Below are 288358 nucleotides of genomic sequence, written 5' to 3'. Positions count from 1 at the left end.
TCATTATTATAGTGAAGCATCTTACAATTGATAGATGCTATGGAAGAATGATGTTAATACAGAGAGGGAGTTACTGCCACAGCTGTAAATCTGGATGAAAAGTATCACACTGAACAATTTTGACAAAGCTGCATTCTTCTAAAGAAAACTGAACCATCTTGTGGGACTGCATCAATTCTAACACGGTTTTTGACAGGAATGTGTCAAAATGAATTGTTTTACCTTTTAATTTCATTTCAGAGGTGTCAAAATATTTCATATCAAATAATTCATTTTTCACTCTTTTTTTCTTTTGAATGCTTATGGGTAAATTGCACCTGTGAGCTCTCTTCTCAATTCTGTCCATGGGCTCTTTTACCAGGGTTAGCTTTCTAACACAGGTAGATGACTTGATAAAACTGCTTGTCCTCGCAGTCTGATTAGGAGTGAAAAGAGCTTTGTAGTCTTTGTGGTTTGTTAAGAGAAGTAACAATCTGTAGATATCAGTCCTTACTATATTCAAATCTTTCTGTGTGGATCTTCATGAATCTTTCAGTCTCAGTATAGAACTCTTTCACATTTGAAATGCTCTGACCACAAAGGAGTGTTAAATGTTTGAAGACACTTTTGTTCAGGAGCCTTGGGCATGTGATTAATTACAAAGACACATCTTATAAATTGATGTACTGTTTATTCATCCAAAAGTACACAGGATGCATACAGCTTGGGGCTCGCCTTTTACAACACTTGGTTGAGATCTGAAGTCTTGAGAAATAGCCTTAGCTCGGTACCCAGCATTGCAACAGCTTCCATCTAACTTGGCATGGAGGGACACTTTCCTCCTCCTGAACGCTGGGACTCTTTGGGCTGCACGTTCCCCTCTATTTTCCCCTAGGCTGAGGTCCTTAACAGTTCAGTGGTCTCTCTAACCTTGAGAAACGGGCTGGTGAAAGACATTTCTCACTGGTTGGTTCAACATGATTTCCCCGAGGACTTCTAGTATTCTGACTGAAGAGATCCTAATGATGACATTACTTTGTTTTCTGCTTGTTACGGCTAGCAACCCTCTTTGATTTAACTTCACACAGCCAACCAAAATAATGTCAGGTGAGTAAAAGGAGATACATCAAACTCTCAGATGTAAAATAGGGAGATAAAAACACTTCCAAAAAACCTAACTGCGTATCATATTGACGAGGGTTACAAGAGCAAGTTTTCACACGTCAAATTTATTCATGAAATTGCATTTCAGCTAGGCTGGGTAAAGTGAGAATTTGATATGCAAGGAAGCATTTATGTTACATTTTTTTGTTGTTTAGTTTTATACTGTCTTTGCTTAGTTTTTATTATCTTCCCTCTCTACTTGTTTCCAATAAAGTCCTTCAAGGCTAGATCAGAAATAGGAATTGTGTACTGGCCAACGGGGAACTGCAAAATAGGATATGATAGAATATCTAACATCTTTCTTTGATAAGGACACCTGGGCAGAGTTTATGTGATATCTAGTACCATGTCTGAGTAGTAAAATATATACTGTACTGACATATGAGGAAATTACTCTGAAGCTGGAGGAAGTGGGAACCAGCTGAAAAATGATTAAGTAAGGAGCTCAATCAAGATTAGATGGTAATAGATAGATAAAGGAAATGTTGAGGTAGGGAAAGTGGTTGTATGGTTTTCCTGAAGGTACAGTTTTGAACAGATGATTTTTAACGTTTTAATGGTATGGATATGAAAACAAGGGAAAGAAGCTTTAAAACCCTCATATGGGCCATTTCCAAAGCATGCTTCTTTATTGCCTTCTGCTCCAAATCCATACACTTCCTACTTCAAGTAAAATGCCTGTAAAGTCCATTGTATGATACAGTAGGAAATCAACCCCCTCGTATTCACAGTTCTGTAAGCCTCTTGGAGGTTTCTTGCAGAAAATACTTTTTTCTGTGATGCCTCAAGCACTCCATCTTCTCATAAACCGGTCAAACCATTTATCTTCTTTATCAATCAGCTCTGCCTTTCTTTATCTAAACTCTATTGTTTCTGTTACTGTTACCTACTGGAGGCCAAATGATCGACCTGGGCTACCCAGGAGTAGTCTTTTTAATAGTTGTGTAATGCTGTTAGAGCTTAAAAAAACATTCAATGATTTATTTGGTTAAGCAGGTGTTTCATTGCTGAGATTTCTTTGATGTTTATGTCTATTTCCCCTTAGGCAAAGCCTGTGGTAAAGTAGTATGTAGAAACACTTTATAGCTAGGAAAAGATAGAAATCTCTCCTGCTTCACTTATCTTATATGGCAAATAAAGCAGTTTGATAGTTTTCTGAAAAGACCAGCATACCTTCATTCTTAGAAGTAGTTGTCATTTCTTCATGTTTCTAGGAAGAAAGGGAAATTCTCTCCAGTGATTTATGGCAAAATTTATAATCTGCTGCTGAGGTGAATTGTCTGCCTACCATGACTTATTAATTCTTCCCCTATACCTTTCAAAAAGTAATACAATTTTGGCATTTGGATAACCAAACCACAACTTTTAGAGCAACTTATCTGGTAATCAGCACTTTCTCTTTTTATTTCAAATGCAATTAGTGAATCACCTGAATATGATTCTTACCAGGCTAATATGTATTTTGTATGCCATGGTTCAGGAAGAAATATTTATGGTTTTCAATTAGAGTACAAATAGTAAATAAATATAAGGGCCTTCAATTTTAGTATTAATTGCACTGAATAATCACAAATTTCCATGAAAATAGTAATGAATTTTTAAAATAAAATCTGTTAAGAATCCATACAATAATGTGTGATATATTTTTACAATAACATGCCAGGTACTGTTCTTCCATTTTGTACTTCTTGTCAGTCAAGAAATGATAGATAATAATATTTTTCAAATTATTACAACCATAATTGATTTGACACATCTATTTTATTGTGTGATTTCCAATTAGGTGTCCTGATGTTAATGAAGGTGTCTTTTCCTGTGTTCTCATACATTTTACTATTGTCTGTTAAGCTCACGCATTTGCTTACCAGGAATAAATTTTGATACTTCTTTAAGCAGTCTGGCATAGAAAGCAGAAAAAGATACATTTATATTTATTTGTGCAAAAAGCTGTAATTCACAGGCATCCCATTCATGTATCTGTGTATTGTTATGACAGGTGGTACTGAATATATAAGTACTGGTACATGAAGTGAGACAGAGTTATCTTATGCTGGGTAGATAATGAGTCTTAATCTGCTGAGGGTTTATGCAAGCTTTTGCACAGGTGAAAAGGCATTTCACAGTTGAAGGATGTATGGTTCAAGTTCAGCATACTCACTATATCGGTTAATTCTGGAAGAAAGTATCCCAGATGTCACTTGCCAACAAGTTTTAGCAGAAAGTAGGACAATGGGGAAGGCAAAATGACCACAGATTTTCCAAGACTGAGATAATCTTTTGTCACTGTAAATTCTATAATGGACATTCAAACTAGGCTTTCACAGTAAAGAAAAATTTAAAAAGGTTGCAAACCTGAGAATAACCTCCATGTTTCATAATTCGCATATCTCTTAGAATTAAACTGATTTGAATTTATATATTGCTGAGAGGGAGTGCTCTCAGGTTTTGGGAACTCTGAACCCGGGGGGAAATCAGATAGACAAATTTAGCACAATGACTCATTTTTTTCAGGCATGTATGTATCTGTATTTAGCATCCCATTTTAACAGTTGCTGGACAAAGGGAACTAATATTTATAGCTAGATGAAGATTATTAGAAAAAGTCAGTGTTTTTTAAGTTTCTGTTAAAAAAAAAAAAGTCAGGTGGGAATAGCACTGCATAATTTTCTAAACTGTTTCACAGATTGTCTGTTAGTAGGTGTTGCATCATACAGCACAAACAGTTGTATCTGTTTAATATTACGGCAACATCTGGTGGACCCGACCATTTCTGTGCTTTGTTAGGTGCCCTATAAACACTGAAAGAAGGAAATTTTGGATTCAACCTTAAGTCTATATCATGTTAACTTTTCTAGCAGTAAATTTTCTGGCAATACAGATACAAAAGAGTTGGAGGATGTAGGTTCAGAAATCCTCCATCCACAGAAATCCACAGAATATCTCATCTCTCCCTGGCAGAACTGAAACTTCCTGATTGCACTGTAATCCTTTGTTCCTTCTTTTACATGCTTATATGTGCGCATGTATATGATATTCCATATTGCAAAGAGATAGAAGTTGCACAGTAAAAGCAAAAAGTAATATATTTCTTTCTTCCATATTTCTGTTTTGTTTCCTTATGGGTATCTATTTATGTGTATGTATTAAAGTACAAAAACTTTTTGCTTTTACCTGTGCATATAAAAAATTATATTTCATATTCTGCAGCCACCAAAACTGTCAGAATTGCTTCTTTCAATAGGTGGAGATATTAAGAAGATGATACTCAGAACAGCACCTCAAAGTGCTGTCCAAGACAGCAGCGGAATTAGACACACTGAAGAAAAATAATTGAATGTAAGAACTGAAAAAGTGATGAACAGAAAATAGAAACGGAACTAAATTTTAATTTTTTTCTTTGAGTCATACCACACTGGTCTTTTCAGGTATTTTCTATCTTTGTATAACACAAATAACTGCTTCATTTTATAAAATAGATTTTTTTATAGTTTGAGGAGGGATTTGTGACAGAAAGTAAAATCTTGAGGTATTTGCATTGATGATTTATTCTCAATTTCCATTGCATATTATAAATGACCCATTGCATTTTTCTGACTTTATGATACCATATTTAGCAGTATAGGAAATACACGGGTAAATCTAGCGTGGTCACTTCTGGTTTTGGGCTCCTGAAACATTTATACTTCAAGATGGACAAAACGGCCAAGAGTTAGAAATACAAGAACTCTGGATTTTACCTTTTGGAAAGTATATAGGAAATTAGTTTACTATTACTACAAAAACAAATTATGATAAATTAGAATAGCCACTCTGTTAATTGTCACTTCACAACTGTTTTACAGAATACGATTAAAATAAGAGATGTTTGATGCAATGTCAATGATCATATTGAACTATAAGGATACATTCACAAGCAAGTGCTGAAGTGCTTTGCCAAACTGTAGTCAAACTGAGCACATGCAAAATGGCAGGCATGTAAACAACCCCGCTTTTCATGAAGTACAATCAATTAACATACTTATGAACTATCAAAGGAACAAACAACTAGTTCAGTCTTGGGCAGAAGAGCTAGTTACTTCACTCGAAATTCTGATAATAAAAGTGTTTAAAAGTTGCATATTTAAGTGGTACTGTTAATGATCTTTATAACAACTGATGCTTTTCTTCCCCAAAATTATATTTAACATTCCATTGGTTGTTTTCTTTTTTGTTTGTTTGTTTTTGTGTGTGCGAGTGTGTGTTTGTATGGTTTTTTGGGGTTATTTTTGGGTTTTTCCTTTTCAAAATAGACTTAAGGCATTGATTTCTTCAAGGGATGAAATTTAACAACAATGGTAAAAAACGTTCTGTTGAACGAGTTGAACAAAACATTATCATTATCAGTATACAGCAAATAGACTTGCAGAGCAGTGAAGCAGAAGGAGAAATGGGTTCTTTTTCTTTGTTCGCTTTGCAATGTGGTATGACTACACAGTATATGAAGAGCAGATGTCCAAAGCTTTCCAGAAAACTTATCTCTCTCTAGAAACTGGAAAATTATATCTCCTTGTAAATATTGCCACCCTTACAATGACTAGTATAGATAAGTACTTGGTAGTGAAATGTCAATGTTGGCTTTACAGCACTAACCATTTAAAGTGTATACTTTTCTCCCGGAAGTAAATTATCAATTTTGACCCTTTTGTGCAGGTACCTTACAAATGTTCTTGAAATAGGGGAACATAAGAAAATGTGAAAGTGAAACATTGTAGAAAATTTCACAGAATCCTGCCATTCAAACCAGGAAATGGAACATCTGGTAGAGATCAGATTGTTGCAGCTGGCATAAAGAAATCCAGAGCGATCTTTAAATAACAGCAGGATTTGAATAATCCCCAAGCTTATTTTTATAAAATTTACTCTAAATCACATTCTCACTACTCATAGGACTCTGGAAAGAACATAGATCAGTCAGAGGACCTTTCTATTATTACTTTTAGAGTCAATACAAATTAAAATTTGGGAAAGAATATATTTTCCAGTAAATTTCTAAATGTCTCAGATAGGAAAGACTGATTAATATGAAATGCATTAAGCATTTAGGCTGTAGAAAATTCATGGAAATACAAGCTACAAGGGAATTTATACAGATCACTCCTCTAGGTTTCTTTTAAAATCCCAGCCTATGTCTTGAACACTATGCTATAGAGAGAAGTAGTTGCTCTCTAACAATAATGTTTAATTCATTTCCATTTGTTCCAAAAAACAGTAAAAAAATTTCAAGGATCAAATTTTAAAACATATCAGCTTCCTTTTATTGTTCCCAAAGACTAGACAAAATAACAATTCCATGATAAAGTTATATGAGATATTCCTTGTGCACTTGATGACATTGATGAAATACATCATTCTGATTTCATAACTTTTTGTAATAGCCGTAAGTTAATATTCCCTACTTGAAGAAAGCAAGGAGATAGTTTTCTGCTTGACAGCTCATAATTTTTTATGAACCAAGACTAGGCTAGATAATATTCCTTAGTTTATAAAAGCAAAGTAGGAGCTACCGTGTTGGCTGAACTGTAAGTTGTATAGTTTCACAAAGTGGACTGTTTTTCTCCTCTGTTCAACAAGGTCTTGGGAGGGAAATGATCTGGTAAATCTGTCAGATAGCTTCCTTCAGGCTCCATCCATAGTCCACTAATGAGATTTTAAAGCTGTCATTTTTCAACATCTATTGAAAAAAACAAGAGCATATGAAGTCGAGGGCAGAGGGAACTTGCTTATGTACAGGCAGATAATACAACTCAACATTAATAAATAAATTATTATACCAGGGTGGGTGGTGTTTGTGTATCATACTGCATATCATATTACATAAAACGAATGTAAAAAGACTGACACTTCAGGGGCTGCTCTCAAAGGGACAGCCATCAGCATCTAAATATGCTTAGCCCCAGAAGGAAGAGTGGAACTGTTGCAGCCTACTTAAATTTAGGCTTTCAAATTTAAACTTCACATGCCTTGGCTAGTCTGGCAGGGAGCCTTGTTTCTCTGCCTGTATGATTTTCACATGAGCAGAGCATAATCAGTCAGGATGGGACTCCAGTTTTGGAGGCACATCCTGGCTCTTTGAATTTGCACAACACTATTGTTTGTGTTAGGCTAGAGCTAAAGTACTGGAATCAAAATTTTAGAGGGCCAGAAACATTTATGTATGAATCCAAGCCATTTTACTGAAGCCCTTTTAGATTTCAGTCATCTGTGTAGATATAAGCAATATCAAAGAAATAAGAGTAAATCAAAAAAGGAAAAAAAGATGCCAGAAGCCTGTACTATATTGAGAGAAGTTATAACTGTGTTCAATCCAAGTGTAGGTTCCCAATGTAATATTTTACAAAAGTCTGACAAAGGTGAAATCAGTCACGCAAGAGCTGCAATCCCCACTGTTTGTCTGGGTTCTTTCTAACATGTCCAACAACTGCAATGACACTGAGAATTAATCATAATTTATTATTCCATTGAAGCCTAAGCCACAGAACAGTTTTTGTTTTGCTTATGTATGTTGAAATAATAACACCCACCAAGAAGACGCAGGAGGCAGCTCTAGTGAAATTCTTATCCAGCTAACTGCATGCAAATACTTTCACACATGGCTTATAAATAATGCAAATTGTGCTCACTGGAAATTATGAATGACTTTAAGAATGGTGTGGGTTTTCTGTCAGTTTTTTTCTGACACCTGCAAATAAATGATGGACAGATTCAAGAAATTAAAAAGGTTATATCTAAGACTAAACCTAGCTAGAACTTAGGTTATTAGGCTCCAAACTATGCTGTGAAACATTCTAGCTTTCAAGTGCTTATTCCAGGAGTGGATTCTGAGGTCAGAATGCCTTCTGGTCATATCTTCAGTTTACAGCTCTTGTCAGCCATGTACACCAGAATGAAGCCTGGGAGAAGTCCCGTGTGTTTCCTGCTGGCCAGATATAGGTGGGTCCCAGCCCTTGCAGCCTGTTTATGCGTTTTGGAGAGAGGGTCTGTTCAGGCTTTGAAACTCGCTCCAAGGACCAGACAAGTATCATTTAAGATTTGCCATCCCTGGGCTTGGAGGCAACTGAGTCCTTCCTGGAGGGCAGCCCTAACTGCTGGATGGTATTGTGGATACAAATGTCATGTTTGTGACAGAGCATCGTTTTCCTTCTCATCTGTTCTAACATGTGAAACAAGGAGACAACATTGTGCATATCCTCCATAATTAGAGAGGACTGTGGAGTATTTTTAGCTTGAGAATAGCATGGACCTTTAGCTGATAGAGAAAATATATATGTTAGCATATATAAGTGCATGTATATGTCTATGTTTATTGCGGTAATATACTTTACAAATAGCCCATAGGTTTTCTAATTCAAGAGCAATAAAAATGTTTTGCTAATAGTTGGGATTTTTTTGGAGACAGTGATCACTGTAGCTTTCACATGTGTACAGTGGATTTGATTAACAATTTTTTATATTAGTTATGATAACTGGTATTAGACATGCTCTTGTGTTTTGTCTCTGTAATAACAGCAGCAGTTGAATTATTATGATGAGAAAGCAGTTCATAAATATTGCAGTAACAGATGTGACTGAGGAAACAGTTTGTCGTTCCAAGGCTATCACTTTCATTGCTTGTAGTGACAGTGGAGTTGCTGGAGGTTATATTTTTTAAAATAGACTTGAATTTAAAAATAGCATACTTAGCTCCCTTTTTTGTGTCAGATTCTGTTATTTATCTCTGATATGAAAGAGACCATGATCTGGAAAAGTAGACGTTACTTGACTTAAATCCATGATTTTTAATAGAAGTCTACCTAGAAATAGTTCACATTAATTGACTTTATTGAATTTATAATGCTCCAGATAGTATGTCCTGAGGAACAAGGTGAAGCATTTATAGAATTGTGACGTAAAATGGTGTGTGTAGTGGCTTCTATTTGTGCATCTGAGCAGCTCTGCCCCTCCCATTGTATCGGTAGGCCATGAAAAAGTGTCATTCTGCATCATGAACTGATTTCCAAAAACCTCCTTTTCCTGGGGCAGAATTGTCTTGCTTTAGTGTTGGGGAAGGAAAACAATAAGCATCTATCTCATTAATACTTGTCTTGTTACTGTGGGTAACTTCCCAGATTTCAGCAGCCTCTGCTCATTAGGAACTCTATAAACCATTTGTTGTTGTAACCTCTTTTGGATTTCATTGGGTCTTTGGAAATAATAAGGAAAAAGTGATCATCTGATGTATAATTTACTTTAATATTGAATCATGCCAGTTTCCTTTATATTTCTTTTTTTTTAATCTTTCAATATGCACAAGAATTTTTTCCAGATACATACTTACCTATGTATATGGAGTTTCTTTAAAGTTTATAGCTGATTTGATACTGCTTTATCATCTGACATTTGTAACATCCATTCCCTGTTTCTTTTGTGTGCGGCTTCAATTTCTAGTGGATAAGGCAACTTAACAGCAAAATAGAGGAGTCACAGAAGTGGTGGGCAAGACTTTGGGTCCTGCATACTGAACAAGAAAATAATATACTTAAGTTTCATAAGAACACCTGCATAACGATTGGAAAAATACATACCCATTTTCAAAGAGATGCTAAGGCACATCAGAATAGTACTCTGATAAGCCATTAGCAAAATTGTAACTCTTCCATTTTGTGGATGCTGATCTCTTAGGAATTCATGTTGTAGTTCCTTTTGACCTGCACCTAGTAGTAGGTATTTTTAATTACTCATGGCTGTTTCTGAAAGTCTAGTTTGTACAGTAAATGCCAGAAGTTGTGCCTTCCCAACACGTATGACATAAACGATAAGAAACTTCTGCAGATCAAAATAAAATTCTAACACTGCTTATTGAAACTGTTGCCTCTACATACCAAATTAATGTTCATTTTATGTCCTTTTACTGTAACGAATGAACACTGATCTTTTGCAGATGACACAAAATGGGGTGGAGTGGCTGATACGCCAGAGGGTTGTGCTGCCAGCCAGAAGGACCTTGACAGGCTGGAGAAGTGGGCTGACAGGTACCTCATCAAGTTCCAGATGAGGAGAAGAAGTGCAAAGTTCTGCACCTGGGGAGGAACAACTCCAGACACCCCCACATGCTGGGAGCCGACCAGTTGGGAAGCAGCTTTGCAGAAAAGGACCTGGAGGTCCTGGTGGTTGCAAAGTTGAACATGAGCTTGTGACATCTGCCCTTGTGACAAGGAAGGCTAATGGTATCCTGGGCTCCATTACAAGGAGTATTGCCAGTAAGTCAAGGAAGGTGATCCTTCCTGTCTATTCAGTAGTGATGAGGCCACACCTGGAGTGCAGTATTCAGTTCTGGGCTCTAGAGTACATGGACATACTGGAAAGAGTGCAGCAAAGGACCATAAAGATGATGAAAGGATTGGAACATCTCTCATATGAGGAAAGGCTGAGAGAGCTGGGACTGTTTAGTTTAGAGAAGGCTTGGGGGCATCTCACCAATATGTACAAATATCTGAAGAGAGGGTGCAAAGAAGACAGAGCCAGACTCATTTCAGTGGTGCTCAGTGACAGGGCAAGAGGCACAAACTGAAACACAGGAGGTTCCCTCTGAACATCAGGAAGCACCTTTTCATTGTGAGGATGACTGGAAACTGGCACAGGTTGCCCAGGGAGGTTTTGGAGTCTCCATCCTTGGAGATATTCAAGAGCCGTCTGGACGGGGTCCTGAGCAACCTGTTCCAAATGGCCCTGCGTGAGCAGGGGTTTTGAGCAAGATGGCCTCCAGAGGTCTCCTCCAGCCCCAACCATTCTGCGAGTCTATGATGTCGGATTTGTGGCATATTACATTATTTTAATTTTGTATCACCTGACATGTTTTGGTATGCAAGAAGCAAAAACAGCCAGAGAGGTTGTTGCAGGACTCTATGCACAGTAATCTCAAACACCTAGATTAATTTTTTCTAGCTTTAGCAGTTTATAGTCATGAAAAATTTTGCTGTAATAGAGGCAAAGTCTCAGGAAGGTAGAGTTTAATACATACCCTGACTTCATTGTGGAATTTAGCCTGGCATTTTGTTCCTCTTGCCCTGTGAACATTGCATGTATTTTCACGCTCCTTTCCTTCAACAAGCTGTTCCTAGGAGGCACATATTGATTTAATCAAATCTTACAGCTGTAGCTGAGAAGTGTTCTGAATAATAATAAGGCTTTTATACTGAATATGACTTCATTTAGAAAATACTACTGATGCAAAGTGGCAGATTCATTAAACTGCATAACTGGTCAATGTGTTTATACTTCAGAAACTACTGTTTTTAAAGGTAGATCACTTGGTTATCTAATCATCTTTTATATACCTTGTTTTGCTTTACAGTGGTGTTGGAAGAACAGCTCCTGGGAACCAAAAAGTTAAGCCAATAATCCAGAATTAGCTTCAATATACAGGTGAGACTTCCCAGTTTGCTGCCTTCCTGTGTGGGGAAGGTCATGGGGCTTTTGCATGAAAACACAAAATTTATTCATTAGGTAAGTTTGCCTTTGTAAGTTGTAAAGAACTGTAGATGGTTACTTTTTAGTATGTTGAAAAGAGAAGACCTTCTGTTTGGACTATGACCATACAAATTGCTTGCTAGCATCCCTATTTCATTAGTGCAAATTGATGCAATAGAAATAGTTTTCTGTTTCTTCCTTCGATAACCAGACAAGGTGAGAAAAAGTGACCGCTGGACATTAAAGTACATTTGATCTCTTTGCTATACATTGAATTTACTTCAATTTATTGGTACTTTTTGATGTTTAAATAACCATAATTTTGAAACTACTGTTGTCCATTGATTGAGAAAGAACAACTGTTTCAGTCTTCCTCCTGTTGGTAAAACCATCATGCAACCTTGATATATAGATTGTACAGATTAAACTACTTATTTGAAAGTAAAACATAAAGACTGCTTTCTATGAGGTTCTTTTAAATTTTTACTTTAGACATTACTATTAGCTGTTGCAGAAGCAATTTTTGAGCGTTTGCACTTAGTCTCTAATCTGTGGTTTTGTTGTCTGTAATAACTATTTATTCTTCTTTTAATGTCATGTCATGCACTGATCTCACATCTTGAAAAAAAGATTAATCATGCTCACTTCTCTGAGTAGACTTTTCTTCCCTAAAATTCTACTGTGGTTTATTCTGATTATGATGCCATTTCATGATATCAATGAAATATTTTTGTTCACAACTAAGTCCAAGTAATAAAATACCTTTCTTATCAGTCTATAACATGAACTACCTAACAATTTCTGTCAGTGGAAAACCTGGAAATATTTGTTATATGTGATAGAGAAATTACATGACACTGGTAAACAGTGTGCTACAATCAAGGCACTGGAAACAGGCAATAATAAATTGAAAATCTCTGTGGCCCATGTATCCCTGCTTATTTAGAAGACAGTGGGACAGAACTTGCCTTAAGGAAACAGTGCACAAGGACATTGTAGCTTACCTTGGTGGCACTGAAGGTTATTCTATACACATAACAAAACTTCAATCTGGATCTTTTACATTGCAGTAGGGAAAAATGTCCTAGCTGCTATGACTAGTTACTATAATGGCTGATTGCTTACACAGATCATATCAGGTCCTGCTTCCAGGGAAAACACACTGGGAAAATCTAATTATATAAACAGCCAAATAAAAGCAGCTACAAGAGAAATAAGCAATATACTTTCTGCTGGAAAAGAGGCAGAAAAAAAATATGTCACTGGGTGTTGTACATGATATCCCTGGGTGTTGTACCTGCTCCAGCATTAAGCATCTAGTTCAGGATATATGATGACAGAACTTCCAGGCTATGTGGCAGCACATGGAAATGAAATTCACTCTGGCAGAACACAGAGGTAAATGTTGAATTCAATTAAAAAGTTCCTTGATTTGCAATAACAAGTCATATCAGATTGTTATTTTTTTTTTTTGAAAGGTTTTTGGTTTTTGTCCTCATAGAAATTCTGAGGGTTTTTTTGACAAATGCAAATTTCATAATATTACCAGATACCTCCCCTTTGGGAAAAAATCTTATTGATATTATAGTCACAGACAACTATGAGTCAAGTGGAGAATCTATCAGAATTTCATTGTTCTTCATTCAACTATATATCTCTTCACAGTTTTAGGAAACTGTCATTACTCATGTTTAGAAGATGGAAGAAATTTTTAGATTTTGTTTTAGTTGATTTTTTCCCATAACAGGAACAGAAATCTTTAAACAGAATGTTGTTTAATGCTGTATTATTCAACTAACAAAAATCATATGAGACTCAGAGTTGTCTGAAATATTATTCTGTTTGAACTCTTTCCCCTTTTTCCATAATATCATTTCACTATACCCTACCTGCATTTGTGTCAGCATGATTGCCTTTCTGCACTCCGATTTTGATATCAAATATTGCAAATTCTCAAACGTCAATAATTTATTATTTTTATAATAGAGGCCTCTGGCACTATTACATTAAAAAACAATAAAGGGATAAACATAATACAGTAACATCACAGGGTAGGGCAATTTTTGGCATTCAACATTTGTTTAAGAAATTAATTTATGAGGATTGATACATTTTGAAAATATATATTTTCACTAAATTGTAATTCTGGAACATATTGGGACTTTATTGAGCTGAAGGTTTTATTGATGCAAAATACGCTACCATGGGACCAACAAATCAAGGTCTGTCATAGATAGATATTATTTTGCAGTGCATCCAGATACAATACTTGCCCAGTTAATTAGTTGCCACTCTCCCCCAAACCTCAAAATTTAATCTGCAATAACTGGAACAAAGAAGATTGAAGTTTAAGAATGGTATGCATGACTTTTTCAAATTTCATTTAGTGTATCACAGAAGAAAATCCAGTCTAAAGAAAACTAGGTGTTTCGAGACAGAGTGTAAAAATGATTTATACACAAACCCTTTCAAAACCAAAGAAGAATAAAACCAACAAAACCAAGGACAAATAATTACTAGACTTCTTTAGGAAATTTTCCAAACAGTGCCTGGAGATTATTAGTAATTGTATGACTAATCTTGCCTCATGTTTAGAATGTCACTCTTTGGTGTCTGAACAATTCTATAGTGTTAAGAAAACTGGAATTAAGTGAAGACACACACTGGTGGAGTTACCAGATGCGGTCACTAAGGAAAACAAGGTAACTCACCTGTTTAGATAAAAATCTCCCTTGCTATCGCTCAGCACTTTGTGGCTACAGGGATTGTGGCATACTGTACCCCTGAAATTTCTCCATATACCACATTTTAATGAAAAATGAATAGGAATGGTACAGTGTTGCCACTAAAAAAATCATCTTCATTATTCAGGATTTACAAAGCTCCAACAGGATTGAAAATTGGTTTGTCTAGTCAGTATTTTCAGTCTTTCTTCATCATTTAATCTGTGCAAGATGACAGACACTCTATCCATACACTTGGCTTTTGATGTCATTACTATTTTCTTCTATTTTAAATTTGCAAGAGGTACTGCAGTGTAACTTGCAGGCTGCTGAGCTGTCAGATACATGGGTTCTTTTACCTCAGTATCCCTTCTCAAAACTTTAATACCCTAATCTTTCTTACATTTCACCTGTAGTTGTAGATAAGTTATTTGATAAACCATAAATTGTACCTGTAATATAGGAGATCACATTTAAAAGTATATGGTAGCTAGGCATTTCTTTCTGGCTTTAAGATTCTAAAAGTCATACTACTTTTTATATCTATTTTGCCAATTGCACATTATCTTATGTATGCGCTCACCATCCTTATATAAGAGACATAAAACTTTCTGAATACAGATAGTGTTGGTGTTTCTTTCCATAGCGAGAGTAGGATTTTGTATAGAAATTCAGGAAAGCTAAAAGAGCAAAAGTTTTAAGTCAGAAGCTTATGTGAAACCTGACTTTTATTTATTTACTTGAACATATGTAATTTTTGTGAATATAATACACCTGCACCTTGAAGGCAGATGCACTGGTATTTTCAGATTTCCCTCAAATCCTAATAAACACATCTATGTACTAATTTTGTCTATGTCAACATTATGCAGTATAAAAAGATACATTAATCCTGTTACATGGTAAATTAATCAATAGGCTATGGATATTTCCATTCCTTAATACAACAGCAAATAATTCTGGTTTGCTCTCCATAAACTGGAAGTTGTCAGAGTAGCAGAGATACAGGAAGCAATGAGGGTGAGGTTACAGAGATGTGGACACTTTATTTAGGTGAGCTATGTTTGGGTTTATTTTCAGTTTCCTGTATTTCACTTAGAGGGCTCCGGGCTGTCTATCTTGTCAGCTTTAAAAATAAGGCCTTGCCTTGTTTCAAAGGTGAGTGGTTGCTTTTGACAAGTGGATGCCTGTTACCAAACTTGCACTTTCTGCTTCAGAAAGATATTTCACTGCCTCCTACTTATGTAAGTAGATTGCTCTGACCAGATTAATTAGACGAGAAAAATATTCTAAAAATATTTTTTCTTCTGATCAATTTTCCATCAAAACCTTAACATATACTCTATTCCTTGAAATGACTTGTTGTTTGGTGGATAGCAGAATGTAAAATAATTGACCATAGGTACTCTGGTGATTTAGTCCATTGTGCAAATATTTAGAAAGAAAAGTGTCTATTAGTTCGTGACTGTTACAAAAAGAGGCCAATAAATCTAATACACCTCCTCAAATTTGATGAGATAATTTTTTCAGCATATTCAACCAACTGTGAACAGTAGAAAATGTAGATGGAATCCCCTCATTACCTACTGCCTTTAAAGAGTTGTTTTCTTTGAGCATGTTTAACGCATCCTATATTTTGAATTAGATTTAGGAAAAAGACTTACTGAGATGAAAAACACAAAATTCACATTTTTCTACTTGTGTAGTCTCAGGAAAAAAGCTCTTTCTTTTTGAGATTGTTAAAATTAAGCCTTCAAGATAATACTGTGCTAGATAAAACAGATTATCGTGTCCTTTGAAGCATTATTTTTTAAAAATAGAACCCTACACATAAACATTCCTTTATAAGTCATGATTAAAATGGGCCAGTATCTGAATTTATTCTATACAAGCAGATCTCCTAACTTTAAATACATATTTTGGCACTTACGAAAATAATTCCATGGAGTCAATTTAAACCCAGTCTTCCAAGTTTGCTGCAAACACCTGACTAGACAAACTACACCCCTATTGAAACAGACACTTGTCTTTTTGACAGATAAATAATAATAAAAGTTTATTTGGAAGAGTCGTACTGCTGAATTAGTTTCTTGTGCATTTATGACATGAATATTAGAAACTCTGATGGTACAAGATCTGTATATCTGAATTGAAGCCCAAGTTTGATTCCCAACTACAATTAAAAAACCCAAACAAACAACACAATAAAACAAAACTAGAAGAAGCAAGTATGAGTTTACTTCAACAAACTGTGACACTACAACAAGGACACTACAATAACAAGATGATAAGTAAGAAATGTGCTGAATATGAAATTATCTGTCTATGCATTCTGCTAATTAGGTCTTCTAATTAGTAATTGTAGTACAAGAACTAAGGCACTTCAGCTTGGAAATAGATGATTGAGAGGAGGTATAATAAAGACTCTGAAATAAAAAAAATATTATGGAGAAAGGTTTACACAGAGTATTTACTTATTGCTGCTTAAAATGGAAGAGCTAGTTGTGATCAAGCATAGTGCCAGGCAGAAGATATTAAGTAAATTACAGAAACTAGTTTTGCAAAGTGTATACTTATATTGTGGAACTAATTTGTAAAGCTGTGGTGGTTAAAAGAGTAAATAGTAATAGCAGAGGGATTAAGCAAATTAATTAACTAGGGCAGGGCAGGCACAGACATAGTCTTATTTCTGGAACCTGGAAGGACAGAGAGGTGAAAAAATCTTTCTGTATTTTTCCTATTTCATGTGTTCTACTTGCAGTTATTTACTACTGGCTTCCTTGAGAAGCAAGACATGGGAATGTTTGGACCCATAATTATAGATGTTGGACTACCTGGGAAATAAGAAACTAGAAGTGTCTGTCCAAACTTAAGCAGCTTTCGTACAGAGATTACAGGTCGAGTTTTCTTCAACTTGTAAGGAAAATGATGGAAGTGAAAGTCATACACACGTGTAAAGCCATTGATGATATAGGAAAAATACGTTTTTCACCTGCTACTGTAAAAGATGGCACAATGAGTAAATCAGACCTTAGTTTTGATCCCCTATGACAGCTATTAGATAACAGTTAATCCTAAAAGAAATGGAAATGTTAAATCAGGCTTTCAGAAATATACTAAAACATTCTTGAAACCCCTGGTAGGCATTTGTCTATTTTAGGACAGGGATTGTTATTTTCTTATGCAAACCCACACTGGGCATTACCAGAATAGACTGGCATAAAATAACAATTATTATTGAGAACATTTCAGTAATAAAATGATGTAGTAGAAAATAAACCTTTAAAACAACTTTCTGGAAGGAATAATCTGGATCACATAAAAAAAAAAGCCTGTATGAAAGAAACATACAAAAAAATAAAGTAATTGAAGGTTTTTTAAGGAAACAAAGCTTATTCTGAAAAACCAATTATCTGCATGAAAAAAGTATATGAATTACAGAATTTATCTAATATGGTCTCTAGTCACATTAAGGATTTAGGTTTAGCATAATAAACATTTTCTTATGGTGACAACAGCCAAGCACTGAGATAGGACTGCACAGGAACGTTGTGAAATTTCAGCAACAGATGCACTTGAAAATCACACATGACAAATGTTTGAAATGGTGTATTTAGACTTGATCCTAGTTTGAAAGAATGGGACGGACTGTATGATCTTTCCTGTCCCCTTTCAACTGTATTATTAAAAATTTGTATTATTCTATGATTTACTGAGAGTATCTGACATTTACTCAGCTTCATTATTACACAGAGCCATATCCCCAAAAAGGACTTTGCTAAAGGTTAGATAACAGAACCAAGATCTCTCAATCCCAAGCGGAAAGCCTCAAAATCCTGATTAATAATTGCCAAGCCCTGCAGATGTGTAAACACCACATAGCACTCTTGAGGATCACACAGGAGAGTTTCTGAAGAACCGTGAAGTTCCTCACCCACGTGTGCTGCAAAGTTATGCAGCTGTTCAGGTATCAGCAGTACAGGCATGTAAGTAACTGCACTGTGGTAGAGAAACACATGAGTGAGCTGTGAGTTAAAGCTGGTCTAAGTCACCATTGGCAAAGTAGCTGCAGAATAAGGGATTTTGTGCAGGCAGTTTACCTTGCTTCTCAGACAGTGCACAGCTATGTCAGGAAGATAAATGCTGTGGCGACGTTGTCAGGCTCGACATGACTGAATATCGTTTTGCCTTCTCATAAGACAAACCTAAATCTAAAACCTGAGTTGTTCTTCATCTCTCTCAAAAGACTAACACAACCAAATGTGCTCTGAAAATATCTATTCTACAGTCTCTGATCTGGGCTTATAATACACTGCAGGAATCTGACTTCATATGCAGGTGGACAAAGTGCCTCTTGCCTATTTATACACCCTTCAGACGTCTGCAAAAGCTAACTAAGAAAAGCAAGAAAACTCAGTAAGCCTACATAGGTATTTTCCTGCTTAAAAGTGTGGAGATTGCAAAATATTACCCTTTTACTCCAAATAGCCCCTTAGATTGCAGAAGACCTGGGTAGAATACTGTTTGGCTGTGAAAGGCTTCAAGCCCGCATCTCTATTTTCCTAGGTAATGCTGTAACTTCCAGGTCACATATTACTCTTAAGCAGTACTTTCAAGCCTCCCTTTTGAAGCACTCCACTCATCAGCAGAGCGGGGTAGTGAAAAAAAACCCTCCTATCTTTATGGAGTGGTTGGGGGAATTCTGTGTTCCTCTGTGTGTTTCAAGGACAGGGTGCATTGATCAGTGAAGAACTAGGGACAGAAATAGATTTAAAATACCATTTCTCTGCAGAAGTGCCTGGCCCAGTGCTACAAGTGTTGCCCAATACAATGAGCTGATGCTTATTTTTATTCTGAAGCACTAAGTCAGAAGCTTTTACAATAAAACAGGCTTAAGATATAATATTTCTTCTCAGATTGTTTTTATGTTCTATGTCTGAATCTTGGGAAGTTATTGCTGAACATACTTGTTATATTTCCCTCTCTGAGACTCCTGTCTACATAAGCAAACTAGGAAGTCAATGTGCTTGGCCCAGAGGTCTGGAGTCTGCTCTGGAGGCCAAGCATCTGGGACCTTAGGCAATATGTGCTCAACACTGTCAGTGTCACTGAGTTTTACAGATACAGCTCACAGTCCACAGATGGTAGGCTTGTTTTAAATGCTTTTCTTTCCATGTAAAATACCGCTTCTATGTTTCCCACATTTCAGTGGGACTTCTCAGCTCCCTACAGATAAGCATTAACCAAGACTATCAGCTGACTGGAGATAACTGGCCCTCAAAATGGACCTCATTCTACCCTTCCACTACGTTTCTGAGAGTTAGCTAGTGAGATTGCTCTTCTCTGGGGAAAAATTTAGAGGAAGTAAAACTCAGACAAAGCTATGCTTATTTCACATGCATACTGTTAAATCTTCACAAGCTTTCCTTTCTAATTTTCAGCAAAACACCTGTCCTTCCTTGAGAAGTTACTTAGTGTTGCACTGCTTGCTATTCCAATATTTCTACCTGATTATTTCTATGGTGTAACTTCTGACATGGGAAGAAACTATCTGGATTTAACTTGGCAGCAGCAAAAACATCCTTAGAGTCAGATCAGGCAGGTTAGAATAGTCTTTCAATGGAAGCAAAAGAATCTCTGTATCTTCAGTCACTTAAAATGATACCAGGCAAAACATTCCATTGCTGCATTGACAATTTGTGCAACAATTTTACTTAATTTGTCTATTATTCCTGTTGACCAATGGTTTTCTCAGAAACTTTTCTGTAATAGATTTCAGCATGTCTGTTTTTCAGATTAAAAATAGAGAGCCTTGAATGTCTCAATTATATTTCTAATGATAAAAGCATGTACTCAGTATGCACAAGCACTTTTAGTGAAATTAATTGGGGAAATCTGTCGGATTCTCACTTTCCTTTTTTTTTTTATTTGTTTTATTTTTTTTGTTCCGATGCCTTTAAGAGAAAGATTTCATCTGTGCATCTGTGGACACAAAGTATTTGCACAAAAGGTTGTAGGATACCAATAGATGACAGTTGGTAAAGGTTTGGGTGGGATTTTTTACAACATTATTCTGTTCAGAAGATTGAGTCTGTCTATCCTTTCAGTGGTAGGGAATGTAAGCCCCTTTGCAGGTGTTATGAGATCCACACTGATAGAGTCAAGTGGTAGGAGATGATAGGCATAGGTCATGGGCTGGGAAGCAAAGTCCTATGCATTTCACGTCCATTAAGAAGCTTCCACATATCAAATTCATAGTGCCTATTTTTTTATGTCCACTACAATTTGTTGTGCTATGTTCATGTGATCAATGAAAATACAAACCATCCCCTCAAAGGTTATAGGACTGTAGGATAAGTGAGGTTGGAAGGGACCTTTGGAGGTCCTCTCGTCCTTGCCCCAAGGCAGGACCAACTACAAAGCCAGATCAGGTGGCTCAGGGCCTAAAGTTGCCCTGATTGTAATGTGACAAAAAGCTGAGAAAGGCAAACTAACAAATGGTCTCAAAACTTATCTTTCCACTTGCCATCTGTGTCTTTTCTAGGGCACAATATTATTCATCTGTTTCTTTCAAGTGAAATTTTAAAAGGCTTTCCTAGCTGCACAAACTCCACACAGTCTTACTGGGATCCCTTTGAAAGTCATCATTTTCATCACTTCTGAGGCCTGGTTTTGGATCTTCACCTTGCCATAAATCAGCTCCTCGCCACTGCAACCTCCCCTCCTATAGGTTACTGCTTTTTTTCTTTTTTTCCCTCTTGTCTGACCAGACGATAATCTTCTCCCCACTCAGCTTCTCTCCACCCTGTCCCAACTTATTGTATTATTGAAGCTGCCCCCAACATACATGCATGCTTTCTTCCAAGAAAAGAAACTATTCTAGAGATTCTCACCTGATCCAGGGCCAAACAAGCAAGACAAAGTACCTCACCTATACCTTTTCAAACATTGATAACAAGAGTGCATCTTATGATACACTGAAAATAAGCAAATGTAATGCAACCACCACAGTGTTCTTAAGGAATATTTTCAAAGTGACTTAGGGATACCAGATACAGATGAATTGTACCCAAACAGACAGGTTAAGCTAGTTTTTGAAAGCGAAGGTGAAAGCCTAGATTTGTTCTCTTTTAAATGTCTATAGAAGTTCTAAGTCCCAACCTTTCCCAGCTCATGCTTTGGCAGCTACTTCTGACAACTAGCATCTGGTTTCTCACATGTAAATTGCCTGTTAGTTAGGGTGTGTAATTGACTCTGGTTAGTCTAATTTAAGTAAATATTCTCAACTATATTGATTACTTAGAACTTAGCTATAAAATAATCACATTCTCAATGGACACTATGTGAATTACTAAGATTTTTCAGGCCCAAATGAGATTTTTTTAATGTTTTAATAAATATGTTGTACCTTTTTCGTAAATGAAAACAAGGAATACTAGCCATCTCTCTGTTATATGATCCAGTCTATTTAACCAAAATTAAATTTGGCAGAGGGCCGAATTCTTGCAATTTTTCACTTATAAAATTTGTAACAGTTTCTGTTTAATAAGACCTCAACATGAGGAACACCAGCCAGATGAATTAATAATTCTATCTAAACCAGAATGCATTTTAAATATTCTAAGCATTTCTTGACTTAAATAAATTCTTTATGTTTTTCTTTCCTAACAAATTAACACTTCATAGTCTGAGATGGATACAGAAAGCCCTCTGAAATTAGGCATATGGGCCTAATATGCCCATATTTTATGGTAACTCAATCAGATAAGAATTTATTCATTTTAGTTTTCTGTCATTTGGGCTTTTGAATATTTTTTATTGACTGAAACTTTTTATGGGTCTTTATATTACGTAGATGAGGGGTTACATTCTTTAAATGTAAACATTTAGCCAGCCATATGATGGAAAGGTATTAGATTTACTTTTTCTCTCTAGAAAAGATCACAGCTGATCCCCCCACCATTTAATTGCCATAATTTTCAAATAGTGAATTTCTTCACATTTACCCAAGAGCATAAATTCCTAAGGATTTAGATTTTTGGGGGTGTCATGGTTTAACCCCGGCTGGCAACCAAGCAGCATGCAGCCACTAAGAGGGATGGGGAGGAGAATCAGACGGGAATGTAAAAGTCAAGGGTTGAGATAAGAACAATTTAAGAATTTAAACAGAATAAGGAGGTAAGAACAACAATAATAACAGTAATAATAATAACAAAATGGAAAGGTGGGGAAAAAAGGGTAAGAACAAAAGCTGTGCATGCAGGCAGAGCAAAGCAAGGAATTCATTCACCACTTCCCATGGGCAGGCAGGTGTTCGGCATCCCCAGGAGAGCAGGGTTCCATCACACATAATGGTTACTCAGGAAGACAAATGCCATAATGCCAAATGTCCCCACCTTCCTTCTTCTACCCCCAGTTTATATACTCAGCAGGATGTCATATGGTATGGAATATCCCTTTGGCTTGTTTGGGTCACTTGTCCCGGCTGTGTCCCCTCCCAATTTCCAGTGTGCCCCCCCCCAGCCCTCTGGCTGGCAGGGCCCGAGGAACTGAAAAGTCCTTGAATTAGTATAAACATCATCCCAGCAACAACTAAAACCATCAGTGTGCCATCAACATTGTTCTCACATCAGAGCCAAAACACAGCACTGCACCAGCTACTAAGAAGAAAATTAACTCTATCCCAGCTGAAACCAGGACAGGGGGACACTGATGAACATGTGCTGTCATGAACTAGGTAATAAGCCTTGCAACAACTTTTGATGATTCCAGTCTGGTATTTTCCCTGCATAAGTTTATTTATTTACATTGTCATGTTAATTTTGATTTTAAGTCATGGCATATATATAAGTTTTACTTTCATTTTTTTTCCTCTACCTGGTACATAATCTGACAATAGATTCTATTTTCAAGGTTTCACAATTGCTCCTCCAATATTCCATATAACTGACTTTATCTATTTCTTTTGGTAGCCGGAGTATATATATAATGTACTGTGTTGCGCATAAATATACATATATATATACAAATATATATATACACAATATAAATATATAGTGTCATGGATATCTTCTGTGCATCTCCTATGGTGCCCTAAAACCATGTATGATGGTGCAAGACATAAAATTGAAAGTGTTAATTATTGTTCGATGAAAATAATGACACAGTGATATTGATGTGTGGGTCATCAAAGAAAACACTTTTTATGGTGCAAATATGTTATTTGATACTACCTTTATTTTAATAGCAAAATGCTTGGTTGCTGGCTTAATTTCTCAAGGTGCATGGAAAATGATCTCCCCAAATAGGTATACTTAAATGTAAATTCTGTAGTTGATTGATGCTATGATATTATTTTTTAAAGCATTACAATTCATTAGAAGTGATTACTAACTGGTTTTCATTTGCATATATGAACGTGCATTCACCTGTTCCAGAGATAACAGAGGGTCTGGCTGATCTGGGGATGTACCTGTAGGGAACATCTGTAGTGCCAGGTCCCAGTACTGAATTCCTACACAGGCAGTGTACTTAAGTTCAGATCCTCCATGAAGCAAGTGTAACAGTTATATCTGGAACGTGTTTGGTGTATCTGGTGTATCAGGTACCTTTTCACTTCAGCAAATCAAGCCTTTTTTTCACGCAAAGGGGATGAGTGCCTTGCGCACCTACTGCCATATAACAGGGGCACCCTTCACCCACAACCTCCATTCTGAGTGTGTGCAGCATTTGTGCTGCCTGTTGCTGCTGTCACTGTTAGTGATTCACATGAGATCTGTGACCAGGAGGCCTGCTACAAGCCATTTTCAACTTTTGATAGCTAAACAAAATGTATTGTTGCCTGATCTGCCCCAAAGGAAGAGCACACACTTTTTGGTGAGCAAGGTTGCTTGCTCCTGCTCTCTTCTCACCCTCATAACAAAATGGGTTACACACTCATAGGGTGGGTTGGACTCAAGTATATAGGGCAACACACTTTCTTTGAGGAATCACATCCCCAAGAAATGTGGCAAGAAATAGCCATCATCTTATGAAACCTGGCTATGCCAAATGGTGCCAGTAGAAAGAGAGCATAAGCAGAAGGACAAAATTTGTCATGAGGATATGAAGGAGAAAAGCAAGATATTAAGTAAAACAGTGAGACTCAGTTCTTAGTTTCTCCTATTGCCAACATGAGTGTCCCAAGAACCAGTGGAGTTTCTAACCACATACCTTTTCTAGTCTTTTCTTCTTTTATCGTATCATATCTCTGAAGCATTGCCAGAGGAAGATTGTCTGGCATTGGGAACTTTTCAGAAGTTTGGGAAAGTGTATGAAGGCTCTGAGTTGAGCTGTAGTGGTTTGTGCACTTCTGAAGTCTGTAAGTCAGACTACAGAAGGATGTACAGGCAAGGGAGCACTGGCACTGGCCTGGTCTCTCTAGCAGTCTCCTGTAAGTTGCAAGTGGATTTAGGGACTCTGGTTGTTCCAGGAAAAGGGGAATAATCACTGAGGTTATGCCAGCTGTTTTTGCAGTGCAACTACCCTATGCCATGCTCTTGGCTGGTCAGGCCCAAGGGTAGACTTACATCATGTACAGCAGGTGTATAATGGTGACTACAGACTGTCATTTTGACACATCCAGAACTGCCCTGAGTGTCTTTTGTACATGACATTTGCTTAGGACTACCATCTCAAATGGCTTTGTTTCTGGTTGGCAGTGTAAGAGCAGGAGCTTGAGGTGCTAAGCTGCAGTGGGAGATGCTGACAAGGTGATCCCTGACACCTGACCATGGCTGACCTCCTAAGAGCCCCTAAAGTGCCTGCCCTGTGCCTGCTCACCAGTCCTTGTCTTGTTCCTCTCTGCTGGTGGTAAGTTGAAGCTGTCATTTTCCTTGCTGGACTTCCAGTTCTTGATTCACTCTGCCAGTCCCATTCCTGTCTATGGATTGAGGGGTGTACCAGACTGTGCTTGAACACAGCTGCAGTGCAACCTTGGGGTGTAGGAGTGGGAGTCTGTGTGATGTCCAGAGCCTGTGACTTCAGGCAGGCATGGGAGGAAGGAGAATCAGAGAAGTCCCTCGGTAAACCACATCCATAATCAATTTGCTATTGACACAAAGCCACAGAAAGCAGCAGTCCTGCCAGAAAAATGACTTGCAAGATTTCAGTTTGTTTTCCAGGTGGAGCAAACTAAGGACATTTTCTTGTCAAATACATACAGTGCATACAGTTTCTGTATCCACTGCTGGAGGGCTGTGCTTTGCTGGACAGCTGAGGTTTGAGTGCTAGAATAGTCTTGTTTGCTGAACAGCAAAACAGTCTAGCTAGGCTACAGAGACTGTCTGTATTCCTCCTTCCTTTTCCAGTTTCAAAATTGAAAACTGCTAAGCTTAATGGAAACACTATCTATCCCCTTATCTTTGGAGAGATATGCCATCTGCTCTTTAACCATCTGTTCCATTTATTTTTCAGTTTTTCCATTTTCACTACTTAGTATAAAGGAGTCAAGCACATATTTCTGAGACTTGCCTTCAAATTCTGTCTCCACAGGAATTACTTTCATATGTGATTCACTTGCATTTGTGTAGTTCTGCTGTGAAGGAGCAGTCTGTCTATAAGATTGTGCTGTTCCTTTCTCAGTTGTTGCTGATTTACCTCTGTGGTCTAATTTGATTTTCATTCCTGCAGTCCTGAAGGCTACTGGTGGGTAACTTACGCAGATCATTATGGAACACACTTCTTTCCTGTGGGTAGCCAGGAACAATGAATGGCAATGAAAGACTGTGCTCTTTACCAGAGGATTAAACAACCATGATACAAAGTGAATTTATATTTTTTCGATTAGATTCTAAATAGTTGATAATGGAGCAATTTTGTCCTTGATGTGGGAGAGCTCCTAGAAGAGTAGAGTCTTTGAGAATTTAATTCTCTCTGGGGTGGTTGAACACACCCTGAACCTTACAAGCTTCCAGGCTTAATGGGCTTTCCTTCCAGCTTGCCAGATCTAATTAAAGGCAGACTCTGTTCCAGTACGTTATTCTCTTAGCTTTCATAAAATCACTTGCATTTGCATAAGCTTGTCAAAACTCATATTCAGTCCTGCCCAGCTTCCTGAATGAAGCAGGAGATATCCTTTCTTTTTCTTATGGCCATCATGGTCTTCTGAATTAATGGTTTGAGTCTTTGCTTCTGCAACTGTGCCCCTGACAGGTAGTGCATTTCTCATTAATAAGATATTGCACTTGTTCTGGTGTCACACTGCTGTTGCACAGTAAGTCTGTTCCCTAGTCAAAGAAAAAGTAATTCAAATGGTCTGGGAAGCTGTCTCTATAAAAGTGGTTGGCACTACATGATGGCACAGATGTATCCTAGAGAAAGAAACTTCACAAAATATTCAATATTAGATATTTTTACATTCACAGAAAAACTCATTGAATTTACATTGTTGTCTTACTTGATTTACAACTTAATAGGCATTAGTATCTTTAGTTGTGATTATGACATATAAGCTCTAAAAATAATATGGAAAATAGGGTGATAGGAAGCCAAAAAAACTCCTACAAAATCTTTGTAAAGATATTGGCCTTGCTTTGAAAAATTGGGTAATAGCAGTCTAAGGCAATTGACTCTCCTTTTCTTGTTATATATATTTGTTTTATTTGCTTCTGCAATGGAAACATTAAATAGAAAGAAGAAGAGCAGGATCCATCATGACTCTAGTTCTCTCCATCCAGAAAATTTGCAAACTACTTTACAAATCATACACTGTCACTCTATTGATAACATAGCTTCTTTATAGTGAAATAGGATGCTTATCCATGTAAAGCAACTCTGTAAATATGTTTGTGGCTGATACTGTAGCGTATTGCATCAAATGCAAATTCCAGTGTGATTTTTTGGGTAGATAAAGTGTAATTATCCACTTTAAGTTTTAGCTAGGGCCATTCAGCCATATGCTTAATTTGTTCCTACTACTTTGTAATATCTGAGTGCTTCACTGGACATTAATGGCTTTAACTTCATAATACCATTGAGATATGGTAGTACAATTAACTTTATTATGCAAAAGCAGAACCAAGACACTGAGAAACATAGATTCCAAATTAACTTCAATTGAGAAAAGAAAATATTTGGTCAGCTTAATCTGGCCTTGGATCACACCCAAGCTTATATATGAAACCTGGAAAGACTCTATTGTTGGCAAACAGTCTCTTAAGCAAAAAATTATTCTATTATGAAGGGGTAATGGGATCTTTAATCAGTGCAAGTGATATGAGCTGTAGTTTGAAATGTCAAGAACACTGAAATGTCAGTATTTGTACTAAGCAGTCACCAAGAAAAAAAATAACAGTAGTTCTCTCCTGAAGGAAAACCAATTACACTGGACAGCCTTTCATACTAATTTCTAATTGAATAGTAAAATATTTGAGTTGTGATTACAACAGAATTACTATCCCTGAAACCTTCAGGTGTGTATCTATTAAAAGCACTTTCTTGCTGCAGGCATTTTCGTAAAATAGTATCAGCAAAGAACTCCTACAGTGAATGCATCCATGCATCTGTTAGTACTGTTGGTTTCACTCAGGAAAACTGTCTCCTCACACCACGGATTCAGACAGCATCTCTGATAGAAGGACTGCAGGCCTGATGTAACATCAGTGCACAAAATGCTGTACACAGAAATTGCTAGAAATATAAATGTTAAATTGGCAATGTATTATAAAAATACTGGTAGATCTCTAGCTGATATGATTTAGCTCTTAGAGAACTCACTATGGACTTCTATATTAAGGTGACACCAAGAAAATGCTAACATTTCAGTAATTTTTAAAGTTCTTTTTATCCTCTTTGGTATTTGTAACTGTAGTGAGCTTCAGTGTATCCAGCTCCAGCTTCTGTCAGGATTAAAAAGCTCCACAAAGCTCATTACAATTACGTGTATCAGTAAAGACTACAGTAACATCCATGCTAAAAAAGAAGTTATAAATTCCCTAGTGAGAGAGGTTAAACTGAAACCTTCAGCTCAAGGTCTTATTATGTACTATTACTCAGATAAACTCATCTGAGTATATCTGAATATATATTGTTGGAATGCTCAGTAATTAGAAACTTTTTAATAATTTTTACTCTTAAGAAGGGGGAAGAAAGACAGAGAAACTTTGATGTTCATCCACATGGGATTTCATAACTCTAATGGATCGATTTGGACCACTGTAATGACCCAGCGATACTGCATGACGTTTTGGTATGTCAGCTTTCGTAGAACAGCTTTTCCACACCTGTTCTTTATGTTACTGCCCACCTGATTTTTGGAATGAAAGCCTACTTCTGGACCCAAGTTACTTCCAAGGCGGTTGGATCTAAGCAACAGGTGGTTAGTGTCTGCCTCTGACCATCACAACTTGCTTTAAGGTTCTCTTTTCCCCTTTGGTCCTGTTCTTTAGATATAGGTTTATTTAGCTGTAGTAACCAAAACATTCTGCAAACAAAACTCTCACCTTCCAGATCACCTCAGTAGTTTATTTATACCTTTCTCTTAAATTTTCTATTTTGTACTGAGAGTAATTTGACACATAGTTTGCATCATAATTATAGAAAAGTCCAAATAGTTGTTTCCCTTTTTGATTATTATTTGTGTGTTTGTTAAGCAATCAAAATTATTCTAGGAGTCAGAAACATAAAAAAGACACAAACCCTTCCTCAGGGTAATCAGTGTGAGACACTTACAGAAAGAACCATTGACAGAGCAAAACCAGATCATTTATGATCTAATATGAAGCAAATCACCTTGATCTTTAATCTGAAAAATCAGAAATTTATATCAGATTTTTCAGCATATTATTGGACAAAATTCAATAAACTGAATCTTAGAAAATTACTTTTCAGTTCTGTCTGTTCCAAATCAAACTCTTACACAAGTGTTGGGTTATGATTCAAATGTTGTCATCTATAAGCAGAATTTCAGCTACATCTTATAAGGTTTTCTGATATCTCTTGTTATAGCTTTCCTGTTCACATACTCATTTTCTGATTTTTTTGGCAAAGCCATACTGTATTTTTTTTTTCCCCAATGAAATTAACATTGCATATGCTGCCATCATATTTGAAAATTTCTTGTGTGACCTTTTGTTATCTAGGTATATCTTACCTGCTTATATTTAAACTCCCTGAAGCAATGGTAAAGAATATCAGCCTCTTGCTCCTTTTCTTGAAGCAGACTGAGTCATCAATATCTTTTTTATATTTAATATATTAGCATAAATATCAATCATCCATTCCAGTTTTGGTAAAAGAACACTAATAATTGTCAAGAATTAAATGATTGCTTTATTCTTACAAATACCAAGAAGGTTCAAACCATCCGAGGTCCAAAATTGTTGTGTAGAAAAAAGGTTCTTTAATGTAAATTCCAGTACTCCAAAGAATGACATTCTGGGGTTTTTTCCATCACAGAAGACTGCCTGAAATGAATGACAGTTGCACTTAAGGTGACTTAGGTCTATAGTAGCTTGACTTAAGTGTCTCTAGTGAATAAGTTGACCAAGACTTCTGCCTTGTACTTTGAAAAGCAGGTGAATACAGAATTATCTCACTTCTGCATGCAGGTGTGCCAAGACAGTCTGTTAGATGACTGCATTACCTAAGCTATTAATATACTGGTAGATAACTGGAATTGGAAAGGCATAGGTTCTGACTGCTGTCCTGTGTAATTTCCGGTTTAAACAAATCACAAAATTGTGAGGGAGGAAAAGCAAAGAAATGGTGACATGAAGGCCAAAATTTCATATGAGACTTAAGTGTGTGGTTAGCCAGCCAGATCTGCTAGTCTTGGTTGTGTAGGTATCAGCCTGTTATCAAGTGGTAGTAACAGTTTGAGTGGTGTCCAGGGATAGGGCTTCAGTACTTCCCTTACGAATAGCAAACAGGTAATGGTCTGCACAAACCAGTTACTGACAAACACAACTGACCCACTGACTTCACACTGGATGTCCCAAACATGAAGGACACAACACACAAAAAGCCCCTAAAACTTTATTAAATATATACATACAATGAGTATTACTGCCTGTCTATGAGAACTTTTTATAATATTTTTGCCATCACACTTGAGGACAGTGAACACCAGAAATAGTAGGGGGTTGGTTGTTAGTGGCCTTGGGTGGTGTATCTGTTCAGCCTCAGCATTGCACTGGACACATGCTATGCCTGGAAAGCTATGGTAGAAAGCCCTCTATCAAATCCAGCTTTCAGGCATTCAAGGTGAATTTTGGAGCTGTGTGAATGAGCTCAAGCCTGTTTGGACACAGACGCATTTCCTCTCTAAATCCTGCAGTTCTGCCCTGTGCTGCCGGGAGCTAGGGTGTGACCTGACTGAATCTGGCACTTTCATATGTTTGCATCTTTTAGTGAAATTTATTTATTCCTTCCAATCAGTTTTTAAGAGAAAGTGTGAGAAGGGAGGAAAACACTGTGAATGGCTCTTCCAGTCCAAAAAAAGGAGGAAGACTGTATTTAAGTTTGGCCATGCTTAGAGCATCTCTAAGTGGATTACCTTAGACCTTGCTGATTGAGAAATGAAATGCTAGATCCAGCCCCAGGGCATTTCTGCCTTTGAATGTGTTTTTGTTATAGTTCATGGGCCAAACTCCTCTGAACACAAAGCTCCCAGGTTTCCCTGTCTTACATTAGTCCAATAGCTTTTTCTGTTCTGAACATAAATCTCTCCTTACCCATAACTCCAAATGTCCTCTAACATTTATAATGACAGATGTGCCACTACTCAGCAGCTTCCATATGTCCTTCCTCTCTCCTGGCAGGGCTCCCTTATGTCCCCCCCGTCTCCTGGCACAGCTCTGCTTTCAAGAGTTAGTATTCCTTTCACTTTTCTGTTTGTCATTTCCATTTCTCTCATCATTAATAAACATCTGTTGTTCAGGTTCTGTGATGCCCCATTAATCATCCAACTAAAGTTACCAGGTACAATTTTTTTTACTTAGATCAATTCTTTCCCCGCTTTCTCTTGTGCTGTCACTTTGCGTTTGAAAAATACCTGCTATCTATAGATTATTCTAACCAAAGATTTTCTGCACTTTCATCAAATTGGAAGGTATGCAAGTATTAATGAAATACATAAGAAAGTTCTACCAGCCTTCACATTCATGACCTGAAGAAAATTCAGTTGGAAACCAAAAGATGTAGATTTAAAAGCTTTTAGAAATATTCTTCCAGGAGAAAAGTTGAAATGTAGTGAACAAGAACAGAATAATTTGTTTCCCTATTCTTGGTCTTCAGTCTGAAAGAAATTACTTCATTGAATTACAGACAGTTCTTTGTTCCTTTAGAAAATATCAGTTGTAGGCTTCCCATAGTATTAAAATTTAAAAAGGTCAGTTCCAAACAGGTGAATGATCTAATTCACCTAAGAATCTATAGTCTAATTTCGTACTTGTCTAGTACATAGTTTGATCCTGAATTGGAATTCCCTTTATCTGTCTGAATCTGCTTTGACTTCAATGGTAAAATGTCAGAAGCTGCCCCATTTTCATTAAAAATGTTTAAAATATGAGTAGATGAGTATAACATGCTAAGAATACTGTATTTAAATAATTTTTTTGTTTACCTACATCTGTTGGCGTCTTTCAGAGTTGGAGATACACAACTGCTTTTAGTAGTCAATCAAAGCATGTTAAAAATGCCTATAATGAAATATTTTATATCTCCAAGCTATTTAAGTCAAATCCAAAAGATTATGGTAATTACTTAAATTGTAGAAATAGTTAGGCTGTAGTCATTTTTGAGAATAATAGTTGTGCCCTGTTAATTTCTGAATACTAGTACTCAGCTGGTATTCCTGGTAAGAAACAAAAAAATGCTTAAAACTTTTTCTCATAAATTTCCATTTTTCAGTTGAACTGGAAGTCAAAACAATGTGCAAGGTTCATGCATTTTGTAGCCTTTTGAGTAATAAAGTGTAGTCCTTCCTTCCCATTTATTGACTTATTTACTATTAAAAGAATATATAGATGCCTTTATGAGCTAAATTTAATACAGATCAATTCTGTGTGCTGAATAAAGCTCAAATGTTATGCTGTCACCAGGAATATAATCTGCTCATGTGTGCCTGAACGTCCTTTCCCTAAGCATGAGTGCTCACAACTTGCAGCACCAACAAATTAATAGTCTGCAGTGCCTGTTCAAAGGGGAAGTCGAGACACATGAGTCACTTTCTATTGATTCAGGGATTGGGACTGCTAAATTGCTACCAATAAAGTAATTACCTAAAAACCTAGCAATCATGCTCTAAAATTTATCACTGTCTTTATGTAGCAAAACATCGCTTTTAAAAGACAGAAGAAAATTAATTCAAAATCTAGTGATGTTAAGATGGCAGTATGAAAGCCCTTTGAAATAATACATTATATAGGAAGAAGATATATTCATAATAGGTAAAAAGACTGTAATTTTTATGTATTTTATCTAAAATCACTAGGGAGAAAGGATTTAAAATATTGATTCATCTGTAGTATTATAAATCATATTACGATTCAAGAAAAAAACTTAAATTGGATCAATCCCAGACACAGTGTACTATTTAGTAAAGGTAAAATAGAGTCATCATTGACAAAATTTGTGGTTACTTAAATAATGTTTCTAATTTATCAGAAATGGTTGTGGGTTAATGAGGTGACAGTCAGATCTATTGTGTTATTTTTACCACTCCCACTCTACCGCAGAGGAAGCCCATGTCATTTCTCCTTCCTTTAACTGTCTTACAGCTATCTTACTGTTAGGGGTAGCAGAATAAGCCTGTAGGATCCTGCCATGATGTGACTACAAAATGACTTGCTCTTTCAGGCCACTATATTAACAAGGTGTCCTTCAGTTACTGATGTTATTTTGCTGCTTTGTTTTCTTGCTTCCCAATCTTACTGTATTTCTATAGAAGCAGAACTTGAAGGCCCACAGATACCTGCTGGAGATGTAATCCAACAGTTTAACCATGAAAGAAGCATCGCTTATATACATGATTTTATAGTGTTAATGCTTACTTTCAAACAGAATAGCATTCTCCTGAAGTTATTAAATGCAAAATCTCCCTCCTCAAATTAATCTCTAAGTAGGATGTACATCATCTGCTATTATGAAGGTTTTCAGATATTTGTGGTAGTTCCGTTGCCCCAGTAGTAAAACACCATTATGTCCTTGATACATTATCTTGTCTAGGGAAAAAATAGTCACAAAAGAATATGAGAATCAACCCCTAGTTTATGTTGAAAGGCCCTCTACACCACCATCCCCGCAAATGTAGCTCTGGGCTTATTCTTTCCCTCATCCCAAATATTATGTTGAGCCTTGCACAGGGTACCTTTGCCCTTCCTAAGGCTAAAAATTCCTCAGGGATATTTCTTCAGCCACCTTTCCATCTCCCCTGGCAGCCCCTCTCTGAGTTCCTTTGGCTGTAGCTCTGTGCGCTCTCTTGCTCTGAACCCCATCTCTAACCGTATTTAGGTTATCATACCCTAGGGGATCCCTCTCCCTCCAGAAACCAAATATTCTCCACTGGAGAGTTCTAGCATCAGCCCTTGGCTGTTTGTACATCATTGTTTTCAGTGCCCAGCCATGTATGTAACTCCAAGCACTCCCTCCCTTTAACTCTTATTCTCACCCTAGGCTGAGCCATAGGGAGCCAGGGACCTTTGTTTCATCCAGAAACACAGAACTAGTTATTTAAAAATTCCCAATTTCCTTTGACAGCATTTCTCTATCACTATTTCTTTTGTAGCTCTGGGCTTTCACTTTTTCTCAACCCTAAGCTGAGACACACAAGACACCCTTTGTCTTCCTCACTGCTTCCCAAAGAAGGGTCATTCTTGTGTACTTCGTTTTCCTCTCACAGCCCCTCTCTGGCTATTTTACATATGTAGCTGGGGGCTTTTTCTTTCTCTCACCACCTAATTGTAGGCTGAGGCATTGGTCAAATTCCCTGCTCCATCCAGGGACTAAACCAGCAGCAGCTCTAATGCTCCATAGCTTCTGGAGATCTTAATGGAGTATTTCGCAGTAAGCTTGTTTATGCATGTCTGTGTATAATGCATCAGTGTTACTAGAACAATGTGATAAAACCATGAATAATTCAGGGTATTTGCTATTAAGACAGTACTAAGAAAACAAAAAGATCTTACTATACTTTGGGGAGCTGAAAGTCTTTGTACATTTTTCCTACATGTCCCCCTGCCTCTTTTCGTTGTTGTTCAGCCTGCATTGTTAGAGAAACTCCCACTAAGATTCACCCTGCGCAAAAGCACGGTAATTCATTAGTGAAAGCTGTATTAATGGGAGCATGAATGGGAAGAGGGGTATGGAAACCTGTTAGATGTGACAAGTGACTACACATTACACATTGCTCCTACGTCTGCATCTTATGTTTGTATCACGTGTTGTCTTTGCTGTGTTGTTCATGACACTAGTAGCACAAAACGACAAAAATGTTAGTGAATTCTGTTGGGTTGGCCCCAATGTAGGAGCTGCCCCTTGATCCTGGGCAGAGAGACTGGATTTTACTTTTTGTATCACTGCTGTTTATGTAGGTTGTGTTTAAACCTGTCTCCCACTTCACCCCCAATACCTGCAGTTTGCCATTAAGATTGAACCAAGATACTTAGAAAACCTTACAGGGAAGGCTGGAAATATGTTTCATTCTCTAGAACAATTTCTTGTAAGGAGTTGACGTTGGACAGTCTTTGCCTTAGGTGAATGCTCTAGCCACAGTGACATTCATTTCTACAAGAGACTGTATTCTGAAAAATCTTGCCATTGCTTTTTATTTAGCTGGGAAGAAGGGCTTTAAGACCTGCACAGAGATAGAAATAACCAAGACATGCCCAGAAAATGGCAAGACTTAAGACATGTCCTCAGCACTGATATTGGCTGCCTCAGCTGAGGTATATGCACAGGGCACTTAGGGTTATGGAGTGCACTTGGGGAGCCAGGGGCCAAAATCACTCTACTAAATTAGGTTTCAAAGTTAAGAGCACAAACACTTTACATTCCATAAATTCTGAATCACCAAATGAAGGTGATCCAGAAATGCTTCTCTCTTTCCATTAACACACTGGAAGACTTTAATGATTATGCTTTTAACTCTGATATGCTTTAGGTGTGTGAGCCTAGAAGCCTGTCTCGTTGTAGAAAACCCTGTATAAAGTACTCAATAATAATTTATTTTTTTTAATAGGAAAAATTTTTTGTTGTTCTGTTGTTAAGAAAAAAATTACAATGGTAAGGAATTACTTCAAGATATAGTTGTTTTGAACTTCTCGTGCTTTAAAAATCATTAGCTAAGCTACTATGAATACAGTATTTTTCATAGGATTTCTGTGTAAAGAATGAGTTTTGAGGATGAAACATAACTTCCAGACATTTCCAAGAACTTCTGAAATGAAGAATTATATAGTGCTGAAAAATTGTACATTCACTCAAGAAGGTTTCTTTCAGGGAACATGGAATTTCTTCTGGGGGATGAAATGCCTATACTGACTAAACACTAAAACTTAAAAACACGGTTCTTTCTCTAGAGATCTGGGTCTAAACCCAAATTTATATAATCAGGTTAAAATGAGCTCAATCAACCTATTAAAAAAGCTCTGTTATTAAGACACCAAAAATAAATGGTCAGATTTTTCAATGCCTTTTCTGTCAAGTACAGAAGAGTGCTAGACCACTACCCTTGCACTTTGTTGAGACATAAAAGTTGTGGGTTGCTATACCTCTGGGCAGGAAGGAAATATATTTTTATTAAAATATAAAAATTATATTTAATATATATTATATTATTATTCATTATGTAATAATACAATATAATATGATAAATATTATTATTTTTGTATTATGTTATATTTATAATTTAAAAATTATGACAAATGATAAGTGACTATTGTATAAAGGGAGCTGCACTATCATCATTTAATGAAAAAAAAAATAATACCTGGTGCTATTTTTGTAGGGTTCATGTTCAGGCAACATGTTGGATTGGCCTAAGAGAGCCTTATGCATCTAAATATTGTATGATTCAATGGTTCTGCGATGACTGAGGTGGACCTGGGGAGGTGCAGAAGTATAACTTTGGACTCCTGGGGAACTGTAATGTAAAAAAAAAAAAAATATATATATATATATATATAAATTCAACAGGGTTCTTTTGCTTGGGTACTCTGTCTAGGTCACTGAATACAGAAATGCTAGATTTCAGTCCTGAAGGGTATTTGGTATCTCTTAAGGTATTTTTTTTTTTTTATTGTTTTGTGACATGACAAAGTGTTAAGTACCAAAATAACCTGAATTGTCTTAATTTCTGCTGAAAGGTAATTACTCTGCTTGTGACTCTCAGGTGAGCTATGCAGAAATTACATAACAGCTTATATGGCTGATCAATGTAGCTGGTTTTCATCCTTTTGATTTTGGTTGGAGAAACAGTAAAGTGTGCACACACACACATGCAAAAAGAGGTTTCCTTAAATTTTAAAATCCTGGTCCCTTGGTTCCAGATCTAACTGATATAACTGGATAACACCTGAAAGAAGTGAAGAGAAGAGGACAAGTAAGGTATGATAGGACATGTCTGCGTTTGTGCAATAAATTTTATATGAATGAATTGCAGCAGAATCCTCACAGGGAACTCAAATCATCACCCCACGGACTGGGAAAGAGAATTCTCTATTCAATAGACAGAGGAACTAGGAACTCTTATGAAATCAAAAGCATTTCCATCACAATCTTTCCCCACCAGCTGTGCACAGGCTCATATGCATGTTTACACTCTTCTCATATATATGCATTAAAATCCAAAATCAATTCACAGATGTTACAATAATTACAGGGAATGACATGAGTTAGAGAATATCAGTGGTGATTTTTAAGAGTCTGTGTATAGTTATTTCTCTTTGGGGCACACTTTATGATTACCTAAAATGCTTTCTAGCCCTATTTTCTATGATTCTACAGTTAAATGCTATTCAAAGTATGTTCTAAAAAAATACAGATTTGTATATGCTTATTTAGATAGCATCTGACAAGTAGAAAAATCTGTGGATAATAGTACTCAATCATGTCTGAATTGCCCTGGTACTTAATGCAATGAGTACAACTATACGCACATAAGTACACAACAATATGGCACAATAAGTATATACAAATTAATGTTTTCAGACAGCTACAAATTTATACTTAAGCTGTTTGTGGCTGATTGATTTTATATATAACTTGATATTGTATATAAGATTTAATGAAAAGATTGGGGCTTTTTAGCTTTTACATATTTCTAACGGAGTACTTTCGTATGTTACATTTTATAGTATGAAGATGAGTACAAAGCACTGTTGTTTTAGCACAGTAGATGATGTAAGTGGAGTAGACTTATGTTACACTTTTTATTTTAAACAGTTAATGACCTAAGTTGAAACTTTAAATGATATTTTAAAAGATCAAGAAGAATCAAGCAGACCTGATCTTAATGCAAACTAGATGTACTTCAGAGAGGTCACTGAATTAATTACATCTGATTGACACCATCGAAAAAGCAAGTTATAAACCAAATTTGTGGATGAATTAAGTTTCAAAACTGTGAAGTGAGGTTCCTATTCTGTATAAAGTACGTCTCTAATATCGGTGCACTACTGTACCTAGAGCTGCTGTTGGGATTTTAGTCCTCTGTTTCAATAAGAAAAAGATCACTTCATTTTCTAATATCTTGCAATTGGTCTGTCTTCATTATACTAATGTTAGTGTACTAAGCTAGGAAATATATGTTTAGTTTACCTTAATTATAATGATGAAAATCATATTAACAGTCACATATATTAAAGTATCTTTCTTCTATTTCTGAACTTTGTTTTGTGCTCTTGAAGGTCTCATACCTTGTGACTCTTGGGAAACACTAGGGAGTTTTAACCAGTCAGGTTTTCTCTTCTAATAATTCCTGAAAGTAATATGAAGAAGTTACTCAAATGAACTGTTGATACCCCAACATCATACTAGCAGATTTTATAATGCAGCACATTCAAATAAATCTGTATATTATTGAATAGACATTTATATAAACAATCTTAGTACAGAAGAAAAATATTATATATTCTCATAGCTTCTCAATGCTAGTGGAGATAATGAGTCAGTACATTGTAGTATCTCATTGCCTTGGGTAATTTTTATTTCATCTCTGGCACCGATTGTAAGTGAAATGAGCTTGTTGTTTACATGTGAAACCATAATGTCATTTTTTCTGTATTATACCAAAAAGGAGTAAATTCCCAGTGGGTCATTGCTATTTAAAATCCTTTTATCATCATTTTGACATAGAAATTAAAGTTGAAATTCTAACTGGTCTGATTCCTGAAATTCCTGAAGGGAAGCCTTAGCTACAATTTACACATTTCAAGGTATAATTTTCAGGCTTTGACCTCTAGAATGATTTATTTCCTCTGTTAACTGATGAGGCATTCAGATGTGATGAGCTAGGTAGCTAGGGATGGGCTCCAGACAGAGGAGAAAACCTGTGTGCCAATTCTCTTACAGCTACTCAAGACAAAATGCACAAAAATGTGCGTTTGACCTACTGTTTTCTGCAGAGCAGAAGGGCTTTAAGAAAGCACCTCTACCCCTCTGAGATCCCAAAATTACTCCTTAGAGTAGGCTTCTGCAGCCATTCTTACAAAAAGATGATCAGGGCTTTCACTTCAAAATGTGGCAAAAGGAAAGAATAGTGGTGCTGCTGTTATAATTTGCGGTTGAAGCACTTGTCAGACAGGAGGTAAACTTGGTTCCTATGTTTCCCTGCCTTCTCTCTTGGATGACACTGCTTAGCACACAGCTCTGAGGGTAAGGCATCTCCTCTGTAATTGATGGGTGTGAATCTGCTCAGGTTGTGGAGAATCTAAGACCAACATTTTCTGAATGGCATTTTAGTTATTAGGATGAGGTCTTTTGGAAAGTTAGTGACTACAACTGCTTTTTACGTTGTACTTACTTGTTAGGTGCTGAGTGAGGAAAAAAAAAAAAGGTCAGCATTTAGAAGGAGAAAGAACAAGGTATTTTCTGCATACTTGTACTTCTCCTCTCTGATCACTGTTGGATGGCAACTAAAACCAGTATATATTCAAACTTTGATCTGTATGCTAAAATATATTTCAGTGGTATTTGGCTGTTGAAACTGTAAACTAGCAGGAAATACCAAACACTGCTGGAAAACTTCAGAAATAAAAGATGCTCTAGAATATGAGAGCTAGCAGCAGATACCAGAATACTAAATGAAGCAAGTAAAATCAACAGTTTCAACAGGAGGTGCGGAATTGACTAAACCCTGTGAAAGAATCAGGGTTTATATTTGCACATTAAACCTTAAACTGAATCTGTTTTCAAATTTTAAGTTATTGCTTTTCACATCTTATAACTGAAGCCTTGGCTTGAACATCTCTCAATATAAGCCCTGAAAACAACCAACCTATTCACATTCAGGTGGGTCCTGGAGGTGGGTCCTGCAGCTAGTCCAAGGGGTATTTAATCTAGGCACTTTTGTTCTCAGACTGTTACTAGCTAATTTTGCTTTGAATTATCTCCTATTCCCTACCAAACTTATTTACAGAGTAACAGTTTTCAATCTTCCAGTACTTGTCCACCTCTTGACCCAGTCTCAAATGTCTATAAAAGCACTACAAAAGCAATCCCCTTTAAAAAAAAAAAAAAAAAAAATCACCTTCTTTTAAACAAACAAAGGCTGGTTGGAAAACTCACAAGTCACTTTTGTGTCCCTCCTCCACATAGGTAACTCAACCATAACTGATTGTGAGGACCCCTTGTAACCACTAAACGGTCTGTTAACCTGGTATTAAATTGAAGAGCAGAGAGAAACGTTGCTAATACACTAACAGTATTCGTTAGGTACTTGTGAAATGAATTTTACAGGTTAGAATCAAGGCTGAACATCACAGTATTTGGTTAATTATATGTAAAAATAATTTATTAAAAAGCAGTTTCAAATGCAATCTCAGAAATTCAGTTTTGTTTTCTTTATAACATTAATACAGATACAAAAGTAGCCAGGAGTATGGAAATGGAGTGGATGCCTACTGGGCAGAGTCTTCTGTTTCTCTGAGTGGGAGACATGAACAGGAAAAATCAGGAGCTTCTACAATACATTGAAGTAGCTATAAACTATTTGAATGGTACGGAATGAATAGCTACAATCAAGTTCCACATACTTAAATACAGAATGCTTGGAAAAAGAAAATGAGTTATTTTTTACTGCTTTGGAAAAGTATGTTAGTATGGTTTCAAAGTAATAATAAGGATGATATGACCTTTCATTTAATCCTTTGTGATCAAATATTGGTTGTGCTGCAATGCAGTAAATTACAAGGGAATATCTGACTTGCTTTTAGCCAATAGTCCGGTGTAGAAGAAAAATAGCTTCTATGAATGTGGATGGGAAGGATCCAAGTACTCCTTCAGGTGTGCTGAGCCTTGATTACATTTACCCCGGATACCAAGCTTGCTCCCAGGAGCTCTGACGGTGAGAAAATGTTCATTCTCCTAGGTTCCTGATACTTCTCTTTTCCTTTCTCATAGACTGTCTTCAAGCAGTTTTCCCTCATCTTCTAGATTGCTCCTCCCTTCTGAGCAGTCTCTGTAGATGTACCTGTTCCTTAATATCCTCAGTGAGGAGGGGATACAACAGCTTTTTCTCTGTTATGTGGTTTGAGCTCCCATCATATGGATCCTTTGTTACATGATATCATGCCTTTCCTTTGACAGGACCTTGTTTTCAATGTATGGGATGGATGGTGCTGTCTCGCTGGGATGCCTTTCAGCCATATGGTTTGCTACGCTATTAACATGAATCCCTAATCTTCACTTACTGTCCTCTGCTTAAAGCAGCCTTAAATGCAGGATGAAATGGTCATGGGGAGTGGTAATGAAGGAGGTTCTTCCCTTTGCTCTATTAACTATAGATCCTGAGAGATATTTAGAAAACTTGGAAAGGTACAGCAGAAGAGGAAGAAGTGTGTCAGAATGAATAAGAATTGCCCACAGAACTGGATCTCTCTTGGTCTCTGCTGCAAAATTCTTTTTATCTGTAGCTACTGACCTCCTGTTTGTTATTTTCACCCTGAATTTTTCAGACAACCAGCTGAGCTAAAGGGAACTCTCTGAGGGCTGCTTAAAGAACCTAGTATGATATTTTCCTGTATGTCTCCTGTAGTGTCACTTGTTTTTCTCCTTGTATATCACTTTTATTCAGTCTCAAATCTTGGGTAGACAATGTTACTTGGGTAGAATTTGAACAATTTGTGTGCTTGCATTTTCCCTCAAATCTCACTTGTGTAGACTGAGGAGTTTCTTTGTGTGCTTGGTACTTTTCAGGTTGTGGTAGCCCTTTCTTATCGGAAGTGTTGGACGTATTGCAAATATGCTAAGACGAAATACAGGGAGCATGCACACAGCATGAATTACACTGGAGGAGGGGTGATTAACAGCGAGAAATGTCCACAGTGTGAATGTCATACAAATGTGCAGTAGATAGTCTCCGGGACAGTTGTTCCCTGAAAAATCCTCCTCCTTTACAAATGACTTTCTCTATCACTGTGCACAGTGTCAGTAGATCTAATTCTTCCAGGATATGATTATTTATAATATGTCTCGAGGTTACAAGCAGAAATGCTGAGGCACATCTGATTTTGAGTGCTGGCTGTTCATACTGCCCTCCTATATTTAGTCAGTACTTTATGGCACAATTTATGAAATGAACATTCTATGCATTTTTAGATTTGGTTTTAGTGCGGGAAATGACATTATTTAAGAACTTTTAGTATGGATCTTTTTATTGTTATTTCTAGGTAAGCTATTAGCCTGTGTTCTGGATAGGAATTTTCAGCATTAGTTGAAATGTTAAAATACCTGTTCACTGGCTGAAGGATGCATTCAGGTATGTGTGACCACTGCAGTCTTTCTCACAGCAAATCCTTGTCCACTTGATACTCTCCTAAGTCACAATGGCATCAGCTTTGGTGTTACGTGAATCAAAGATTTTTTTATTGTAACATAGCAGTTGCTGCTCTCATTTATTCTTATTTTCAGGAACTGAAAGCTGCTAAAAATTCTTTTGCATATAATACAGTACATTTAAATATTTAGCCTGTAAAGAGAAGATTTCTGCAGGCTAAAATCTGTTCAGAGAGGGTATGTCTACTGGGCTTTGTGAATCTTTTCAGTCTACAATGCTTTTCTCATTCCTTCTCCCTTCCATACTTCTTCACTACTTGAGAAAGATGCTAGTCTTTTGGATCTATGTTAAACCAATCTGAATCAGACTCCTTAGCAGAAGCCAAATGTCTCTGGGGCTGCAAAAGTAAGAGCTCTGCTTTTATCTTGCTCCCTTCCTGGAGTATTAAAATATGTCTGTCACGATACCTAGTGATCTTTTTTCTAATTTTTTTCTTTTTAGGTCAATACATATATTTGAGGCAGAACATATATCTTTCTGTGTTTTGTATGTGGAACAGAAATGCATTTGTCTTACTAATCCAAGACAGTATGTTTTGCATACTAGAGATTCAATTCTCTAACATTGTGGTAAATGCACCTACAAGTTTTTCCTTGTCTATACAAGTGGGAGTTGGAAGAAGTAGGTTAATTCTTAGCTCAGCAGTAGAAATTCCTGTACAATTTTAATGAGCCAGTTAACTTATTGAGCTCCAGTTTCCAAATATGTAAAACAGAATATTACTAACTGCCCATCTCAGATTCACTAACAATTTTTAAAGGCCATGTGATTTGGAATTGTTTTTTTCCAAAAGTACGTGTGACTAACAAAGCCTTTTGGAGAATTTATTGCTAAGTTGAGCTGACCTTTCTCACCTTAGTTATGTCTGTATTAGCAACAGTTCTACCTACAAAAAATTTGCGGAGTGAAACAGCTGGCACTGAGGGCCTCATATCCAGATGAAAAGGGTTTCTTTTGGACTAGCTTTAGTTTGATCCTATGGAGTGAATCGTTGGAATGCACTGAGCTCCTCACATCTTCTCTAGTTTCAACTGAAAGAAAAGCATTTATTTGCTCCAAGACAACTCCACAGTGTAACCTACAAACTAGGTATGGGTGGTTAGTACATTCAAAAGTACAATGCTGATGCAAACTAAAACACTAATGTAATTGCACCCTTAGCCTCTTGCAGGAGAATCATATTCAAATACAGCAGGTTTTTTCTCTGTTCTTGATGAAATCACAGTATAAATTCTACCCTCTAATAAAAAGATCTGATCCAGGGTATTTAGTTCTTTCGGACCAGTCAGAGCAGTCATCTGTGATAGCTCCCAACAGTCCCTCTCCCTCAAATTCCCAGCCTTGCTCTGGCAACAGATACTTTCTCTAAATCTTTTTAATGACAATTTTGAAAGAATTTTTTCTAAGTATTTCCATTTTTCCAGACTCTGCTTTTCTCTCTCTTCACTCCCTTAATTAGGTCATTATGATGTAAGTAAAAATCTTGTGCAGGACAGAAGTTTTAGTTGCTTTATAGCTCTGTGAAATATATAGGTGAAAATTCTCCTTTGGAGAAGACTAATGAATAAAGAATAAAAATCACTGCAGCTGCTTTTTTGAACACAGGGAAAGCAGTAGATCTTTAGGCTCCAACCTGGTGAAAAAGAAACAGAGAAGGGCCTCATAACTCTCATAATCATAATAAAGGCTGGGAGTGAGGCAGGGAAGACGACCAGTGATAAAATCCAGAATATGTCATTTGCAGACAATGATTCCCCCTCATCTGTGAGACCATTTTGTGAATACTTCCATGGGGATAATGAGGTAGGAATATGATATCTCACAGAAAATTTATGAAAGAGCTCTTGTCACACACACATGGAAAGGAACTGAAAAGTATATTCACATATTTCAGTCTGCCTGTCTTGAGTACTGACTAGAGTATAAAAGTATTCATCAGATTGCACTTGGGGTTTCAAAGTAGTCCAGATCTTGTGTTTGAAAAGGACAAAAATGTGTATGTGAAACTATACAGAAAATTACACTAGTAAATTTATATTTTATATATTATATATTATAGATTTTTATAAACTTTAAATAAAATGTTCTCAGTGATTAATCTCTTTAACTCCAGTTCTACCTCAGCCTTGGCAGGGTGCACATTGGTTTTCAAACAGGATCCATTCTAGTATCATAATGCAGAACAAAGTAAATCTGTTCGGTTTTAAGTAAAAAGCCAGCAGAATGTTCATATATCTGACTAAATAAATAAGTCTTTAAAATATTATTCATACATATTCCAATAGATCAAATAATAATAATAAAAGGCTTAAAGGACAGATATTTGTGTACACATATATATTTTAGTAATAGCACTGAACCTGGTTTTACAAAACACAGTTATAAGCAGTTATTCTGTCACTAGTGAAAAAAAAATTGGCCATCATGCCTTGCTTACTTGTCAGGTGCAATTTTATAAAGTTTATATGTTTGGCGCATAAACATGCCAATGAAATCTTCATATATATTCCTGTTAGAGAAAACATATGTAAAATTATTAGCACAACTGCATGGGTTCTTTAGGGGTAAATTTAAAAGAGTCTTAATCCTTGCACACACCTGGAATGGAAGGATTATCCTAAGGGATTTTTTCAGTGCTTCACTTTTTCATTTATTCATTCTAATCACCTAAAACAACTGTAGAGAGTGCAAGGAACTGTTTGAAAATGAAACAGGCTGCTAATGAAGATTGCCATCATTCATGTAATGGAAGCTGAAGTTGATATCTCAAGATCAGTTGATATGAATATAAATTATTGCAGTATCAAGTTTATTCTACAGTCAGCATAATATGAAAAAAGAATACAAAAATTTCCAAGCTTCAATACTTACAACTAAATTAATTCCATATTTAAATATCCTTCTAAAGTAAGATAAAATATGCAAGATGTTTAAAAGTTAATTTTCACTTAATATGCTTTTCAGGAAGAGCTAATAAGACCAGCAGGTTCAAACTTTGGAAACCTTTTTTTTAAATGCAATTAGATTATCTTTCTTCTTATATCTATCTCTTTTTAATGATGAAAAATCCCTGCAATTTGCTAGGAATCTTCCAAAAAATCATAACTCTACAGGTTCGATGAAAAATTATTAATACTTTTTTGAGAGATTTGACTAAGAGTAAGTTTAGCCTAATAAAAGGAATACTCCTTTTGCCTGAAAGCTAGCAGTCTGTGACTGTTCCCAGCCCCCACTTTTGAGCTAAGATATTGCTGGATGTGCTGCTTCACCAAAAGCCGTCTCTCCACAGTGTTAGTTGTGGTGGCTAACAAACTCCCTATAGAAGTCCATCCCTTCCAGGCATGGGTACTTGGCTTTATCAACGTGTAAGTGATTGTTTAGAGTCCATTCTTCCCATGAATGCACACCTGGCTTTCTTAACATTAGAATGATTTTCCTTACCTCTTTCCTTCCTTTGAAGCTGCATGTAAGTGGGGTGTCTGCAATCACTTAGCAGAGAACAGGGGAGCAGAAGGGGGAACCCTGCCCAAATGATCTCTTGCCACGATCACAGCTAACAAAGCTGCTGTCTGGCCTGTCTCAAATTATACTTGTATTACTTCACACTAGGAGTCATAAGGTTATTTCACATCGTTTCTTTAATTTAACATATTAGGTGATACATATGTGGACATCACCTGTGTGAGTGGCTTTTTAATCTCTTCAACAAGCCACAGACAGATTTATTAGAAACCGAGCAGTTGATAGTATATATATGAATACCATTAATTCAGTAAAGATCCTGAAATGCCAAGTTGCTCAGGTATTTGAGCATTCCAGCTGAAGAGGTTTATACCGCTTTGCAAAAAGTTATGCATGTACATTTGCATGAAGAGCACAACTTTGCAAAAACCTACAAATATAAGATCTTCTTGATACATATTAGTGCAACTGCATTGTCTAGAAAAAGCCTAGAAAATGGAACTTTGGATGCAAACATTGTCATTTATACAGCTTTACAAAGAAGCTGGATTCCACACCTTGTTTCCCTTCCTAGCAGGAAAAATTTTGGCAAATTTTATTGAAAGGGTAAAATGAAAATCATAATTTAGGTTGAACTTGGGAAAACTACAGCCATGAGAAGGAATTCCACTAATTAAAATCTAAATTTTTATCTTCAGGATATAAATGTCACTGGATAAAATAAATGTGCTTGTATTTGTTCTTAATTTCTTTGTTGATAAGAAGTACAAAATATTTTAATTCCTGATATAACTGGGGTAACAAACAAAGTGCAAGGTGTGGGTTGTATTGAATATTTTATATTAATATCATTGTTGCTGGTTGTGTATTCATATTCATTATCTCAACAAACAGGTGGAGATAGTGGTTTTTACATATTCCATACAAATACTCTTTGCTTTAGGTGGCAGCTGTGTTGTTGTAAGAGGAGGAGAAGAAAGGTGATAGCTCAGAATTGTAAACCATTTCTGTATACAAACCAATTGTATACAAACCAGAGTGTACACTGAGAAAGAAGAAAGCAGAGTGAATGAATCTGAATCTGCCTCTGCTTGGCCAAAATGAGATCATCACTTATATGGGTAATTAAAATTGTAAGAGTCTAAGATCATTTATGACCAGTAACCCTTACAGATTAGGTTCATGGATTCCATTAACATATAAATTGTTTTGCTCTTATCCTTTTGTATGCAAAAAGTTTATTTTGCCTTTCCAGCAAATACATTGCTTTTGTGACTCCTAGGAGAAGGAATTAGCATTATACCTTAGCACTTAGATGTGGACAAAGACATCAAGGACATTTGCATGGTGCTCCCAACACTGAAATAAAAGAAGCAGGACCAGGAAGGGATTAAAGTCACTTAGCAACAGGTATTGGGTATCGCAGAAGTGATCCACAGAAATTAGGTCATGGGATCTGAAAGCTGACATGTGCCTTGGGAAGAAATATCAGATTCAGTATTTGCAGCATAGCTGAGGGCTCCGTCTGTCCTGAAATGCTGGATCCCTGATGCTGACTTCTGGGACAGGACTCCAGTGAAAGGCCCTGCTTGAGTTAAATCATATTGGGTTTTTTCTATTTGGAAAACTTACCGGAAAAACAGTGCTTAGCCTGAATGCTAGCCTCTGAACGCCACTACATATATATTTTCTACAGTCAGCTGCTAATCTTTGCTGTAGCTAAGGGGAAGGTAGATCTTGAATTGGTCAGTTGAAGTTTTCTCCATAACTGAATCCAGCTCAGGCACCCCATGGGATCTGTGACTTGGAGATTAAAATGCTGGTTTTCTAACTAACAGTGCTTTAAGGAATGAGGTGTGAGGGCTGATGTGGTAAGCTTTGGGGAAGTGTTGCTTCTGGTAGGTGCTAATGTTTTCTACAAGGAAAAAGTACTGAAAAACTTCTAAAAGTAACTCTGGGAAAATCCAGAAATGTCACATTTTGCCATTGATTTCAGTTAGGCTTTAGTCGGGTCCCAGGAAATGCAGCATTACAATAATTCTCAGATGCCTCACATGCCCGAAACACAGTTTCTGGTATCTTTTGCAGGTTTTAAGCAACTTATAGATTAGATTATATTTAATCAGTAATACTGGTACTGCCTCAGTGTTTTCAGTAGAGCAGGTTGACACAGTTTAGTCCCAAGTATGTTACCTCTTCAAATGAGAGGTACTGCTGAAACTTCAGCTTTATTTCAATACAGCATAAGTATATTGTCTTGATAAATTTACACTGATATAAGCAGATTGTGACATGAAATATATGATAAATTTCAATGTTGTCTTGCACATTTAGGCAACACTTTCCCCTTCCTCCTGCTTTTGGAAGCTTTCCTGGTCTAAGGCTGGAGGAATTGCTGTCCAGTTCTACCTGCAGAGGGTAGTAACACAGAACATGTCAAAGTCAGTGTTACAGTTCATAAGCAAGCATTAATGTAGGCTGAAATAATGGTAAACTAGGTTTCCAAGACTGATTGCAAATTTTGATCAACTTCAGAAGTGAGTTGCCCTTTTAGTGATTTGAATAGATGAAAGGTGGAAGTTACTTAATAAACTGGTCAATGAAAAAAGTTGATCAACCATAACAGTAATTAATTCTTATTGGTCAAAGGCTATTTTCATCAATGTACCCACTAATAGGTAGACATTTTCAGGCTTATTTTACATAAAATGAGATTCGATGATCATAACGGTCCCATCTAATCTTCCATAAATCAGTGGGTAGAACTGTTCTCTTAATCAATTTTGTAAGAAAGAATCTCAATATACTTACAAATAAAATGGCTTTTAATCAGAAAACAACATCTTCCAATGCAACTTTCATTTCTGATGATGTGAATTTCAGTTGTTGGTGAAAGCAATGTAATACAAGATAATTTACCGTCCCTTTCTCTAAGCCTTTTTCTCTGCATCCACATGGTTCTCAATGCATTTTCAGTTTTGCTTCAAATGGGTTTCAAGTTCTCTTTTCAATACACACAGAAGATGTTCTGACTTCTTTACTATTTGCCAGCAGTCTTTCAGTGAGAGATCAGAAATATCTGTGCTAATTGATATGTAAGAAACATTTAAACTTTCCTTCTTTCTGGAAGACTTTCTCTTGCTTTCTCTTCTCCATGTCATTTTGCTGCTTTATCACACTTATTTTAAAGTTCCTCTCTCCCCCATGCCTGAACTCTCAAGTATTTATTATACATTGTCTTCTTTTCATCCAGAATGTTTCAATTTATATACCTGAGCAAAAAAAAGAGAAAGAATTATAGGTCCCATTGCTGTTGCACTTACAAAGGGCTGGAAGTTCAATAGATGCAGAATCACAACCACAAAGCATGAAAGTGATTGACATCCTACTCCAGCCACAGTAAATAATTTCCATTTAAAATAATTAATGTAAGTTCCCCACTGAAAAATCCAAGTAAATGAACAGGAAGAAAATTAATTGAAGAAACAGTGGTAAAAGATAGAGTGATGGAAGAGATTAAAAAAAATATTTTAAAAAATTCTCTTTTGTACAGTCAGGGACAGAAGAGAACATTGGATTAAATGCACAGTGTTGAAGTATTTTATATACACATTAAGAATTCTGTCTGTAGAGGATTAAACCAAAAACATTTATACTACTAAAGTAAACACAAAAGACATAACTGAAGTTACTGTAAAAGAGAAACATGAACCTATTTGGAGGAGATCTGACTTATGGGTTTTGTTATTTGTTTTGTTCATTTTATTATTCTGCCTTCCAAGGAATGTTTCTACATCTTATTTAAATATTGCTTACTGTAAAATCATAAATAACTTTCACTTTATTACCTATCTTGCAGGTAATAATTCTATAATTCACTGGAAAGAATGGGTCATCAGTTTGTAAAGATTTTCTTCTTTGCAGAGACCAGAAAATCAAAGACCTAAAAGACCAAATACCAAAGTAAAATGATTTCTGAGTCTGGGATTTTGGGGTTTTGGGTGTGAATGCTGGGGGATGTAGTTCCAGTAATCAGTTAGTATCCGACTTGGATGTGAAATATAGGGCATCAAAGTTTATGTATGAATTCAGTAGTCATAAAAATAGCAGTCTGAATTTATGCACAGCTTTTAATAGATGCTACAGGACAAATATTCAGCTATTATAAATCAGCCATGCTTGCTTTGGAACAAAACACATGCCAAAGCTGCAAGAAAAGGGTTAATTTGGTCTTGCTGTGGAGGATCTACAAGCTCCTGTGAGTTCAGTAACATGGTTTGAATACCTGTGAACAAAATGATTCAGATAGTCAGCTGGCCAAAAAGGGTATCAGATGAAAAATTATTGAGAGCAATTAGTTTATCATATGGACCAAAGCTGAAAAAAATCCATAGTCTCAGTGAGACTGGGGGACAAAACCCATGTTCTAAACTGAACAGGAGCCTTGAAGTACCAGCACCACTGATGATGGGATGCTCAGCCAGAAATTAAATAATGGGGGAGGAAACTAAATATTTCTAAGCAAATAAGGGATTTGAAGACTCTATATATGAAGTTATGAACATGCTGAATTCCAGGATATAAGTTACAAATTGCATTACTTTCTGATCATCTGTGGAAAAAAGACATTTTTTTTCTATTGCCTCTAGCAAGAGGCAGATGGAAATGTTACCTCCAAGAATGAAACGGAAGGTGAGCAGAAATATTTATAACGAAAACATGAAAACCTCACATTTATTTTGCTGATGGCAGAATCACAACACAAGCAAGCAAGATATCAGTCAAATTCAAAGATACTATGAGTTACAAACATCTGAGCATTGCTGTTGACTTCAGTGGGTGCAACACACTTAACGGGGTTTGAAATGGAACAAGTGGCATGCACACCTTTCTGTTTTCTTTTCATTGCTGCTGTTTGAATCACTTACCAATGAATATCACATTACACAATATAAATGCATATTTTACATTATGAATACATCATCAGTGAATTTAGTCTCATAATACTATGACAAAATGTTTTCTGTATTCAAATGTACAAAAGAATTTTGGGATGATATAGAATAGTGTTGCCTAAATTGTTTTTAAAAGATGAGGTAGGAGGCTGGAAAAATCTCTTGCTTGTTCTTTAGGATTAAATAGATATAATTTACCCCATAATACATATTTTGACCTACTTTATATTTTTCAAGGTAGAGTTTCCTGCCTTTATATTCATATACTCTATTCTTATAGTAGCTTTTTATTGTATTTCAAAAGAGCATTTTCTTACCTTGTGATATTAAAGGCTTTTTGCAATACAAATACCTGCATGCCCCTAAAATACTTTAAGGGATTTACTAACTGTGAAAGCCTTATCTCTTGTTTTAAAGCTTATGTTTTGTGGGGTTTTTTTGTGCGCTACCTACATAAGACTAAATGCATATAGGTCTGATTTTATAGAATTTAATGGGGTAAAATCAGCATTTATATTTTTTTTTTAGCATACACTAAAATTATTTCTGCATTTGATGGTATCAACAGATTTGTTATATAAAACTGTTTTACTTACTCAAGTTCAGATGTCCCAGTTTGCTCATAACCAGGAATCTTTCTCTATGCTGTGAGACTCAAGAAGCCTGAAAGGAAAGCACCTGCTGCCATCCTAATTTTGAGAAAATTGTTTATCCTATTGGAACCTATTCTAAAATAAGAATTGTTGAGAAAAAAAGACTCATGAAATTTAGAGGAATGAAGCTGGATTAATTAGCATTGATAATATACAGCTGTGGGCTGGCTTCAGGGGCGGTAGGTTGGTTGATGTAGACAAGGTGCAGCTGTGGCTGGTTAAATTAAGAGGTTGGGCAGGCAATGAGGGGAGAGCAGCCGAGGGAGAGAGAGGAGGAAGAAGCAGCAAAGAGGGAGTGAGCATGCACGTGTCCTGGATGAGGAGAGACTAGGAGAAGGCAGCAGAGGGACTGGCATGAAGAGTACGTTGGTATGTGGTGGTAATAGACTTTGTTGCAGCTTTGTAGTTTGGAGAGTACTGTGGCAATGAAAAACTGCTCTCAGGTCCTTCAATGAACAGATCTCCATTTGCAGTGTTTATATGCTAGTATAACAACTTTTATCACAGGGGTCCTCAAACTTTTTAAGCAGGGGGCTGGCGCGTGGATGAAGGGGCAGGCAGTCATCTGCGGCTGCTTGGTTCCCCCCCACCCCCGGTGGGGGGGGTGGGGGGTTCTGTAAGTACCAGGGGCCTGATTGAGGGCCCTGGGGGGTTGTATCCGGCCCGTGGGCTGTAGTTTGAGGACCCCTGATCTAGAACCATGTTATTTTAGCAGTGCCAATAAAGCCACAGACTTGTGTGTAAAACCCTGTGTAAATCATTTTTTGCATGAGCAGGAAAGATTTTGAGGCTGAATTCATCATTTAGTTGGAAGTGTTTATGTCCTACAGAGGAGCAAGCATTATGGTTTAGTGGATAATATTTTATATTTGCAACGTTCTTGTGAAACCTTCCAGTGCTTGCTGCAAGAAACAGATTATGGGATAGGATTAGGGTCTAAGTTTATATTTGCAGGGAAAAAGGTAACTTGAAGCCGTAGTGGCTAAGTCATCTTTATACAGATTTAGACATTATGCCTCCTGTACGCTTCCATGTGTAGAGTCTGTATAGCTTTTGCGCCTGAATGGAAGTGAACCTTATCCTTAGAGCAAAGAACTGAATATGAGTGAATGTTCTGTATGTTAGAAATGCTGGCACGCTTTGACTGTGCTAACATGGATTCATTGGATTTGTAACCCCAGTTTCAAGAATTATTTGAGAACTAATGCAGTTAAATTCATGAATGGATTTTAAAGGGTCTATTTTGATTTTTAGTTATTACAGTGAAAATAAAAAAAACCCTTACCCTGTCCTTCATCCCTGAAGCACCACAAAGCCTGACTTTTTCTGTGCATGCAGGTGTGAAGGGAAGCAGCAGATGATAGTATTGGGTTACTATTTAGATAAAGTAGTAGAGGAGTAGGTGTGAACAATCTGTGTTTACTTCTACCTAATTCCAGTGTTTGACATAAGTACAGGTGGAAAGAGCTTCACTGGATGAACACATTTGATTGAGAAGGCAACAAGTCACTGTGGACTCCTTTTAATCTTTGCTGGCAATAGCATGGGTATAAAAGGAAAAAGGATAGACTTAATATTTGTTAAGTGCTAAAGAGGGCTGGCATGACTTCATCCTTCAAATAGCGAAAGACTGCTTTAAAGTAAATCTCCCAGTTTCAGTAGCAAATCATGTTTTTAAATTCTCTGATAATGGATATGGTGTTCACTGGGAAATATAAGCAAGCCAGTCTTCCAGCTGGCAATGTGAGTGGATACTTCTGCCTAAAAAGTCATATATTGGATATTTTATTGACAGATTATTTTTACATATCTAGTAAATCAATACTTAGCTCTGAAGTTTTGAGCTATTGTATCTAAACCTAATAATATACCCTAAGTAATAATAAAACTTCTTGAGGTCCTGAGCTTTGAAGATATTAAATGCAGTCTATCCTACCTTGTCCTTTGTAATTGTTAAGCAGACACAGATTCTTCTTGTTTGTTCTTAAATACCCAGATCAAACCCTCCAGCCCTTTAATGTTTTTTCCTCTTTTTCCTGAATTCCCTCCACAATTTGGAGTTAGTGAGATGCCCTGCCCCCTCTTTCCTACACCTACACACTTGATATAAAGCTATGGAAAACTTCAGTGTTCAAATGCTGGCTGTCCTTTCTTCATATCTTAAAGAACTGAAGTTGGTATGTGTTTTGTGATCCAATAGCCTTCCAAGATATTCTGATTTTATTTTGTTTGCTATCAAAAGTTAAAAATGGCAAACTGAATGATACAGTCCTATGCGTGTTTGCACTTGGTAAACGATACAGGAAAAATTTAATCCAAAATCATATTTTTTTAATTGCAATGTCCACTGCTACCTGTCGAGAGATGAGTTTGTTGCTTTTTTTTATTTTCCTTTCATGTAAAAGAGCATTCATTGGAATGTTCTATTCACAAAGGTGAATTATAAAATTTTAATTTGGAAAATTTAATATACAAATATTTTACATTACAGTCTTCAAGTATTTCTTCCTTGCCTGACAACTGTCTTGATTCTGTAAATGGGTCTGAATTACAACCAAGCATCTGAACAGTTTCAGCCTGTGAAAAGTTGACAGGCATGCTTGAATTTTAATCTGTATGTCCTATATTTTTCCAGTGAGCTTCATCAAAGCTGAGATACCACCAGCACTCTTTCAAATATTAATAAGCTAATACAATTTGTGATAATTTCGTCAGTGTTTGCTTGCCTTAATGCCTAGTAGCTTCATAGTTCTAGAATTACATATTATGTGTCATCTGCAAAGGTAAGAGGACCAGATTTTCCCAACATGTGAAAATAAAAAGTTTTCTTGCTTAACAGTGAGCATAATTCTGCTTTAATACCTTATCAATGGACACTGATAATATACTGCATGGAAAATCTACCTATTTTGTTTGTGCTTTCTCCATAACATTTTTTCAAAGATCAGATAATTAAGAGGGGGGTGGTGGTGGTGGGATATTTTATCAACTCATTAAATAGGTACATTAGCTATCTAGATGAAGCTCCTTCTGTGGTCAGTGGACAGAACTCAGTGGTCCCAAAGAACAACTAAGCATCTTCCAAAGGCCAGTGTAATTGTTGTAAGTCTCCTAAGCGTGCCGGGCTCTTTGCATTGAGTTTAGAATAACAAGATGTTGAATTTAGACTAGATGTGTAACTTTCAGAGTTTGATTCTGAGAGATCAATCCCATCCTCAGTCTAATAAATGGAATCTCCTACAGTCAGATGACTGAAGTGGTACAAAAATCTATTTGAAGACTGTCACTGAGATTGGCAGAAATTATACAATGAAACAATTTACAAAATTAAAAAAAAATGTTTACAGATATGGTGTGACCACAACCATTTAACTTCGTCCTTCTAAGTGTCCTCCCATCCCCCTCTCTTCCCTAATCACATAAAGAAAATGTTTTGGTTTTTTTTTTCATAAGGAAAGTCTCATGCCTAGAGCAAAATAAATACAAACGCACAAGTTTTCAGCGTAAAGGTGCTCAATGCAACCAGTAACACACAGACAACAGAAAGCACAGACTAGTTGTTGAGTACATAGACACAATAGGGTGTTCTAGTTGGCCACCATATTTGTTATTCTATACACATTCACTGTAGAGTCATAAGAGCATAGCATTCAAAAGTCCATTTTTACCTATTACTATCTCATGGTAGATTAGATACAACTACCATCAGCTGACCATATTTTTCTCTTTAAATAAGAATTATTTTTCCAGAGGCTCTTCTAATCTGTTTATCACCATTCTATATGAATTCCTCACAAACAACAGCAAGTTTATGTTCATAATGTCGCTGAAATAAGAATAAAAATGTTAGCAGGAGCAGATGCTGACAAAGTGTAATTGACGTCAGTATGGAGACTTCTATGTAGTTCAAGGGGATGGTGAACCTGACAGACCTTATGAAGGGGACACTTTGAGTTACATGCTGAAGTACCACTGACTATTGCAATTTGACAATATTATTATACATGTGTATAAGCACTTCACTGAATGCAGATGCGTATCACAGAGGACTGGCAAAGATGTGACATTCCCAAATGAATATCTCAGTCACAGAGTCATTCTTCTTCCTGCTTTGTTTGTTAGCTCTCCAGTGCAAAGTTTAGGATTAAAAAACCTGACTCCTTTAACCCAAAAAATACTCTGTATGCTGGTAGAAACATTTTATCTGACTAAAAATATGAGTTCATCAGATGCTATTGCCATTAATTGTGGTCTGAATTGATATTAATCATTCACAATGCCATGACAAAACCTAACAGAACTTTTCTACCTTTTCAGTTGTGCTGGTTTTGTCTGGGATAGAGTTAATTTTCTTCACAGTAGCTAGCGTGGGGTATGTCTTGGATTGTGCTGAAAGCAGTGCTGATAACACAGGGGTGTTTTAGTTACTGCTGAGCAGCACTGACACAGAGCCGATGCTTTTTCTGCCCCTCATCCCCCACCAGCAGCGAGCTGCCTCGGGGGGGGTGTTGGGAGGGGGCACAGCTAGGACAGCTGATTCCAGCTGACCAAAGGGATATTCCATATCATATGGCATCATGCTCAGCATACAAAGCTGGGGGAAGAAGAAGGAAGGAGAGGATGTTCAGAGTTAGAGCATTTTGTCTTCCCGAGTAACTGTTATGTGTGCTGGAACCCTGCCTCCCTGGAGATGGCTGAACACCTGCCTGCCCATGGGGAGTGGTGAATGAATTCCTTGTTTTGCTTTGCTTGTGTGTGAAGCTTTTGCTTTACCTATCATATCTCAACCCATGAGTTTTCTCACTTTTACTCTTTTGATTATCTTTCCTATCCCACCACGGGGGAAGTGAGCAAGCGGCTGTGTGGTGCTTTGTGGCCTAGTGGCTGGGGTTACACCACAACATCAGTTAACGCATGATGTGAAAGAAGCAACATTTCCTATTAATCCAAATAAATGTTGCTGAATAGAAAACTTTTATTTACACCTTCCCTTAATTAATCCATAACAGATCTTTAACTCTGGTTTGCATCTGAGCCCCATGTTCAGTTGTGAGGACAGGGAGAGGAGGATAATTGAGCTTTTAAAGCCCCGAAGGGACATCAGTGTGATGTGTTAACCTAGGATTAAAATATGCCAGCTATTGGAACCGAAATCATTGTATGACAGTCTTCACATGTGAGGCCTCATGTGAGTCATGGGGGATGCACAGATGTGGACAATAACTTGTAAGGTGGAGAAAAGGACAGGGAATATCCACCTGCTGTGGCCTGCAGGCACAAAACCAAGGTCAGTAGCTTCAGAAATTTTCAAACCATGAGTGTGGTAGAGACATTTGGTCCAAGAACCAGACTGTATCTGTTCCAAAATAACCCTGTGAAATATGTGAAATACAAGTATGAGGAATTTGAGCACACAGTGTTTTAATCCACCAATATGCTCCTTTTGCATTGATTGGTAGTGCATAACGTATTCACGGTGTAGGTTGAAGCCTGCAGGAAGACAGTGGATATGTGTTGGGGGAAAATTTAAAAGGTTGTGTCCTTTCTGAGTTTCACACAGTGTAGCCTGAGACTTACTTGCAGTTTCTCACCAGCAGCATGTCCATACAAACCATCACAATTTTAAAAAAGGCCTTCCTGTGCACTGAATTTTTAACTCATATCAAACTGCAGAGAAATAACAATGTCAGAATACAAACAGTTATTTTTCTAGAAGGCATAGATTTATCAATTAGAAATAGTTACTTTGTCAGCCAAATTTTGAAACTGGGTATTAATCTATGAATTAGCTGCCTGTTGTCTGAGACTATGTATCAGTATGCAAATATGCATATTGCTAATCGATCTTTGTAGTTAAATTTAGATGATTACTTAAGGAAAAACTGTCACTTTCATTTAGTTTCCCCAAAGTTTTTGTCAGGGCTTTTATGGATCTCAGTCACCCTCGAGTGTTACCCAAGGTACATGAATGACTAAGACCTTACACCTGAATTTTTTTAAGTGTTGTTTAAAAAAAAAAAAAAAAAGCTAAAATGCATTGAAGACATGATTAACAAAACAAACTTGACTAGTTTCCTCTTTCACGATCCATGCGGCCTTCTTTTGTTTCAAAGTTGTTCCTTGACTTGTTTTACGTAAAAATACGCGCTATTAATGAATAAGTATTTTATGTTAGGTACTGCTTAGTCTACGTTTTCCCTCAGAGACTTCAGGCAAATTTGGGGGTAAATTTTTGTGGTAGCCCTTCCTGAGAAAACAATGATGGGATTTTTTTAAAGCTAAATATTCTATTGTGATGAACTGGTTTTACCTCTATAAATGTTAAAGGACGACCCTTTCTGGTTTAGAAAAGATGAAGTCACAGTAAATGTTTTCATAAGTAATTGAACTTCATTTACCAGGTAGAAATGCACTGCAGCAGTGATATTTACCACATCAGTGATTACAAGGCAATTATAAAATCACATCAGCTTATTAAAATTTATGAGAAATGTTATACATATATGTGATTTTTTTTAAAAGTATCACTGTAGCTGATAATTTTACAAAGTATGCAGTGAGAAAATCAACAAGTTATGCTTCTAGTAAAACCAGGAACATTAAAATTCTTCAAAAAAATTGTTGCTTACATTTTTTGAGTGAGAAATCACAGGAAATAACGTGCAATTAAACTGGGTTTTTTCCCACTAAAGCTGTAGTAACAGGATCGCTTAAGATCAAGGCCTTCCCTGAAAATAGTTCTGCATATTTCACATTTCCTTTAACAGTTTTCTAGCTACCACAACAACAGCAACATATAGTGATATACTTGTCTTTCTGGATTAGACTAAAATTTCACCTTCTAAAGTGTGCATCTATTTAGGTAGGCTTTCTTAATAAATTACTTGGGCTTCTCCATGATGTTAGATAAACTAAAATTATTTATTACTTCAAGTGTGGTTTATTTAAAATCTATTCATGCTCACAGGAATGTTTCTACTTACCTACACTGGCTTAGGACTTCAGTTAGCAAAGTTTTTGTGGTATTGTGGTTGTTAGAGGTTGCCTTACAGGGGTGAGGCTGCTGCATCTCTGCTCCCTGGTCTAGTTCATAGCGAGTCTAAGCATATGAGCCTGTGATTTTGTTTAGTGACTGTGCTGAAAAAAAAAAATTATTGCTGAAATATGTTAAAAAAGAACAATATTCAAAGTATGTCTAAAAATATTCTGCTATGTTTCTGTAAATGCACAAGTCCTTAGCCAAAGGGCAGAAATATTAGCAGTATTATCTAGTCAATATCCAGTGTGCTATATTTAAGTTTGGAGTAATTGTAATTATTCACAATATGTGACAAATATTGTACAAATTTAAATAACTAGCAAATTGAAGGAAGTTGTTTCCTACTAAAATTTCAAAAGCAGAAACAGCAGCTAAACTAAATACAATATTCTTTGAGATGACTGCTCAGATCTAATACGTAGCTAATTCAATTTTCATACAAAATTAAATATTAACTAGAGAAATTAACATAGAAAGTTCAGGAAAAAAGAGGGTGACATCTAACGGTTTCTTTTAAACTTACTGTTAAAGTTGTTGTTCACCCAAGCGTTATAAAGGTGACACCTTGTGGTGAGAAATAATATTGCGCCGGTATTCCTTAGCCACTGGATGACTGATTTTAAACTGTCTTTTCCATAATACAAATAGAATAACGTTATAATTGAATCACAGATTTGGCCAGTAATCTTTCACTCTGAAAGATACTCATTATGCATCATATCAATACTGTTTTAGATTCAAAGTGTCTTAATTCAAAAAAATTAAGCAGTATTCAAGATGGCCTTTTTTTTTTAACCTTGCTTTGGTGCTTTTGTAATAGTTCTGCAATAATTTTATAATAATAATTTTTGTAAGAATTTTATATTTTTACAGTACTACGTAGATTTAAACACCGCTCCTCAGATTCAGCTGAATGTTACACTTGCCCCTGATTTAGATGAACACAGAAAACCTGAGAATCACATTAAATGCATCTTCTCTATATAGATACCATGTGCACAAATACGCCCCTCCAAGGCAATACAGAGCACAGATCATGTAACTACATTTGCAACACACCCAGGATAAAATTATATCTGTGTGTCTGCCACCTTCCTTTTTTGTTAATGCATAGTTATTACAGTGGCTAAAAGGATAGTTCGGTGGTCTTAAATGATGTTGGGAAAAAGGGTAGCCAAACTATTGCATGTTTAAAGCTGCTCTCCTAGGAAGTCATTACAGCTGCACGGTGCTGAGCCTGAACTGATATGAGTCAGCTCCTTCTTTTTCTACAAAATATGGTCATAACTTATTTAGTAACCCTATTTAGTAAGAAATCTAATTCTTCAGCCTTCTTATTCTAGCTTTCAATCCAGCTTCAGCAATACTGATGTTTACTACAGATAAACCTACACATAAGCCATCATCCCCTCACTTTGCAGTAGCTCACAGCCTACCCATCTAGGTCTTGCAGTGTCCCACAATTAGAATAGCCTCTGCCAAACCCCAACTATTCAATTAATTTTGAGTATTGGCAGGAGGGACCATGTAAGTTTGAAGTAATTTTTTCTTATTCCCTTTAATTTAACAGTATGCTTAAATATGTTGACATAATATTTGCCATTGAATGTATGTTTGCTGCCCTGCATAAGTTATAACAGCTATGAGTGAAGATGCATGTTCCAACTGCTTTCTCCTCATTAGGCTCAGAGATTAAAGAAGTTGAGGGCTAGTGTGAGAGAAAAGTTGTTAAAAATAATTTAACAAATGGGTGATGAATTTCCCGGAGTAGGTGGCCAGATACCAGCCAGAAAGGTATTAATATTAGTTAAAGCAGTAGTTACATGAATTCCATCTTAATCATAGAATCATATAATCATTTAGGTTAGAAAAGTCCTTTGAGATCATCAAGTCCAACTGTTAACCCAGGACTGACAAGTCCACCAATAAACCGTGTCCCTAAGCACAGCATCTATATGTTTTGTAAGTAACCCCAGGGCTGGTGATTCCACCACCTCCCTGCACAGCCTGTTCCAATGCTTGGCCACCCTTTCAGTGAAAAAATGTTTCTTAATATCCAATCTAAACCGCCCCTGGTATGAAATGGTTTACTCGGGAAACAACGTGGAATAATTTGATTTGAAATATTGCATGATATCCAGACATTTATTAAAGGAGTAACTAAATTGTGACAGAATAATAATCATGGTTCTTACATTAAAAGGCTTTGTTCCACTGGAAGAAAAGATAAGAACACTGTAACAACCTACTGAAGAAACAAGACAAAAATGGATGAAGAAAGATCTTTTAAGGTTTACATAATTTCAGGAAAGGATTGATAAGGTTTTTACTTATACCTGAGGACCTTTTGTGGTATTCCAGTGCCACATTTGGTTTTAATACATGATTCTGTAGTTCTGTTTGAGAAATAATATCAAGAATATTTATGTTGCAGCATTGCACAGATAGTAGAATTAGTAATGCTATAGTAGGTGTAGATACTGATGACTATTTTGGCAAAATTCAACATTAAATATCACTTAATCCAATGAGCAGACAAAATTACAGGATGATATGACTGCTTATGCATTCATACAAATTAATTACAATGGAACAGTAGATGAAAGAAGATCTTTAAATCTGTGACATAAATTTTGGTGAAGTGAAAACTTACAAAGTAGTCAATTGTATATATGGTCACTCTGTAAAGTCATATCAGTTACTGTTTGAATGAGGGATTAGGCAGGTACAAGGGACTGTACACGTGGCTGCTGTGGAGCAGCTGATATGCTGGATTTCAGTGCATAATTTATACTTTAAATTTAATTAAACCCATTCCATGAGATTTTCAGTTTCACAAGGCAATCTTTCATTCATCGAGGGAACTAATTAGTAGAATCAACCAGCTAAAAAAGCTATAAAAATTGATAAAAGTATGAGGAGTCAGCATCTCAAGCAAAGGTGGTGTGGAGAGACCTTGTATAACTGGAGTTTAACCTAATGAATTATCACCTGTCAAGTGCCAAACAAGCTGATAACCTACATGGAACAGGAAAAGGATGTGATCACAGAAAAAATACTAGCTCTCAGAGGTAAGGGTAATATAAGAATTGCCAAGACTCAAGCAGAATTACATCCTGCCAAGATACCAAAATAAAGTAAAACAGCTTTTCTATTTTATATTAAAACAAAGACAAGCTGTCCACACCCAGTACCAGAGGAGTCCTATTCCTGCTACCCAAGGAGTGTCAAAACAGGCAGGTGTTGTGTAGGACAAAACCAAGTCAGTCAAGTCAACTTCCTAACAGTTAATGGTAGTGAAGCATCAATTTCATTGTGAAGTTGCAAAATCTGGGATAGGGTTCAAGGCTGTTACCTTCTCTTTATCCTGTGAACAGGCTTAGTGCCTCAAATCCTTTCCAAGGAAAAAAAATCCAGCCACACATTTGGAGAAGAGCCAGCACATCCATGAAAGGAATTGTCTTCACACCTGCTACTGACCTTTGCTTATATGAACTCCTAGTCTATTTGAGAAAGACTTCTCTGATCCAATACAGAAATTGAGTAAACAGCACAATTTTCAAGAACACCTAGTGGCTGCTACCATGGGAGCAGAGGAGCAAAGCAGCATCAAATCTTGACCTCTTTGAAGGTCAGTAAGTAAACATGATATAGCACTGTCATGAGGCAGATCTTAAGGCATACTTTGTATTGACTTTAAGCATTTCACTGGTTCAGCAAGGATCTCATATCAAGCCTGGCCAACAGCGCAGCTGGCAGGCAGGAAGCTGTATGGAGTGGTTGTGCTGTGGATAATAGCAAGGGCGAACACATACACACACACACAAATCAAACAAACGTAAATTCCTGATAATGCAGGCACTTCTTATATTATTCCTTCATCATCACAAAAGCAGTCACCAGTATCCATTCTGTATAATGATCTTAACATTTCTACTGATGGCTCCAGAACGGAACAGGAAAATTAGAAGTGGACTAATGGCAATCACCACTTATAAAATAACACTCCCAAGAAGAACTGGAGAAGACATAAATAATACAATTGAGGAAACGAGTACAGAGCTTCAAAGTACAAGGTGGTGCACTGGCAGATCAGGGAGGAGCAGCCTTGCCATCAAAACCTCCTAGCTGAGCACAGCAGCTGTAAGCATCTCTGTGCACTAATTAGTCATGGAGTGACTACTGATGAGATGCACTACAAAAAGGAAAGCTTAGGTATTTCAAACAGGTGAAGTATTTAGCAGTGCCATGGAAAATCTAGTTTAAGTCAGACAGATTTAAATAGTCCAGGCCTGATGAAATTTATTGTAGGACCTCATCCATTCTCTAAATATCCTTTTAATGTAGTTAGAGGATATCTATGAGAATCTTTGCAGGCTGGGCAATGTATCAAAGACTGGAGATGTCATGTCCTCTTTAAAAAGTGAGTATGGTTGTGGCTAGGTAGAAGACAGAATGTTGGTGTTTGGATTCTAGCTGTTGAAAAAACACAAAATAACCAAAATTTATGAGCCTTAAGAATTCTACAGGTAACAGATCCATGTTACTTTTCATGTACAAATTATGACAACTAGCTACTTCTTGTTTTAGGCTAACATGTTTACTGGATAACTGAACTGAGTATCTTTTGGTTATTTTCTAGTCCAGGTAACAAATGTGGCTTTGGTGGTCATTTAGTGGTTTGTCAGACAAGTTATATTTTCTCTAGTTGAATAGAACTAGATATTCCACCTTAAAGAAACTGATAATCTTGAGCTAGCATCAGTGCTATTTGGGGCTCAGATGACAAACCCTTTTCACTGTAGTTTTTAAGAGGTTTCTCTGGAAAAATCTCACTTTTCTATTTTTCCCTATAGGCTGATTTCTATTTTAGGTTATCAGCTGTGAATCATGCCTCCCAGATGATTCCCAGCATCTGTGTACTGTCTGTTCATAGAACATAGCAGATGCTTGTTTAGACCCTTAGAGGTGTGCTGTTATATGTTCTGCTACCAGACTAGCGTTAGAAACAGTCTTTAAATATAACATTCGTACTTGCTCCTGGGAAAAAATTTCCATCTACGTATGTGGTTCAGGCAGCTGGTATACATGTTGGTTTGAAGCTCAAGATGCTAGTAGGTCAGACTGGGGTTCTTCTGCATGATTTCCAGTAACTTCAAAGGAACATGGTTAGTCACTTGAGAAAAAAGGACATTGGAAAGTTTCGATTAAATGTATTTAAATTATTTTCTTGCAAGGCACTCTCTACTTTGTGCTTTTAGTCCTGGAGATTTTGGCTGCTAAATAAAATAAAGTGCGTGCTGCCGCATAAGTTCTTCCCCAAGATGTTTTTCAGAGAATTTATAAACAATTATTTTTCAAATCGGATTTTGACAAGAGTATCATAAAGATCTCTAAAAAAAAATATCTTGGAAAATGTGCATGTGTAGGTAGTTTAATTGTAATCCTTGTAAAATAGGGTAGGGAAGAGGAAAGAGTACTGTGAAACTCAAAATCCAACTGTAAACCACTAGTAATATCCAACCAAACAGAGAAGGAATTTGTCTGGTGCTTGATAGTACCTTCTCTGTATCTTAATCTTAATTTCCTAATTATTGCACTTGAGCATACCCTGTTTGGCATTAATCTGGCTCACCGGTGAGGCCTGCTGCCTTAAGTAGCACTGGGCTATTTGAGTCTGAGTCAACAGAGCTGTCAGTAGCTCAGCTGTCTGTCAAAACAAATAGAAATGTGATCAAAATCCACTGATTGCTTCTTTTCCTCCTCCCCAAGTGTATTAACTTAATTAAAATAATCACAACAGCTAGAATAAAGCTGTAAGTGTGCTGCATCTTGTTGAAATAGCATTTGCATTAACAAACTGTTAGGAGAGGAGGTTGCAAAGTAAAGCCCTGCCAAAATTGGCAAGTTTCAGCAGGAAGGCCTTAGCACAAGCCAACACTGAAAGTGTGCATTACGATATTGTTTTAAAATAATGCTTGCTGTTTTCGTGTTGTACTTGTTCATAGTTAAGTTGCCTCTTAACAAGCAGCTATTCTATAGTTCAGCTTATTAATTTTATAGCCCATGTTCCCATGCTTTATTTATCATACCTTATTCAACACATGCCTCTAAACCAGCTATTTTTAGCTTCCTTTTTTATGAACGACTTCACTAGAGAATGTGTGTTTTGTGAATGATCACATACAATGGTAAAGGAAGAGCATGTTTTATGACTGTGGATCAGACACAAGGCCATTAGTGTCAAATCTACTTGGTGAAGGAATACTTAACTTGTGTTGTCTAGGATGTGAATTTTTTCAGAGTACGTGTATTCTGTAAATCCAAAATGGAAATCTCTTTGGCTTCAGGTGGATTTCTAGTTTTTGAGCAATCCCGCAACTTAACTGTGAATGTTATTCGGGCAACATAGAATGAACACAACCTAGAACAGTCTAGTCTAAATAAAATGGCTGGTATCATGTGAGAACCACTCTCAGATGCAAACAGATTCCAAAACTGGCAGTAAAACACTTTAAACAATGGGTTTATTGCTCTTTTCCAGCAAACTCCCACCTCATAGGGGTGCTCTATACCAACTACTGCAACAAAAAAACTTAACTTTATTGCCAGAAAAGCTCCAGCCTATTCCTTCTCCAGAACAACTTTGACAATTTGTCTCACTCTGTTTACATTCACAATTCTGCTCTTTAAGTTTTAATGTGATATTACTGTATCAGCTAAGAACAGCTGAACAGCAATAGACCGTATCTTCCTTGCAGCTAAGCACACTCAGCTAAAATGGGTGATTTGGGTCTGCTTTTGTGTTCCCCACAGCTTTAAGTGTTTAATCCAGCTGCTGGTTAGCTGCATGTGTTTCCTTTTGTGATTGCATTTCTCACGCATTTTACACACATAGAATTTCATACCACATTACCATTGTTGTTGGAACAGAAATTTACTTTTTATGTGTACAAGACGGAACTCCAAACATTTGTGTTCCTTCCTCCAAAGCATAGTTGTTCCAGACTTCAAAGAAAAGTTCATCAGAATTTGCTTTGTTCCCTAAATTCTTCAAAATTACTGTTATTTTTGCAATAGCAAAAGAATCTCTGAAATAGCTTGGCCAGACAATGCAGAATACCTTCAAATAGTACTTGTCGGTAGCAGAAATCTAGCAAGTAAAGTACCAGCTGGCACTGATATTAAAGCTTGGTGACTGCGATGAACTCTTATAATGAAGAGACCTGAGAGAACCTTAATGGCAAACAGCAGTATCAGTCTGAACTGTAACTTTTCGATGTTACAGCTGGTATTCAGATCTCACCTGCTGATGGAAACACTTTCTAAACTAGGACCTTTGACAAGCCAATGGCAGCTGGTGAATTAACTCAGCCTCCTGTGTGTGTGGCCCTAAACTTTCAATATCTTACTGCTGTCATCAGTTTTGTAACTTTAGAAAAATACTATTGCCCAGAAAATAAGATAAAAAGGTAGGAGTTAGGAAAATTAATGAAAATCCATTACAGGAGACAGGTACAGCTGCGTGCTGCAATTCCCGTGCAAGCCTTGCTTAGGCAAGCTGCCCAAGGTAAAGGTTGCAAAATGGCAGTAGAGCTGCTCACCCCTTCGTAAAGCCCAAGAAAACATTTGTACTGAGCCATGAGTCACTTCAGCAGATTGGTGTCAGGGCCCCGATTTTCCCAACTTTCTTGGGGGGTTGGATGCCTGGGCTCAGGGTCAACTTAGAAATAGTGCAACTGAGCGCCTTGAGAGAAGGAGCAAGCAGGCACGTCCCTGGAGGCTTGCTCCAAGCTGCTGTGCTAGGAAGAGTGAGCTGGGGCTCCCTCCTCCTTTTCTTCGGGCTGCTGAGACACTGATGGTGGATCCCTGCCTGAGCTGTGCTGCAGGGGCGTTGTGCCTGTGCTGGAGCTTGGCCCTGCTGTGCCACCACACAGTGGGCGGTGGGACAGGCCCTGGCTGGCAAGACCCTGCCCTGTCAACGCTGCTTCATGTATGCACGTGCATCTTTGGGGGAAAGTGTAGGGTGGGAGGGGTGTCTGTCATTTTTCCAGAAAAGCCTTTAATACCATGGACACGCAAATCTCAGTGAGTATAAAACTTTTTGCAGTTCTTATTTTATTTCACAGTTCTGAAATCACATTATGATATTTCATACTAAGCCAGCTGTGCTTTCCAAGCACACTTGAAAAATAAGTTTTTTTGCTCCAGTTCCTTTAGGTGTTTCTATTGCACCAACTTTAATAATCATAACAGATTAACTCACTGCTGCAGAATTATCGGTAGGATATATTGCTGAACCTCTCCCAAAGCTGTAGAAGCTGTACAAATTAATCAGTTTTATCAGCTCATGGCTCAACTTCAGGCTGTTAATAGCTTCACTTTCTGGCATGTTTCCATGCTGTGGATGAAATTGTTTCTGTAGTATTCATATGGCTGGAAATGCTACAAATCCTATGCTACTATGTCCATGTTTCAGTAGTGTTGACTTCCACTCTACATATTGCCTTGTACTGTGATTATATCTCCTAATTCACAGACAATAATTCTAATGGTTTATGAAAAGCCAAAATGTCTGTATAAAAGAGCGTATTTGCTTACTTCCCCTTAAAAATAGATCCAGATTGTGTTCATGGGTACAGCTTGTGGACATCCTCAAGGACATCGCCCACAGGAGGAGGAATGTCTGGGAAGTGCCATTACAGAGAAAAATAAACTGGTAGCTCTGCTCTGTTCTAGGGACTGAGCGGTGGTGAAACAGAAAGGGAAAGTAAAATTCAGTCATATAGAGAAAATTATCTTTGAAATTCACATTTCCTTTGAAAAAGGAAACAGTAGTTTCACAAGGAATTTTAAAGCTGTATCTTCTACAAAAGAAAATTAATATACCTTTCCTTGAAGAAGTGAATTTCCAACATATGTTTCTATCTTCAGTTCATCAAAAACACAGATGTAAGTGTAGAACTGTAAATTATCTTTTTTCTACTGAGATATTTCAGCCCTCTAGGAGTGCTTACAGGCAACAGGATTCATGTCACACTTTCAGAAGATCCCTTCCAGTTCTGTTTCCTTCAGGAAGTTTTACTCCCTTTTAAAGTAATGGAAGGTAACTTTATCAAACTGAAAATGAAATATTTGAAAAGTTCTTCTAAAGCTCCATCTTTAATTAATAGTGAGACATTCACCTCCTAGGATCTGGCATTACTTTGTAACCAAGAAATACTCTGCAAACCTGTAAGTTTCTCAAAGTTGTTTGTTATTTCTGTGACAAGTAGCTCTACTCTCTCTCTGTCTATATATATATAAATAAATATAAATAAATATTAAAAATAAAAATATAGTTGACTATTCCCAAGAGCTCTCAAAGTCTGGAATCACACTGACTCTAGATTATACACTGAAGCCAGCGCACTTTATGTAGTTTAACACAATATACTCAGATTATGTTGCAGTGACTTACAATAAAACGTTAAAATATTTTTGTGGATGTAAATATTATTCTGTTAATTCTTATACCTAAAGGTTAAAGTAGGTTCTGGCAATTTAGGATGGGACCACCTCACATAAATGAGCTGGGATAGAATGGAGAGCATATCTTCTGATCTAGAAAAGGACAAATATACCTTTTACGAAATGCATATAGAGCAAGGTATTTCTTTGGTGGCCTAAAAGGCTCTTTTAGCTCAGAAAGATTTCTGGCCAGGAGACACTGTGACTTCATGACTTCCCAAGTAATGTTGGAATTAGGATTCCAGAACATACTCTTTCAGGTACAAGAGTTGGAGCGAAATCACATTTTTCTGTGTATATGTAACATTGGGAACCTACTACAATACTCACCTGTGGTGTTCTCCCAGTAGCTGTTCAGTGGTTAACCACCCTCACTTGCAAAGACATTTGTTTTTTCCTCTGGATTTTCCTGTGTTCATCTGCAGTGAATTAAACTGAAGGACTGTCTAAGGACTCTTCTAGCTGCTCAGCTTGACATCCTTTAAAATAAACAGAGCTGCTTGAGGTGTTTTTTTTTTGTTACATATCTTATGTCTTCTACTGCTTTGAGTAATTCTTTTAGTGCTTCTTTCGTCCGTCATCCTTACAACTGTAGCTTACTCAGAATCAGGGCTTTGAGCTCAGCTTAGCACCATAGCAGCTTCTCCTACAGGGTATGGGAGCATTGCAATTGCATGTTTCCAGCCTGTCAGCCCCATGGAACAGCCTTGGAGTGGTGACCTCTTTTCCTTGGCAGTCACCTTTGCACCCCCTTCTGTTATTATCATAGGGACTAGGGTCTAGGTGTGTTTCTGTGAACTGCTCTTGTTCTTCATGTGTCAAGATCTCTGGGGAAATACTCAGCTGTTCAGGCTGATGGCAGATAAGAGACTGAGTTGTGTCTCCTTTACCCGAGTCCTGCCTGGGGAATCTCATACTCTTTCTTTTATAGCGTAAGAACAGCCTCCATGCTCTGCTCCTGAATGCGCATGTTACCGTACTGAATTTTTCCCTCAATTGAACCTGTTTTCCTTGAACATTCGTGGAGTCAACAATTAAATTTATCAGCATTGGCTGAACTATTTTTGTCCTTGGCTCTTTAAAAATGTAAATAAATGTAAAATTAGTGCCAGAAAAGCATGATGAAAGAAAAACAGCCACTTGGTGATATTCCCTTTTTACACTGGATGCTGAGATCTATTTTTTACTCAGCTGTTAATCCCATTAGTATCTGCCTTGATGATTTTTATCAACTGAATTTATAATTTCATAAAAATGATACCAACTTAATTTGACAAGATCTATTTTTCCATCTACCCATGTTGATTAGCAGTAATTATATTATCTTCCTTTAGCTGCTTATTACTTGAATCCCATATCAGGCTTTACATAATTACAACAATCTCTTAATACTGGCAGCATGAGGCCTTTCACTGATGACACTTAGATTATCTTCCCCATGATAATGCAAGGTGGGGTTTTTTCCCCTCTAAATATATCAGATAGATACTTAAATATCTATTTATCCTGTTCACTAAACTGTTATGATAGTGTGAACATAATAATGAACTAAATAATACCCTATCTCATGTTCTATTTGGTGAAAGGTTTGACCAGGAAATTCAGAATTACTTTAGTCTGCGTTGTAACTTCCTTGGAAACTTTGGGGCTTTTCATACTCAAAAATCTTTCTACAAGATTTCAGTACGTTCTCCTTTTATTTATTTATTGTTTTCCTCCCCTAAAAAAGGAATACATTCTAGGCCTTATTCTTTATTCCTGAGGATTCTTACATTGTTGTATTGGAAGTTACAACCTGAAAGAGTTGATGACTAGATTTTATGTAGCTTTTATGCAAGCACGTATTACCTAAGGAACAAAAGAGCCCTGCCTACTGCAAGGACTACAGCTCAAACTGACCCTTCATGAATATTTTTCAGATACATCTCCCAAAAAAACCAACTGGCCTTAAAGCAAGGTAGTAAGAGGAGGAGGGGGATAGAGGCCATCTTGAATAACAATCATTGCTTTCTGTCTTTTTTTTTTTTTCTAAGAATTAGAGGTCTATTATAGTTTCATTATTGACCTTCACATGCATTCAGTAGCTAGACTGTACTTTGAAAATTTGATTTTATTTGTCAAAAAATGTCAGGTCCCTGGTATGTTTTGCCTACAAAATACAGTTCAGTGAACATAGCTGTATCAACTATATGTTTAAAACCAAGAATTACCTATATTTTCACACCTACCTTAGGGAGGAAAATATTTTTCTATAGTTTTTGGTAAGCAGACATCCATTTGTGGCACTCAAAATACCAAAAGTACACTGTTAGCATTACACTGTGTAAAAAACACAGTTGAAGAACAAATTCATAAATAAAAGAACAAAATCAACTTGATATTTTTATCCTCTATTTACTTATTGGTATTAATTTGGTCCAACAATTGTATTGTTTAATTTCTAATTAATAGTTTGCAATGGCCTAGGTCCTCAGATGACTGAAGAACTGATATTCGAGTAAATTTAAACTCTGCTTCTGATTGTCTTTTGCTATAATTTTAATTATACAATATGATCAGTTTTGCTTTGTTTATCATGTTCTTTCATTAATTTTAACTAATGAAGTTATAGCATTTTTAACAGTAAGAAGCCTTTGAACACAGTGGAAAATCAGCATCTACAGGAAAAATGAAAGTCTTTGCAAGGTTCAGAGGTTCTAATTAGAAGGTTGAATCTAATACATCTCTTTCCCTTAGTGATATTGGATTTCATACAAAATTTATAAGATCTGAAAGGCCAAAATAAACATAAACCGCTTAATACTGAGTCTATAGATTGATGTCCCTTGACTTTAAGAGTATCTAGATTTACTTGAATGTACATCAGTTTATCAGGAACTTTGCTGCTGTTTCTGGAATACTACTTTCTTTTTCTGGACAACAACTTTATTTAATGTTTTTTCAGCTAATATTTAATATCCTTTTCTAAGTAGTTCCTTCCCTTTGGAAGATTCTCCTGGAAACTGACCTTTTTTTTCTGAGGTAAGTCTAAAGTATGTGGTTAAAGGGAAGAAAGACATCCATACTTCTGTCATGTGGCTGTCATTGGTCAAGCTGCTACTGTTTTCTCAAATTAAGAAAATAAGTGGGGTTTTGTTACTGCTATCTGGTTGCTGTATTTTTATCTGGAGGAAATAAATGTAATCTTTTCTATCACATTTGTATTCAATAAGAACTTTTTTAGCATTCTGTATTTCCATGAAATCTTTGAGAGGTATGTGTGAACAGGAGTTTGGGGTGAAGGTGAGAAATGTGAGTGCTCTAAGATAGTGATGCATACTGATTTTGAACTGAGAATGACATATATTCATGTTTTAGTGGTTAAAATTCTTTGTTCTTTAGTGGTTTGTTGCCATAGGATATTAAGTTGATAGCTAAGTTTCTCAAATGCAAAGACAGAACTCCTGTCTGATTGTAGATGCAAAAGACCTACAATTATATGTATGAAGCAAAAATGTAGAGCATGTTGCAAAGAAGGAGCTGTGGGTTAGATATTTAGCTACTGGTGGAGCACAGTGATTGACATCATGTAGGGACATGACCCTAGATAAAAAGCCCTATGTATGTATCTGATAACAGAGTGGTTTTATATTCTCTCAAATATTACTTGGAAAGTTTTTTTTTTATTTTTTGTGAAATTGTTTTCAGAAGATGGTGGGTAGGGGTGCTAATCTTTCTAAATTCTGAATCCAGAGTAGCACATCTGTCTGGGATGCTTCAAAAGGGAAAATAAAAAAAAAAAGTCTATGACTGCTGGAATGTTTCGTATAGAAAGAGAGCTATGTAGTATTTAACACTTCTTTGGTTTTTTTGGTTTTTTGGGGTTTTTTTCCATGAAAAACTTCTAAAGGGAAGATGACTGGTAGGAAGAAAAAATATTTATTGAACTTTTGTAATGGCTGTTAAAGTCCAATATTGCATTTTGAGCTGAACTGTATGTCATTGAATAACCCATGAAGCATCTTGAATCATCCTTCATATGTACCTTAAACATCCATTTAGCAGGCTGGCAGAATTCAGTGTACAGTGAGGATTCATTCCCATAGCAAGTGTTTGAACACTGTATAAAGATGCAAGGTAACTGCTGCTGAGTCATAGTGGTTCATGCATCTTATTAAATTCCACTGCAATATAAAGCAAGTTTAACTGGCTAAGCAACAGCATCATACCATGGAAAAATATCTGTATGTCAATGATGATGTTAAACTTTCCTATGTGTAGAAGTAGGGCTTCTAGAGCATATCACTCACTCTTCACAAGCAGCAGAAGGTTGAGCTGCTCAGTGAATATTTTCCAATGTCAGTCTTGGCATCCAGGGTAATTGCGACAGTGCTGAGAGATTAGGAGTGTTCAAAACGGGAATATTCTGTTTATACTGCATAAGAGCGGGCAATCAGTGCTCCAGACACAAGCTTTAGTTTATGCCCTTAAATAACAGTAGCAATGAGCTAAGAGCAACACTGTAGGAGAGATATTGTATATGGATGGGATCGTTATCTGGAGAAGCGTTGTCACTGCAGTTTCCAGTAAAGATGCTGTGTTTTCAAAGGGAAAATTCCAGGAAGAAGAAATTTTTTTCATAGGTAACACATTTGTAATCTACAGCCAGTGTCATATGGTGACCTGCTTACAATTGTCTGCCTTGTAAACATGTATGTTTAAATGAAGCTCTCAGCTAGTTTTTGAGACTGGTTTGAACAAGAGAATTTGAAGATACGCAAAATAGGGCTGAAGTCATTGTTACCATTCAAAAGAGGCAGAGTTAGACTTGCTCATGGAATTTTCCATAAAGCAGGTTCTTTTCTGCATGAACAAGGAAACTTATTACCCTAACTGCTTTGTTCATTTATCTCAAAAGAGAAGAATTTTTTGTTGTTCAGAATAAAAATGTAATAGAATTGCTCGGCTTAGATAAGATTTGAAATCTAAAAGGCTTCCTTTCAACATTCAAAAATTAAAATAGCAATAAAAAAAAATCTTATGCCTGAGCAGCTATTCCCCTCATTGTTGAAGTTCTGCATTTTATTTCTTTCTACCAAATATAACACTCGTGCATTGAATTCCATCGTACTTTTTCTTAGGTCCTGTTTTTTTATTTGATGTTGTGCTTATAACCTTTCCTGTCTTAGTGTCATCTACTTTTTTCAGAGTGTATTCTTTATTATGTATTTTACAACATTAATGAAAGTGTTTAATAGAATTTGATCCTTGATTGTTTTCTCCTCTTGCTCCCTGTCAGATTCCATTTGCTTCATCGACTTAGTTTGTGTTTAGTTTCCTTCTCGCCACAGGGATTTTTTTCCAAGTCTATTAATAACCCCTAGGCAGTTCCTTTTCTCCTGGGGACTCTCCTCTTTTTCTGAGCCCTCCTGGCTAGCTTTACATTAACACTCTACAGTGGAAGCTCCTTGTTCCACTTTATTTAGTTACAGTCATTTTTTTTATAGGGTAAATAAAGCATTTTGCGACAAGCATTCAAGCTGGAAGATGACAAAGCTAAGGTTTTACTGTCAGCTTTTACTCTGTTTTAAAGCATATAGAGTATTATGCAATCCTGATATGCAAAACCATACTGTTGTTTTTGTATTGGTTCTGTAAAGTGCAATGCAGGCAAAATGTTCAGGGAAGAAAAATCTGTGCAGCGCAGATGTTATGGACCAAATGCTAAAGGACAGTTATGATGGCATGACAGACAGTATACATTAATTTATTCCATGAGTAGTAACCCACTTCCCTGAGGGAAATGTTGAATTGAATGATAATATTTGCCTGGCTATGTAAGAGGGTGTACAAAATATAGTGTAGTTCAGCTTTGTTTTTAGAGTGTTTAAACCTACAGGTTCACTAAGGTTTTTTTGGAACTCAGGAACACCATAAATGCAACATAGGACCAATGATCTTCTGCTCTAATTTGACAGTGGCTATATCTGTTGCTCCAGGAAAAATTTGCTGTGGTATGTTGTGATGACATGTCTCCCTAATGCAAAGCTGTAGGTGGTACAGTTCATGCTCCAAAGCATGCCCTAATCATGTTCTAGGCTATTATATTTTACCCTAATATAACTCCAGATGATATTCTTATTCATGTGGACATCTTAGGCCTGTGGAGCTTCATTGTTATCTCTGGCAGAGTCTTATTGTGGCAATTACATTTAGGGTTGTTTTTCTCTCTTCCCTCCCTCCTCAATCTTTCCCTTAAAAAAAAAAAAAACCCACAACAACTCTTCTGAAATGCTCCCTTCTTACTATCTCCTGGGTCATGAGTACATAAAAGAAATAAAAATGCTAGTTTACTTCTTGCAGTCACTAAATTTTTCAAGCTTCTAAGCAACATCATGGGAGTGCAAGCAAATATGATTCCAGCTTGCACAGGCACATAGAGTTTGCCCAGGCTCCCACTTATTGTTAAAGACTGAGATCAAGCTCCACAGCATTACCACTATCCTGTGAACATCAAGCTTGGATGGACAATGAGTTATCAGAAATGAGCACTTGGTCTTCAAGTACCAAGTGTTTTCAGTGCATGGAAAATCAAATTATAGAATCTTTAGATCTCCATTTTCTCAGATGATAGTGTATTTCAGTTTGGTTTGGTTTGAAGGTAAGTCACAAAACTGCTCTCTTGTTTTACAGCTTTGGAGTTGCTGTAATTCTGGCTAACTAGTAAGACTTGGAAAGGGTTTGTAGTATTTAAGATCCATGAAATACTGGTGGCTAAATTGCAAATGTAGCTTACAAAGAGAAATCTGTTGCAGAAAATAGTTGGCTCCAATCCCATCATAATTTTGAGCATAGTAAAAGGAAGGCTGCAACAGATTTTGAAACCCCAACAGCATCAAATATGAGCACATGAAGTAAGTCAGAATTGTACTTAGCAGACTATGAAGATTATTGCAAGTGGAAAAAATTGCCAGAATAAGCCTTCTGCTTTGGTTTCCAACCTAATTTGAAAAATTTCTTTTAAAATTTTTTGTCTTAGAAGTTACATGCTAAGATGTAAATTATTTTTTTCAGAGAAAAGGGGAGAACTGCATGCTTTTGCTTTGATTTTTTTTTTTCTTGATTCAAAGTATAAAATTCTTGTGGAAGATAAATTCACCTACTTTCATAATATGCAGACATTTATGGCAACATACCATACATGTACGTTTTTTCCTCTTGCACTTCATTTTGTAACAAGAAGCCCTACTGCAGCCCACAGGGGGACTTAGAGGCCTGTGGAGATAAGACATTTTTAAACTCCTTATTGCAGTATAATATTATCATGGCAGAGAGGGGGGAAAAAACTCAACAAAACCCCCAACAACCTTGCCATCCCATTGCATGCTATTGTTCTTTTTGTACTTTAAAATCATTGTAACAACATGTTCTTCATTCATTCAAAAATGTTTGAAGCATGTCATGAAAACATGTTCTCAAGGTGTCTTTGCCTGTTACATGTAATGTGTGTTTTCTCTGACTCAAGTGCCTAGAAGACTGTAAAAAATTATCTTTCAAAGAATCAGCATTTTATTTGGTGTCATTAAGACCCTGTCCTGGTTCACAGCTCAGAGCAGCTGAACTGCACTGCAAGTGAAAGCATGTTCTGAGAGCTATTCCCAGTATTGCATACATTAAAAAAATAATAATTTATAATCAAGTACTTATAGCTTGCACGGTAACAACATCAACCATCCTCACGGCTACTGGGGATTGCAGATGTATGGTAGTATAACCACATCCTGTCCTCTCATGTCTATGAGCAACTGTAATCTAGCAGAGAGAGTAAAATAAATAAATGGATTATTCTCTTGGGAAATATTTCTTTCCGAGTCAGCTTTGCAAATTTAGTCTCGGGTTTTATTTACAACTGCAGTTTTTGCCAGGATAACCCTTATCAATAGACCACCCTCCAAAGAAGGTGCAGATGTTTTCTCTGCAGATGTTAATGCTCATTGGAATGGTCAGTTACATAAATATCCTTCCTGCAACTTGTGGAACCACAGTAATGATCCTTATAATGACTTGCAGATGCTTCTAGATTATTTTGTCTGACCATAGGTGACAGAAACTCTTCTCTTCCTCTTAAGAATCTCCCCTTACCCAACACATTCCACTGCTGAGCACAATACTGGACCCCTATTTAAGAAAGATCTGAAGTTTTTTTCCATTTCTGACATTTGAGCCTGTACCAAGCTGTTAACAAACCTATTATAACTGAGGTAGCATTAATAAATTGTGATCATTTTCCAGAATTAATTCATCTAAAAACATACTAGTTCCTTGTATTTAATTTAATCTTCTTGCCTTTTTTTTAAATCTTTAAAAATTTCAGACTAATATTCTATATAATTTTTAAATAGAGCTCTTACTCACCTGTTACTTTTGGGTAACAGAATGTTCATTTGCTGAATGAGTCTTCATATCCCAGACATATTTATTTATCATCATAATGGACTAATATTATAAATGTATGTGTTGAGTTAAAAAAAAAAAATCTTAAAAGCTAGCAGTAGAAGAATAAACTAGAGGTAGGTAATGTCTACTAAACTTGGCCTCAGATTTTAAGACTGCAGTTCTTATCCTTTTTTTAGGGTGCTGGATATGGAAATTTAGCGTAGCCAAATGATATAGAAACATCTACTGAGTCTTCTGTGCTTTTGAAGATTATTTCCATTCATGACCAGAATAGTGTCAACAAACAAGTTGTTAAAATGTTTCTGTAGTTCAGAAATAGTTGACAGAAATTGATAAATTTTCACAGAAAAGGACTGAGTCACATAAACCAAACTGGATCATGTTTCAGCCAAAGCACGCGTGTTCCTGTCCCTCTGGATGTCCCAGTAATAACGCTTTTGTTTTCTGCTCCTCACATTTCTACACAAAACTGCTATGGTTGGCTCTTAAACAGAGCTTTAATGTCTTTTACACAGAGTTTGGTCCTGGCCCTGACCCAGGTAAGTAGAGATCAAAAAATATTTGCAGGTAAATATCAATGATCCAAGAGGCCCAGCTTGAATGCAGTGAAGAAGGCATTCAAAGAAAAGGTGAAAGTGGAATGATGGTATCATTACCATCAGTTTCTATAGTGCCTGTTGATCAGTAGTTCAAATGAATTTTAGTAATTAAAAGCAGTTGAAAGTAGAGCATTATTCGATGGAAGCATGAACAGCTACACAATGTGAAACAGAGAAAAATATGCACGTAAATGTGTCCCAGCCTGTTCAGAATAAAGTGAAAATGTTTAGCTACCTTGAGTTTAAACTAGGGAAAAAACCAAAAATGTAAATGCAAATGCTACCTCTGAAAACTTGTAATTGAAACACTAGGGTAATTAACTGAAAACCTACCTTTTCCATTTTTTCTGCAGAGTAAAACTTTAACTTGATATAGAAATATAAACTGTAGTATAGAGAATTATGATGTTACTACTATTTGGATGAACTATAGGTGCTAATCTATAAATTTTAAAATAAAGAAGCTATTTTGTATAAAACAGATTTGTATGGCAGATTTGTATGTTGGTTAAAAGAAGCAAAGGGTTAAAACATTACCCCAGCTAAATCTATTAAACATAAAATAGCTGGAATAGCTTTGACAAGCTCATTAAAATTAATATGAACATTTCAAAGGGACAGACTGGCTGTCATAAATTATTCAGGAAAAGAAATTATGCTGTTCAACAAAGCATGTATTTTTTATGAAAATATAAGCACAATTTTAACTAGTAGCTAATTTCCATTTCACCCTGAATTACTAGTTTTATCTTCTTGGGGTTTCATAATAAAATCAGTTACAGTAAACACACCATGTATTACACCATTGTGGATCACTTAACTTTATTACATTGTGTAGCCATGGCTACCAGTCACTGGGAAAGAAAAGAGACTTAAGGTTTGACAGCAGTTTATTGTCAGCCAGGATACCATAAATCATATTAATTTTATACCTTTTTAGACATGAACTGAGGTTCTTGGTTGCTTGTCAGGTTTAGGTGTGTGTATGTGAGTCTCTGCATGTACACAGTACGTAATGTGACAAGGAGTGGCAGGAGCCTACTTGTAAAATGAGGTGGATTGAGCAACTGGTATAAAGGATACGATGATAATTCCTGCCCAGTCTCTACCTGTCTGTATAATCGAGGGACACCAAAATGGACAGAGAATTTATCTCCTTCTTACTTCAGTTCTCCACTGTTGAAGACTGCTGTTATAAAAAATTTCATGAACTTTAAGAACTACATTTTATAATGCTTTAGGTATTTTCCCCAATTAATCCTGCTGGAAAGTTGTGATGGTTAGGAAAGTACCTCATTCCCAATCTGTATTTATGTTTATGTTCAGGAACAGGTATTGTGTTTTATCTAACTGAAAATATTTGTTCAGATTTTAATTTTCTCTGGGTAGATCGACTTTTAAAGTTTCCTTTTAAAATCCCTTCTCTTTTTCCATGATCTTTTAACTATTCCTTCTTTGCAGAAGGGCTCAGCAAAGATTCAGCACTTTAAGTTCATTCCTTTTGAATATACATGAACAGAACCGTGCACCATGCTGCAGAGGAAGTCTCCTCAACCTCTTCCAGACAGGCATTGACAGTTTGCTGCCCCCCTCAGAAATATTTTCTCAGTATATGCTGAGATTGTAGATACTTTGACATGACAACAATTAGAAAAAATGTGAAGCTCCTGATTAAAACTCACAGCACTTATACAGTACGTAACAAATGAATAAAAATACTCAAAAGCGAAGCCTAAAGGCAGAATAAACTGAGTAGAAATGGTTCAGTAAACCCACAGTAGATCTGCTCACTTTGCATGTGGAGTCGATGTAGTTGCCCCTTTTGCCCTTCCTTGTTTTTTTCTAAACCATTCAGGTCTATGCACAGCTCTTGGCAACAGTTGTTTCTGGAAGATTACAGAAGATGCCCCCATAGTTAAAAAAAATAATAATAGCGGAAGACCTTCACTGTTTTACTTGCAGACTGAGAAAAATCTAAGACTTTTAGGAGTTTCTGTATGTGTAAACAGAGGGATGAGCTAAAGTATTTTTGAAATCATTTGGATTTAGTTTTAGAAGTACTATAAAATCTTTCATTGTATCAGCTTAACACTTGACAGATGTTCTCAGAAAAACTTCCAGATTTTTTTGTAGCATCTTGTTTTCCCTGAGGAATGACATTTTGTCAAAACTCCATAAGAAAAAAAAAAACCAACACCAAACATGGAGAACATAAATTGGCTATCTCCATTAGTAACTATTCATTTACCTCGAAAAGGTTACTAGTTTTTAAAAATGTTTGAAAATATATGAAACACGAACCTCTTCTGATGATGAGTTTCTTCAGTACAGAATACTTCCCTCTTTCTTTCTAGAAACAAAATACTCCAAAATATTTTTTAACATTTGATTCTATACCACTTCAACCTTTTTTTTATTCCTTTCCTTAACTCCTCAGGCACAGGCATGGACCTTAACAAAGTATTACTCTTAACACTTAAAAGAAAGCATTCCTATTTCTGATTGCATTATATCTGCAGTTTAGATTGTTTGCATGCCTTCACCTCAAAATACTCTGCAAGGGAGTAACTCATGAAGAAACAAGTAAGTAATGCAATCTTTCAGGAATTTCTATTCCATTGTCTTACCGAAGTGAGTTATTATATGTTGCTTTCAAGTTTGAAGATACTAGAAATAATATCTTTGTAGAAGCTCTTCTGCATCGTCTGCTGGTGAAATTGGCACTTGCAGTAGAAAGCTGGCATTGAATAATAATAATCATGTCTGGAGTCCTTCCAGTTCTATTAAGTTCTTTCAGATTCTGATATGTAATTAGTCTGCTCTGGTTATAATCTGACCTAAGGCCAAAATTAAAATAGGTGATAACATTTCTGGAAGTGATAGTATCAAAACTGGACTCCAAAATAGCGTGCAATGATGATAAAGATTATGTATGGATTTTGAAATATTTTAACAAGTTGAAGAGCCACAATTTTTTCATTTGGAAAGCTACAGCACAAAAGTTCTTAATGGTAACAACGATGTGGTAGGTGCTCAATGGATAAAAAAGGTCAGTGAGATCTAGGCATCTAAGACCCTGCATATGGATTTGGAAAATCTTCCATCAGGGGTGTATATCCACTGTGACATAAAGAATTTATATATGTAATGGGGAGTTCAAAAGCATGTGAATTTTTTTGAAAGACTAAGAATAGGGTTACCATAGTAATGATGAAGGGTTGTGTTTCACTTTGGCTAGAGATAAGGACAAAGTCTTGCACTTGCATACTCTATAATAGAATAATTTTTCTTATATTTATCATACTTTCATTGTTCAGGGAGAAAGGATGAAACATGGACTCTACTTTTCTATTCTTGCAAGCTTTACTATGATTTATTACAATGTTACAGTAGATCACTAATTCATAATAAGTCTTTTGTTAACCTCTAATAGTATATGAGAAAATTGTTTTCATATGAGTCTATTAACAATGGGAGCTCTTCAAATTGCCAGAGTAGAAATGAATTTTTATTAAAATAAGATTTTAATTAAGTAATAGAAGTATTAAGGCAATATTTTTCAGTTCATCAGACTCTTGTAACGATACTGGGTGTTCCAAAAAGTGAATTGGGTTTTTGGGAGGGGGGTTTATTTTATTTTATTTTTATTTTTTTCTGTAGATTATGTTGTAATGAGTGAGAAAGGCTTTTGAGTGTTTCCTGGGAGAAAATGAAATACAATATGAAGAATCAAACATAAAGTTGCACTTTCTATTTTAGAATTTCTCTAGTAATGATTCTTATTTTAATCATAATAATGATTCTTCTTTTCTGAGGACAAAGCAAGTCTATACATAGGGAAACTTTCCATTAAATTTTTTTTCAGCTCCTTAAAGTTCATTGTGTATTATATGATTCAACTCAGTTTCAGATCAGCTGAAATAGGTGTGTTTGTGCTTTTCCAAACATCTATGTTGTGTAGAATTATTAGGAGACCTCCTAAGTATTTCTTTAGAGCATCATGCAAGGACCTTGTTTCTACTGCATAGCTAATGGATAGGCAAAGCCATTAGAGAATATATTCTAGCATCTTCATGAAAAAGGAGACTCTGAAGGAGCCTCAGAACAGACTGGTACCTGGTGTGCAGTATTCAGACATATGTTCAAGCCCTTCTACTTAGGACCAGAGGAACTGCAGATAATGCATTTCTTTGTTTGACAACTTTTCTGAGCTGAATCAGAGATGCTCAATGACTTTTTGTTGTGTCTTAAGGTAAAGTGTAGAGATTGTATGGAAAGAAAGGAGTGATTTTGGCTGGGCTATTTTATGCCAGGTTCCTGAGTGCCTCTGCCCTTTCAGGGGTTTAGCTCACTGCGCTTAAGACCAGCTCACTGAAATGAGTCGTTGAGAATTGCTGAAAAGACCCCTTACTGGCGTTCCCCCACAGCTCTGCATGTGAGCTCTCCTCCAATTCACTTGGGAGTTTTTCAGGTGAGACTCTTGTGCTTGGAGATTGCCACAGATAGTTATTTCTATGAAAACAGTACCTCTTCCAGGACTATTGAAAGGATAAAATAACTCATTTTTGCAAGGGGCTTGGGTGAGATATTGATTAAATGCCATCATAATTTTTTTTAATTAAACCCATCTGTTGTATTCAACAGCTTACTGATCCTGCTTACTGAGCTCTATCTCCCTAAGAGAATTTGTATGCTAAATGTTGAATATGCAGAGTTTGCTTTATACCTTTGCACTTTGTCAATCTCAGAGACAGTTGGCAACCCATTCTGTAACAACGCCACAAAAGGAATACATGTTTTTCTTGCTTTTCTGTTTAACTGTCCAGCGTTTAAATAATTAGCTTCTGTATTCAGTCTGCCAAATTACAGTTGTCTAGGTGATTTCTTTATGAGCAATTCACTTCCTATCTTAGCTCTCTTTCTGTTCAGTTGCCTTCAGTGTTTAGCAGAAATATACAACGTCACCTTTTATTTAGGTATAGAAAACATACCCATTCTAAGCAATAGTTTTGCTCTCAGTCCAGCCTATTTTTACAGCTAGTAACACAGCACAGAAGCAGATTTGTCCCATACAGACCTACTTCTTTCCTACCTTTTGATTGCAGTTCAGTGAGTCTAAATCTCACTGAGAGAACCCTTTCATTTAGGAAACAATATTTGATTGAATGAAAGGCAAATGACAGCTTTGATTCTAGATAAGAAATTGGATGTTCCACAGCAATAATTCAGTCATACCAGCCTGTGACTGATATTTGCTATTCGGAAAGAAGCAGAGTAGTCACATATTCTTCCTTCCATAAGGCTTGAGAGCCACCTTAGTGATATCTCCCTGCTCCTCCCTTTTTGACAAGGTCTCTTTAGATTCTGCTACATCTTGATTTTGATTTACTTTAGCCATAAAAATCTACATTTTGGGGTCTCATTGCTGCTGCTGGCATTGCACTGTTGAACAGAAGGCCACATTTTGGTCTGAAACCTGTCTTGTTTGAAGGTTTTGATTACAGCCTATGAACTTTAGAGGGGGAAGAATCTCTTCTCTGAAAAACAAATTAGGATAAAAAATTGTATCTGTATACAAACCTGTTGGCTGAGACCTAACATGAAGAGAAACATCCCATATTCCCTTTTCCTGCCAGGAGTCCCTGGGTTCAGGGAGACCTAGTCAAAGAAGGTACTTAATGGTTGGACTCAATGATCTTAAAGGCCTTTTTCAACCTAAATGATTCTATGACTCTGTGGCCTTCCGGTAGAGCAAAAGAAACAAAGTGGGCAAGCATAAGCATGTTTGTTTTGCCTGTGTTGTGTATATAATTTTTTGTTAAAATGTGTGTTTTAAATATGTTTTTCTTTAGTGAGCTGAGAAAGTCTGTGCTCGATGCTACCCATGCCCTTCCAAGAGATGAAATAACAAAAAAGTGGGAACAAAAGCTGTGAAGGCTACCTAGAACAGCTAGCAGGGAAAGCCCCAGGACAAGGCAGAATTGGTGGGAGATGAGGAGGGAGAGGAACAGAGGAAAAGCACATCATCAGCAAGCGCTCAGTTTTAGTGGGCCACAGCAAGACTAGTTGCTAGTTTCAGACTGTAAGTGAAAGTTACTGCAAGAAGAGAAAAATAACTAGCAGGTCTAAAGGTTACCTCCTCAGAGGAGAACATGAATTTTTATATTAAAAACTGTTGTTAATTTTTTAATCTGCCTTATTAGTCTTTTCCCAAACTTAATAAACTATATGGTTTATTTAGTCTCTTGATTAGTGTTTGCTACTAATAAAAATGACCTTTTAACATAAGCAGAATTAATATATTTTTACCATCCAATTAATTTAAAAAATAATCTCAAATTCCTAGGAAGAGGAGGCTGAACACAGTTGTTCCCGTTGTATAATTGCTACTGAAATGCCCACAGTTCTTGCTGCTTTTCACTAATGTTAATGATAATGTATAGTGGAGTATCCAGGTCTTTATAAATGGCTTTAGTTTTTAGTAGTGTTTTATTCACATATTTTTCAGCATGTGAAATACAGGTTTTATGGTTTTGTTAGACACAGAGGCCATCTTGTGGCAGAATTTTGGTAGTTGTATTTTTAAAAAAAAGTATTTTAATACTTTTAATTTAGATATAAAAATGAAGTCCAGTTTGTGGCAATATATCCAGTACTATCTGTAGTGCCATCATGCATTGAAGCATGATCATAATATGCATACATTCTGATAGTATCTGCTGAGCCATCATTCCCAAAGAGAAGGCACTGATGACAAAAGATCTGAAGATGTGAAGATGTGTTAGAGCACTGTGAAAAGTGTGATAAAGTTTTCCACTAATAAGAAGCCAGTTTACATTCAAAGAACATCTTTATTTATAGAAAAAAAAATAAAAAAGGAAAGGATGGTTATATCACAGTGAAGTGGTCAAATTCCTCATATATTCTGTTTTACAATTAAAAAAGTATAATCCTACAGAATGAGACATTGCTGACTAGATAATTCAAACTAATCAATGTTATTCCTATTTATATTTTCTTTTGCAAGGCAATTTTCTCAATTTTAGTTGTGATTCAGGAATATTCAATATATGAAAATAAAATATCCAGACTAACAATATGTATCACAAGTAAGATTTGCCAGGAAGACATACAAGATTTCTAAATAGTCTAAATACTAATAAATTCTAGATTAATAACTTCTAGATTTAGATCAATAATTAAAATTTGTATTATATTATTAAGGGTGTATGTGTGGGGGTGTGTGTGTGTGTGAAAGGGGAAAATAATTGGTTCATTGAATCCAGAAGAATAACAGTAAAAAATAACTATGTACAGGTGGACTTGATGAAAGAGCTTCATCTATTGCACATTGTTGGAGCATGAGGGAAATTGCATGGATGTGACAGCTGCATAATCACAAATTGATAGTTATGTATGTAAATACCAAGCAGTCAGCTTTCTCCCAGAACTGTGATTCACTAGCTCCTGCCAGCTACTTTGGGCCTTTAACAGAAAAGTCAGTTAAGTACTTAGAGAAATTCTGGGTGTGTTGTATGCAGTGAATTGCAATGTAGCAGCAAGTAACAGAAGACTGCAAATTAGCATATTATCTCAGCAGAAACACAGTTATAAAAGTCCAAACCTGCTATTGCTCTGACTTTAAAAAGTTAGGTTGGTCAAACTTGGCATTCTGGAAAGAAACTAATGTTTAGATGTTAAAACACATGGCTAAGGAATGGCACAAATACATCTGGTTTATTATCTGTACCCTCAATATAAGAACTCAGTATAACGAAAAAAATTTCAAAGCAATAAATTTTAAAACTTACATGAAGAAATACTCGTTTTTCCAAATTTAATGGTAACCTGAAAAAAACCCATGACCATGACAGATTAAAGTAAGGCTTCCTGGTAAATTCTGGAAACAGATTAGATCTTCATATGCAGACCAGTCTATAATTCTTCATACCTGTATTTTCAATGTCTCATTTTTCCACAGAAGAAATGTTTACTTTTACCAAGCAAGGACATTGCTATTATATTTGGAGTTGCAAAGTAACACATGAAATAAGCAGGTTTATCCCTGACTGGTATCACTGTCACTTGTGCATCCAAAGATATCACAGAAATATTCACACCTTTCAACAGGAAAGAAGATAAACTGGGCTGTTAGTTGCCAGTGATTCTGTCAAGTGAACACTTTATTTTGCCACTTAAACCTAAGTTCTTCTGAAAGATCACTTCTGCCACTCTTCCGCAAATAGTGAGACAGGAGCTGGTGTTTATCAGCTGACCTTGGAAGGGTCTTTTTCCAGCAGCAGAGCAGCTCATAGATCTGGTGTGTTAAATTATCAGGGCACTTCAGCCTAACAAGCTGAAGTACGCTCCGCCGAACAGGTAAGCACAAAGCAAGCAATGATGTATTATCTTCTGCAAGCTCTTCTGCAAGCCAATATAGCAAGTTGTCCCATATGGCCTCTGAAAGGTAAAAATAAATAGATTAAGAACATTATTCTTCTGCTATGTAATTCTTTCTTTTGCAAAGCTTTCTAAAGCTGAAGGTTTAGTGAGTGAACACCCCAACTAATTATGTTTTGTTGTTTGTTTGTTTGTTTGTTTTTTTAACTTTAATGGAAATACCATCTCTTCTTGTTTCTAATTCAATTTTTGGTAACTGCACCACAACATGAAGTCAATTAAGAACAGATTCAGCAATAATCTATAACTTTTGGAACTGCATGGGAAAAGCTAGCAATAAAATAAAAGGGTTTGGGCAATTCCTATAACTGATAAATCAGCTATACTGAAGCTTTCCAGTATGAACTGAATCCCCTTATACAGAAAATTATACGTTGTTCAAGCACCCCACCACCATATTATCTTTATTTGAATTTCCCAGTGAGCAGATCACTTTCTTTTTTCCTTGAATACCTTTTAACACATTAACTACTTTGGTTCTTGAATATGGCATTTAAAAATGTCAGTTACAGCTGAAACATATCTTGGCATTTAAAAAAAATAATAGCAAATATAACTATAATTTTTATTTATATTAATATTTTAGGTATGTGTTCTTACCTGGTGAATCAGAAGAAATTCTTTTTGTGCTTCTTGGACGGTTGATCAACTTTTCTTGCTATCAAAGATATTGTGTTGAGGAAAGCAAAATTACTAAATGAGTAAGGGATGAGGCATAGGATATGGGAGTGGATTGCAGTAAATCAGCATTTGAGATTGGCTCTTCCTACATAGCAGATTTGTGTCATTATTGAAAACCAATTAACACCATCAGCAGGCATAAATCAGTATACAGTTATTAAAATAATGAAACTAAGTCTGTTTATACCAAATGGATGTTTATTTAATCTTTTATTAAAATGCTTATAATTTATGCAATTTTACAAATGTTTGATCAGTAGCATTATGTCATGAGTGGTGTATAAATGTGAGCATACAGAAAATCTGTATGGAATCCTTGTATATGAAGTGGATTCTAATTTTGAATACTGCATTAACTTTGCCTTGCTGTCTCTGTGTTGTTACTATAATTGTGTGCATATTGTACTGTTTCAGGAAAAATGAGACTTTCTAGGTATACAGTAGTTTTTGTTAGGTCTAGAAATCTTACTGTTTATAGCCATAATTATTCATTTTACATATTTCAACTTTTAATTAAAAATCACTAAAGATCAGAATTCAAAAGACAAGCTCCATTAGAAAGTATAGAATTTTTCCTATTTCTTCCTCTAGGCACTGGATTATTAAATATAATAATCAATATAATATATGGATATATAATATAAATATTCAAAATACTTTGTCCTTTTTCCCTATGACTGAGAAAGAGAAAATTCTTGTGGGCTTTACTGTTGTTTCCTACTCCACATAGAATAAGAAATTACTTCCATAAGCACTGAGCACAAGAAGAGATTAATTTGACATTCAGCAACTCTTTTTGTTAAAAGTTGTAATTGTCCTCTTTTAGTGGCCATGTTACTTTCCTCATGCACATTCATGTTTATGGCTGTTTATGCACAGCTTTCTCTGTGAGGCTTGCTCCAGGTTTATTCACTGAGCTTCTGTTTTCCATTTATGAATTAAAAGCATGAAACTCTGACTGGATAAATTATTCTCCTTTTCCTGCTGGGCATAGTTTGCCAGAGCCTTGCTGAGCTTATCTTAAATAGTTTTATAACACAGACTTTATATATTGTTCAGTATTTGGAGTATTTCATATGTACTGAGCTACACATCCAAAAGATCGATATAATCATAACTGTTTCTTATTCATCTGTGAACTGAACACCTTTTCATCAGGCCTGCACATCTTGGTAGGGGGGCTCAGTGTGCACAGGACGCACACACACACTGCTTGGCAGTGCAGAACCATCCTGTGCTGTGCTCATCTTGAGAGCTGAATGTGCCTCGTCTTAAGTGCTTATGCAGCAATTCTGTCACTGGGCCCGCCCTAGTGTGAAGATAGCATAACACGGCTAAAAAAATCCCTCGAAATAAAGGGAATATAAAGCTTTTCCACAAGGGGGCATTATTTTCCTTCCAAGACAGATTTGTTTGGCTTCGTTTGATTATGCATTTATATTTAAATTTATATTCATTCATTAATGAGAATTTAGCTCCTCAAAGGTCTGTATGAGATTTTCAAAGTTATTCTAGATGAACTCTATTACCCATGCATTGACTTTAATCTGAACGACTTTATGGTACTTAATGCTAAAATAGTAGTAAAAAATGGTAAGAATTGAAAATGAGTATTGTCTAGAAATAGTGTAATAATATAAAATGCATTAGATCTAAAACATTAAATCGGCCTTGAAATATCAAATATCTCTGGTGAAGCACTAAATTCACCCATGGTTCAGCTGCACTGGCATGTGGTCCTACTGTTCTTGTTCACAGCAAAAGTAAAATACTCAGCAGTCAAAGCAGTTTTCTAGTCTGGAAGGTGCTTCAATTAGCTAAGTGACTGACTTTCTGAAGCAGAGGATCACATGTTATTTTGCTGTTAGACAGTCACTAGACATAAAGCTTCAGTAAAATAGTAATTTGATAATGCTTGTATGTATTACAACAATCTCTTTTTGCAAAGCATTCTGATTTCAGGCAGTAATACTGCGGTGCCCTGTCAAATGGACTTCTCAGACATGACCAGACTCTAGTAGCATATCAAACAGGACAGGCAGAAAAGGAGAAATGAACCTTTTAAACTCTTTAACGCAGTTTCATATCAATACAACTGCTTTGAAATCAGTAGAAATATTACTGATATGCACACACATACTTGACATCATAACCTAATTCACTGTATTTAACTTGTGTTGAAAATAACAGATTTGACCAGCCGGTGTTTTCCAATGCTAAGGAAATGAAAACTCCACAAATAGGAATCATTAGTGAAGATCAGCTTACTTCTGTACAAGTCATATTTAAACTAAAACCTGATGTGAAAGGTTACATACAATGTAAACAAACACTGCTTTGACCACTGTCAGAAATATATTTGTAAGAGAGTGGATAACGTGGACACGTACATATAAAAAGTGTCTATAATCTACATTGTTACTGTTTTCTCTCCACAATTCAAGGGAAATTTAGGTGGCAATTTTACAGAAAAAAGTGAAAATGTAGTCAGAATGGTTGCCTTAAAAAGATTCAATGTGTTTTGTCACAGCCAAAACCAGACATTGTGGATTCGTGGATGATGGTTCTAACTTTACCGGGGGGGGGGGGGGGGGGGGGGGGGCAGGGGGGAAGGCCAAAAAAGCACCAACAATTTCATTTCGCTAAGAAAATTTCTATTGTTACTGGCAACACTGAGTGTCTGACCTCGTGTATACTAAAACTAATCTGTTAACGTGGTTAAACTAAACTTAAGATATTTGTTAACTCAACAGCATAGTAGAAATATAAATAGTTGTTTCTGTTCTTGCCCTACATTTACTGCTGGTTTAGAGATTTTATTCCCATATGAAATGCTTCCCCCAGCATACTGGGAGCAACTGAGAAGTCCATCAACAATGCTACAACTTAGAGTCAACTATTAAGACATGAGCGTCTTACTGTGATGTAGAGGAATGCAGCTGGGTTAATTAGCATTGATAATATACAGCTGTGGGTTGGCTGATTTAGATAAGGTGCAACTGTGGCTGGTTCTGTTAAGTGGTTGAGAGCCAATGAAGAGAGAGCAGCTGAGGAAGAAGCAAAAGAAGAGAGAACACATGCCCTGGATGAGGTGGGATGAGAAGGCAGCAGAGGGACTAGCATGAAGAGTATGCTGGTATGAGATGGTAAAAGACCTTGTTGCAGTTGGCTAGTTTGGAGAGCGCAGTGACAATTGGTGCCCTGTGTGAGGTCCTTCAGATTATGAGACTGAGTGTAATGGGCAGTGACAGCAGTGAGGCTGTGCTGGGGGATGTTTGAAACAGTAATGGCAGTGACTCAATGTAGCGGAGACAGGTGGGGATAGCCTGTGATCCAGATCACGTTGGGATAGGTGGGAAGAGCCTGGGGATCTGGATCAGATACCTGGAAAGGTGAGCCTTTGGGGTTAAAAAGAAGAAAGCCTGACTGCTGTGGAGTTAAGAGACTGAGGGTAATGGGTGATAGTGGTGGAGTACGTGGCCAGACGTGGCAGTAGCCCACAGTGGTGGCGGGTCCAGAGCAGGTCTGGCCAGACAGTGGCGATGGCCGTGCCAGAGGAAGGCATGGGAGCAGTGCGGTGCAGCGTGCGGCTCCCACTGTTGCTGCTGTTGCTCAGCCTGGTGGTATTCTTGCCAGTGTTTATGTGCTCATTGAAGGTGTCTCCAGTTGAAGAAGAAATGGGCCACCACAAGGATGTTAAGAAGTTTTTCAGTACACAGAATGATGTGTTAGCACTGTATTCTAGATCTGCTGCTGCTGAAAGCTCACTCAGGTTACTGTCCAGTGTGACCCGAGAGGTGAAAGGACAAGGCACTATAAGTTCATCACAACCCCCCTCTGAAGAAAACAAAATCCCAGGTGCTAAGAAAGCAGATAAGAAGAAAGGTGATCAACCTGCAGAAGCTGAAAAGCCCAAGATAAAAGTGAAGAAGGAATTCAGGGACAAGTTGTCCAAACTGTACGAAAAGTTTATTTGTAAAAAGTTTGTGATGGTTGGTAAAAAACATGAGGTATGAAATATTAAAAAGAAAAAAAAAAAGGGGGGGGATTTGTAGAGGAGTTATAGAGGACTGTACGAAAAATTTATTTGTAAAAGGGTTGTAATGACTGTTAAAAACATAAGGTATGAAATCTTTAAAAAAAAAAAGAGGAAGTGTAGAGGAATGCAGCTGGGTTAATTAGCATTGATAATATACAACTGGGGGTTGGCTTCAGGGGTGGTGGGTTGGCCAATGTAGATAAGGTGCAGCTGTGGCTGGTTAAGTGGTTGGGAGCCAATGAAGAGAGAGCAGCCGAGGAAGAAGCAGAGGGAAAAAGAAGCAGAAGAAAAGAGAACACATGCCCTGGATGAGGCGAGATGAGGAGAAGGCAGCAGAGAGACTGATATGAAGAGTATGCTGGTATGACATGGTAAAAAACCTTGTTGCAGCTTGGTAGTTTGGAGAGTACTGTGACAACTGGAATTCTGCAAGCAGCTGTGTCGGTGTGCACAATACTATAAACAACCCAGAATTATCAATGAGTCAGATATGAATGCTAAAGTCATGTTTTGATATGCTTGAGAGATTTGTGCAGCTTAATCATTGTACTGTAGCAGTATACATGTGATAGAAACTAGCAAAATTGAAGGATCATCACTTGAGTGTGTGTCTATGCACGTGAATTTGGTCAGATGTATTTGGTGCTTTGGCAATATATATTAATAGCATCAGCATATGACTAACTATGGACAGTGCCAGTCTCTGTTCATGTTATATGAACACTAACACAAGACTTGTACTTTAATGAAGTGGTAAATAGAAGTTGTGTTTCACAGATGGCTAGTGCAGTTGTATAATTAGGGCAGTAAATGTCTCCCTAACTGTGTTTTCTCACCCAGTTTTAACTATTTCCTTCCATTTCTTTTATTCATTAGAAAGCTCACCTAAATGTGAAAATATATCTGATTCATGTATATTGACCAAATCGTGGATAGTAAAACCAGGATAAAAGTTACGTTGATTTTTATTGTCAGTGCTTTCATCACTGTTAATAATTTTAGAACATACAATAAGATACATTAAGTAATTAGAATTTCCATTTCATTGCTCTGTCATTAAATTGCATCTGAATCATTGTGTTTAATAGATGGTTCTGCCTTTCAGTCAATTTCTTTTCTAACTCAAACACATTTTTAACTGCTGCAAATATCCTGGGAAAATAAGTTCATGTTCTGATTATTTCTATGTGTAAAAAGTACGTTATTTTATATTACTGGTTGCACCTGCACTTACCAACATCATTGTTCTTATATCCTGATAAAGGGGATATAACAGTCCCTTTTTCAGTTTCTCTATAATATTAATATGTGCATATGATATTTCCACTTCTGTCAAAACTGCCTGAAGCATTATCAATGTACTGTCTCTCCACCTAGAACCACTATGTGCTTCTGATACCTTTCCTTCCCTTTCTTTCAAATCCTCTTTCTGAGTTCTGTGGCCACAACTGAAGAGTACAGTCATGATGTGAGCGCCTCATAGATATATGGCATAGTCTTGTTTTCGGTTTTGTTCTCTAATAATTTGGAAGTTTCTGCTTATATTTTTATTCTCTGCTGAATGCTCTGGAAGTTTTCAGAAAGCAACATAATTAAGATTTTTAATTTTTTTTGAGTGGTAATAGGTAATTTAGAGTCTATCAGTATAAAATCACTTATTGAACCTAAATTACCTAGTTTATTTTCTAGTTCAATATTCTGTGATTCTTCAGATAGCTTTAGTACTCTGATGACATTTCATAATGTCATCAGACATTTCACTTAATTATTCAAAAATTTCTGATGAATATGTTAAGTGTGGATCTGTGTAGGACTTTGCTAGTAACCATCTTCCCTTGGGAAAACCAGCTGCTTTTTCCTACTTTCTCTTATCTTTCAGCCAGCAAACAAGCCGAAAGAGAACATTTTTTTTTTTGTTTTTAAAATTTCTGTGAGTTTGTTCAGTATGGAATTCTTTACTTGGCTAGAAGAAGGTATGAAGAGCAAAAGAGTGAACAATGTTGTTATTTTGTGTTAATGAGTGTTACATATCATTAGATAGTAGTGTGGGTGAAATTCCCTTTTGCCTTGTGTATTTATATACCAATAGTAAGCTATGTTGTATTTAACTTACTAATTAGTCATGAAAGTCTAATAATCAGCGTCATTGCTGTTTTATAATTCTTCAAAAAGATTAAAATTGAACTAGCTAAATTATTAATGAATATTTCTTCTCTATTAAAACCCCCTTAATTTAGGTATTATCAATTTTAAATTATTACACTGCATGGAAGGAAGATAAATCATAAAGTAGGGTTCATCAACTATAGCAAAATATAACATTTTTTGTACTAAGATGACTTGCAACATAGGGGAAGATTTTATTTTGATGCTGTTCTTCATTCTATAGATTAGTATTTCAGTCCATGTTGGAAAATACAAATCACATCATGAAAAAGCTATCAACATGCAAATGTTTTCAAGCATTTTGATTGCTTTTTTTCCTAATATTTGCATTTAATGAAGATTGTGACTCCTTTGAAATGGACCTCCTAAAATATATTTACCAGAAGCAAAAGAAAAATAATTTGCAAGATGCTGTGGCACTTCTTTTCTGAAGTGGTACAATAATTCTGTCTCTCTAAGCAGACCTTTTGTGCATCAGACTTAGGTGCTCTATGCTTGAACTGGTTCAGATGAAAGTAGAGCCACTACTCAAAAAATAGATGTAAAGAAAATATTCCCAAAGGCTATCACTATTTGTTCCTAGGGTATGATTTAATTTCTAATTTACCAGCAATAATCATGTTATATAGCTCTTTCGTTTATTTCCATTTACATGAGTAGGCTGGGTGCTATTGTGTAGCCACATATAATATATATCCTCACACACTTATACAGACTTCCCAGACTTCAGGATCTGGGCCTCACTGAAAAAAGAGGGAACGTGGCCTCAAATTTAGTAGGAGAAAAGGGGTAGTCAGAAATTTATGTCCTGAAAAGTCTGAATAGAACTTTTAAGGACTAACATGTATAGTAATAGACCATATATACCAACCCAAATCTAAGACACTTGATAAGTACCTTTGTGGTTTAATACAAATGTAGTTCAATCATTTAAGTCTTATTCTTCTTATGAGTAAGATTAAATCAAGTGGAACAACAGGATGGAAGCTAGGCAGGTGGATGGAAGAGGACTAGCTGATGCCTAGGGTATGCTGCAGATTTTTTTATATATATTTTTTTAAATCATCTCACTGGACCTCAAGAGTTTGTATTTCCCTCTCTGTGAATACTGCACTTGGAATGCTCACCCTGTGGAAAAGCAAAGTGTTTGAAAGCATGTGATTTTTAAAAAAAAAAAACCTTACATTTTATACAGAGATTGTCACCGAAAGAAATATCCTCTTAAGATCTGCAGTTGTTACTTATTCTTAATTTTTAATTGGGAGAATGGAGATGAGAGAGAAATCAAGAGGTATGCTTATGAAATAAAAGACGTATTTGCAGGTGACAGCTTAATGAAGGGTGAAGTCAATTAAAATCAAAAAGAGAGAGATGCTACTCCTTGTCACTGGATATTTAGACCAAGAGTTACGGTACATATTTTGATATTAAAATGTATGTAAATTTGATAGCAGTAGTCTAGTGGCAGAATTCTGTACAACATAGGGGGCTGATACCTAGGCAACTTTGAAAAGATTACAAAGAGATTTCATTGCAGGAATATTAAAGATTAATTTATGCAGCAATGGCTTTCACCAGAGATGGAGATAAATGCCCATGTGGCTGTATTGTGGAGCCTTATCAGGCGTGATAGGAGAAAGAAAAGTTACATGAACCATCTAATGCTTTTACGTTTTGCAATTCTGCATTCCCAAGACAATGATACAGGAAATATACACCTTGTGAAACTTAAGTCATAATTTCTTAGGGCCATACTATTTAGGGAGAGCAAAAGGATGAAAAACTTCTGCTAAACATTTCTTTTCCATCTTCATGCTTGATGAGGGTCCCTCCCACCTGCTAAGAGAAATTCTGAGATGTTTGTACATTGCTGATGGACCAGAACTGCTCCATCAGAGATCCGTGTGTATCTGTAAGACCTAAATCATACCAAAATCCTCTTGCCTAATAAATATGTGGTAAGGGAAAAAGGAAAAGATCTCTAACATTATCAAGTGAGAAACCCACCTTTGGTAATGTTAGTGCTAATTTACACAGCGGAGATTGGTGTCGATATTCACCATATAGCAATGGCTGTTCCCATTTCTTTGTTATCATCTCTCTGGTAATTTTATAAAACACTGCTGTTCCTTTGTAATGAGGTGAACTGTGGTTACCGAATTCATCCACTTCTTTAATTTGGAGCTCCAGCCTGGGTTTTCTTTGTGAATGAAAAATTAGCCTGTAGACTTTTCCAAAATCTTTTCCATTCTCTGGAGTCCATAAAAAAAAATATAAAAAAATTACACAGTATTTAGATGTGTGCATTTAAAGCAATTCATTAGGGTCAGTCAAATAGTTATTCACATAATTCAGCTGTTCTTTATCACTGTTATTATTTTACATTGAACATCTGATGTTCAAACACTCCTGCCAGTCTGCTTCAGTAGTTCAAATGTCTTTATAATTTCATGATTTTTCTAAGCCCTTGAATTGTTGGCATAAGGAATAAGCAGTGAAGGCTGTGCTACAAGTTGAAAAGTAAGGAACACTGAAGGGAATGAAGTATGTAACACAGAGAAATAAAAATAAAATGGTGTTGCGAATAGAATTACAAGTATATGCTTTCTGGTTATTCAGGGTGGATATGTGTCTATCTGTAACGACAAAATTAATTGAGGCAGAGATTTACGTGCAACTTTAGGCATTGTAGTTCCGTTTTAATTGATACATCTATATATGCTACCTTTGCATATATGAGCAGGCATTCCTTGGGGGCTGGAGACTTCTCTTTTTGAAGAATAATCCTTTCTTTAGGGTAAATGAAATTTTCAGTTGGAGACTTTATGTAAAAAATGTTCAGAGACCCAAATACATACTTACATATTCTTTCCAAAACTGACAGAATAGTCTATACATAATTTGGGGTGAAAATGTTTTTGAGGCTTCTTACCTCTTTTCTCTTTAAGCAAATCCCTGAATGGCGGCACCCACTGCATGGAATTTTTGAGGCTGCTGATTGAAACAGCAGAACAACTCTATCATCACCTCAATTCATAGTGCAACTCGCAAAAAGAAACATTTTGCCCTGGATTTCAATGTTTGATCTTCCTCACCTTAAGTGAAATTACACAGATAAAATATCGGAGTGTTTCTTTTTTGTCTGGAATCTTTTTAATTGCTATCAAATGTTCTTTATGTTAAAAAGCCATTGATGGAAACCTGCCCTTTTGAAATAAGAGATAAAATATCAGCTGTTTCTGAGGACCAAGTTTCACAGAATGGCAGAGGTTGGAAGAGATCTCTGAAGATCATCTTGTTGAACCCCCTTGTTCAAAGCAGGGTCACCTAAAGCAGGTTGCTCGGGATCTTGTTAAACTAGTACATTTTATTTTTCAGTTGTAGCAGTTTCCCATGTAGTTCTATGCGCTTAATTACAAGAAATAAAACACTGAAATAACTAAATGTGCTGTGATCAACCACAATCTACTTACGCTCCCATACAGTATTTCTGAATAGCTGAGGTAATTGTTAGTGTTCACCCCCATGCATGAATTATTGCTTACCTGAAGCAAAAATATTTCCTCTAAATCTAAAATGAACCTGCTCTCCTTCTCTTAATGGGAACTGCTGCGTAGGTTCTGGGGGACCAAAGTAGCCCCCTTCATGGAGTTTTTGAAGTTCACCGGCCAGTTCTTTGGATGCAGATAGCAAAACTACTATTTTGTATGGGTTTTCTCTTTTCCGATACAGTATCACATTAGCCATTGTGCTACAAAGACCTTTTTCTAGAGCCTGAGCAAAGAGGAGAAGATATGTGTTTTCCAAGAGGAGCGAAAGGCGAATGACCACAAAGCTGTATTAAAGAAAATAAAAAAGCAAGAAAATAAATAGCTCTATCTGAAATAATTTTATCAACTGCTAACAGTTTATTATGCAAAATAATACCGGGCTCAGTGTCCAACAGACCTTTTGCTACCTCCTTTTTATTCTCATTTCCAAGATATGAAAGGATGGAAATTTGCCTGTTTCTGTAATGTAGAGTATATTGACTCTCTACCAATTAATTCAAATAACATGAATTTTAGATGAAAGTAAAGGAATATTTCCTAATAAGTTCCAAAAAATATTATGGTTTTGTAGTTAGAGAGCTAAATCACATTTTCAAAGTAAGATTAATATCTGCATATCCTCTTTCAGGTTTGGTATATATTACATTGTGTACAGTCTATAGGAAAAGATATTTAAACAAATTTATATTTTCTGTAGTTAAGAGTAATAACTAAATGAACTTATACTGCAAAGTGGAAGAAAGAGATGCTGGCAAGCTAATAATTAATAGTGGATGATGTCTTAACTCTACTGATTTCCATTGATCCATATTCTTGGAAGTAAATATTTTAGTAAATAGAATTGTATTAAATTATTTATACGTTACCTTTCTAAATGCTCATTTAGTTCAAATGATACCAGCCCATTCCGTGCATTCTGGACAATAACATCATCGAACACCTTCCACCCCTCTTCTTTGTTTCTGTGACCTAATAATTTCAAAGTATCACTGGGATTCTCCCCATTTTTTCTCACAGAAGCACCCACAGCCCTGGAAAGCCAAGGAATTACAGGAAAAAATATAATGAAAAATAGATCCTGCAGAAGGAGTTAACTTTTATTTGTAGCTCTGCTTTCCCTTCTGCTTTTCTTGATGACTACGTGTGTTTTTCCCACCTTGCTGAAAAATCTGCATCTGGAACTGTAAAGTGATGCAATTGCTAAGAGTGATCTGCCTCTGCCCCACAACTCCCCAATCCTCTACAAAGAGGGAAGAAAGGAAAAAAGACAGGTTTCTTTCTAAATGAATCTAGCTTAATCTATTATGTACGGTAATTATTATGGATTGGTTTTGAGCCATTCATCAAGATTTAGATTCTTTAGAAGTAGGTATTGGGGAGGAAGAACACCAACCCACCTTTTCTTCCAGAAGTAAATATTGTTCAATGATCCCAAAGGATTTTAGAAAATAAGACGTGACTGCTATCCACTATATCTTTCAAGAGAGAAAATAAAAGAAACTTCTCTTCAAATCAGGTGATTACTTTGATATCACACTCAGAATCAAGCAACTATGGCATGACATTCTCTGGCTAATTTATCCTAATAAATGAAACGTGAAGTGCTTTTTTACAGAAGTCCATAGCTCTTACACACACCTCGGGTTTTTTTTAAAACTGGATGTGAATAACCCATTCACCTCAAGCATACACCCTATGTACAATCAAAAAATGAAAATACTTCAGACAGGACAGCCTAAGCTTTTCTCAAGCATACAGCATCAGCCTATGCACAGAGGAAAATATTGACATCATTTCTAAGGAATTTGTATAGAAATAAGCAATAGAGTGATGGTCTTTTCATGAATGTGCTTTGATTGTGAGTCTGAAGTGCCTTTTAGACTGGCATTAAGAACAGACAGATGCTGCAAGGGTGCTGCCACGCTATTAAATGCTTCTGGTGCAGGAGATGAAATCTGAATCTCCTATAGACTAACGTGGGCAACCTTCCCAAACCTGAAGTTTGTGATTAAGATGGATGTCTAGTCTAAGAGACCAGCCTGAGCGTGGAGCTCTTAAAAGCATAATCTGAGAAGTTTTTCAGAAATGGAAGGCTAGAACATTGTCTGCCTTCTCCATCTGTACCGTGCTTATTTCCAAAAAAATCATAATCTTGGCATATAGATGAATTTTGAAAAAGATAAATGTTTAGCACAGTAGGATTAAGCTAAGTCTTTAATGATGTAAAGCAGAGGCACCACAGAGCTAGTCCCTACCAAGAAATCCCACTAAGCCTCCCTGAACCTGGAGTTGCCCATGGTAGCAGAACTGGAATGACAACAATCAAATGGTAAGTTCAGATCATTGTTTTTCCTGCACGAGATGGTAAAAATATCTTTAATTTTGCTGACTTTCAAAACAAATGAGGTCAGCTTTGGCCTTTTTTTCCACCAAAATTTTTAGAAGTCCCCATGTTTTAACGCTTTTAAAAACAAAAGGCCTAAGATTTAGAAACTTTGTAGTGAGTGCTTTGGGAAAATCTGGGACTTTATCTAATGCAGCACTTACCACAAAACTGACCTACTCCAAACCATTGTGCCATACGTTTTGATTCAGGTAGCCATTAGAATGTGTAGAAGTAGAGATCAGAAAATTCAAAGGCCAGGGTAGCCAAACCACCGACTTGTAAAATGATCACAGCAGCTTTGAGACATGATTATTCTCTGTGTTCAGTGTTTGGTTCTGGTGAAAGTGGCCGAATGTTTCTTGCTGAAGAAAATACAGGCATTTTTCATCCTGGCTTCTGCTAGAAATATAGTGGTCAGCATATTTGAAGATTATACATCAAATGCTATGTGAATTTCTTGGTGAAGCTGTAGCATGAGAATTGTGCAGATTTGCTCTAACACTGTTTCTTAAGTATAGCAGACTATTAAGGAACTAATGTATTTTTAATACAAAAAAAATTTAATCAGAAGTTGGTAAAATTAATTAATTTTGATGTTTTGAAAATTTGTAGTGAAATTGTTCTTACCGAGGATGGCATACTGTAGCAACCCGTTTTACTGTGGCACTAATGGCTCTTGCATGTTCTGTCTCATCTTGCCTCTTTTTTTCTGGGTTTGGAGGACAGGGTAGAGTAATAGTGACAGATCTGTTGAACGGTTGGGCTGAAGGATGCTGGACATAAACCAGTGCACTAGTGGATACCACTGAGTGGTACATATCGTATCTTGCTTTCAATGCTGAAACCAATGATGGTTCAACTGGCTGAATCTAAATATGGAAAGCAATTGTTCAATAGTTTTTAAATTAATAAATCTTTTCATACATGCTTGTTCTTTTACAACTTGATTTCTCTTTTGGAATTGGATCAGACTATCACAGAAGCATTAAGCCCCTCTCTGTAACCCAAGGAACAACCCTACAAAAGTATCAACACTTTATACAATGCATAACCAAGTGCTTTAGAGTCATCAAAAACTGGAACCTTTGCTGACTTAAAAATTTTGATTGTTTTGTTCCTGCTTGGAGTTCAAGTTTTGAAACTCCTGGGCTTCCTCAGATTTTGATAATTTTCTAAGATTTTTTGAATCTGTATTTTTTTTCACTGTTAATTTTACCTTCTCCGTACCTTAGAATCGATGTTTTTGTGGAGTAAGGGAGAAACACAGTATAACTGAAGAAAATTTTGAAATTATTCTCAGCCTAAGATTAAGAGGTGACAAAACCTTCTGTTGTACTGCCTAGTACCAATAATGAAGGTCAGGTGAGAAAAATTGCTCCATTAGCTTGAACACTGGGCCAAGCAGTTGAAGTCTGGCGTTGATGCTTATGTCATTATTGAAAACAACTATATTTTCTGAAGTGTATCAAAGAAAGGTAGGTGGTTTTTCTTTTGAGGTAGAGATGTTGTTGACTACTGATGATATTATGTGGTTTAAACAAAGTTGGCAGGAAACCATTTGCTGTGTGTACAGGATGTGGAGCTGCAACCACTTTTCATAGACTGAATAATGGAACAGGTTGCCCTTTAACATTATTGGCATTCTTGCTTCAGAACTGATCAGATAACAGACTTATAGAACAAGTATTGCATATTTCAAGCTCACCTTTAACTGCATGGGTGCTGGAGAACTGAATGTTTCTGGATGGTAACAGAAAGAGATTCTACAATCCATGCTCAGCTTTTTTGAAAGTCCTACCTTTGGAACAGTAAATGTTTCTTTCTTTAAGCATGACAACACAGAAAAAACACCCAGCTGATAAATTTTCACTTCCGCAAATGTTTCCTGTGTAAAGTAAATGTGGAGTTAGAGTACACTGGAGGAAAAGGAAGCTGTGTTCCACAGCAGATAAACATTTTGAGAAGACAACAGTATTCACAGAGTAAGGTGTGAAATGAAAATAAACTGAATATTATTGCCACTTGGGTGCCCAGGTATCTGATGATCTCTAGTTATCATATGATGTCATTAATATTCCAGGGTATGACTGGGATAAAATGAAACAAGCTCGTAAACTGGGTGATGAATCTGTCCCAATGCAATTCTGCATTTGAAAAAAGAACCATCCTATGTTTCTTTGAGATGGAGTTTGGACTCATACATGCAGAATTTTGTTACTTCCCTGTGATCTGAATGCAAAATAATTCCCCTTAAGTTTTTACTTTTAACAAATACTGAATCATATTATACTTGATTGAAAAAGTCATGAACCATTACTCAGTCATTAGTATTGTGGGATTAAGAACTAGCCTTAACATTACAAGTGAAAAAAAAAAAAAAAAAAAGACCTTGTTAAATACTAGGTTTCAAAGATAATTAGTTCTTGAGAAACTAGGAACAAAAGCTCAGTTTAACCCCACGTAGTGGGCAATATGGCTTAATAATGACAACTTCACTTGTCTAACTCCACAGAGGCTTAAATGGGAACCTGGAATGATGTTTTTACAATGTGTAGATGAGAGGTTACCAACCTTATGTTTTCCTTGGTATCCCTCCAAAGAAATAGGAGTTAAGTAGTGTGATTGAAAGTTCACATCAGTCAACTTCACCATAATCTCCCGATAACTTCCTCTGAAGCATGAAGTAAATGGGATTGCAATGTTGATAGGGAAAGGGATTGTTTTCTCATAATCAGAGCATTCAATACTGATGACATTGCTGACCAGCTCCTCAGAATCATCCACCACCAAGGAACTAGTGTCATTGACTATCTTACACTTCAGATTCTCCAGAGCAGTTGATGGGGCTTTAATAAAACAAGCTACTTCACATTTACTTTTACCACTCTCTTCCACTAGAAATCTGCAGAAGAAGAATATAAAATATTATTCTTTGTATTTTGGGTGGGGTGGCATCTTGTATTTTTAATTAAATAATTTACTATAGCGATGTGCTACACTAGCATAAGCATATCATTCATAAAAATATATGTTTATGAATAGATGGGAAAATCATGAAAATGCTTATGTTGAGCTTGTTTCAGAACAGCTTACAAATTATTATAAAACTGACTAATTGGGGTAATTTCCTACTGATTTCCAACTGTTTGGGAGTTACTGACTTTACTGGGTGTGACTCAGTCCCTCACTGTCAAAAAAAATGCAATCAAATAGAAAGTTACAGTTTACTTTAGACCAAATGGAAGATCTTCATTGCATGCTTAAGTTGTAAACTGCTATCAAGTGCATGACCAGCAGCTGTTCAATACATGCATATTGAGTTTCTGGGCCGCAGATGTTGGTAAGTGTGCTAATAAGCAATATTTATGTACATCTGTTTCTGAAAAGAATACATGCTTACTCTTTGCTCATCCAGTGCCTAGATTTCTGTACTTCTGAATCATTCATAGAAAGATTCACAGCAGTAAGATCACATGTTTGTTCTGAAGCTGTGAAGGTAATTAGGTCATTCCTAATAATCTCATGATTTGTTTCCATTTTACTGTCTTCCATTTGCTTTGTGAGTCTACGTTCTTCACTTTTGACCTGTTCTGAAGAGTCTTTGACTACTGAATTTTTTTCCTGTTCAAGAAGTTTTGTGACAGCCCTGTCATAAATGTCTTCCGCTGTCCCAGATAGAATGCCTTCCCCACTGCTCGTATGAGCATCTTGAAAAGTTGATTCTGGCGACTTTTCAGTAACAGAGCTACCTCCATGACGTTTATCCTTTCCACTGCACTCTTTTTTCTCTGTAACAGAGCTCATTAGTAGTCTGTGTTCACTGTGTTCTTTTTTCATTGGAGGTTCGCTGCCAATGTCCTGTTCTTGAGCAGATATATTTTCAACTAATGATGCAACAATGTCTTTTACCACTGTTACAGTTTCACTTGGCTGGATTTGATTAATATTTTGATTTTCCATCTTGTTCAAGGAAGGAGTTCTTTGGCATTGCTGACTGGGACTAGAAGATGTTTGCACAGAGTCTGTTGCTTCTCCTTCAGAACAATGCACTGTTTCTCTAGAAGCATTTTGAGCAGTCTGGATCTGAGAATCATCTTCTCTGCAGTGAGCAGCATAAAGTTTATTTTCTGCCACTTGAAGATGTGAGACTGTATTGATCAAATAAGCCTTCACTTCATGCAGATAATCTACAGTTCCATTGTACTCTAAGGCAAAAAAATAGGTAAACAATTGAATTTTGCTAAGAAAGCTAGCCAAAAATGTGAAAGCTCTTACACACGTACCTAATGAATTCTGCCTAATTCTGTAGTGCAATTCAATACATGAAGCACAATTTATTTCCTGGCTTTCATTTAGTGTTTTTGCATTTATTGCTATTCAATTTGAGTCAATTTCTGAAGAACTGCATTGAATGACAAGTATTTTTGTGTCCTTGTCCAAGTACAACTGTGTATTTGTCAAAGTACTATTGTGGCAACTTTAATGACCACCTTTCTAATGATCAGACACCAGCTAAATGCTTAATGACAATCCATCTAAAGCATGAAATTTGGACATAATAGTCAAATCCATTTAGGAAGAGCTTAAAAATTAAACAATAATTATATATATTTCCTAAAATTGAATGCTACAAGATTCTAACACATGGATGTCTTAACAAAGCTGTCATGCATGGGCTCAATATTAAACATGCTCAGCAGCTTTGAATTTTTGCTACAGAGAATTGAGGATAATATCAAAACACCAGCACATATATAATACTGAAGTTCAGCAGTTTGTATCTGTACCTATTATAGGAATGGTGGAAGTTGCTTGCGCATATAACTGAAAACACTTGGTGAAGAATGATGCACAAAAAGCACACAATCACTATGTGCCATTCATGTAAGGTTTTATCTTTAACCTATTTTGTGATCCCTCGTTTTTTTTTATCTAACACCTTTCTTAGGAATCCTTCCAGATACTACCTTCAAGGATTTCAGATGCATCACTTTCAGCTCTCCCCTCACCATACACTGTCAATCTCTGAAACTGGACCCATGTCTTCATTAGTTATGTATATTTCAAACCCCTTGGAAAATTGCTTTTTTATTTCTGTTTGCTGCATGAGATCCAGGAAAGCTTTGTTTTGCAGGCTAAATCCAGTGAGGGTCAGTAGAAATAAGAAAATGGCACAGAAGGAAAACACAGTATACTGTTTCATCAATGTGTCATGTTATACGATCTGGACAGGCCCTTCACTTTTATCCCTATTTGCAACTGATTAATCTAAACCTACAAAGAGTACAGTTCAGAATAAAGGTTGGTGTGGGTTTTTTGGTTGAATTTAGTCTAAAAATTATTCCTTTGTAATGATTTCCCAGTTCCCAAATGGCTTGTTATTGGATTTTGACTACATTTGTGGGGGGAGCAATCACATTTTTAAAATATTTTTCCACTGGTAGTTCAAAAAACAACGTAAGTTTATTCTAAGGTACTGCTGTTTTGCCAGGGACACTTTTGCAATAGTGAGAAGAACTTCTAAATAGCTTAACAAGACTGAGAAATATGAAACAAAAGGACTGGAAATGACATAGGTTCATTTGCATAAGAGGTTGTAAAAGACCACTTCCCAGCTTCACTATAAAGCAAAGTTCAAGCTTCGGCAAAACTACCAAAATTAACCTGTTTCCTCCCTGAATTTTGCATTCTCTGAAAAAAAAACCGAAACAAAAAAAACCAACCCAAACCCAATCATACAGCTCTTTAAGCTTCCCTAAAATCGAATTTGAAGATAATGGGGTCATTCAGAACAATGGCCTTTTCCTGCACTGTGAATGTGACTTTTCTAATACTGCAGTGCTTAAAGCCAAGCAAAGACATGGCCTTGTAACTTCACACTACCCAAGGAAAGACACTTTTTGCATTCTGTTACAAGGTTAACCTCAAAATAAGCCTTCTTTTAAGTTACCACCACCACCACCATCTCTTTTCTAACACTTTGCTTTCTGTACTAAGATGGCAGCAGTCCTTATCACTTTTATTGTCATCTTTTTAACGTTGTTACTTGTAGAGGCCTGTAGACTCGATATGGGTCTGCTGGCAGGGTGCTGGCACAGGGGGCTGCAGGGGCAGGCTCCGTGGTGCATGCCCACGCTGCACACAGCTGGTTCCAGCCAGCTCCGCAATGGTCCTACTGCCTGCAGGACTGACTTGAGCCTGTCAGCAAAGCTGGTGCTGCCTCTGTGAGCAGATACTTAAGAAAGGGCAAGAATACTGAAGAACAGTGAGGACTGAGGAAAAAAAGTGCGAGAAACAGCCCTGTGAACACCCAAAGTCAGAGGAGAAGAAAGGGGAGGTGCTCCAGGCATGGAGCAGAGGTTCCCTTGCAGCCCACGGAGACCAGGCTGGAGCAGGTATCTGCTTTGCAGCCTGTGGAGACCCTCACTGGAGCAGGCAGGCATTCCCTGAAGGAACTGCAGCTCGTGGAGAGCCCAGCTTTTCCTGACAGGACCTGTGGGAAGGATCCACAGTGCTGCATGAAACAGTGTGAGGAGTGAGTGGCAGAGCAGAGCTGTTAGGGATTGATTGACTGCTGCCCCATTTCCCTGCTAGAGGAGGTAGGAACGAAGGAACAAAGGTGAGCCTGGAAAAAAAGGAGGGGTGGGGGAAAGGTGGGGTTTGAATTTTTTCCCTTTGTTTTTTACTATCCAGATCTATTTCAATTGGAAAGAAATGAAATTATTTTTTTTCCCCTAAGTCAAGTCTATTTTGTCCATGATGGTAATGGTAAGTGATTTTCCTGTATTTATATTGACCCATGAGGTTTCCCATCTTATTTTCTCCACCTGTCCTGTTGAGGAAGGGGAGTAAGTTGCTGGGTGGGCATCTAGTGTCTAGCCAAGATAAACCCACTGAAGTATAATATACATAAAACTTTGAAAAAAATCCTTTTCGTTAATTTTATTTTATATATATTTTTTTCCTCACATCATGAGAATTATGAGTCTCATATTGAACCTTATGTAACAGACTAAAAAACAGTGTGATATTCTCAAAATATGAATTTGGTTTAACAAATTACCAAGTACTGAAATACTAAAAAATCAAAAGTAAGGTCCCCCAGTATCATCACACAGTAGAACTTAGCATCCAGTATACCCAGTCCATTCTGCTTACAGGTAAGTCCCTCCATACTTGCCTGGACTTGCAGTCAATTCCTTGTATTTGTCGTGCAAAGCACTCAGCAACTGCCAGGTGTCTTGAATACTTGCCGTAACATTCTCCAGATGCTGGCTGAGAGATCTGCTCAGCTGTTTTGTTAAAGACATCAGTCTAAGTGTGTACTCCATGATACCCTCATTATCCAGATCACTTTTCAGAAGCACATCTCTCACTAGCGAGTTCAGTTGCCAATTTTTTTCCAGGAGCTGGCCTGATTTGTCTGCAGTTGTAATCTTACCTTCAGCCATTTCCATGCTATGTTCAGAATATACTACTATAATTTCTTTTCTGCTCAAATACTTCCACACAGTGTTGTCCTTGGTAAAGACTACTACACCATTTAGTTTTTGTAGCCAAAGAGCATTTTAAAAAGTACTGTATTCCATACACTGACAAATCAAAGTCTAGCCCAGAAACTCTGAGTTGATGTTGACTATTAAAAAGTTACTAGGTGACAGAGAGGAGTGGCTGTCCTGTAACTACAGGCAAGGATTGCCAAGAGATGCCTCTGCACACCATGTACCTTTAAGGGAGGTTATGTAAACCTGTTGCGTTGCAGTGACTTAGGAGCTCTGAGCTTCACTTCAGTGGCTGTAAATGATCAGCACCCATGAACTCAAGCTTAATTGTGAATTCATAATTACATAGTCACCAACAATGAGGAAATGGTTTCACTGCAAGCTAACATTAAATGCTGTAGGTCACTTGATGCCGTTTTCTGACAACCGTATTTCATTTCTTGTAAAGATATGTGAAATAGGTGGGACAGGTCCAAGATGCTGTGCAGTCTAGGTGATGTACTTGAGCTATACGTAGGTTTCAGCAAGACAAGAATTGACAAATGTAATTCTGTGATTAGCAAAAATAGTTATTAGTAATAGACATCTGAGGAAACTTGCAGTGTTTTCCAGGGTGTGTTTATATAATGGGAAGAAACTTAAACAAAAAATAGTAACAGCTAAAACTTCAAATACCTAATGACTGAAATTTTGTTTGATGTTTTGGAAATTGAAAAGCAAACATGAGAAAAACATAAGCTTACTACATTTAACTGTGGCATCAAGAATTGACTATATGTGGTTCACAGGCAAAAAGCACTGTGCTCAGGAGTAGCCCTGTGAAAACAGCGCTGCTTTCGCAAGGGCTCACAGCTATGTTCTCCTGGAGGCAGCTTGGGAGGAAGCAGGGCCAGTGCCTGACAGGGCTCCTGTGCTGTTCTTGTCTTCAGAGGGTGGCATTTGAGTGCTGATACCTCAGTGATATTATCTGTGATGATTTGCATTTCACCCAGCAAGTTCAGGGAAAAAAGTCTCAATACAACAGCGATGAAAACAAGTGGGGGAACATCACTGATATTCTCTTTGCACTGTGCCATGCTAGCAGGGGAAGACAGGCCTGCAACCCTCATCAGCAGAGTTCAGTACTGGGCTAAATCTGAAGTGTCACATACAGCAAAATATTTTATAGTTTAAGAAATGTACAACACAAATCGTTGGTACAGTGGCTTTCCTACTAAATATTCCTTTTTATGACCCATTATAACTATAATTAATGCAGCTTTAAATAGCAATTAAAATGGCACTGTGATACAAAAGCACACTGAAAATTGCATCTAAGCTTTGCAAGAATTAATAAGGTAATGTCAGCAGAGTGCTTTGAAGATGTAAAGCACTGTATAAATGTTAAAATAACAATGAAAGAGATAAAGTGTCTTTAATCAAACGTACGAGCTGAAACCAGCTGTAATTATTAAATTCAAAAGGAAAGTTCCTTTTGACTCATTACAGTTTGCATGACCACAAAGGAAGTGTACTGCACAGCTAACACAAAAAGATGTGTGAATCATTAACCTATTTACCAGTTCTGATGGTCCAGCATCTCCACATTTTCCCAAATTATTCCTAGTAAAAAAGGATGTCTGAAAAGAACATATACTTTCATGTACAGAAAGTAAAAAAGTCATCTTCCTACCCAAAATTTTTGGGATGCATAAGTGAAAAAAAAAAAGATAAGATAGGCAAAAAGGCATTATTATATATACACTGTATAGTATTGCATAGACTAGCTTCTTGATTTGAATCCATATTGTTCCCCTAACCATAGTATAGCTGGATTTATCAGCTATGGATCTTTGTCAGTGTATGTATTTGCTTAGATTACTGCAGACTAAATCAATCAGTGATGAGCAGATGTGAGTTATGAAAAAAGATATTAGTTTGAATAAAGGTAAAAGAAGATCTGATTTTTAAGAAGTAACTTTTGTGTATGTGAAATAGATAGTAATAAATGGACCTGTTATCAGAATATGCTGTTCATTGAATGTTGTAGAACTTATGAGAAGCTACTTGTGGTTTAACCCCAGCAGCCAAACAAGCATCCGTTACACAGTGGGATTGGGGGAGAATTGGAAAAGTGAGAAAACTCATGGGCTGAAATAAAGACAGTTTAAAAGGTAAAGCAAAACCCATGCATGCAAGCAAAGCAAAACAAGGAATTCATTCACCACTCCCCATGGGCAGGCAGGTGTTCAGCCATCTCCAGGGAGGCAGGGTTCCAGCACACATAACAGTTACTCGGGAAGACAAAATGCTCTAACTCTGAACATCCTCCCCTTCCTTCTTCTTCCCCCAGCTTTATATGTTGAGCATGATGCCATATGATATGGAATATCCCTTTGGTCAGCTGGAATCAGCTGTCCTAGCTGTGCCCCCTCCCAACAGCCCCCCCCCAAGCAGCTCGCTGCTGGTGGGGGATGAGGGGCAGAAAAAGCATCGGCTCTGTGTCAGTGCTGCTCAGCAGTAACGAAAACACCCCTGTGTTATCAGCACTGCTTTCAGCACAATCCAAGACATACCCTACGCTAGCTACTGTGAAGAAAATTAACTCTATCCCAGACAAAACCAGGACAGTACTACAATATACTGTTATAAACACAGTTTTAGAAAATATGACAAGAACTGCTCTATACTAATGTTCTTTGCCATAAGCAAACTGTTTTGTTTGGTTTGGTTTGGTTTTGTTGGGATTTTTTTTAAAAGTTATTTATCTAGCTCCTGCTTCAGCTAATACATGCTAACTGTATAAATTCTCTATGCATATTCAAAATCAGGCATTAGTTTCAAAAATACATGTCTAAAACATTCAGTAGGAGAAGAAAAACTGTTCTGACTTTTTAATGGGTAGTTGAAACTATTTCAAGCCTTAGAGATAAAAAAGTTTATATTGGTCTTATCTGTAAAAGTGAGTGAAAATGCAAAAAACCAAGCATTGTAAAACTGTGAAGTACTACATGGTATAAAGGTCTGCAATTATAGTGTGGTCTGTATGAGAATTTATTATAGAGGTAATTAGGTAAGCTGCATTCTTACTGAAACAGTTACTACACAAGTGCTGCTGTTGGGAGACATTTGAATTATGAACACATGATGATATCTCAGACCTTGTGACACAAAATGAGGCAGTAATGGCCACTCAAATTACAGTTGACTCTTCCAGCTTTTTTACTCTTTACTGGTAGTAAAGAGAATGTATATTTAGGTTGTCTGATGATCAACAGTTGAAGGCCTTTACGTTCAGCTATTCATATAGCAAAAACATAGCTTTTGTTAAACAAAGATAGGTCCCACACTATTTTAATTTCAGTCCCAGCACTGGGCTATGAAAACCTGCGATTTATGATATTTTGCTACTAATTTCTCCTTACTGGAAGAATAGTGATAAATTATGTAGAGTGGAATTTCTTAATCTTTGATGCTGTTTAGTGGATAGTCTTATGATTTAAGTCTTTGAGAACAATCAGACATTTTTTACTTGATGCAGGTTCTTGCCCAGAGAGATCCAATCGTAGCAGTAGCTTTCAGGGCCCTGCATGCACCCATGGGCCTTCATGGCTCAGACCAGCCTCCCCGGGTGAGTGCGGGTGACTAGCTGGGCCATGTTTGAAGCTTGCTGAACAATGCAGATTGTAAAAGTAAATGTTGCTGAAATTAGTAAAATACAAGCAGAAAACATGAAGGGGAAAGAAAGTAGAGAATGTAAGTAATTCAGAAATATTACAGAAAAGTTACTGTATATTCTCAGAAAATACACTCTATACTGTATTAATATATAACTTTCAGTACACTGAAGAAAATAAAACACTGTAATAGATCACATACATGAAAGAGGAAGTCCTTTCAATGCAATATGGTAATGAACCTAGTACAAAGGTTATGTAAATAGAATTTATATCATACAGCTAATGCTGGAGTTTTACAACCACTTTAAGCTCATACTTTTGTTAAGTTATATTCATCCTGGATTTGTTATCTGAGATGGTTTACTATGCAGCACACCAGCTACAAAGAGGAGGTTGAGACAGTAGAAATAATCAGACTTGTTAAGGACAATATTACTCCATTCTCCAGCAGAGTCAACTTTAACAGTGAACTTTAACAGTGAAACTATAGCTAGATCTTTCAGCTTTTACAACAAAATCCTGAGCAAAAGAAAAAAAAAACCACACACACACATAGATGCAAATAAAACCAGTTCTGGGATATTGTATCAGAAGAAACTCACAGATTTGGCCACTGCGGATCCCCAGCCTGACTGGAAATCCCTGTCTGAAATGTATCCTTTAACAGAGAAAGAATCAGGCTCATAGTGGTAAAATGAAGACATAAGCTATTATGTTTACCATTAAAGATGGATACCAGATAATTAGCTTTACAATAACAGACTAACAGGATAAAATGAGACATGGGTGTCCTACAACCTGATTGGCAAAATAGGGCCCTATGCCTGGGTAGGTAATATAATGTACAGAGAGGAAAATAAAAATAATTAAGAGACAATGTGTAAGAAAAAGAAATGCAAGAACAATTATGATAGATGTAAAATTGTAACTAGGATGTATCTTTTCCAGTCTTGGGTTGCTTAATTTATTTATTTATTTTGTGTAAAAGAACTAATAACAAAAGAGCTGTGTACTCATACTCAAAGCTTAGTTCTGCATTGAGCTTTGCCTTTCTGAAGAGTGATTCTACTCTTCAGGAAAGCTATATAAGAAAAAAAAAAGAAAAAAAACCAAAGTGGGAAATCGGCTCTGTGCTTGATTTTGTTTTAAAGCAATTCCTATTCCCAAGTTACTTTCACTTTTAACTATATTCTGTAACTATTCAAAAAGTCCTTAAGGGTTTTCATGTTTGTATTAAATAGTGGCCTTAGATGTAGGAGAAACGAAATACCAAATTTAGATAAATAGGGATCAAAGTATGCATTTAAATTATGTTACTATTTAGCAGATGTACCTGTTCTTTTCAGAGTACCTTAACACTGTTGCAAGGCTGGTAACAAAGGGAGTGGACTTTGGTCTGCCAGGAAAGGAGATTAGACTGTATGATGCAGGCCCAGTAAGTTTTATCTTTATACTTTGTGTATAATGCAAAGTTCAGTATGTGCCAATGAATGCATTTTGATGCATCTGGTGATCTTTTCATATTTGAAAATATGTGTAATGTTTTTTCTTCCTGTCTCTGGTATTCTAAGGGCCAAGTGAGAAAATAACAATAGTACAAGAAAAACAAAGAAAGTGCTATAGGTATACTGTGCCATAGAAATTGTATTATATACTCATGTGAATGGTTCATTTAGCGCTCTACCATAGTGACCAGTGCTGAATGTTTTGAAGAAAGACATAATCCCTTTGAAATATATGATTATGAAATAATATGGTTAGAAAAGGTATATCTCTCCTAGTGTAGTCACAGTACTTGACACTAAGACATCTTAAGTACGAATCAGTGTGCATGAACCTCATATTAGGAAAGACAAAGCTCCAGAGTGTAGGGGAGAACAAAGTCTGAGCCTGCACTAAAGCCCAGTGTGGGGCCACCTATGTACCTATATTCACTTAAATGCAGCACGGTGATCTTGGCCTGAATTTGCCATTATATTTATGTTAGCTTCTGTGGAGCTTTCAGATAACAAATGTTCAGAAAACAAGCCACGCTCAGCTATGCTGGAGTAAAGCTAAAACACAAAACATGATGCTAGCTTTTTGTTTTGTTTTGTTTTCATTTCTGAGTCTGATCTATGCCAAACCACCCAGGCACAGCCTTTGGTTAGCTTTGTGATCTGGGTGGGGGGTGTGGTGTGGAATAAAAGCAGCTTATATTCTGTGTTCTCTTTCAGTTTAATTGTTGATAACTATTTGTAAGTAGTTTGAATAACATTCCATGGGAAAAAATAATCTTCTATGTACCGATCAAAGACAAAGACATTGCAGACTAGGACTTTATGAGTCCTTATCTTTGGAATGGTAAAAGGAACTTCTAGCCCACCTAATCTGTCCTTTACTACTTGAGCATAGACATACAAAACAGTAGGAGTCTAGGGGAAGATAAAAATATCAATATGTACTCTCACATACATATACTATATTATCCTGTTTACATTCTTTTACAGGAGATTGTCTTGATTTAGCTGAGAACCTACTAGGCCTGAAATCAAGCTTGAACTGTAATATGCATTTCCTGTATCTCTCTTTTGTGAAAGAAATACAAACCACTTTGCCTGGTGCTTCTCTTACAATGGACAATGCCTTGCAGGCACAAGAGAAGTGAGCTTTGATGACAAATATGAAGAAAAAGTGGGCTTTCCATAGCCACTGAAATACCCTAATCAGTTTTCATTAATTTTTTTTCATGCTCATTTAGACCATCAATGCACTGTAGAAATGGCAATGAATGGTTTTAACGCATTAATTTAAACTAGAATTTGCTTTATTTTTATTTTTATTTCGTTTTAATTTTGTTCTGTATGCAAGAACTGTGAAGGCCTCCAGGATTCTGAACATTCATAAACAAGTGATAAGATTTGTATTGCAGTAGCTGAACAAGTATGTAATTCGAATTCCATACCGGTGTGCATAAAGCAAAAAGATTTAGTCAAGGTTTTAGTCTTGCATAGATTGTTTTCTTCTTTGTGCATACAAAATTGAATTATCTTGAATCAGGCCTTTGTGTGATGCATTGGCTTTCCAATTATTATGTAAGGAAACTACAAGATTACCACAGTGCCTCTGAAATGTCAGAAGCTTGATTAACTGTTTACCTGGAGAAGATCATAATTTCCACAGCTGTTGTGCTTTTTGTCTAATTTTATAAGATTAAGAAATAACCTAATTATTACCTTTGGGAAAAAAGTTATTCTTGAAAGAAAAATGCTTTTTGATGTGATCAGCAGTTATATTTTGTAGTTATTAAACATGATTGATGTTGTTTTAATGTTAGTGTTTAATTATAGAAGAAAAACTCTAGGCTTTTCTATCTAATATTGAAGTGACACTTATCTAATTGCATTTTTAATTACATTTTTAGAAGGGAAAGGCTGTAGAAACATGACATGGAAAGTATTGTTTTCACTTGATGGTATTTCTTTTCCTAATGACAAAGTACTAGTCTCAGTTATACTGCTGTCCTCAACAGAATTAAACCTTCATTGCTCTTAAGAGATACCCTTGGTACAAAGTAATCCTTGAAGGAACAATGAAATTTTCTGAGTAGAAGGTGGTGAAAAAGATAGTGAGAACAATAACTACCTGGATATAGAATGGTGTGGTGTGACTAATTTCAGCAGAGCTTGCAACATGACCTGAGTATTTGAATGAGATTTCTTAAATGGCAATCTAATTCAAAACTGTAGGCACAATACTTATGCCATCCTTTCTTTACCTAAAATAACTAAGGTTCCTGGTACTTCCAGTACCACCTGGTACTCCCCAGGTGGCTTGTCTACTTTTAACTTTCATTTTAGCAGTTTATGTTTGAGTCTGTTTCTCAATTTGTTATTTCGAAAAGAGACTGAAATCTAAGGAAACCTTACGTGAAATTGAATGTATGTAGTAAAACTTCAAAGACTTGGCAGTTCTCGGCTTCTAACCACTTAATAACTTTACAAGAAACTATTCAAGGACAGAACGGGTATCTTCATTATGAATTTTCTATTAAAGTATTAACTGTATATACAGTAAGTCTGCAGTTTGGTCCCTTTAATAGCATCAGAATCCTGGGGAGTAAGCCAGTTATCATGAGTTTCTTTCTTTGGTTGGGCAGAAAGCAACAAGGAAACGAGAAAACAGAAGAGAGATAATGCATTTCACCAGACCCAATAATAGTATGAAATTGTGTTGAACTTTATACAATTTTAACAGTGATTGTACTTTGGAAATTTTTTTCCTTTAGAAATAGTTCTGTGATGTCTATTATGTTTCATTACTTTCCATGCCAAATTTGCTCAAGTAACAAGTAAAATGAAAGAGGGAAGTGTCTGAGACAGTGACCTTTAGATTAATAGCAGCTTTAAATGTGTCATATGTGGTTTCTGTAGTATGCAAGCAAACCAAGGCTCTGTAGGTAAAACCTTAATGATGTGTGATTCATTACAATTCAATGAACTGTGCAAAAGATGAATATTGAAAAAATTTTGCACTTTGATGTGCAGGAAGGTTCCTCAGAGGGATTTATTTTCAAGTAAGTTTAAGAATGCTCCATTACACTTCTCAAAGACGAGAGGAAGTTATGCCAAAATAAATAGGTACCCTAAATGAGAGCAATAGCAAAGAAATAAAAAGGCACTTACCACATGATTTGAAGCTGTATTTGTATTCAAAAGCAACTTGAAAATATAATGAGAGAAGTACTGGGATAAGGTCCAACAGCAAGCATAGCACTCTGAAAATGAAAGTGTTAAAGTTACCCCTCTAGATTTTCTAGTGACAGATTTCTTGGAGAAACCCTAAGCAGCAGCTAGAATGAGAGACTAATGCCAGGTATTTTCTAATTTTTTTTTTCTTGGTTAGATGCCTTTCATTTGAAGCAAGAGCTTAACCCGTCTGCCTTGCTGAAATAAATTTGCTGTTTTCATTTCTAGGCTTGTGAACTCAGGTGAATCTTATACATAGGACGTGCTTTTACTTCCCCTTAAGCAATGAATTCGAACAAAGCAGTACTGCAGACAAAATTCTCAGGTTGTCTGCAGATTGAAATGCATATCAGTGTATGTGAAAGTGGGGGATCACCAATCCATAGGGCTGTATTAACAGGTTTGGGCGCTGGCTCAAGACAGGACATGGAAAAGGTTAGTCCAGGGAAGTACTGTATTGTGTGCTTTGACAAAAGGCAGTAGATAGACTCGTTCATTTCTAGGGATATATTTTGTATTGCCATCTTTGCAGACACCCTCTGAGAGTGAGGTCAAGTTCAATGTTTCTGACTCGCCCATCACCGCTATAAGAGAGGTGTTTTTAGAGCAAACATTACTATTGGTTTGTAAGTGTTTTTGTTCTCAGACATAGAATCTTAGTTAATCTAAACAGCTTTTTGCCTTTAGAGGATTTTGCACGTGCAGCTGAGTGCAACATACAACACATAAGCCAGAAAACTCACTCTGACTTATTTGTCACCAGAATTGGTAAAGAAAAATATGTCAGTATATTGCAAAAGTAATCAGTATCACCTTGTTACACCAGCTTTATGTGAGTTGTTTCAGAAGTCACATACCAAAATAACTTAAAGGGATTACCTCATGAGTCCATCAGTAGTTTTAAGGAAAACAGACTGCATTAAGGTCAAACATATACCCATTAAAGGAAATAAGATGGCAAAATCCACAGTCATGTTGTCATGCCTGTAAAGAAGAACACCAACTAGTATAACTAATATTAACTAGTAAAGTGGTAGTCTAAAAATACAAATCCATTATATGGTACAGGGAACTACCTTATGATGCTTCTCAGAAATCAGACTGACTGTTATACAATTACATTAAAACACTGGGTATGGGTCAAACTGGCTTACAGGACTCAGTAAAAATTTAAGTTGGTGTCCAATGAGACATACAAAAGTAACTGAGTTATAATGCATTGAGTAACTGGCTGAGAGGAATCCCAAGGTCACATAAACAGCTGATAGCAAATGCAAAACCTGAACCTAGATATCTCAGCTCTTGTGCTTATTCTTAACTACAGTCCTGTCATTTTTCAAAAGCTTTGCAGCATTTTTGTCTTACTCTGGGTGCAATATGTTCCCTCCTGCTAGAACTCTGCTTGTGAAAATCATAATGCATGATTTAATTTCCTAGGTTAGTTTTCCTGATTATTTTATTAACAAGAATATTGATGCTATACTATAACAAGAGTAGTAAACTTCCAAAGACATAAGGCCTAAACACTAACTTGCTGGTTGTCTGAGCTGCAGCTAACATTTCATTGCTTATAACGCTTCAAAAGCTTCAAAAACTAAATGCATTTTACCTTCTCAACACCTTGAGAAGATTGGTAGATGAATTTTATTACCTCTGCTTTAAAAAGAAGCAAATGAGACTGAAAGGACTGGAGAAGGCCATGTTTAGAACTTGGACCTCACTGCCTTGGACTGTGTTCAGTGGGAATATGTGCTATTTTTATTGCAGAGGGAAATTATCTCATTAAAATTCACAAATAAATTCTGTGTATTTTTAGATAGCTGACAAACTTCATGTAAATATCAAAGATAATTTTTAGGCCATCCATAAAGGAAGGAGTAGCAGTTGTTTCCCCCAGTTTATATTATCAGCTTGCTGTTTATGCAGCTAGTTTCAGAGTTCTTAAATACAGTAAATATGCAGCAAGTAGAACTTATTATATACATAAATATGAAGCAAGTAATTTTAAAGACATGCACATGCAAAAATTACAATATTTGAAAATTGGAAAATAACTGACTAGTTTGAGTCAGTTACATTACTGGCTTAGTGAAGAATAAAAAATGTGGCAAACATCTACTTTGATTTATGACAAACCACACTGATAGGGTGTGGAAATCTGAGGGAGATTTGTGTTCTAAGGATCAGTTCCTGTACAGTTTAGATTATATTATTCCATCATCAGTTAAACACAGACTTACATGGTTATTCTTATGGACTGATACTATTAAAAGTAATCAGGCCAATATCAATTACTGGAAAACAAGGTTATTTTAAGCGTTTTTGTAACCATAAAGCTGAGCTGGAAGGGAGTCTTACCGTGTTCACTATCAATGACCTTCTTGTATGGTCAAATGTATTTTAGGATACAACAGGCCTTAATGTCTTCCAAAAGTCTTGCAACTTCTTTTCATAATTACTTCCTAAACTTAAATTTTATCTTCACATACTAAAAAAAAGTTACCTACCTAACATTTTTTCATGATGGAAATTATCAGCTAATAAAATCTCTGCAGTTTTCAAGCCTGACAGCAGATTTTCAAAACTCAAGAATACAAACAAGTCATAGAATAGCCTGTGCCTTATGTCGTATTTGAATTACAGTAGAATTGGCAAGGTGCAATTTTTGTGAATTTTTGGTTGTTGGTTTTTTTTTTTTACCATAATGGTAGAAAGCCGTTGTTCCATGCTCTGGCAAAGAACTATATGCTGTAGATAAACGAGAGACTTGAGAGCATTCTTAGAATCTGGTAAATTATGCTACTTTATTTCTAACAAAACCAGCATATACATTTGCCCGATACTGATAGTGTAATTTAGACATACACAAAAAGACAAGAAAAACACCTAATGCCCCCCAAAACCCAACATGGGAATTTCTTGACAGAGAAGAGCTCAAGGGTACTAATCAATGACCATACCTGAAGTCTGGTAGGAAAAAGAAATTCAGCCCAGCAAAAACTGTGGTTTTGCATGGCAAAGTAAAGCTACAAAAGATGCGGGTCTTTTGTTGTTTACAGTATCTGAACCATTCAAATATTTTAAGTTACTGTGGTTAAAATTCCTTTTCTTAGTCAGCATTCATTGGCATTCTTACTGTTCTGAAAGGAAACTAGGCTTAGCTGGAACTCTTAGGCAAATCTGTGATTGGATGACTCTGTGAGTCACTGGGTTACAATCCAGAAAGGCTATGACCGAAAAGGGTGTTAGTAAACTGACTGAATCACATCTGTGCACTGACTTGGTTTGGAAACATATGGGTCCCTTTGCAAACAACTGGGAATGACACTGAGCCAGACTTAGCAAAAACATGAATAAAAAGTCAAGCAAGAACATATCAAATTTATTTAGGTTATCTAAAGAGATGAGACCAAAAGTTTGCACTGGAGCAGGACTTTTTTGCCACAAAATTTGCTTGCATAATGCAAGTGTAGGAGGTAAAATTAACTGGTTTTTTTGTGGGGTTTTTTGGTTGGTTTTTTTTGTGGTTTTTTTTTTTTTTTTGTACACTGGTATTTAGGCATGTAATAATTAGGACTTGCAGCAGGATTTTCAGATACACTGACGGAATTGGTTCTGTAATGCTGAACTTCAAACTTCTAATTGTTTTAACTGGGAGCTGGAGAGTGAAAAAGCTGTTTACGTTCAAAATCGTGATCCTGAAACCTCACTTTACTGCCATAGCACCAACAGGTTTTAACAGCCTTACTATTAGTCAGGCTATCTGGTATGGCAGTATTTAGCATGTGGCAAGCAGCAGAAAGAACCTAGGTATGCTTGCTCCTAAACGAGCACTTTAATTACCGGCCTCTTTTTCCTCAGTAAACCTTCACTGCTGCAAGAGCAGCAGGCCTCAGGCTTCTGCCCCGACAGCATGGGCTTCCTGGGCCAAGGACATGCGTCCTTGGATTTAAATAGAAAAAAATCAGGACTGACACATCAAGAAGATGTGTATGTACATTGATCGTGTATATGAAAGTACTTTTTGGTCTTATTTTGTGTAACAAAAAGCTAGCTTCAGTTGCATGACTGTAATTCACACATGTAGGTGAGTTCCTAGAAGCGGGGAAGTTACATACGTTGCTGACAGTTTAGTAATTCTTTGAATTATTTATTTTTTTAGAAAAGCTGGCAATCCCTCAGCAGCTGTGCCGCTACTGTTAAGGCAATGCCGCTCCTTCGCACCTGGCCTGACCTGCCCTGAGCACCGCTCCGGCTGGTGCCAGAGATGGCCGGGAGCAGCCCGCTACCACACAGCCCGCCGCTTCCTAGCCAGGGGGACGCCCGCCGCCACCCCAGCTCGGGCTGCCGGAGAGGGCGCGGGCGCCTGCGAAGCGATGCGCTGGGGCAGTGAGCACTCCCAGAGCCGAAGCCTGCGGCTGCGAGCGCGCTCCCTCCCGGCTCCTCCAGAAATATGCTGCCCGACGAGCACGCCCTGAGCACCCGCCCCGGCGCGGAGCGGCAGCGCGGAAGGGCGCGGGGCGGCGGGCGCTCCCGCCCGCGCCCAGGTGGGGCCGCCTCCTGAGGGAGCGCCGCGGGCGCGGCTTGCCGCGGAGCAGCGCGGGGGTGGGGTGGGGTGGGGTGGGGTGTGGAGGCAGGAAGGAAGGAAGGAAAGAGAAAGAAATCAAGAAAGTGAGTGAGCGGAGAGACGGAGGGGGAACAGAGAGCTGAAGCCAGGTAAAAGCCCTGCTCTTCCCCTGCTGCTGTCTCCCCGTCCCCGGCTGCCTTTGGCCGGAGGTAAGCCAGCCTCGGCAGGGTGCGGCGTTTGCCAGGTAGAGGGCGAGGGCTGCCGGCCTGCTGCCCTGTGCTCGGCGGCCTGCGCCGGCGGCTCCCCGGGCCGGGCCGGGCTGTGAGCGCGGAGCTGCTCCGTGGGCCGGGCTCTGGGGCCCCGGTGCCGCCGGCAGCGCAGACCGCGCCGCTGGGGAGCGGCTTTAAAGTTACCGGCGGGTGCGGGGCGAGGCGGAGCAGTGTGGTACAGGGCATGGTTCTGAAGGGCATCAGGTACCGAAGTTGTAATCTTACAAGAAATAGCTCGTAGGCAGGTGGAAAATACGGCGTGTATTAATTTTTTCCCCCTCCTTCCTGATTTCTTTTTAGCTTAAGTTATTTTAACGGTCTGTATGTAAATGTCATACTAAGGAACAGTGCTTTATTATTTATTTTTTATTTATTTATTATTTGTTATTGTGCATCTGTTTGTGAGTTGGTTTTGCAAAGTTGGACGCAAGCAGACTTCTTGTTAGCTGCCAGTATATTTTTGGATTTTTTTTTAGCAGAAAATGCAGGAAGTTCACTTTGAGAAAGCCAGAGAGCCACCGGGATGTCCTAGATATAAGAGACCAAGTGAAGGATACAGCGACCCAGTGTTACCAGAGCAACTGGCTAAAGTGCACTCAGCCAATGCCTCCTTCAGCATGCTTATTCATGGCGTGTAGCTCCTTATTCCAGCAACTCTGCAAGTGGTTCCACTGGAATTACTTGCAGTATGAGGTTTGACTCTGAGGTAGAGAAAGTGGCTGAAGTTTTCTCTGGGAGAGAAGTGTTCTGAAATAGAAACAACAGCAAAGAAACATTTGGGCAGAGGATGTGATTAAAGGTATTTCGTAAACCATGCTTAGTAACTTCCTTGCATGTGGAAGGGGAACAGTTCTATCAGAATTGTTGCAATCGGTTATCTTGCTCTGAGTTGACCCAAATGTTAATTCATTAAGTAACCACTTTAAAAAGGTCATTTGAGATTTTTTATTTTTTTTTTGAGAACACAGTCGATATGCTGACTGTGTTATGTAGATTTTTGTAAAGATCTTTTAATGATCTACAACCATTTCCTAGTCCTGTTGTAGTGAGGTTTTGTTTTGGGTTTGTTACCTGTTTATTTGGATCTTAATCTAGTATGTGCTTTAGCAGAAGCCTGGAGCAAGCCTGAACTTGCTTGTATTTGTTGAACTGACTGCTTAAAGTGTGATTATCTTTCCATATGCTTCTAAGGGTTTGACACTTTCTTCAGGCTAGTATCTGTAGTAATCTTAAAGGCAAAAAAAAGTCTCACTTGGGAGTTTCTATATTCAACTATATCCTACTGGTCATACAATTCATTATTAAAAGTTTAACTGCTTGCTTGCTTCAACATAGATTTGTCTGTATTCCAATCAGTGTTATCTTGAAGACTTTTCAACTTGAAAGTCACAGAATGGAAGAATCATAAAATCAATTGCTGTGTCTTTTCAGAATATTAGATGCAGGTACTTACCTTCCATGTGAAGGAAAGATCCAGAAAGTTATGTATGTTTTTCTGTGCCAGTGCTGTCGTTTTTCTTTGGTGCTGTTTAGCTGTCATTTTTAGCAAAACAGAACGAACTGTTATGCTGCTCTAAGTTGTTGTACCTCATTATCTAAGCTCCTCCCATAAGATGGGAAAAGAACATGAAAATCAGTTTGAGCAGCACTGTGAGAAACATAAACTTCTATGAAATAAGTTGGATAAGGCTTGGGATGTGCAAGAGAAATTGCACAATTCCCCTGCCAAAACTTATTTTCTTGGAAGAAAAGACCAGATTTTTCCCTTGTATTGTTTTTTTTTTTTTCCACACAGCAATTTAGATGCTTTACCCATATTTCTGTAAGTTGAATGGTAAAGTGTCTTCCAAGAAGCCTGATATTTTTATTTTTTTTTGTCCAACTCCTATAGCATTTTCCTGTCTTTAGTAACTATGTTGAATGATGCCTTTTGTCTTGGTTACTCTATATTGGAGAATGTAATAATACAGCAAGAATCAATTTTATTTAGGCAAGACCAAATTCCCTTCATTTTTTTTTTTCTTTTCTGATATTTATTTTTGTCAAATGCTGTAGGAAAAAAATCTACTTTGCCTTGCTGCTGAGAGAAGTTTTGTTTTACAGGGTATATGCAACCAAGAGCACTAATATTGAATACTGTTGGTTATTTATACTTGTTACAGTACAAATATGGATGTGAAAGTGACTATATGTAGATAAATGTGTATATATCATATATATGCACTACATCTCTAATGCTGTACAAACATTCTTCAGGGTTTCTTATGATGTATTCCACAATTAAAACTGTGGAGGAAATTACATTGTTTTAAATTGATATTAATTACATTGAAATAGATTAATCTGTTGAATAAGGTGATCCTTGAATTCTGCTTTTCTACATACTTCTTGAGCTTAAGCCTTTAGTAAGGATAAAATATTGCAAGAAACGATTCAGTATTCTAGCCTGCAGTACAAATATTCACCAGTGTGATTTGTTTATTTGTTTAGCTGTTTGTTACTTGAATGTTTGAGTAGTCAAACCAAAACAGGTGTCAGTATAACCCTTTGTTCAGACCCACAAAAAATGTGTGACTGAACTTATGGTAGCTAACCAGCTGTATAGCTAGGCTAGACCTATAGCATGTCTTTATAAATCTTGATGTATGCATTGACAGCTTCTGCTGTAGATTACTACAGAAAATGAAAATGGCTTGGGCTTCAACTTCTACTAGTTATGGCATTTATGGTCAAAGTGTCTTTCCAGAGAGCAGTTTCTTCCTTTCTCAGTCTGCTACGTTTCATTTGCAAAATATGCTGCAAAAAGTAATGCTTCTTGCAAATTTGGAAACAAAGTTTGTTCTGTGCTAGGTAATCCTCTGCATTGTTATCCTCTGCATTGTTATGTGGTTTATACAGACATGGGTTAGGATCCAAACAGCTGATAATACATGGCTATTTGAGTTCCTGAGTAACAATGCTGGAGACGTTCCAGAATGAGCTGTGTAGGCAAAGGTATTGCATGTAGAAGAAACAGCATTTAGATACTGAAAAGTGTGTGTAGGTGTGTGTGTATATATATATATATTTATATAAGAAAATATTTGTAAATATACAACTGAAAGCTACTTTCCTGTGTCTTTTTGGTTACTGCTGAAGATGGAGGGGTTGCGAGAAAGATACTGTCTGAGAATAAAACAATAATACCTCAGAGAAAAAGCCAGACACTACCATGAAACCCAGAACTGCCACAGAAGGTGGAAATGGCTGAGATAACCAATTGCTAACTCCAACTTTAAAACTCATAGATTGATACATCGAGATCTACAAACCATTGTAGAGGTTTTGTATACTTGAACATGTGGGTTGTTTGGGATTGTTTTTTTGGTTGTTCTGTTGGTTTTTGGTTTGGGGTTTGTTTTTTTTTTGGGGGGGGGGAGGTGTTCAATAATGGGTATGTGAAATACTATTTTCTGGCACAGACAGTGCCTGTGTGATACTTTTTGCCCACTTTAGTAATTTCTGTAGCAATTATTTCTCATTCTGTACTCATAGTACATATTGAACTTCTTAAGAGAGTATGTATTTGTATTTTTTAGGGTTTAGAGATGGGTGGAGGCCCTACGTTCAACTTCTATGTCTAGAGGCTCGTTGAAAAGCTTGAGAAAATGCTGATGTCTGAAGTTTTCAGAGGAACGATGAGTGCTTAGATAAGTATGTAGGTTGGGAAAGGACAACGTTAACTTTAAAAGCTGATTGTTAATCAGTCTAGCTCAATCCAAGGTGTTTTGAATTTAAATGACTTGAGAATCTTTTGAGAAGGGTTAACTCTAACAAAGCTGATCTTTCTTGAGAGGTTGCTATCTGACTGGCCTACAGAGTCGTCTCTAAAAATTGTATGTATTGTATGTATTCATTTATTTGTATGAACTTTTTGTTCAAGATAAGTCACTTCTCAGACTTGTGCAGTGATCAAAGCTGATAAAAATATTGCCCCAAAAATGAAGTTAAAGTGATTAGCAAGAATCCAAAGACATATTTTAAATAACAGAACATTTATAGTAAGCGTGCTGTGTTCGTTTTTACATTTCCAGGAAAATGTAGGTTTGTTCATCTTTTTTTTCTTATTGTTATGTCTCTCACACACATATATATATGGTGTAAGTATAGAGAGGTTTTTTCCCTGTTCTTGATTGCCACTTTCTGAAAACATGGTAGTAATAAAGATATTTACAAAATCTTAGAAGAAAAGACTTCTAATGATTGAGTTAGTTATTTAGTCATTTATTTCATAATAAAGTACAATTACTGATAGCAGTGATAACGGTTGTACTCCATTCAGTATATGATTTTAAATTTAATTGCATGTGGCTTTGGGGAATGAGGAGGGGCATAGTTTTGTTTATGATTACTTTTCTGAAAAACAACTTAGTTACTCAAAAGACATTGGTGAAATCTTACAGGAAGAGGTTTTATCCTTTATTGGAGGAACTTATATGGTACAAAAGTAATCAACCTTTTAAGCTTCAATTCTTAGATCATAAGTAGTACCCTTCTTGCCAGGAAATATTTTGAAAAATAAGTATCATTACCCACTACCGTGGATATATTCTGGATATATGATTTATTTTCTTTCTAATCGTTGTTTAAGTCTTAACCTCTTCTACTGAAGCGGTTCTTTCTTTTCCAGGCTGCTTAAGGCTAGTACCTGCATGCCAGGACAGCTGCTACAGTCAGCAGGATTGCCTAAGGCCAAATTACCCTTTATGTGGGAAGAGGGAGGTGAAGAAACCTGCTGACTGCAGCTGATCTTAAACCTTCTTTAAAGAAATGTGATTTCAGGCTGTCTCAAACACCTTCAGAATAGTACCTTCGTTGTCTGCTTTGGATTTTGTAAATTGTGAATTTGGATATGGCCCTGAAGAAAGAACTCGAGATAGGTGGTAGAAACTGGACAGTGCCAAGAGCTGAGTTGGGAAATATTGAGGAAGAACTGTCATCGGCAATTAAGATGCCAAATGTCCCTACTGTGGAGTCCAGAACTTTCCTATGGGGTTATGCTAGTTTGTGGCCAAGAGAACTGCTTCCTTGACAGAGCTGAGAAGCTCAGTAGTTACCTGTTTCCTGTTTGCCTTTGTGACACTTCTCTGAAGGGCCTGATCTTGCAAGGTGTATTTTGATCACCTCCATAGCTTTCTGACTGTAGCTTTTTAAACAATTAAGGCACTTCCCAATCCCCCCACCCTCTGCTCAGAAACTATTCTACCTTTGTAAACTATTTTGTTGGTTACTGCACTTTTTCAGTTGGATGTTCAGTTGAAGAGGGCTTCAATTCACAGTTCACATAGAATGCTTTAGCTAGTCATTTTCACTTTCTCCCACTGAAAACATGTTTCTGTGCTAAAAAGAGTTTAAGGCTCATAAGTTAAGGGAGTAGAAGCCCTGCGCTGTAGTTAATTGGTGCTGGCATGGGAACAGGATAGCTTTAGGTTCCAGCTCTGTCCTAGATTGCTTTTTCTCCCCCTTATATCCAAATACTGTGTAATAAGTGTGTGTGTAGATAAGTGGTTTATCTCTTAACTGTTCATGTTAATGTTAACTACTAGGATTATATATTTTAAGATTCTATTACTTATGCTGACTTAAGACTTTGATTTCTATATTCTCTTTATAGAGGCCTAGATAAAAGGATGGAGAAGTTATGCAGTTTATGCCCTTTGAAATTTTCATATATAAGCAATTTAAAAATATTACTGTCCAAATGACAGGGAGCCTTTCAGAATTTTGTCCAAGATTAATGTGAATTTAGATGGGATTTTTTTTAAAATTATCTTTTTCATTTTCATAGGTTTGCAGTCTTTAAAAAAAACCCAAACATCAGTTCAAACTGAAGGAACCTGAGGAAGTGTCTTGAAGAAACTGATGTTCTCCGTTGGCTGGCTGATACCAAGTTTAAAGGGCTTTGTTGCTAGTGAATATGTATGCATCCTGACTATATTTCTACTTGACTGTGGGGTGGAATATTCGGAATGAAGCTGCCATCATGTCATCCACAGACAATGGCACTGATATTGAAGAATTCTTGGTCCACATAAACTTGGGGCAGTACCTTCCTAACTTTAAAGAGTATGGCTATAACATTGTGACAGACTGCATGGGAATAAATAACAGTATACTTCAGCAAATGGGAGTGTTGCCTACAGGACATCGCAGAAGAATTCTTAAGCAATTAGACACCACTTTTTCAAAAATGCAAGGAGGTTCTCTTTTGTGTGAAAATCTAAAATTCAAAGATTTGAAAGGTTCAGAAAAGCAGCAATATTTGTCCTCAGATCAGGAGTCTCCAATAAGCAATTCAAGTATAGACAGGACTAGCTTGATACCTGCAACATTGTCAGAACAGCTTAATAAAGCTTACATTGGTAACAAAAGATTTGATCTTGCAGAACAAAACTTATTAGAGGCAAATGACGATCGCTTTAAAAATTCAGATTTTTCTAGTTTATACCAGAATTCAGACAGAATGCTAAAAGCTATCCATCAAATTGGATGTATTAAGATGAATACTCAGCCAGATACATCACTGGAAGAAGCTGCTGCATACCAAGCTGATGAGCGCTTGACTGGCTGTTTGGCATTTCATGATCCTCCTACTTCGTTTGCTCATTCATGTGAGACAAAATACAATGAAAACAAACATCTCATGTTTTCAGATGAGGATGATTTATCTGATAGTGAGCCAAATTCTCCATTCTTTAAGTTTAAAGGAGAAATGATAGACAATGACTTATATGGTTCTTATGCACAAAACTGCATGAAAGTATTTCCAAGAGCAACCCGGTCTTTTATATTAAGGCATCGGCCCGTACCAGAAATTCCAGAATCAAGTGAAGTTCAAGCTTCATCAAGGTAACTGTTCTTTCTTTCTCATAAAGAATTGTTATCATTGTAGAAATTATGGTTTGGGGTTTCTTGCAGGTTTTTTCTGTTTGGGTTTTTTTGTGGACTTTCAACGCATGTGCTGTAGATACACTGGATTTGGTATAAATGTTGCCAAATAAATTGAAGGAGGATAAGCTTCAATGCAAATGAAAAGCACCAATGAGATTATAAAGGGAAATTTTAGAACAATGTTTCCTTATAACCTCCCCAGTCATCCTTGCGTCGACTTATTTTCAAAGAAAGGAATCTTTATTGCTTTAGGTATAATACTTACTAAAAACAACTATATCAAGCATTTTTAAAACTTAATCTGTATGCTGTTAAGATGGGGAAGAATAGAAATACATAAATGTTACAAAACCAAGATTGAAAAATAACAAAAAGTTGTTGAATCTCTTCCAAACCAAAACATTGCTAATAATATTAATTAGATATAGTTCGTGTTTCTGATGAAATTCTGATCTGTCAGAGGGAAATGGTGACAAAATAGTGTTTTCAAGAGTGCTAAACCTTCACCCTTAAGAATAAAAATCTGTTTTTATGATGAGACAACAATAATTGTAAACCACCAGTATTCAGTTTGTATCTTATAAATTTTACAGCTGTATCTTTCAAGGGATGCTGTTCTTGGAAAATAAATATTTATTATTTTATATATGTAACTTATAAGAAAGATCTAGGAAGTTTTACAGACCTTCACATGTTAATGTAGTTTTATCTAAAAAGTGGGGCAAAATTTAGTAAATCCTTCTTGTCTGTTTTGTGTATTGTATGGTGTAGCCACCCTGTAAACAAAGAAAGATGCATCTGATATGATTGTATGGATGGGCATAACAAGATGATTACACAAGAATCTTAAGTTCTAGCCTTAAAACACATAAAATTTATATGTAAATATAAACAGTTGTTGTTTTGAATTAGAATAGGACATTTATTTTGTAGAGGAGTTAACTACATTATCCTGTAGGTCTATAGCAAGGACTTTCTTCAAGATGGGTCTTAGATTAATTTTTAAATTGGTTGTCATTTAACTGTTAAATCAGCAAATGAATGCAACCAGTTTGTCATATTAGGAGTTGGCTTTTGCTCGTGTTTTCATGATAACAAAACCTTAGCTTTTAATGATGTTGTAGTATAAAAATATTCTTGAGGCATTCCATCAGGAAAAAAGTGGAAAAAGGGAGGGGGGGTTGTACAGGAGAGATGCGAGAGGTGTTCAGAGTTTATGTAATCTTTGTAAGGATAGTTCTCTGCAGCATTGGTGAGGATAGTATTGGATAGAGTCCTATAAAGTTTGTTATGATAAATTGCACTGGAAAGTTTGAATTTGTTTCAAAATACTCATGTGGTGTGGGTGTGGATTTTTCTTCCTTCAAAATGGTTGAGTTCATAGCTTGAATCCACAAATTAGTGAGTAGCACTTACTGTCTTGAATAAGAATTAGTTGTTGTAGCTTGTCTTGCAGAGCTATGATGGAATGTAAAGGAAAAGGTCTGATGTTAGAACTTAACTCCAGGCCTATCTTAATACAAGTAATATTGTTTGAACATTAAAAATAATAGGCACAGAATGTGCAGTTGATCATAATATTACAGGTTATGTAAATGAAGAATGTCTCCCCACAGACTGATTTGTAATATTTTTGGTTCTGTTAACTATATAATCTTTTACCTGTCATGCTGGTTAAGTGTCTTAAACAGAGAAGAAAAATCAATGCAAAGGCATATGCAAAGTTTTGTCAGCGTAGTCATATCCAAATCATTAGGTTGCACTTTTTAAAGTAAAAAAATATTATTTTTTTTAAACCACTAGCTATGCCTGGAAGGGACATGTCTGAGAATGTTTTGTATTTAGCTTGTCTTTCATCTCCATATCTCAGCGGTTAGAAACATCGTTAGCGAGTTTATACATGCCCTAAATACAGAGTTTTCCCAGCATTTATGTTTCTTTTAGATTACTGAAAGAAGTCAGTACTAAACGTTGTAATACAATTGTCTGATTGAACAGATGGAGCGGCAAAGATTCTTTGCAACAATTAAGATATTTTGTATGCCTTAAAAATTGTTTAATCAGTGTGTTTTACGTTGCCAAAAAAAATTGTGCTTATTGAAACTTCAGTATAATCGTCTTTAAGCGAGGAGTAGCTTTACATTAAGTTTGGTAGAGTGATTATTGCTACTTCATATAATAAAGCTATTCCTGCTGAGCTGAAATGGGAATCTCATCCTAAAAGATAACAATAGTTACTAAAAGAGTACTATTAACGTCCTTTGAGAAACAGTCATCCAGTAGAGAGTATATGCTATATTTATAATCTTCCCACCATTGAAGTAAATCCTTCAAATCAGAGTCTATTAGTGATTGATATGTGACTGGGTCATTACCCACCATTTTGATTTGCAACCTCCAACTTATTTTCTTCATCTTTATGCTCCAGTTATAACAATATGGAGATCTCGAAGGACAAGTAGCAGTTTGTCTGAGCAAGGTCAAGGTTAAACCAGAACTTAAACTTCACAGAAACATTCTTGATAACCTTGCTGAGTATTTTTTTTTAGAGGCAAAGAACTAATGCAGAACTTTAAAATAGCAGCTTGCAGCATCTTTAACATCAGGAAAGATCATGTCTGCCTTACAGAGCTGCATAGACAAACATCCTCAACTGACTTTTATTGATAGACCATAGTTTCATCTGTATTACGTTTTGTGAAGGCTTTTCCATAGAGGCAGAGAAATCCTGCTGAAATCTGGGAAACTCAGTGTTTCTTTCTAGTCATTCATGGATATTAGTCTTCAAATTTTTATGCAAGGAAATTATTTTCTCATGATCTCCTATGTGCAATCTGGCACAAAAAGTTCACAGGGTGAGTCTCCTTATGTCCCTTACCAGTGCTGTGACCGTGTCACTTTTAGTTACTAATGGTGTGCTTGCCTTGCTTGCAATTGTATTTGCTTCCCTGTGCCTCACTTGTGCTCCTGGTTCTTGCCTGTAACAAAACACAGCTGATAAGACGTTATAGCATTTTAGGAGTTGGAAATATTTTGGTTTTCTTTCTTCTTTGAAGTATATGTGGCATCACTGTAGTACTGAGGGGTGCAAATATTTTTTTCTTTAAAAAAGTGACAATTACACAGTGTTCTTGATAGTGGTGTCATTGTGCAGATTTTAGTAGTGTTTTTGGGTTATCAGTATTGAAGCGATGCATAGTTATGTCAGATTCTTGTCAGCTAGACTTTTCCTTCTTATGATGAGCTCTCTGTTGACGCAGAATTGGTAAAGATGACTTGAAAGATGTTTAAAAGCACTAGAATTATTAAGGGGATTGCAAATCATATTCTAAAGTTAAAATAATCTGCATCCAAAACATCTTTATTAGACTGTCATCACCCTTTCTGAGACAGTGCATTCTGTATTTAGGTGAGAAATCTTAAATTTTTAATGTGGTTCGCCAGTCGTGTTGTGGAACAGAACAAGAGTTAAACACAGAGGGTTGGAAGTTTCATGGTCAGTCTTGATACTTTTGGTCTAAGTGACTTCTTCCATTTACAGGCTTCAGTAAAAGCTTCTGTAAGACAAAATAGTGAAAGTAATGCAGTGGATGGAGCTAACTATTGATGTGCCTTTAGTGCAAGATTGAAGATAATAAGCATAGAGAGAGTTTTATATGCTTTGGATCATGTCATTTAGCAGTCACTCAAGTGAAATAGCTACTGTTGCATCATTCAGAGCAGCAATCTGTTCAAAGAAAAAGCTTAAGCAGATTTATGGCGTGCTAAACCTGTTTGTTATACAAGATTGCTACGCAGAAAATTTCAGACTGATGAACTCTATATGCTTTAGGTTTTTTCATATCCCTCAACTTTGCTGTATTCTTCAGAAGTGGGATTGCTCTGATTGTTCGTTAACAGAAACAACTAGATCAAAAGTAATTCTGGAGAACGAGCTGCATTTGGGGGAAAATATAAATGAATGAAATGAATATTGATCCTTGTGCTGAGCAGGCACTATTTGTTTTCTGCAGCTGGCAGATCCTATGGTTGAAACTTCTTGCTTGGTGCTGATACTGTTTAGACTCTCTTTCTTAACATATAAATGGTAAGATTGCTAATGAGGTGCCCAAGCTGGTGCTGCTGTGTCCCTCTGCTTGGTGTTCTGTCACACAAAACAAGTGTTTCAGGAGAGAAAAGCTGCTCTTCTTTTCCTATGGTCAAGCATCACAACTAATTTACCTCTGCAAGCAGTCCATGAATCTGACAGCACGCTGGAGCGCTTTTGACATGTTTGCATTATGGGAGGGTTAGGTCTTCAGACAGACAGAAAAGAAAACATGCTTTGAATGAGCTTGAAAACAAAAGCCTTGTTCATTGAAAACACTCAGCAGATGAAGGTTTTGAAGCACTGACTGCTTGCAGTGACCTCTCTCCCTCACTTTATTTGTGAGGTGACAGCAGTATATTGAATAAAACAGCTCAGCTCAGTCCAGTGCAAAGCTCTTGCCTTTCCAGTTTCTCAGTCTTTAGCAGGACCAGTCACTGCCTCATCACACCCTTTCATCCTGTTTATTCTTAAGGAAAGGGTGGTGGGGAACAGTATGCTGCCCGAGCCACATCCGGTACCTCTTAATATATGAAAATAGTGGGTCTTAATCTCCACAGTTGTTACAAAGCAATAATTTAATTGAAATTATTATTATGTATTTGTAGAATTGGCACTCTTTGTGATTGGCAGACTGCTTGCACTAACCTTCCTTTAAAGAGCAAAATTAATGATCATCTTTATCTGAAGAGATATTACATTTTGGAAATGGTTAAGGAAAGTCAGAGATTGGTGTGGATAAAAGATTTTTTTTTTACATCTTATTTGCTTCCAGAGAAGTCTTCAGTATTTTTCTGTTTTTTCCATCCAGGTATTCAGTTTGTACAATAACTAACTAGCTGTTCTATTGAGCATTAACAAATTATTACAATTTTATAGCTTGTACTGTATGTTGTTTGTTATACATTGTCATTCAAGCAGATATTCAAAGTAAACTTGTTTCATTTACTTTATATCTTGAAGTAGTTTTTACTTGACTTAAGTTAGAATAGAACTTTGTTCTCAAAAAATGACAAAATTTTTATTTCTGGTTGTGAGGATAAAGACTAATTTGCTTATTAGCAGGTTTTCTTGCCATGTATACGTACATGTAGGTACATAACAAAAAAAGAATATACACATCCTGAAAAAATGTGAATTTTAAAAAGGCAAGTCTTTGTAAACTGATTTTTAATTTTTTCTTTCCTTCTGACTTTATCTTCACTCTTTGCTGTTACCCTTGTCCTCTTTTAAATCAATCTACCCTAAAATGAAGTCAATGGCTCACTGATTTACATAAGAAAACTGTGATTTTAAAACTTCTTTGAGTCAAAGCTGCTTAGCTGTATCTCTAATTTGTTTCAATGCTATTAATACCCTTAAAAAAATCCCAACCTAACAACAAAAAATATGGTCTGTTTTGAAAAAGTTAGATATGTGGGTTTTTTTAATAAGCATATCAGGTTCTTTATGACTAGATTAGTACAAATGCATGAAGTTAGTTGGCTAATGGAGCTTCAAATGATGTAACTACATCAATTTTAGTAAGATGTATGAAGAAACACAGACTTTTAAAGTATTTGCTGTGTACTTTTTGTAATTATACCTCGGGAGAGTAACAAATCATGTATGACAGCTAGGCTATGATCCACCATCACTGGCCAAACTCACCCTGTGTTTTCTAAAACCAGGATTTTACAATATCATTGAGGAACTTAATTGATATAACCTGGAAACACTTGAAATGTCAAGTAACTATAAACAGTGCAGCTTCTGTGTTGAATTTAACCTAATAATTTGTTTGGTGCAGGTTAATGCATGGGTTAAAAATGATATGAAATAGTTCATAAATGTATGCGTTCTGTTGTAGAGGAACATCAGCCTGTAATATGGAGTAATTCAACTTGGACTTCATGGGACAGTATTTCTAAAGTTTTGAATATAGCTAATCTTAAAAGAATAAAATTTCTCAGTATGTCAAGTGGGGAAACAAAAATTAGGAGTATTGATATTTTTGGTAAAACATACTTATCTTTGGTTTTAAGGATGGAGGACCTGTTAGAAAAACTTCAGGGATCTTGTATGGCATTTATCAGTCACTGGATATTCTATAAGGATGCAGTAGGATCCATAGCACTTATTTCAAGCAGAGAAAATGAAATTAAGAGGAAAAATTACTAACTATTGATGTTAACTGGGGAAATCAGAGCTTGGCTGCAAACAGCTCTAATACAGACTCCTGGAGTAGTAAAGATGGGTTAGAAATTTACTAATTCAAGCATATTTGTTCCTGTGTTGTTATTCTAAAGGTACTGTCTCAGCTTGAAATCTCAATAATAACAAAACAACAACAATAATTGAAAAAAAATAATGTGATTTTTAGGAGCATGATGAGTGCCACTATACATGAAATTGCTGAAATAATTAAGGGCCAACACAACATCAAGAATAAAATAATTTTTCTGTTGTGTGTGGGGACACATTCTTATCTATCTACAAAACATGCAGTGGTAGTCACAGGCAGTTGCAGTACAATGTCTTTTGTGTCTCAGATTGAAAACTTTCTGGAAAAAAATTGACCTTAGAAAATCAAAACTTTACAGCAGTTTTTTTCAGTGCTTGAGAGCCTGTTTTATCTGGTTTCCCATGCCCAGGCTTCCTTTGAGCTTAATGTTAAATTAGACTTTCATAGTACATTCTTCTTTAAATATAGTCATTGATATCTGTGTGAAGGAGAAGGGAAGGTAAAGGGTAGGGAAGAATGTGGAATCTCCATGCTTCCCAGCAATCTAAATGTATCATAAGGTCAATTCAAAACCAACGCACACACACAGAAAAACCCCAAACTCAAGATGAGTGCTAGAATCAGAAAAGTATTTAGTGTGAGAAAGGGAGAAAACCTCATTTTTAGGTGACTTTTAAATTAAATCAGAAATTTTCTCAAGACTTAAAATTGATTGTTTCTATATTTGTATATAATTTTAATAGCCTAACTGCATAAGATAATTTTGCTCCATTTCTGGGAAATTTCATTTAATGTTTTTATTCTGTGCTATGTTTTATTCAAGTTCCCTTCAGAAAAGAAGAAATGTGGATCCTGTAAATATTTCTTGCACTGGGAAGCAAATTTCACGAGACAGTGAGTCAAACATGCTAATATTTACTTCTTGAATACTGAGGAAAAAACCTTAGACATGAAGGTGTCTGAAATTAGTATAGATTTGCTTATTTTAAGAAATATCGGTCATCTGGAAGGTCTGGGGGAAAAAAAGTAATAGCAGAGCATTTAAGCACTTCTGCATTTTTACTTACTTTCTGTTTATGAACAAATATAATGAAAATCATAAAATCTACTCTTTAAACCTAATTTATTTTAGTATACTTTTTTAGGCTACAGTATTTTGAGTTTTCTAAGATTAGATTCAGATTTCTTAAGCAGACTTAGCTTTTTCTTGAATGTTACAAGACATGTATTCCTGAATAAGGCTGCTTAATTTGTTAGTTAGTGCTCATAGCTTCAGGAAATAACAGAAAATTAATCGTATTAAATAGTTTACTGGAAGAGTGTAGAAGACTTTTGCAGTCAGTTGTAAACAAAAGTTCTTTCATGCTCTAGAGGTGTGTCTTGTTTGAAGTTATGCATATTAATTTCAAGTGAATACTTGATGGCAAAATGAACATTGTGCACAAATGAGTTTTCATGTGTTTTGGGTTAGTTGTTGTGTGGGGTATTTTTTGTTGGTTATTTTTTTTGTGTTGTTGGTTTTTGTTTAAGTCAGAATAAAAGGACACTTTGGAGCTATTGCTCCTAAGAGTGTGCAACAGAAGTTTTGGTTTTTTAGCTTGATGCAGGGTGGGAAAGAAGAAAAATGCCTGTAGGCAAGTAATAGTCAAATTACATAGTAATAATAGTAGTAGTGTCTGACTAGGTAGTGACTGAATGGGAAAACTGTCTGAAGTTCAGCTAGAAATGGGAAATTGTTTCTTGTTCTTCAAAATTCCTTCTGAGAAGGATGGAGATGATTTCGTTAGTACTTTAATAGAGCATTGATGTATGACTCTTTTTTCCTTTAAGACACTTCCACAGAAGAAAAGCCACCTATCATCTCTCCATATGGGGAAACCTTTATTTGTGACAACCCTGAAGATGCTAAGGTAAGTTGAGAAGTCTGGTTATAAATGGTCTGTCTTATTTTCAGTCTTCATATTATGTATATTATATAGCCCTTAAGGTGTTTTTTTTCCTCTGCTTCTTCAGTTCCCAGTACCTTTTCTGTCTTGTTAGGTATATGCAAAAGGTTTATACTGTAAATATTTGTGGACTAGTGATTCTTCTCAACTTTGAGATACACTTTGTACTGTTCAATACTAAAAAGAAGTTGTGGCGTGTGTTGGTTAGGTTTGGTGGGGTTTTTTATTATTATTATTATTATTTTGCTATTTTAAACAACATAGGATAGGTAACTGACAGTTTTCTTTTTCTTTTTTCAAATGCCCAGAGCTGCCATATCAAATATAAAAGTCAGTTACAGGCAATTGCAGTCTACCTTGATGCCTTCCTTTTACCCTCTTAGGTACAATGGTGTATTGTAATACTTTGTGCCTAAATGAGGTTCAGTGGTGGATAACCATTAGAATTGACTAGTAAAGGTGTAAAATAGCTTTTTGCGCTTCTGATAATTGTGGATCAAGACTGGACAACTCTACACAGGCTTATGTATGTCCTATGAAAGAAGTTTACATGTTAACTTAGGTGATCTAATGGTCACTTTTGGCCATACCCTTTTTTAATTCCTGCATATGAAAGTTCTCGGGACTTCTGATATTTTTCATACATCCCTTAAACTTCCTGTATACCCAGAAAGTCACTTTTGTTGTAGGATTCTCTGAAGAGAACAGTTTTGTTGGGGTCAGTTATGAATGATGTGAATGCCGCAGATGGCATGTGGACAGACTTCTTGAATCATGGGGAGATCTGGGAGGTAAATTAGCTTAGTGAGGCATCTGCCACATGGTGTGAATCCCAGCTCCTACTTCTGTCTCAGAAGGATACAGACCAGAAATCGTTGGTTCTGTAATTGCTTATACTTGTCCCATCTGATCTCAATCCAGACAGTTAGAGAAAACAGTAAATTATTCTTAGTTTCTGTCCTAGTCTTTGCTTTAATGTTTCACTTTTATAACTATTGTAAACTGTTGACTAAAATGAAAGCAATACAGACTGCAATTCAGAAAGCAAAACAGATGCCTAGGATTTTAATATGGTAGGAGTTTTTCAGTAGAGAATAAGTGGTTCAAATTTCATCTTCTAATGGGAGTGGTTTTAGAAGCATAAAAATCTTCTCTGGTTTTGGTTCTTTCTTTCCTCTGGAAATATGTTTTGTACTTTTTTTTGTTGACTTTTTAATGAGGTACACGTAAATTCATGTTGTTTCTCCTTCTAGTTTTGGTTATCTGCACACAAAAGTGAATTTTGAGCTTTCGTTTTCTTTCCTTGTGTACAGTCTTGTCTGTGACAGTTGCCTCTGCCAATGTCTTTAAAAATTCAGAATTTTAACATCTTTGTACTTAGTTCAATGGCATAAGCAGGTTTTCTAGAAGTTTCCTAGCCTTGTTACTACTTAACATCATTCTGTACATATCATTGAAATACTTGGTTGGAAAAAAGCATACCCAGGGAGGTTGTTGACAATCTTTCTTATCTTAAAAAGGTACAAAATACAAAAATATCATGCTGTTAAACTGGGTTAACTGCTTCAAATGAAATTGCTATTTTTGCTGATTTTATAATCATGATTAATGCAGTAATTATAAAATACTTTTCCTGATCTGAAGGTTTGGATTTTAATTATCATTTTCATGTAAGTGAACTGGGTTTTGAGATATATTTATCACATGCCTGTTGGAAACGTCATAGTTAATTTTAGTTCCATTAGAATTTAATTGCAGACAAAGGTCATCAAGAAGAACCATAAAACAAAGATGCTAAGATACATTTCACTTTCAGATTTTTTTCAGTAGTTATCAAGTATCCTGGGAACAAATAAAAGAAAGTTTACAGAATGCTGTAAAGTAGCTGAGATTTTAGGGCTTGTAACTGCTGCTTTATTTTAAAAGAAACCTCAAATGAGAATATAGTTTGTCTATAAACAAGAAAAATTAGCAAATTGTTATATTGACTGAAGTTTGTTCTAAGGGCTTATATACTATTACCCTTCTTCCTGTTTCATTGGTGTAAAAAAGAGAAGGCTTCTATAGGCTATTATAAAGGGATCGTCTGTAGAAATAGGTAGCAAGTCACTACAGACTGGAGGTAAGTAAGCATGAGAAAATAGTGAATTAAGGCTATAAAGAAAATATGTCTTTGAGTTGGGTTAAGAAGAAAGAACTAGAAGCAGAAACCTCTAAAGGGCAACCTGAAGAAGGAGCGTTTTTGTAAAGTATTGATTTTAAAATAACACAAATAAACCCCCAAATGTTTTAGACCTAATTTATTGTTGTGTCCAACTGAAGAATCTAGTATATTAGAATTCCTTCACAGAAAAACTGCATTGTAATGAGTTTAGACCTCCAGAGTAAAGGATTTGCTTTGTTTCTTGCTGTTGGCAGTCAGACTAAATTAAACATGCATATTGAGTTCATTAAGCTATGTGAGCTCCTAAGCATTGTTCTGCTGTGGAATGCTGGCCAGATTGCAAATCTTACCACTTTAAAATACTAAGGGTTCTTATTTTAGGAGGAGTTTATCTTTATGGACCTGTATAAAATTGTATTGCCAAACCGTAATTCAAGAATCAACCTGAGAACTGTGACATTAGCTTTAGTAGAAGACTAAGGTAGCATCTCTTAAAGGAAGATGCTTGTCCTGAATGGCGTTGAGTCTTTGTTTAATGTAGCTTCAGTCCTGATACTCTTCATGAAGCTCATGTTTTAGCATTCAGGTTTCCTGACTTGCTGTTGTGATCAGCAGGGCTACCTGTTACAAAAAGCTAAAACCAAAAATGTATCTCAATAACTTCCTGATTGAAAGTAGAGGATTTTTATACAGGGTTGCAAGTAGACAGTTCCATCTGTCTGGGATCCAGAAGCCAATTTCCCTTCTTAATGGTAGGTGCTTCCTGTCCAAAGAACAGTACATATTTGAGACAGTTTCTGTGTCATACATATATACACACCTATCTTTTAAGAAATACTTCTGTCTATAAAGATATCTGCAGGAGAAAAATGCTGCTGCTAACTTCTTTTGCATAATACCTTAGAGATCCCAGGAGGTGGAAGATGGGAGTTTTGTCTCATCTTGAATCTGAGCATCTTGCAGAGTAATTCTATAAACAACACACTGGAAATTCTTAGGATTTAATTTGGGTGAAATATACGTCTTTATGAGCAAATAGAACTCCCTGTCCCCAAAACCTGTCTTCATTTGTAGACTTCTAAATTTTAAAATCTACTGGCAATAGCAATGCATTTCTTGATTATTGCTTAGAAGTTCTCAGGCTCCCTGAATTCACTTGCCCAAATGTTGAAGATTGCTGAGCACAAGCAGGACATAGAACTATTATCATAAAGGTTCACGGGAGAGAGGAAGAGGTACTACCACATAGCTTCAGTGGGCATGGTTTGCAGTTGCATCTTGGTAAACAAATGAAGATAAAGGATATTGACCATTTTTAGTCTGAAGATGGTTCCTGGGTGATATTAGCCTCCTGACTGTTGCATAGAAGTGGGACACTGCCATTTCCCCTCTTTTGTGAGACTCAATCAATCCAAGCATTAGATAAGCAGTGGACAGGTTGCTTTTAAGTTTTCCATTTAGTTTGTTTGCAGATGTTTTGTTTTATAATGATTTTTTTTTTCTAATCCTTCATGCTACAACATTGTTAAGTGTGGTGTGTGGGTGGTGGCTGATCTTGGGTGAGTTTTTTTGTTTGTTTGGGGTTTTTTTGGTTTGTGTTTTTTTTTTTTTTTTTTTATATGGATCTGGCTGGCAGAGGAAGGCAGACTGCTCACCTAGGTTTATTCTAGCAGCAAACTGTGATTTCCACAATTTGTACTGCAGTGTACAGCTTTGGGCTATGTGCCTTTTTTTTTTTTTAAGCTGGCCTTTTCCTGTTGCCAAGTTACAGCCTTCAAATACAAGATGAGGCACTGCTCTTCAGAAAACAAATAGCCACTGTTGCAAAAGTTTTTCCACTTTTTTCTGCTATCCTTCATGACATACACATCAAAGCCTGAATGAGTAATTTAAAAAGCTTCCATCAGAAAACACAAAGATGTTAATTTCACGTTGTTGGTTGTTTTTTTAAGGAAGAGAGAAAAGTATCAAGAAGCTTGGTATGCAGTATGACTGTCAGATCAAGTTTAGGAAGTGTGAAATGTAATGTTCTTGAACAGTGTTAACCTTGACATTTTGTATGCTGCAAGCAGTTTGTGATAAAGATTTCTAAACAAACACTAATAAATGTGCCTTTTAGGAAGAAGAGCTTGGCAAGAAAATGTGAGATATTTGGTGTGGTTGAGTTTAGTGTTACTGCAGGAATTTGAATTTACCATTATTTTATTTTTAGTATGCTCTGAAGGCTGTACAATTAATTCAGAGAACATTGATATGAAAGATAGGCTACTAGTGGCAAGTCATAAATGGTATGCTTAACCTGCATGCAACATGTGGCTTTTGAGCTTAGAAAATTTCAGGGTAAAATATTCAGTTGTGCTTCAAGAAACATCAGAGCACTACTATTTCTATGCACTGAATTTCTTCATTTATTTGTTTATATCAGCTATTTTGGACTGTGCTCAAATGTTTTATCTATTATTATTAAAAATGGAAATACCAAAATTAACATTTCTTAGAATACTCTTGAAAACATGATCTTCCAAATGCACATTTGAAAATGCAGCAAAGAAAAGCTTTACTAGTTACGCTGTTGTTTGTGTGTGATTTATGTCTACGGTAGTTTAAACATCACTTACTACTTCAATACAAACGTTGATTATAATGTATTTCTTTTCTAGGAACTCCATGGAAATGAATTCCTGGCTTCTGAAAATAAATTGGATCTAGGAACAAATGAGGAGTATTCTTACAAGAATCTATGGTATTGAATACGAGTTATAGAGATATTCAAAATGCAAAGAGGAAACAATTATTTACTGATGTCACAAGTAGACCTCTATCTCTGAAGGCACAACCGTGACTGCATTTATTTATTTTTTTTTTCCCTATTTGAGCCTTTACCCCATGCTGTAGGAGGCGATGTTTGGCTCTGTGGCTGTCCCGAGACTTATGAAGGTTTAAGGCTCTTGTGTATTTAGAAGATGTCCCTCTTTTCCCCAGTCAGAACAAAGATGAAATAAGTTTTAGTTTTGTATGTCTGCTAGCTAACCATGCCTGAATACTCTCATACTCTACCTGCTTATTAGAAAAAAAAGCACAACCAAACGCAAACCTAAAACCCATTCTCTAGCCCTCTCATGAGGTAGTGGCTAGTGGTTTGATGAAACGGGAGCTAACGTGCTCTTTAACTCTCCTCTCTGTACTTGGCTTCTATTGAGGTGGGAGATGGAAGAGAGGTAATATTGCAAGTCCTCCAAAATATTAAAAAGAGTGAGGCTAGTTTTCTGCAGAGGGAGAATTAATTTTAAACTTCTATTCAGGCTTCTAAAGGAAGCAGCAAGTGTTACCTTGCTACTACTCCTGTTGAATGGAGAAAGTAGGATTCAGTATGGTCATAGTTACAAGATACATTGTCTTTAGCATGTCTGTGGTTATCAGAATGATTAAACAAGTTATAAACATGTTTATAATATCTTACCAATATTTGTTCTAATTAATAATTTTATATAGTTGTGCATTGTAGCAATATATGAAGAGTAAAATGCAATTTTTCTTTCTAGTTCCTTTAACAATCAGGAAGAGAAGACAAAGGAATTTGCAAAAAATGAATCACTGTCTCGGGAAAAGAAAGTAGTATCACCAGAAGAATCTGAAAGTGAATCTGTGTATTCTTTTGTGGAACAATGTTCTTTGCCTTTAAAGAAAAAGAAAAATAAAGCAAAAACATACTCAGCATCTTGTAGTAAGATACAATGTGGAGATTCAGATCGCTTGGTCAGTGAACAAATGCATTTTCAGCAATTTGATGGAGATCAAACTGTGATTGGAAATGAATCAATAACACCTTATGCTTGTTTTTATGGACCATCAGTAACGAAGGTTAAAGCAGGATGGCTGGATAAATTATCCCCTCAAGGGTATGGTATTTGCAGTGATTACTGTGTAATTGTGAGGATATATGTTTGCATGAGAGATGTTAAGTTCGTATTTGGTCACAGCTTACTATTAGTGGTGAGAAAGTGAACTAGTTTTGTTGCATAGGGCTTTTCTGAATTCTTAAGTTTTTAATGATGTTATCTATTCTAAAGTTTACTTTGGAGGTGCACTCAGGAAAAATATTTTTATTAAAAGTGTTCATCACCACTCATGAACTGCAGCAGAAAAATACGAAAAAAATTCCAATATGTACATTTTTGCTGATTTTCTGTGGGCCACAAGGTTAGTGAAAAGAAATTCTGATTCTGAAATACAACTTCACCAATATGTCCATGGATGTATAAATTAATAATTAGTGTGACTGGAGATCCTGTTGGTTTCAGAATTGTGTGTATAAATTGAGCTTTGGCTTTAGAAATGCATCTAGGCTGAATTTTCTCCTGGTTTAGTTTATTGACATGCTGAAGTTTGATGGGAGGAATCTAAGTCCAAGTCTTTCTTTAAGATTTGAAATAATGAAGAGATGAATACTATAGAGAACAGACTGTCTGCCACATTTGTAGGTAAAAGAAAATTAAAAATCCTTATGTTTAATTTCTGTTATTTTCAAAAGGTTTTAAAATTGTTTTATTTTAATCTACTTTAAATTCCAGGTTGTCTTAGGTTGTTTTAAAGAGCACTCTATTATTAGATCTTCCCTTCATAAATACTTGCAAACTGATGAAATTCTTCTTTCTCCTTAATAAACTGACTAAACTATTCTTCATTTTAAATTGTTCTGAATTCATTTTTGTATTGAAAGTGGCACAATTTTACTTTTAAAGTCTATTTCTGATCTTCACTATAACATCTAGAAATCAAACCTGTTAAACTTGTTAGCGCTGTAATACATCTAGTTTAATGTACTTCTAAGCCTTAGTACTTCAGTGTTCTTTGTTCTTAAGAATCTATGTTTAGCTACACTAAAAGGTGGTATTAAACTGTTTGGCCTTTCCTTTCATAATTTGTGGCTATAATAATCCATCACTACTCATCAACTAGTACAGCAATTAATTTTTTATTTCAATTTAGTGAAAAAGTTATAGAATTAAATTGGTTGAGAATACAGTCTGGTTTGAGCTCACTGGAAGGAGCTCTGTTGTATAGCAATTCCCCCCCCCCCCCTTTTTTTTTTTTTATTGTTCCTTTTTAAGAGTTCTGATTTAGGAACTTTTAATGTCTTTGGTTTTGGCTTCATTTGTGTTAATACAGTGATACATTGTTGAAGCTGAATAATAAGAAGGAATCAACCTATTTTGCCATCATGGAATCTTAATCTGCTCAAACATTTTTTTTTTTAATTTTTTTTTTCAAAGTTTCATTCACATTTATGGATTGCCATTTTTTACTTTTTCTAAAGAATCAAATAATAATTACACACAGAATCAAAAGACTTTTCCCCAGCATAACATGCATTTATATATCTATCTTTTTCAGAATTGTTAGTGTATTGGCTTCTCAGAGAGCTGCAGTTAGCTTTAACTTTTGTTTTATTTCACTTCTAGGACTTTTTTTAAACAGCACTTCCAGCAATTAGCTAACAGAGTGATAAAAAGTATAGTTCTTATTTCCAGTTGACTCACGCTATTTGAAGGAATAGAGTTGTGAACAAAGTGTGAATGCTTTAGATAAAGTACTGTATGAGAGTATATTATTTGAAAAAAGATGAGTCAACCACAAGGTTGATACTGATAGGACTGAATAGAACAGTTGCAGCAGGGTCATTAGCTTTGAGTCACTGATACTCCTTGGCTAAATTTCAAGGACTTCTTCCTAAGCGTGGTTTAAGGAATGCTGCATTTTTTGAGAAATGGTACTGTAAGAGAACCAAATATCTGAAGGTGTAAAGAAAGCAACCAAAAGAAAAAAAAATCTTTTTCATTCCTTAAAGCACTGTAATTTCTTATTTCAGTCCCTGCCAATTGGATGTTTCTTTCTGTTCTACTCCCTGTTAGCTGTGTGCGCGCACACCCATCCCCCCACCTTGCCTTGCCTTGCCTCTTCTCCTCCTTACAGAGCTCTCATTTACACCTGGCACTTCATATCTGCTCAGGGGAATGAGTATATACTATTTTCTTAAATTGCTACAAATCATGCATTTCAAGTACAGCTCCTCTTTTTAGTTCACTCTAAATGGTAAAGCCATTCAGTTTACTCACACTGTACATGGTGCTTAGGTTCACATTTTCTTCCCTGCATCATCTTGAAGTTTATTGACATTTTAATGGAAAATAGATTTTACATTGGCCTTTCCAGGTTATGAAAAATGATGATTTATTGTAGTCATATAATACAAGTTAATTAAGCCAGAGCTGCTATTTGATTAAAGTTTTGATAAACTATCACAGTCTACTAATCCTAAAGCAGAACACTCATTTAGCAGGAAAGGAAATAATGTTGGGAAAAGAGATGTTAGAGTGGGGTCTTGCTCTTGCTTAATTAACTTGTTTAACAGATTTTAGAACTGAAACTTTTATAGATGATAACTAATAGGCTGTCAACATTTTAAATGAGTATAATGGACTACTTCAGGTTCATGTAAAAATAATTTTTTAGGAGGTCCTTATAAAGCATGAGTTAACAGCAAACTGAAATAATCAAATGAGCCTCTCATTAATGATGTTCAGTTCATAACACAGACTGAAAATGAAATTTGATGTACTTGAGTGGTTTGGTGTGACTGTGATTTATTCATTGGCCAGGGAAGAGAGTTTTTGGGAGGTGTTGACTGGAGACACCATAACCTGTAAACAGAGGTGTTCTTCTTATAAACGTGGCAATGAAATGGTTATTTTAGTTTTTCAGTTTCTTTTTTGGAAAGTACCTTACAAAGCTTGTAATGCTTGAAGTATGCTCAGTGTTCAGAATATTCCTTTGTCTCCAACAAAAATAGTCAGTTCTCATCCTTGTTAATTTCAAGCAAAATTATACTATTGAAAGTTGTTTTTTTCCTCTGTCACTTCAGACGTGATCTAGAGCATACGGGGAGGCAATAGAGAAAAAGAAAACTGAATTGATTAATAATATGAAGATACCAATTTATAAAAGAAGTCTAGAAATACTGCACTTCTTGTTTCCAGATCTTTTTATTATATAAGAAATCAGCGTTCTCCTTTTGGAAAGAAATGATAGGGCTAAAATTTATTTTAATTTTCAAAATTTTTAAGCTGAAACACAGGAAGCTAAATATGATTTGACCTTTCTGTAACTTGTGCTTGGGACATTCTTAAAAGCCAGTGTTAGTTTGTGTTTATTATTTTAATTGTATTAATTTTTGTTTTACAGCAAACGTGTGTTTCAGAAGCGCTGGGTTAAGTTCGATGGAGACAGCATTTCGTATTACAATAATGAAAAGGTAAGTGACATGTTTTGTTCATGTTTGTGATGAAATGCATTTGTGTTAATACACACATTACCCTGAAGAAATTCAGAAATAAATGAATATTCATCTTGAATTAATTTTCAATTGCAAAGTACTAGGATGAGACATTATTAAATATTTTAAGGTGTCCTTGAGATCTTCATGTATTTTTGATGCTCTTGCTTTCTAAAAGGGCTTATATTCCTGACCTTTTCAGATAAGATATCATTAGCTCTTCTTACTTTATGGAAAGTGATGCTGCTGCATTCTGCAAAACAGAACAGGATCATGCAAAACACATTTAAGAGATGCAGTGTTATTTTGGTGGTCACAAAGTGTCTTGTCATAGGAACCCAGCATGTTTGGTTCCTGAGAGACATTAAATGTGGTATGAAAGTCCTTTTAAAAATCAACCCCCCACACACTTGTTTACTCGTTAAAATGTCTCTTTCCTGTTTGTCTTCTAGGAATAATCATATATCATTGGACTAGGTTATGTTTGAATGGGTCTTTTTAAAATCAGCATAGTACTACCATGTCAGTGGCTGTTCTTTGTTTCTGTACCTAGGGATTAAATCTTACTGAAACATTTGTGGACTCATGAGTTGTTTTGATTAAAGTAGTTCCCTTCTGATGTGTGATACAAAAATGGATTTTTAAATTGTGTTTTTCAACAAAATATGTATTCCTTTAGTGAAATTGAGATCTTAAAAAGACTTATTTGGCCTTTTGATACTATTTTTTCACAATAGAAACTACATTGGTGGTTTGTGTGTTTTTGGGGTTTTTTTGAGACCTATCTTTAAACACGTTTGTTGGGGTTTTTTTACCTTTTTTTTTATTATTTAATGCTGCAAAGCATTTCCTGTTGAAGCTTAACATTACATTAGGAACAAAATACAGTGTTAGGTAAAAGCTCCTGAGCAGTATATGCTGGGTGGTAGTAATCAATAAGTGGCCTGTAGATGCTTTATGATAATATGCACACTCTTAGCTCTATTTCAGCAGAAGATGAGGAGGGTAGAATTGAAGTAGGAAAAGACTAACTATTTCCTGAGGGGCCAGAGAAATTAAGAAGAACCTCAAAAAATTATTTACGTTGATCTGTATGCCTACTGATTAAGAACATGAAACAATTTGTTTTTACTTTTGTACTTTGCTTCACTCACAGTAGAAGACATGATTTTGTAGATGAAGGGAACAATACACTAACGTTTGGATTGCACTGACAAAAAATGTTAGCCCTTTGTGGTATTCATCCCAGGGTTTCAGAGGAGCAGAAAAGCAGGGTTAGTCATTAAGAAATACTTGAAAAATACAGTGTTTGGGATTTGCTTAACACTGTCTGTAGCATAATTAGGGAAAGAAATGCTAATAGAGAATTTTAAATCTTTTATCTGCACTGGGTTTGTTTTTTTTTTTTCCTTGAAGGCCACTGAAAAAGTTACTTGGAGGTCAGTTACTCTAGAATAGTACTTGTTATACATTTGCCTGTCATTGGAGATTCCAGAGATCTTCCCCTCTGCTCAGGGGAATATTTAGTGTTAGCTGATGCATAGGAAGCTACCAACTCTGCATCATCTGTTTAAAAGGTCTTTGTAACAGGTTAGCCTATCAGGAGCTTGCAAATGTCTTGGTCTGAAGGGTTTTTGGCTCACTTTTCCTGGAATCTGAGTACAAAATCTCACTGCTGGGATTGAAAGGGATGTTGGTTGGTCTGTGTGTGTATACAGTTTGACCAAATCTGGGTGTTTGACTTATTCACTTGGTGAGCCATGTACGCTAAGAACTTTGTGTGTCTGAGAACTGTGAGGCCTGAAGAAAATTTTTGGAACTGAGGCTTTGGTGAAACTCAGGACTAACCTGTAGATAGGAGGAAAACATAGTTGACTACCAATAGCTGTCAGTGCACAGTGGGATTGTGTTGGGTGAGCAGTGGTGTTACTGGGGAACTGAGTTTTTAGTACAGTGGTGGCTGCTGGATCACTACTCCCACAACCAGAGTATTCATATTGCCTGCTGGATGGATACCAGCATGGTCCTGCTGTTGCTTGTGTGTTGTTACCTTGACGTTGTGAGCAACTATTTGCAGAACTATCAAGACCTGCATGCAGCTCAGGAGCTGGTTCTGATAAGACAAGGATAGTTACACAGTTCATTGCAAGGCAGCAGGTCCCTCCTAGTTACGTGGCTGGCTATATATATATATATTTAAATGGGGAAGTTGTTGTTTTAACTTTAGATCTTAATGGCAAGTTCCGTCTATTCTAGTGTGTTTATCCAAGGATGTTCTTACAAAGGCAAGCATGTTATAAAGAATTTGTTACACTTTTGGTTTCACATATCAGTTAAAAGTTCTCAAAAGGAAACCAATCCATACTTGGGTATTTTTATGATTATTACAAGCAGAGGAGGGTAGACTCTGTGAAATGAAACTGTTTATTTTACCCAGAAACTATAACAATATTAAATAGCTCTGTTTGTCATTCAAATTAGGAACTTGAGAGAGGAGTGAGATTCTCAAGAAAGGGAAGTGTGTGCTACAAGGCTAATGAAGAGTGAAACAAGTGGAGGATGGGGTGGGAAGACACAGAGGGCCGTATTCCGGAAAATGTGTATCTTGCCCATTTAAACGCTCTCTAAATGATTTAAACCTTAATTTTCTAAATATTTCTGTAACCTTGATCTAGTTGCATGTCAGCTTCTAAGCAACAGGGATCTTTACTTTGTATCTGCGTGTATGACAAAAAGTTTTCTGCAAACAGCATCTGACGTAGGAATGGTTTTTGTTTTAATCTGTGATTCTGCTAATTTCTTCTATGTTCATGTCCTGAGTAAGTTGATGTGGTCAGAGCAATATCTCGTGTGGTTTTGTCTTAACAGAATGTGGTTAACTGAAGTGAAAGGAAACCAAAGAGGGGAAGGTAGAACTGGAGAATTATTTTCAGCTACCCTGTAGGCACAGTGTTTGTTTCGAATTTCTTTCTACTTTTGGCAGGAGCGCACTGGTGCTCTAACATGTGCTTTATAGTAAGGCAAAAACTGCTGGTTATGTTGAAAGTTTTTATTTAAAAACATCTTAGGGTCACTGACAAATATGTTAGTGATTTAGGAAAAAGTCTTCGCTTTTCCTGTGGAAAACTTTGATATTTTGCTGTGTGATGTTGTGTATGTGCATAACAGACAACAAAATTTACTGCCAAACAGGTGAATCATTGTCATTCTTGAAATAGGTAAAATTTAATCTGTTGTGGAAGGAAAGCCAAAGCAGTGCGCTGGGAATGTTGGAAAACAAAACAGTGTTTTCCAGAATCTTTTAGTCCAATTCTAAAACACAACTATCAAGGAGTGATATTGGGCTGCATTTGAAAATAAAAGTTTTCATCAAAGCACTCAATATATATAAAAAATGTTTTTCTTTCCTCATGAGGAAGTTGTTCTGTCAGATTTTTTTGCAGCCCTAAAGCTAATGTACATATCTTAGTGACAGGAGTATCTGTAAGGTTCTTGGCTGTGTTTGTGTTTGTTTTCTGTATTATTCAATAATTCACCTAATTTCTAGTCTGGAGTGTTCCAAAGAGAGAAACTGTATCTTGATCAACAAGAGTTTTTTCACAGTAGGGATTATTTCTTGCATGCAAAAGGGAAGCTGCTGCAGAGGAAAGATTGAGAAATTGTTATGGTTTAAACTGTATTTGAAAATATGTATCCTTGAAGAACAAAGCTTTAAAAAGCATGATTGTTTAAATAGCAAAATCAAAATTATGCTGAGCTTAGAAGGAAACTAACTCTTATAGCAAATAAAATAGCTGTGACTTCCAGCAGTCTGAATTACTCTTACATTACCAAAAACAGCCAGTAGATGCCTGCAAACACCGTAATATAATTATATCTGAACACCTTTAGAAATACTATATGCAATATTTGCTTTGCCATTGTGAAGGATCAGTAGTCAACATAATATCCAACTTTATTAAAAAAATGTAAAATCTCTTCTAACAAATATAGCCACAAAGAAAATGGGTGTGCAATGCTAAGATATTTCTGAGTAACAGAGCAGTTCTTGGGTGTAATTGTAGTAATTTCATGTTTGCTTCAGCTGTATTTCAATATTTCTATTTGCTTAACTGCATTCACTGATGTATATTAGTCCCTAGAAGCGAAACAACATTGAGTGTGGATTTGGTGAAAATCAGTAGTATATTAACCTCAATAAACAGAAAAATGATCCTGTGTATCCTTCGTGCTTAGCATTCACAGTGGTTCCTTAAATTATTGTATAAAGTCTGTTATAATAATTTATAGTTTTGGAGGAAAGTTATTGCAGTACAAATTCTTTATGGGGAGCTCACCTTTGGACTATTACTGCATCTGGATCATAAATCTTAGCAGTATATCTGAATTGTCTTGGTCAGAAAACCAATTAATCAAAGCTTAGTGGGGACAGGAGCAGCAGCGTTAACTCTGGAATCCAGGAATTGTGCAGAAGTATTTCCAAGGTATTACATGTCTGCGGGAGCTTTCCTTTCCCTGTTCATCACTCCCCCACCCCCCAAATACTTATGTTAATTAGGTTAAAATACAAGAGACTTGGAAAAAGTACTTGCAGCAATTCCTTTTTCCTATTTTGCTTTAGTGTTCAGTTCAGTTGTCCTGATTCCTAGTTGCAAATCAGCAATTTTGGGGAAAATTTTGGATTACTGGTGATAAAATCAGTGAATTTACTTTTCTTATTGGCTAGCCACTGAAGGAGTGTGGGAGGAACGGAAAAATTCTTTGGAATTTTGTGCCAGGAGCAGGCACAATTTTTTTCCCTTGTCTGTTTCTATTCTACAAGTATAATAGTTACAGTTTTTTGAATTATGGTTCCGTGAAGATAGTCCATGTAATTTACTTTGGCATAAACTTGTAAATTTAGGAGAGTGTGATATTTTGCAATATTAGTGTCATGAGACAAATTATGAAGTGGTATCTCAAATATATGCATTCTATCTCACCATGGGACTTAACTCTATTTTAGAAGGATGCAGGTGTGCATAGACCCAGAACAGTGAATTTTGTGATGTGTAGGTCATGGTTTTCTAATTAATGCAGTTTTATTAATAGTGTGGTGAAATTTTAGGAGCACAGCCAGTGTATGTGAACTTCCTAAACATCATGGCAAGTAGTATTACCTCAGAGACATTTAACATTCCATGAGAGTTATTAACTATTTCTATGGCATTTTTATTATAGGAAGTGTTCTCAAAGGGAATAATACTGCTCTCTGCTATAGCAACAGTAAGAATTCACGGGGAGAATAAATTTGAAGTTGTCACATCCCATAGGACTTTTGTCTTCCGTGTGGATAAAGAAGGTAAGTAGAACATGTGTAATTCTAATGATTGTCAAAAAGCCATGTAATCACTGCTGATAAATTATGTTTGTGAAATATAACTTGTTACATTACCTGAAATATTTCTGGAATCCAGCTGTTTTGGGCTGATAAAGTGAAATTGGAGATAACTGTAAGCTTTGTAAGAACAACTGAAATTGTTAAGGAATAGTTTTTAAAAATATCAAAATGAGAATACTATTTTCCAACTCTTCTGCCTCCTCCCCCATCCTTCCCAAAGATGAATTTTTCTGGATGTTCCTCAGGTCTCACTAGCAGCTCTTATAGCCTGTATGCTCTCAGCCGTCTGCTCCGAGTCACTATTTGATATAAAATTGACAAAGAGCAAAATGAAGTTGATAGCTTGAATGTAATGCTGTGATCAAAGGAAATCTAGGTTTTTCTGTCTGTCTTTGTTTGCTGCCTTATGTGATATTTTCAGCCATATATTGATAGAGAATACAAATGAAAATTGTAGTAGGGAAATTAGTATGCCTTCTAATCTAATGCTTTATCAACCTACAGCTGTAATATGTGGAACCAATCAATGTCAGTGCATGTGTATAACTTATTTATGGAAACAATCAAATAAATAGAATACCTAGGAAAAAAAGATAGGCAATATGTATTTACAGAGGTACATGCCAGACCCGTTATAGCTAAGGGTCTGTCAGCATTTCCATTATCAAATCCCATTTTTATGGGTTATAGCTTGGTTGTAAATGTTTGCTGCGGGCTGTAACAGTAGTGCAGCATCAGTGAACAAATCCTTCTTATCAGGTTTGGCTCAAATCATTTCAGGCACTTTTATGCTCTTAGCTGACTTAAAAAGTATGTCTATTTTTATTATTTTTGCCTTTCTTTTCCAATTTTTTTTGGGGGGGGAGGGGTACCAATTGGAACATAGCCATCTTAGTGCAATACATTTTGTAGGGCTGTAATTTGCTTTATGGACCATTGACTTTGAATACTATAAAAATGTTAACAGCTTATACTGACTTATGAAATATATTCAGAGCAACCACTTTTTATACCTAAAATTGAGTTTTTATTTAGTATGTAACTATCTTTGGACATAGTGGCCTGAGCTGGATGTTGTATTCATAGTAAATTATGTAAATAACCCTGCTTGCTTTCTGTTATGTGCACAAACTGTTACTTGATACTACTCCTTCTGTGGATTTGTGGTTGGGAACTGTTCTGGGACTATTTGAAGGGTACTTACTTCTTTTCAAAGACCTTGGAATCAAGACTTTTATAAATATTTCATCCTGTGGACCTTATTTATTAACTTTTCTTTCTGTCTGCTGGAGTATCAAAATAAAGAATGCTATCAGTCTTCATTGGCCTGTGTCCCTTGGTACCAAAGTTGGTGTATATATATATTATATATCTAATTATATATATAATATATAATCAGTGGATTGTAGTGCTTGTCTTGTTTACTTTCACTGCTCTGATTTATTGTTTTTTGGTATATCAAAATACACTATTTTTGGATTGATTTAAGTATCTGGAGGGAAAAACTATATAACGCTTTGGAAAGTTTGGGGGCATTTCAGGGCAAAAAATTGGTAGTTACGGGATAGCGATGAAATAGAGCATAATCTGCTCAGATGCAGTGAGATTTTGCTTAATTGAAGTGGAATACCATTAAAAAAAACCTTCTAGAGTAATTTGATGCCCTCAACTATACTAAAATATTCCAGTGGTCTTTTCACTTTTCAATGTACTTTCAAGGAGTGTGTTTTAAAAAAAAACTTCTAAGGGGAGCACTTGGATTGCCTTCCGTGTGCTAGTCTGTCAGGCTGCTATCTTCCTTTTCTTCAGACTATTTTCTGATGCTTAAATTTGTGTATTTGTTCTTTCTTGTTACACACATGACATTTATGAAGCAAGCACATTACTGATTTAATGGTGCTCTTTGCAGTGTTTGGCACTGATTGTGTCAACTTTACGTACACTGTGGATAGACCTTTTCTCCCCCCACCCCCCAGTATGTTTTACAGCCTGAACCTTCCAAATCAAAGAGTTGAAATATTCACGATGTTCCAATTGCGTGGGGCAAGTCTAATGCATTCAGAGTATTCAGCATTAAAATATATTGATCATAGTCTGGTGAAATATCTGAACAGTGAATGAGACAGTGGAAATTTATTACTTCACCTACCTGTGTTCGTGTATTTGTGAGATGTTAAATTAATAATGAATGCAATGATATTCAAACATGCATTTTCTTGATTATTCAGTACCCTTGACAATATCAAGCTTAACCACTACACCTTAATGGAATAGATTGTAAATTTCAAAATGTTGTTCCTTAAAAGCATGGCCAAACATAGAAAATGGCATTGGTGATGGCTTACTTCTTCAGTGACAGATGATATTTAGGCTCCCAGGTTTTTGCTTACATAACTTCTGTATTTCCCATTGATCTGGCTTCCAGAAGGTATAACATGCCACCTGTCTACCACCTCAGTCTTTAAGCTGTCTGGAATTAAGCATCTTAGAACTAGTAGTCACATTTTTAAGAATCTTGATAATCAGTTTGTCTAACTTCTGTTTGTTGATTGTTGGGAGTTAATTGAATGGCTGTCTTTGCTAACACATCCACTGACATGGTCTGTCATGTTATTTTTATGTACACCTCCTCTTCAAGGTGGATGTTCTCTCTGATAGCTATACCATCAACCAGCATAGCATAGTAGGAAGAACAGGAAAGCCAATGAGTGGAGAAGAATGAAGTTGCTGCTTAACCGTATGTCTTTGTCTCATTTTTTTCTTGTTTAGAAGAAAGGAATGCCTGGGTTAATACAATGCTCAATGCCTTGAAATCACAGTCTGATAATAACTCTCAGTCTCGAACTTCTGTCACCCCTGAGAAAAGTGGCTATCTTGAGCTGAAAGGATACAAAGCCAAAATTTTTATTCTACTTCAGGGGAATACTGTGTGGATCTGCAAAAATGAGCAGGTAAATTTTTCATATGCTTTTTGTGAATGAACGCTTATAAAGATGGTTTAACTAGTGAGTTGGAAATTGATGGCTCTGTGAATAGGTGAATTTCAATAGAAATGCATATCTCTTTTTATGTAGTACTTTATTGCTGCAATTCTCAAAGGCTTCAAAAAGCAGGTGAAGTATCATTATGTTGATTGTACAGTGGAAAAAATGAATATATAGTGAGGTGAAGTGAAAAGCCCTGAGTGTCACAACAGGTTAGTGGCAGGGCTGGGATTAATTCACTCTTAAAACATGTGCTATAAGCACTTTACTAAATCAGAAGGCTTATTTTGTGCATTGGTTTCACTGTCCTATAATACAGTCATCTGGAAAGTTTGCTATGCAGAAGTAGATTGTGTTATTTAAGTGATATTTCAGCTAAATGCTCAAAACTGATGTTTTTTGTGTTTTGAAGAACCTAGATAGGGCTGTTTCTCTTGTGCACTGTAAAATTTTAAACAAATCCAGTAGTAAAAAACATGAAGTAGGGCTATCATTTCAGGTCCCAAAATCTGAGGCTTTTTGTTATGTTTTGGGCATGACTATAGTATGGTATAAAGTAGTTGGCTGTGTGTTGTGGTTTAACCCCAGCTGGCAACAAAGCACTTTTGTAATCAACTTTATTCTCACCCTAAATCCAAAACCACAGCACTGCACCAGCTACTAGGAAGGAAGTTAACTCTGTCACAGCTGAAACCAGGACACTGTGGAACTCTTTAGGATGCTGTAGATGGGGGTAAATGGGGATAATGGGGTTCAGTGAATGAGTGAATGACTCTGTGAGCTAGTGGAAGAAAATATCTATTGCAGGACATTAAATGGAAGGTGGTGTTTCTGCCTGAGGAAACTGAGGAGCCATGATTAGCTGGAACCTGGGAGGGCATTTGGGGGAGGTGGTGTTATGTGCTTGCCTTGTTCTCATTTTCCCTCAGATCTGCATACAGACAAACTCCTCTTTCAAATGTGAATGGTGTCTCAGTAAGACTTGTCATTTTGGAGTTGTTCTCACTTCCTCTCCTGTTATCCTCTTTAAGTGTGAAATTATTTAGATGGGCTTGAGGGACCACATAATGTTCAATAGTAGATGTTACTATTCTTTCCCAGAGTATGTCAGGAAATTTGAGACTCAGAAAGACCTTTGTTTTTTCTTTTCACTTACTGTATTCCAAGGAAGTTTTACTTGTCAGGCACATTCTTTGAGGTCACTCAACAACCAACTAACCAAAAACATTGTATTGAGTTTGAATGGCAAGGTTTTGAGGGGTGGGAGGGAGGAGGGCTACAAGGGTGGCTTCTATGAGAAGCTGCCAGAAGCTTCACGTATGTCTGATGGAGCCAATGCCAGCCAGCTTTAAGACGGATCTGCCACTGACCAGGGCAGAGTCGCTTAGCAACGGTGGTAGCACCTCTGGAATAGCATATTTAAGAAGGGGGTGGGGGGTGGAGGTGTGGTGGGGGGGTGGGGGTGGTGGGTGGTGGAAATCCTGTACAACAGCAACTGCAGCTGGAGAGAGGAGCATATGTGAGAGAAACAACTCAGCAGACAGCAAAAGTCAGTGAAGAAACAGGGGGAGGAGGTGCTCCAGGTGCCAGTGCTCTGTAGGGTTCCCCGGCAGCCCATGCTGAAGCCCATGGTGAGGCAGGCTGTACCCCTGCAGCCCATGGAGGTTAACAATGGAGCAGATATCCACCTGCAGGCCGGGGAGGACCCCATGCCAAAGCAGGTGGATGCCTGAAGGAGGCTGTAATCCCACAGGAAGCCCATGCTGGAGTAGACTGCTGGCAGGGCCTGTGGATCTGTGGAGAGAGGAGCCCAGGCTTGAGCACGTTTGCTGGTAGGACTTGTGACCCCATGTGGGACCCACACCAGAGCAGTTCAAGAACAACTGTAGCCTGTGGGAAGGACTCACATTAGAGAAGTTCGTGAAGGACTGTCTCCTGTGGAAGGGACCCCACACTGGAGCAAGGGAAGAGTTTGAGGAGTCCTCCCACTGAGCAGGAAGGATTGACAGAAAACTTGTAATGAACTGACTGCAGCCTCCATTCCCCAGTACTGCTGTGGGGGGAGAAGGTAGAGAAAACTGGAAGTGAAGTTAAGCCTGGGAAGAAGGGAGGGGTGGTGTGAAGATGTTTTTAAGATTTGGTTTTATTTTCATTACCTTACTTTGACTTGATTGGTAATAAATTAATTTCCTAAGGTCAAGTCTGTTTTGCCCATGATGGTAATTGGTGAGTGATCTCTGCCTGCCCTTATCTCGACCTATGAGCCTTTCATTATATTTGGTCTCTCCTGTCCAGCTGAGGAGGGGAGCGACAGAGCAGCTTTGGTGGGCACCTGGTGTTTAGCCAGGGTCAAATGTGACGCAGTTTGTGGATTTATGCTGATTTGTAGCTATAACAAAACTCCAGAAATGATTTTGACATGTAGTATTTTACCAGAAGTGTATTGGCTACATGTATTTCAATTTAAGCCTGCAGCATGTGTTTTGCTGAATGAGCACCATGGAGAGAAGCTGGTTTTCATAGTTGAGCGTAGTACTCTTCAACTATACTGAAATTCTCAGTCTTGATTACTGTAACAAATAGGTGACCTGCCAATTTGTTTATTTAAGTAAAGATTAGAGCTAGAGGTCTTTAAGGAGGAACAAACCCAAAAGACAAATGCCATCCCCCCACCCTGAGACCCTGTACTTCACTGAGGTTCTTTCATGTCATTCCAGTAGAAAGAATGAAGTCAACCAACTTAGTTTACAGTCTCTGCCTGTGGGATCACCCACACTGTGTTACAGTGCTCAATGTTACTGTTCTGTTATGGGGTTTCTAGGTATTTCATCAGTGGGAATCCCTGGAATGGGTTTTCATCAATGAGAGTCCTGTCTTTGTGGAAGCAGTTTGTAATGAGCTGCTTTTACCTTCAGAATCAATACTGTATTCATCTTACGCCCCTGAATACATTTTAATGCTCCCTTATGGCTTTTCTGAGCTTCTTGATTAAGGGACAAATGTGGTACTTCAATGAGATATACACACTTGTGGAGGAATTTCTCTTCCAGTGATAGGTCATCTGAAACTAGCTAAGTCCCTCTTGAGTGTCTTTGTACCAGGCATCCATTTCTTGCTTTCTTTCTTACTCTACCTGCATGTAACTATTGGGAGCATTTCTCTTGCTTCAAGTACTCCTTTGATCTTTCTCTGTTGATGTGGGACACCCCCAGCTATGCCCACTGTGCTGAGTCAGTTTTCCTGACTGTGTATGTTGATACAAAACTGTTCCAGAGCCCTTCACTTTTCAATTATGAATATCTAAGATAATCAACTGCTCTCCCCCCTCCCCCCCCCCCCCCCAAGTAAATTTCCTTTCTTACAGTTTTTTTTAGATTATTATTTTGTGTGTGCACGGGTGTGTTGGTTCTATTGCTTGTGCAGCTGTATGGCAAGTTGCATCGGCTCTGCCCTTTCAACATCATTGATTTCAGATTTGCTTTAGCTGATCACGAAAGCACACCCTTACATAGCCTTTCGAAAAGATATTTATTCCCTTCTGCTACATGGATGCTCTGCAGAGATCACGGACTGCTGTGCAGCAGAAGGCAAACCAGAATCAAGCCCTGAAACAGAATGAAGGTTAGATATGCTGCAGCCTGTCAGCTCCTTCTGTGTGTATGAATATTACAAACAATGGTGCAAACCCAGCTTCTTCCCAAAGCTTATTTACTTAAAACCAAAAATATCAAATGGTCCTAAGAGGTTTCATTTTAGATCTTCCATTTGAACGATGTCTCTTTAGGTGATTTCTGGCTATTTGGGATTTGAAAGAAATAGCTTCTGTCATTAAGCTTTCATAGTCTGTAATTCTTCTCTTGGTACCTCTTGTGTTTTATTTTCAAGCTGAAAACCGAATTATTTTTACCGCAGCACTGAAGAAAACCCCAGTAATACAGGGTTAATCCATTAGAGGGCTCTATTGCTCTAAAAATCTTTCCCATCGTAAGTTTGCACTTTAGCCAGTAATTACCAGGCAAATATGTCTAGGGCTGTCCTCAAATCCTGTTCATATTTGAATTCACATCCATACTAGAACGACTCCCAGAGAGACTTAGAGGGTTTAGTATAATTGCAGTGCTAAAAGACACCTATTTAGACTTCTTATAACGTCAAAATGAGATCAGATCAAGCTGATTCATTGATTTCTCTTAAACTTGATAAAGGAGAGTCCACTGTTACTTTAAAAGATTTTTCTTCATTCTCAGAAGTGGAGAGGATCCTAAGCCAAATGCCAAATCCTAACATAACCACCATGAACTTCTTGAAGTTTAGATTGAGATCAGAACATCATGTCTCCGGCCCATTTCTAGTTAAAAAGTGATTGGTTTAGCTTGAGCTTCTGGCAGTGATATAGTGCTATTATGAAACCATCAATTTCTTTGACTCTCCATGTAGTGTGAATTTCTTAAACTTCCTCTCTGGAGCAAAAGTGAAAAATAGATCGTACAGAATCAATTTGTTCAACCTGCAACTTGCTGAAATTCCCATTTCTATTTCAAAATCATTCGTGCTCAAATAAAAACATGTCATCTGATCCTTCCTGACAGCTTAAATGTTGGCTTGAAATGTCAGTCTGCTGTGATGGTGTCAGTGATAACCTCCCCTCTGTGGCCATCACAAGGGCTCTGACAGATGCTTGCCTGGTCTGCTAGAATATACCCTCTTCGTTAGGGTATATTTAAGATTCACTGGCATCTAATGTCAGGGAGGGCCTAGTTGTCACAGTGTTTGCACTAGAATTTGGCTTTGGTAGAGAGAATTCAGGATCCTCTTTGTTACTGCTTTGGGTGGTTTTGAGATAGATGCATCTAACTGGGATATTTGAGGAAACTTTGCCAAATATAAAGACTGGGAAATGGTATGTATGGCTGTGCACCATAATTATTTCTGACTTTTGTTCTCCATGCGTGACTCCAAGTTAAATCTTGAATAGTGACGAGTATTGTCTCTGTTATGTACAAGCAGTAGTATCCATTTCTTATTGAAAATCTCGTTTCATGTTGGCTCAATGCTCTTACTTATTTCAAAGGGGGTTTTGTTTTTTCAAAGACTGAAATGATTTGCTCTGTGGCAGATGGAAATGTTTATTCATGTTGAGTGAACTGGTAAGAGAGTGCCTAGTAATTTTCATTTCCTCTCTAATGCTAATGGTGCATTTAAAGCAGAACTGGACAACATGAAAAGATGTATTACAGGAAATTATATTAAAGACTTAGAAGATGGCAAAGGGTATGATAATGTAGAGAACCGATAAGAGGATAGATGGAAGGACAAGTCAAAGATGATGCTTGAGCTTGATGTTCTGAAGGAGAAGTGATGCGAATGTCAGTGGAGGGAAGTGGAAGGGATGTGTGCATTTATCTCTGTGTGCGTAAGAACAGAGATGTGTTCTTGTCTCTTAAGAAACACAGGCTCAAAGGGGAGTGAGTGCTTTGAGCAACATGATCTAGTAAAACATGTCCCTGTCCATGGAGGGGAATTGGACTAGATGATCTTTAAAAGTCCCTTCCAACCCAAACTGTTCTATGATTGTGTGAAATACAGTGCCAGAGATGATGTGGTTGGGATTCAGGGGCAGACTTAGAAGTCTGTGACTTTTTTGGTATGTAGAAATGGGAATTTATAATGAACCTTTGCAAGGGGATTGTTCATTAGGAACCGTTCAGTTTTTCCCTGGAGAAAATGTAATCCTGATTAATAATCGTGATCATGATGGAAGAGATAGAGAAACCCTTAAAAAAATTAAGTAAAGAATCTATTAAGTACAGTAGAAAGTGTCTAACAATGGAAGGTGGACAGAGAAGAATACTTAAATGAAGGTCTGAAGATGAGTAGTAATTGTCATGCTAAGGCAGCATGAGAAAGCCTTTTTAATGTATTTAGACTCTGTTGTATCATTGTGATAATATCTGTGAATAGGAAATGAGTCCAAGGTGATGGCAACAGCAATATGACAGAGGGGTTGAAGTGTTTGGGAGGGGAATTGAATGTAGGTTGAGTAGAAAGCAAATTAGTTGCTTAAAGATTTTGAGATCTAATGAGGAACCCTGAGCAAAACAACTGACTGTTTTGGAAAGGAAGACAGATGGAAAAAAGAGGCAGGGAATCAAAGGCAACAAAAGACAGTGGGAGGTGGAATGGGAAGACTTTTTGAGATAGTTGATAGGTGGTAAGTGAGAGGAAAGTGCCTGATAAGCACTCGGGTGGGGCAGTGGAAGGTGGAATTCCTGAGTATAAGAGAACAAGAAACTTTATCATCAGTGTCCTGTTCCCCATCTCCCATCCTTGCCCCACCCCACCACTCCGAGAACACTTGTCCTTTTGGAGATTTTATGGTGATAAGCTGTTTGTAATTATAACTGGGAAGCTCTCTAAAGAAAGAGTTCTCTACTCGATTGCTGGTGCAGACTAAGATCAAACACATTTACATGAATGAGCCTGGCCTGGAACACCTTAAATAGGTGGATGTGATACAAAAAGAAATGAATGTTTGTCCTCCTTTGTCCTTGTTTGGTTCATTTGGTATTTACTTCAGAATGATACAATTCTGTAGCAAGATGTTAAAAAACTAAAACAAAAGAACCCCAAAATATATTGGAGAAGGAAAGATTAATATGAGTAAGTGTTTTAAGATCAAATATACTGGTACACTGGTGGAAGCAAATGATCTAGTCTCTTTTAAGTACAGTAGATTAAGGTCATATTCCTAATTTTGCAGCACTCCTTGGCAAGAAATTAATTCCAATCTTCCACACTAAAAATCATGGCAAAGATCGATTGCTGTGCATGACATCAGAAACAATTAAACAGGAAATAACTCAAATTCTGTAAGAAAGCTTGAAAACTTGTTTTTTGCTTGCTGTTCAATACAAAATCAGCGATTGCAGGTACTTATGTTGAGTGGAGAAAAGGTTTGTTGTTGTTCTGACTGTTTCCTCAGTTTTAAACGAATTGCACATCTACTCCGAAAAAGATTAAAAAATGGATTTTAAAAAAGTAAGGTAGTTGAATCAGACAAGAAAAGTGTCAGTGACCACCTTTACAGGGAAGATCTACATTTTACATTCAAAAATAATGTTGTGGCACGTTGTTCTAGATTGTTGAAGATATTATTAAAAAGCATGGAAAAAAGCATTAACAGGAATTTTATCAAGTAAAAATTAAAAACGTAGGTTAAGCTCTTCTATGAGCAGTTAAACTTTGGCTCTATGAGGATTTTATATTTCTTGTTCATTTTTTTTAATGCTATTAAGATCTCATTGAGATGTAAGTACACCTAAAGCAATCATGAAACATGGCAGAAAGCCTAATGCTTCCACAATGATCTAAAGCTTCATGATTAATTTGATTTGGGGTGGAGGGTAGGGAAGGAGGAAGGGAAATGACAAGGTTACCAGCTTCTCAGTAATGCTCAGCCAAGCTTTCTGGATGAGTAATATGTATACAGCCAGTGACCTTGATTATGTAAAAATTAACAGTGAAGACAAGTAGTTTGAATATTATGAAGAAAAAAGATTTTCCAGAGTTTCACAGCATATGTGTAAGCAATTGAAGAAGGTTTTAATCTACTTGTCATACGGTTATAACACTGTTAATGCAGTATTGGGGAAATCCATTTTTCTCTATCGCTACTGGAATTACCTGAGAGCATTATCCTTCACTATGCATGTTACTGCATTTAAGAACTACTATCTTGGCCTCAGTCCCATGGTAAAATAATCTATTGGATGAAAAGCCCTATATATAGGAAGCAGAGCATCATTATGTGTACTTTACTTTATAATAGTAGACCAGGTCTGCATTTTTACTTTATAATAGTAGACCAGGTCTGCATTTTGTTTTTTTTAGTTTAAATCACATGAACAAGTTATTTCTGCATTCAGTGAGCCTGAAAGATTGTATAATCAGCATGTGTGCGTATATCTGTATGCATACACTTAAGTAAAGTTTTCTTTTTTCTGAGTGCAACAAGGTTTGAGATGACAAACTGAAAAAAAAAAGTGGTGGTTTGGTTTTTTTTTTTTTCAAGAATACTTAGATCTTTCTACTTTCAATAGCTCAATATACTATGGAATTAAATGCAGCTAGAATGCTATTTTGGACCTAGTTGATTCCTGATTAATTGTAGACATATTGGTTGGTTCTCATACATGCTGAAAAACTACTCAGTAGCTCTGGTTTGTTTTTTCTCCTATAAATTGAGGGCAATGTAAAACATGTTTTTCCTGTTACTTCTATTCATTTGCTGCGTTTGGCTCAAAAGTAATTTTAAACATACCAGTGGCAACACTGATTACATTTTTTGCCTCAGCCTGTGTCCTTTACTTCAGGTATTAAACTAATTAGCACAGCTGAAATACTAATATTTTTGTAAAATTATAAAGCTGTTACAACAGTGAAGAGCAGAGCATTTTTGAGACAGTGTGGACAACATATCCTTGCTGAAGTGTTCATTCCACAAAGTTAAAGATAGGTACAAACATATGTTATGATAGTGTATGTGAATTCAATTTCTTAATTAATTACAAATACCATGATATGCCATTGCAAATTTTTAATTATTTAGCATATATCTTCTGCTATTGACTTGCCATTTTCTAAATCTGTTATAACTCAATTAACTAAATGCATTTTATTAATTTAATCTTTAATTGGTGTGACAGAGCTCAGACAAGCAATGTCACAAAAGGATATATTATTTTTTTTGGTACATTGTCTATATGATAAAGAGTTAAGTTGTATGGATATCCTTTTCTGAAAGCTAAACTTTAACAGAGAGGTGGGGCTATTCTTTTGTCCAGTTGGAAGTTGAAAAGCTAATCTATGACAATGATGATTAGATGGACACTGGCAGTTATATTATGATGATCAAAATGTTCTCCTTGGTTGCAATACTAAATGAAATCCTGCATGCACCAGCAGGAGACCAAAGAGTATTTGTGTCATCATTAATGTGCTTTATATCTAACACTGTAATGTCTAGACACCCAAGCACTTAAAAGCAGGTGATTGATCATAATGTATTAAGTTTTACAGTAGCTGAACAAGCTGGAAAAGCACAGTGTTCATAAAGAAAACCTGTTTTGGCATTCATGATCTCCAATGTTACTTTGTGGTGATTTTCAAGATTGGGTAGTCTTGTTACCGAAATCTCGGAATGAAGAACTTATCGACACCAATGTGATGTAGATAAGCAGACACTTCTTTATTGACAGCTGGGTGCGTGAGCGAGTCCTCTCGCTATCAATGCGCACCAAGTCGCAAAATTAAGACACCATATATAGAACTTATTCATACATATTCATTAAGTATTCATGCATAACCATGATGTTTCCTGTAGATCATTAACATATTCTCCTCCTATATCCGATTCTGCGCAGTAGAGCTTAGAAAGGTCTAGAAATGGGTCTGGGGTACGATTTGGGTAGGTGGTATATGAGTCGGTGGTCGCGATCTCCCCCTGCCGGAATTACCTTTTACTAAAGTTCACGGTTTCTTGGCAGGTAACCACAAGCTGTTCCAGTCGACTCTCCCCAGTTTCCATTCATCTCATATTCTGACATTTCAATACACCTTCTACATACAGAAGACTGGTCAAATACAAAGAAACCTTTCAAACCCTAAAGTTATTACCTAAGTTTTAACAATGGTTCTAGCCCATTCTTCTAGCTGTGGTACAGGATGTACAGAGGATCTCATAGCAGCTTTTACTGTGCAACGATAAGTTTCATTAAAATATATTTCTTAACCTTCTATATTTCTATTCTATAAAATAATTTTATAAAATCAAATAATCAAATAAAGTCAATCAATCTTAACTTATTAGCAAATCTATAACAGTCTCATTTCAGTCTCTGTTGGAGTTCATCAGGGTAAGGACCACTGGAATGTAAGATGCCCAGAATTTGTAGTTAATTCTCCCTTTTATTTTTTCACTTTATAGTCTTTCACCCCCCCATTTTTTTTGTTACAAGCAACTGATTGAACAGTGGACCCGTGCTCCAGAACTGTTGTCTTCTGCCCAGCATGCACTAGAGTTGTGAACAGTGTTGTTGCTGGCAGTGGAGAGAACAGATTGGAATTACTAATGGACTACTAAAATAATTAGGCCATTTGAGTTTTTATCAGTTATGCAAAGTGGGTGCTTTAAAATAAGCATTGTAAAGATGCTCCTTATAATACTGAGAACTTCAATATCATTGTAGCTTAAGTGACATTTTAATTTTTTGGACCTCAAATAAATTGTTTTTTTGTTTTTTTCTGGTTTCTTTACGTTGTTTGGCACAGTATGACATTGTTCAGGTAATAAGAAGACATTATTTTCCTTACTCCACTGTTTTATATCTACAAATTTTATTCTAGACAAATGCACTATCCTTAAAGCAAACGGAAGGGACTTCATCTTTTACAACATAATAAGAATGTGGGGAGTACCCCAGTGTGCGGTCTTGGCAATAATTTCTGTCCCTGATAAATAAATTGCTAGGCCAACAAATTTGTACTTAATCAGCTCAAGCTGAATTATTGCCTCATGAAATACTGCAATGTCATTGTTATTAAATGAGATTATCCCTTTTAAATATTTTGCATGCAAAATACTACCTTGTAAGAGATGACATGTTTTAAAACTCATTCATTAAAAATCAATATCTTACAGATATTTCAAGAAAACTTCACTCAAAAGTTATTTCCATCTCAGCATGTAGGTCAGACCCGGGCTAGAGATCCACCAGAGTGATTAATGTCTAACACTTTTAAAGAAACGCTTGAACTATATGACTGAATTGTAGCATTACCTTCACTTAGTTGCCAAAACAATTGGCAATGGTGGAGGACCATGTAAACAGGGCTGGGCAGTGGTTGAAAAGGAAAATATATTCAATTCATAACAGAGGAGATGGAAAGGAATGATTCAGGAAATAAAAGATGAAAGTAATCTTGCTAGGTTTTTTTCAAGTGACACCTGGTGACATTAGTATGTTTTGAGCATTTCAAACAACTTGTAGTTGGTTGGGCTGGGTGTTTTTTTTTTTTTTCATCTTTTGTGGGGCCTTTATGTTGTACTTTTGCAATATTTCCAATAAAATTAGCTTTGAAAGAAAAAAAACCCACAAGTTGAGCCAAAGAATGCAACGGCCAAGGAGTGTGTTTTACTCATGGAGATAAAACACTTTAATTATTGACTTTGACAATCCTTTTGGGGATTGTGATATCTAATATTTAATTGAGTATTACAGCTTTTGTCAATTTATTTGTTTAAGGTGAGTTAAGATACTAAAAAAAAAAAAAAAAAAGGTAGGTAATGCTGGCCATTGGATATGACTCCCCTTTGATTATAGCACAATTATTGTCTCTTTCTCGTACCGTCCAATGTTTTCAAATTGTACAGGTTTCTATACTCCAAATCTAAGCAAAGAGGAGTCTATGTCCACTGTATTGCATTTGTCCACGTTTATACATGTCTACAGTCTTAAGTCCCGTATGCAGAGCTGTGTTAGAGATACATGAGTGTGGTTTGGAAAAGGTCTTGGAGCAGAGTGGCTTCATTGGTATAATTAATGTGGCTTTGTATACTGCTTCCTGTTCCACAATCAGCCCATCTGGCACTTGTTTGAGAGGCTCCGCAGGACATTGTGTGCTGATGAGAGGTGTGATGTTTTTTCCAGCCAAGGGCTGTAATTCCTTGCCATGGGGTCATAAAGAAGTTCAAAGGCAGATAAAATGACAGCAGTCAGCAACAGCAGCTCGGTTCCTGCAACACAGGAGTAATTGCAGCCCATTATTACAATTGACTGTCGTTTCTCTCCCCTGAAGGAACTGAGCAGCTGCCAATTTACTGGGCTGCAAGGAAACTGATGAGGCAGGAGATGGGGGTCATAACAAAAGTTGAAGAACTGATCAAGGCAAAATTCATTAGTTCTGAGTAGCCATAAGAGGAGACAGTGCTGACTGGTCATTACTGATACACAGGTGGGAGATGGATTCTGACTTCCAGGTTGGTTTGTTTCACCTTGCAGTTCTTTTTTTCACAAAGAAGTGAGGGCGGTTCTAGCATCTATTGTTTTAATTCCTTTAAAACAAACCACCCAGAAGAGGTGCCTTCTGGTTTTGTGTGATTTATCAAGAAAGAAATAATTTGCATAAAATATGCATAGACCCATAAGCTGTTTGTGTGTTTTCTGTGTGCTCTGTAATGTTCCTGTGGGTTAGGTATTTACAGGTTTCTCACTTTCTTTCTACAGCTAAAAAAGGATGATATATAATTAGGTTTGTCTTTTCCATTTTATTTAATGGCAATGTGCAGTTGGTAAAACTTAGAAGCCTGATTTGAGGATGATCTTGGGTACTTGGACTTGCTTATGGTAAATCTGTACAATTTTAGATGTGAAAGTTGTATGTCTTAATTAGTTTTCTCAGCAATATATGTTAATGCAGAAATAAAAGGGTTGCATCTACATAAAGCTCTGTTTTGAAGGCTCTATCTTTTTCTTACTTCTGTCACTGATGAGCTATGGAATATCAGAAACATATCTCTTAATATATGCAGGTGAAGTTGTACTGGAATTTTACAGGGAGAAATAAAAATAAAGGTTAATAGAGTGCACTGTAGGTACAAAAGTAGAGGATGTTATCTCATCACAGTTCTGCATGATTCTGTGGTGCTGACTGTTCAGGTCTTCTAATTGTGTGGCTCTTTCATCTGCAGAGCTATATTTCATTCTCCTATGCTACTTACAGATGTATTTTAAAATTAACCTTAAGAGGCATGTGCAGATTTTGTTCTAGCTGTTTGTCCTTCTAAATGGAAAAGTTAAAGATGCATTTGCAGTATATACAGGACAGTTTAGGAAAGCTGTTGCTTGTAGGGTCTAAACATAAATACCTGGGGTTAATCTCCAGCTCTGTGAATGTCAGTTGGAGCTTTGCCATTAATATGAGAGTTGCCTGTTTTTCATTTTAGTCCAGTATTTTGTTTCATTCCCGAATTCTTGTTCATCCTAGTTGCTTAAATGGCATGGCCGTGGTGGGTTAATATACCTTCTTCTAACTTCCATGTGTTTGCAGATTGCAGCTGCCCATTCTTGCAAATATAGGATTTTTTTGAGGATTTTCAATTCTCAAAAATCATTGTAGCATGTTACAAGCCTTCCCACCCACAATTGGTACAAAATGCTGCTGCTGGCTTTCTGAATATCCTGAAATTGAGCAATTTTATAATTCTAGTTCTAATTTACTGTTTGTAAGATTCTCTTTTACAGTGTTACCTTGATTAAGCCTTTGCAGTTTTGATGCAATTTCTCTGTAGTGAGATGCACCTGCATACCTTCAGTTATGAGCCAGAACAGGTTTTTCATAGCTGTGCTTTACCGTGACATGAAGCAGGTTCAGTTTGCTGGTGTCTAGGTCAGGATGTTGCTGTTAAATGAGCATGTGAGTCAGTGCTTCATATATATATATATATATTCATCACTTTCCATGTACACGTTGCCACTGTAGGTGCTGTTCTTTACTAACCTCTGATCTGAATGTAGTAGTATGTATATGTTTCAAAATAATTTTTATTTTTTATTGTTGTGTGATTTTTGAAGGCTGTTCTAACAGAACATTGAGGAAACAAATTTGTAAACTTGCAAAATGTCAGTGAAGCCTCTATTTGCTACATTAGAGTTTATTAATGGTTTTAGAATAACAGTTTCAGTAGCGATCAAAGCCTGTTGCTCACTCCAAGAATGTGCTGTGAAACAGTTAATATTGCTGTTGGCAAGTTTTGCTTTTTTAGTCTTTTGTTAAATTCAGATGGGAAAGATTTATTTCTTCCTTGTATAAGGAGATAGATAGGAGTGAAACCTGAGAAGTGAAAAGAATACAGCAGACAGGTGGAATCATTACTTTACAAGGGAGCCACGTTTCTGTAGCTTATTCTGGGTCCTACCAGACCTTCCTGTATTGTTTGTTTTGTGACAATGGGTAGCTCAGTCAAACAAACAAAAGATAAATGTAGAAACGTAAGCGGAGATAATTTGTTAATGATCATGTAAATTTGAGTGTTCTTTCTACCAACTAGTTCTTTAGTTAGTAACAGAGTATTAAGGTTATTTGAAAGGAGTATGTTGTGGGGTTTTTTTGTTGTTCTTTTTAGGATTGGGGATTTTTTATTTTTTTTTTTTACTTTCAATTTGTCATAGTATTTTCTTTAGAGTATTGTTGCTCTGTATTTATGCAAACAGTTCATAGTCTTCTGTTGGATGTTAGCCTTTGCTTCTCATTAGCAGAAAATAATTTCATTGTAAGCTTGAATTTACTTGATTGTTGTATAAGGTGTTTCTAGCTCATAATTTTGAGTTTTGGCAGACTGATATTAATAAAAAATTATAAAGACTGTTGTGTTAATTAAGACAAAGGTATTTAGATTCAGTAAGGCTATACTAATTCTAGACCCAATGCTGAAACATGAGCATAGTGTAGATGTTTTAGAGCTGGATTACCTTGTTTTATTTTTGACTATCACAAAAATACTTGAATAGCTTCTCTGTAATTGTATGGGGTCATTCTTTGAGTTGTGAATGCCTTTGGTTAAATTGTGTAGCTGTGATGGTTGCCCTTCTTAGCTTTAACTGTTAAATCAAAGCTAAAAAACCCACAACCCACTAAAAACTAATAGCAATGGCCTTTATATGAACTCATAATAAAATGTATTTATGATGGATTTACTAGTTCAGTAAACTAAGCATTTAATATTCTAACCATTTCATTATTTAAGTAGGGAAAAATAGATTGGTTATTTGTGAAGGGCATTGATTTGTGAAACTTTCTTTTACATATTTACTTTACTTTAATACTAACAATGTTTTCTTTATGTGGAATCACTACCTTCATGACATAAAGCCTATAGGCAAATATGAAAATGAATAGCTGCTAAGCAGTAGCTCTGTGTATGTCCATTAGTCTTTTTGCTGTATAAAAAATCAAAATACTTTCTGTGCATTCATCAGCTATTTTCATCTTTTTTTGTCTCATAAAGACACATTATTATGTGTGAATCTGAAGCCAGCGGAAGAAAATATTTTTCTTTAAAAACAAAAACACTGCCCCTCCAAAAAAACCCACCACCACCAAAAAAAAAAACCCAAACCAACCCAAACCAAAAACCCCACTCCACTCTATTTTTGGTTGATCTGAATGTAAGGAGGATGTCTTCCCGGGAGAGAAAATACTGAAATGACTGACTGGGTTAAGAAATATTCCTGCTTATCAAAAGCAACTGTGCAGCATTGCTGTTGTCGTGATATCAGCCCTCTCTTGGTCCAGGTGCAGAAGAATGTACGGCAAAACTGTTTGTGCTGCTGTCCCTTCACTGTTTTAGAATAAATATGACAGAAGTGGGAAGAATTCACTAATCATACTTCAGCCTCTTTAGGTTTCTGATTCTATGCGTTTGGTGGGAAGTTGCTGCTTTACACTGGTTTCTAGAAAATGCCTGTACTTCCATGGAGTCTAAGGCATGTTCTTCAAAGTTATTGGGCATGCATGTACACACTCAAAATATAGTTCTTCTACTAAATATGTATTTGTGTCTTTCACAAGAAGAAAATTTATTTTGCTAATTTGGTTTAGATGTTAAAAAGTTTCTGAATTTCAAATTTTAAACAAGTCTGAAATTTGATGGGGTTTAATGCCTCCTTTCTGCGAGGGTGTTTCGTAAATGCAAGAGAATTTATACCATCTGGCCAAAAGCTTTTGTGTGGGTCTGTACTTTCCTTAACTTAAATATTCCTCTGAAAATTGAAGATCATAATGTCACTTGTTAAAGTGAAACTTTTCATGTTTTTGTGAGCAGCAGGTGTCTAAACCCTAGCTGGAAAAAAGTACTGTTAGCACAATGCACAGCTTTTGATAATTAATTAAAACACTCCTAATAAGGTTTTATGTGTGTGTGTATTTTGCTGCAATCTGCATCATCTCAGAAGGGCCATTCAGTTTGGTAGCATCAAATCAAAACTGTTAGTTTTATTGACATCAACAGGGAAATCCTGTAGTGACCCAGTTATGATAAAATGGGGTATGTTTGGAATATAGGGTATTTGGAAAGCCATAGATGCGCCCCCCCCCCCCTTTTTTTTTTTTAAGATGTGAAAATGTCCATCATAGTTAATTCTATTTGGATGGCACTTTAAAAAGTGTTGAAACAGTATTTTTTCCTGTTTATTCCACTTTTTTCTTTTTTCTTTTGTTCCTGGGTTTTGGGTTTTTTTGGTAATTAATTGTCCCTTGTAAATATTTTGAATTTTGCAGATGACTTGGAGGTTAGTTTCATGAGTTTAAAAAAAAAAAAAAAAAAGCTTTGGAAAACTTTCTCCATCAGAAATTGTTACTTTTGCTAATCCTTGTTGAAAGAGAAATTATGAAATTTTTTTACTTGTGAAATATGATATCATAGAATTAAATTTTATTTTACTAAAGTAGGAGGTAGTAAATAAAATAAGAAGTTTTTATATATACAGTGAGGACTGATTGTTTTAGCACCTTCCTGTTTGCAGACAATAAGTAAAAAGCTTTGTGCTTGGTCAATGAAACTTTTTACTCGTCAATGTCATTTTTTGTTTTTCTTCACAGGCAAATTTGGAGGAAAACAGGAGCTCCATTATTTGGAGGTTTTCTTGGTTCATTAGGGGATCTTTGCCAGTGCGGGTATCATACCAGTTTTCTCTATTGTCCAGTGACAACTGTACAAAATGGTCTATGAAGTAGTTAATCAATTTTGCATGACCACTATTCTAAATTGTAAAATATCATAAAAATGCTCATAATCTGTCCTTACTCTAGGAGTCCAAACACTTTGCTAGCAGTTTGTCTAGACTAAGATGTGAATTCAGAAAACCGTAACTGTACATGGTACTTTTCAAATACACAGATCCTTCTAGTGTCCGGAGAACAGTTTTGATAAATCTTCCAAGAGAGTCTCTGTTGTGAAGCACTTCCAAGGAATAGTCCAGGTGGCTACTTAAAATTTTAATAGTAATATCTATGTTTAAAAATGTTCTTATATCATCAACAGGTGCTCTGGGTGCTCATTACAGGGGAAGTGTTTAAAACTGGTGAGTTTTAAATGGTGGCTGTAGTTGGCTATACCTGTTTCAGCTAAGTGGGGAAAAAATACCACAGGCAGGTGGAAGGGTTAAACAATAGAAGTGAGGAAAATTGCGGCATGGCCAGGTAATAATAGGTTTCACATATGTTAAAATGGCATCCCTTTGGGTTGAAAAATGTGTGAAGTGAGTAACAAGAAATGAACTCTGAAACGGAATGAATTTCCATGTATTACAAGTTTTGTATCTTAAGGAACACAATTGTCTGTTTTAATACAAGGCGATGTTATAAATGGCTATTGGAATAAGAGTAAAGGTGAAAACCTTGAATATAAGCTGTACTTGCTCATGACAGGCTTTGAATTTTATTTACATGTTTGTTTAGCTACACGATCTTTATGTCATCTCTTGATGTTTCATGAAGCAGCAGAAGATCATAGTCCAGGCAGGCTGCAGTTGCTGCAGCCTCGCTAGCTAATATGATGCTGATTTCGGAACGAGCTCCATGCTGCAGAGGAGCCTTGCTGGAAGGGCGTTACCATAATTGTTCAAATTGAAGCTTTGTCTGCATTTGTCTTTCATGTTGGGGGGTTGGCAACAAAGAGAGTAGTTTTGTCTCTTGCATGATATCCGTCAGGGTGTTTGGGAAGATAACAAGGCAGGTTTTGTATGTATTGTTACCACCTTGCTTTTGATGCTTGATTCTGTCTTGCATGCTTCAGATGTGAGACTGCTGCTTTCCTAGTATGTTGAGTGACAAGAAAAAGAATGCACGTGCAGGCAGAATGGAGTATGGCATGAGTCACACTTTCTGTGCTGCAGCTGAACTCTGAGTTGTAGAACAGTTGAAGAATTCAGTCCTTTCAGTATTTTTCTACAGCAGCAATGCAAATTACTATGGTACCTTTAAGTCTTGAACTCTGCTTTCCAGTAATAGCTTTAAACTGCTTTGTGTTTAAAAAGTACAGCTTTATGTAGAATTTCCTTACAGTGATTTAACAGCTCATGCAAATTGTTTCAGAAATAACAAAAAGGTTATTGGACCATCACTAGATGGCACACATACAAATTATTTGTAATGGCAAGATTTTTTTCTCCTTTCTGTTGTCATCTTTTTGCTTCATTGTTGAGGACTAAGAAATTGAAGCTTTTAATTTATGTATGTATGTGTTTGTAGCTATTGTCTTTGAACATTGCTTTCCAGATTGTATCATCTTGTCTTCGTTTACTGTGATGATACACTAAAGTCTTTCCTTCTGGGACTGGAGAGGAGGGGGTTGGGGTTAAGAGTCTGTGTCCTCTGCTCTGACTTACATTCCTTAAATCTTGTTAAGACCTGAAGTACTCAGTGGCTGCTATTATGTTGAATTTGACTGAAGCCAAGCATCTATCTAGAGTGAAAACTTACTTGGAGTTAGGTAGGGAGACAGATGCTCCTGTGATTATGTAAACTTCAGTTTTTGGGAGAACGTAGCTAAAAACTTGTGAAAATCTAGAGAAGATCTGTGCAAAATAACGTTACCACAATTACAGATGTGTGTACCCACACTAAAAATGGGAAAACTGGGCTTATTTCTAAACACTTAATTTCACACAATTAAAACATACAATTAAATATTGTGCAGTAGATGCTATAATGTGCTATTTTCTTCCACAGGATTACTACCTAATTCAGTGCATTGTTTATGTGGTAACTGATAATTTTAATTTCTTTTCACCGAGTAACCTGTGCCTTTTATTATTATACACTGTTGAAAAGTGCTTTACAGAATGAATCCTTCACCATTAGAGGAACGTTCTGTGAGGAAATGGTCAGCAGTTGCTGTATGTGGCTATTTGAGGAACAGGGATTATTTTTCATCAGCTCCTGTTAGGTAAAGGAGCATGATTCTCTCATATGACCACACAGTTCTGAGAAACAAAATGAATTATTCAAATATCTATATATTTTCCATTCTCTGTTTTCTCTCTCTTTTAGGAGGGTGGTTGGGAAGAAATATTTTTTTGTCAAACTATACCTGCTCAAAATACTGCTTTCATAGGTCTTGACTTAAATTCCAGCTGCTCAGCAGTTCTGCAAATCAAACCCTAGAGCAGAAAGGCAGGGAATGAAACAGGTACAGTGAAATGACTGTATGGTAAGGCTTTTGATTTCCACTGAGTAGAAACTGGCAAAGGCAAAGATAAGAGCTAACTCTCCAGAATAGTATTCGGTCACTTTAATTATGTGATCCTCCTTTTTTTAAATTTATTTTTATTTTGTATTTTGCAGCCTATACAGGAAGGGGGCTTTCATCTTCATGTGTTCTAGATCCATTCCATACAACAAACAAGGCATGGGCCTAATGGTGCATAATCAAGTGATTTAAAATTGTATTGATACTGCAAAATACACAGACATAGCTGCTGAAGTGAGGATGCTGAATTACTTCTGTAGTAAGTGAATAGAGAGATTTGTAATTTACATGAAAAGTAACATCTAAGGTTGTAACTACCTTAGAGTGTTGGTCAGGAATGCGGTTTTGAAACAAATCTTTTGGTTGTCCCCACTTTTTATGTATTGGCTTTCATGATAGAGCCATCTCAAAGTACATGTACTAGATCTTCTTATAATATAGGGATGTGGAGTGGGACGTGCTCCAGTAGTATAACCAATACACTCCACTACAAACAAGCCTACTGCATGGCACTGACTAGTTTGCTCTCTTCCTTCTTTTTAACCTCCAAATTTATGGATATCAGGTTGTCATTATAAAATGTTTTGCAATAATAGCCTGAATCATTTTCAAGTGGTTCTATTATAGAATGTAGGAGTTTTGCTTACCTAAGTAAAGAACCTAAAATTGATGATGTAACTACCTCACATATAACAGATGAGCACGAAGGTACAGATTTACCATGCACAGAAAATTTGAATTCTAGCATCTCTTTACTCATCCGTGCTTGAGTTGGCAAACTCCGTGTTCTTTTAACATCATTTTGTGTGTGTGTGTGATCATGTACTATATGCTTCACTACAGTTTCATTTTGAGATCTCATTAGGAAGACTGTAAGAGAGAGTATATATGTCTTCAACTTGTGGCAGTTTTTATTCCAATCTGTGATATGTAACTATCACCTAAAATCTGTATTACAAGATTTTAGGCTGTGATGAGGGATGTAAGTCTCTAAAGATTTGAAAATCATGATGAAAGGTGACTGGGGAGGCTAAGCCTAAGTATAGTTTAAAAGGAGAGGAAATCAATCTGAACTTTTGGAGAATTAGTATCATCAAAGCACTTTCCGCATTACTAGTCACTGTTTCTCAAACTCTAATAAATAAATATGTCTTAATTTTTCATTAACACGGAAACAAATTTTTCCCACCTTTCTGTTGCAGAAATTAGCCTTCTTTAATAAATAGCTGGAAAAGCTGAAGTATATACCTCCAATTAAGTTGGAAAGAAGAGAAACTATGATCGCTTTATCTGAAGGATTCTGGTTACTGGCTTTTAATCTCCCAGGAATTATTTGGTTGTTTGAAGGGAATCAAATACCATGGGGCTAGAATGATGGAAAAGTCTAAATCATGTTAAATTGTTAAGGGAATTCTCAGATCTCTCAGAAATAAGTCTTAGTATAATTGTCACAAACTGTTGTGGTAGTGTCCCCAAAGTAAACCTAAACAGCTATTGCAAGTAGCAAAGGTAAATTCAAGGAGACAGGTAAGGTAGTATTTTGGAACTCTGATCAGAGATACTGTGATTTAGGGTCAAGTACCTTCTGTGTATGGGCAGTAGGACAAGAGTAGTGTCATAAATATGGATGGATCTTTTGTAAATTAGTGGTAGGATGTAAGGAAAGATGAATGGTAAAAAAAAAAAAGTATGTGTGCATATATAAACACACATACATATACATACATATCTGTGTGTGTATATGTATGTGTGTATGTTAGTATATTCTTGTTGTATTAGCTTGTTCCTCTTACTATTATTGGAGCATTGTTATATGTGTGTGTGTGCATGCACACCCTTAAATACTGCATGACCTCAGGATCTGATAGCTAAGGACAGAAAAGCAAAGGGATCATGATCTCTTAATTCACAGGAAAGAAACTGATATGTGGTAAGAATGCTCAGCTGATGCAGCAATTTCCAAAAACACTATTCTTCCAGCATACACCAGTACTATTTCTGTATTTCACAGTTCTGTACTTTCTGTACTTCAAAATATACCACAAATATATACTTACACATGTATGTGTATGTAGAAATATATTCTCTTGAAATCATGGCAGCAATTTTCCTTTTTAATTGCTGTTGCTGTTATCCCCACATTCCTCCAGGAAGAAACTAAGAGGAAAATTACAGACTGATTTTTCTAATGTGAAACAGTTAGTTAACCTTTAAAATAAAACTTGGAATTTATTTCCCAGAATTTTTATGAGGGGTAAGGGTAAACTTATAATTGTGGGTGGTTGGTTTTTTTTTTTTATCAACTTTGTATACTGTGGAAATAATATTACACAGCACATCTGAAGACACTATTATAACTGCTAAAACAGTGAAAGTTGAGGAACACAAGCAGCAGTTCTAGAACTCCTGTGTTCAGATAAATTTGGTTTGACTAAACCAACAAGAATGCTATCCCATCTGTTACTAGTGCAAAACTGAGTGGACGGGGAGAAAATAAGAAAGAAAAATGATTACATTTTCCAGGGAGAAGGAGAGTAGTTTTGTAGCAAAGGTGTGTTCATTAACTGAGTGCCACAAGATTAATCCTCTGATTATTTTTAAGTATTCCATAGAGAAAGATGCCTAGGCCAGTCTTTTTAAGACGATATAGCAAAAGTTATGTGTTCAGCAACTCTGAAAATTAGACTTGTTTAGATGTAGCTGCATGATTGGAAACATAATATAGTAGGTCAAAAGATAAAAAGAAATCAGAATCCTTTATTCATACATGTACTTAAGTTTTCCTTAACCTTGGTGTTTATTTCTGTCTGTAAAACAGTGGTAATGTATTAGGAAAGGTATGAGACTAATTTTGAAGCTCCTTGAATTTCATCCAGAATAAAATCGAAGAAAGGTTAGTAAAGCCTGTCTCAGGGTAGCTTTTGCCTATGAAAAGATAATATATAACAGAGAAAGCAATTTTGTACAGTAATAGCACTTTATAGATACACATTAAAGGTGTGTTTAAAAAAAATGTTATATGATTTCACAGTTTATATACAGATGACAGGTTTTCATAGGCTATGTCTTTTTCAGACAGGGGTGGTAATGACAGCAGGGCTCACACATTGTAATCATTCCTCCTTCAGGAAGGAACAGCAGCTTACCAAAAGCCTGTTCTCATCTTACAGTTAACTACTTTCCACTACTAGTATTTTTAGCCTTCAGTTAACTGTACTGTTTAGTGAATACTTTTTATTAAGTCTGTAAAGAATTGGTTTGTTTTAAAAAGGTCTTATTGTCAACCCATTTTTCAACTTTTCTTCAAATTTGTGAAGACAGTATAAATGTTGACATTTAAGACACATCTATATTTAAAAAAAAAAACAAACAACAAACCAAACCCAACCAACTCTGTCTTCTCTGTGCATTTTTGAGTTGTAAACTTTTCTTTGTTTGTCAGAAAGTCTAACACAGTTTAATCTACCTGAAACAATGAGCTTTCACTCTGTAGAACCAAGATGATTCTTATTCTGAAAAGATACTGCTTGGTCTTGCTCTCAGTACATTTTGTGTAGTGCTTGAATGGCCCTATTGTCCTTTTGTGCACTCAAAGTGAATGAATTTATCTTTCGAAGTGGAGCATTTCTTTCTTCCCTGTACCAATTTCCACTTCTGTTTCTGAAGGAGAGAACAAGACTGCACTCCTGAAAGCATGTAATTCTGAACCTTTAAAATTAGATTCCAGTGTACCTGTCGCTCACAAAACTTGTTTTATGCCAAGTGTTGTACAGTTACCACAGAGTTGGTTTGGACTATTATGGAAATAACTTTAATGTACCAATGAAATTGGTTAATTTGCCACCATTTTCAGTTCTGAACAGTATATTCCTCACTTCTAATTTCTTGACCTTTCTGACATTCTTTACACTGAAATTCAGTACTGTAAGTTCTTATGCACTTGCTGAATTTAAAACAGAATAGTTACTATCTCATCAGTGAGATTGTTCATACGCTAGGTATGTGTGCAAATTTTGGAGGGTTGGTGCTCTAGCTAAAGGTAAAGACTTTCAATTTGATGCATTTAATTTCTAGAGTGCTTTCTTAGTTCTGCATTGTTAAGTTCAGTGCAATGAAGTTTGTGTCTCTCTTCACGGACATAAATGTGTGCGCTCTTTGGCCTGCAGGGTGCTTCCATGCAGCCTGCTCCCTTTTTGCTTTAAGGAAATTGGGTGCAGTTAGCTGTTTGAAGGCATAAAAAGGAAGAGAACTGAAGAGAATATCAGATAGACAATTTCAAGAAGGAACAGTATGGAATAGGTAGATGAGTGCAGTTTAATTATTGTTTTTCTCTAACATCATGTAATGAAATTCTCAGTTATCAGGCAAAAAGAACCCCAACGTACATCCACAAAATTAACTGCTTTTTTTGCACGTAGTATTTCGGAACTGTGTGAAGTAGGATGCTGCAGAGGCCTCAAAGCATGAATTTGTTTAAATTCCTTGAGGATGTGGCTGTCAATGAGTAAATATGAAGGCTTTGTTGCAGCTGTTCAGGGACCTTCTGTGCTGGAAGTCCATGGATTGCTGGAAGCTTATTTGCGAAGATGAGAATGTACCTTTTCTTATGTACATTCTTTTTATGACAGTTGCCAGTAGCAAATGCTTAAAGCGAAGCTACTGTACTAGGTGAACTTTTGATCTGGCTCAATATGGTAGTTATTATTTCAGCCATCTTCTTTACTCATCATTTACCTTCAGTAAACTCTTCTGGATTGAAGAGTATATTGAACTCCTATATACCATGGCTTCTGGCAGTCATTCAGCTTTTATTTAATAAACAATGCGTTGCACTCTTGTTCATGTAGAAGTATAGTCTCATTACCTGTCCTTTAAAAATCAAGACTTCTTAAGGAAAACTATTTGAAATAATTAAAACCAACAAATGAAACATGCATCCAGTTTATATCTCAGATGGGCAAACCATTTAATTCCAGAAAGTTATAGTTTTTTTCTTGTTTTTATTTTGCTCGTTTGATTTAAGATACTGCTGTTAACAGAAACAAAAATTTAGTATATTTCTATCATGAGAATCATGAACAACCATAGGTTTAAGGAAGAATTGTATACATATTTCATTTTGTTAAAACAGTCTGTCTGAAGGCAGGCAAAACTGCTGCCAATTGGAAGGATTTAGATGTATAAACATCATTTAATAACTAAAACATGTTTTAAGCTAGATACCTCTGTAGTGTTTTGGATACACATTTCTGAAGCAATCTGTTTTTTTCTTTTATTAATAGTTAGAGTGTGCATTTTTTTTTCTCCTACCAATCAAATAAGGTCATTCTAGCAATTAGAAGCATAGTTTTTGGGCAAAAGTTAGTACAGGTTTATTTATCTATTAATGGATTAGGAGGAGCTTGCATGTTGTAGCCAAAATGTGTATTACTGACCTTGGATTTTTGGACCATGCTGATTTAATTTTCTATGCATGTTTGATTTTTGAATGATAAAATCCTGAACTTTTCTTGCTTTTCCCCTAGGATTTTAAGACAGGATTTGGTATCACTTTAATCCCTATGAACGTGGCAAATGTAAAACAAGTGGATCGGACTGCAAAGCAATCTTTTGAAATAATTACTCCTTATAAAACCTTTAGGTAAGAACTTTAACATTTACATTAAAAAAATGCAAATAACTAATGCACTGAAGAAATACTTTTACAGTGACTTATCTAGTTTGGATGGAAAGGTAGTGTTTTTATTAAGAATGCTCAGCATTTTATCTATGAAAAGGATTTTCTTCCCTTTGTTTAGCTGTGTGCTTCATCTGTTACCTTCCTGACTAGATATCCTATGCCCACAGATTCATATTTTTATGTAGCCTTGTTTGTTCATTCTGTGCAAAGGCAGAAAAAAAAAAGTCACTTTAACAACTTGACTCCATTTTAAAGAATAATGAAATGCAGGAGTGAAATAATGCTGCATCTATTTAATATTAAGCATTTTATTTGAAAAGAAAAGAATCACTAATATGCCATCCCTTGTAGAAATTCTCTATTGAAATCAGTAGAAAGTTTCACTTTGGCTGATGCTATGACTTGTAATGATTTTTAAGAAAATAAAAATAAAAGACTTTTAAGTGTTGTAGAGTTTCTTAAATTTAATCTCAGTAATGCCAAAGAAGAAACCACTTTTTTCTCCTGGGCTTGCTAAATGTTAGCAACGAATTTCCCATCAATCTCAGTTGACTAGAGTAGTAGGTAAATTAGCCTTGATCAGTGATTTGAATCTGTGGCTAGTTGATAGCTGGTTCTTTGACTTTCTCTAAGCCATATATCACCAAGTTGATGTTTGCTTATTATTACTTAGATTTTTCGAAAAGATCTATTTAAATGAAAAGCATTTTTGGCTGTTGTAGATAGCAATTTCGTTTTACTCCTCAGTAAGCCTCTGTGTTTCCTTAGGTCATTCTATGCTTTTGTTAAAATTCAGGCTTTAAGTTTCGTATGAGGTAATGTAAAAAGATTGAAAGTAACTTAGGAATGTAACTTGAACGTTATAAAAGCTATGTAGTTCATGCTAGTATTGGTTGTATTGAAAACTGAACACCGAAACGGAGTTTTCACTGACTAAAAATACAAAATAATACATTCCATCTTAGTATTTATATCTGTGTAGAGGAAGATTTTTTTTGACTGATATCTGGTGTAAATGTAATAAATAAGAGAGACTACAGACTATGTTTAATTGGGCTTTAAAATAAAGATCAATAACATGGAAAAGTCAATTGTTTCAGCTTTACAGCAGAGTCGGAAAGAGAGAAACAAGACTGGATTGAAACACTGCAGCAATCAATAGCAGAAACTCTGTCTGATTATGAAGTAGCTGAGAAGATTTGGTTCAATGAGTCCAACAGGAGCTGTGCTGACTGTAAAGCTCCCGGTCCTGACTGGGCATCCATCAATCTCTGTGTTGTCATTTGTAAGAAGTGTGCAGGTAGAGTAATTAATGACAGGCTGTGTGGGTTCTACAAAATGTCATATTTGCATACCTGTGTATGTCCTTTAATTGGCTTTTTTCACTTTTACAGCACCATCCTTGTGAAATTTTTGACAAACAAAAAGTGAACATAACATTTTATTTTTTTTTTCTTTAATACCAAGGTCATCCTTATTCTAAGGCACTTTCATGCTTAAATGACAGGTCTGTAAGGTGGTTGGTTTCCCTCAGATGAATAATCCTTCACGATGAGTGGAAATTAAGAAACACTAGCACTTCCTGGGAAATGGCTGGCTTTTGCAAGGCTGGATGCCAAAGGATAACAATTTTCAGTGTATAAATTTGGGATATTAATTCTGTTACATCAGGGCATATTTTACTGCCAATAGGGATAACTCTTTCAGATACTACTAAAAATCTAATTCTGGTATGTTTTATATTTAAATACGTGCTTAAGCAGTAGGTTCAAGGAAATAGCTTATAACTTCAGGCTTTCTTTCAAAACAAAACCTCCCAAAAGTATGCTACATCAGCCAGCCTACTTTATTTATTCATTATTATCAAATGCAATTCACTTCTTTTTTTCTTTTGATTTTTGGGGGGTTTGGTGCTTGTATATTCAATTGTAAAACCCAGTCTTTTTTAATAATAGCAGTTAGAATAAATCTGTCGTCTATTTTTTTTTTTGCTACCTCAGCAGAAGAGAAACCCAGTTTAAGTGCTTTAGTTAAATGAAAATACTCTTGAATTTTCAGGACAGCACAGATCTTTAGGACCAAGAGATTCAAAGGTCCGGAGTCTAAAAATGGATGCCAGCATTTGGAGCAATGAACTTATTGAGGTATATTGTGATATTCAAACTCTTTTTTTTTTTTTCCAATCTTGAAAACTACTGTATGAATAGGAGCTATTTATTTCTCTGTTCACAGGAAAGCTGAGCATGTAACTGCTAAATAACATGCTGCTGTTGTGGTAAACTTGATGTTTCCAGGAATAACCTACCTTTGTGTCATTCATTGGTTTTGATATCTGTACAATTTCCCTTTGTATTTCTCAAAGCATCTATTTTTTGGGGGGAAAAAAATAAAATGCTTTTGCAGAGCAATCATGATGGGGCAATATTGGGAAGAAGAAAAGAAAGGAGACTTCTGCCTACCAGTTTAGTTGCTTGGGGTGTTAGAAAGTGGTGGTGATAAAGAGGATCGAGTCACCAATGTTTTCTTTAAAACATATGCTAGTCTTCTCTAATCTTTTATTGGTATTTTCTAGTATGTATTGAAATATTACAACTGGTTAGTCTTGTAAAGCTTAGTTGATATTGATAGTAAATGATGACTACAGACTTTATTTTTCATTTATAGATGACCATAGACACTGACTGAGAGAGGCTTCTGTCTCCCGCAGGCAATTTCCTTTTCTTTAATAACTTCCTTTTTCAACTTTTAGCAGCTAAAAAATTATTTAGGGGCTAGCTTCATATCCTTTGTGCTATTTTGCTTATTTTTTTCTTGTACCTCATCCAGCTGTTTATTATCATTGGAAATAAAAGAGCAAACAGTTTTTGGGCAGGAAATCTTCCTCCAGATGAAGAGCTGCATATGGATGCCCCTGCAGAAAAAAGGATAGCATTCATTACACAAAAATATAAAGAGGGAAAATTCAGGAAAGTACCTTTTCCCTACAAAACCAAGGAACAGTTGAATAAGGTAATGCTAGAATGGGTAAGCCCATGCCATACCTTTTATATTCTATCGGATGTGTGCAATTTGTTCATTGTGTTAAACTGGTGAGAAATAAATTCAGAATACTGAGTGACGTTCTCACAGAGCTGAATAAGGGTTGTTTTGGAGCCTTTACAGGAGTAATTTCATGATTTTTTTTTTTAGTTCCTATTTTTTCCACTTTGTTTGTTTGTAAAAGTTTATGGTACCTGTATGGTGCCTGTAATAATGTCTTTCAGAGCTATTAATGCATGTGGATCTTTTTTTTTTTTTTTGTTCATTTCAAATGCACGCTGTAGAGATGCAAATTCCCAATTCACTTCTTTATTTTGATATCTTATATGTCTGAAATATAACACTCGAATACATTAGATGATTTAGTGTTATCAATGGTGAAAGCAGAAAATTAGTAAAACCTGTGTTTTACAGGTTTGATTTTTCTGAAGTCTGTGTTTTTTGTTGGGGAGGAGGGGAAGGGTGCCTGTCAATTACTCATTTAACTACTGGGAAAAAATATCAGACATAATGGTCAGATTCTCTGCAGAGACATGAAATTACCATGTAATAAGGTGGTCATTGCCAGTAATTCTAGAATGTTTACTGAACTGTCTGCCCTGTCATCTTGTGCCTACTAGATGCTTATATATTTCTTAGAGCAGCTGGATTTTAGAGTAGTACTCTTTTTGAGTTGAGTGGTTTCTGCTGTAATTTCAGAAAAACTCATTAATTAATTAAATAAATATGCATTTAATAATAGAATTTTTTATGGAATTGATTTCTGTAATTGTGTTAGCTACTTCTGGTATTATGGGTTTGGACCAACATTTTGAAAGAAAAAAACCCCAAGGTTAGTTATGTTCATCTGTCTTTGTGTATACAAACATGAAAGGGACTGATGTTTTATGATGTGTGTGGTGAGATCTTTAAAACTCAAGGATGATCAAGTATGAAGATACCCTAAAGAATAGCTGCCTTATTGACTGTGACCATTGTTTTGAAAAAACGCCTATGTGTTTCAGTTTGTTTCCTAGTAATGGAGTTTAAGGATCAAATCTTGTCCCTTTGGTTGAACTTTTGAGGTCCGAAATAGTAAGATTTTTTGTTTAGTAGTTTGGTGTGTGCAGGAAAACTGGGAATTCTTCACATAAATAACAAGTTTCCCCTCCAGTTTCATTAGTTCACGTTATCCTTCCCATATAAGACTTGTGGCAGCAACACCTTATGGGGCTTGGTTGATGGGCTTTTTTTTTTTTGTTGTTGTTGTTGCCACTTTTATTTCTAGGTTCAGATCACACTTCATGATTCCTACTACTTCTCAATGTTTATGGTCTTTGAAAATGCATGGGAGCTATACTGGAGGTGAAAGAATTTGCATCTAAATTACACAAACTTGTTGCCAATAACTTTCTAATTCAGACAGACTTCTTATTTTCCCTCTGTGATAAGGCCCTGTGTGCTGCTGTAGTCAAACAAGATGTGCTAGAAACTCTGATGTTGCTGTTTAGTGGGGCTGATGCTATGTGTGCCACTGGAGACCCCGTTTACAGTACTCCATACTTACTAGCCAAGAAAGCTGGACAAAGACTGCAAATGGAATTCCTGTACCATAATAAGTTCTCAGGTAGGATACGTTATCTTTGTTTTCATCTTCTAATTTTTATTGAGCCAAGGGGAAGGAAGGAAGGAATTCAGAAGAAAAATTGGCATTAAGTTGAACAACAGTGGTGTAGTAGAGGGGGAGTTGTGATGTTCTTAATTGTATTTCAGCAGGCAGTGTATATAATTGTGTACAAGTTACTTTTTTTTTTTTTGCTCAGACATCAAGTTTAAGACTTAAAAAAAGCCAGTGGTAACCCACAGACCTCATACCCTTATTTATAACACGAAAGAAAAATGTCACCTGCTCTGCCAAAATTATCAGGCTTCTACCAGAAAAAAACGGCTATTAGCAGTTAACATGTATGTGAAGTATTTGTCTGGGGCTTTGCTTTTTCTTAAACATTATTTAAGTTGATATCTACCCCTACTGCGCACAGACCTACCTGTATTTTCACAAACCCTGCTCACAGAATAAAACCCATCTCTTGAACTTGTCATATGATCTATCCCAGCAAACTATCTGTTTTTCAGATCACAACTTCTGTTACAGCTTGTTGCAGTATGTGACTGTTACGAGGCTCTTGGGAACAGAAAACTATTCTTAAAAATACATAAATAAATACATTTTTGAGTATAGATGTGCCTGAGCTTAAATTTTAAAAGGACTGCACAATATCTGAAGTAGTCTGAGTGTGAAAGTTCACACACAGACTTACACAGGAAAAAATTAGCCATGCTATACTGCAGCCAACATTGTGGACATACTCCTGGACCAACTTTCCATTGCCTCATGCCATTCTGCAAAGTAACACCACATAGGCTGAACAACAAAAGTTTTAGTGGGAAATGCAGGAATGATTTAGAGCTCCTAGAGCAAGCCTGGTGCCTTCAGTTCTGCCTTAGCATTGCTTGGTCACAAGTAACAGGCACTAGATCTATAGGATGTGGAGCTTAGCCACTGTGCAAACACACACCTATGGGTTTTTTGCTGCTGTGCTCTCAAGTGGTCCTACAACTATAGAAAGATTTGCTTGTCTGTCTCTGTCTCTTCTACTTTTAGCCTTCTAGCCAGGGCAGCATCACAATGTGCTGGTGGCTAAATTTTGTTCTCTTCAGAGAAAGGGAGGTCATTGCAGGTTGACAGTGATTCTCCAAATCATTGTCTGTCTGCTGCCAAAGATGGTGGTAAACTTCTAGATCAGCCCTCAAGAGAAACAATTCCCTTCTGCTGAAGTATGTTATGTAAGGGATAAAAATAAAACCTTAGTACAGCAGACAATGTTTTTTTTAGATTACATTGGCAAGCAGTGGTAGACAGTGCCAATGTTGTCACAAATATGAACCAAAGTTGTGTGTGTGTGTGATGGATATGTAAGTTTAATTATAAAAATAAATCAAACAGATGTATCTGTGTTGTAGTAAAGATATTGTAGAGAAACTACATAACTACAGATATGCGGTTAGAAAGATCAGTGGAGAAATGGTTATAACTAATATAACTGAAGTTCTGCGTGTTACTTAACCCTTTGTCTTTCAATAGATTTCCCAAACTACGATACTTGTTTTAAAAGTGAATTCTCTGAAGATTCTTCACATTCCATCTTTCTTTGTGAATTCCTATACAAAGTTTCTTCAAATACTGCTAAGCTTCTTACAGAGAAGAAGCTAAAAGAAGGTATTTCAATTGTACTTTATGCATTTGAATAATACATGAATTGTATGGTTTGAATGAATTTGATTCTTTTTAACTTCTTGCATTACTTTTTAAAAGATAAGATGTCTTTGATAATGACATATCCTCTTTTGATTCGGTAGACCTCTTTCAGATAAAGTACTTGATTGTCTTCATCTCTTTATTCAGTGGTTGATGGAGAAAGAAAACTGAAATACAGAAAAATTACTCAGTTAAGAACAGTTATTGATAAATAAAAAAGTTTAAAATGCTTCTCACTGTAATTATATTTAGATGAATACTACTAACTGCCAAAAAGTATTTTCTATCTAAAATGCTAATATTCCAAAAATCATGTAGGAGTATCACTGACTTTTTAGTAAGAGTCCAAATGGTTAACAACTAGGATATTTCTCAAGCTAACAAATTTTAAAAAGTATTCAGAGTAGAAATGAACACTTCCAACAACTTTACCACAAATTGAGCTTTGTGGGATGAAAATAGTAGATATACATTGTCTTCTGTCATATTTTTATTTTGAGAGAGATATGTTATCATATAGTTTGCTTAGCTTTATTTTTTTCTTTTTTCTCCCCAGTTGTGTTCCTATATTTTTCTCCCATCTAAACAAACCACCGATGCAGATTTTTTAAATCTGGGATAATTTATGATTGAGTTTATTGCTCCTAAAATCTTCATATGGCATCCTGTGTTAGTATATACATAATTTTTGTATGATTATGTCCATAGTCTCATGGTGTATTCCTTTAAGATCCTTAGTGGACATTAAAGTATATTAAAGCACATAACTCCTATTTGAATGTGCTTTTGGAGAATCTGTATGTTAGTGTGGGTCCAAATTTTTGAGAGCATTGAGTCATTGAAAAAACTAATGCCTGATCACAGGCAATTCCCAGCAACTTGGCAGTTGTTATGTGACAGAGAACTGCAGCTGAACAGGACTTTCTTGAGGATTGTTCTGAAGCTGCACTGAGCTTATTCAGAAAAGGAAGGAGTAACTGCAAACCTCACTACTACTTGCTCTAAGCGCAGAGCTTGTCTTCTGTGCTGTGGGTATCTGTATCTATCTTCAGAAAAAAACCTCCAATTTAAACAAAACACAAAAAGACCCCAATAAGAGAAACAGCAGATGCAAGGCAATACTACTGATCTCTTCTAACATAATGGTATGTTAGAAGTGCAGTATGTTTGTAAATACCTGTATAGATTGAAGATTTAGCTATAAATGCTCACAGAATGTCTTCTGTAGTACTTTTTGGGGAGATGCAGTGAGAGTGAGCATCATTAGTAGAATGCCTTAAAATATTGATGAAGAAAGCCCTCCGACAAGAAGAAGCTGAATTGTGGCTGTCTTCCATCATAAGTTTTTAGTGGACAGAAATGAGTGCTTTGAAACCTTGTGGTCTATTGCTTAGCATTGCACTGAATACCTAGAGGAATATGCAGTAAATGGAAAGGAACCAGATTTCCCTGAGCTCAGGTTTTGGCCTCTGAAATTGTGATAGTGTAGAGTGTAGATGTTCTGCTGTTTGGTTTTTAAGGGGTGTGGTTTTGTTTTGGTTTTGCATTAATATTGAATTACCCACGTGTCTGTCAAGACTCACGTTTCTGGGATGGGTGCTTTACAGATACATAAGAAGATAGGTTTCCCTGCCCATTTGGAGTTCAAGAAGACAAATGGGACAAGAAAGGAAGATGTAATAATACCATCCTTTCAACAACAATAAAAAAACCCTGCGATTCTAAATTAGAAACAGCTCTTGCCTGAGGGGTCTAATATATCTCTGCCATGCGTGAGAAGTATTATGACAAAAGGTTTTTTTGCTGTTTAGAACATAAAACACATAACTTTTTTCCCTTCCGTATTTTTTCCCTATATCAAGAACTGTTTCTACCTTTATAAAGTCTCATTAACATGAAGTAATAATGAATATGTGTATTGCAGATTGTTTGGAATAGGTGGTAATATTTTTTTTTCTTCTTCTTATGGTCATTAGAAAATAATTTGATGGTTAGAGTTCTAACGTGTGGGAGATACAGTTTCAGTTCCATCCTCCACCTGTAAAGATACATATAAGAAGGTCACATTACCCAAAAAAGTGACCTAGCTGTTTAGTTCTAGAGAAGAGAAGTAAGCTTTCCTGTTGAAGCAGGTTCTGATTTGGCTGCAAACTAATTGAGTTCTTAGTCCAGAGAGGGAGCATCATTGTCTGACTGGGGATTACAGCACTTGTCTAAATTTTGGGCCCTGTCCCAAAGTACATTGGGCTTTTGATGTGCTGATTTCTTTTTTTTTTTTTTTAATGCTGTTTGTGGGAAGGGCTGAAAGCCAGAATCCTGTTAAGCTGTCTAACCATTACACTAGAGTTAAGTTCTTCCTCAGCGTTAGAGGCAGTTGTCAGCCTTGCCTATACTGCCAAGGCCTGAAAATTGAAGTGCTGTGTTTGTTGTCACAGAAGACTGTTATCCTTTTGTCAGCTGTGCTCTAATTGTAAAAGGACACTCAAGAAATCATTCAGTGCTGTGAGTTGAACTCAAATTTTGTAACAACCAGGTGGAACATTTTTCAGGTGGAATGGTTTTTCATTATGTCCATTTCAGATAATGCAGGAGAAAGTAAGCTAACTTTGTGTGGACTTCCCATTATAGCAGCACTAGTGGTTTCAGCAGGGGTGCATAACTTTTGAGGGAAGTTATTAATTAACAGCTGTTGATCAGCAGGAAGAGAACTCAAATGTTGGTGCTATTCTCATGTATTGGATCAAAAAGCAAAGATTAGAGGTTTAGTGGCTCAGGCTTGATTTTTTGCTTTTGTTTTTAGTGTAAAAGCTTTTATGGAGCCCTGTTAAAGGCCTTGACTTTCCAAAATCATCTTCAAGAATTGTAACAGTTTAATGAATATTGAAGCAGTCAGCTATTTTGTAGAATAGGCTTTGGGGGATGGGAGGGGGAAAGCTTGGGTACAAAAACTCCTAAACAGTTGCGGCCTCCAAGTTTAGTGCTTAACTCCTGCAAACATATACATTTTCAAACCCTGTATCTTAGGTTTATTTAACTATTTAGACAGAAAATAGAACTAGATAGCAAGTAACATGATACTAATAAATACTAATAAAGTAATGCCAAGATATTGATAAAACATGTATCAATCATATAGCCAGTAACAGAAAAACTAATTGGATGAAATATCAGATAACATACTAAGTATTGGCTAACTGCAACCGCAGTTTGGTTTTTTGTTTGATTTTGTATTTTTCCAGAGCTGTTTTACCAAACTCTCACAAACACTTCACTGGAATATTTGCGGCTATATAGGAAAATACAGGAATTTTTAAGACGGTAGAAATAGAGTATTTTCTCTTAGGACCTGCTTATCTGCAGTGGTGGGGATAGATGTACCTCAAATTACATTCTAAAAACTAGATGTAAGCTAGAATGAATGCATGAATATTTTGAGTAGCAAATAGTCATTAACAGGCGATGTCATGTTCTGTATTCATACTTTATGTTCCTAAGAGGGAGCAGACATTTGGTCTTACTTAAAAGTATTCTTTGCATATTTGCTCTGCAGATTTTTTTTCCCTTCACCTTGTATTTTTTTTTTTTTTTTGGCAAAGTATAGATGGCAATTACTAGATACTCCAGTATATCTGAATCAAAGTTACTTAAGTAGAGAATTCTTAACTAGGTAATTTACCCATGCTTAGCAACTGTAAATTGTAACATGTTGAAAGTACCCTTAAAAATTTAGCATCCTGTGAACTACAGTGTTGCTAAATGAATTTACCCTTGCCAAGTATGTATGTGAATAGCAACAAGAGAAATCACCAGTTCATTCTAATGTGAACATGCCATCCTGAAATGGTTATAGCTACATCCTGTCTACAAAGTGTCCATTTATGTTCCGCTGTATACAGGAATAAATCTGGTACAATTTCATTATTATCTGACACTTGGGCCAGCAGTAGGAAAGAATTGAGCTCAACCAGTAATATACCTGCGGAGGGTTGTTCTGTTAGTTTTTTGTTCTTCAGTTTGAAATCCTCTACTATTTTGGTAGTATATTTTAAAAAAATATAATAATAATGTTAAATAACACAACTTCTGGTAATATTTTTTTGTGTTTTCTAGTAGTCTGCAATGGATACAAGTTCTGGCATGTATGACATTGTTTTTTCTAGACTATTTGGAAGGCTTAAATTGTTTTTCTTGGTCTTGTGATGGTGGACACTCAAGCATTCCCAAACAATGCAAGACAGATTGACTTGGTTTTGGACACTAGTTCCAGTAACATGAAAGAAAGAGTAGCCCTTTCTTGTTACTGGATACTATGGTTCACTCACTCATTTTGCTAACAGCTCTTGTCAGAGTACATTGTTGTTGTAGCTTTCAGTGTTTCTAACTTTGTAGGGTGTTTTCTTTTTGCTTACTTAACTCTTTCCTGCTAAACATGTAACATGGTGGTGTGTGCTAGCTCTTCCCCAATTGAGTTACACAGCAAGTGAAGTAAAAGCCTTATACAATGCTAAAGTAAACTTACGAAAAGATTTAATATACTCATAAAGTAAAAATAAATGTGTTAAATATGAAATACTATTTTCTTAAATTACCATGTGCTAGAGTTTTGGTAGGTTAAGTAGTATCAGCACAGACATTGAATTCCTGGCCCACTGAAGTCAGTGAGACTGTGATTTCATCATAAATGTATTATTGTTACAACCAAGCTATTATCATTTGAGGCAAACTCTATGGGAAGAGGTAATTTTTATTATTATTATGCCAACTGACTTTTCTATTATTTCATTAATTGCAGATTGCAACAGAAGATGGTGCACTTTGGAAAGTGGCTTTCTGAGCTACTATGAAAATGACAAAACTACCACACCTAGCGGTATGATTGACATCAATGAAGTTATCTGTCTTGTAGTGCACAAGTCAGACCTCTTTTCAAACAGAGGGTAGGTTTCCAAATGAATATTTCAATAAATAAACTTGGCTATTTCAAAGATTTTTATTCTGCGCTTTTAGAGCTGTGAATTTGTTCCTGAATTTTGAATATGCAATTTAGTGGAAAAGAGCTGAATTATTTTATGTTGACATCAAGAAATAAGTGCCAAGTGGTATTTGGGGATTCTTTGATATATTTTTTTAATTTGTTTATAGTGATATAATGAAAATGTTAGGATAATTTAAAAGGGCAGCATAACTTAGATACATCTGTTTCTTATTAAAACGGTAATGCGTATTCTCAGTGCTTAAAATGTTACATGATGATAAACTGAACAATTAATACTTACATTTCTTTCTGGGATTGACCTCTGCCTCAAGCCAAAACTTCCTTTGTTTGCTCCTGATAATAATGCAGCAGATTGGAGTTCTCCACAATGCTTTCAGTTTTGGTCACAGATCTGTTGGTCTTTGAAATCCATTCTTTGTTCTGCAGCTCAGAACGACAGTGTAAGGGTTGAACATTGTGTTAGTTTGAAGATAACAACTTTTTTATGGTCTTGTTTGTCTTTTTTAACTCTCTTGAATCTCATTTGTACTTTAAAAAAAACAAATAGAGATTCACCTAAATCTGACTTGTGTACCAGTGATACTTGATTTCTTTAGGGCAACATTTTTGTTTAGACCATACTTTGGATCTGTCTAACAAATTCCATAACAATTCCCTTTAAAATTTCTTCGTGTGGGTGTAGGTAAAATAACAAGATCTTTCTACAGTATAATACTGTAATGCTTGTAGTTACAAAGCAAAAGTGTCTGCAAAGAAAACAGTCTGTACAATAAGATTCTGGAAAAGATAATGGGAAGAAAGGACTTTACAGGGCATTGAGAGAGGAGAAATCCTGAAACATGATGATGTCTCAACGTACTATAAAATACAGTGGAGATAGCCTTTGCTATTCTGCAGTAGCATAGCTTTGTGGTATCCAGAAAAAAAAAGAAAAATAGCACTTTCTTCTGTTATCGAATATAACCTATTGCTTTGCTACAGCTGCAAACAGTTCCACTTCAGGATAACACCAAAATTAAAAACATATTTGCTGAATAGTTCACTTTTAGGGATTGATTTATCTCCTGCTGTGCTTCACCTGCAATTGGGTGGTTTTATGAGAAACTTCCCTAAATCTGGTATTTCCTGTAGTGAAACAATCACTCCTTAAAATGTCTATTCCATTAGTCAGAATTAAGTATTTGCATATAATTTTCAAAATGGTTATTGAAAATGAGAGAACTGACTTATGTTCTGTTCTTCAGATTTAGACAAATCTCGGTCTCCAGCATTGAAAGTTAAAAGCATACTCCATCTATTTGGATTCTAGGGAGAGATTACAGATGAAATCACACTTTAAATTATCATTCACTAATTTAGAAGTTAAAGACTGATCCTAAGTCCAAGAAGGTACTGACTTTCCAAATTCCACGCCACTTTCAACTGATTTACTTTTTCTTCTATTATTATCGTTATTTGTCAGTTAAAAGTAGAAAAGCAGGGTCCATCTCTTTAAATAATGATACACTTTTTTCAAAGGAAAAAAAACAAGACCCTCCTCTCAAACTTTTAAGAAGTTCTTGAGCTACAGCAACTTGAAAGGGTAGTCATAAACATGACAGAATCAAACTCTTCTTGATAGTGGCAGGTGATACGTAGAGTGGCAGTGACCACATATTTCACCCTAGGAGGTTCAGGCTGGATGATAGGAAAAGCCTCTTCATTAAAGGGTGGTGGAGAACAGGAACAAGTGGCTGAGAGAAATAGTAGTCTCCATCCTTGAAGGTTTTCTAGGCTTTTCATTGCTGTTCTGATCTATAGTTAGTGATACTCTCACTTAGAGCAGGAGATTAAATCAAGTGACATCTAAAAGTCCCATTGAACCAACATTTCTATGATTTTGTGCTAACTTGTTTTCAACTTCCCATTCAATGAGTTGGTCTGCTTATATTAAAACTAAACTGAATGCTTTGTGTGAATCCAAAAAATATATTTGCTGAAATCACACGAACTTGAAAAAACCAAAAAAAATTTCCCTGTGATTTTTAATGAATATATGTAAACATTTTTTATTAATTTCAGAATTATTGAAAAAACTATTATGCAGTAGCATCAAAACATGTATTACTGACCTGAAAAGTACTTTATGTTGTGTTATAAAATACTCTGTTATTAGTCGGGTTGTACTTGTAAGATTGGAGGAGAAATGCAGATGGATTCCATTCCATAGGTATGAAAAAATAAGAGAGGGAAATGGGACTCTTGTGCCTACTGTTATGAAGTCTAAATACAGCTGGCTTTTTCCTCATGCTTCCTTTAGGGACATCTTTACTTTTGAAATCTACTTAATGTCAGAACGTGTTTTTCTGTTTGGAGCTGAAACTGCATATTCACAAAGAAAATGGACTTGGGCAATAGCTAAGGTAATACTGATAATTATTTTTTCCAGTTAGGCCAGGAACCTTTGCACAAAGAATAAAGTGTCATTGTTAGCTTCAAATCCTCTGAGAAGCCATTCTTGATGAATACTGATCCATCCTGTTTGTAAAGGTTTCTTGTGCAGCAGGAAGAAATAACTTCTGTGATTTAATGTTTGAAACAAAATAATAAAATAAAATGGAAAGGAAATTGAAGCGACATTTTCATGCCAACTTTAAGAATATATTAAAGGTGCTCTAGTATAAAGACATATATGAATTTATTTCAGCTAAATTGTTTATGGTTGCAATTCTATTATTTTACTTGCTCAAACAGAATTTGCAAAACAGTACTGTAATTTATACGGTACCAATTGCTAGTAGTCACATTACTAATTAAATCAGTTGTATTTCAAAAAGCAAAAATGTGTGAATTGTAGAGTATGAATGGAAAAAATGTTATACTTTTTTGTATTTTAAATTTAGTTTATATGAGATCATGAATGATCAATCTGAAAGTCTTGTATTTTTTTTACTGTGGCTTTCATCCTTGAATCTTATAGATTTGCAATATCTTGATTTGTTTTTTTTTAGGGGAAGAGGGTTTTTTTTCTTCATCTGACTCACCCCATTTTCTTTGGTAGCATTTTGTTCCCCCTGTGGCTGAATGCTTATTAGAGAGAAACTGTGACCTGATAGGCCAGCTGTACTACAAAGATTGCCATAACCTGGATCAGTGGAGAAAAGGCTGGTTTGCTATAGAGAAGTCGAGCCTTTATTTTTGTCTTGAGATGGAGAATGCTGAAGAAGATTCCATATATTTAAGGAGGCTGCAAGAACTAAGTAAGAATTTTACTTAACATCTATCAGGAAATAACTCTACAGAATCAATTCACTTCTAAGGACATTTCTATTACATTTTACAGACATAAACATCAGGGAGCTCAGTAACTATTCTTTTGCATCAGCCAGATGCCTTCCTGACTCTCCTCTAAATATAGAGTTGGTAAAGTTCTGTATTGGATTGTTCTTTTCCTACTTATTGGCACACACTAGAAAGACACCACCCTTTCCAGCTTCATAATGAACGAAGACAATTTTTGTTCCAGTTGCAGCAGTATCTTTTTTTACAAGAGTACTGAATTGAATAATGATATATAACCTTTTGGGATTATTGTCTCATATTTTTGACAGGGCAGAAATACTCACTGCAAAGTGTGTTCTTGAGATGATTGACAAGGCCTAGTTTTAAAATACTCAAAAATGGAAAAATTATAATTCTCTTGGAAAACTATTTCACAGACTAATAGACTTTTCTTTTTCTCTGGTACTAAAAATATTCTTTGCTTAATAGTATGATGTGGAAATATAAGAATATTATACAAATGGCCTATGACCAATTTTATATCATTGTTTGTAGTTATGCTCTGAATCCTCTTTAAGCATTTCTGCTCTACTTTTTTTATATATTGAACAAACCACTATCTTATGTAGGAAAGTAATAAAAAATCTCAAATTATTTTTAAAGTAACACAGAGAAGCTAATTTAGCTGTTTATTGATGATCCTCTTTCTAAATGCTGTCAGGTTGTGGACTGTTTTACAGGAAATTGCCTAAATGCCATTGGGCTTTCTACTATTTGTTTACTTCAACCTTACATTTGCTGTAAATAACTCTGTAAAGGTTATTTAATCAGCAATATTTTTATGCATCTAGCTATCATTTAACTTATGAATACTTTTTGATCTTGATTCAGCATTAGAAGGTTAGGGAGTAGGAGAACTGTTTCTATAATTGCTCTTACCATAATCATGTAAGCATTCAAAATTTGTGTGTATCTCAACTATAGAAATGAAACATACATCTAGCTTTTGGTTGCAAATTGGTTTTGCTTGGGTTTTGATTCTTAAATTTGATTATTTGTAAAATGAAGTTGTATTTCTTGAAAATATTATATAGCCATACTCTGATATCTTTTCTTTGATTTCTGGTTTCCCCAAAATAGATCTGATCCACTACTAAGCCTGAATCATATAACTGAAAGTTGCCGAATCTGAAAATGCCAAAAGATGGAAGTATAGTGACTTACCTGATATTTGACTCAGTAAATGTAAATGAGGCCAGGAGTATGTGTGATACAAAAACATTATACAACATGCATCAAAATGTGCCTATTAAGCTTCATTAATATTCAGGACTTTACTGTCTCTCGGAATTAATTGAGATAAGATGTGGATTATATGAGACCTAAGCTTTGAAAAAATAAGCTTTTCAGAATTTTGATTTAGTAAACAGGTCACATTATATTTACTGTTTTTAATATCGTGCACAGTATAGTCTTACAAGCGCTATTACTGAAAACTATCCAGATGTATTTTCTGTATTATGTATAATGTAGGTGTTTTGCAGAGTGCTTTTTTAGCAGGAATAGCGTAAGGCAACATCAAGAAGGGTGGCAATGAAATCTGCAGTGTAACATATAACTTTTGTTACATTTTTGTAACTATCTGTAGCCATTAGGGTGCAAGTAAATTAATGGATTAAAAACCCCCGCTTACTTCTGAATCATTATGTCATTTAAAACTTCTAAATACAAGTTTAATTTTAGTATAATAAAACGCTGTAGCATTTTTTCACATTCAAAAGTACCTGTTTAACTTTTCTTTATATCATTCTGTATTCTTTTTCTTGTCAATGTTGAGTGTATTTTGTGGAATTTTGTTTCTTATTGTCAAGAGCATTCTTTATTTGAAATGTTTAAGAATTCCATGTTCCTTTTGCCACTGAAGATCATTTTGAAAAAAACATATCTGTATGTGCATACATGTATGTTTGTCTATATTACGTGTGTCTGTGTAGATCACAATGTGTGTATGTTTTGTTTTCAGCAATCAGTAGTGTGATGCAAAATGGAGAGAAAATAGACGTCTTGCTGCTCGTTGAAAAAGGAAGGTAAGGTTCCCATCTGAATAAAGCTTTGATCTGCTTTTACATTGATGTCTTAGAATTCTTGCTGATCAGTCATGGAGCTTTTTCACTTGCGCTTGCTATAGAGAGAGTAAATTTGGAGACTTTTTAAAGGAGGGAAAGTCTTTATGTATTAATTACATTTTATGTCTGTGTCAGGAAATGCTAACAAGTACTGCTTAATTAAAAGCAGTTTTCCCACTGAGAAAGTTATTCCCAGTCAGATTAGCCTGCCAATAATGCTTTCTTCAAAAGGACCTAACTTTTTTTATCCTGTAAAGAAAGAGTACCTCTTTGGAACATTTACCACTTGCTTCTCAATTTTTTTTTGTCACTCTTATGTCCAAGAATTCTGTCTCTCAGTCTGCATAGGTCAGGACTGAAACGATATGTATGAGTACTCTGGGTAGTTTTATTGTACTGTCTGATCTCGGTTAACAACATACCAGCTAGAATAAAAGCATATTTGTGAATCATATTTCAGACGTGACCCATATTTGCTTCCAGCTAAATAATGTTCTGCTGACATGATTGCCAAATATAGTGATATGGAAGGTTGAAACCTGAAGTGAGGTAGGGTATTTCTGCTTCATATATGGGCACAAATTTAAAAATGAAGGTTAAATTATTGAAAATAATTCTTACTTTGTAATAGGTTGTTGGTTAGTTTGTGGTTTTTTTAATTCAGTGTTAGATTATTAGATAAATGTCTGTGTAAGAAGTGGTGCAGTGTTTACACAATCTTCTAAACAGCCAATAATAGGTTAATAAAGGAATATTGGTTTTCTTTTTGTTGGGGAAACAAAAAAAACACCACACAGATACCTTTGACATCTATTCAGAGTTGGAGAAATTCATTGTAGCTTGTGTGTTCTGAATTTTAACTCCCCCTAAGATACTGTTTAATTTCCAGGCTTCAATAAGATGATGCAGATTAGAAACAAACATTTTTCCTGTTGTGGTGGGGTTTTTTTGGGTTGTTGTTTTTTTTTTTTCCTGAAGCAGCATACTGAAAGATTCAGCATTAAGTAAGCTGCTTATACCAACCAGGGAACCAGAGGTACCCTATTCAAGGTGCAGTCCAATAGATGGATAGAAACTTTGCATCTAATTTCATAGGTAGCAGTGCTGAGCAACACTTCTAGTTCCAAGTCAGCTTTTATTATTTCTTTCATTATAATATTTCTTTCAAGTGAGGGTAAGTTTTCCCTGAATTGCTTTAGTAGTTTAATGGAATTTCTGAACTATTTGAGAATAATTTCAACAAGGGCACTGAGTGAATTATGGTGGCCATGAATATGTTTTAGTTTTTCTTCACTGAAGTCTGCCATAAAGAATTTAAATGCATAGTGTTTACATTATCTTTACCATTAAAAGCCATATGGGTACCTAAACTTTGGCATAGTGACTCTTTGCTAAGGATGTTACCTCACAAATATCCAGGTGTTCAGCACAGTTGCATGATATTGCATCTTGCAGTGCTAAGAAATTTAATGTGTGTCTGTGGAAAATGGTTAAGTATAAAATCACATTTATCTTTAGATTAAATGATCGTAAATGGAAACAAAACTAGAAATCCTCCTTTTGCTCCTCCAGACCTGAGATAAATGAATTTGATGTCATCAGCATCAACAAAATTATATATGATAGGTTCTATATTTTCCCATTTTGTCTGTTATTTTATAGCAGTGCGTGTCTAATGACAACATTGGCATAGATTAATCACTTGGAAGAGACCCTATATATACTTACCTATTGAAAACTTCACGTTAATTTGTTAGTCACTTAAAAGCTGAATAAACATTAAAATCCAGAAAAACAGTATTGTAAGAATGAAACAAAACAAGTAAGATTTTTCCAGAATTATGAAAAGATTTTTTTTGGGGGGGAGAAACCCCAAAGCAAAACAAAAACCCAAACCAAACATTCCTCTTTACATAAAGAAGTAAATGTGGCCAGTGTCATATAACAGCTTGCTAAATTTTGTTAGAAGAAACTATGAAAATACCTTGAGTATTTTCCTAATGAATCTCATACTGTTCTGTTGGTTTTGTTACTGACTTCAAACTAACTTCCTGTTACTTATAAATACTTAAGCCTTTTTTCCAAGTCTCGGTCATTGAGTTGTTTAATTAGGGAAAATCATACATTACATGTATCATATACCTTTCTCTTTGACACTTTTTCTGTTGACTGCTGTAAGCAGATGTTACAAACAGACAAAAACTTCAAGTCTTACTGCTCAAATAATTATAATGTTACAAATCTGTGAATTCTGGACTTCTAAAAAGTGCTTATTCAATGTATATGTATGTTAAATTCATGGGGTACATAAATATAACATTCATCTGATCCATAAGTACTCAGAGGAAGAGTTTACAATTGATTTTGGGCTGGAAGATGTAGATTCTTTCCAGCTTGTATAAAATACAAGAATTCAGACAGAATACTGCCAAAAGGCATGTGAGATTTGTCTGAAGCGTCTTAGATGTGAACACAATCCACTCCCACGCACCCCCTTCTTTTTTTCCCACCTCTTCCTCTACCCAGTTTTCTACTTGGCACCTTGCTATTAATTTATGCTCTATCTGACAAAGAAGGCTAACCGCTCTGAAATAAGTGGTAATCATACTATACATTGCAAAGTAATAGCACATCATGAGAGGTTGAACCAGGCTAAAACATTTTCAAAGCAACAAAACTGTTTCTCTTTTGAAGATTGTTGTTCTTGAAGCTCGCTCTACTTGCTACATTTTCACAATAATCCTAGCCTTTTTCTAACTCTAGATTATTATTTTTTTTTCAGGTCTCAAAGATATTTCATGTTTGTCTTTGGGTACCTTTGCTAAAGTAAATTAGAGAGGAACACACTCCCTTTTTTAGCACCTACTGAAATTTTATTGCACTCTGATCTCTTTTGGAATGTATGTCCAACATGTTAGAACTATCTGCAACCCATCTGGAAATCCTGACTTCTTACAACACTGTTTTCTTATGCCATAATCAGATGGTCATTTGCTTCCTTGTATGTTCCACTTCTGTAGTTAAAATGCTTCTTGCCTTCTTGCTAGAAGCCGTCTAGATTTCTATGTCTGACGCTTCCCTCTGTCACATAGATGTCCTCTTGTTTGTTCTGTATTAAGTTTGGGGTTTTTTCTCTCATTGATCTCTCCTATATATTTGTAAAATTCTTGAAATGACTGGTGATACTCTTGTTGCCATCCAAACAGAAATTACATAGCAGATAGGTGAAGGAGGTACTCCTGTGTAGTTCAACAGAGGGATCTGTACACTGAAGAGAGGAAAGGTGACTGAAAACAACTTTATACAGTAATTTTAAAATATATCTTCTATATATAAAATTTAACACAAAATTTCTAATGCCATGCTTTAAGGAAGAACATTTGTGCAGACCATTCATTATAAAATATTTCTTCTTTTCTGTAATCATTTAAGCTCCCTCTTAAGTGTCTGTGAATATTTTTGACCATAATGTAATCCAGATGGTGTTTTTTTCCCCTGTTACACTTCTTTTGTAGTTAGCTCTTTCTTATTATAGATAATAAACCTTCCCTACATAGTTGCACAATTTCTTTGTGCTGGTGATTCATTAATTACAATACTTTCTTCTTAACCCTTTGATAACAGCAGTAAGATTTCTTGTAAAATGCAGTTATGAGCACAAAATTCAGAATCCAGAAATAATCTAAATGCAAGACTCATATGAGGGGAAGGACTTGTGCTTCCAATATTATGTGCTGGATGTGAGACCCTGAATATACTTTGAAAAAATATTGCTAACCTTTGTTATATATCTGTAATTATTAGTGGAATTTCCATGCTTTAGTTGCAGTTTGATTATTCATATATGATTTCATAGCAATGCATACCTTTTTAGTACCTCTGTTTTCAGACATGTAGATTATCAGAATCACTTGAAAATTGCTGGAGGGCACTGTGTTGTGCTAATGTCTGTTTCTCACCATTCCTCCCCCCAACCCTTACCACAGAATCACTTAGTATTGCTGCTTTCCCAGTGCAGTGTTGTGCAACAAAGCATACAGATGTGGTTAAGCTGGTAGGTTTTGCAAGATGGGTTAAAGATAAGCCTTTGCACTGTTGTGGATGAAGTGTGCTCACATAAGTTTGTCTGACTGCTGGTGCAGAAGGATGTGATGGTATTCCACAATAAAGCTGAAAAGTTAATAGTAGCTTCCTTGATGTTGAGACTAGGTGTTCTTGGACTGCTGCAGTCATTCATGCTAATTCAATTGCATCAATTCACTAAGGCAGAAATCTACATTGGCAGGCCTTCTTGTTTGAGTACTTAAATTATTAATTTCTTGCGTGTGACTCTATGTCATTTTAACAGAGCAAAACCTCACCATTATTCACCACATAGTCACTATTGCTAATTATTTGTTGTGAAGTGTGTGTTCTTTTATCGGTTTTTTGAACTGGAAGGTACAGAATTGATATTGTAGGAATGCATTTTGGTTCAGTCTGTGCAAAGTAGTTGTTAGTAGGCATGATAGGTAAATCTACTTTGTAAACATTGCAGTAAAAATTGTTTCAAGCATGTAACTTCTATAAGCTGAGAAGTATTCTTGACATTCAGTTGCTCAGTTTTATGGTGCATGGGATATCAGTACACTTCAGCCTGTGTTTATATGCTTAGTCTTAAATCCTTGCATTTATTATAAGTTCATATTTTGATAATAGCAAGTAGTTCAATGAGAAATACGTATATTTGTTATTGCTACTGTCTCTGAAAACTGTGTGGAAGAGATGATAACATTGATGTGAAAAGGAGAAGCTAGATCTGCAAAACTGTCTCTATTATTTGATGAAGTTATGTTGAAGATTTCTGCTGTGCTTTGAGGAAAGTTCTGCTTATCTGCTGGTAACTATTTCCCCTTTCCTTTTGATACAACCTTCCAGGTTCACAGAGATCAACAGTTTCCAAGTAGCAAAAAAATGTTCTTAAGTTTGGCTGAAAGTGTTAAAATTAGAAGGAATGCTTACACTTCTTATTCATACATTGTTGTATGTTTTTGTGATTTAAATGTATCCTAAGTGTGCGCTCTCTCTTTGACAAAAATACTGTGGTTTGAGATAAGCTTTCTAAGGCACTTCCACAGCAAACTGGCTGAATTTTGAACTGTGTCTGGTACTGCTTTCATTTCCTTTTCTTCCTTCTTTTATTCTATGATATTGTAGTAAATGCTGAAAGTGCTTCTTTGACTTATCTTTTTTTTTAGATGACTGCTCTAGAGACTTGACTGGGCAAAGTTAATAATTTTTTGGAGAACAATTAGTCGTCTTCCCTGAACAATCCAAATTCTGCAATTGCAGCAAGATTTTTCACATTTGAATTTTTTACCAGCAACTTCTCTTTCATCACTGTGTTGGTGCTATAGGACTGCTGCCTAAACAGATACCCCATTTTCTTTGTTAATTACTAAGTACCCTCTTCCTCTGAATTTAACTCAACAGCTTTTCAAATCTTAGAAAATAATGAGAACATCATCTCTTGGTAGTTCTGATACGTTTTTTTTTTCTATTGTGATACATTGAGGAGAAGATGGGAAGATCCATAGAATACAAAATGGTCTTTTTCACAGTTTACTTAATTCATATGTCACGTCAGGTGATTGACAGGCACGTGATTTAGACTTTCATATCTCTGTGAAAAAATACAGATAAGTTTAAATTAACTTTGAAGTTCAATTCACTACTATATATCCTCTATTCTCCTCTGGTACTGATTCACTGATATACAGCAGAGTTGCCCTTTCCTTGTTTAGAAGTAATAATATTTCCACTTTACAGTATGTTGCTTCCTGTTCATATCATAATTCTTTAGATAACAAAAAATAATGTGTTGAGGTTTCTATTTATCCTTTTGCATAATACCATAATGTGAATCTTGCTGTTCTGCAAGGAAAATGAAAACACAATAATATGCATATACGGGTGCATGTCTTGTGTTGGGAAGCAACATAAATCTTTTATAAATCATAGTCCTAAACTCTGCTGGTCTGTGAATAATAGTACTAACGGAACAGTGTTAACATGTGCTGTCAGACTCTTTTCAACTAATTTCAAACTGTTTCATTTCCTGTCATATATAGCTACAGTGATACCAGAGGATTTCAGGGTGATGTGCTGTTTGGGAGTCATTGGTTGAGAACCAGCCATGCAGGATATCTGTTCTGACAAGTCTTCAGAAAATATTTGAATGCATTGAATTAGGCACACTCATTTTGCTGTAAAAACTTGAGACCTTCACGCAAATTATTGGTGGCTCTTAATGAAAGAGAGAGGCTGACTGTTTCTATTAGCCAGGCTTGTGTGGTAGTTAATATGACTTTCAAAGTCATGAAGTAGAGGCTTTTTAAAAAGGGTCTTCGGAAAGATGACATATTTTAGTGTTTCCTATTCTGTTGCTGAATGGCTAAGTCTGTATGGTGGATCCTGAGAATACTTCAGATCCTGGGTCTGTGTGCATACATTGACTGCATACTCAATTTCTGTTGAGATATGAATGCTACAACAGAGATGTTTATAAAAGCAAAATTTAAAAATGCTAACAAAAAATACTGAAATTAAATATTCCATCATGATATAAAATGCTTTGGGTTTTTTCCTAAACAAAATAATCAAAGTTAATGTTTGCTTTTAAATTGATGAAAGTCTTTTCATAGAAGTCCAGTAGAACATTTTGACTTTTCCTACTAAGCAAATAAACTGTCATTAAAGAAAACGTATCCCTCATGTTTCTTTAGTGGAAGACAAAGAGTATATGTAGAAAAGTTTGCTTGCTATTTTAACACTTGAAACATTTGTTTATGACATATATGCATGTGGGTGGACATAAACCATTAAACCTTTCAATTTTGGAATTTTCTCTTAGAAGCTAACCTATCGGGGTTAAACAGGGGATTATTGTAACATATTTAAATAATAAAATCAGAACAGCACCATGCTTTTAGATAAACATGTAATTAAAGTGTTGCATTAACTTATTCTACCTCAAATCTTAGTTTTTTCATATGTTTCTTAGCTTTGTGATTTCCTGAGGGTGATCATTTCAATACATGTGAAGGGGGGAAGTTCAGTATGTCTCAGCTCCTCTACAGAAGGGAGGGTGCGTGGGTGGTTAAAAGTTGTCTCTGAGTCTGTTTTCTACTTAACTGTGACTTGGACTTATGAGTGCATGGTGTAGGAGCAAGACTGAAGAAGAGTAATGAAAGCAGCTGATTGACATTTTAAAAGGCCTGTTTGTGGATCTTCTTTCATTTATTGTGATACTGCTATTAAAGTGTAGTTGGAAAAAAAAAAAAAAAAAGTACTGTAACAATAGGTCACTACCACAGCTTGTATGTGGTGGAAAGTGCCTTGATATCTTAGTCTAAGTATTTCTAACTTTTTCCAGACATCTGCTATGTTGCTGTTGTACAATAACATCAGTTTTCTATTTCTTTCCTGCATTCAAAATATTTTTATACTTTTCAGAACGCTCTACATCCATGGCCATACAAAGCTGGATTTCATGGTCTGGTATAGTGCAATTGAAAAAGCAGCAGGCACAGATGGTAATGCATTACAAGACCAGCAGCTCAGCAAAAATGATGTTCCTATTATAGTGAACAGCTGTATAGCATTTGTTACACAGTATGGTAAGTATAGTGGATTTTATTAAACCTAAGATAATTTTTGTGTAATACCTAAGCCCCCACACCATCTGATCTTACTTGAATGGGTTTACATATTTCCTAAAGTAAAACCTTGTTAGCCTTGTTCTTTGATGTGATGGTGAAGTATCCTGTCACACATCTGAGTATTGGCAATTTGGGGAAATACAACTTGGTAGATGCCCTTTATAGACACCTTCCTATTTAAAAAATTGTTTTCCTGGTGTAGCACAGTCTTGGGGTCCAGTACCTCGGAGCAGAACACCTCAGTCCTGAAAATAAGCTATGTGAACGAGGAAAGGCTATGGCCTGGACTGGTCAGCCCATATTCAGGGAAACTGATGCTAACTGTGGAGCCATGTTCAGTCTTAAGGCTGCTGTTTTTTCAGTGTCATAGCCTAAGGGCATATAGTCAGTTACCATTTGTTTAAGTAAATTTTGCCAACATAACTTTCTATAGCATTAGATCATATGCAGACGATATCTGTCCTTTTAACTACTACAAATTCATCACTTTTACTTGTGAAATGCTAGATACATATCAACCCTGTACAAATCCGTCTTTGGGATAAATGTGTCTGCAACCTCTGTCAGTATGAGACCACCTAATTTATATTTCAGTGTTTGAAGTTTAAATAACTTTTGACAAACAATACATTATGGTAAATAGCTGTGTCTGGGTTACAACTATTGCCTAAAGCCAAGAAGAAAGAAGTTTTCCCTAAATTACTTTCTAATCATTAGTGTGAACTCTTAGAATAATTCATGTTGCTATTTCACGTGCTGAAATGTTGTTAAAGCAGGGTAGTTATGTCTGCCACTCAGAGCAATCATACGTGTATGTCCTAAATTAAAATTCCATTTCCTAATGTCTTTTAAATAAGTTAGATCTTTATTGAAAAATGTAGTTTTTTCAGGATCAGCACTACTGGGTGTTAAAATACTCATTTTAAAGCTGAAGAAATGAGTTAAAATACTCATTTGGAAGCTGAAGAAAAAAATATACATATTTTTGTGTCATCATGATAAAGTTTGTCTCTAGTTGTGGTCCATAGATGGCAGACACTCTCGGGCCCCACAGCGGTTCCTGACAGTAAAAACACAAAGGCAGTATCAAATGATAGTGCTTGTGGGCGTTACAGGAAAGGTGAATTGCAAGAACATAAAATGTGTTTTCATTTTTGAGAGAGTACTTAATTTGACAGGTACGTAAGAAAAGCAGGGTTTTATATAAATTGTGATTCTCTTTCAAAAAATGTGGGGAATGCAGGAAGCAGCTCTACCAAGAGAAACAACTGGACTGCAAATCTATGCCAAACTTCCACACCTTTAAAAAAAAAAAAATATATATTTTTGGCTACTTGTGCAGTAATTGAAGGTAGTTTTGACTGTGGTTTAGACTGTGAATCTTTTAAGTTGGCTTTGCACTTTAATGGTTTTAATTGCTAAATGCATGAATACTGGCTGTCTGATGTCTTCCTGAACATGAGAAAAACCACAAAAAAGACTAATTTCTACTAATCCTGAGGCTTTTGAGAATGAAGTGTTTCAGATTGTATAAATATAATACTTTACCGAGTCCTAAGTTGAGTTGATCAGTAGGGTAATAAAATAGCAGGAGGTTTGCTTATGAAAGCAGCAGTGTTTCATGTGTAATAAAATACCGTTCATAAAAAGCTTCTTTCCTTGACTGTATCTTTTGAAACTTTTGTTTTAGGAAGTCCTGAAGAGATCTGGGCACTTGAATTGCCTGTAAAGTATTCCTGAAATTGTGATCCCAGGCTTGCTTAAGACTATGATGTGCATTTTTGCAAAGAGATATGGCTGGGTGTAAGCAGACTTGGCAGTGTTTTTACTAACAACAGTGAGTGTGTGCAAAAGGTCAGAGAGATTTTAGTAGGAAATACAGTGTGTTTGACAGCCAGATATGCTTTCCATATAATAACATCTAGAATTTTTGAATTCTCAATTTGACATTTATTTATTTTTTTTCCGTCCTGTATTGCTGTAACAGGTTTAGGTAGCAAGCAGATCTACCTGAAGAATGGGGATTCTTCCAAAGTGGCTGAACTGCTGGAAAGTTTCAAAAAAGATGCAAGGAGCGTTAAACTAAGAGCAGGAAAACATCAGCTTGAAGATGTAACTGATGTGTTGAAAAGTTTCTTTCTCAAATAGATGATGCGCTTCTCACAAAAGAACTTTATCCATTCTGGATCTCTGCATTAGGTAATGTATTAAAAAACACTTGATACAAGAAAGGTTGTATGTACATTTTCAGTATCAGATTTGAAGGGATTGTTAATTGCTTGCCCGATATTCACCTATGTTATTTGATAATTGGCAAAACAATTGTAGTGAGGAAAATAAATATGTTTAGTTGGCTGCAATAGCTTATGTTAATCAGAGATTATTTTATCACCTTTAAGTGAACCATAATAATAATAACAACTAGTGATATTTCCTTAACAATGTGAGTAAATAGTAGACCAATGTTGCACTGTGTCGTAGTTGGATCAGCCAAGGTAATAAGTGATGATTAATATTTTATGGAAGCATTGGTGGTAGGATTCAAGAAATAGACATATGTTAGAGTAGGAAAAAGATAGTGTACTCTGTCTTTTGACCATATGTAGAAGTTTAGCTCAAAAGTGGTAAAATGTTGATGCTATCATCCACATGATAATTAAATGGCAGTCTTGCTGCTTAAATTCTTAAAATATCTTTTATGTACATCCACACAAAGTTATGTGTATTAACAACTGAAACTTGTTAACAGCTGTTACTTGTTTTTTGTTTCCTTAGAAATATTAATTTATTTTGAAAGAAAATTTAAATAATTTCATCCCAAACTGTAACCTGTGATGTCTTTAAAACATGAAGATGCATGTCTCTGTATGATTGAAAACAGATCCATGAAATCACTAATATGTTAATTAGTAATTCATTTTTTTAGTGTTTTTATAGTGTTCTTACAAAACAGCTATATTTCAATTTGTTTCTATTTGCAGTATTTACAGTCTGCAAAAAACACTCCCTCATAAACCGTGCTATAAATTGCAGATGATGCATAGCAATTAAGATGCATAGGAAAAGCTAAGATCGAACATTAATTTCTGTATTCATGCATTGAAATCATGCTATTTACTTTGTGGCAAGCGTCAGTCTTTAAATAAGTATATAAAAGCATATTCCTTTCTGCTTTGCCTACGTTCAAATTGTGGAGAGTGTTTTAATATAAAAACTGGAGTCTGAGAAACTCAGGTATGATATTTACCCATTTTTGACCTTTAACCTCAATTTCAACAAACCAGCAGAAAGAATATTAAGAATTTATTCACTTAACACAAGATTCCTCTCATGTTATCAGAAATCATAAAAAGTTGTATCTGTCGCAGTTTAGATTTGTTAGCTCTTTGTGAAAGAGAGTAACTCTGGCTGTTAAGGTGTTAAGAGAGATTTAACTTGCTGATTTGTACATGGGGCTAAAATTCTGCTTCAGCTTTACAGCAGAGAATCATGTCTTGTTATAGTTAGTGACAGTAGAAGTACTTGTGGAAGACTAAAACACTGAAGAAGATAAGAGTATAAGATGTTTAAACTGGGTTCTTGTTGTGTGTTGATTTTTCTTCTTCCAATTACTGAAGTAATCAAAACATAGTGCAGTAGTTAGTGGAGAGTGCTAGCAACCAGCTGGAATAGATGAGAGTTCTTTTGCTTTTTCTTTTCAGAAAATTGAGAGAAGCAAGGGATTAAGAAGAAAAAGCTGAATAAGTAAAGACAGAAAAAGTTACATTAACTTTGCTCATGCCCTGAGCAGGATTGTGCTCTGTAGTGTCTATGCAGCATGGGGAGGCAGAGTGAACTTGAAGGTCGAGAGCTGTGGCTGTGTTTCAGATACTGTAATTCCCAAGACTGGAATTGCTATCATGGGCTTTGCCACTGCTGTGCTATGTAACTTTGTAAGCACTTACCACCCCTTCCTGTTTCCTCCTCCTCTTACCAGTCTTACGCATTTGGATCTTTAAACTACTTAGGGCCTTGCAAACACTTTTTTCCAATAAAAGTTAAAGAGATGAAAGATCTTTTCCTTTCTTATCTCTGGGAACGTTTCTTAGAAGTACATTTGTACTTGTGCACACACAGATGCATTCACACACTATACATGCACAAACTACAGATTAAATATCCTCTGAGAGGAAATGGAATTGCTATCCTGAGATTTAGTCTTAAAACTGTAGCAAATAGTGCTTGAATATAGAACTAGCCCTCTTTATTGCTGATGCTGTTTCACTAAACTGGTATAGACTTGTTAATAGTATATCGTAGTATTGCTTTTATGAAGAGAGATTGACTGGGCAAATTGCAGTTGTAAATGACTAGAGCTGCCAATATAGTTAATGAGAATTGCTATTGGTTTTTTGTGTGCATTTTAATTAATGCTCAGTTATGATTATTTTCTGGCAGATACACAAAATGAAAGGAACGTGTGAAGAAGTATGGAACTTTTATTCGGACACTTCCACCAGTCCAGTAGGGCAAGCTTTTGGCTGCTTTAATTGCACATCTTTACAGGTCAATACAAATGATGCACTGTAGCAGAGGAATTCTTGTAATGTGTTCTCAGCATAACTCTACCATGTAGCTTGTTACATAACTAGTAAGCATCAAAGCTTACCTAGTTGGTGCTGATTAATTATATTTGATTCCCTATAATTTATAATGTGGTTTTTCTCTTTTGTGTGTTTTTAGTAGTAGCTATCTGTAAATATCAATGGCAATGGAGCAGCTTTACAGCAAGAGAGGGCTGCCAGTGTAGGGTGATTTTTGATGTAGTTTCTTAGACAACTCGTTTTGTACCCCAGTCTGCTAGTCTTCCAGAGGATTGTTTCAAATCATTCTTGAAATTACAAGATTTTTCAGGGAAAATGTCCTTCTTCACAATCTGTATTGTACATAATAACTTTGACAATTAGCTACCCTGTTTTTCATCAATGCTTCATTTTGCAACTGAGATAGTGGTAGAGAATATCCAAAATATAAACTTGTTTAAGCAGCAAAGGTCGTGTCTTATTCCTTGATCAAATAAGCAGCAGCAAATGTGAGAAAATGGTGTGACTTGGATGATTCTGCAGTGTCATGGTTAACAGTAATGGTCTATGTTATATATCTATTGAAGAAGTCAAATTATATTCCTGGTAAATTGTAGTAGGTAGAGCATGTGTTAGAATCGTTTCTTTGCAGGATATTGTGTTCGAACCTCACAATACATAACCATGTACATAGCAGATGTTCTTTTAAAAACTATTTAGATGTTTATTAATTGATTGGTGCCATTATTGGGATAAATATTGTAGTAAGTGTCATGTTTAATTATGTCTCCAAACATATCCAGATTAGACGTAGTAGTATGATGTTATATCTGTTCTGAAAGTAGTTGAATTTATGTTTTATAACAGGTGAAAATTCTGTGATACTTTAAAAAGATCTGTGTCTAAAGAGGACACATTATGTAAACAACAGAACTGATATGAAACTTTACTATAGGTATAGAAACTAGAAGGATCTCATTCCTTTCCACATTGTGTTTGATGTTAGATCATAAGTTGTAGGATAACTTACATAACATAATATAGCAAATATTTAATGTTGGTGCAGCATCATCTTGAGTGCTATGTGCAGTTCTGGGGCCCCACAGTTTAAGGATGTTCAGGTCCTTGAATGCATCCAGAGGAGGGCAACAAAGCGGTGAAGGGCTGGAAGGAGCATCCTGTGAGGAGCAGCTGAGGACTTTGGGCTTGTCTAGTTTGGAGCAAAGGAGGCTGAGGGGCAACCTCATTGCTCTCTACAGCTTCCCAAGGAGGGGAAATGGAGAGCAAGGTGCTGATCTCTTCTCCCTGGTATCTAATGATAGGATGCATGGAATGGTTCAAAGCTGCATCCAGGGAGATTCAGATTTGATATTAGGAAACATTGCTTCACCGAGAGGGTGGCCAAACACTGGAACAGGCTTCCTAGAGGGGTGGTCAGTGCCCCAGGCCTGGCAATGTTAAGAGGCATTTGGACAGTGTCCTTAATAAACATGCTTAATTTTTGGTCAGACCTTAAGTGATTAGGCAGGCAGACTAGATGATTGTTGTAGGTCCCTTCCAACTGAACTATTCTATTCTATGCTATTTTATTCTATTATAATTCTGGTATCGCTTGAGATACAGATAGAAAGTACAAGATTTCATTTTTGTAAGGAGTTGTGAGGTAAAGAATATAAAGAAGTATAAAAAAGAATAAATAATACTAGGTTTTTTTCATGCATTTAATGTCGTTATTCTTTTGAAATGCCTACTCTGTATTCTTAAAAGGAGCCTCAGTACAATTAAAGGACAATGAAACACTCTAAATAGGTTTATTTTTTCCTTCAACAGGGTGCAAAAGTGTTCTGAAATCAACCATATGAACCCTCACAATCTCGCCATGGTGTTTTCCTCATGCTTATTTCAAACAAAAGGCCAAACTAGCGAAGAAGTCAATGTAATTGAAGATCTAATTAAAAATTATGTGCAACTTTTTGATGTAGGTATCTTTTATAGAAAAGTGTCCTAATTGCTGAGCTGTTAGAAATGCTAAAACATCAAAGTCTTGTTAAAGATGATCTTGCTATTAGTTACGCTATCTGAGGATTTGCAGGGCTTTTGAACATTCAGTTGACACTGTTCTTTGTCTGCTTTAAGTTTTATTTCCCAGCTAGTTTAGCCTGTGTAGGAAAGACTATTTATAGGCTTGCTGTGAGCTACTGTTTTCCAAAATGGTGCTCATTCTTCTTGCTGACACCAGCGTACCAATTTAAAGAAAATTTTAAGAATATGACTATTAAAAACAATACTCTATTCAAATTTTGTGGGCCTGATCAGAACTGAAGCATGGAAGAATTCTGTGTTCTCAGTCTCTGACCTGTGGTTATGGTAAAGACTAGAAGGGTTCCTTAGGCCTAGAAACAACATTAATTCCAACTGGATAGAAAAGATACTACTAGCAACAATTTGTATTAGCCATTTTGGTTTAGAGTTTACTGTGCCACTATAACATTGTTTGGCAATTTTTCATGGAGTCGTCTCTCTTCTATTATGTATTTGGTAAAGTTTATAGTAATGAGTCCCTTCAATGAAGTGTTGTTTCTGACTGATAGGACATTTTGCATAGCTGCTTCTATAATAATGTGATTAACAGTATTGTTAATTGTAACAAGGTATTACTGCTACATTATTATTTATGATTTACTACTGTTAGATGTAAACATTCCTCAATATTTATATTTGTATTTATATTAGTTTATTACATCAAATTAGTCTTTGCTATTTTATGTTGTAATTTTTATACTTGCTCCCTTATTAATTGATCAAAAATTATCTATTTTAAACAGATAAATGAAGACCAGGTCAAACAAATGGATATAGAGAATAGCTTTATTACTAGGTGGAAAGACACTCAAGTAAGTGGCAAGTATCAACTACTATGCAAACAATTTTAACAAGACTATTTTTTTGTTCATAGGTGTTTATACCTAGATTTCTAAATGTAATTTCTAAGTTTGTATAGTGATCAGTGTCGTTAACTGCAGAACTGAGGAAAATGAAATTAAATAAAAGAGGAGGCATAACTAATAAAGCAAACAGTTCTGTGTAAAGCATGCTGTAGAATTATGTTCTGGCCTGAGTAACGGGATAACTTACATGTTGTTACATACTTTTACTATGCTTCATAAATTGTACTAGAAGGAAATGTCACATTTGCAAATGTGAAAGTGATGATCTATCTTTTTTAAATTTTAAACATGCATATTAAATACATTCAAGTGTATATTAATACTTCTATTTCATGAGCTTTGGGTATACATGGTCTCTTCTTCATTAGAGTTTCACCATCCCTTTGAGTTTAAAGCATCTGAATCTTTGGCCACATCCTGTTCTGTGACCATCTCTAGAACTGGAAAGCACAAATATTATTTGGAAAAGCTTCAGACACATACTAACAGTCAAACTGAACTTTGTGTTACACTATGAGAAAATTGAATATCTTAGGCCATTTATCATCTTGAGTTACAGTTTTACCTGTAATAACTTTTGAATAACTTCAGAGTGGTATGAAACAGCAAAGTGATAGCATGTTTTACTGTCTGAATGGAATCTGTGTACGTTCCTAATTAAAGCAAAAATTGCTAAATTTCATACTACAAAGGTGGTTTAATTAGAAGAACTAAAATGAAATGTAGGGAGCTTAAAAGCTTTTTCAGAAATCTAGAGCAGTGGAGGAGAAGCTTCCAGTGATTTTGAAGTTTACAGAGCTTTAGAAACTAATAGAAAGGTAGTAAAAAAAATCTGTAATGCTTTGTCTGTTGGATGCCTTTCCCCTTCTAGCAACAGCTTTGTGGTACCTTATAAGCCATCATTAAGAAGATAGGCTTTTGCAAATACATGCTGAAATTGCATGCTCTGTTAATTGCTATCTGGAGTCTTATTTTAAAGGAATCTCATATTCCTTTATTGTCTGGGCCAGAGTGGCATGTAGCTTTCTGACCATAATGACCTACTGTGAATGTGCATATAGAAGGTAGAATGTAGATTTCCTCCTTTTGGTGCCCAGTGGGGAGTGACCAAGTTACTGGGAAACTTTTTAAAGTTGATTTCTACTGTCTGTCTTGCAGAATGCAAACATCTGCCTTGGTAATGGCAAGAAAAACACCCCAAATTTGATATCTCTAAGAGCATTCTTCAAGGCAGAAGCTGAAGTATCTTTAATGGAATTTATTAATTCTGGGGTTCATGAAAAGGACCTTATTGAGATTAGAGAATAAAATTATGAAGCCTAAGATCCTGAAAATGGAGAGACTTTAAAATATTTTCTGTGGGTTTAGAACCAAAAAAATACTTGGTACAGCTGTTACACTATTAACAATTTCCAAGCAACTCTGGGAAGCTGTAATGATTAAATGTTTGTAATACCTTCTGGAAAAATTAGGGAGATATGAGTGGAGTTTCATGAGTAGAGAAAGAGATAGTGGAGACATTCTGATTAGATAGGGAGAAAAAAGTAGAAAGGAAACTGAAAGGCTGTTGATGTATTGAATAATATAGTAGCAACTGCTGGCCAAGTGGGTTTGTCTAAAACTGAAGAAAAATATAGAGAAGACCCAAATAAAGTGGTGGTTTTCTGTATTTTTCCACCCCAGATACCACTATGAGATCACCCTTATCAGGTGTATCTAACTTAGAAGGATGCCTGTTGAAGAAAGAGAGAAACTTTCTTTTGTTTCCCTTGGACTCTCCATGTTTTTGGGAGGTGGAGTTATAGCTGTTCCTTGGGCAGCCTGTTCTATTGCTTGACCACCTTTTCAGTGAAAACATTTTTCCTAAAATCGAATTTAAACCGTACCTTTTGTAACTTGAGGCCATTTCCTCTTGTCCTGTCACTTGCTACCTGGGAGAAGACGCCTACCCCCACCTGCCTACAGCCTCCTTTCAGGGAGCTGTAGAGAGCAATAAAGTCCCCCCTGAGCCTCCTCCAGACTAAACAACCCCATCTGCCTCAGTGGCTCATCATAAGACTTGTTCTCTAGATCCTTCGTCAGATTTGTTGCCCTTCTCTGGACATGCTGCAACACCTTTACATCCCTCTTGCAGTGAGGGGCTCAAAACCGAACACAGTATTTGAGGTGCAGCCTACCAGTGCAGAGTACAGGGGGACAATCACTGCCGTAGTCCTGCTGGCCACACTATTTCAGGTACAAACCAGGATGCTATTGACCTTCTTGGCCACCTGGACACACTGCTGGCTGATATTCAGCCAGCTGTCAGCCAGCACCCCCAGGTCCTTTTCCTCCAGGCAGCTTTTCAGCCACTCTTCCCCAGGCCTGTATGACTGTTTTGACCCCAGTGCAGGACCTGACACTTCTTGTTGAATCTCATACAATTGGCCTTGGCCAGCCAGCCAGCTTTTAACCCAGTATAGAATACACCCGTCCAAGCCATGAGCAGCCAGTGTCTCCAGGAGAATGCTGTGGGAGATGGTGTCAAAGGCTTTAATAAAGTCCAGGGTAGACAACATCCACAGCCTTTCCCTCATCCACTGGGCAGGTCATTTTGTTGTGGACATCACGTTTGTCAAGCAGGATCTGCCTTTCATAAACCCATGCTGGCTGGGCCTGATGCCCCAGTTGTCCTGCACATGCTGCTTGATGGTGCTCTGAACAACCTGTTCTATAACCTTCCCCAAGCACTGAAGTCAGGCTGAAATATCTGTGGTTTTAGTGTGGTACAGCTTTATTAGCTGCAGTGGAGTCTATTATTTCCTTTGTATCTGATTCTACCCCTTCACATTCCTTCCACAACTTTGCAATCACGTGGAATAATTTAAAGCCTATCTGTCTTGGATGGCACTGTCTTGGAAATGAGAATTCAAATCACTGGATTTAACAGTGGGCTCATTCAGAGTGTATCCTGAATGAGTTTAATGATTAGATGGGTTGAGGTGCTCGGCTTTACCGAGGTGGTACCAGTCCTAAGTAAAAAAGAAACTTTAGGAACCAGGAATGTTTTTATAGAAAAGGGTAATTTGTTGGGTACCCATGTATGTAGGTGATTGTTTTGAGGATTGCTGTTGTGAGATTAAACACAGAAAAATCTGTTAAGATCTTCAGCAATGCAAAAAGAGACTAATGTGCCCAAGCATTTCGGATTTCCATATGACCTGTTATATAAACAAAGGAAAAATGTATCAGAAATAACTGTGTACTAGAAAATTTCAATATGAAAAGGAGACAGAAAGAATTATTATTAATGAAAAAATATTGTAGTAAATTACCACCTTTTCCACTCTGTCCTAGAAATATATTACTATTAAGACCTATTCAGATATTTTGCTGTATATTATTTGTATTGTGTGGGCAAAATGGATTTGCACTATAAATTGTGTACTTTGGTGTATGGCTTTGTTCTTTAATATAGACTTGAATGGCATAAAAAGGAAAATAGTATACAGAATGATACAGATTCCCTGTTTACCAAAGAGGACGATGATCTCAACTTAAAGCTGTGGTTGATTTTCTTCTCCCTGTAAAGAAAATAAGCAGTGTAAAAGTCTTAGAACAAACTTGGTCATTGGGGCATTTTAAAATTGTATCTGAAGTGATTCCAGATTCCTACTTGGAAAACATTAATTCTTAATACTCAGTGCATGTACGCACAACCTGTTACAAGGAAAATGTTAACTGAGCTGCTGGATTTTATTAATTAATCTCTGTCAATACTGTATCTGAAAACATCATGAAATGCTGCATTTGAGTTATAAAATATTTTTGGATCTTATCAAATCATTGGTATATTCAGTCTGTACAGCACTTCCTGGAAAAGGAGCCACGAGAAGTCAAGATAGAAAATAATAACTCAGGAGATCTTTGTCTGGGAGCACTTGCTCCAGAGATAACAGCTTTTTTCGTTTTAGCTTTCTAAACAAGCAATGGACATGGAATCAAAACTTCTACTTTTTAATGATTGATAAATTGAAGTTTGAACTGCTTTTAAGGAATAGGGATGGACTGTATTCTCTCTGTTGTCAGCCTATTACCCCTTGAATATAACAATTGAGGAACTGATTCCTCAAGAGCCTGACTGTCATTTGTGGCAATTTGATTGTGACTATGAGCATTTTTCCCCTCTGAATTAAGCTGTGGAACATTTTTTGCCAGTTGCCAATTTTTCTGTAGCAGACATGATTAATGTAACTAGTGTTTCAGTTTGAAGATAAATTCTTCCTAAACTCCGTGTGCACATAACATGTAAAATGCATGGATGTCTAATGCCTGGAACCACTTTAATGCAGCAGGGAGTAATTCTGATCAAAGATGGTACACTTGCTGTTATTTCTAAGTATTTACTGCCTGAAGCCCACTGATTAAAAAAGTTTTTTCTAGGTGGTTGCAAGGATGTTTTGAAATTTTATATGTAATTTTCTCTCTGGAAGAATTCAACATTTCCCTAACTGTGCATGATGTTGCCAAAAGGTTTTGCTGGGGGAAAACATTAGAGCCAGACCTGAACTAACATGAAGTGCTTTTGTAAAAGATCAACCTTCCTCTTTGTTATATTTTACATTTATGACTTCTGTCATGAGTCTGAAGTGCATATTACTCATAATTTCGAAGACTGGATTGTATAGATGCCTACACTTTATATTTTACCAGGGTTATCCATATAAATGACATTTAAACCACTGCTGTTAAGTCCGGTCTAGCATGTGATGCACTCATTAACACTATGTAAAGAATAGCCAGACCTCAGCCAATTGTTACGAGCTGTATTTGCTGAACAGACCAGAAATGGGATAAACATTTTCAAAACAGAAACAGTGGTTAGTTGGAATGGTGTAGCTTTAACTTCATATCTTTCATTATTTCAGTGAAGGAAAAGGGTATGCTGAAACAGATTATTTTTCAGCTGCTCCCTCTCTCAGTAGCTACCATCATTCAGCCTGTAAGCGCCTTGCTAGACCATGCACATGGGAGACGTGCATATGCAGACCATGTAGCATGGAGACTGGACTTCAGGCTCATGCAGGAGAGGTAGCTCTTTGAGAACAGTTTTGGATGTGCTTCCATGACTATTAAAAGTGATGACATGGTGCGGACCGAGTGATGTAACAGCATAGGTAACTGGCAGCTTTGGCCTCAAGCAGCTACAATTAAGAATTGTGTGTAAGAATCCTTTCCATTTAACATCTGATAGTGTGACATTATTGCATCAAAACATGTGCACATTTTTTGTGGGAAAATCAGTGATGTGGGTGTTTAATACATTTGAGTATATAGGTTGCTATAGTACTATTATCACCAGGCTGGTGATGCAAAGTGTTCACAGAATAACTGAACCATATTTCTGCTTAAGGCCTGGAAGTTCTTATGTCTGAAACATTACTTAAGTTCCATTCCAGGTGGCACTTCATTAGCCGCTCTTCATTTTCTGTCCACCACATACTTACACCAGCTGTTTCTGTTTGCTGCTGTAATTTACATCACATTTTCTTTCTGTACAGTTGTTTACATGAGCCCAGTGGAAATCAAATGTCAGCTTCATTCTTATTTCCAACCCTTTTCTGTAATATCATCTGAAAAGCAAATTTTAAAACTAAATGAGCTTTTTTGAGTCTGTGCCACTATAATTAAGCAGCTTTCTTCAAAGTAGCTTTGTAATGTTTTTCCTCACAAATGTTTCCATTAGTTTTCTATTCTCAGAGGCTAAACTAACTTTTAAGTCACCATTTTTCAGAATGTTAATGCTCTTTATAATTGAGTGCTGACATTTATTTTTCTATAGAAATGTAGGTTTAGCTTCTTTAAATTAGTCAAAATGTGTCCCAAAGCTTGCCTGTTTCTATCATTTTCTCTATATCTTATTCTGTATATAATGCAGGTTTTTTACTTAACCTCTTCCTCTGTTTGTAGTAATGCATGAACAAGTAGCATCACTATGAATACTGTTCTCAAAATTAAGACACAAATTGTTTATTAATTCTTTATGTTGGCTTATTAATAAAAGGGTACACCTGAAAGGTCTAGTTTTCTGCCTTATTTTTTCTTCCTATGCTCTGATCATCACCGTGTGTTTAGTTTTAGAAAGTAGTTTTCGTACTGGGATGAATTACCGTCTTTTGAAGATGCTTATGATTATGCTGCAAGGGAATTAGAGCAGACAAAATGTGAGACATTTTTAACTGTAAAACAACTTCTCACATACAAAGAAAATTTTATTGCCATAGATGAGCAAATCTAGTAATGGAAAATACTAAATTCCTTCTCATGGATCAGCTTTTTCTCCCTGATCATAAAATATTGGATTCCAGTTTTTTTGTAAGTTTCATATTGTTAGACATTCTGAAATTATATTTGTTGGTATTGAATGTGTGAAACATATTATGTCATACATTCGCTTTATCACCTAATTATTCCATGTTAGCACTGTACACAAAGTTTAGATATCTCTCCAACAAATTTGAGGAGCTATACTTAACAAAGGTTGAGATCAAAAGCATTTATTTTGATTGTTTTTTAAAGTATGTAATGACAAGTTTTTGTTGTGATTAGTGATCACAAATACAGTCTGCATAATAATGGATTTTGATTATATGGATATGTACATTTGGCTATATGACTGAAATATTCTGTTACTTGTAATTTTTCCTCCCATTTATGATTAGCTCATTTTAGTTTGGGGTTCCTGTCCTGTCCTTTTTCATGATTTTAAATTGTATTCATCTTTTTTGGCTCTGAAGTGAGCCTGGCTACCATCTAAATCAACATTATGGTTCTGGCAGTTTGAGATACTAAGGTAAATTTATGTCTTAGATTTTGCAGTCTTAAATATAAATTTAAAATTTCCACTTATTACATCTCCCCAAGTTTTCCTGTCGTTGAAAGTATATTTGTAAAGTGTGTTCATTTCTTTTGATATGGTTCTCTTGTATTTAGTCAGGGTTTGGATTTTCCTCCTGAGTCTGTGAATAGTGTTTGTTTCCTTACACTAGTCAAATAAAAGCAAAGGTAGTGCAGGTTTTCCGATTAGAGTCAACATTTGGACTATTTTTGTAGATGAGTGGGGAAAAAAAAAATTGAGTTCAGTAGGTTCTAGCACATCTACTAGATAATGATTATACTTCTCATACTTAAAAGGATGTTTGAATATTTTTAAGAGTCTAATTTTGTTTTCATTGCTTTGTTTTAGGTTTCCCAGGCTGGAGATTTGCTTATTGAAGTTTATGTGGAAAGAAAGGAGCCAGACTGTAGTATTATAATCAGGGTTAGTGTATAAAAGTGCTACAGTGTTTTTACTAAGCATTTTCTCATGAAGTATATCAAATTTATTTTCATATGTTTTATATAATTATATAATGAAAGTATAAATTTATATGTATCACTATTCTTTTAAATATTTTTTCTTACTTTGCTCTCTTGCCTAAATTTTGTAAAAACTGATTATTATGCATTTTTAAGGAGAATGTTATCATGGAGTTTTATAGGGGAGATATCCTTCTTTGGTTTTACTGCAGTATACAGTGGTATAAATTCTTGCAGCTTTATGGGTGCAACACGCAAGAACATGAACAAGTACACAGTGATTGCTGGCATTATTTAATGGTTCAAAGCCATTTAAATGACCTTCCTCATGATTTTTCTTTTTGCCGGTGGCTATCAGCTATCCTTGAGTGCTAAGAAACCAAAGCTTGTTATTTACTATAATTGAGATTTTTCAGCCTTGTATCTGATAGTGTATTTTAAATGCACTCATCTCCATGTAGTAATGCTTTGTTGTTTGGAGGATGAGGAAAAAATAATCCATTTCTGTAGCGAGAAAGGATATTGTTAAGAAAGAAATAGAAAATTTAGGGCAATGCTTTTTTTTTTTTATGTTATACCTCTGTTTTCTTTTTGTTCTGATTAGCATATGATTCTCAAACACTTTTTTGTACATGTACATGGTATACATAGATACACGCATACATACACATAAGACATGCTTTTTTAAATAGGAATAAAAATGGGAGTGTGCACTGTTAAGATAGAAGAATCGTTTTTCTGTAATATTTACCTTTCCATACCCAAGAAAACATCTCAAGGCTTTTTCTTTTTTTATTTTCTCTCTAATTTTTAAAGGGTAGACAAAAGGCATTTCAAGTCACCAAGTTACCACTCAGCTAAAAATTACAGCTTAGAGTTTATGGAACAAAATATGGGAAGCATGCTACAGTCTGACAAATAATTTAGGTTTTCCAACTATATCTGCAGCTTTTTTTTTTTTTTTCCTTTTTAAGTCAATTGCGGGGAGCAAGATTTTGAAAAAATAAATCAGAAATTAGTAATTGTAGTATATTGTTAGCTGACTCAATTTGTATTACAGGTATCACCTTTGATGGAAGCAGAAGAATTAACTAATGATGTCTTAGGAATTAAAAACATTACTCCCAACAAAGATGATATCTGGGCTGCTTTTGAAGTACTTGAAAATGGAGAACTAGGTTAGTGACACTTAATTTTATGCATGTTCATCAATATTTTTTTTTTATTTTTCAATATATAACATAATCAAAAGCTTAGTTAAAGAGTTACTGAAAATCTTATAGAAACAAAACAAAAATTAACCTTCATGCCATTGTTATACGTTTTGTTGCTGAGGCATCTGAGTGATTTCTTTCTATGCTTTGCCAGAAATAACGTGGAGAATTGTTTTAATATGCTTATAAATTGAGGGCTGAAAAACTGTTCTTTACTCTGCTTTGCAGTTCATGAGTGATCAGCTATGGAAAAGTAGGCCTTGCCAATCAGTGTCAAAGAAGAAACTCATTTTCATTAGAGAGTCAGCAGTTCATTTTATAAGGAATAATGTTTTTCAGACAATGAAATGAGAAAATGCATGTAATTTTTAGGGGAAAGGATCTTTTTTGTTATTATTTAGTCAATTATTTTATATGTATAAATGAAAAAGGCATAATCCTGTGTGTAATTATGTGTTTATGGCAAGAGACATTATGGTGTGTCTAGCAGAATCTTGAAACTTTTGTTTTAAATATGGTTCTGCTGCCAACAAGAACAAATGCCACATGATCACAATATTCATGAACTGTAAAGAGGTTTTAAACTTAGGAGTGCTTTTTTGCATGCTGGAGCTTGTGCTTTATTATTAGAGATACTTAAAATAACATAAATAATTGAGGGTTTTTTCAGTGAGTTAGTATTCAAAATACAACATTTTCATCTGATTGTTGAAGAATACATGGGGGACAAATACAGTTTTAGTAAAAGGCAATGTCTATTTGCACTTCATAGTAAGTTACTGCTTTTACTATTTTTGTGTTACAGAAGTGGACTATGGACTAGTTTATTTCTGTAGTGAAGATGTGTATTTTCAAGTTAAGGAATAAAAAAAGTATTAAAAAAAGTGGAGAAAACTGAGATTACTAAGTGTTCCAAGAATGTTTGAATAGTTTTGTTGTACTTGCTTTTCAGATGTATTTACAATAATCTTTTCAGATTTACTGATATTCCTGATATACTTAGCCTTGACCTTCGCAGTATCAATAACAAGAATGGAACTGCATTCTTCCTTTTGACTTAAAATAAATGATCCTGATCCCTCCTTGCACCTTGCAGTTTTGTGGTGATGCTGTGTAGAATTGTAATAGAGTTCTTTTCCAGATTCATAGATGTGGGTGCCAAATGACAAAGAGTGCTAGCATCTATTATCTTTAGAAGAGTCCTGGTAACTCCTACAAGTACTCTAGAAATCCTATTTCTTTTGACTGAGCAATGGAAAAATTTGAAGAGGGAATTTTATTTTCTTAGACTTGATATATAACACTTACAGGCAAATGAAGACTAAACTAGATATGGCCAAGAGAACATAAAAGTAAATAAAAAAGATAGATCTCACATCAACTCCATGAGGTATTTTGGTGCAACAAATCTAGTATTGTAGTGTGGGCTAGAAATGTTGTCTGAACTAATGACTATAGAAGATCAGAAGAAATTAGCTTAGAGCGCGACACTACAGGCCTTACATAGGACAATAAATATTGGCAAGAGATTAGTGTATCCCATTGAAACAAGAGTTCACAATGCAAAGTAGAAATGTCATACCAGTGTTTTACAATGAAAACAAACAAGAAAAAGCAAAGTAAATACAGTTCTAATTCAACATCTGGCTCCAATCAGTAGACACTACGTTGATGAAATGTCTGCTTCATGGCCTCCTTACTGGAAGAATCAATGCATGAGCACAGGTGAACAGAATTAATAATGTTGAAAAATAAAAATAATGGGTGTAGTAAGAGGCACTTGATTTGGGAAGACTCCTGTAAAGCTATGTCTGAATCTAGATTTTCAAAAGGCTGAAACACAGAGGAAAAATATAGTCCTGTGCAGTCTTTGGTCCAAATGTGACACTAAAGAAATTGAAAACTACTTGAATCTTTGCTCCTGCAAGTCGATCTTACTAGCATCATTTAATAAACGACATGGAACATTACATAATCTAAGGCATTTACAAATAAGTTGAGATACTGACAAGTCATGACAGAAACAAATTTTGCTTGTTTCAAATGTTACATTAGTGATCACAGTGTGTTTCTGACAGAAATGAATTTTCTGCTTGTGTTTCCACCGTGGTCTGGTGCCTGTTAGTGCATGGTGATATTCAGTTTATTACACTCAATCCTGAAGTTTTATGAGAGTTGTTCTACTTTTTAAGATATACTGCCATGAAAACGAACCCTGAGAAGGCAAGAAAATTAGAATTTTGTATTTTCTGAAAAGTAATTTTCTTGTGATTGTTGATGTTGTTTAAGGTGAAAATGACTGGGTTTGGATGTTTACCAGCATATAATGACCTAAGTAAAAGGGTAATTGGACATGTGTGTTGACTGCTTGCTGTTCAAGATACTAAAATTGCAATATTAAAAATAAGCTAAATTATTTGTATATGGAAAAGTTGAAGTAATTGTTAATTTTATCTAACATAATGCAGAATGTTCAATACCATATGGTTTTACAAAATAGGGTGTATATATATAATTTTTTTTTAGTAATTTGTGCTTGATGGATAGTTTGTAAATGAGGTGTGTTGCCAGTAAAATATCTAATGCATTTCAGCATGATGATTTATGTACCGTGTAATCCATGATGACAGGTGGTCTTAAGTGTAACTATAAATAAAACAGTAGGTGTTGACTCTGGGAGTGCTGGTATTCTAGGAAGATATGGTGATTTGCCAGTGTTTCCTGCCTTTGATTTGTAAAGTTCTTCGCCTTAAAAGGGATTTTTCCCTTTTGTACAAAGGCGACAAGTTGTTTTAACTTTATCACATTGGTGTCCAGAGTTTCCCAAAAGTTGAAAAGAAATTTTAAAAGTTTGACCTTTTAAAACAAAGTGGCCAGAAGAAATGGTGCTATAAAGTAGGGATTGAGCTGCTGTCTGCAGAATGTAAGCGAGTACTATAACAAGTTTACAGGTAAGGTAGGTTTTTTGCATCCGAAAACAGCAGTAGGTTTTGGGTTTTTTTCTGTCACTTAAATGTGTTATTTGTGGCTGCTGCTTTCTTGAAGCTCTGGTGTTCAGGTGTTCAGGAAAATATGTTCTGCTACAGCATAGTGCTGGACAGTCCCAAAGCAGCTGTTGACATTTCATATTCATCTATGCTAGCAGAAATGAAAAATGAGATTATGGCTGCATACTTTTCAGTACTCAAGAGGCACAGGGCTATACTGCTTGACCCAACATGACACTGTCACACAGGTGTGACTTGCCAGGAGCTGTACCCAGTTCTTCTCAAGACCTGACCCACATAAGTTGGTATGCAAATGGGAACTCTGAACTTTTGGAAAAATCTCTCTTTGGAGATAAAATGACATTTAGATTCGCTGCTGTACATTTTAGCCCGCAAAGCCACTATTTTTGTGCTTTCATGAATTATAGTAGTTGCTTACTGCTAAGCAGGTGAAAGCCTTCAGGCATGTGTGTGAAGGAAGGATTAATAGAGAGTGGAACTGTACAGTCTCCTTTCCATCCACATCAGTGTTGCCTTGTGTGATACCTTAGGCTGTGTTGCAGTGCATGTCCCACTCCGACATCTGCTGGATCTGGTAATGTGAATTTGGGGAGTATTTGCAAGATCTTCCCTTCTTTCATTTGGTATATGAACTGGGTTTGTATGGAATTCTGTCTGGACTTTCTTATCACCGCAGTTTTTCAGTCTTGCGAAAGGGTCTCAGTTTCTCCTTCAGGATGGATGACATCTTTCAACAAATGTATGTGTGAGTAACCAAAGTGTTGAAGTGCACACATACAGTCTAGTCACGCCTTCATCTATTGGTATTTTATTCTTGCTGTAATGTTTGTATGAGGTTGAAATATAAAAAATGCGAGTTGGGAATTCCTCAACCACAGCAACAGGGGGAAGACCTACTAAAACCATGTGTTTTCCCCTTCTAATGAAAGGAATGTAACGAAACCAAGAGTCTGTCTCAGTTTGCTTTGATCATTAACCGACAGTGTAATCTATACCAGTTTGTCGGCTTGGGGTTTTTTTGCCCACTGCTCCAAATTCTTTGGTTTTTGATTGCTGAGAATCGGTAGCTATGATGATTCATTTTTGTATTGAGCCTAGGCCAGTGAGGCCCAGAATAGCTGCAGGCATTAGTTCTGTTTGGTCATATTTAGGTATGCCCTGTGATAGTTCCTAACTTTTGTATTTAGTTTGAATACAGTGTTTTAGTCTCTTTACACAATAAATTATTCTTAACTAATTACAAAAGTCACTGAACATTTGACTACTGCTTATTTAATTTGACATTCATGACCTGTGCATACTGCCATCAAAGATGTTGCTGCAGAAAGGTAATGAAGTGCCTAATTGTCTTATTTTGAAAACAGTGTTTTTCTTCTATGTCTCAAAGTGAATGAGACAGTGTTGTGTATATGCTTGTGTAACTGCTAAGGGCCTCCAGTCTTGGTGTGTGGGTTGTTGTTTTTTCTTTCAACATTGTTTTGTTTTTGTTTTTCCCTCTGGTATTTTTTAGAGCGCCCTCTGCATTATACAGAGAATGTACTAGAACAAGTTCTTCACTGGAGTTCACTACCAGAGCCTGGCACTGCATATCTGATAATAAAGAGATTTCTAACAGCAGACATGATAAAACTCTACAGTGGTATGTGTCTTTTTCAATACGTAGGTATTTGATGGGGGGACATGAAGATGGCAATTCTTTTATAGCTTTTTCACTGGGGCAAATTGTCCCAGAACATCTGAATTACTACTACTTTACAAAAGTTACTAATTTACTGAAGGTTGTAAGGACTTCCTTTTAAAACATAGAAATTCTACATGCTTTTGTTTCCTGATACTACAAGCTCTCCCATTTGAACATAATAGTATACAGAAACACTGCATTCAGTTCACAGTTTGTGAATTTCTGCTGTGAAGCTTGAGACTATTCTTTTATCCATAATGCAGTTCTGCACAGTCTTTCCACATATATACTACATATAGTGTCTCTCTGTGGAATTTACATATAATTATTACATTATATATAAAACATATAATTGGGACATAATTATGTAAGTATGCTATATACTAATAATGATTTCTGTTACATAATCCGATGCCTTCAAACTGCAAAGGTAATTTGAATGACTCAAGGAACTGAATGACTTGGAGAACGTGTGGCCTTTAAAAAGGATGAGGAATTTACATCTGACACTTGAAAGGAAACATAGCTCAAACATGTAGTGGAAAAATATGATTTACAAGCTGCCCCAGTCTTTTTTTTTTTTTTTTAACCTGGATTTAAGTCTCCTGTGTAATAATACAAAGTATTTGTTTTGAGGGAAGCAGGAATTTAGAACTTAAACGTGTCCAAAATGTACTGTCTTGTTTTCAAGCAGTTGAGGTCATGTATGCTGTCACTGTAAAACATTCAAAGGTGACACGTGATATCTAGTTTAATGCCCATCTGATTTTATCTAATATGTAATCTTTTCTTTTCCTTTCTTGCCCATACACAGATATTAATCTCTCCATCTCTATTTCTCTTCTGTCTTGATTTCATCAAGTTATGCTATTATGCTTATTAATAGCCTTCTCTCATCATAATTTATTCCTGTGAAAGCGTAGTCCGCAAATATGAACCAACCTTAACAAGTGGCTATTCATGACTTTTATGTTTGAGTCTCACTATCTCTAAACATGTCATAGCAGATAGTGTATAGAGAGAAGTGTCCTACTTCGCTAACACCTTGATATATGAACTCCCATCACCTCACTCATTATGTGCTGAGGTATAATCAGAAAGTGCAATGGGTCATAAGGACTGTGTGAACCGCTGCTCTGAGAAACATTTAAGAATAAGGCTAGTGTCAATTTACAAAATGTAGTACTATTTTACAGGGAGCTCTTCCATTTGCCCTCCTTCTCTCCTCATTTCTACATCCATTTGTTCTCCATGCCCATCACAGTTGATTGCATCAATTAGATACAGTTTAACCTTAGTCTAGACGCACTGGGTTTTGACTGAATGTTTACATGTACTGGCACTTTTTTTTTGTTAAAACCTTATTAAATAAGTGATACTGATTTTTGTAGTGCCTTGAAGGGAATAATCTCTGCGATATTGCAGACTTATAGTATTGATCTCTGCAAACTCTACATGGCAGAGTAATTGTGTATTACAAAATATTTTCTTGAGAGTAGAATTGCCTTTTTAAGGAACTTTTATATAGTGAACATACTTTAATTTCTAAAACATTACCTTTTCTAACTGAATCTTGTTATAATAAAATAATTTTTAAAATAAACACAGGTCTTTAGTAATATCTTAAGAGTTTGAGGCCACTTTTAGTTTGTAAATTTACTCTGAAACATTAGCAATACTGGGGAGCAAGTTAAGTAGCTTCAGCAAAGCAGTGTATATATTAAGTGCAGGCAAAGATGCGCAGAAAATCTGCACCATTCATCCACTTTTTGTAGTTACAGGAATCTGTGTTTATTGTTTCTATTTCTATCTTACATCTGTACACACTGTTAAACAAGTGAGCAGCTATTTCAGGACAAAAAGATACAGGTTTTCTTAGATAAATGTTGTACTTCCATCACTAGATAGTGTCAGAGTGAGAGATACAGGATGAGGTCATTGGGGAAGGGTTCCTCCCAGTGTCTAGAGGAGGAGGCAGCTGCGGTTATGCTGGGGCTCTCCATCTCACAAGTGCACAGGAAATAACTGCTGGCTTGAAGGAAGGGAAGACCTTAATGTTTTCAGTCTTTTATGCTCTGTACATGGATAGTTCCTTCTCATTGCGTAGTAGGGCTGAGGCCAGATGTCCAACCACTACAATTTGAAGTATGGATCTTTGACAGTGTATTCAGCTTATACAAATGGACAGCTGTGGGTGGATGGATGTCCTTCTTTGCAGGAAAATTAATACGGTTGCAATCATGTTTATAACTGAATTCCATTAATTTCCCTTGGTTCTCTGATTTTTCTTGGAATCTTACAGAGTAAATTACAATATTCCTGACCTTTGTTTCCTGTTAATGTTACCTCAGAGAAAAGTGTCATCAGTACTTTTCTCCTTTTTCTACCTGAGACTTTAATGATGTTTGAAATAATGTTGATTCAATAGTGAGCTAAAGGAACAAATGTATTAGCTTCATTTCATGTTGGCAACTTACCATTTCCTTCCACATCAGTGCAACTTCTCCCATGTTCCTTATGCACAGCACATTCTCCTTTTTCATAGTTATTATTCTCATTCTAATTTTGTCCATTTTAAACTAATTTCTCATGTTGTACAATATCAAACATTGTATTAAGGTTTATTTTCTCTTGTCTAGAAATCAACTTTCCTTTCCAAGGAAAAAAGGTGTTAGTTTATTTGTATTGATATGTTTCAGTAAATTTATGGTGAGTTTTCCACTTTTAGTTATTCTCTCCTGACAATTTATTCCATACCTTATAATGCTGGTTGCAGGAGCACTCTTTCAAGTGCTATTCAGAAGGGCAAAGTGTGCATTATATTTTGGATTAAAAGATACTCATTACAGCTTAGTTCCATTTCAAGACCCTTTTTCTTCTCCTTACCTGAAAATTTCCCACATTGAAGTTTTGTTTGTTAGAAAAATATGAGGGAATAGATTCACTGTAAAGTATTTGTATATAGGTCCTTGAAGTTTTATCAGTGGAGCGTTGTATAATTTGAGTGGGAAGTATTGATTTCTGAGAGCAAGGGCTATTATCCAGAGATGTTCTTTGAAATGCAAACTTCTAAACCATAGGTGGATCAATCTTGAATGGATTTGAGTGCATCTAGTTCCTAGTAGTTGTGAAGTTCTAGAAAGCTTTGAATGTTTTGCAAAGTTTGTGTCTGGAAAAAAATTCTGATTAGGAAACATCTGGATTATTTTAGATTTACTGTAGGAAATACTGGCCTCTAAAAAATATAGAATATCATCAGTTTAGAGGATTATTAGTTTTCCTCTTTCAGGCTTTTCTAAGACCTTTGTGAGTATCAAGTGTTTTATAGATTTGCTATCATGAAAAAAAAAAATTCTAAACGTCACAGCATCCTTATGTTGAGAGCTATGTGCAGAAATTTAAAGTCTTCCAATTTAGTACAGACATGGAAGTATCCTGCTACTTTAATTTGGTGTGAGGGGGGGAAGCTTCTGATTGTGTGGATAAGGATTCATATTGTATTCAGAAGATTAAATAAATATTCGTAATTCTTATTGGCAAAGAGGGGATACGTTAGTGTTGCTTTTTTTTAACTGTGCGTGTATATTTGCATTTAGCAATGAGGCAATCTAACTTCTGATTTTTATTGTTGAAAAGTATTGATTCTGGCTTTAGATTCTATCTTAAACTAATGAAAACACTGAGAGACTTTCTTTTGAGATTTTCCTTTTCATGGCAAGCATGCTGGTTAGAATATAGTTGGTTTTATCTGATGAAATCAAAGAATTTTATTATCTTCTTAATTTCCATTCTTTTTTATAAATGTTTTTCATAACTTCAGTTTGTAGTAACATATAAAGCAAGACATAATTAGATTCACAATTTTTAATTATCTTCTTTTTGCAGATAATTAGGGTTAGTAGGAAGAATAATTTAATTCCAACTCTTAAAGCAGCAGTTTTTCAGCCAGTATGGAAGATGGGATTGAGATACAACTTTTCTAGTTAGTCCCAAATTCTCTCTACACCATACAAATGATAGTTGAATTTGACATTGATTTTTGAAACATAATGTAACAGGGGTTTTTGTATGCTTTTTAAAGTGTATTTGTGTAATTGGATGTTTGAGACTTGATATCACTTATGTACTTTTTGTGCATGCACAACCATGCATCTAATGCATTAATACTTTTTTCACTATTAAAATATTGGGGCTCTTTCTCAGTCACGTGTGGAATAACTAATTACAGGTTATTAAAAAAAAAGAACAAAAATATATATAACTGAAATATAGGTAGTTGAAAACAGTACTGTGCAACATATGTGTATTAAACCCTGTGTTTTATGGTCATTAGTGATGCTTCATGCAAGTTCTTAATTCTCCCTTGGCACTTTTTATACTTGCTTTGTGCACATCATGCAGTACTTGAAGATATTGACTGTTCATTTAGCAGAATGTATGAAAAAGGAAAAAATACATAATATTGATTAGTACATGTTACAGCAAGTGTTGCTTCCAAAGCATGACTATTGGTGTAGTTAGCTGTGACTGTGTAATATTTTTTTAATTGTGAAGAGTGATATGCAGTGGAATTTGGTCTTTTCTGTATTCCTGTGTTTCCTGACCAAGTGAAAATGTATTTTATGTTACTTTTTACTGTTGATTTATTTAAAACATTTTATTCTTATTCATTTAAGATTATATTGTATGCTGCTGCTTAACAATAGAGTTTTGTTATCAGGTGCTCAAATCGTAAGTGGAATTATAGTGAAAATGCCAGTTGAGCCGTTGTGTAAGGATGCTATTCTCCATATACCACATATTCCTTTTACACCACAGTTTTATTTATTATCTTGAAATGAATATATGATAAGAACAAGTGGTATCATTCTGGGACTCCTAAAGAAAGAATTTCAATATTTCCTAATTAAGTGAATGAGTTACAGGCAATACCTACATTTAGCAAAAGAAAATGGGTGGTGAAAGCCAAAATACAATGTAAGTAGTAGGCCTGTAATGTTTGGGATAAAGGAATTATTATCCCTCTTCAAAGTAAAATAGTATTGATTAGAATGGAGAAGAGTTAATCTCCTGTCTAGCTGCTCTCTCTTCACCCTGGCAGTCTGCTTCCAGCACTAGATACCCAAGGAGAAAAGAATACTTCAGAATTCTGCTAAATTCTATGCTCTTAAATAAAGACTTCATAAGGTGCGAGTAGGATTTTTTTTTTTTCTTTTATTGTTCCTTACTTTGTTAAAGTGCTGGTTTGGCTTTTGAGTTTATATGCATGAGTCATATCAGCATGGTAATTTGTGGTCAGACATTTTTATTATTTGAAAGTGGACTTGCTGGGAAAAGCTGATAAACTAGGTGTTTTTTTCAAAAAACAACAACAAAACATATATTGAGCAGAATAGGAAAACAGCTAGAAGTGGTTGTGCAGTAGTTTATATGTACTAGTAATATACTTTTGTATTATTTTATTTAGAATTTTAAATTGAGGATGTACTGAAAAATCTAGTGTATAACATTGAAAACCTTCAATGGTTCTGGTTGTTCTTTTATTAAAAACTTTTTCAGTACAAAGTTAAATGCTTTATAGAGCTGACTGCAAAGGTTTTGCATGTGTTTGCGGTCTTTTGTGTGTTGGCTTTTTAAAATTACTTTTACCAAATATATTTGTGTTTCTGTGTGTATTTTGACTCAAACAGAAAAATGTAGACAGACTCATGACAAACTCAGATTTTTACAGAATATTTTTTCCTCTGAAGCACAGAGATTAAAAATATCCATGTCATGCTTTTGGATTTAACTGCACATTCTATTCTGAATAGAATCTTTTAATTAAAGTGTGTTGATGGATTCTTTTCATGTTATCTTAAAAGTGAAACAGAAGACATTTCCTCCCCCCATTAATTAAAATCATAATGTGTCAATATTCAAAAATAGCTTTCTTATTAATAAATAATATATAAATATATAGTATGTATTTACTGTAATATGTAATTATATGTATTCATATATTATATATAACATTATAACAAATCAGTGGAATTGTAATTTCAGGCTTTTGATAAACAGTAATACTAGGGGTACTTAAACTAGCATCTTCTGGCTTTGTCAAATCTAACAAAATGCTTTTTTATTTTCTTGATAGAGAAAAATGATAAAGGTAGCATGAAAGCAGGCAATCTGAAGTACAAAGAAGAACCATCAAAACTACTGTCTGGAAACAAGTTTCAAGAGCGTTATTTTGTGTTACGGGAAGGAAACTTGCTTCTTTATAAGGATGTGAAGGTACAACAGACAAACTGTTCACCAAACTCTTAAACACTCACTTAAGCTTTCTGTTTTGTACAAATAAAAAAAAAAAAAAAAAAAAAAAAAGGCAAACAGATAAAAATTTCTGATATTAAATGGCAACTTCTAGAGTCTGGGGGTGAAGTACAAGATTTTTATCTTACAATTTCCCAGAGGCTTTGGTGAAAGGAGTTTGTGTCAGTTGCTTATTTAGCTATTGTAATTATGCATTACTATAAGCTTTAGATAATATAAAACTCCCAGTGTTTAGGAATGCCTACAGCTTGTGTGGTGATTAAGATTTTTTTGAAAGCCTACTGTGGAGAGTAGTAATAGAGAGTATGGAACTTAAGCGAGCTGCATTTTTTCTTGGTGTCTCACACAAAGCCTTTAGAAATTACAAGCAACAGGGCTCTTCTGTCTACAACTGTCATGATAGAAGACATTACAGGAAACAGTAAGTCTCAATACCCTAGAGAAATCTTGCCCTGCTTCCCAACAACAGTTTTTGGATGTATTCTGTCCTCCAAAAACTAGTATGGATAATTAGATAGGCCTCAGGATTCCACAGAAGCAAATCTAAGCATACTTAATAGCATGGTGGGTTCAGTTTTAAGTATTTCATGAGAGTTTTCTTTAGAGTGTTTTTGGGTGTACACAGCTGGTATTAAAGTATATATAAATAATATGCATCATGAACTATGTTTTCATTTTAGTTCGGATAATTTCTGGTTTTTAAAAAATCTCTTTAAGTTCTTTTATTTTTGCTGACTGCTGGTTTTGCCCATCCAGCAAATATAGATGTATAATTTTTGAGCTTCATAAAGTACTTCTTTAAAAGATAGATCCATTGCTCAATTAAGCTAATGCAAAAGAAATACTGTGTCTTCTTGTGCTACTGTGGATAAAATCTTAATTAGAATGACCCGACAATGTCAAAAATAGTGTCTCATAATTTAGTGCTAAAACTCAAATTGGCACATATGTGAGAATAAATTAATAAGTCCATAACACCTTAATTAGTATCTTGGAAAGAGTTTATGATTGTTTTGTTACACTACTTTATAATCTGCTTTTTTTTAAGCCACTCTGATTTACAAAACATTAAATTCCCTATCTCTGGTGCAGTTTTGAACAGTGTTACTTTTAAATGGATTTACATTTGTTTTTTAAAAAAGTGAATGGAAATACCATCCTGACAAAATATTGTGTATCAGTTTGGTGTATTTTCTTTTGAAAGATGTTCGTCTATCACTAATAATCTTGGTTAAATTTCAGTCATATTTAGAATTTAATAGTAGGAAAGCTTGATATTGCAGATGAAAATAATGTTTATTAAAACTGCATGTAGTATTGAATTTATAAATTCTCATTAACAGGAAATTAAGTTTGTGGTGGAGATACATTCTTTTAATTGTTTTCTCTCATTCAAGAGCAATTATCAAAAAAAGTGAAAAGTTTCCATGATACTGTATGTTAAATCGCAATATTGTGCTAATTGACTGAAATATCATACCACTTTTAACGTACTGCTGTTAAGAGATAGTCACACACAGATAAAAGGCTTAAGATACAATTTTGTGAGAAGTATACTGTTATTTAACCAAACAGTATGTTTTGTAGGTTTTTTTGGTTGGTTTTTTTTTCATCCTGCCAGTACCCTTGCTTTGAGCAGGAAGTTACAAAGTTACACAAGAATACCAACCATACAACTGTTATGTGTGGTTTTTGTTTGTTTTTTTTTCCTAAATGCCATCTCAGATTGTGTCTCCTTTTTTCCCCATACTGGAGCGGTAGAGGTTGAAAGCTGTAGAAGGAGAAATTAAGACTCCAGGACAGTTAACGCTGTGAAGTAGCTTTATGTATTAGGATCATAATATTTTTTTTAAATTGTGGGTTTTTTCTAAATAGAAGGCTAAACCACTTGTCCTATAAGTACTAAAGGGATATTAGTGTGTTGTATTAGATGTTAGTTTTGTTCTATAGTAGAATAGTGTACATGAGAATTGTATTGTCTCCTTTCAGCGTTTCATACTCTAGGGACCTTCAGTTCTCATACCTAGTGTTGGGTATATGTCTCTTGTAGGTTGGCTAGAGGTCATTCAAGAAGGAACAAGGAGGGAAGAAACCTCTAGTCCAACTTCTTGTTCACAATAGCTAGCAAGTGAGATCAGAACAGGCTGTTCAGGGCTTGATGCAGTTAAGTCTTGAAAACCATGGAGGGTGGGATGGCACAATCTCTCTGGGCAGTCTGTTGCAGTACCTGACTGTCCTCATGAAAGAAAGTTTGTCCTTATATCTAATCATCTTCTCACAATGTGAAGAGCCTCACTTGGTCTTCTTGATAACTTCCCTGTAGGTGCTGGGGTGCTGCTGTTAGGTCGGCCTCTCCTCACAGGGCAAGTGCTCCAGCCCCCAGCCAGTTTGGTGGGCCATTGCTGAACTCACTCCAGATTATTGATTCTCTTCTTTGTATTGGGGGGCTCAGAACTACATGCAGGACTGTAGACGTAGTCTCACAAGTGCTGAGGAGAGGAGGAAAGTCACTCTTCTTGACAAACTAGCTGTGTTTCTACCAACACAGCCCAGAAGACCTTCTTTGCTGCCCGGGCACACTGCTGGCTTATGCCCAGCTTGCCGTCTACCAGCACCCTCAGGTGCTTCTTAGTAGAGCTGCTCCCCAGTCTGTGTCATTGCAAGGTGTTTTTTTCTCCTTCCCCAGAGCAGGACTTGGTAATTATCATTGTTGAATTTCATAAGATTCCTGTAGGCCCATTTCTTTGTTCAGTTTAGGTCCCTCTGGAAGTCAGCCCTGCCCCCAAGCATATTGACTGGTTGTTTTGCAAACTTGGTGATTGACTCCTTCAGGTCATTGATGAAGATGTTAAAAAGGACAGGTCTCAGGATAGGCCCCTGCAGTACTCCCCTTGTCATAGATCAGCAGTTAGAGTATGTCTGAGATGTTGTCACCATCTAAGTCTGATTGTGTAACTAGCTTTTTACTGGTATAGATGTCTACCCATCCAGACCAGCTTTGTTAGAAGGATAATGTGGGAGACGGTGTGAGAAGCCTTGGGGTAAGTGGCATCCACTACTCCTTTATTATCCACAAATCCAGTCATTTTATTGTAGAAATCTATCACGTTGGCTATGCTGCATGCTCCTAGTAGAACCTTCTCTTCCATGTGCTCAGAAACATGCTCCAAGAAAACTCACTCCAGGATTTTTCCAGGGACTGAAATAAGACTGACAAGCAACTAGCTCTTAAAGTTGTCTTTTCAGCCTTTGTTGAGGATGGATGCGATGTTTTTCTTTTTCCAGTTATCAGCAGTTGTCCCTGATCTCTGACACTTCCAAGATGACACAGCGCAACCTTTCCAGGATGTCAGCCAGCACACTTAGAACCCTATCTGATCCAATGGACTTGCATGACTTAAATTCTCTCAGGTCTTTTCTGACTCAATCCAGTGCTCCTCTAGTGCAGTCATTATTCTTTTCTTCGAACCCTGTCTGTAACCATAGAGGCCTACGAGACCTTGCTGGTGCAAAGACTGATGCAAAGAAGATATTGTTACCTTAGCCTTACCTGTGTCTCCTGTTGCTAATTCACCCTCCCTGTCCAGCAAAGAGTCTACATTTTCCTGGTTCAGCATTTTACTACTAAGGTACCAGTGTAGAAGCTCTTCATGTTGCCCTTGATGTCCATAGTAGATCTCAATTCCAAATGAGCTTTGGCTTGCCTAACACTGTATCTACATGTCCTGGGCAGTGTTTCTAAACTTTTTCCTTTATAGTCTGTCCCTTCTTCCACTGCCTGTATACTGCCTTGGAGCTCCACCATGAGCTACCTATTTACCTGGGCTTGTTCACCTGAGCATTGGGATAAACTATTGGTTTTGGAGAATGCTATCCTTAAAGACCTGCCAGCTTTCCTGAGCTCCTTTGCCCTTCAGAGTTGCCTCCTCCATGGACACCCACCTATCGATTATCAATTCCTTGAATAAGCCAAATATTGCTCTTCTAATCTCCATTGTCTGTCATCTTTTTTTGTCTTCAGGATCTTGAGTTCTACCATTTCATGGTAACTATGGCCAATACTACCATTGATTATCATGTCCCTGACCCATTCATTCTTGTCTGTGAATAGCAGATATAAGCTGTGCATCATCCCTTGTTGGTGCATCCAGTATTCGTGTCAAGAGGTTATCTCTGACAACCTCCAGAAACTGGCCGGATTATTTGTGTCCCAATGTGTTGTTCTTCCAGAAGACACCAAGGAGAGGAAAGCTCTGCCTTCCCCATCCCCTGCCCTGTAAGAGTCAGGAACTGTTATTCAGAGACTTGATTGTTTAAAGTCTTCATCTGTTTTTTTTTTCATTCTGATTAGGTGATCTGAAGCAAATATGATGATATTGTCTATCCCAAGGAAGGGCTTCTTTAGCAGAGGGCAACCCCACTCCTCATCTTCCATGTCTCTTTCAAAAGAGCTTGTGTCCATATATTAAAACACTGCAGTTTTGTGAATTGTACCACCACATCTTCATTATTCTAGTTGTGTTACATTTTTTGTAATTTCATGTGGACCTCAAGTTCTTAATTAGACTCTTTCCAGTCATAGTTATTAGCATACTTTGTTCATGGGGAAAAAAAAGAGAGAAAAATCACCATGATCTGTTAGAAAAGAAGGGCCCGTGAAAGAAGCCTAACTGTGAACACAGTTATGTGGCATTCCCTCTTTTGCACATTCCTGATACAATAATTAGAATCTTATTTTATTTGCAGGCTAGCAAACCTGAAAAAGTGTTGCCTGTCAATTCCCTGAAGCTTTATCTTGGAGTGAAAAAGAAAATGAAGCCACCAACAATGTAAGAATAGAAAATAAAATAAGTTAAACACTGTGTTGCAAGGTACTTGTAGTATCATCAACAAAGGAGAACATAAAACATTGTGGAACAAGGAAAAGTCAAGAAGCCAATTGAAGTATGCTGAATTAAATTAACCTCTATAATAATACTTGTTCTTTTTCTATCTCTGGGTTTGTGTTACATGTTAACTCTTCTGTGCTAGGAAATTACTTTATTGATTGGCTTTTCTTAATCTTAAGTGTATTATCTCTTGTGGATATGTTTGCTGCTAGCTCGCTCAGTTTTGTAGTATGTGTCCTGCATTTCATTGGTGAACATACCTTCTTTGCACCAAGAAAAAACAGAGAAGAGAAAACGAGCTAGTCATGGCCTTTAGTGATAGTTCTTGTTGTTCAGTAGAAGATTTTCCTTTTTCAGGATCTGTTATTTTGATGTTTCTTCTAGCTGAAGTTTACAGTGCCCTTTACAAACATTGGTGACTATGTCTCTGGAAAAGAGCAGTGAAAAGTGACACCTGTTCTTCTCAGATGTTTCCAGTATTTGTTTGGTCAAAGCTTTGGGAACACCAAGGCAATGTACATAGGATCCTATCCTAAGGGGATTCTAGGTTGGCTGTAGCCTTTAAACAGATCTGCTTGAACTTCTCCTTTACAGTTGGCACATCAAAACATCCCCCAAAGGTCTATAAATTTCAAAGCTTAGTTGTGTTAGAGAAAATGTTTGTTGGTTGGGTTTTTTCTTTGAGTTAAACACAGAATGAGTAGGCGATTAGTCCAAAACAGGAATAAAAAGATTATGCAAATGAGTCTTTGCAGGTAAGTTCTTTCCTTGAGGTTTATTTTCAGTCTACTTTCTAAAGCAGTCTCTTCTGGATCTCCAGGAATATCTGTGCTTCTTTTACCTCAGAGGCTTTATTGTGCACCTACTCCCTTTTTTTTTTTTTTTTTTTTTTTTCAGAAATTTTTAAATCTCTGTAAACTCATGTGATTCCTTCTGTTTACACTGCAAGCATATGTCTCTTCCCTCTGTAACTTTCACACTGTAGTAGTCTCTTCACAGGGCACCATCTTGAAGTTTTACTTCTAGCAGCTTTCAGAAAGTACAGCCACAGCCAAAATGAGGCAAATAGCCATCATTTGCAGGGCTTGGCTGTAACCCTTTGTCCAGAACAGAATGTTTGTGAATCAACTGTGAGAAAATGGGAAAAATTCATCATGAAATCCACAATTTCATTATAGATTTGCAGTACACATTTAAACTTTAATTTTATGCTTTTTTCTCCACTTAAAGGCACTATATAAGGTAATGAATCTCTGCAGTTTAAGAACTATGTCTCTGTGTAGAGTTTCTGGAAGTAATTTCTGAAAATTTTATTTGTTTCAGCTGGGGACTTGCAGTATTTTCTGAAAAGCTCCAGTGGTAAGTAAACATGACACACGATTGGTTTAACTTCAGTGTTTAATATTTGTTGAAATGTTAAATTTCAAAATAAGAATGTTTGAAAACTAATTGGTAATATTTTGCTTGCATGTTGACTTTTTGCTTTTCTTAATTAACTGAAGTCTTAATTCATAAGTTTTGGTAATCTTTTGGGGTTAGTTATCTGTCTTCCTTCTGTGGCCATAGAGCAAGCAATTATCATAAATTTAGATTGATCAATTTTAAACCTATAGACATGCTTTAAATGAAGCACATGCATTGTGTTCAAAGTAGGGTAAAATGACAATTTGAAGTACTTATGTTTTCCTATCTTTTTCTGGGAGTGTTAATAATAAACAGCATTCATAAATGAGTGTAAGCACTGTTTGAAGGTGTTTAGAAGCCTATTCCTCAATATGTTTAACTGCAACAGGAGTTTTCCTTGGTTTCCTTGTTAATTATATATTGCATTCTAGGTACATATGTTGTGATGGACAAGATGTGCAGATGGAGTGGATGATCAGCATTTTTACTGCACAGGTACTAGTCTGATCAAAGAGATTTAACTCACTGCTGTTACAGAAATCCCGTTAAACCATTATATGTATGTGTTATGGATATGTCATAGGTAAAGTTGCAATGCCATTAAAGTTTCTGGAATACTCAATGTAATGAAACTGCAAAAAAGATAGATCTTAGTGTATGAAGACTGTCATTTTCATATGAAAGCTGAGTGCTTTGAGATTAGAGGATAACAACATTAGATTCTGGCATTTATTTTATTTTTTTTCCTGCTGTGTTGTAAAGAAGCTGGTTAAAGAAAGAAAACTAATTTCCTTTGTGGTAATAAACCTCTTCGGGCCAAAATTCTGGCCATTGACCTAAAGGGTCTGTCTGCGTGCCACACTGCCTGAGTGCTATCTCTCTGCTCACTAGTTTGGATGCTGCATGCAAAGTAGTTGTGAAAGAAGGGTGTCTTGTTTAAAAACATTGTGGTGTAAACTAGCCCTGTTGAAGTGCTGTGCCAATACAAATGTTTTTCTCTGGTATCCAGGTTAGTTAACAATGACAATTCAATGTATCGGATAGGCATTATCCTAAATTAAGTAATCTTCTGCTTGCTAACTAGATTGTAAGTAAGGAGGATTTACATTTGTGCTATGTAACATGTCCTTGCAAATGGAACTTAATATTTACATAGGAGGAAGTAGGAGTAAGAGAAACGGGAGTAATTCAACCTGACAGGAGGCTGGAATGTAGTTCAAAGTTTCAAAAGGATTTTGTATTTGTGTCAGATTTTTCTTGCCTCTCCCATAATGTTCCAGGAACTTTGGGGAATATCACTGTGAATAAACATCAGTAGATTTATGTATTGCGTAAAGTGGCCTAGACATAGGGTGTTGTAATACATACTTCTTAGAGGCTTTCTAAATCAGAATCTGACCTTTATATAATGCATGCCTTGTAAGTAAGACTTCCAAACTTTTGTCTTATTCAGTCAGCTCCTTTAGCTGAAGTAACTATTGTAGTTTCTATGGAAACAGCCACCAGTCCTGGCATACATCTCATGGGCATAAAATGAGTGGTGTCACAACAAATAGGCTCAGAGGTTATCAATATAGGCTACTTAGAAATAACTCATACAAGCTTGGTAACTGTTGAAGTACTTCTGATGTAAAATCACAGAGGCAATCTATTAGCATTCTGATCAGGTAGTGTACGATGTAGAATGTTGCTTTGACAATATAGATAAAAACCTGGGAGATACTGCTCAATGTTCAGGATATTTTTTCTAACAAAAAAATCTAAAGCATTTCACATGCATTTAATTAAAAAAAAATGTATGAATTAATACTATTGTTGGGGTTTTTTTTAACTTCATTCCAATGAATGATCAGTACAATGAATTAGCAGTACTAATGAGCAACATTGGGAGGTTTTTTTAGTTTTGGGGGTTTTTGGCACTTTTTTATGGATTTGGGTTTTTTTGTTTAATCAGCATTCTTGACATTGGTAAAGTGAGTCTGAATTACATGATAAATGAAGTGCTAATGATGCAGACTTGCTGGATTGTTCTTATTACAGTCTACTGCTTTAGATATAATTTACAGTGAAAATCTCCTTGGAAATGCAATGGTTGATATTGCTAAAGCTTAAGATAAGATCTCCAACTGGTTTGTATCATTCAGCAGCAGACAATTATTATGACAGTATTCCATCTGTAAACCAGAAAACTGTACTTGTCAACTGAAGTTATTTCTAGTTAAAATCTTCTTTAGGGAAGACAGCTTGTCTTTTACCTGATCTGTTATCACAGTATTTGAACACCTTTATGTTAGAGAGTCTGCAGGCAGCACATTTTCAGTGGAGTAGCTTAAATAACAAATTGAAAAATACTGTAAAGTAGGTTTTGAAGTGTTAAAACATTGACATTTCATGATCCAGTGCAATTAGGAGGGAGATGAATCTGTTACTGTGCTCCTCAGTGCTTGAGCAGAATAAGACTTTATCGGTAAGTAATAATGCTAAGATAGTAGTACTATTGTTATTTTTTCCCCTTGTTTTCTGATGTTTATTCCTGTAGTATAAATAATGCAGAGAATATAAATAGCAAAGTATAGGTGGTACTACTGTAATCTAGTAACAAGGGTATTTTTCATACAGAAAATCAAGTTAGCCTGGAGGTTATTCATCTTGTACTTCAAACTGGTAAATATTAAGAGGGTTTGAAGGAGGACCATTGTTCATTTCAGTTGTGTATGCAAAATCATTCTGGAAAGTATGGCTGAAACTGGATTCCTGAATTCTAGAAGAGTTTTGTACAAAATCACTTAATAGCATACATAGCATACAGGTGGAAGTAATTAATTGATATGAAGATGGACACAACAATAGTCTCCCAGTTCCATTGCCTTTGATCAACTAGAGAGGTACATTATATTACCATGAGCTGCAGTTGAGCAGATAGGTCAAAACTATGAATAAATACATTTATTATGTGGCCTAATACATTGCTAGTATTTCTGATGTACTTTCCAAAAGTTCTATTTTAAGAAATGCTACATACACAAGAGGGAAATCAGGCTGCTTAACTGACAGGGAGTTTCCTTAAGCTTGCTGAGAATTAAGAGAGGCAGTTTCCTTCAGAAGCTGACTTAAAAGTTTCTCACTCACTTCTTTAATTGTATATGTTTCTTGTATCTTGGTCCACAGTGAATTGATTTTTGTTGGCAAGACCTGCTTTTTCAGATATCTTCAATCTTTCATTGGAAGAAAATGTTTTTAATGTTCACTGAGGAGAACTCATAATAGGCTTTTACATCACGCTGGTCAGCACTACGTGTGAGAATTTTTTACTCTGTGAAGATGTGAACGTATAAAATACTTTTTCTAATTTTGAAATTGGGGCTTCTGGTTTCTGGACTGCTTTTCTAAGTCAGTAGTCACTGATTGTGATAGTTTGTTAATAGTAAAGCAGTTTTTATTTGCAGACTATCTGCAAGTATGATCACAGCTCCACAAATGGATTTTTGTATACAGCCTTGAAGAGACTTCATGGATTAGGAAGGCTGAATAGCATTAAAAAAAAAAAAAAAAGAAAAAAAAATTACTCTGAAGATCCTGACAGCTGTGGAAAGAAATTTGTTACAGATTTGAACAGTGTCACAGAATTGTTTAGTTTGGAAGAGAGCTCTGGGGATCATCTAGTCAAATCCCTCTGTTCAAAGCAGGGTCAGCTAGAGCAGGTTGCTTGGGGCTGTGTCCAGTCAGGTTTGAATAATTGGAGACTCCACAACCTTTCTTGGGAGTTTATTCTGGTGTTTAACCACTCCCACAGTAAAAAAGGGTTGGTTTTTTTTCCCGTGTTCATACAGAATTTGTTTCCTGTTTCTTATGACTGATTCTTTGGGTTAGTATTTTTCTGGTATTTCCACAAAGTGGTCTCAGGTTTTAGTAGGGCTCCTTTGCACTTCTGGCTGGCCGGTTCCTTTGGAGTTTTTCTAATTTAGCTTTGTGCGCTCTTCTTCAAGCATTAGAAACTGTTCTGTAGGCCTTGTACACTGTCTTTGATTCACAGAATCTCATGTTGAAGCTTTCTTCAGGAAAATACTGTTATGCTACCTTGTCCTCAGAGCTATCCTTCTGGTTACCATTAAGGAAGACTCTGTCAGCTTCCAGCACAAGTGTTCAAATTTCTAGCTGTGAAATTCTACATGATCTGGTAATGAATGTTCATTACAGACCTCTTAACAGAAAGAGGTTTTCATATTTTGTTTGAAATATTCAGTTATTTTTTTTCCTTCCCTTCTCTTCCCAGTCATGTTTTTCACTCAGAATGAGGATTCACACTTTGGAGTTCTCTCCAAAACTGACATGTTTTCGCTTGAGATCTACTGAAACTATTGTGGAAGGCAGATCTGTTTATCTGTAGGTTGTGTTTTTAGAGCATTCAGAATGTAAAGCTGATTCCTTTTGGATAACACAGGTTATTGTAGCTTAAGCAGCAGTTTTCTCCTAAATTATTAATATATTGAAATTATAATATTGAAACACTCATTTACAGATTGGGTTCATTTTATTTTATTTAAGAAACTTCTATTTGGACTCCTGAAAGCATGTTTATGTGGAATTTTGAAATTGTGAATCAAGTAAATTTGTGCATCTTGTTTGTTATTTTCCTAAAGATAATTGATATTATCTTAGAAGATAATTGGAATTATAATATGGAGGGAAAATGTTTGATACATGAAAACTGTATAGAGATATTTTGGCTCTGTTCACTCAATATTGCACATCACATATAAAATACTAACGTAATTTTAAGCTCTGTAGTGTTTTCAAACTTTGGCCCCAAAAAGAGGGCATGGAGATGTGCAATAGATAGCTTTTTCCGAGAGTTTTACATACAAAAGGATGTTGTGTATTTATGAAATGCCACACCCAAATAAAGAATCATTTTGTTCTTCAGCATGCAGATATATGGCCACCTGCTGGAAAAGCAAGAAAACAGTCTATAACTAAAAGTCCAAAGATCGGAGGCTTACCACTAATTCCTATTCACCAGAAGAACACTTGTAAAATCAGAGGGAGTACAGAAGTAAGTGGGACTTGAACTTGGTGTAGAAATTCTAAAATGCAATGCTATACTTGTAAATAGTTCAGTAATAACGAACTCTTTAGAGCTGGAAAAATATAAAATGTAGATGTTCTTATTATCAATATCCTTTTCATTGTTTTGTCATTAACGGAACAATTAAGAGAAAGTAATGTAAAAAACCATTACGTGACCTAAACTTGAGTCACCTCTTAGGCTGTTCAGTAAATCAATAGTGGATTTTTATTTGTTTGGGGGTGGGGTTTTTTTTAAGCAATGATTGTTCATTAGAAGTAAATAGGACTTTTACCTAGAAATAGAATGCACATTATCACAGTGCACTTTATTACAATTTTATTTTAATAAGTTCCTTAAAAAATGTCCTATGTGTGAATTTTACCATATCTTTTCTGTCTAAAACAGGGGTCCTCAAACTATGGCCCATGGGCCGGATACGGCCCCCCAGGGTCCTCAATCCAGCCCCCGGTATTTACAGAACCCCCCTGCCCCCCCCGCCGGGGGCTGGGGAGGTGAAACCAAGCAGCCGCAGATGACTGCCTGCCACTTCATCCGCGCGCCGGCCCCCTGGTTAAAAAGTTTGAGGACCCCTGGACTAAAAGAACTGCACTGTTTTAGTGTTTTAGTTGTCTGCTTTGCAAATGTAATGGAAAAGCTCAGATGGAACTAACTGTGATACATTAAATTGTAATTATTACTAGTCTCAAAGAAGAACAAGAGGGTTTAGTTACAACTCTGTGAAGAGACTGAGCTGTGTCACTGCATTATGTGCACTAGTGATATGTCTCAACCTTATCTTGTTAGCTTGAGATGAATTTCTGGTATCCACGTAAAGATACTAATGCCTGTGGGGAGGACTGACTTGCATTACTTCCAGCTGAGAAGAAGCAGGGATAGTGGAAACCTACCACTTTTCCCTGTTCTGCTTGGGAAAAATAGTGGTAACTAATCTGAATGCAGCAGAGAATAAGTGTTGAAACAGGAGAGCTTGGTCCTTTGTATGCAGTATTATTTCTTGCATGTTTTAGAAGATTTTTGAAGGGATGTAGATAATATGGTAGCTGTTATCACCACTTACAGAGACAGTGGTTCAGGTATAGATTGGTGAAGCTGGCTCAGTTCCATAGCAAACCAAAAGTAAAGGTAGAAGTACTGCTTTATCTAAAAGGCAACTCCATCCCTCTGTTGTTACGCTTTCTTCAGGCATTTCTGCTCTGCCTTACCAAATGGGTATAATACAGTGTGAATGTGATTTTGGTTTTCCTGTTTTGTTTAATTTGTCCTTTCATTTTAACTGTCTCCCAGGAAGTATTTTTGCAGTTCTCTGATAAGTTCCTTCTAATGTTTGCATTTTAAAACTTCTTTGATGAAAGTAAATCATAGGTTTTGTCATTCAAGAGACATAACTCATGTCTCTTACCTGTTCTTTACGCAGGTACAGTTGAGATCTCTAAAACATTCTTTGAGATTACTACAAATTCAGACATTTTAGGGTAAAGGCTTTATTGGATTTTGAGCTTCCTGATTTAAAATCCTTAATACCTTATAGTACTAGAATTAATATTTTATTAGTGTTTTTGTTGATAATGTGCTTAATTGGGAAGGACTGTAATATTTTGTATACTGCCATTTAAAGGAATTCTGCATTGTAACTTAAAAGTAGAAGATCACAGTCTTCATTATTTATGCCATAACTAGATCCAGAGAAGTTTTATGCAGAGGGTATTTGCATATTTTAGGAAGGTTGACATAAAATTATTTAAAGTGGAAAATAAAAACACACTTTTTTTTTTTACATGGACAGTCAAATCTAGAATGAACGGTAAAATAGTGGTAGAAAGTAAGTATATGATATGGTTTATGAAGGAAAAATATTGTACAGCAGCGTAGTCATTAAGCAGTAGATACCTATTTAGAGAACATGCCTTCAGTCTTTCCATGGATTTGTAGTACTTCACCAGCAAGCCAAAATATCTCCATTTTAAAGCATTGGAAAGTAATAACAGGAGCAAGCATTTTCTGAAAGATGCTGGTTTGTAGAAAAACATAGGTCTGTTTACAGGTCAATGTGTAAACCTGTAATAGAAATGCGATCAAAGTTATCTTCATATAGGCAGGAAAAAAGACTGAAAGTTTTCCAAACGCTGGAAGAAGTGGCATCTTTGTGATATGAAAATAAGGGGCAGTGGGGGGACACAACTTGAAGATAACCAGAAACAAACAAGTTTAATATTAATGATCTATGCTAAAACAAAGCAGTTTTATTGTGTGCTAACAAGATAAATGTATAATACAGAAAGTTTGAAAACACTGTGTGACTATAGAGTCCTTCTGATAACAAGTAGATCAAAAGATTTCTGTTGTTTCTGTACCACTTGTTGCATGCATGGATAGTGCATTTAAAATATGCATATTTCTCATATAGAATCTTACATTTCTGTATATCTGCAGTAAATCTGTAATTTTATTTCAAAATATGGGAAGACTGAGGATTAAGGAATACTGACTTACAATAGGATATACCTGTGCAGCATTTTGAAAGGAACAGTATGTCATGGGGATAATGGAGGCTGCAAATAGAGTTGCTCCACATGTTTTTGCTGGTGATGTTCAGAAAACAAAAAAGAAAATGTTAGATGTCCATATTATTATCAACTTATTTACCAATTACTTGATTAAGGGGCTGAAATTTTGAGGCATACTGCTGCTTCTAACACAATTTTTTTGTTGGTTTTTTTGCATCAGAGGTTACTGGGAGAGAAGTATGAGTCCAGCAGTATAATTTACAGCATGTGACTAAGCAGGAGATCAAATACTAAGAAATAATATTATTAAGAAATTTGATGTGCAGCCTTGTTCACACATGATTTTGGTATGTTATTTATAAAGGAAACTGTTAGTACTCCAAATTGAACAACAGAATTTCGCTCCATCAATTGAATATTCTTACAGTGCTGGGAATTAGGATTTCTCTATATACTGAATCTACTTTAAAACTTGAGAATGTTGAGTAGAGGTCTGTGTTAAGGGGCTGAATGCCATAATACAAGGCTGTTTCAGAGAAGTGGTCAACCTTTAAATTTGAGTGGTTTTTTTGATCTGTTCTTACTTTGATTATATAAAAGGCTTCTCCCATACCCAGTTTAGCAGGAGAACTATACTGATTTAAAAAATGTAGTTGGTATTTTTCTTCTCAAGAGTTGAAAAATTGAAATATGATGTAAAAAATTCTGTAAATAGAAGATTGTTGTTCCTGACAATTTCACAAGTAATTCATATCTTAGTTTGCTGAGTAATAGTGACCAGCTTGGAGTGTGTTACTGTGTTTTCTGAAAGGTACTGCATGACAATTTGCATTCCATATAGTGCGTGTATGTTATCACAGATAGGCCTTTTATTATTTTATTAATTGAACTGGTGATAATCTCACTGTTTTACTGTTCATGAGAGAATGTTACTGGAAATGGAAAGAAATTATCTTAAATGGAAAATTACAGCTTTTTCAAATACTTAGCAAAGCCCCCCCCCCCCCCCCCCCCCATTCTTGAGTCATTGGAACAGTTCTTCAGTTGCCTTGAACTTTTTTTGCTGAACACATTAAATATTAGGATGCTTCTTCCTGGATTAGGTGATAGCAAGAGATTCTAAACTGATAGCAGTTGTTACTGATGGCAGTAGAATTTAAAAGAGTCTTCAGGCAAGCTAAAATCTGCTCCATAGCAGGCACCAGTGGTAACACATGTAGCAGTATGAAGTCTTGCATGCATTGTTGTTCTGGGACTGATTTTTTTTTAATATCATGGCTACTGGTGCTTCGTTATTAAGGGAAAGTTTTCATTCTTGGTGAATGCAAATATTCACCAAGGCTGCAAATACCAGCCTCCTTAATGCTGAAAGTGATATCAATAAAATAAACCCTTTATCTGCTCTTTTAAAAATTGTGATTTACATAATCTAAATGTTTGTTTCTTTTATTATTGAGCAGATGCTAGCTCAGGTGAAATTTCAAGAGACTGCACTGATTTATACTGTATTTTGTAACGTAAACTCATTTAATATTTACTGTTTTTCTTCTTACATGGCAGCTAATTTGCTGCATCAACGTTTTGTATTGGGCTTATATTTGCTGTCCTCATGAAGAAAGAAATGCCACTGTAAAACATACAAGGCAAATAAGAATGGCAGAGGAATTTATTGTACCCTGTCTGCTCAGTTGATGTGGCAGTAGGCAGATCATTCTTGTTGTGGAAGAGCCTCACAGCTCTCAAAGAAAATGAGGTCCTTGAATTCTTCCTTCATGTATGATGTCTTTGTTGACTATTAGAAGATACTTAAAACTGAGGGAGACTGGTTCTTTTCATCTTTCCTGTATGACACTTGTTCAGTTTGGCTGGATTTTTATGGAATCAGTCATCCATAGTTTTTGAGCAAGTTGTCTCCTGGAATCTTAATACCTCATATATGTTAAAGCAAACCTGAAAAAATATTCAGACACTAAAGAGAAGCTAATTTAGGTACATCCACATGAATGTTTTAGTGAGGATCAGGGCTGTACTTTAAGAGCAAATGTTCCCATTTTCTGTGTTTTGCTTCGTATTGTGGAGTGGTTCTGGATCATGTGAAATTGGTTTGCTTTCAGATGGAACTGAAGCTGAAGACTTTCTGCAGGAGCATATCTAATGCACTGCAGCCAAAAATAGACCTTCTGTCAGTAGGAGAAAACTAAAAGTAGTCTGAAGTGTATATAAATGAAAGAAAAAAAAAAAAAAGCAGCCCTGAAATAGTGTTAGTGTGGACGTCAAATTCTCAGCACTTTCACTGTACAGATGCGCTCCTAATGGGCCACACCAGTCACAAATTTAGATGCAGCATTTGATTTAACTTTCATCTCCTACAGTTTAAGAACTTGAAAACAGCCCACCGATACGGAACAGTTGCATTGCCATCAGTTTGTTGTTTTATCTGAATTCCCAGTATGTTTACTTAAAATTGCTAGCCAAAATTTGAAAAAGCAGACAGTTTTTATCAGGTAGTACTGAACAGCTGCTGAAAATGTTTATGTGATCATGTAAAGTTATATTTTGCACATTCATGTAGCTCAGTCATTAAGATCAAAATTGCAATATTTTTAGTTGTATTTGTTCAATTTAAGAATTCTGAATTTTTAAGAGTATATGGAACTGCTGTAAAACATTAAAACAGTCTGCTGTGGTAGAATGAAAAATTGCGAGTATATGAAAATTAATGTCTTCATTGACATGGTGCATTTAATTGAAAGATTTATGTAATTTTCAGAAGTATCACTAATTAAGAAAATATGCTTACTAAATGTAATAGCACCAATTGTGTGAATTGAAAACTATTAACTCTGCTGTCTCCGGTCTTGAATAAAATTGATTTTTCTTTTAAACTGTTATGTGAAACTAATGAGAAAAATTGCAATCTAAATATCACTGAATACTCTGTGAATGTGAATGATCTTATTTCTCTTTGCTTGTTTGCTCAGAATATAGAACTGCACTCTGGAAAACCAAAATTCAGTGAGCATCATGAAAATGAATTTCTGGAAGAAAGAAAAAATTGGAAAGAAAAAGCTTCTATTGTGGCACAATGTTTGGAACGGAAGGAGGAGAAAGTCCGAAATCATGCAAAAACACATTGGAACTCAGTCTCTGCTGAGGATGTAGGTGCAGGGATGACTGACCTACATGGAAAACCACATAAGGCACTGAAGAAAAATAAGAACAAAACAAAGAAAACTACTTTGGAATTAGATAACAAATTGCCATCAAATGTTATTCAGGAACTAAATACAGTGCTGCAGAAGAACAGAGTACTTCCTGATGAAACCTCTAGCTGATTTCCTGAGTCTGAAGTTTATATATGTATATATGTGTGTGTGTGTATATATATATATATATATGCGCGTGTATATGTATTTTCTGGAAAAAAGTAGTCGGGTTTGATGCATGCAGTTGTACAGTGCAGAGGAAATATAATTTGTTTATATGCAGCTGTTAATTTTGTACGTGCTTATGCCACATGCTATAATTTAAGACTGAACTGAGAAAGCTGATTATATAAAACTCCAGAAATTTGGAGGTTTTTCCTGCACAGTGCAATGACATCAGGGTTTTGTTAATTATTTTTTGTTGCAGATCTTGTTTGATATAATAATTCTAAGCTTTTCCTCTGTTTATATTGTGTACCATCTTGTAAGTACTAGAGAGATATTTTTGGAAAGAAGACAAGATATACAATGATATTGGTATTGTTGGCCTGCAATATTTTTAATTGTCTAACACTATAAAAATTAGTAACATCTGCTTTGAAAAGTGATTTTTCATGTATTTTTTTTAATTTAAAAATTAAATTAGTGTCTGCTCCCACAGATTTGTCCTCTGACAGAGCATGTGAAAGAATCAAAAGGGAGAGGAAGGTAATAGATAAGACAATGTATTCGTTCTTGTATCTTAGAACTGTGTCTATATGGTGTACATCTGATTAAAACATCTAAGCAGTGAGAGAGAATACTGAGGATGACAAAAAGAAGTCTTCAAAGCAACATTTAATTTAAAAGGGTATATGAATTGGAAGAGTAGCATCATCTCTTTCTGCCAATGGGCTGAAGTAATTTTATAAACAGACATTGGGTAGCTCAGGGTGACAGAGGCAGACGTCTCTATTGCTGTTTGGATAAAGCTTGCTTGGTTCTGACAAAGCTGCCGGCATCTGATGAATATTTAATATTCACATGAGAAATTAAGTTCCTTAAGAAAAAATGGTCCCCACACAAGCATATCTGTCAGAAGTTTATTAACTCACTCAATTAAGAAGTGCCAGTTACTAAATGGGTGAGATTAACCCCTCCCTTTACCATGAGGACAAAGGTGAGCAGTGTGCTTTTTGCAGGGACTAGGAAATCCCTGTACTACACCTGTAGCACAGCTCTTACTCCGAGTGTGAGGAGAGTCCCAAGGTTGAGACAACAGGCTCATTTGCTGCATTCTGAGTATGTAGGTAGCAGTTTCTGGAGATATATGATATACTATCATCCTGCCACTACTTTGGTTTTTAAGCCCTGAGTTCCTTACATTTAAAAATCAGAAAATGGCTTCAAAACAAAACCTCTGTGAGCAATGAAACTATTTGGTTTTCTTAAGTTGTTTTGTGAATCTCACCTTTATTTATCCCATGGGATTGCCACCTTCCTTTCTCACAGCATATCCCAGTTTTCACTTTGTCCCATAACAGCTGAATGGGCAAAAGGCACCGCTGTGCTGAGGCTGTTTCCAGGTGTTGCAGATGCTACCTGGTTAAGCAGCAGGATCAACAGAGCAGAGAGCTAATGAGCTCATGCTGCACCTTTGCTTCAGGGGAGGCATTAATAACAGCATCTGCTTTATTTTGCTGCTGTCCCTTTTGTGGGCTGTTTAACCACTCTGCCACAGATTTTCACTAGCCTTTGGTGTTCCTCAAGTTCGATTGGAATTGGCCAGAGCTCTTAGGGTAGAAGAGAGAATTTTAAACTATTTCTTGCTTATTGGAAGCTGTTTTAAATAATCTCTTAATTCCTTAAATTTAATTTTTCCTCTGAAATTTTATCAGCATCAATTGATTTTTTATTAACATAGTTTTCAGGATGATTTATGTTGCTGAATTTCTGCCCATACTTCCCATAAGTATGACTACTTATCCCCTCTTCTGGTTTTGTTATTCACAGGTGCCGTAATATTTCTTACATCATTTACTTCTATTCTTGATTGCATCGAGCAGCTTAATTGGAAAAATAATTTGTTTGACTGAAGAAATTAGACAAATTAAATAATGTATCTGGCAATTCTGCTAGGAAGTATAGGGAAAACTAGGTCAAACTCCAATATCTTTTAGTGGTTTGTGTTTATTCTTCTGGAGTGGAGCACGGACAAAGCAAGTTTAGTCTTCCAGACTTTGCACTTACCGTATTTGACCAATTGTTAAATCTGAAACAAGTTTGTAGATTTTAATTTTCCAAGTGCACTGTTGACTCTTTTGCTACATATAATTTTTAATTGATCCTTCTTCTAATTTATTGAGGCCCTGGCTCAAGAAAGCATATAATCCTGAACTTAAATCGTATTGACTAAAGAGGCTGCTTAATGTAATAAGCACATTCTTAAATGCCAATTTGAATTGGGGCCTTATGCCATCAGGAGAAATTACTGTCTGAGGCGGGACCTGAATGTACTGTTTACAGTTGTACTTTTATTTGAAAATATTTTTCAGTATTGAGTTACAGTTCCTGTATTTATCTTTTTATTGGGTTCTTAAAAATGACATTCACCTTACTGCTGAAAGCTTCATGCATCATTTAAGCTCCTACACTAATGGAATAAATGGAGCAATGGAAGGGTTTTGTGCGTTGAAGTGAATATGCCCATGAAGAAAATGTGTTGTGTATTTTTATTGGATCTAAGAACTACAGAAATATTTGTTCTGTTTCAAAGGTCTATCACAGATAAAGTATCTGTATGGCTGCTGTTAAAAGGCCCTAAAAATCAAGAAGAAAAATGTTTATTAAAATATGTTTAAATTTGGCTTTGTATGTATATGTACACAAATACATTATATATGGATATATATGCTTGCAGATAGGTGCACATCCACAGAGAGACACTGAATGGTGAGGGTTAACTCAAGGACAACTCATTTGGGAAAGAAGAAATTTTGCAATTAGTTGTTTCAAATAGGTATCAAAGTTTTGAACCAATTATCTTGACGTAATGTTGCACTACACATTTCAGATTGATTTAAGATCTGCGTAATAAATGTGTTTTGTTGCAATACTTTAATGACTGCTGGTCTCTTATTGTCCCTGTGCCATGTTGTGGACTGGTAAAGGAAGTATAATTTTCAGATAATAAATGGTAATTATTTGAATAAATGCAGCTTCTCAAAAATAGGCAATGCATTTTTTCAGAAGAAAATTACATGAATAAATTAGAGAAAAGACTTCTGTATGTCTTTCCATATGAAAGGTGTTGATTAACCTGTTAAGTGTTTATTTTCTGATCTGCAAAATGAAGTTAAAAGAGACATAGGTATTTTATGTATGGGTTCATAACAGTGGGAAGACTAGGATTAAAATCTCAGTAAATCTCAGATTCATCGTTACCTTGTTAGATTTGTGCAACCATTGTAGGTGTAAAGCTGACATGTAAGCATTGCTTGTGCTAATTGTTTTTAACACAGTGCCTCTTTGCTCTTTATGTGTGGGTTTTTCACATTTATTAGGATGGGGGAGGGAAACAACACAAAACATGAAATAAAATATGAGCTGGAATCTCCTTGTTTTCTTTTCTTTGTTTGCTGAGCTGAATATTGGCTACTATTTTGGAAATTTTCTTTGAAACTGATCTTTTTCTGAGATACTTTTTTTGGGCTCCCAGTTCAAAGGAGCAGTGTGATAACAGGTTTTGTGCCCCAGTGGAGACTGCTTTAACGTGGGGTTGATTTTGCCATTTGAGATCTACAGAACATGTTCATGCAGAGCTTACCTTTAATGCATTACTCAGGTTAAGACAACAATTTCTGTGTTATAAGGTTTTGCAAATGTTATTCAAGAATTTGTCTGGTGGGGGAAGGATATCCCCAAATATTTCTTCAGTTAGTGGGGAGGGCTTGGCCATATTGTTGATTTTTATTTCTTCATTGTGAAGAGCTCTGCACTGTTGTGCCTAAAGCGAGTTGTTAGGATGTTAATGGCTGGTTGCCAGAAGCACCCCTGGGTGCTTCCACTATCACCTACAGGAGCAGTTTTGGACTACTCTGCAGGTACAGGTTTATCAGAGAGTAAAAGTTACGGGAATCTTATCTCACTGCTATGATTCTTCTTTCCCCTGATACAGTGCCAGCACAGTTTGTGTTCCTATGAGTGCTGCCAGGTTACCACCAGCTCCACATCTCAAGTTCTAGATTAAGGAGTCTGGGGAAAAAACACTCTCTGCTGTGTATGGTGGTGGTGCCTGCAGGAGCCGGAAAATAGAGGGATATGTGTCTTACTGGCTGAGGCACTTTATTATGAGCCTAGCCTGTCATATCACCTTTCTGATTTTTAAAACCTGTTTTCCAGTGCAGGCTGTTTCAATGGGAAAGAATTGGTTATCAGACTGTTGCTGGCATCTGAATTAATTTCAGTTGTGCCTGAGTCCAAATGGAAATGAATTAAAAAAAAAAGAAAAAAAGAAAAAAAAAAACCAACAAAACCACAACTATTGACTCAAGTCCTAGTTGTGAGCATAGCATGCTGTAAAAACATTCAATCTTGGCTACTTAAGGCAAATCTGAAGTTCCGATGTTAGATTAGGAAACCTCAACTACGTATGTGTGAGGTAGAAACAGATTACCTTGATGGATGGATGTAATGTATTCCAAGTGGAACTGTTTGAAAAAGCATGTACTAGCTTGCAAAACTGAGGCTACTGCAGCCAGATTGACTAGGAAGATTCAGAATGCTTGGATATGTTCTATACAGTACAGTAGACCCACCAGAAGTATTCTCTGCACTGTCAAAAAAAAGAAGCCTTTGTCAAACTTTATGGTTTTTGAGGTTAGATTATTCTCTATAAAAAAAGGCAGGAAGCCTTGCAAAGTTTTCTGCATGGTTCACGCTAGATTTGGATGTTGTAATGCTTTACTTGCAACTCCACTGCAAACGGGATCCATCTGGAGTTCAGTTAAGGGGGAAAAGGGTCCTGCTATTTTAATTTTTGCCACTGCTGTAGTTTAACTGTCTATTTGTTGTCTTTGCTGAAATTTCTTTGAGAATATTCCTGTTGTGCTTTGCTGTTCCTGTTTTACTAAAAGATCACAGCTATCTGTGATATTGAAGAGGAAGAAAGATGTGGATGTTAATATACAGTTGCAGTAGGCAATTTTATCTTCCTACATACTTGTACTCTTGCACTGCAGTTCAGATTTTTGAGGTGATTTAGTACTTGCTTAGCCTACCTGACCTAACTTGAGCCCGTTCTGCTTTTTGTTGTAGACTCTGGAACATCCTAATCTTTAGGTTGTCTTTCATACAGCTCCCATTCTGCTCATTGGCTTGACGTGGTTTTGTTCTGCTTTTCTAATTTATGACTCAAACTTTAGCCATCCTTTCTGTTTATATCCCATGACATCTCTGACTCTTGACTTTGTCTTGGTTTACAGGTGGTATGTGCATTATGGGCAAGCCTGTTATATCAAGCTTGCCTTAACCTTCATCTTAAATCCTGGTACAGATCTTCTCAGTGTTTCCCTATAGATAAAAGGATTTTGCTGAACTGGCAAAGAGACATAGAGGTTTAGATGTTGACAAAAAGGTGTTACAAAATTCTGTAACCCATTTCTACAAATGCCCCTGAAGGTTTTCTACATATTTGCATTTGTAGTCCTCAGCAAATCAAAAGGCAAGCGAAAGCAAATGTACTCTGTTTGCTTTTTAAATTGTTTTAGTTCAGTGCCTTAATGATCCTATAATATTTTGGCCTGGTAATAAAGAATGCAATTTCTTGTATATTATACTGGTTACATAAACAGTAAAGGCTTTTATTTCAAAATTTCATTAGCAGTGGTTTGTCCATTACCACAGATTGCTTAAGAACTAACAGGTCTAAATAAATTAAGGTTTACTGTATATATTATTTTTGTGACTTGTCAATTTCTTATCATTGACGTTTCCAATATGTTTTATTTAAAAGCTGGTAATGTGTCTGCATTTAACCAGTTTTTCTTTATACATCTATTTAAATTACAGCAAGATGGATATATAATTTCTTCAAATCTGCTTTCGACATTAGTCTTTAGTTTATTGTGTCTCAGTAGTTTACACTTGTGATTGGTGTCCAGCACTTAAGTTCATTTTCAGGATTGAGGATTTTTTTCTGCTGTTTGCTCATTCATCTTATATATTGGAACTGTTCAAGCTCATAAACTGCATGTAACAATCCTAAGGTCTTCCAAGCTGTTCTAGGTAAAACATTTTTCACATGAGGATCTTTACAGGTTTTCCTTCAAGTGGAAACCAGGCTTCATGGGAGATTACAAAACTTCCATGTAGAACATGTCTTGGAGTCTTGGTTAAATCTCCAAATGAAACAGTAATTTTATCCATATCCTGGACATTCTTGGTTTAGTTCCCTTTCACTTTTTGATCTTGTATAGCACGGCTTAGACAGGTAAATGAATTTTGAAAATGTTGACATAGGATCTGTTCTAAGAACTAGTGTATGGAAAAAGAAATAGGAAATATCTGTAAAACAGCAAGTAATTGCACCATTAGCTTAAGTTTTACTCATTAAATAGCAAAATAAAAGTAAATTCAGTTTCATTGTTTTTTTCCTCCCAGGTTTTGAAGTTCTCACTAGCTTGAACTTTCTATGACTTTTCGATATTAGTAACTGAGTTTCATTTAGAAAGCTTATCCTCAAAGACTTAAATTTTGATAGAGAATTTACTAAATGCAAACTATTTTTTAAAGACCTTTTATAAAGGTTTGGTTTCCTAAAAACTAGCTAAATCACAGCAGCATTACCTTGTTTAGTTTTCCTGAGTGGTAGTTCTTGGATAAATACATATCCTGTGATGATTATTCATCTTTTTTAATGTCAGTGATGAAAAAAAAATTCCATAGTTTCCTATATATGACTGAATTAGTCTAAAATGCACATTTCTTATATTTACCGTTTACTATTGGAATTTGTCAAAACAACCTGACAGCATTTAGGGAAAATATTGCTATTGAAATTCCACAGCCATGAATATGCTGCTTGCTTGAATAATACAACCTTGATTTGTTATAGCCAATGATGTAGTAGTTGTTACAGGGAATCTGATGCTTCTGCAGTTAGCAGTTCATTTATCTTCAGTTCAGCCTCTTGTGGCCATCTCCTTTTTCTCTAGACTCCTTGCCTTTCAAAAAAAGACATTAGTTTAGAATTCCAAATGTACAGCCAGAGATTAATCTTGAAAATTCTATTAAAAAAACCCCAACCCTCACATAAAATAACCCTCCTCCTTAATGTGTTTGCATAAGCTTCCTATATTAAATGATTTTTGAGAGGCATTATAACAAAACAAAGGGATGACACCCATGCTGAAATACAAATCAGTTCTGCAGTAGGTGAATGCTGTTTGCCTTAGAATAGTTCACCCCATCAGGTGAATTAGGGTCATCAAGCAAATATTTCTGAATCAAGTTCAGAAGTCATTGGCAAGAAACTGCGCCTGTGTCTTGCTGAGGACTTCAAAGATGAATATTCTCTCCATAGTTTCACCAAATTTTTTATTTCAGTTGTTATAGAAAAGCCTCAAATGTAGCTCAGGGAAGTGGAATTCAGGAGTTTCTCTGATTATCTTCTGGCTTGTGGACACTGTAGTCCAGGCTTAGCCTTTGTTGGTATGCACCTGGTCATGTTATTTACTGATTGTTGCAAATCATTTCTCTGCTGTAGCTTTTGAAAATTTCATTTTTAGAACAGCTGATCTGCAGAGTTCTATCCTACAATTTGTCTGTTAAGCCTAGAACACAGAACTAGGACAATACAGGTGAAAACCCCTGCTGTATAAAAAACAAAGTGGTTTTCCACCTTTAAGCGTACACTGCGGCCTGTACCTGAGATTTTCACTCCTGAGAGGTATCAAAACACATATCTTCTCTGTAAATGCTCTTTACTGGAGTTCATTTTCATACTGGATGTTTTAGTGAAGACTGATGAAACCTGTAGCCAAATAACATTTTTGTGGAACTAACCTGATTTCTTTCCTTGATATATTCTGGAATGAGCGTCCACACTTTAAATGGACAAAATTTATAGTAAAATTTATAGTTAACTGTAACGGAGTGTGAGGGTGAATACTCTTTTTGGATGCTTATATTAAATAGAATCTTCCTCTTCACAAGTACTGGAGTTTTCATACGGTTTGGGGTTTTTGGACACCAGAAACCTCTTTTTTTTTTTTTCTTTTTTTTCCCCCTGGAATCAGAACTATTTGCCATAGATTCTTGGGGGAAAAAATCCTATCTAGATTCATATTTTACCATTAATTCTTAACTTCTTTTGGAGTCAACTAAGTTAATTGACAACTGACTGAACTATGAGAAAGCTACACCACGCAGACACCTAACATGTTCAGTTAGGTGTGTGTACATTTTATGCTGTTGAAAAAAGTGTCATGTTCCACTTCTGAAGTTCCTTTTTAAGACCAAATATTTGTTCTTGTGTTCCCTGACATTTGTGTACATTTTATTTTCAGTTGCAGAACTCCATATTCCAGTGGAAAATAAAAATTTCTCATCAAACTAGTTTTGGTGTTTTCCTAAACATTTACAGGTGAAGGAGGAGTGCCTCTGAAAAGAGGTTTCAGGATATGGTGATCGGCTGGTTTGACAGCAGCAGAAGTTCCCCAAGAAGTCAAATCTGTGCCTTCATTTTGCTCTCATCTACAATTTGGTTCAGGCCCCCAAAGGTTAATGTCCAGTACATTAGGTATGTTATAATTGAACTCTTGAGAAGCAAAACGTTAATGAACTGTCTTCCCTTTGGAAGTAAACTGTAGGTTTCTTATTACTAGCACTGCCAGCATTCTTGATCTTATTGTCTAATCGACACAATGTCTCTCTCCTGGTGTCTCTAATTTTATATAATTAATGTGCATGTAAAATGAAACTTGTAAATATTTTGTGCTCATATAACACATGCTGAATAATGTAAACAAGCTATTGTAAGTTGCTTATTTTTTCCCCTTGTAGTTTCTTGATCTCAGAATTTTGCATTAATGTGGAGCTGTGAAGGAGAAAAGTGCCAGGCAGCTCACCTTGTTGAAGCATGTAACCCAGAAACAATGAAAACATTCTAAACAGCAGAAAGATCATTTAGGTTCTTTTTGTTTGTTTTTCCTATACAAAAGCAGTCTAGTGAATAATAGATTGCAGAATTTTCAACTCATATATATCAGACTGTTTTACAAATACACATCTCAACTGATGGTTTTTAACAGCTAAATGTTTTGCATATGAACTTCATGGCTACTTATCAAGGCAAAACAGGTCCATACTTGTAAGTAATATCTAATGAAATTATGAAGTATAGGATATAAGATTAAAAACAATGAGAAGTTGTCTAGCTTGTTGAAACTACATTGTGCAACTCTACCAAGAGGAAACACTCTTTTCAGTTTTAAGTATTGGTTGAGTTTCCAGAAATGAAATATCATGTCACAAACCAGAAATCTCTTTTACAGCCACTGCTTGTACTATACAATGTATTTAATGGAAATCAGATAGTCTTCATTTTTTCTTGTTGAAGTTAGAAAGGGCTTGCTCATCAGAATTCTGTAACAGTTCTCTTTTTCCATCTCTTCATTTATCACCTATCACTGGAAATTGCATGAAAGTTGAATCTAGGTCCATGCAACAATCTGGCAGCTAGGATGCCTTATTCTGATAGTTTCCCACACTGATTCAAATGAAAATTAGTTTTAAAATAGAGAAAAAAATAAATAAATTAGAATTCAAGTTAATTGAAAGAAAACTTATAGAGTCCTGACTACAACAAAGCTGCCTGTAAGTGTAAATAAATGGTAGTCTGGTCTTACATGTGTATTATAAAATTGAAGAAAATGGTTGTCTATCAAACTGGTGACACACACTTTGGTGCTTGTAGGTGCAAATTTGTGAATGAAAATATTTAGTCATTGCACTTCCCTTTGCAGCTTATCAAGTATCTCTAATGCTACTGCCTCTCCTGCTGCTGTTAGTTGGTACATATGTGTGTATTAAATATATTTCAAAGCTGCTGTCATCACCTCGTGGTTAACCTGAAGGCAGGTTTGCTGGTCCAAGCCAAGTGGATTGCATCCCCATGGAATGCCAACCTGATCTCAGCACTGGCCCCATTTTGCCCTTTCTCCAAGCTCCACCTTCATATGCTTTGTTAGGACTACAGGGAGAGAAGACCCTCTTGTCCCTTTGATCCATTTCTACTGTCAGAGTAAATTAGGACCTCTCTATTCTACCCAGACTGGAAAGTGGTCACACAGCTGAGTTAACAAAACTGGTGGGAACATTACAGGGGACAAACACTAGCAATGATAGTTTTAAAACAGTAACACAGAGATGAGTTACAAGTGCTTCCACTCTCTGTTCATAGTATGTTGAATTTCTTCAACATACAATGAGTCAAGGATATAACTCATGGTTTTAGTCCCACAGAGATTTTTGTTGACCTATGGGTAACATAGAGATAGAAAGTGTTAACCATCATGAATGGATTATTTTGTTATTAAGGACATGAGAAGAACTAAATATATTAAAACAAATCCCTCTCCCTCACCTTAAATTTGCCTGCCTGCAAATCTGTGGCTGTTTGTGAAATACTTTAAAAGAAATTTTGTTCTACAGAAATTTGGTCTTAATTCTCCATGAGCATTAAGTCCTGTCCTAAAGGGTTATAGAAGAATCACTAATTATCTAGCAGTCGAACAAAAAAACTATTTCAATGTTTTCTAGATTATAATTCAATATTTAAAGTTTAATGAAACAAATATTTAAGTAATTTTCTAAAAATGTGCATTTTCAGGGTGTTTTCTTCAAACAGGTAAATCAGCACAGATCAGATATTAGATCTAAATGAAAGTCCAATATTCTCATTTACAAAAATGAGATAATCTTCATTATAGACATACAAGTGTCAAATAATTTCATGTTCATCAAAAAAAAACTTTGTATGTTAAATTGCAATAAATTACAGTAGCATTGTATTAAAACCAGTTCAAGAGAAAAATGAAATGGAATTCATAAATAAACCTTTTTTACTTCATCCTAGCAATGTAATTTGAAGACCTGATGCTAATGTATTTTAAGCTGGGAAGTTGATAGGGGGTTTTTTGGACTTGGGTTGTGGTTGTTTGGGGGTTTTTTTACTGTATTATAGTTGTGCTAAAGCACATTCATCTTTTCTAGTGCTTTACAGTGGCCTAATACGAGTAAGGCTTGAATGTAGAACAATTTGGATAGGAAGCAATACATCATCAGGGATAAAAATGATGAGTTTGCCTTTGGAAGGCATTATAGTGAAGGACTGAAGCTGATGCATATTGCTGTATGCTGGTTATCTAATGAACATTTTCACCTTTGTCTGCAACTTCCAAACCTTAAAGGAAGGCTTATGTAAAATTATGAAGGGCTGTTTCAACTGTATGAAGTTACTGCCAAGAATCAACTGATCTTTATGGTGAAGCATTATTTAAAAATTAATTTTATTAACTTTGTGCTGCAGAGGTAGAGTTCAGGATAAGTGAGACACTTGGAAATTTAGGCTTTCAAACAGTTCATTTCTTTTATACTGAATGTCCTGGTTTTAACTCCAGGTAAGAAAGATTTTTTTTAGAATTAGAACATGGGCGATCTGCTCCTGTACAACAGAAGATAATTTTATTTCCTAGATTTCTCTGCTATAAAGTAAACAATAACAAATGCAGATAAGCAGAGGTCATCTGCTGCTAATATGAGCACTATAGAGTTTATCCATTTCCCACAACAAATCTAGACACTAAACAGTTAATATTTTCTTTCTCTGTTTTTTTCTTTAATACTATGGCACTATTGTAAGCAAATACCCTTTCCAACTATTGAATTTCTCTGTCTCAAAAAGGGTTAATGGATGAGATGATTATGTCAAGTTTTGAGCTGAAGGGGATTCAGCTGTTATAAAACCAAGCAATATTACCGTCGTCCCTCACCCCTTGAGAAAATCAGTAAGTACAGTAAGTAAAAAAACAGTTTAATATTCTATAACCTTAAAATTGATAGCAAGGTGTTTAAAATATTTTAGAAAAAATATGCCTAAACTTATCCTTTTATACTAGCACTGTATTGCTTCACATGTAATCTCATTGTTCCACATACATTGGCAAATATTCCTTAAGTGCAGAGAAGGCTTGTAAACTTCTAGAAATACTGGTGCATGCAATATTTTCAGATAATTATAGTGCAACTGCTTGCAGATTTCCAGCTACAGATTGCACTGTGCATTCAGGCTATGGTCATATTTAATACATCACAGGCATAAAATTTGTACTTTGCTAAGTCTTCTATACAAAGAGGTTTTCATCTAGTTTTACTTTATAAGTAATGAATGAAGGTGAGATAATGATGTCCTACCATGATCAGGTGTACTAGCAAGGGTGACTCATCAATCCTAGCTCGCTCCTGCAGAAAGTAACATCTTGCATAATTTCACAGTCAAAGAGAAACGCTGCACTATATACAATCTTTCAGCACACTTCCATTTTAATATTACTTTCAATACAAATTAAAAAAGGAGACTTTTTTGGCAAATGAACAGTTTTGCCTTATTAATGCTGAGTGGAAAAGAGAGGAAAAACAGCTATTGACGAGTGAAGATATGTATGCCACCATATGGATTCTAATGCTTTAATTATATTTTTCTCTTTCTTTTTATGGCAACTTTCAGTGATAATAATTTTTCAACTAATTAAAGACCAGCTGCTACTTAGCAAGCTAGGCACCCAATTAGGAATCCAGAACCTGGTAAACAACCTTTACTGCCAGCCAGCTAGCTGAATCACCTCCTGTCACTGGCATGGAAGTTTTTTTGTAGTTGTTGTTTTATAAATACACATTTTAGTCATATTGACTGGCACTGCTGAGTGCTTTTCCTTGAGACTAGCACAAAAATCTGACATCACGTTCACTTTTTTGCAAAGGAGCCTGCAAAACCTTGTGGTTGTTGTTTTTTTAATTTTGGGTTTTTAAAAAATTTTACTAGCAATTAAAAGACTTTTTTTAAAAAAGGTTTACTGAACAGACAAGCAGATAAATTTCCTGGATGCAGGAAGCAGTTTGCCTACAGCAACTTCCTGCTACTTAATGACGTTTAGAGAAATTATGTTGTTATTTCAGATTGAAGTCTAATTTTTCCATGCAGTGTACACTCCAGATGAATGTGGTCCACGTCTATTCTGCCTAGAGTTGTAAAGTAAATAAATAATCCATATATGTATTGTCGAGACTTTTTTTATAGAAATCTTTCGGACCAGCAGTCATGAAAAAAAAAGATCTGTGAAACTTGTCCTGACTGGTTTTGTTCACTGATCGCTCTGAAATACACATTTGGTTATGAATTTACTGGTAGAGACAATGAGAAATGGAAAAGAAATCTGTAAACGACAGAATCGCTTAGGTTAACCAAAGCTAGAAAAAGCTGAGTGCAAGTTCAGGTGCACAGTTTTAGGGAAGTGTAAGGTGGTTCATGCTGAAAGGCACAGGTTGAATGATGTGTATGTATTGCAGCAAGCCACTTCCTAGGCCACTCAGGAAACAGATAAAACCTTGTGATTCTTATTACAACACCAAATCTAATAGACACCCTTGCTCAAAAAGACAAAAATGTTAGTATGTATCAAAACAAAATGAGAAAAGAGGTGGCTACAAAATGAAGTTTGCAGCTTTTCTGTGGGTCTTGTGCATGCTTAACTAATGCTGAGAGGGGAAAAAGTGGCAACAGAGCTAAGGGAGGAGTTCAGGCATTTTCCAAGTGTGAAACACATGGAGAGTCTTGGGTGATCTAAGTTAAAAAGCAAGTGAAGGGAAGTGATTGTAAAGTAACAAAAAGAGAATTTCCATAGGCTTGATATATGAAGATTTGTATTTAATAGTTTTAGTGATGAGAAATTAGTCATGTTTTCACAGCAGACTGACAGCTCCAGGTGTTAGAGAAAGTCTCATATACAAATGACAGCCAGTTCCTGTGGCAGCTTCTGCTTTTTTGACTTTGTTCTGGCTTTGCAGGTTTGTCTGCACAGGAGAAGAAAGGTAAGCTTCGTTCCCATGGAATAAGAAGTAGATCTTTCAATAGAAATATACCACCAGTAAGTTTTGAAATTACTGGGGGGAAAAAAAGAAAGAAAAAAAGGTGGTTGTATCTAGTAATATAGATGCTCTTGTGTGGTTTTATTGGGAATGGTAGATTCTAGTGGCAGGATAAAGAAATGTTACGAAGTTGCAGGGCCAGTGATGACAATCACAGTCACAAATGTGAGATCAGGCTAGTTTCCCAGGCTCAGATTTTCAGCTAAATCCTCTTCTTATGACTGATTATCATAATCTTACCCCACATTTATGTCCATTCCTTCCTCCTAAGTTTCCTCAAGAACATCCAAGATGACCTGCTGTTAATATATTCTCCCTGCTCCTGCCACGGTAATGGTTAATTTTGCACTGCTGTACCCACCTCTTCTGCTAGTCTTGATTAAAATGACAGAATTACAAGCAGAATAACTCCATTTGTGCTTCTCAGAAACCACCTGGAACCAAGGAGTCTCTTTTGCTGTGTCTGAGAACTGGGTGATCAGCACCATGCAACAATCAGTGCCCTAATCCTTATGCTGTCCAAGCCAGTAGGTATTTTAGCCTATGCCTCCACTGAAAGCCCAAGCTTTTGTTATGCTGCTGAGTTTTTTTGGAACCTTGTTCAATAGCAACAGAATGAAGAAGAAAAAAACCCCAAAAACCTGTGGTAAAGAACTGGTATTGTGAGTATAGTTTTCCCTTTGTGCTTTAAGTTGTTTCTGTGAATCTGGGAGCAGAGATGGTGATAGTAACAGTGGAGTATACCCTCGCCATTACACTAACATCATGAAGTCACACTGAAAATGAACTGCTGGTTAGAAGGTCTATTTCTCATAGGACTATGCGGAGACTGAGATCAAGGTCATCAGAGCTGGGATTGAGGCTTCTCAAAGACATTTTGACAGCATTCTTTTCTGAACATCTTTTGCCAACGATGTTCTTTTAACCCAAATAAAAGGATTCTGAGCTTTTGTGAGATGTTCATAGCATTAGTGGTACTGAGTATTGTGAATGCTAAGCAGCTGTTTTGCAAAGTTAAATAGCTTGGCCATTTTCCAATTTCTTTTTTGAAGAATTGATGAGCTTAGTGTACTTTATGGATGGTCTGCCAGTAACATTTAATTTTGTTCCTTTTCTTTTCCTTCTCCTAAGCCAAATGAAAAAAAGTTTAAAATGGTATCTAAGTTCTATGCTCTCAATTTCAATAGGTGGTAAAAAGAACATATAAGCATTAGGTATTTCAATGTATTGTTGATTTATTTGATTACAAATAAAATTAATTTATCTCTTCTTTCTCCTATCTACCCAAAGTGACCATATAAGATTGAAAGTGTGCATTTGTTTGCCTCTGACAGCCATTGTTTAATTTTGTTATTTTATCTGTGGGTAGTCTTTCCACTTAGGAGTAGGATTTATTTTTATTATTAGTTACATTGTGTTTTTACCCACAAATGTCAGTCTTAGTGTTCTAGAATATGTGCAAATACATGGCATGGGGGGGGGGGGCGGTTGCTGGTGGTAGTGGTGGAAAAATCAGCAGTAATGTGTATTGAAAGGTGAATTCTGCACTACAGAAATGCTGAAGTTGCTCTCTAATAGAGGGAGAACTAGGCAAGTCAAATGCAGTCAATTTACTGGTATTAAGACAGTTAACTCCTATTGATTTTTAAATACCTCTAATGTGGGACCATAGAGTTGAAAGGGGCCTCCTGCATCACTATGTCCCGCTTCCTAAAACTACTCAGGGGCGGGAATCCAAAACAAATCCAAATCCCCAGGCTGGGATTGAAGAGGCTACAGTTTCATTTGGAGCCACAAATGCTAATTAATCATCAATATTATTAGTATTTGTTTTGTTCTTTTAGACAGATCTTGATGAATGCACAAGTACCTTTACTCATTATTTTTCCAGAAGAGAGCAGGGATTACCAGCCTGCAACAGGTAAGGAAGACAGCCTGGGTAAGATTCTGGAAATGTGTTATTGCTGCTCGATTTTTTAAATTAACAGGGTACAAGATTTGCTTTAGACCCTCAGGGAGGATATTTGAAAATATGTTATTTAGACCTAATGCCTGCTTCTTCATCTTGACTTAGTGAACGCTTCACCAGGAAATGCCTTCCTAGTAAGTATTCTTGAAGGACCTCTTAACCTAAGCTGCAATTTGGGTGTAACAGCTCTGGACAGATAAGCTCCCTTTCTTTCTACTAAACCTCTGAAGAGTGTTCGCAAAATGCACAATATTGTTCCTTTGCTCAAGTACAAGTAATGTTATCCTTTCCAAGATTAAATTATTTTCATGTATTTTAGGCATCTTAGTTTGGATGATGTAACTTTCATTCTTACTGTATTTCAGTGGGAACAAAGCTACATCAGTAATCAGTACTTTATGGTGCATCTCCGAGGACTAGAGTAGCCTGCAAATCATTTAAGGCAGAAGAACAGAATACAAAAATCATAATTTATTGCTAGGAATTCAAGGATGAACCTTGAGTATCTTTACTGCTTTTATATTCGCACATTATTTTTGTTATTTTTCCACAGCAGAAAAGTATGTTTGATTTTCTAATGATAACAGTGACTTAATCCATTAATCTTTGACTTTCTAATAATAAAACAATGCTTTCTTTTCAGTTTCAAAGAAAGTTTTATAGTCTACTTTTCTAAAAAAAAAGCAACAACAAAAAAACCCTCTAAAGAATGTTAAATCATTAGAAAAAGAAACCAAGCATGGTCTACCAAGAAAATTGTCCTTCTGTTGCAAAATACATCTATTCTAGAAAAAATTAAGGGAAAGGAGTTCTAATTTAAGTCTTGGTGGAAGTTCAACATTTGCATTTTAATAGGAATATTTAAGCAAGTATTCTTTCATTATGGGATCATAAACTGTGCATTTTGGTATAAAGATAGGATGAAGGCATAAAAGAAGCTATGGGTTCCTAGAATTTGAAAAGGTGTGGAACATTCATGATTCTTCCTCCAAATACCAGTGCTACTAGAAGTTCATACCTGGTATAAAGCAAACAAAACACCCAAGAAATACTAAACAAAGGAAGAACTCTTCTGCTTTGACATGTATTAGTCAGGAAAAATTCTCTCTTTGGTTGTTGCTCTTTTAACACACACAAGTGACAAACGTTTAGTACATCTGTTCAGCTGACAATAAAGCTTTGTCATTGTGATGACAAACGAAAAAGGATTGGATTAATTTAGTTATAAAGAGATTTACATTTTGCTGTTTCTGACTTGTCTCCACAAGACTGATGAATTAGAAATAATAATTCCTTCTGAAGCCACCATTGTAGAATGAGGTAGAAAAATTCCACTCACTGAAATATGTATCATATATCTGGCAGGTAAACCCAAAGAAAATTCCTTCTGTTATTAACTAAACTCAACAAGTTTTATAAGATGTATGGTCTTTTTATGTCACTGGGGCACAGGAACTCTACTATGTTGTTGAGTACCATACCTTGACCATTCTTTTTTCTCTGACGTGCTTTGGAGCATTTAGTGGTGGAAGGGTTGATGTTGCAATCAGTGTAAGATTCTTCAAGTTTTCATGTTTTTAGAATGACATAGAGGGAGATAATTAGAGCTTTACAAAGTACACTAAACAGTGGCAAAGTGATTCACTTGTTTTCTTAACTGTTGCTTTCCATGTAATACGCGTTGAGTAGTTTATAGTCTGGATTTTATGCAGTATCACACTTATGCAAAAGTCACTGGTACACAAGCTTAGTGATAACGTCAATGTCTGATGGATCATTTCCTAAACACTCAGGTAACAGTAAAAGTTCAACACAATTGAAAAGTGAACTACAGATCACAGGATCTGAAGAGAAAAGAGGAGGAAAGTATTTCAGAAGCATAAAGTCATCACTGAAACAAAATGACAAAAAAGGCTTGTGGAAATATAAATGGTTGTTTTCAAATGTACTGATAACTGTGAAATATCTCCTTGTGCTTTCCAAAGATGGTCAGATGTGACAGCAATTTAATAAGAATCAGAAATTTTCACCTGCTGGCTTTACTCTTTGAGTCAGTCTGTCTGCAGAAACCCACACACTTACCAGATATTAAGGCACCATAGCAGTCTAAAAATGGCATGCTATATTAAAAAAAAAAAAAGTTCAGAGATTCAAGAAATTATGCATTTCATGGTTGTTTAAAAAAAAAAAAATAAAAAAATGAACAAACCCACAAAGGTCAATTAGCTTCAGCAATATAAATGACTTCTGTTTCAAGTTCTCTGACATGTCTGCACTTTTATCTATAGCATGTTTTTGTCAAATGGTGGCATTTTTATCTCTTCTCGCAATGCAGTTGGTCTTTCAATATACAGTAATTGCACAGCTGGGTCCACAAATTATTGTGCTTGGTGAAAATATGCAAGCATCACAGTCTTGGTTGTGTACGTGTTGTGGTGCTGACTGACAGCCTCAAAAGCACAGCTTACAGCTAAGTACCTCTAGAGGGGTCCCGAGATAGTTAAAGGGTTATGACCCTATTACTTTTCCCTAAACAGTTGTTTTTCTCTTACAGTATTTTTCTTCTGAGTTTATTTCCCTCCCTTCATTTTTTTTTTATCGAGTGTCACCATTTTTTATCTCTCATTAAATATTTCCGTGCCTATTTATGTGTTTTCCATTAAAACTTCCTCCCCTATTTTTTTGCTTACTTTCTGACTCCTTTCAGTCTCTACTGTCATTGTCTCAAAAGCAAAATCTGAGACCTGTTTGCTCCTGTGTGAAGAACAGTGGTGATATCCTGCTCCAGGACAGAGTTTTAAGCTATGAATTCAAGGTATCCCTTGAGCCCTAAATCATCAGCATCAAGAAAGGCATTATTCCAAACACAGCCCCATCCTTTGCATGTCTTGTTCTTTGCTGTATGGTTTAGTTTCTTTATATTGTCCACTCAGTTAAATTATAAGCCTTATTGGATGTATTTCCTTAGGTTTCCAAAATCATAGCTTTTGAGCCCTGCCTTGCTCTTTCCCAACATTAAATCTCACTGTTGTCAGTGTGCAGTAGGAACTGGTACTTTAAATTTAAATTTTAAAGGAATTGATACCTATTCTGGCATATGTAAGTGCATTGATTGGTGTTTGTGGGAGGGAGGAGAGGTTAAATACCAATGATCTGATGCAAACTAGGAATATTTTTTGTTTTTCTGTGAGGTGTAACACTAAGCCACTTGCGTGTATAGTAGCTCATGTAGGCAGAACACCATACTGAGAAAATACAGGTGTGTCTGTTGCTCTCAAGAAATGGTTAAATAACACGTATAGTTTACTTTGTCTGTTCCTGCCAGTTTTCAGAGATGAAAGCTACTGAAGTCTGAATGTGGCCCTTTGGGATGAAATCCTGGTTCCACCGAAGTTGGCTGAAGTTCATGCATTGACCTAATCAGGGACCTAATTTTGACTTCGACTTTATATGTGTCCAGGAAGAGTGAAAAAGTAGTTTCAATCTAATCTGTGTGATCAGGAAGTGTACTGTCTTTTCTGCAGCTGGAATAAACCACAGATAGAAAGTGTGAAAGGACGAATCAGTAGGATAAGTTAATGAATACAGCATGTGTAATATCAGCACAATATGATATAATTTACATGAATTTATGATATGAACAAAGGCCACAGAGCTTTTTCAGTTGCTCTTTCAGCTATATTATAAGGAAATGCCTAAGAACAAAGAAAATGTCTTTGTAAGGCTTTACTGAATCCTCTTCAACATCTACTGAAGTGTGTGGCAAACAAGTTGTCCAACAGTATTGAATATTGATAATGAGAAAATGGAATCAAACTTAAAGTTCATTAAATCCAACTTTATATTTGCAATTATTTTGTATACATTTATGTGTATATATAATATATAGGTGTGTATATATATACACACACATGCATGTACATACATATGCACAGACATATCCCTCAAAAGAAAAATAAATTAACCCCCCCTTTTGGTCCCAAAGCCAACTCCGTGCAGCAAAGCACATGGTGAAGTTATGTAGGCACGGTTGGGGTTTTTTTCATCTCATGAAAGACCTGAAAGTTAAATTCCTTATTTGGTCATTCTTGACCTCATATTTGTTTAAGCAGGATGGCCTTAATCTGAAGGAAATACGTTGGTTTTGGTTTTTTTGTCTTCAGCTTTTTGAAAGCAAGTCCATTTTTTCAAGAACACACATTTGCTTTGAGAGATGCAAATGCAGATTGAGTCAACCAAGAAGGCAAGGGGACAGAAATTTACTATTATTCATTCAAGTAAGTGATGTGAATAGTACAGGGACTGTACATTTTGGTATGGTGTTTCCCCCTTCTAAAGGCCATTGCATTGCCGGAATGCGACACTGAGTTATGTTAAGCTTATGATCCAATGCAACTACCTGATACTTTTCTATAGGATGGTTATTTGGCTTGTCATTTTCCACTTTAGTGTGAAAGATTTAAAAATACAAGCACTGTTTAGCTTCAAGAGAGGACTGAGCAGGGCAATAACTGTGTCAGAATACCAATGCAGCTACTGCAAAGTAATGAAGAAAAATCTGTTATTTCCATTTATGACAGAACAAGAAATACTAGGCTAAATTGAAGCACCTATGATTCAGTTCAGCGGTAAGGAAATTTAACAGACACTTGAGGCACAACGTGTTGCCTGAAGAGTTTATGGAGTCTCTGAGTACAGGTACAACATGGCCTATAAGGAATTAAATAGCTGAGAGTGATCCTGCATTGGAAAGGCACTAGGTTATCTTTCCAGCTCCATTCTGGTGCTATGTATGGACATAATGTTGCTATTATATACCATGGTCTAAAGATGAAAAGACTTCAGTGGTGCTCAAATCCAAAAGGAAGCATACCTGTAGTGTGCAGCAAAAGGAAAAAATAACTATTTATTTGTACTTTTAGCTTCTTTCCACATTATTTTTAACACCACAAAAGAATGAGGTAAAGAAAGAGTTGCCAAAGGAAGTATCTTGAGGTAGAGGATACCAGGAAAAATAGATGTATAATAAAATAAATTGATAAAAGCAATGTGTTTTGTAATTTGGTAATTTGCGCGGTTTTTTATTCTGTATTTAAAATTATTCATTTAATAGTATTTACACGTAATTCATGAAGTAGAGGTAAAATTTGTGATCATTTTTCTAGTATTCAAAACTCCAGAGCTTCTGGCATGTTTTGGTGGGGTAGGTCAGTCATGTATTTTCTTCTGGTTTTGATTAGATAGCCTAACTTTAAGAATCAGCATAATTTTCATGCCATTCATGGCATTTTTCATGCAATTTTTAGCATAATTTTTATGCTAACACCAAGATTTGTTCTTGTCAGTGATTTTTTCATATATGTGTTAAATTACTTGTGCTTAACTACTACTGCTGTGAACTTGAGCATACTGGCCAAGGACACCAATAAAGGAAAATTTATATTTACTTCGATAAAAATTTTTAGGAAGAGTTTTTTGCATGTCTTTAGGTGCCCATAAGATTTTGGTTTGCTTTGGTTTGCTTTTTGTTAAACTTTGTTGTACTTGAAAAAAATTGAACTTGGCTTTCAGTTAGAAGAAAATAACTTTATTGCTTTGAGAGACTTCTCATTTTAATTTGGGGTTTTGGCTTGTACAATAAAAATTGTGTTAATAGTATTCATAAAACACCATCCACATGATTTTGTAAGGACTAGTACTCTGTTGAAAGCAATGAATTTAAACAGAGCTGTATTTACATCCGCTTTTCTAAATATTTATACCACGTTTATATTCTCATTCACTGAGTGCTTGCAAATAGATCTGCCAAGCACCAAAAATCAGAAATGATAGATGAGATACCTTTTAAGATCTAGCCAACAGATGTGAGTTCAGTGATGCTACTGATTAAATTAAAACAAAACAAAACAAAACAAACCCAAAAACCTAACAAACAAAACCAACAAAACCAAAACACAAAACCCACAAGGCAAAGCGGTAGTAAGGTTCATATAATAAACACAGGAATGGATAGAGTATAACTAATTTCTCTTTCTCCCATTAGAGGTGTAAAACTATTAACCCACTTACAAGGATAATCCTCTTGAACATATATTAATTTCTGGTCATGATCTTCTCGTGTATTACTTCAGAACTACTAGAAAACATGATAATTTGAAACAAAATTAATTTGGCATTTCAGAATGGGGTAACCTGTTTTAGAAGTTTTATTATTACCAGCAAGGAGATGTTTATTTTCAAGTGTCATGCTTTCCTGCAAATTGGCAAAACAGAGGAGAAAATGGCAAGTTAAGCACAGGTATATACTGAGAAACTGAAATAAAATAAACTGTCTCTGCTCCTCCTTCCTCACACTGTTTACCTGCTCCACGTGGGGTCCTGCCCATGGGACAGTCCTTCACAAACTGCTCCAACATGGGTCCTACCCACGGGCTGCCATTCAAGAGCTGCTCCAGCGTGTGTCCTTACTACAGGGTGCAGTTCACCTGCTCTGGGGTGGGTCCCTCCCCGGGCTGCAGGTGGGTATCTGCTCCACCGTTAGCCTCCATGGGCTGAGGGGCACAGCCTGCCCCGCCGTGGGCTTCACCATGGGCTGCCGGGGAATCTCTGCTCCAGTGCCTGGAGCACCTCCTCCTCTTCCTTCTTCATGGAATTCTCCTGGGTATCTGCAGGGCTGTTTCTCATTTTTCTTCTCTCTGCTTTCCCCACAGCTGCCATGCAGTGTTGTCTGAGGAGCCCAGCTGTGCCCTGCAGTGGGGTCTGTTAGAACTGGCTGGAACCGGTTGTGTCCCCCCTCCCCCCCCCCCCCCAAGCAGCCCTGGCTGCCCCTCACAGAGGCCACCCCAGCTGCCAGCGCCTGGGCACCCATGCCGGGTAAGTGCCCCCTGACCCACAAGGGCCAGGGCCTCGTAGGAAGGAACGAGTGTGCATCCCACCAGCCTTCGGCTCTGAAATGACAAATCCCCAGGTGGCTTTCAAGCCCGTATGTCAGATAAGTTTGGCCCTACAGTTCATTTTTTGTAATTCCTTGTTTTCATTGGGGCTGCCTAACAATTTAATGTTAAAATATGTTTATTATTTCCGGGTGGGACCTTCATTTTTTTATCAATACTGTATAATGCCACGGAGAGGTGAGAAACCAGTGCGGTTTCTTTGGCACTTGCAGACCGCTGGTTTGTTCCCTGGTCAGATCTCAGCTAGATGCTCAAACGTCTCACTACCAGCCTGGCTGGGTGTAGGCTGCCTTCTGAGGCGTGAGAGGATGTGGAGTCCTTTTTCAACACCCGAGGTTATTCTGTTCCCGTTGAATTGGGATTATACTCAGTATTCTATTGTTTCATTATAATTTTATGCTGAATAGTTTACAGGTTCAGCACAGCGCTACCAGAAAATGCTGAAAACCAGTGTTTCCAATTCATAATTAGAGGAGAATGTGAACTACAGTCAGAGATTTAAATAAAATATTTGGAAGGTGCTGCATTGCGATGTCTGTGAAATCACTTTCAGGCTCTTTAAAAGCAGGTTTTTCACTGAGTTTCTGTTTGGATTTCATGCAAAGCATGTTCGTTTATCTACCAATGAATCCTAATGAGGAGCCTTTCAGGTTTTGTGATGCACAAAAGATTTCTGCAGAAACCAAAGGCCCTCACATGCAAATCCTTTCTTACCTTGTTTCAGTGGTGGCTCCTCTGATACCAGGAAATGAATTTTTCACATCTGACTCCTCAAAGCAGTTGCTAGCTTAGTAATAACATTTCAGCACCTGCAAATGCCTTATTAGAAACACTTTCATGATTCCCCTGCACTCCTGCACCAAGACTCACTTGCTGCAAAAATCTTCAGGATTTTCTCTGCAGTCAATTTTACACTATGTAACCCAATCTAGCTAGAATATTCCCATTTGTATAACAATACAGACCTGAACTTTCTGTAAATTTTAAAATATCCATAGGGATTAAAATAAAATTATATTATTGGTACAGTAGGAAATAATATTCCCAAGTGTATTTAACAGACCACCATTTCATTCAATAGGAGTGAACATATTTATTTTGACTGGTGCTATATTTACACCTACTTTTTTGCTTTTGAAAAGGTTGTGCTTGTTTTATTTAATGATACTATGGCAATATAAGAGTTCAGATGAATTCTAAAAGAGATATGACTGATATTTCTATAGATTTAATTGATAATGTAATTCAAGTTTAACCTTTTATCATAGTTTGTATCAGATTTATTTCCATCATAGTCCAAGTATTTGCATGATACTTGATATATTTTTTGGATATTTGATGCCATCTTGAGAAATTTCTATTGGCTTCCACCATGTATTCAATGAAAAGAAATGAAAGAAATAAAAACCAATACCCCCCCCCCAAAAAAAACCAACCAAAAAAATTCATAAAATAATTCCTTTCCTCTGCAGATATACTCCATCAATATGGGTGTTAAAATTCTGTAATATAAATTCTAGTGTAGGTATGTAAATCCTGCTAAAACAATTTTCATGGTGTATACAAAGTACCTGCCTCAAAACAGAATATCATGACTGGTTAACTGATTTGGAAAAAAAGACAAAAGATATTCTGTGAAGTACAGATGAAAAATGTTTGGTTCTGTACAGTTTAGGTAGTAGAAAAACATTTTCTCTGTATCTGCCAAATCGAGAACTTCACTGAAAGTATTAATATTTTAAGTAAAATTCTATCATTAACAAGGCAGAGAAACTTGATGTCGTTTTGTGTGGTTTTTGGTTGGGTTTTTTTGTTTGTTGGTTGGTTTTTTTTGGTTTTTGTTTTTTTAATGCAAAGAGAGTAACTATGTGAGTACTTGTGTGATTCAAAACCCAGGAATCCCACTTTCCTTTTAACACCTTTATTCTAGTGTATTCATATTTCTGTATTGAATTATAATTACCTCTCTATGCTTGTCATTGTTGTTGATGTCATTTACTTTTAGGTAGGTTTTAGGTAGGTTTGAATCCCTCTAGGGTGAAAAGCAATTCAGATTATCCTCTTCCCAGGCAAAAATGAATGGTAAATAAAGTTATTTGTATCACCACTCTTCTGCACCTGAATTGAGGTACCTTTGTGTGACTTTAATATGCTGCTGAAGCTACATGCAGTATTAGGATTTCACATGAACAGCTGTTTCTAACATTTCCAATTTGGCTAGCAAGAAGTACTTTTTATCAGTCTATAGGTCACTTCAGATGCCATTTTTGGTGTCCAAGGTTATGCTGAATATTGCTATAGGAAAGACCATTCCACATCTCCTAAGCCCAGCTGCAGCCACTGCCTTGTAGCTTCAATACATTTCCTTGTCAGAAGGAGACCTGGGCAGGTTATGTTGCTTGCTTCTCTACTTCTGCACAAAAAGCCTCCTAGGAGCAGGAGCATTAATGTACTTTACAGAAGTGGTAGTTTGCATAGCCTGTAAACTGCCATGTTGAAGTGCACATTGGAAGATGAGAGTAGATGCAGCCTAACTCTCCCTGTGCATTGCAGATTGCCCTTATGCATCTCATGGTTCTAACACTAGAGTCCTCCTAGAGCTGAGCTGCTGGTAATATACTGTGCTGACTAATTTTGTGGCATTTATGTGGCATATATACATCAGCATCTAATTTACTGCAACTTGAACATATCAAAGATCATGGCAGATTTAGGATTTCTACCTGAATTTTTAAGAATAAGAACTCAAAACTACAAATATCCTTTCTGTATGTATTTGTGCACATATGGGGGGTTCCTTTATTTGGGGGAAAAAAGAAAAAAAATCCTTTCATGCCTTACATATTAGCTGCGTTCATCCAAATTTGAACAGTAAATCTCTAAGCCTGCTGCTTGGTGGACTTGAGTTTACTGCTAAGTAAGGTAGCCACTTCTTAACTGATACTTGCTTAGTCAAGGAGATGAAGAGCTCAGGTCTGGTAAAGGAGAATCTCTGAAAATAGATTATTTGAAAAATAATAACATGTTGAGGCAATTATTACCCATATTTTGGCTTACAGGCAGAAAAAGTACATAGCCAGTAGAGAAAAGAATAATAAAAATCAACAATTTTATGTGCTGAAGAAAAGTTAAGGAGGTATAGAACTAGTCAGATGATTTCCAGGGTGGTAAGTCCTATCAGTTTTAATTAAAGTGAAATAATTTATATAATAACCTGTGGGAAAACAGCCGAGTAATCCCATTGTGTACATTTTACACTTTAAATAGGTCCCTAATATAGTGGTTTCTAAGCTTTGAGATCATTACTCTGTATAGTCCGGTGATTTAAACATTGATCTGATCTGTAACACAGCTGAGTGCACAGCCTCTGACAAAGCTGAACGGCTCTTTTTGACTAGGTGACAGGGGAAGAGATAACAAACTACAATAACAGAACATGAATATTTTCAGTTCAGCTCTAACTTCTGCAGTAATGACACTGAATATCTGTTGGTCACGTTCATTTTCTACAAGACCTTAACTCTAACTGGAATAATGTTTAAGTGGCATAGGAGTAAAAGAAAGCAAAGCCACCTTTTAATATATGAAAGCTAGTAGGATAAAGTGATGTGGTCCATTAGGTCTTAGAGATTGAAGTATGCAGCTCCTTGTTTCTCTGTCAAATGAAAATATCCTTCTAATCTTTCCTATTCTGGTTAATATAAAAAATTATTTGAATAGTTTGCAAATACAATCGAGGTGGTCATGTTTTAGAAGTGGTATGCAATGTATGCCAGGGACTTGGAGATCTAAGTGCTAAGGTGAATAAATATGAAATACAAATTGTTTACTGAAGAATAAGCTGTGAATGCAAGGAATTTTGGTGAATGCTGCAAATAGTAAAGGGAAAGTATAGAAACATAAAGGATTTCTGCAAGCTTTACAAGGTAAGGACTTCTTTTTACCTTTGAGAATATTTTGCATTGCTTGAGTGATTGTTCTCTGGGTGCCTCTGCTTGATGAATTGATTCAGCACATCCCAACTATCATCTTTCTTTTTTCTACACACTCAGTCCTAATAGATTTTCATTAGTAACTGAAGGTTTTTTGGTGTTAGTTGTGCTTGGAAAGTGCGATTTAGGAGAGGATCACATTCCAGAGCATGGCCAATGGCATATGATAATTGGGTAATAAAACATGGGTCTGTCAGTAGGAATATAAATACTGCCAGATATAATTGCCATTCCCTGTTTTTACAGTCCTTCGGTAAGCCTGTGGAAGTGGAGCAGCTAATATGCCTCCGAAAAAGATTCTTTTTTAATGCACTTCATTATTGTTTAGGTTTTATAATGCTTAGCTGGGGACTAAGATGGTTCTTTAAAGTATTCCCTGGTCCTGTGGGAGGATAGAAGCAAGATGGCTGTTTTTATTTAGGTCTAAATTTCATAGTTTCTGATAGTCAATGGTTTATGTGCTGGATGTACATCTACATAGCCGTTCATATCTGAGCCTCTTCTCCAGTGATCAGGTATGAGTGCTAGCATATAATTTATGCTTCAAAGTGGAACTCTTGAACAAATAACTCAGTAGATATTAAATAAAAATTCCATAAGTCAATAATAACCAATATCAACAACAACTGAGTAAAAAAATAACAATTCCTGAATTCAGCAATTCCACAGCAGTAAACCCCATCTCCTTAGAAATTTGTGTCTTCTGTATTTCCCACACTCCCATTATGATATAGCCAGCTGTCTCCAGGTCCACAATGTATTTATTCTTCCTCACCAATTCCCTCTGGTAATACTTCTGGATCCTGCTCATGTTCTTTGGCCCATCTCACTGAATCACCAGGCACTTGCTGCTCCTTACAGCACAGAATCCTTCACCCTCTAGGTCCTCTAGTTTGGATAAAGCCTTTGAAATTCTTCTGTCAGACAGAATCAGACTGGAAAACAAGATCAACAAGGTGTGAAGAGGAGAGGGAAAGAAAAGAAAGAATAATATCACAAGAACTTAATTTCCTGAGGAAACAAGGTTAAAACAGAGTGCACATCACCTTTGTATTAGATTTACTTGATACTCTGTACAATTTCTTTTCAAGGAACTGGTCAAAAATGAAAAGAGGGCTGAAAAGCTTATGCATGAGAGCACTTTCAAAGACTATCCCCTAAACATTTTTTAAGAGAAACCAAGAGATTGCACAGAAAATTCAAAAGAAGATCCTGCATCAACAGATTTTCAAAGCAGAAATGTCTCAGGATACTCACATTTCAAAATATGATCTCATTTTCATAATCACAATCAGGTTCCCCCATAATACCTATTTCAGGCTTTTGTTGAAGAATATCAAAAGGTACATAACCAAGAATAACATTTATACGTAATAAATTACCTGATAACGTATCCCTTTGGGTAGTGACCTGAAGGGAATCGTGAGATGATACAGTAAGTAACAAACTTAGTAAATAGTACAGTAAGTAGAAAATTTAACTTTTATGATCTTCAGGTATTTTAAAGCCCTCTTTTGGAGGAGAGATAAACAAGATGCTGATATTCATTTCATATTTATATCACCAGATAATGTCCTCTATAACTCTACAACACGAGATGATGCCCATTTAAAATTTGCTTAGTCTATATGGTAGAAAGTCATTCACCAATATCAACTTGAGTTTTTCAATAATAGATATTAAAAACACAAACAAAGCACAATAGCATTTTATATTGTATGAAACTTTTTCTATCTGATCAATAATGTATTCCTTCTTAATTATTCAATATTATTTAGTGAAAATTTTATGCCTACTGGAATATTAATATGATACAACAAGTGTAAATACTCCCATTTTAATTAAAATACTTTAGCAAAAGTTGGATGAGAAAGTTTTGATGTATTGATAGTCGTGGCAAAGCAAAGCAATCCATTGAAGTGAAATATAAAGACAAGCAACTAAAAAACTAAGGAATTGCAGGAACATTATAAGTCATATACTTTATTTTTTGCTTTCAAACTCTATGTATATACAAATGATATAACTAAAACATTCTAAAATAATCTGGTTTTCTATTTATTTTTCCTGTGCTATGTATAACTTTTCTGTTTCTGGGAGCTTTTAGAAATGGAAGATGCTTCTATTTAGTGCTGTAGAATAACAATCTTAGATCTCCAGGAAATCAGATTTTCTTTTAGCTAAAAAGGTTCATTCCAGCTGGAAAATATTCCAGATGAGGTATTCCTGCCAGAACCATGAAAGTATTAACAAGCTCCTGGATACCATGTAAGAGTGATTATATCATTGGGCAAAGAACCTTCACAGTGCGGAGGTACTCCACATCCATTGTAGGCTTCAGATTGTGCAGTCCTGGATTCACTGATCTCAATAGTCAAAAGGTCTTCTGAAGGGAACCTCACTGTGTATCGCTTCTACTGTAGGTAGCTGACTATAGCTGCCCATGGTACCTGGGCAAACATGGAGCAAGGAAAGGGAGAAAGAAATGGCAAAGAAATTCTCCAAAAGGAGCCATGGAAAATTTTGCAGAATATTTTAGATTTCCAATTCATGGTAATACTGTTACATACTTACTTGGCAACAAAAAAAAAAAACCCAACCAAACCAAACCAACAGCCTCTCTCTCCCCAAAACCTAACTAAATAATACTGCAGCATGGGAAATAAGGTAAGTTTATGAGATAAAGAAACCTCAGATATTTAATGAATACTGTTAAATATGTGAACTTGTACTGTCCTTGGAGTAATAATCTCAGAAAAACTGGAAATTTATCTGGCCAAGTGATGCTTTCAATAAAGTATGAAGTGAACTAAAGCATAATGAATCTGCACCTCTCAACGCTGAGGCTGCCTCTGTGAGGACTACCTCGGGTAGTGCTGCATCCCATCAAATCATCCCACGTTGACATTAGTGCCATGTGTGGCTGTTCTCAGGGTTAATGCATATGCTCAAGTTACTTTACTCAATGGGACCTACAGCAGTGTGAAAATATGAAAGGAGAAAGAAGGGATAAATTAATTAGAAAGGAGATAACAATCACATAAACAAAAGCTGGGAGGAAAAAATAGATTGTACTCAATTTGCCCTTTCACTATTCAAATATATTGCTGTTCTGTTGCTAGAAATGGCCCTTTTCACTATAGCAGCACCTTATCTTCACAGCTTCATGTTTCAAACTGTCAAAATATAATAGGCCTTACTAAAAAAGATGATGCTTAAAAACCAGAATAAAATAAAGCAAAAAGAAAATGGATATTTCTCTCTGACAGACACAATACTGGGGGCAAAGCAAAAACCAAACCAACTTAAAATAGCAGTTATGAACAATGCTGTAAACAGTTCAGAGATATCGTAAGTAGGGTAGGCTGAGCTGTCCTAAGCATGGGATGCCCTCTGTCAGACCACATAACTTGGATACGCCCACACTTGGACGGGGGTAGGTTTGCTAATTCAGATCTGTCCTTAATTTGTTACAACATTTCATACAATTTCTTTTTAATTTTTATCCCAGATATTTTTGTTGTTGTTGTTCTTCAAGATATGCATATAAACAAACTATTGGAAAAAAAGATAATAAGCTATAAAAAGACAGCTGTATAGGACACCAATCTAATAAGTCAGACCAATGGCCCATGTAGCCTGCCTCTTGTAGTGTCAAAAAAAAGTGATGTTATTTAGAGAACAAAGACAGTACCTGCAGCCATCCTCAGGGGACATCAGTTCTGCCTCATCTCTATCCTGGACAGAAACTATCGTGCCTTAACTCTTTGTTTGCTACATTTTAGCCAGCTTCCAACTCATGAAATGATCTTTCCTGCATTCAAAGTCTATGAGCATGGCAGCTCGGTTCCTGTCAAAGCTTTTGCTGTGGGATCTTCTCAAATGCTTCTGAAAAATCCAAATACTTTATTTCCACTGAATCCTTTTTATCCATGCATGTATTTACATGCTCATAAAGTGTCTCAAGGTTGGTGAGGCAGTGTTGTCCTTCACAAAATCTATACTGATTCTAGAGCTCTTCTTCATTATAAATTCTTCCCTTTTACCAGAGATGGTAGTCAGATTTACTGGTTTACAGTTTCCAGAAACCCCATCCAGATCTTAGGACAAGAAAAATTGCTGCAAACCATTCCTTTTCATTTATTTATTTGTTTTACAGGAAAGATTTAAGACATATTTAAGGGTTTGCAACATTGTACTCATGTGTTGCATTGAAGTCTTTCCAAGCACCACTACACCTGAGGTGAAAAGGAGAAAAAAGAAGAGTGGGAAAGGGGAAAAAAATTCTTTTTAATACCCTCTGAATAAGTTTCCCTATTTTTAATACAGTGCTTATGGAAAAATTAACAGTGACAACTCTTGTACAAGGTCAGTAGAGCTACTGTCTGTTGTCATTAAGGTTTAAGTTCATAAATACTATAATTATAGTTAGCAGTAAGTGATATGAGCAGGAAGCATATCCGCTTGTTCAAATCCTGCAGTGTTTGCCTATGCGGGAAACCCTGAGAATTCTAATTTTAAGGCTTTGAGTGACCTCTAAGATAGGAAAGTAGAGCTGTTTGTTACAAAGGGAAGCACAATACTGTAATTACTTTTTATGCCAGTGTCAGCATCTTTAATAAGTATCTGCACTCTCCTCAGCATGTGTACTAAAACTGGTGCAGTGTAGAATAAAATTGGCACTACTTTGTCCTGCTTTCTCCTTTCTGTTAAAATTGTACAGCTAAAACTGAGATAAAGATGCTATTTTCTAACTAATGAGTAGAAAAGGTGGTTATTTTATTTATTTGCAGCATTATTCCATACTTTACACAAGACCCATCAGGAACAGATCTTGTCTTTTTGTGGAGTGCTTATCTGATAGCTGTGCAAAACAGGTGAAATACAACATTGGGTCTAATGTTTTTTTTTTTTTCCTGTTCTCTCGATACTTGGTAAAATCCTATTCTACAAGTATTGACCTCCTTTTTCCTTTCATACTGTATAAATGAGAAACATGATAAGTTAAACTCAGAATAACTATTCCTAATTTCAGTCTCAGAGTTTGTTGCTTCTGTTTCAACCTGTAGAATCACTTATGTGACCCTAATCTTGTCTCCTTATTCCTGTTTCCCCTTTTCATTTAACCTTTTCAGAAAAATCTCATCTTCTTTTAAGCCTTGCTTTCTCTTGGGTCTTAGGCTGTCACAACTCTAGCAGCACTACAGCCTCAATAGCCGTGGTCGTGGATGGCAAAACCAGTAGCAGTTAATTTGAAGGAGTTTCTGAATAAGTGATCAAATACATTCACACACTGATCATTTAGTTTCTCCTTTTCAGGGTACAGGCCATAGGTCATCCTCAACTTTCCACCTGCAATAAAGCATACATTTTAGAAAATAATCAGTCTTGATTTTTAAATTGCCAACAGAAACCTATGTAACCTGTTCTAATTACTTCCCCTCACAGTTAAAAATGTATACCTGATTAAAAGGCTGAGTTTGTCTAACTTCAGCTGCTAGCCGTAGGATCTTGCTATGCTGCCAGCTGCTAGGCTGAAAGCTCATTGTCAGTACCATTATCGATTTAATTGATCTTTTACTGCTGTTTCAAGATTAGGCTCTCAACTGGCATTTCTAACCATGTGGTAGAGCCATGTGAAACATGACTCACTGCAGCCAACCATTTGTGGCATGACTTTCCCCCAGCATTGTCTTGGAAAACTGGTTGTGCAAAAAAGGTGCAACTAGAATGAGAATGGATAAGTCTGGTCTGCCAGTGTTTAACTCCTACGTTGCTCATGCTTTGCACAAGTGTAAGTGACTAAGTGAAGTACATGCAGTGGAAAATCAGATCCACTGGAAGTTTTGCCTAGGTGCTGGAAAGCATGAATTTAAATTCTGAACAGCTGTCTCCTTTAACCATATTCCTGCTGCCTTTTTGTTTACTATTTACAAATATTCATGTGAACATATTATTGTTCCCAAGGGTGTTTGGGGAAGAGCTATTCTGTTCCATATAGACACATGTATTTGCATGCAAAGAAATATTTTATGTATATATTATATATTATAGATTTTATTATGTATGTGCATAATTATATATATTATATTATTACATCTATATTATATATAGATGTAATATTGTCTGCAATAAAGATACTAATAAGTCCTTGTATTTTTCCATTTTAAAGCACTTCAAGCAACCAATCAGGGAACAGAAACAAGCTCTGTTAGATGACCATTGGCAAGCCCTGAATAGTGGCAAACAACTGAAGCCAAAAATGTTTTAGGATTTTTTGGCTCTCTGTCAAATAGTTCTAAATAATAAGCATTTTTGCAGAAATAAATCTTTGTTTACTGAACAGAACTCACTACAGAACTTGTTTACTATGAATAATTTGCTCATTTGTTCCAAAAGACAAAATTGGTTTTATCCACTTCTGATACTGGAAGAATGCTATTAACCATCTAAAGCTGGTCTTTAGAACAGTCTTGGCTTTCACATTTTGAAGTGTGCTTGCTTTCTGTGCTCCTGCAGCGTGCAATCTTATCTCTTCAGGTCATCGCTTCCATTCACTGAGGTGCTGGGAGTAGAGCAGGTAATAGTGCTTGAACAGATAAAATACATTCTCAGTACCTCTGTTAAAATATTAGGACTGCTGGTCAGGAGTGCTCAGACTTGTTCAGGAATTTTCAGTTCACAGATGAAAGTACAAACTATTTGATACCGGTGCACATGATGACATCTTTGATGGGTACAATAAAGTCTTTCTGCTACGCTTGTGAGTAGCTGCAGGAATATATTTACAGCTCAGTGACTGAATTTGCAATCTGTTTCTCTTTCCATTTACAGCATGAAAAGTGGTGTAATATTTGTTTCTGTTTTAAGAAGTCAGTGGTCTGATAAACATCTTTTTCCTTTCAAGTGGGAACAGAGAGAGCAGAAGATGTTCCCTAAATATCTATTTTAGAGAACCCTAAATTGCATGTGATTAACTTTCTATCAAATTAATAGGCCATCCTTTGTGAAGTAGACACATTTATAGCCCTGCAAAATGTGGGGAGATATTTCTCTAATTTGCCCATTAGCTCTTCTTTTGTGGAAATCTATTTTTCACTGCCCGGAGATTTTAAATATTTCCCAGAACTATTTTAGAAACTGGACAGACCTCATTGTCTTCCTCTTGAATTTTCTACTCTGAAACTGGTTCTGGTGATGAACAAATGTACTTTGTATGCTCTTGGCACCACCAGTAACAGCTTCAAACTAGAAATTAATTTTTAAACACCAGGCTTCTGTAACCACTGCACTGCTATTAAGCTCCCTGGCACAATCTTTAGTTTTATTCAGTCAGAGTTGATGATAGTTTTTTGGGGTTTTTTTTCCAATTTTTTTAAGCTCTATTTTATGGTGCACGTTACCTTTCCCCCCAAATTAATATTTAACTCAAAGTATATTGGAAAATAAAACCCCAGGCATATTAAAGGTGCATATGCCTGGTCAAGTTAGAGATTTCAATTTATCCGCAAATAATAGAATTTCAGTTTGGCTCAGCTGCTTACACCTTGGTGGAAAAACAGTGTATTGACAATTTTTTGCTCTTTTCAGTGGCTGTTGTGCTGTAAAAAAAGGCTGCAACATCGGCAGGCCCAGGAATCTGCAACCTTTTAAAGGAGATTCTTGAAAAGGTAAAGCCAGCTGCATCTCCCAAAGTTTGCCCCTGGCTATCTGAAGGAAAGACAGTAAACTGGAACATCCATTGCCAGCCTGGCCGTTCTAGCCATCTTCTAAAAATGATCCTTGGGGTCGTGACTATTTTGATTGACATCAAAAATACAGGTGAAGATCTCTGATATGTAGCAGAAGACGGATGAAGCTTATGAAGCTCAGATAGGAATTGGGGAGCATACATTTCAAACATACACCTTTCCATCCCTCTGGGACCAATGCTGAATAGAGATCAGGTTACCTAAGCATCAAAGTTACAATTTGTTTTGTAATCTTAAATTCAGCAGTGTGCCCAGGTGGCCAAGAAGGCAAATAGCATCCTGGCTTGTACCTGAAATAGTGTGGCCAGCAGGACTAGGGCAGCGATTGTCCCCCTGTACTCAGCACTGGTAGGCTGCACCTGTAATCCTGTGTTCAGGTTTGGACCCCTCACCTCAAGAGGGACATTGAGGTGCTGGACTGTGTCCAGAGAAGGGCAGTGAAGCTGGTGAAGGGTCTGGAACACAAACCTTATGAGGAGCAGCTGAGGGAACTGGGGTTGTTTAGCCTGGAGGAGGCTCAGGGGGGACTTTATTGCTCTCTACAGCTCCCTGAAAGGAGGCTGTAGGCAGGTGAGGGTAGGCCTCTTCTCGTACAATAGCAAGTGACAGGACAAGAGGAAACAGCCTCAAGTTACACCAGGTATGGTTTAGGTTGGATATTAGGAAAAATGCTTTCACTGAAAGTGTGGTCAAGCATTGGAACAGGCTGCCCAGGGAGGGGTGGAATCACCATCCCTGGAGGTGTTTGAAAAACACGTAGATGAGGTGCTTAGGGACATGGTTTAGTGATGGACCTGGCAAACCTGGGTTGATGGTTGGACTTGATGTTTTCAAAGGTATTTTCCAACCTGATGATTCTGTGTCTGAAAGAAAAAGAATTAAACACTTCCCTTATGATTCCAGAGGGTAGAAACCTAATGCTTATAGCAAGCAAAATAACCATGCAAATAATTCTAGGGGGTTTTGTCCCCTCTTTTTTTGTGTGTGGTGTCATTTCAACTGCTACAAATTATACCACTAGACTGAATGAACATGACATAACTGAAGATTTAAATATGAACCTGGGCTGATTAAACTGCATGCTTATGTGGAAAGTGCAGGTGCTATCAGTAGCATATTGAACTTCCTTAAATCAGTGTGTCCAACCTTTGTGCTAACATAGCCCAACAAGGACTGTGCTGTTACTAAAAATATTCACCTCTCTCAGCCTTGTTGATTTTAACTTCTTAAATTTCCTGTGACTGTAAGGGTGTTCTCGGTAAGTCATGGCTTGCTTTGAAAGTCTAAAACACAATGCTCATTTATATTTCATGTAAATATGCAGAAAAAAAGCTTCTTGCAACTTGGAATACTAAGGGATGAATGAAATTCTGTCCCTGCTGACATCAACAGCTGTTCTGCTTCTGAAAGTAGTCTGGGTTAGATTTCATCCTCGTCAATGAAAAAGAAAAGATGTTTTCTTTGACTTCACCGGGCTCCAAAAATTAAGAAAGTTATGTACAAAAATCCTACCAGCTTTGTGTTTTAAGTTCCAGGGTATTTACCTTTTTTAGCATTAGTTTGGATGGGATTATTGTTTTCTGAAAATAAACAAAACTGGAAACTGTAAGTGAAAATACAGAGCATACAAAATAATTTTTAAAGAATTTTTGGAGGTGTTGTTATGGAAGCTCAAATATTTCTATTTTATTGTCTGCCTTCTGAATACTGGCCTTTAATTGCAGCACTTTGCTACTAGTAAAGCGAGGTCTTTCCTGTATGTTATTATTGTTTCTGCTGGAGAGTGAGTAAACAACAGTATGACACTTTAGCAGCTGCTATATGGTCTAGATATTTCATTTATATTTTAATTATTCTATGAGCATTTTTTTATTCCAGTATACCAGGTAAAACATTCATCAGGTGTGATATTAAAATAAAGGGGTATTTTCATTCTTTATTTCTCTACTGTCAGGTGATCCTTCACTTTGTATATTTAAATTTCTTGTCCGTCCATAATGTGGGTTTTTTTTTCATCTGATAGGTAACAACAACCTTCAAGAAGGTGTTTTGCCTTTATGTTGCTAATACAGACTATCACATTCAGTTTTTTAAAGGAATTTATATGAAATATATGTATTTTTATATAATAATAATAAAACTAGAAAAGCATTATTGACCTAGTATTGTATCAATACTACTTTTAATGCTAAAGCAGGTTCCAGAGGTTTTGAGTCCAGCTTTTATGGTCTTGAATTTTTTATTCCAACACCAGCACTCAAGGAAGGTTTAGTTCACACACATCAATGGTTTTAATGCAGCAAACCTTTCAACTGAATCTAAGACATAAAAATTCTTTAGCTTGCTTGGGAGGCTTATTCAACATTGTGAACTTCAGCTCAGCTGAATCACAATGTGACAATGCAAAGCAGCCTACAGAAAACTGAATTAAAAATATAAATAAAAAATCAGAGCTGAAGCCATTGTGGAAAATTTCCTCACTGTAGAAACAAAATGTTGGAATGCGTGAAAAAGTTATTGTTCGATGAAGAATATCATAGTTCCCTTTTTCCAATTTATTCTGAAATGTAATGAAAGCTGAAAAATATAGAGCCTACTGTTTTTCTGGGGTAAGACTAAATAAATGCACTTGTGAACTCCTGGGGTTCTTTCTTTGCGCTATCATTGATTTGCTAGGAGGTCACTCAGTCGTCTGAGTTTGTGTCTTGTGATCAAGGTATGAAGACTATTGTATTTGAAAAGCAATTCATTATTCTGCATGTTTACTTTTCTATCTTGCCTATCATTTTAGTGATGATTACAGCATCTTCAAAGCATTGAATACTTGCTTAAAAACACGTGTGTGAAAACAATATTTAATTCTCTATTTCCAGCCATAAAGCCACTTAAAAATAGATTAATCTACAGAACATGGACCAATTGGGCTGGAGGGCTGGAGAAAGAGTATGACTCACCAGGAGAGGAAGTACTTGCTTTAGTGAATACACAGTTATTACTGAAGTTGTGAAGCATTCTATGTAGCCATATTCTTGAAGCTCACTTCCTTTGTTGCAGAAGGAGGGCTTAGTGTACAACACTGTCTTTCATAGTGAGGCAAGTACCAGAGCTTTAGTTTCCACTAAATGGCTGACAGGCAAAGGGAGAAATGGTCACAGCGAAAGGTACACCCCACTGGATAACACCAATGTGCTCCCAGAAAGAGCATCTGAAAGGAAGAGACGGTATACAGTGGTTTATAAAAGACTCAGTCATCTGGCAATTAGCTGAATCTGTGACTTGTGAGGACTGTAAGTTTTTTTGTCCTACCTTTTGCAAAAGTGGTGTACAAGGAACCTGTGTACATCATTTGAACTTAAGAAATTACCTGAGGTTGAGATCCATGCAACAGGATGAGAGAAAAGATTTGGGAAGAGAATTCAGAAGCTCTTGGAAAGAAGTATGAAGACCATGATTATTACAATCGCATTTTCTAAAATTTTCCCTACACAGGACAATGGAAAAGAGAGCACTGCAGGGCTATGAAATGAGAGCAGATGCTTCCTATTCCCCACTCATTGATCCTCCCTCCTCAAACAAAACATTTTCTGTAGTGTCTGAGAAAGAAGAAAGTTATCCTGAGCAAAAACCCCATGAGTTTTCTTCCCACTGGTGTACGTATATGGCTACAAGAGTAGATTTTGTTGGACTGTTATAACACGATTTTCGATTGCTTGTGTGTTTGTGCCCAGAAACTAAGATTTCGCTGTAGATCATGTAAGTTGTATTGAGTTACTGAAAATTAAATACTTTTTTCAATTAAACCCTGCATGTTTTTACTTGATGCATGTCACTGAGACAAAATCTAGTATAAAATTTGCTCTGTTCTATCAAAATGGCAGAGTTAAATGTTACTAAATATCAGTGGTAAAGTGTCTTCTATTTGTGGGTAAAAAGACTTGTCAAGTGGGTGATGACAAGAACAAGATATCTGAGTACATAAGAATGCCTCTACCGAGGATTGCATTAAGTGATATTTTTTGTAAAATAAGACTGTGAGTTCCATTTCCTTTGTCCAGCAAATAATGCAGATATGTTCCTGTCATATAGCTGGTATGGAACAGTATTAATAACAAGAAGCTTGTCAGTTAGTGAAATCTGCTAATGTGTCTGAAGCACAGGAATAACATGCACAAATGAGCTCTTTCTAATTTTATATATGTAATTGCTATAACAGTAATAGCAAAGTATATGAAAATACCCATATTCTTATTGTAAAGCAATCTCTCTGCAAAACGTAAGAAAAGAATTTTTCCTGTTATCTTTTTTTTTAATGTTTTCTTTAATCTCCATCTTAAATTTAAATTTATTGTAATTAAAATATTGTACTGTAAAGAATGGTTCATCGTTTTGAGGGTCTGACTCTGCTTTTGTATTTTTTTCTGTAGGTTTTCTTATTAAATTTATGCCAAAAATCCTGAACTGATCCTCAGACATTTTCCAACGGCCTTCATTTGCTGCAATACAGCAAGCAAGATTTAAGGTCCACTCTTCCTGAACAATTCCATTGTGGTTGTTCTATTACTTTTACATCTTTCTTTCTCTTAAGAGCCAATAATGAGCCTCATTCATTATTCTCCATTTATATTTGTATTAAGTGTTATTTTTCTTGTGTAAAGCGGTTATGAATTGAAATGTAATCTTCTCCTTTCCAGTCGGCAGAGGAGAGTCGCCATGGGTAAATGCTTTGTTTATGTCAAATACCAGCTAGCTGCTAGATTTTTATTTGCCAGTAATAACTGGGACAACAGTGTTTCTGGGGTGACGGACTATAGCTGTAAAATATTCTTTTGGAAGAAGTGATCACATTTCTCAGCCATGGAAAACTATAATATAAGGTCAAGGAGGTTTCAGAAGGTCATGGATGCTGTTTCACCAAGCTACAAAGGAGCTGATAAAGCAGACTGTTGGTCTGGCAGAAATGCTTCCCACAGGGAAGTGTTAATCAGACTATCCTTGGCAGGTAGAAGGGCAGTGGAGAGAATGCTTGGAGGAGAGTCTCTCCTTGGAATGGTAACATCATAAAACCTTTTGATTTTCAAGTTTTAAATATGAAAGCAACTAGCCTTTTTGTAGAAAGTACTCTGGAATATATATCTTTCAACAGAGATTTGTATTTTGTTAGAACTTTTTATTAAGAAACTATTTAGCATTTAATCTTATATCCATGCCATAGAATTCTGTTCTTACCATCTGTCAAGCAGTAATAGATTCTGAGTTCTTGCAAGTCACTTTTTTGGTCGCAAGAATCTGGATATCTTCTTAGCCTGCCTTGTTGTGTTCGTGTTCCCACTTCTGAAAAGAAGGAACACAAAATACTCAGGCAACCCTACTTTTTAGGAATCTCAGCCAGAACACTAGAAGCTGCTTCACAGAAAGCAGTGGTACCTCCAAAACTGATTGGTGTAGAGATGGAAAGGCAGACAGCATTTTTTTCGTAGTTTTAAGCTGTCTTTTAAGTAGTAAATACTTCATTTAGGTAACAGTACTATACTGTTTTCTAAAAAAAAACCAAGAGTGTGTGACTGAACTTGAAAGTCCCACTGGAAGAGAATATTCATAGGAAAATGTTAGAAAATCTATTGGAAACCTTTCCTTAGCATCATCTTGTTAACAAAGCTATAGTTAGAAGAAAACAAGTGGTGTGTGGGGGTGTTCAGCTTTCAAACGCATCTGTACATTTTAGAAAACCTGATTTTTCTGGGGATTAGGCCACCTGCTCTGCAGTTTTGATCCTTCCAGTAGTAGACTTATGTGTTTTTTCACTTTCAGTTCAAAGTTTGGGTTCTGGTTTTCAACACTGGATTTTCAGTTACAGTTTTTATGCTTTACCATCAATGCTACACTACTTAATTGCTTATGAGGGCAGTGATTCAACAAATATTGTTTATCAGTCTGAGCAGGATAGTGTTTACATTCTTTGGATAATAAATGATCCAAGGAGAGTGAGACATGTTTATGCATATACTTATATGGTGATTTGTACGTATATCACTAGTCCTGTGGGGAAAAAGTGATTAACTTCATCTTAATGAAACAGAGACCGTGTTGTCATATAGCAAGTGAAACTCCTATCTACAACATCAGCAGGAAAAAATCCTGGTAATGAATAGCCTGAAAACTACAGGTAGAATAATTTAGATATTATTCCTTCCCTCATATACCATATGAGAACACACTTCAGTTAACCTTACCCCAGGCCTTTGAAAGAAAAGTCTCGATTTAAATATGGAGCCTTTTTCTTCTGTTTCAGTTAATCCTGCCTACTAACCTTAACACAAGCTTGTGCCTGGAAGAATTTGCAGTCCTTTTGTGTTGATTCACTGGCAAGATTAAGGCTTAAGAAGAAGAAATGTGAGTGCAACCGCATAGATAATTGCTTGCTAGAAGTAATGTGTGTGCTCATTGTTAGATAATGGAATCTTACTAAAATATTAATAATATAATATTAAAGTTAGTATAACACCGTGTTACATATAAGCACTACTTAAACTTGAAAGCTTTCACAGGATTATGCCAAGATGCCATTTTGTCTTTATTAATTGCCTTCATTTTCCTTTCACATTGGCTGCATGTTACTTTTAGCATGAACTAGTAGAAGTCTGTCTGAAACCTATATAAAACTGGTATTTGCAAACATAATGTGCTGCACTGTTCATATGAAAATACATTAGTAAAAGAAAAAAAAAACCCCACAGCAAGCCAGTATTTGGCTTGATCCTATTAAACTACAGTTGGCTAAGAGCTATTCGTTACATGCAGAAAACATGAGAGACAAAAGCGCCGGGAAATGCAGCTTTAGTAAAAGCATCGCTGTGGGAAAAGCGTTGGCCACTGGGTGTCACCGTTGATCTATGCAGTTTTATACAAAATACTTACTTTGGCAGTACAAATGTTCCTTGTCCCATGAACAGCAGGTGCTCTCTTAACTGTTTGAACATCCCTACAGAGAAGAGTAGTGTCTGATTATTGAAGAAGACTTCTTTTTTTTTTTTTTTTTTTTTTTTTTTCCTTTTTGCCTCTGGTGAGAGCTCTCTCTTCCCTACATTTGCTGTTAACCTCACCGAAGACATATAAAAGAATGGAATACTGGAACTGAGTTTGAAACTGGATTTAGTAGGTGTTTTATGTAGAGGTTGCATGTATGGTGATCTGATGAATTTCAAAACTAGTCGAGTCAAAGCTAAAAAGGAAAGAGACTTTTACATATTATGCTCTATGATAACAGTGTTTGCTAAGTTTTGTGGTATTGCAAACACATGCCCTAATTTTATCAGACCTCTTTCTGCCGCTGTTTGGAGCATGGCACACACAAACAGCAGGGGGAACCCAGAACAGTGAAGTTTCCCATATACAAAATAACACTGAATATGTAATGTACTATGTAAAAAAGGAGAAACAGATTCCTCCTTTTTCCCTGGATTTTTTAATAGAATGAATATTTTTTATTGTCATTACCTTGTAAGACTGAAAACAAATGAAATGGCAGTACTATGAAGTTACTTCATATGGATGATGCCAAATATACTTCCTATTTTGACCTTCCTCAATGACTTTGACATTTTCTCCTTAATCAGACTTCTGGGAATTTTCTCTTGTTCAAGTATCGTATTTTTCTCCCAAGTTAAAGCCTTCTGTTTGTGCCCTCAGGATAACTGAAATTGTTAATGAGTTTTACATGCCTGTGAATTGGAAGGTTGATTTTCAGGGTTCTACTATAGAACTCAAAAGTCATAAATTCATAGAAGTACTCACAGCAAACAACTGACTATTCAGTGGCATTCACTTTTTTTAGGGCTTCCCACTTAAAATCATC

General features: G+C 36.1%; 2 protein-coding genes and 1 long non-coding RNA gene across 3 annotated transcripts; 2 read left to right on the top strand and 1 right to left on the bottom strand.

Annotated features, from left to right (window-relative positions):
• The first annotated feature begins 11512 nt into the window (after positions 1-11512).
• LOC119153485 lies at positions 11513-28582 on the top strand. The gene is made up of 3 exons (XR_005106156.1): positions 11513-11583; positions 25052-25202; positions 28468-28582. It is a non-coding gene; the product is annotated as an uncharacterized LOC119153485 (long non-coding RNA).
• Positions 28583-85208: 56626 nt separating this feature from the next.
• DTHD1 (death domain containing 1) lies at positions 85209-105778 on the bottom strand. The gene is made up of 10 exons (XM_037398362.1): positions 105502-105778; positions 101722-102526; positions 100893-101223; positions 100027-100206; positions 98949-99190; positions 96802-96966; positions 95930-96219; positions 94392-94636; positions 86099-86156; positions 85209-85498 (listed from the first exon to the last, which is right to left on the bottom strand). Exons 1-10 carry the CDS (start codon positions 105776-105778, stop codon positions 85209-85211), a joined length of 2883 nt encoding a protein of 960 aa, XP_037254259.1.
• A 13067-nt stretch (positions 105779-118845) lies between these two features.
• On the top strand, positions 118846-248751 carry ARAP2 (ArfGAP with RhoGAP domain, ankyrin repeat and PH domain 2). Its single transcript, XM_037390934.1, is given in 35 exon segments — positions 118846-118925; positions 124873-125933; positions 133110-133180; positions 134117-134196; positions 139057-139139; positions 139939-140295; positions 143639-143708; positions 148950-149070; positions 151879-152060; positions 176925-177040; positions 178180-178379; positions 179138-179223; positions 179906-180088; positions 181550-181724; positions 183243-183377; positions 188209-188353; positions 190712-190814; positions 191453-191651; positions 193697-193760; positions 201294-201457; positions 203487-203627; positions 203630-203698; positions 205937-205945; positions 205948-206044; positions 207892-208039; positions 208887-208955; positions 216235-216309; positions 217408-217525; positions 222080-222208; positions 228387-228526; positions 233312-233394; positions 234778-234813; positions 235290-235353; positions 239783-239911; positions 245433-248751. Coding segments are annotated over 34 exon segments (5061 nt in total). The 5' UTR covers positions 118846-118925; positions 124873-125067; the 3' UTR covers positions 245787-248751.
• The last annotated feature ends 39607 nt before the right edge of the window (positions 248752-288358 follow it).

The sequence above is a fragment of the Falco rusticolus genome, chromosome 1 (genome assembly GCF_015220075.1).
Source record: "Falco rusticolus isolate bFalRus1 chromosome 1, bFalRus1.pri, whole genome shotgun sequence".
Taxonomy (NCBI): Eukaryota; Metazoa; Chordata; class Aves; order Falconiformes; family Falconidae; genus Falco; species Falco rusticolus.
The sequence above is the reverse complement of the archived record's forward strand: the minus strand, read 5'-3'. Positions and strand labels throughout refer to the sequence as shown.

Coding starts and splice junctions, on each gene's coding strand:
- DTHD1 (XM_037398362.1), bottom strand. CDS start 105,778: ATGGAAATGGCTGAAGGTAAGATTACAACTGCAGACAAATCAGGCCAG. Junction 99,191..100,026: donor CAGCACCCATGCAGTTAAAG/GTGAGCTTGAAA, acceptor TTCCATATTTAG/ATTCAGCCAGTTGAACCATC. Junction 94,637..95,929: donor AGGAAATATTTTTGCTTCAG/GTAAGCAATAAT, acceptor TATGGACTCCAG/AGAATGGAAAAGATTTTGGA.